Source organism: Papio anubis, chromosome 12 (genome assembly GCF_008728515.1).
Source record: "Papio anubis isolate 15944 chromosome 12, Panubis1.0, whole genome shotgun sequence".
Lineage (NCBI taxonomy): Eukaryota > Metazoa > Chordata > Mammalia > Primates > Cercopithecidae > Papio > Papio anubis.
The window spans coordinates 44,677,014-44,920,806 of record NC_044987.1 but is presented as its reverse complement, the minus strand read 5'-3'; the positions used below and the strand labels follow the sequence as shown (position 1 = coordinate 44,920,806).

The 243,793-nt window shown below is 36.0% G+C and overlaps 1 protein-coding gene across 6 annotated transcripts; it reads right to left on the bottom strand.

Moving 5' to 3' along the window:
- Window positions 1–1,730: 1,730 nt before the first annotated feature.
- On the bottom strand, window positions 1,731–174,843 carry NOX4 (NADPH oxidase 4). 6 transcript variants are annotated; one of them, XM_003910526.4, is made up of 18 exons: window positions 174,474–174,843; window positions 173,753–173,848; window positions 131,856–131,966; window positions 130,146–130,230; window positions 120,397–120,494; window positions 116,958–116,985; window positions 110,371–110,443; window positions 105,671–105,751; window positions 85,984–86,200; window positions 83,880–84,044; window positions 83,682–83,744; window positions 56,792–56,852; window positions 32,089–32,170; window positions 19,173–19,292; window positions 17,173–17,281; window positions 14,551–14,619; window positions 12,936–13,036; window positions 1,731–2,264 (listed from the first exon to the last, which is right to left on the bottom strand). In XM_003910526.4, the coding sequence occupies exons 1-18, from the start codon at window positions 174,528–174,530 to the stop codon at window positions 2,144–2,146; spliced, it is 1,737 nt and encodes a 578-aa protein (XP_003910575.1). In that variant the 5' UTR covers window positions 174,531–174,843; the 3' UTR covers window positions 1,731–2,143. The 6 variants fall into 6 exon arrangements, with proteins under 6 accessions (XP_003910575.1, XP_009185347.1, XP_009185349.1 ...); XM_009187083.3 differs by having other exon boundaries at window positions 12,936–13,033; XM_009187085.4 differs by having other exon boundaries at window positions 131,856–131,962; window positions 174,474–174,810.
- Window positions 174,844–243,793: the final 68,950 nt, after the last annotated feature.

Genomic DNA, 243,793 nt, shown 5'->3' with positions numbered 1-243,793 from the left:
AAGCAAGGAGGCTCCTCTGGAATGGCAGACCAACTTTGAAACATCATCTTTCTTTTGAAAAATCTTCTACCTGTTTTATGGAAATTAGGTGCCTTAATATAATCACATAAATAAATTATGATCAGTATAGAGTCAGTATTGCACATTAAGCCTGGACTAACCCAAAGTTTCTTTTTACTAGTTCTTTCTGTTAAATGTTTTCATGAAAATTCTTTTTAATCTAAAACTGTTGTCAAGACATACTAGTTATTAAATATGCCTTCAGAGCTAAATCTGCATGAGCATTCCACATTTCCCATCCGTTTCTTGGATTCATCTGCTTTCCACAGAAAGGAGAATTTCAAGGAGAGGAAGAAATATCTACAAGTAAATATCATTCCATATGGGTTAGCATGCTTGATTGTTATTGGTGAATTACAGCAAAAAAATGACAGTAGCATCTGTCATGTTGTTTTGTGTAACATTTTAACAATGGTAAGGTAAGTCACACTGCTGATTTCAGCAATGTGTTATATTTGAAAGCAATTGATAGCCGACCACTAAATAAAATCACTAAATTGTATGAATGCCTTAATTTTTTTTTTTTTTTTTTTTTTTTTTGAGACGAAATCTTGCTCTGTCACCCAGGCTGGAGTGCAGCAGTGCAATCTTGGCTCACTGCAACCTTTGCCCCCTGTGTTCAAGCAATTCTCTGCCTCAGTCTCCCGAGTAGCTGGGATTACAGGCACCCACCACCACACCCACCTAATTTTTGTATTTTTAGTAGAGACGGGGTTTCACCAACTTGGTCTGGCTGGTCTTGAACTCTGACCTCGTGATCCACCCGCCTTGGCCTCCCAAAGTGTTGGGATTACAGGCATGAGCCATGAATGCCTTAATTCTTAAGATAGTAATGGGGAATACTGTTCTGAGCCAAGAATGTGATAGCCAGGGAACATAAGTTTATAAGATCACATAGTGTAGTTCTAATAGTGACTTTAAACCCAATAGCTCCCTATGGAAACTCAGGATACCAAAAAGTGCAACAGTAATATTCTGGATTCTAAACTTAAGTTTGAATAAGGATATCATATTTCCTCTTACTTAGAAGGTAAAATACAGGTTTTACTAATCAAGAATGTGATTAGACTTTCAATATCTCCATCATAAACCAATGTGTGACAAAGGAGATAAATCTTATATTCAGTCCCTACTGACAGACATGATGTCCTTTGGTCTCAAAGTGCAAATTAACTAAGTATCCCAAGAGACTACAGCCTAAGACAAACTCTACCTGGGAAAAACAAAACAAAACAAAATAATAACAATAATAGAGACAAAAATACTGAAAAAAGGAAAAAGGTATTAGTATGTATATCCCTTTATAATTTATAGTAGGAATATTTTCATTACCATGCAATAGTATTCAATTAAATAAAGATGAAAGGGATCTATTAAATCATGATGTCTAATGCATGCTAAGGGAAGGCATATTTCCCTGGAGAGAGGAATAAAAAGAAAAAAAATATAAAAACAGATACTATAATAACATTTGAGGAAGGTTCAGTTAGCATATAGTCTTCAGATATCAAATAGAGGTATTAGCATAAGTAGTGGAGACGATTAGATATTGACACAAAGTACCCGTATCAATACAGAGTCTTGTGCTGTGTTTTCAAACATCTAATATATTTGCCTGGAGCGCTTGCAAATTAAAGCTACTCTGTTTATACACAACATAGAAAATGGAATTTGAGCTTCAATGAATTTTTAATTTTGTTCAATCTTGCATTTGTTCAACCAAAAACAATTTAAAGAGGAACACGACGATCAGCCTTAGATTGAGCAAGTTCAGCTCCTCACTAGGGAGTTCTTGAATCCACCATAAAAATCATCAGTGTGCATCTAATAGTTTTCTTTTAATTTGAGAACTGAAAAGTGAATCATCACATCAAATATTCTTCAGGGTCTCTTTTGTTTCCAGATTAAACATGTAATGTGACCTGTCATCTTGCCACATTCTCACATTTCCATTTTAAATAATCATAAATAAGGAAACCTTACTATTCTTTGGCATAACACAGCTGTTTGATTCCGCTGAGTTTCAAAGTCTTAGAAATTGCACTCATTCCTTCTTTAGAGTCCTGCTTTATGGCAAAAGTTTTCAACTGAAAGACTCTTTATTGTATTCAAATCTTGTCCCATACGAGTTGTTCTGGTTACTTAGTTTATGAAGAGTCTTGGATAGTGAATTGGGTCCACAACAGAAAACACCAACTGTTTTCCTAGAATAAGAGAAGAGGAAATAGAAAATCAGGTGTAAAATTAGGCAGAACTAATAAAACAAGAAATATGTTTTATTAGCATGGTTTAAAGTATTAACAAAGTCAATTTCTTGCTGTTTTACATATGGAAAACAATTTTCTAATTATTTACAAATGTAAATGTCAACCAGGAAAATATTTTATTTACCTCATACTTTTCATTCTAGAATTTAGGGTAATTCAAAGAATGTACCTATGAGCACAAATATGCTTATTATCAGGCAGAGATTGATTAGTTTGCCTTAGTCTTTTCATGACTTGTCATTGGTGAAACCAGCAACCTCATTAAGAGCAATGATTGATAGATGTCAATTGCTAAACAGCTGACCTCTGAATAGATGTTCAGTCCACACTGGGCAATGTAAATTCTTCTTTTATTGTACACTTTACACATAGTTATCTAAAATTCCTACATGGATTTGCAAAAGCAGTGATGAATAAGGAAGGAAAGAAAAAAGATATTACCAATTTGAAATAGTATTTTTAAGCAACCAATTTATATTCACAGTAAAACAAAAAACATATTCATCTAGTTCTTTTTTATTTATGCACTGCAATAATGGTAACAAATGCCAAGCAGTTTTTATTATTCTTGAATAAAAAATTTTAGTAGATAAATAATACATATCTCTAACAGATAGACTAAATAAATCCCAGGAAATAAATAATATTTCAAATTGACCTTCTTCCCAAGTTTGATTTGCATTTGATTCTTCCTAGGATGTCAAAATGATTAATATTTCATCTCATATCTTGGGAAAATCCAGTATGTCTTGATTATCTCAGAATAACTCATGCTGAACAAAAGACACTGAATCCATTAAAACTGGTACCAAAAATTAATAGTAAATACTGAAAATAAAAGTTATTAAAACTTTTTACCTTGAAAAATGAAACTAAAATCTGTGAAAATAGAATTTTACTTGGAGCCACGATGGGGTAATAGGGATCAGATCTACCCTCTTACATTAAAAATCTATAAAAAAGCAAACCAAATAGAGGAAATAAGTATTTTCAGACACTGAATAATAGGTATATTATTATATACCTATTATACAGCTATATCTATTATTATATATTATATTATATATTACATATATTATATAGTTATATACTTATTATATGCTAATATTATATAGCATGGAACTATGATCCCTGAAAAGGGCAGAAAACATACTAAGCACAGTCACTGTCTTTGCTTATTGCCTGGAGGCAATCTACTGGCTGCAGCACAGAGAGGGGAAACTCCAGCAAAGATTGGTGATTACACTGAGGGGACAAGGAACGGAGTTCATTGAGGCCAAACCGCTGGAATTTGTGGAACAGAATATGGAAGGGAAGGGAGATCTACAGAAAGACGCCTTGGAGATCAGGAGAGAAGAGTCCTCAAGTCTTTGTTTGATTAATAATCTGTTCGTATATGAGAAGAAACTTCATGAATGTGGGTAAAGAGCTATCAGAGATCAACAGGACAAATAATTGCCAGAGTTTACACAGGACTGCAAATAACTTACATTCACACACACCAGAATAGAAAGTCCTATAAATACAGGGCAATGGGTTGTATTCTCAGAAAGGTTATCACCTTATTTGCAAGGAGTAGAGTGGATATTGGTAAAATTAAGCTTGGACCGAAGGCTACTCTAGACCTCCACTAACAAATCTTAAAAGTGAGCCTTGTAAAGATACAACTGAACCTGAGTAACTTAACTGCATGTCAGAACAAGTCCAAAACTATTAAAATAAATAAATCAAAATTTGGCACCAAACATTTAAACTTTAAAATGTACAAAAATCAATAAAAAAAGTACCAGGAATTCAAAAAGCAAAAAAGTATGAACTATAAATAGGAGTGTTATGGGCTGAAGTGTGCCCCTCCAAAACCCGTAGGTTGAAGTCCTAGCCCTCAGTGCTTCAGGATGTGACTGCATTCAGAGACAAGGCTTTTAAGGAGGCAATTTAAGTTAAAATGAGGGTACTAGGGTAGGCCCTAATCCAATCTGAATGGTGTACTTATAAGAAGTAATTTGAACACAAAAAGAGACACCAGGGAAGTGCATGCGCAGAGAAAAAGCCATGTGAAGAGGCATCAAGAACGTAGCCATCTGCAAGTCAAGGAGAGAGATCTCAGGAAACTAGTCCTGTTTGCGTCTTGATCTTAAACTTCCAGCCCCCAGAACTATGAGAAAATAAATTGCTGCTGTTTAATCCACCCAGTCTGTGGTATATTGCTATGGTAGCCCTAGCAAACTAATTCAAGGAGAAAGAGCATTCAACAGAAACAGACTCAGAATGGTAGACGTGGTCATTGAAACAGTGATGATATACAGGCATCATATATTCAAAGAAAAGCACAATCACGATGAGACAATAAATGGAATATTTTTTAAAGGCCCAAACATAAATTCTCGAGATGGAGTGCAATATTTGAAATGATAAATACACTAGATGAGTTAAAAAAAGAATAGGCCACAGACATATGAAAAAATGCTCATCATCACTGGCCATCAGAGAAATGCAAATCAAAACCACAATGAGATACCATCTCACACCAGTTAGAATGGTGATCATTAAAAAGTCAGGAAACAACAGGTGCTGGAGAGGATGTGGAGAAATAGGAACACTTTTACACTGTTGGTGGGATTGTAAACTAGTTCAACCATTATGGAAAACAGTATGGCGATTCCTCAAGGATCTAGAACTAGATGTACCATATGACCCAGCCATCCCATTACTGGGGATATACCCAAAGGATTATAAATTATGCTGCTATAAAGACACATGCACACGTATGTTTATTGCAGCACTATTCACAATAGCAAAGACTTGGAATCAACCCAAATGTCCATCAGTGACAGATTGGATTAAGAAAATGTGGCACATATACACCATGGAATACTATGCAGCCATAAAAAAGGATGAGTTTGCGTCCTTTGTAGGGACATGGATGCAGCTGGAAACCATCATTCTTAGCAAACTATCACAAGAACAGAAAACCAAACACCGCATGTTCTCACTCATAGGTGGGAACTGAACAATGAGATCACTTGGACTCAGGAAGGGGAACATCACACACCGGGGCCTATCAGGGGGAGGGGGGTGGGGGGAGGGATTGCATTGGGAGTTATACCTGATGTAAATGACGAGTTGATGGGTGCAGCAGACCAACATGGCACAAGTATACATATGTAACAAACCTGCACGATATGCACATGTACCCTACAACTTAAAGTATAATAATAATAAATAAATTAAAAAAAAAAAAGAATAGGCATTGCTGAAGAAAAAGTAAACTTGAAGAAACAGCATTAGAATCTATCCAAATTGAAACCCACAGAGAACAAAAACTGAAAAAAAAAAAGAAAAAAGAAAAAGAAAGAAGCACAGAGCATCAGTGGTCCGTGGGATAATACCAACTAGTCAAAAATACATGTAACCATAGTCCAACATAAGAGAAGACCAAGGGAGAAGAAATAAATAAATAAATAAAAGATCTCATAAATCCCAAGGAGAATAAACACAAAGGAAACTATACCAAGGCAATTGATAATAAAATGCTAAAAACAAGTGACAAAAAGAAAACATAAAACCAAACAGACTGGGGGAAAAGACACATTACAAATCATCAACAGAAAATATAAGAATGAAATATAAGAATGAACGTGAACTTCTTATCATAAACTATGTAAGTCAGAAGTCAATGAAGTGATATCTTCAAAGTACTAAAATATAAAACATCAACTATTATGTATCAAGCAAATTTTATGCCAAACAAAAATGATTTTTCAGAAATTAAGATGGAATAAAACTTTATATACAGACAAAAGCTGAAAGAATTTATCGCCAGCAAACCAGTACTATAAAGTACACTAAAGAAAACTACTCAAGAAGTAGGAAAACAAAATTAGATGGAAATTTGAATCTAACCAAAAGAATGAAGAACAGCAAAATAGTAAAATCTGTAAGTAAATATAAAATATGTATTTTGTCTAATTTCTAATCTTTTTTTTTTTTTTTTTAGACGGAGTCTTGCTCTGTAGCCCGGGCTAGAGTGCAGTGGCCGGATCTCAGCTCACTGCAAGCTCCGCCTCCCGGGTTTGCGCCATTCTCCTGCCTCAGCCTCCTGAGTAGCTGGGACTACAGGCGCCCGCCACCTCGCCCGGCTAGTTTTTTGTATTTTTAGTAGAGAAGGGGTTTCACCGTGTTAGCCAGGATGGTCTCGATCTCCTGACCTCGTGATCCGCCCGTCTCGGCCTCCCAAAGTGCTGGGATTACAGGCTTGAGCCACCGCGCCCGGCCAATTTCTAATCTTTTTAACATGTCCTTGATGTTTAAAACAAAAATACTAATGATGAGAATTATAACATATGTATATGTAAGGTGAATGCAACAATAGCAAAAAGGATGGAAGAAAATGGAAGTACATGAAGTGTTATAATATTATTCAAAGTACCAGCCTGGCCAACAGAGTGAGATCCCATTTCTGCAAAACATTTTAAAAATTAGCTGAGCATGGTGGTATGCAACTGTAGTTCCAGTTACTCAGGAGACTGAGGTTGGAAGAGCTCTTGAGCCCAGGAATTCAAGATTGCAGTGAGCCGAGATCATGTCACTGCACTCTGACTTGGGCAACAGAGCAATACTCTGTCTCTAAAAAATAAATATAAACATAAACATAAAATAGGCTGTGATAAGCTAATGATGTATACTGTAAACTTAGAACAATGTTCCTCTAATTTTGGCTTCATCAGAATCATTTCAGAGACTTCATAGAACACAAATAGGTAGGTCTCCCCATCCCTACGGTTTCTGATTTGGCAGATCTTGGATAGGGCTCAAGAACTTGCTTGTCTAACAAGATTCCAATTGATGCTGGTCTGAGGAATCCAGTTTGGGAACCAACGACCTGAAGCAATTACTAAAAAGAAAAAAAATACAGAGGTATAGCTAACATTAGAGGAAAAATGTGGAATAATAAAAAATACTCAACCCAAATCAAGGTAAAAAAAGAAAATAAAACAAAGAAAGAACAAATAGATAAGTACAGAGCGATGGTGAACTGCTAGATTTAAACCCAACCGTATTTTCATGAAATTGAATGTAAATGATTTAAACACTGAAACTAAAAAGTTTCAACATAAAGCAAAAACTGATGGAACCGCAAAGACAGATAAATTCATAATTATAGTTAATTATTTCAATACTCTCCTCTCAGTAATTAATATAAGCAGACAGAAATTCAGCAAGCATATTGAAAACTTGAATACCACTATCAACCTATTGGAACTAATTGGCATTTATAGAATGCTTTATCTAACAATAATGGAATACCAATTATTTTTAAGTGCATATGGAACACTCACCAAGACTGAACATATTCTGGGCAATAAAACAGGTATCAATACATTTTAAAGGATTAGAATCACAAGGAGTTCATTTTTAGATCAAATCACAATTTAAGTAGAAATTAAAAACAAAAAGATACCTGGAAAATTTCCGCATATTTGGAAATAAAACATTTCTAAATAACCCATGGGTCAAAGAAAAAAACAACATAAAAATAAAACATATTTGAATAAGATGAAACTGAAAACAAACAAGTCAAAATGTATAAGAGTTAGCAAAAGTGATGTTTAGAGGAAAACGTGTAGCATTAAACACTTTTATTAAGAAAAACAGTCTGAAATCAACGACCTATGTTTCCATTTTAAGAAACTAGTAAAAATTTAAAAAAAAGTTAATTAAACCCAAAGTGAGCAAAAGAAATAAAAACATATGAAACTAAATGATTTTATACTTAATGAAATTTAAATTACTATTGAAACATAATGTAGCTTCTGTTTGGGTGAAGGAGAAAGGACAAGATGGAGGAAGGTGAACAAGAAGGCATAATCCATGTTGCTTCCGGGTTCTTCCTCACCAACTTTCCCGCGCGCGGGAAGATGCAGATCAACCGAGCATGCTCCAGGTGATGTCAATCCGAAGAGATCAAAACTTACCCGGCCACGCCTATGGAGACGCCCCTATCACGCCCTTATCCTGCCCACTGCCCTCCCCCTTCCAGTACCAATGCATAAAAGTCTGCCACTGGCAGGAACCAGCGTGACTTCTTCGGCCCCCGCATTTGTGGACCGGAGAACATCACCCGAGAGCGCCGGTGCGACTTCCCTGGCCCCCCACACCTGAGGACCAGAGAACCTCGTCCGAGAGTGTATGCATATTTGCAATAAAAGACTGCCACTTTCTTATGTACTTTGGCCTCATGTTTAATTACTTACTCTCCTAAATTAAGTTACATTAAATTAAATCAAAACAGTTAGTGCCAAATTAATTTAAATTAAAACAGCTTCCATTAAAATAAAAAGAGAATTGAGTCATTTTATTTCTTTGTGTAAACTTTCTGTCAACACGGTATGATGGCAATAAGATAACACTGTTTTTTTGCTTGGCTTTGACAGGGCAATTATAGAACTAGTTTGGCAAGTTTTTCAGATTTCCTAAAGGTACTTCTTAAATACGTGATAATAAAATCAAGTATTAATTATAAAATAAATAATAATAAAAATCATTATTTTTAAATCACCCAGGATATTATGATTTTTGTGGTTTTTTTTAACATTTTCTTTTGCAATTATTAACTAGCTTAACTCTGATAGCCTTTGTGTGTATGTGATCTGAGGAATTCCCTAATGTCACTCTCACTAACTTAATGAAATCTTACTTTTTTTTTTTTTTTTTCCAAATTCTACAAGCAATCTTTGCAATTCATTTGTACTAAATTTGCATTACAGTGCTGCAATCCAACAATTATCTAGAGACCTCTCTACATAACCTTTGATGGAATGGGTGGAGGTAGAATCGGGTACTAAGTAGAAAATGTGGTTTGGGGGTAGACATTAGAAACTAGTTCTATAAATGTTCATACTTGCTTTTTCATGTAGATTTGTAAACATAGAATCTTACATAATGAGAACTTAATCACTCCAGAGAGCTTATTCACTCATTGCATTACAGATCCAGGAGAACTGAGTCACTTGACTCAGGGTCACAGGAGTAAATGTGATAGACTAAACCTAGTCTGTTTATACTCTAGAATATTTTGAGGTACAATTACACAGAAACTGTCCATGACCAAAAGAAATACATCATTAAAAAGTTAGTTGGTTCTTCCTAGCAAAGCCAAGAAAAAATAAATAAATAAATAACAAAGTAAGCTGAAGAATTACTTGTCATAGATTCAATTTTTGTTAGAAAACTAAAGTTTCAATTTTAAATATATATAGCACACACACACACAAACATATGTTTACATATACTTTCATAAATACACACACATACTCTCACACAAACTTACAAAAGCTTCTGTAAGAATACATAGAAAAGAGTTACCAATCATTACCTCTGGGCCAGGAGTGTTTAATCCAATTTAAATTTATATTCTACATAGTATACTAAACTAATGCCTACTGGTTTAATAAATAATCACTTTTTGAAAGTTAAAAAGTATTGCCCAAGTATATGAACAGACACTTCTCAAAAGAAGACATTCATACAGCCAACAGACACAAGAAAAAATGCTCATCATCACTTGCCATCAGAGAAATGCACATCAAAACCACAATGAGATACCATCTCACACCAGTTAGAATGGCAATCATTAAAAAATCAGGAAACAACAGGTGCTGGAGAGGATGTGGAGAAATAGGAACACTTTTACACTGTTGGTGGGACTGTAAACTAGCTCAAACATTGTGGAAAACAGTGTGGTGATTCCTCAAGGACCTAGAACTAGAAATACCATTTTACCCAGCTATCCCATTACTCAGGATACACCCAAAGGATTATAAGTCATGTTGCTATAAAGAAACATGCACACATATGTTTGTTGCGGCACTATTCACAATAGCAAAGACTTGGAATCAACCCAAATGTCCATCAGTGACAGGCTGGATTAAGAAAATGTGGCACATATACACCATGGAATACTATGCAGCCATAAAAAAGGATGAGTTCATGTCCGTTGTAGGGACATGGATGCAGCTGGAAACCATCATTCTCAGTAAACTATTGCAAGAACAGGAAAACCAAATACCACATGTTCTCACTCATAGGTGGGAACTGAACAATGACATCACTTGGACACAGGAAGGGGAACATCACACACCAGGTCCTATTGTGGGGAGGGGGGAGAGGGGAGGGATAGCATTAGGAGATATACCTAATGTAAATGACGAGTTAATGGGTGCAGCACACCAACATGGCATATGTATACATATGTAACAAACATGCACGTTGTGCACATGTACACTAGAACTTAAAGTATGATAATAATATATATATATAATACAAAAAAAGTACTGCCCAACATATGATATATAAAAAGCTTAACGTATACATCTGTCTTTCCTACTATTATCTCTATATGTTTTCAGCAATTGATGTGCATGAGGTTAATCAAAATGCTACATCTTAAACGAAACCATTCATTTACGCAGTGCCTTTGTCCAGTTAAAGAGATCTTAGGAATGTTGAACCATTCTTTTCCTAAGCATGCTACATAAAAATCCTTCAAAAAAATGTTTAACACATTTCAGGCACCCGCCTGAGAACCAATACACAAAGTCAAAGTGTTGTACAAAATGTCAACAGCAGATGGTGCACATTTGCTCTTCTTAAACCAGTTTTCCATTTTTTCCAGAAAAAGAACAAACTACCAAATACACACACACACACACACACACACACACACACACACAAATCGCTCTAAAACACAAACAGCCTAACGAATGAGACTTCTTGAGAACTAACTGTAGGAATCAACAGCGTCGATCTATTTCAATCTGCAAATAATCTGCTCTTTAGAGATTTGGTTTCTGAATTCAGCCAAAGAAACCATCAGTTTTCAGCAATATACAGTGAAAATCGACAAAAAATTTCTTGTCAGAAGTCAGTAAATGGTATTAAAGAGGAACATGTTTGCAAAGCATAGCAAGAGACAGAGGAGTATGACAAGATTATCACATCTAAGATGGGTGATACTGGAGAAAGATGGGAGAGGAAGATAATCAAAAGTGGGTTGATCATTTTTTTCTAAATTTCAACTCTGAATATTACAAAGAACTTCTGCTTTGTAAATCATGCTTACATCTTCATGCCAAAACTACTTCATCAAGGGAAGGGTAATACTACAAAAGTTTAAACATGGCTGTAATCTGAGTCTCATGGGTAACTTTATTCCTTCTTATATTTTGCTTCCCAGGCTCCATTCTATAATTTCTAAAACCAAATCTCTGAAGGTAGAGATAGGGATCATCTTGAACCAGTGATTTCTTCAATAAATAATATTCATCCATGAATTCCTAAATTGGATTTTTAAAAAATATCCATTTAATAAGCTGGCCTGTACATTTATAATCATATATCCTTTTGATGTTTATAAAAATATATTTTAAAAATTATGGAGTGTTCAACTATATAAAGTAATTGTAATGATAAGCCAGAAGTAAAAATTAACACTGGAGTCTTATGATTACAGGAAATTTTAAAATGAAATATTTAATTTATGTACATTATTGTTGCAGAAGTATGATTAGGATTAGGTTAGCAATAAAAGTATGATTAGTTCAAATGTAAAAATATATTGAATTTTGATAAAATTATATGGGTTAATGGGACAGAAATACAACTTAAATGAAAGAAAAAGAATGATGTAAAACATCCAACTGCTAAAAGAAGAGTTTATGTATTTTTATAATAAATGACGGTATCATCCAGCTATATTTATATTCCAGTGGATATGTTTGAAGAAATTACGTTAATTACAAAATGTCAATACCTGCAATATGTTAGAAATCACATCTTTTACAACCATTTAAACTTATGATGAAACTGTTTAGATGTAAACCTAAAAATATGTGAGTGGTTATATACTTTTCAGTATCTTCTTAGAATTCTTATAGATCAGTGCTCTCACTATGGTAAATTTACAAAAGACAAATGGGCTGACTGGTCTGTGCCCTAAAATGAAAGCTTTCCTTCTATAATAATTTCTTCAGATCATAGACACATAGTCTATAAGAACAAGATTATTTATAAAATTATAGTTTCTAAATAATATGTTTGGAAATATTCCAGGTTTAAAGACTGCATATTACAAAGCAGAGCTTTTTTTTTTTTTTTTTTTTTTTAAACAAACAAACAAACAAAAAACATATTCATTCTGGTAAAAAAGGTACAAAAATGTGATTTTAAATGAATTCATTGTTAGAACTAATTGTAAATTTCTTTGTTTGCAAACATGATTTTGAAAACTTTTCCTAGGATCACCTGATATATGCTATGGGAGAGAATACCCATTTTTAATATAGGTATTTACAAATTTATAATCAGGTAGGAAAGTTTAGTTCATAAATACATTATAGACTATTTCTAAGCCAAACTTTAATTATTTGAAATTACAAAAATGTAGGATGACACCTGCCTTACTTCCTCTGTTGATAGTGAAAGAGTGTTTCAGTGAATTTGTCATTTGTAAACTCATTGCCAATTCATTTTTAAACCTCATGTAATTATTTGAAAATATTTTAATTAATTTATTAGCCACATGTCAAACTTTTGAGGTATAGTACTTACCCTCTGTTATACTTTGCTATTTCATCAAACAAAAGTTTCCACCGAGGACGTCCAATAAACAGTCTTGAATTCAGTGCATGATATTTTTCTCCAATTATCTTCTGCCAAAAAGAAAGCACCACATTATTCGAGATTTAGTTAAGTAACCTAGTTCTCTAACATCATTTCTGCTGGTGCTGTGACTTCCCACTAAATTGCTGTGATATAAAGAATGTAAGTATCAAATGGCAACCTATTACGTACAATTATTTCAAAATATCATTTCCTTTCGACTTTCTTTTAAAATCCATTATCTCCTTGAATTGCATTTGTTTGTTTTTAAACAAACAAACAAAATCCATTCTGGTAAAAAGGTACAAAAACTTGATTTTCAATTGAATTAATTGTTAGAACTAATCTCCTTGAATGCCATTCTGACAAATGGCTAATTTTCTTAGACTTCAGTTAGTTGTTTCATCTTTAAAGAACTGCAATGTAAGACAAAGAATAAATTCTAATTGGTCACCCTCAAAAAGGCTCAGCACATAGACTTCATTGAAGTATTTTTGCACCACAAATACAGTTGTCATATTTGGCTCATTATATAAGTAAAATACTACAAATTATCATCATACATTTGGGAAATGATCCTAGACAAGACAGCTCAAGACAGCAGAACTCTAAAATGGGGTTTATCAATAAATGGCTGTGAATGGGCTCCTGTTTGCAATTAACAGAGCATTAGATCTAAATCAATATGAAGAGTCAGAGTGAACTGCAAAGAAAAGAGGAAGTATGTGAATCCCAGGCAGGCAAACTGAGAACCAAATGCAAATTATGCTTCATACCTTCATTATAGCAATACCAGGAGGAAAAGTGATATTGACTTACTTCGTGAGAGTAGTAAAATGAAATACTTTTTACATACCGGATAGGGTAGAAATATGACTGGAAAAATTAGGGTTAGATTAGTTTTGAGGTAACTGACAAACATTCAAATTTTGTATTCGAAGTATTGTGAAAATGTACGACAAAAAGTACTAAAACACAATTTGTTAATGCATTCATGCCTAGATTTATATACCAGTCCAGCCCTTCAATGTTATCTTCAAATATCAGTTTCATCATTTGCAAAATGGGAATATCATTTACTGCTTGACTCTGTTTTAAACTAATAAACTAATATATGTGAAATTCTTAGCACAGTGCCTAGAAGAGTAAATAAATAATGCATGACGGTTGTCATTATTTTTAGTTTCCCTTGTCTAGAAATAAGCTTAATTGTATATGAACTCATCTTCTCTCTCCACATAAAATATCCCCTCAATAAAAAGAAATCACAAGGCTGTTCATGTGTAGTCTGAATTTTAGAAGAACTTGAGGTGATAGTGAAGAGGAGAGGGGCGGACTCAGACCTTTTGAGTCTGCCCCAGCTCCCTGTGAGAAGGACAAATGGAAGGCATAATATGGTTGACTTCAAGGACAAGCTATGACTTTTCTGGACATATTCCAAAGGAGGCCTTCCTCTAGGAAACTTCTGTTCAAACCACCTGCAGGAATTTTCTTCCACCACAGCTCCTACAGTAAATCTATTATCAAGAGGCTTGTTTAATTTACGATAACATCAACCACATACCTGTATCCCATCTGTTTGACTGAGGTACAGCTGGATGTTAACATAGTCAGGTCTGTTCTCTTGCCAAAACTGGGAGGACAGAAAAAGGAATAGACTTATTAAAATTCTGTGGGTATACTCAGATTTTCTCCTATTCTAACATATGTGATTTAGAATTTAACATAACCTAGCTTATCATAACCAATATCTATAAGAAAATGAATACACACACACACACATACATGCAAATATATATAACAGATTCTAACAATAATCTGGCCTCTTGGTATGAATGAGGTCTGATGGTGGTAGTGGTAGGGAATAATTTTCTGTTATCTTCATAGATACAAAATTTAGCATGCTAAATGCTATACAAATATTCTCAAATATTAGTCCTTCTGAAATACTCCTTATTTTATTCCTTAAGAGTCTCAAAATTGTACCAGTTTACTCATCAAGAACATGATTTTCTTGAGAAAAAAAAGACAATAGTGATTTAACTTATGCATGATAGCAAATACAAAACAAAACAAATAGACGCTTTTTCCTGTTTCTGCCTTCTGCTTATTCAGCAATGGGCTCTGGTTTCTCTTGTACAAAAATGCAAGAGGCAAAATATACCTGCAAAAATAAATAGTCTACAAAAAAATATGGAACAACAACTCCTCATTTCCCCCTTCCCAAAGGCTTTGGCAACCTGAGAGGATTTTACTGTACCTGAATTGTTTGAAATATTTTTAGCAAGGATGCATATGTAGAGACTATTCTACTTCCTGTCTTTACAAATTAACCTACTCTAGGGACCTCCTGTAAGTGACAGCATAATCTAGTTGTGCTTTTGCGTCTGGCTTATTTCATTTAGTGTTATGTCTTCAAAGTTCATCCACATAGTATATGTCATAATTTCCTTCCTTTTTAGAGCTGAATAGTATTACATTGTGTGCGTATATCATAATCTGTTTATCCAGTCATCTATTGATGAATATTTGGGTTGTTTCCATCCTTTGGCTATTGTGAATAATGCTTCTATGGGCATCTGTCCAATTCCCTGCTTTTAATTCTTCTAGGTACATATCCAGAACCAATCTTTTTATTTATTTAATTTTTATTTATTTATTTATTTTGCAAAAAGTTTGGAGGCCTTTATGTAATCCACTTCCTCCCAGAAAAGCACAGACACCACCTCTCTAATTTCATCTCCTACTATTCTTTCCCTTGCTTACTCTGCTTCATCCACACAGATCTCCTTTCTCTTCTTTCAGGACACCAAGTATACTACTGCCTCAGAGCTCTTGCCTATGAAGTTAGGTTTCTCTATCTTGATTTTTTTTCTCCATAATATGTGTTTAGTCTGCTCATTCACTTCAGCCAAGTCTGCTCAAATGGCATTATAACATTTTGTTTGATGGGTGTTTCTGAACACGCAATATAAATTAACACACCCTCTACTGTTCACGCTGCTTTACTCCTACTTTCCCTTCCTTTGTCCTAACCCGAATCTCAGAACCTGATGCTCGATGTATTTATTGGTTGTTGTCTCTCTTGCCTCATTAGAATATAAACCACGTGAGATCAGAAACTTGGTTTTATTTTGCCACTTGATGACTTTTCAGATCCTAGAATAGTTTCAGATTGATAGTAATCAGTTAATAAATAAATATACACTGAATGATAGAATGACTGAATGAGTGAATACATGCACAAAGAGGTATATATAATGATATCCATTTCAGCGTTCTTTGTAATAAAAAAGTATCTAACATTAGAGAATTGTTCAGCAAACTAGACATATCTATACAATGAAATCCTCTAAAAGAATCAGGTAGGTTCACCATCTCTAAGTGTTGGCACCAGGGAAAACAATAAGGTAGCTCTATATGCACTAATACCAAAAAACAGTCAAGACATAGTAATCAATTAATAAAGGAATTTGCATAAACAATATAAATAGTACGATAGTATTTATAGAACACTTAAGAGTTACCTCTGTTTACACAGATTAGGTAGGGAAGGTAGTAAAAGAGGATTTTACTTTATCAGAATTGTCTGAAATATTTGTAGCAAGGACGCATATGTGTATCACTCATATAATCTGAATAAAGATAAATAGGTCAAATGTTACAGGTTGGATAGGAAAAGATGCTTGCTTTATCTCTGCAAAAAATAAAACACAGAATTTGGGGATTGTTGAGATTTTGTATCATATACCAAAAAGTCTGGTGATTTGAAGTATTAAACATGGCAAATCAAGGATAAGAGCTATCAGAACAAAGGATGGAAGATGTTACAGCAGGTGCCTTCCGGTATTTCCCTCATTGTCTTCCCTCATCACCTTCAGCCATATGCATACATTTCCATGTGAAACACCCTATGTTAAAACATAGAAATGAATGTTCCTATGTTAAAATATATTAGATATATATGCATACTCACAAATATCCATATCTGAAAAGATGTGTGCCTAATTGCTAAGAGATATTATCTCTGAGTTTTTATGTTTAAGAGACTTATTTATTTCCTTGCTACTTATCTGCATAATTTCTATCGTTTAATCTATGGCAAGCATTTATTGCTTTTGTAATATAAAAGATATAACTATTTTAATTTGAAAAATTGCAAAACTAGAAACAACCCTAATGTTACCTTGTTATGCAGCATACAGAGTAAGTCTGCAAACCAACGGAAGGACTGGATATCTCTGCATACCCAAATAAAGTATAGTCTTCTAAGCTTGTATGGTTTCCAGTCATCCCTTTAAAATTAAAATAACATGATAGTGATTAGGATGGCAAACGCAAATATTAAGGAATTCTTATATTTTTGAAAATTTACTTTTCATTAGTAAGCAACCAATAAAAATCAGTCATTTACATTCTAGCAGCTGATACAGCACTTACCATGAGACCTAAATGAATTTAATATGTAATATATTGACTCAAGGATATGACACACTTCATGAATTTAGGTGTTTAAGTGTTAAATGAATTTAAGTGTGAATAATATTCACAAGTATGCATATCATTCATTTCCAGTTGAAGGTCATAACTAAATTGGACCAGAATAATATCGGGCCTTGCATCTCAGAAAAAAAAAGTTTTCAATTTTCAGTGAATTCTATCACAGACTGAGTAGGGCTCCAAAGGTCATCCAGTCTTGCCCTGGCTTTTTGGCAAAATGAGCCAAACCATTCCAGAAAGTTCGTTGTTTATCCCCTCTTAAAAATCATTAAAGAAAGAGATTTCACAATCATATACGACGTAATGCATTCCAGCAACTCATAATTCCAAGTTTGGATCCCCATTTATAAAAAGTAGGCTTGAGGTTAAGAAAATATTCTTCCTTTTTCATAACATTAGGTAACCAAATAACTTGTAATGTGTTGTCAGAAACAAATTATTTCTAGCTTAGAGCATGATCATTTTTGTAAGAACCACCGGAAAGTACCAAATTTACATCTAGTATTTAAAACTGAAATAAAATATAATTCAAATACATCACTTAAATTTATTATTTCTTTTTTGGTTCTGAAAAAAAAAAGTAAATGGAATAGATTTGAGAATAACTTTCCACTTTTATTTTGCTTTGTGTTTTCATAAGAATATCGATCAATTAACTTTTGCTTATAATCCTGAAAGTAAAATAAGTTTTAGTTTAGTATTTCCTGGTCAGACAATTTCACCTTTTTTTTTTTTTTTTTTTTTTTTTTTTTTTGGCAGAGTCTTGCTCTGTCACCCAGGCTGGAGTGCAGTGGTATCACCTCTACTCACTGCAACCTCCTCCTCCCAGGTTCAGGAGATTCTCATGCCTTGACCTCTGGAGTAGCTGGGATTACAGGCGTACACAACCATGCCTGGTTGATTTTTGTGTTGTTAGTAGAGACAGGGTTTCACCATGTTGGCCAGGCTGGTCTTGAACTCCTGGCCTCAAGTGATCCACCCACCTCAGCCTCTCAAAGTGCTGGGATTACAGCGTAAGCCAATGTGCCCAGCCACAATTTCACCTTTGAGGCTACTTTTCTTTAGTCTGTTGTAAATTTGCTAAGTGATAAATGAAGGAATGATGTGTTCAGTTGTCATCTCAGAAAAGCCTGACCATACTTCAACAATAAACCCAGCCCTTTATTTCCATATCCATTAATGTCTACCTTTTGTCATAATTGTAATATTTTCTGAAACAATTTTATTTATATTTCTCATTGCTTTCTTTTTTACCTGCCCCATTTGAATGGAAGTTTTTTAAGGGCAGGGACTCTGTTTTCATTAATTGCTGTCTTTCCAATACCTGTAAGATCTATTGGTAGATGGGTGCACAAAAATATTTGTTGACTGAATGAATGAGTAGAACCACTTATCACTGATGAGGATATAGAGAAATGAAGGATGGAGGTAAATGACTTCTAACAGAGGAAAAGGACAGAGGAGTGCATAACTGTGATATGACATCTTTCTACAAGAGAATATGCTGGGAGTCACAGACCACATGTTGAGAATCACTGAATTATTCCCCTCCTCAATCAGTAAATGGAGGTCCTCGATCAACAAGTAGAATAATTCAATAAGGAATTATTTTTATACTAAAAAGAGAGATGTCTGAAATATTGGCAGTTCTCTATTTGGATTAATAAATAGATCAAAATGACATACAGCAGGGTGTTGAGTATTGATGCAAATGGAGTTACTCCAATGCCTCCAGCCACACAGAGGCTGATCTCATAGTTCAGTGATTCCTCAAACGGACTTCCAAAAGGACCATCAATATACAGCCTGTAGAGCAGTCAGACAAAGGTGGGAAAAAATGAAAATAAGTTAAATTAATTTTCTGTACCATAAAATAAACACGCTGAATACAATCTCTACACTTTGTGATAGGACAGGCCTTATTTCACTGATTCTCATAATGGTCAGCCTAAAGGAATAACAAATGTTGTTTATGAATTGTCAAGATTAAAACAAGTACATCTGTTTCTCAGTATGCCTTTTTTTGAGGAACCATTAATTAAAAGTATAGAGTAATGTAAATATGATCATGCCAGATAGCTAAGGACAAGTTAAAGCTCTGATCATATTAGATTACTATATGGGACTAAAATAAAATAACGATTGCTTTACTGTGTCTAAATTCAAAAAATATTTTTTTCCAATGGCAGTAGTAGAAATACTTATTTAAACATTTACTATGTGAACAGAAAAATAATAGGAGTAAGGAAAAGAATTTGGCACTGTTCTTCCTCTTGGCCTGGTTGTTCATAAGTATAGAACTTTACTTATAAACTGATAGTTCTTTAGCTGTACAGAGCAGTCACAAAGGAAGCTCTGAAGTTCTAATTAGTCTGCTCATGTTTATATATTCAAGTGTGTGTGTGTGTGTGTGTGTGAGAGAGAGAGAGAGAGAGCATAGCGAAATCCTTCTTAATGCAATAGAAATGCTAATTGTTCATATAATAATTCATCCTCCCATTCTTTCTTAGTAACAGACAATTAATTTTATTCAGGGAAGCAAAATGTCCAGCCAAAACAGTACATTTCTCAAATTCCCCACATCTGTTTTGGCTGTGTGAATATATTTTGGCCACTGCCCCCTCCTTCCTACTTGTCTGCTTTCTGAGCTACACACCCACACACACACCCTCCCCACTCCCCACAAAGCTACTCTTCAGTGTTTGAAATAAATCTGGACAGGACAACTAGAACTCAGTGTTCTAGTCATTTACTAGGGCTGGGATACCACACAAGTTACTTGTCCTCTCTAAACTGGATTTCCTTCATCTGTAAAAGAGTCAATAAGATGTGATACTACAGAAATAAAAGTGTGCTAAGAATTGTAGAGGGCCACACAAATATCAGAAATATATTTTGTTAATGGCATCAATCAGTGCCTACAGTATACTGACAGGCCTTCTGGGAGGCCCAGCATTGATGCAACAAATGGGCTAAGTCCAGTATGAGCTGGGTAATGTAGGTGGGAATTTGGTTTTAAAGCCCTTAGAGAATCAGTTGTTTTTCATTTGAAATGCCTTTTTTTTTTTTTTTTTTGTACCAGGAGAGAGAAAACTTTGCTTTTCTTGGAGAAAATAAGAAGATAAAATTACTAGTAATTTATTATTTAATGACATCCAGTTTTTTGAGGGAGATGGAAACTGAAACTGCTTAAATCACTTTTTTTTTACATATTTAATCTGATTAATGTGTGAAATATACTGCCTTTCATTTATGAGCAGTGACTTTCTCCCTATCATAGTACACGGTCTTTAAAAGAATGCCATGTTGTTATTATCATAACATATGTAACCAGATTGTAGAAATTACAGGCAACTCTTTAAAGTCTTGCTATAACATAGTAGAGATGAAATCAATTTGACACATTTTTAAACTTCAGTTGATAACTAATGAAAAGAACATTTATGAAGGATGGTGGATCTAAGATAATTCTAAGAATAAGAGATATCTTCTTCTCTGACCCCCTCAGAAATATATAAACATTTTTACATTTAAATTTTTCCCTTGAAAGCAGTATTTACACTTTAAAAAACTGATTTAATTCTTTCATTAAGATTAATGAGTTTCAAGCTACATTTCTATTTTATGTGGCTGAATGTAAATATACTTGTTAAAGCTTTTAACATGGTACCTGAACATAGTGAGAACCTGATAAATATTAGATATTTAAGAATAACATAATAAATACTATATTATTATTAAAAGTAAAGGTTTGTAATTTATAACATTTAATGTTCATGTAAGTGTAAAGTTTTGAAAAATATTTGCCTTTTAAAATCTTTTCTGATCAGCTGTCACTTTAAACAGTTCTTTTAATTAATAAAAAAATTTCAAGGGTCTGGTGTAGTGGCTCACACCTGTAATCCCAGCACTTTTGGAGGCTGAGGCAGGACAATTGCTTAGGGCCAGAATTTTGAGACCAGCCTGAGCAACATAATGAGACCCTTGTCTTAAGTATTAGCTGGGCATGGTGGCAAGTGCTTGTAATCCCAGGTACTAGGGAGGCTGAGGCAGGAGGATGTCTTAAGTCTAGGAGGTTGAGACTGCAGTGAGCTGTGATCACACCACTGCACTCCTGCCTGGGTGACAGAGTAAAACTCAGTGTCCAAAAAAAATTTTCTTTTTCAAGAAATGCCTGAGACTCTTACCTCAGAAACCTAAAATAAGTTATAATAACAATGGATACTCTTCACCGAACATTTAATCCAGGGTTGGTACTGAATGTTCTATGTATACCTTCACTGTTAATCCACACAACAAATTTCATAGGAAAGTATAATGCCTATTTTATTGCATTGGGAACTAAAACTCAAAAAGGTTAAATAATTTTCTTAAGGTCACTCTTATATTAAGGGGGGAGGACTTTTACTAAATTCATTCTGAATCTAACTCCAAAGTTAGATTCAAAGTTACTATTTTTTTAATAATCAGATAATAATCATCACAATTATCAAATATTTTGGTGAGGTGTATTATATAAAGGTAAAAACAAAAAAAGGTTCCAGGACAATTATCATCTAACAATTCTCTCTTCATGTAGGAAAAAAGTGAGTGTGATTAACTATTCCTCCGGAGAGGATGGTATTGCAGTTTTAGACCATTCTAGTCTCAGGAGGTAATCATATCAATAGAAACAACAAACAAAAGGAATGAGTTTAAAGTGTGTGATGGTTCTCCCTTGATGGTTTTCAAATTTTACTGTGTATCAGAATTTCCTGTAGGGCTTGTTAAAACACAGAATGCTAGGCCCTACTCCGAGTCTTACTGACTCAGAAGTCTCAGCATTTGTCGTTTCCACCATTCCCCCAGGAGATACTGATGTTGCTGACAGAGCAGGTAAGGAGGGTAAGGAGTGAGCTAGTGCAGGTGGTGATTTTACAGAGGGTCCCTGACTTAGGATAGTTCGATTTAAAATTTTTTGACTTTATGATGGAGTGAAAACGATATGTACTCAGTAGAAACTGTACTCAAAATTTTGAATTTTGACCCTTTTCTGGACTAGTGGTATTTGGTACAATAGTCTCTCATGATGCCAGGCAGCTGCCACAGCTGCCAGTCAGACACATGATCATGAGCTTAATCAACCAATACTGTACTCTACAGTGTATAGCAGCATTCAATACAGGTAGGTAATTTTTCAATCCCTGCCCCTCTCCCTCCCCAGTGTCTATTGTTCCCATCTTCATGTCTCTGTGTACCCAATGTTTAATTTTCTGTTTTTGCACGTAAACAGAAATAAAAACAAATAACTTATTTTCATCTCAATAGATGCAGAAAAAGTTTTCGATAAAATCCAACATCCCTTTATGATAAAAACCCTCAATAAACTAGGCATATAAGGAACATGTCTCAAAATAATAACAGTCATCGACGACAAACCCACAACCAACACCATCCTGAAATGGCAAAAGATGGGTGCATTTCCCTTGAGAACCAGAACAAGACAAGGGTGCCCGCTCTCACCACTCTTATTCAACATAGCACTGGAAATTCTAGCCAGAGCAGTCAAGCAGGAGAAAGAAAGAAAAAGCATCCAAATAGGAAAAGAAGTCATACTGTCTCTCTTTGATGATGATTTGCTTCTATACCTATGAAACCCTAAAGACTCTGCCAAGAGAACTGATAAATGACTTCAGTAGTTTCAGCATACAAAGTCAATGTATAAAAATTAGCAGCATTTCCGTATACCAATAACATTCAAGCTGAGAGCCAAATCAAGAACTCAGTCTCACTTACAATAATTTGTAATTATTATCTAATGCAATCTCATGTTAAAATAAAAGCAACATTGTTTAAAAAAAAAAAAAAACTCTGACATTTTTCTCTTGGAATTCTGAATGATTCAGTTCAGTCAAGGCCTTACAAATTAATTAATTTAAAGTCTGCAAGGATAAAAATTCTTTGGCAAGGAGTCCCCATAAAATAATCATGCTACCAAAATTATTCTCTCATAACCATTACGAATTGTTACATTTAATATAAGATTTTTAACAAAGGAAGGATTTTAGGCTACTTTGTTGACTGACAATTTCTGCTTAAAAATAAAAAAACAAACCCCAAATAAACAACAAAAATTTCTCAAACCTAAAAACTAAAGAGTGAAAAGATGTATGGCAGCTGAATACAGGATGGGGTGACAAAGAAAGTAAATGGCTCTCAAAGGCACTAGATGGAGACTCACCTGTGCTTAATCTCTTAATCTATCTCCAGAAAGTGGCTACTTCCCCAACTTGTTCTGTGATTTTGGCCACCTAACCTCCAGTTATAGACTCAGCTTGGCCCTATCCTTCAACCAATTCTTATCTGAGTCAGGAAGGAGTTGTGCTCTCAGCCAGCACTAAGGCTTGTTCATTGCTTGCTCATTAGCCTTGCACTAACACAGCTTCTTGACTTACATCTCTGAGCCAAAATCTTTACAATTTAAACAGTGCCTCAGTTTTACAGTCCTGATGACAGGGTTTTGCCTTGTGAATCCCAGCCCAGGGGTTGGGATCCACTACTTGTTGACAGACCGGCATCCTTTGGACATCCTTCTTGCCTAGTTTTGCAAATATCAATAGCATTTGGCATTCTTATAACTACATTCCACACTCTAGTCAGAATACTACCTTTTAGATCTCTTGCCATCCAAGTATTGGCATTTCACATACTATATAAAAGAAAGTCTAAATGTAAGGATTAGAAGATGAAAGATAGTAATTCTTTTATGAAAGACAATATGTATACTGTGGAAAATCTTATGAACTTATTGTGCTTGTAGAAACTGTACCGGAATAACCACTACCACAAATAAGCAGACACACAAGGGAAAGGGCTCCTTCCTGACTAATCCAAGCAGAGCACATCACCCAGAGCCACCTCTACCAGACAGGACAATGCATCCCTTCTGACAGGATTTAGAATGGATTGAATATACAAAAGCAGCCCACATGACAGAGCCTTTCCCCCTGCCCTGAGGCAAGCAATCGCTTTGAGAAATGGCAGAACAGAGCTGACAATGAGAATAGTGATGAGAATTCACTTTTGCAAGAGGCCAGGTGCTTTCTGATTTTAAATATCACAAAGACTTACAAGAAACAATTGTGTCACGCATTGGGCATTCCTCAAAGCAACATTAGAAGGAAGGTATCTCCATCATCATCATTTGTAATATAGAACAAAAAGTCAACATAAAGATGCTCAGATTACCACTCTCCCTCAATCATGGAGGACTTAAACCAGAACGTGACTCAAGTGAAAAAGCCTGAAGTCACCCAAAGCTCTTTCCTTCTCCCTCTCTCTCCTCCTCTCCTTCTTGCATAATAGTCATCATATTCTGTTAATTATGCCTCCTAACACCCTTAGACCTATCTGATCTTCCATATTACTATTACCACAGTATGAATCCATTATCATTTCCTGCCTGAATATGAAATTGCCAACAAGCTAGTGTGCTGGCCCCATGTGGTACCTCATGTACCTCTCTAGTTTCATGAAAAATCTATAAAAATGTAAGCCTAATTATCTTTCTGCTTGGCTTAAAATCCTTTCATGGGTCTTCATTGTCTTTACAACAAAGTTCAAGGTCATTTAAGTGGCAGTCCAGGCTAGATGCAGTGGCTCATATCTGTAATCCAATACTTTGGGAGGCTTAGGTGGGATGATTGCTTGAGGCTAGGAGTTCAAGACCAGCCTGTGCAACAAAGACCAGGCCTGTGACAACAATGTGATAAGACCTATGTCTCCAGCCGGGTGTGGTGGCTCATGCCTGTAATCCCGGCACTTTGGGAGGTCAAGGCAGGTGGATCACCTGAAACAGGAGTTCGAGACTAGCCTGGCCAATATGGTGAAACTTTGTCTCTACTAAAAATACAAAAATTAGCCGGGCGTGGTAGCACACATCTGTAATCCCAGCTACTTGGGAGGCTGAGGCAGGAGAATCGCTTGAATCTGGGAGGCAGAAGTTGCAGTGAGTAGAGATCGTGCCATTGCACTCCAACCTGGGTAACAGAATAAGACTCCATCTCAAAAAAAAAAAAAAAAAAAAAGAAAGAAAGACATCTATGTCTCTACAAAAAAAAATTGTTATATCTATATATATATGCCAGGCCTGGTGGCACACACCTGTGGTCCCAGCTACACTGGAGGCCAAGGCAGGAGGTTCACTTAAGCCCAGGATGTTGAGGCTGCAGTGGGCTGTGCTTGCACCACTGCACTACAGCCTGGGTGACAGAATGAGACCTTGCCTCAGAAAACAGAAGGTATTCTAGGCCCTGTCCATATTTCTACTTATACCTTGACTCCAAGTGTGTGCATGTGTGTTGCACATGCATGCACACACATGCTCTACACATACACAGTTTTCAGCCACCTGGAAGTAATCCCTCAATGACCCAACCACTTCTAAGTTAAGTATTATTTGAGGGGCCAAACAAATCTGGATTGGAGACCCAGCTCTGCCATGTGACTTTGGGTAGGGCATTTACCTCTTTGAATCTCAGTTCTCTTATCTGTAAAATTAGGGAAATAGTACTACCTAACTTAGAGAGGAATAGTAAGAATTAAATTAATAATGCATATAAAGCACAATTCCTGGCATGTGTAGTGTTCATTATGTGTTACTATTATAAATGAAAATAACTTGGGCCAGGCACAGTGGCTCACACCTGTAATCCCAGCATTTTGGGAGACCAAGGTGAGCAGATCACCAGGTCAGGAGTTCGAGACCAGCCACTATGGTGAAACTTTGTCTCTACTAAAACTTTGTCTCTACTAAAAATACAAAAATTAGCCTGGTGTGGTGGCTCACGCCTGTAAACCCTTCTACTCAGGAGGCTGAGGCAGAAGAATCGCTCGAACATGGGAGGCAGAGCTTGCAGTGAGCTGAGATCTCACCACTGCACTACAGCCTAGGCGACAGAGCGAGATTCCATCTAAAAAAGAAAAGAAAAGAAAAGAAAAGAACTTGGCTCAGGCTCAGATGACAAGTACATTGCAGACATGCAGATTGAACAGAAATTATTAAAGATGGATGATGTATTGAAGAGGAACTCAAAACGTGGCTAGGAAAGAGAAAGGAGGATAAGCTGGAGAACAGACTGTGGAAAGGTCATCTGAGGCTTCGCAGTTTAAGGGTATTACCCAAAATCACCATTTGAAGTCATTTTTACGTAGCCCATTAGAAATGAGATTGAGTTAGGACATTGCTTTTATTGTCCAAACAATCAAGGTTGTTCTTTGGCAGCAAACCAAGTCAAAAAAGAACAGCTCTAAAATTTGTCATAAATGATATTCCTCTCTAAACAGTTCAGATATTAGGAAGCTCAGAGAACTTGATCTTTATGAGAACCAAGTAGAGATAGTTTATTCTTGTATTTTCACAATATTTTTACATACATTGTGGTTAAAACTTCCAGAGCCACTGGGTGATGTTTTGCTGGTTTAATTGCCAAAATGGTTGCAAGTAATTTGTGGATAAAATTAAACCAGATGCACTTAACCATTTTACATGTCCAAGCTGTATTTACAAGGATAAACATAGATTATAACTACTCTCTAGTCTACATATGTCATGAACTTAAGTCCTTCAGAGTTAATTAGCAATAAAACTTGTTTCTTTATCTCCATTTGTTTCCTCCAACCTATAAATCAACAATATGCATTTTGTATTAGATGCACATTCTTTTTTAAATTCCTTTCTACTCATCTATCTCTTTCTGACAACTGTCACACCCCCTCATGCTCTGAGAATTTTCATGGAGCAATGTCTACAATTACATCCTGATGAGAATGGATGCCCTAGCTTTGGCAATGGGTCAAATAAGAGCTCACAAATGTAGAAACTGATTAATGAACATTCTTATATTTTAGAAGAGTGTTTCTAAACACCATTGCAGGCGATATTTTTTAAATGCCTTTCCCTTAAACATATATATATATATCCATATACATTTCAGACCCAGTCAGTTCTCTTCATGAATATTTTTCACCTAAATAAAGGATACACATTTCCATATTTCATTATTTGTTAGATGTCTCTTGGTAACAGGAAGTTAAAGATTATAGGGACACTATATTGACTAAATAGCAACCCCAGACCAAATCCAAAATACCACAGCTTACACTAACCAGTGCACAATGACTCCATCCTAGTGATGTTATGATCTATGTGGGTTATGTCATGATCTGTAAATACCACTCTGTGACACAGCGTAATTTTATAGGGCAAGGAAGTTGCTTTGTAACCCATATTTTAGGTCTTAAATCACATTTCAACCAGAAAAATGAGGAAAAAATCTTAGTGTAGATATACATAACAGTGGTTGTGAATAAAATACATTCTAATTGTTTGACTTGTATTTCAACTTTACAGATTTTTTTTTAAGTTACAAAGCTACAAATTATTTGACGTTCAGTTATCTGCAATGATGAACAAATGCGTGTGTTCTGAGTGCACCTACCAAACATTTCTCCTTCTCATTCCCTTACCTGGGACCATCCTACTCCCTGTGACAAAACAATATTGAATTTAGGCCAATTAACAACTCTAAAATGACCTCTAAGTTTCATGTGAAAGGAAGAGTTGCATGTCTCTTACTTCAATAAAAAACTAGACATGATTAAACTTAGTGAGGAAGGCATGTTGAAAGCTGAGATAGGCATAAAGTTAGGCTTCTTGTGTCAAACATTGAGCCAAATTGCTAATGCAAGGGAACAAGTTTTTGAAGAAAATTAAAAGTGCTATTTCAGTGAACATATGAATAATAAGAAAGCAAAACAGCCTTATTGCTGATATGGAGAAAGTTTTAGTGGTCTGGATGATTAAACCAGCCACAACACAACATTCCCTTAAGCCAAAGACTAATCCAGAACAAGGCCCTAACTCTTTTCAATTCCATGAAGGCTGACAGAGATGTGGAAGCTGCAAAAGAAAAGTCTGAAGCTAGAATAGGTTGGTTCATGAGGCTTAAGAAAAGAAGCCATCTCTATAATATAAAAGTTCAAAGCAAAGCAGCAAGTGCTGATAGAAAAGCTGCAGCATGTTATCCAGAAGATCTAGCTGAGATGATAGATGAAGGTGACTACACTAAACAACAGATTTTCAATGTAGACAAGACAGCCATCAAGTGGTAGATGCCATCTACAGTGTTCACAGCTGGAAAGGAGCAGTCAATGCCTGGCTTCAAAGCTTCAAAGGATAGGCTGACTCTTGTCTATAGACTAATGTAGTTGGTCACTTTAAGTTGAAGCAGTGCTCATTTACCATTCTGAAAAACTTAAGGCCCATAAGAATTATGCTAAATCTACTCTGTTTGTACTCTACAAATAAAAGAACAAAGTCCAGATTAAAACACGTCTGTTTATAGATAGCATGGTTTACTGAATATTTTAAGCCCACTAGGGAAAAAAAAAAAAAAGATTCTATCCAAAATGTTACTACTCACATAGGCAGTGAGCAAAGCTCACACCAGAACAATAACAATGAAATGAATTCAACCTAAGCGTCCATCAATGGATGACTGGATAAAGAAAATACTGTATATATACATAATCAAATACTATTCAGCAACAAAAAAGAACAAAATAATGACTTTTGCAGCAATATGGATAAAACTGGAGACATCACCCTGAATGAAATCACTCAGACACAGAAAGTCAAATACTTAATGTTCTCACTTAAAAGAGAGAGCTAGATGATGTGTACACATGGACGTAGAGTATGGAATGATAGACAGTGGAGACTTGAAAGGTTGCAAGGGGGCTAGGAAGTAGGTGAATAATGAGAAATTACTTAATGGATACAATGTATGTTAGTCCAGTGATGGATACCCTAAAAGCCCTGACTTGGCTACTATACAATCTATCCATGGATCAAAATTACATATGTACCACATAAATTTATACAAATAAATTTTTAAAATTACTGCTCACTGACAATGCACCTAGTCAACCAAGAGCTATGATGTAGATGTACATGAAGATGAATGTTGTTTGCAGGCCTGCTAACATTACATCCATCTTGCAATCCATGGATCAAAGAGAAATTCTGACTTTCAATTGTTATTATTTAAGAAATACTTTTCATAAGGCTATAGCTACCATAGACAGTGATGCCTCTGGTAGATCTGGGCAATGTAAATTTAAAAACATCCTGAAAATTATTCACCTTCTAGGTGCTATTAAGAACATCATGACTCATGGGAGGAAGTCATATTACCAAAATTAATAAGAGTTTAGAAGAAGTTTATTTGAGCCCTCATGGTTAACTTTGAGGGGTCCATGACTTCAGTGGAGGAAGCAACTACAGACATAGTGTAAATAGAGAACTAGAATTACAAGTGGAGCCTGAATATATGATTGAATTGCTGCAATCTCATGATATAATTTGAATAAATGAAAAGTTGCTTATTATGGATGAGCAAAAAAAAAAAAAAAAAGCAATTTTTTCTTTTGTTTTTTGTTTGTCTGTTTTTGGAGTTTCACTCTGTTGCCCAGGCTGGAGTACAGTGGCACAATCTCAGCTCACTGCAACCTCCACCTCCTGGGTTCAAGCAATTCTCCCACCTCAGCCTCCCAAATAGCTGGAAATACAGGCGGGGGCCACCATACCTGGCTAATTTTTATACTTTTAGTAGAGATCGGGTTTCACCATGTTGGCCAGGCTGGTCTTGAACTCCTGCCCTCAAGTGATCCACCTGCCTCAGCTTCCCAAAGTACTAGGATTACAGGAAGAAAGTATTTTTTTTTAGATAAAATCTACTCCTGGTAAAGAAGCTATGAAAATGCTGAAATGACAACAAAAGATTTAGGATATCATATAAATTTTCTTGATAACACAACAGCAGGGTTTGAGAGGATTGAGTTCAATTTTTAGAGAAGTTATGCTGTGGGTAAAATGCCATCAAACAGCATCACAATCTACAGAGAAATCTTTTGTAAAAGGAAGAGCCAATTGATGCAATAAACTTCATGGTTTTATTCTAAGAAATTGTCACAGGTGCCCCAACCTTTAACAACCACCTTCCTAATCAGTCAGCAACCATCAACATCGAGGAAAGATCCCCTACCAGCAAAAAGTTTATGACTTGCTGAAGGCACAGATGATTGTAAGCATTTTTAACAATAAAGTATATTTTAATTAACGGATGTACATAGTATTTCTAGACATATCTAGGCTACTGCAAACTTAAAAGGCTATAGAATACTGTTAAATTTACTTTTATATGCACTGAGAAACTAAAAGAAAGTGTGACAGCTTTATTGCAGTATTGACTTTATTGCGGCGGCCTAGAATCAAACCCACAATATTTCTGAGGTATTCCTGTAGCTGCAAATAGATAACCACCTGGGAAACTACTATGACTACCCTATCAAGCAAAGGCATTAGGCAAACTGTAAGCCTAAGAGGCAGAAAAGCAGGCATCATCAGCCTCTGCCAACAGCCACTGTAAGTAAAAATACAAATAGGTGTGCATCAATTATTTTGGGCACATTCATGCTCCTGGTCAACATGTACATATAGACCAAAGTATGCATTCAAGGCTGATTAGGCACATGTATGTCTTTGTGTATGTTATCAGGAGATTGCAAGTTTATTGCTAAAAATTAAGCCTGGATTAAAAGTTGAAACAATGCACAAGCAATATGATTAGGATTTTATATTTATTTTTGTGATCATAATTAAGTGAGTATTACCAAAGCTAAGTATTAGAGGGAAAATAATTTCCCCAGAAAGCAAAGTTTATGAATTCTTGAAAAAACTCTTAAAGAAATCAAAGAATTTGGCATAGTGATTAGATGAAATATGTATAAACCAAATTCTATTCCTTTAAGTTGATGGCGTTTCTTTTCTATTTCAGATATTAGTTTATTTATTCTTTAGCCTTTTGCACACTAACTATTAAAGAGAGCTAAACACTCATAGAGGAGGCCCCAAGATGCCACAGGAATGATCAAGATTCAGCATGTATCAGTCTTTAGGGAAGGAAATGTGTTATAAGAGGCCTGGTATTTCCTTAACCTTCAGGAAGATGAAGGCATATTCCTTCAACAAGTACGTATGCTTGGGGCATCTATGAGAAGGAAAGGTCTGCTTCATATAACAAAGCATCAGAAGATTTCACTTCCCCAGTTTTCAATATGATAAATAAGAATATATAGAGATTGTTAAAAACCGTATCTAGCCCGTGGTTATTTTGAAAATGACTTGCTACAATATAAATGAATCCTTGCATTTAAAGGACAGTAAATAGTAAACCAGATGAAGTATCACCGACGAAATGCTGTCCCTGTTGATACAGCATCAAGCAAAAAGAATCAGACATAGATGCACACAGCCTGTTGATCGCACTGTGCAGCAGCTCCTCAGTCAAAGTTGGGTTGCAATTAAAAGTAAGTCTTTCTTCTATGACCCAGCTTCAAGGAGCCTGAGATATTATACTGCAGATGTCTTAGTTAGTTAGGGTAAGTTATTCAGGATTTTCAGAAATCTTAAGAAAGATTACATTTTGTTTTTGCCTGCCCAAATCTCTCCCAGCACTATACCCACTGCCTTATCAAAACCCAGTGAACCCCTTTTGCTTACTTGGGATAATTTCTAGATTGAATGAAGGGCAGAATTTCGGAGTCTTGACTAGATGGAGGCAGTAGTAAATCTCGAAATCGCTCTGTCAAAAGAAAAATAAACATCAAGCTGTGAAAAGATAAAAGTCATGAAAATAATTTCAAAATGGAAGTATTTCCTATTGGTTTATTTTGTTAGCCATTTTGATTGTATATCCATCCTTTATTAGAAATTTACCCACCATTTTATGTATTACTAATATATATATATAGTGTATGTGTGCATGTGTATATATCTATATATGGATAGATTATAATATTTTAATCACAAATACATATGTAGCCATTAAGGATAAATAGGTATAGGTATATAGATAACACATATTCATATATTTATTTTAAATATATAAAATTAAGCCTGGATTAATATTTGAAATAGTTACATTTATCCTATAAATATATATAATATATACATTTCACACATACATATTTCTCATATATAAATATAAAAATATATTTTTTTTTCCTTAATGGCAACATATATCTTAATGATCAAATCTTATCATTGAAAGGTTAGGGAAAACATACATGACCAATCAACATATTAAGAGATGCATAGTCTCATTAGTAACCTGTGCCATGTGAATCAAAACCAGACACCATTAACTAGCATTTATGTCATGTAGCATTCAATTGACAGAAATTAGTCTCCCAAAACCAAGTGTTGGAGAGGATGTTGATCAACTTAAGCTCTTATATGCTGCTGGTGGGAGTCCAAATTAGTACAATAGCTTTTGAAGACAATTTGGCATTATCATTTAAGTTTTACTTTTGTATAGTCTGTGGCCCAATATTTCCACTTTCAGGGATACACCTTGCAGAAACTTTCACATGTGTCTTAGCAAGTATGAGAATGTTCACAGTAGCACCACTCATAGAACAACATAAATGGAAGCAGCTCAGTTGCTCACTGACATGGCAGAATGGACGTTTGTGCTTATTCACAAAATGAAGTATTAACTGAAGTGAAACTGAATGATTTCAGTTACAAATAAAAACATAATGAATCATATTAATATAATGTTGAGTGAAATAAAATCCCAGCAGGTTACATATAACAGAATAGAATTTTTATTGAGTTAAAAAAAAACTAAGCAATGTATTATTTAAGTATGATATATATGAAATAAAACAAACCAATTAAAAAAGAAGGACATGCACAATTCAGAATAATGATTATCTTTTAGGAAAGGTAGGGGAATGAAATAGGAGAGAAGCAAAAGGGTAAACCTAAGTAACTGTTAGTGTTTCATATGTAGTAATTGTCATATCATAAATGAATAAATGAATGAAGGAATGACAGCCAGGAAAAGACCAATAATTACTGCATATCCTGAGCTAAGAATTGATTTAGTAAACTTCAGTGCATATGAATTCATAATGAAGAAAAGAGAGAAAATAGGAGGGAGGGGGGAAGAGGAAGGGAGAAAGAAAAGGAAAAAAACAAAGAAGGACAAAGGAAAAAATCCTAGATGTTACCTTGGAAATACTTACGCTGCATAGCTATCTGCATGGCATAGAGTATGCACATTTTCAGGAATAGATATGCATTACCTCTAGAGTTATGTCTATGGAAAGGCTTCCTTGATCCCTCCATTACTTTTTTGTTCTCTCCTCCTGTCCTATTTGGAGTAGGCTTGACCGACTGTGTACTCCCCGTACACCTTGTGATTCCACTTTCACAGAATTTATCACACTATGTTTTATTGTTATATGTATTTATCTCTCTATCCCTCTTTCTTCTAGTAGATAAGTATTGTGCCACCAAGGTACAGAACATTATCTGACACATAATTAAGGTGCTGGATAAATACTTGTTGAAGAAATATTTCCAACATCTATTTTTACTGGACAGAGAAAAGTGTTTTTTAAGGTTAATCATAATAACTCCCAGAGGAGACCAAATGGTCATACATCAACCATGAACAGCAAATGGATACATACTCCCATCTTGACACAGTCGCACAATCAGGCTGAGATAGTATGCAAAGCTAACACTCCCCTGCTGCAGTAAATCCATCACTAACTGAAGGTGAGCCTTTCCACAAAATAATGAAAATATACACCTGATGACCATTGCCATTTCCTAGTTTACAGATAGTTAGATGTTAAATTATTTGGAATACGGCTGACACAAAGTGGCCTTTGCTTACTGAGAAGCAGAATGTATATTTTATCTTCATATTTATTAAAACATACTGAATCAGAGATACATAACTGGCTTCTACTGTTTTTTCCCCCTCTCAAAATTCTGACATTTCTTACAATATAGGTGAGAAGGAACTAATGAGATCCAAATACAGATGGGCTTATACTCTGAAGTCTAGAAATCCCCCAAAAAACTATGTGTTTTTCTCCAATTATACTCTTTAATATTAGTTCATCTTTTTAAATATTAAATTATATTATTGGCTGGTATTTTGGGCTGATCTTACTATTTTTAATTTTTAAAATTAACATTTCTTTCAATCAAATGACTAGTAAACTTTCTGATGATAATAACTCTTGGTTTTCAGTCTACTTGCCAATTTATGGGGTACTCACTAAATGAGTAATGTGTAATGCTTTATCTTTTCAATTTTTTTCTCACTGAGCCTTTTCCTAAAATGGGTCTTGAAAAATCAAGCCCAAACCCAACAGCAAACAAGAACTTTACATATCAAGTAAAGAACTGTTAAATCAAACAGCTATATGTGTTATGATATTCCTTGAAAACCAATGGTATAAATTAAAGTTTAATGAATTTCTCCCAAACTTGTTAAAAGGAAACAAAAATCAGAATTCTTAGTGCACACAACTATAAGACATCCTTTTCACAACAATAAGTTTTTCTCTTTTTACATAACCGTAATGGACATATGACTATAATTCTGGAGAAAAGAATCTCTGCAGATGACATATTGACAGGACTAAAAACACATACACAGATGCACACGTGTGCATGCATACACACACAGAGCAAAAGCAGCATAAAAGACGTCACTTATAAAGTTATAAGGAAATCTATAACGAATGTTCCTATATTTGGAACATCCTTTAATCAGATTATCATAAATACAAAGAATATCAAGCAAACATATCTTGAATAGCTATCATGGTTGTCAAAAAGAGTTCATAGAAAGGGCATGGTGGCTCACGCCTATAATCCCAGCACTTTGGGAGGCTGAGGCAGGTGGATCACCTGAGGTCAAGAGTTTGAGACCAGCCTGACCAACATGATGAAACTCTGTCTCTACTAAAAATACAAAAAATTAGCTGGGCGTAGTGGTGGGTGCCTGCAATCCCAGCTACTCAGGAGGCTGAGGCAGGAGAATCACTTGAACCTGGGAGGCAGAGGTTGCAGTGAGTTGAGGTCATGCCATTGCACTCCAGCCTGGGCAAGGAGAATGTAACTTAATCTCAAAAAGAAAAAGAAAAGAAAAGAAAAGAAAAGAAAAGAAAAGAAAAGAAAGGGTTCATATATACATACACAGAAAATGTATGCAGTACTTTAAAAGCATGTCTTTAAAAAATTTAATTTTTATCATATTAATAAATTATTAAAAGGGAACAATTAATTTTATCTCATAAAGGCATATTGATTATTCACTTATTTCTTTATAAAAATAGATAAATGATAACAATCTATCCTTAGCAAAGTTCAAGTAAATGGAAAAATTATTTATAATTATTTAGTCCTTTAGTCTCACAGATTTTTGCCTATCGATTATTTAATTAGCATCCTATTATCTATTTGATTCTGAGGAAAAGGCCAAAATAATTTGATGCTTTATTTGTTAAGTAAAAAAAAAAAAAAAAAAAAAAAAAAGTCAAACCAGAAGATCTACTTTCTTAGCAGGCTCAAATTGTTTAAGAAAATGGCACAGTTATCCAAATACTACAGCTCAGGCGTTTCACAGGACTTCTTAGAAGAAATTCATTAAAGCCACTGGGAAAAAAAAAAAAAAACTTTTCTGCAAAGTGGTACTGTGATGAGCTGACTAACGATGTGATAATGTCTGAACATGATTTTCTACCAGTAGGAGATACATCTTAATTAACACAAGCTTTTGTAGACTTTCACCCACTCTTCCTTTCTCCCATTCAATCAACAAAAAGATTATGAGGCTGTTAGACCTGGATGACATACTGCACACAGTTACATTACTTTGCATTTTCTGGCTAATCAACTGTGACACAATATGCGTAATTATTTGAAAACAAAAATGAGAAAAATAAAATACTCTTTCCAATTCTAATTGAAACTTTTTTGTACAGCTTTTTGTGGCCAAGGTGTTTCATGTTCTCCTTTGCAGAAAATGACCAATCTCTAATCCACCCCAATATGCAGAATAGACCAAATGCAATAAGGATTTACATAACAATAAAAAGCAGTAGGTTTTTTTTTTTTTTCTTTTTTTTCTTTTTGAGATGGAGTCTTGCTCTGTCACCCTGGCTGGAATGCAGTGGCATGATTTCAGCTCACAGCAATTTAGCATTATGCAAATCTATTCCTGGGATGAGAAGAAAATAAAACCTCTTACCACTACAAAAAAAAAAAAAAGAAAAGAAAGAAAAAAATACATGAAAGACGAAAGTAACACTGATTAATGCTATTCTTGTATAACCTAAAGATCCTTTGCATCTAGAGATGTGATCACTGTCACCTATTTAGTTTTTTTTTGTTTTTTTTTTTGTTTGTTTGTTTTTAACAGCAACCTAAGAAAGAGCTATTGTTTGCTAGAGGGAACCAGACAGGTTTTACCAATTTCAAATCATTGTTTTCCTTTAGGTAACCCCTCTTCCCTAACTGCCTCTCTATAACCTCCTCTATAAAAATGAATATTTTAACTGTTTTGAATATTAGATTTTCAGGGCAATAAAATAAGTCATATAAAATACTTCTAAGGGAGACAGTATTGCCCTAAAGAAAAGGTACTTGAATAGAAGTTCTTCCCATTTTTATTAAGAGGTAATTTTTTTTATCTTTCTCTTAATGCTCACATTACACTAATTTGCCAATTTTAATTTTTTTAAAATAGCACCAAAATGAAATCCTTAAGAGGCATTAAAGATTAAGACTCTATTATGTGTTTACCTTAGTTTTAAAAACACTTAGTATATTGTAACCTATTAATAGTATTAGAAGTTATATTGCAAGGAACCAGACAGTACCCCGTACCCCAAAAAGGGTCAATAAGATGAATGCATCGTAATATTGATATTATTTCACATTTTTTGGCAATATAGGCTGAGGATTACTTCTTAATGCAGGACATATTATCAGAGAGTATACACGATAAAGGATATACCAAAGGACAAATCTTTCTTCACTCATACAGTTTTCATTATTTGGCAGCAGGTCATAAGAGAAAAGACACTGTTGCCCAGTAAATCTTAAGTATTCTTACCACACACAACAAAGGTAACTATTTGAGGTGATGAATACGTTAATTAGCTTCAGTGTGGTAATCACTTCACAATGCATATGTATACAAGAGATATGTACTCCCTGAAAATATACAATTTTACTTGTCAATTATACCTAAATAAAGCAGAAAAAAATTTCCCTTGGAAAATGAAAAAATAAAATAAACAACACTCAACTGGTTGTCAGAGAGCCTGAGTTCTTGACCTATGTCTGCCTCTATTCTTAATTCCTTTTCTGAACTGACAACTGAGTCAGGTGGGTTCAGTGATCTTTAAGCCACCTTTCAACTTTGAGTTACTTAAAAAATATTTGCCTATTTTCTCAAACTTTGCATCTGACAAAGGACTAGTTTCCAGAATCTACATGGAATTCAAACAAATCAGCAACAAAAAAACCCAAATAATCCCATCGAAAAGTGGATAAAGGACATGAACAGACATTTCTCAAAAGAAGACATACAACCGCTAACAAACATGAAAAAGTGGTCAACATCACTAATCATCAGGGAAAATTAAAATCACAATGAAATGGTACCTTACCGGGTGGAGCAAGATGGCCGAATAGGAACAGCTCCAGTCTCCAACTCCCAGTGCGAGCGACACAGAACACCAGTGATTTCTGCATTTTCAACTGAGGTACTGGGTTCATCTCACTAGGGAGTGCCGGACAATCGGTGCTGGTCAGCTGCTGCAGCCCAACCAGCGAGAGCTGAAGCAGGGCGAGGCATCGCCTCACCTGGGAAGTGCAAGGGGAAAGGGAATCCCTTTTCCTAGCCAGGGGAACTGAGACACACAACACCTGGAAAATCGGGCAACTCCCACCCCAATACTGCGCTTTAAGCAAACAGGCACACGAGGAGATTATATCCCACACCTGGCCGGGAGGGTCACACGCCCACGGAGCCTCCCTCATTGCTAGCACAGCAGTCTGCGATCCCGGCAAGGCAGCAGCGAGGCTGGGGGAGGGGCGCCCACCATTGCTGAGGCTTAAGTAGGTAAACAAAGCCACTGGGAAGCTCAAACTGGGTGGAGCTCACAGCAGCTCAAGGAAACCTGCCTGTCTCTGTAGACTCCACCTCTGGGGACAGTGCACAGTAAACAACAAAAGCAGCAGAAACCTCTGCAGATGCAAACCACTCTGTCTGACAGCTTTGAAGAGTGCAGTGGATCTCCCAACACGGAGGTTGAGATCTGAGAAGGGACAGACTGCCTGCTCAAGTGGGTCCCTGACCCCTGAGTAGCCTAACTGGGAGACATCCCCCACTAGGGGCAGTCTGACACCCCACACCTCACAGGGTGGAGTACACCCCTGAGAGGAAGCCTCCAAAGCAAGAATCAGACAGGTACACTCGCTGTTCAGCAATATTCTATCTTCTGCAGCCTCTGCTGCTGACACCCAGGCAAACAGGGTCTGGAGTGGACCTCAAGCAATCTCCAACAGACCTACAGCTGAGGGTCCTGACTGTTAGAAGGAAAACTATCAAACAGGAAGGACACCTACACCAAAACCCCATCAGTACATCACCATCATCATCAAAGACCAGCGGCAGATAAAACCACAAAGATGGGGAAAAAGCAGGGCAGAAAAGCTGGAAATTCAAAAAATAAGAGCACATCTCCCCCGGCAAAGGAGCGCAGCTCATCGCCAGCAACGGATCAAAGCTTGATGGAGAATGACTTTGACGAAATGAGAGAAGAAGGCTTCAGTCCATCAAACGTCTCAGAGCTAAAGGAGGAATTACGTACCCAGCGCAAAGAAACTAAAAATCTTGAAAAAAAAGTGGAAGAATTGATGGCTAGAGTAATTAATGCAGAGAAAGTCATAAACGAAATGAAAGAGATGAAAACCATGACACGAGAAATACGTGACAAATGCACAAGCTTCAGTAACCGACTCGATCAACTGGAAGAAAGAGTATCAGCGATTGAGGATCAAATGAACGAAATGAAGCGAGAAGAGAAACCAAAAGAAAAAAGAAGAAAAAGAAATGAACAAAGCCTGCAAGAAGTATGGGATTATGTAAAAAGACCAAATCTACATCTGATTGGGGTGCCTGAAAGTGAGGGGGAAAATGGAACCAAGTTGGAAAACACTCTTCAGGATATCATCCGGGAGAACTTCCCCAACCTAGTAGGGCAGGCCAACATTCAAATCCAGGAAATACAGAGAACGTCACAAAGATACTCCTCGAGAAGAGCAACTCCAAGACACATAATTGCCAGATTCACCAAAGTTGAAATGAAGGAAAAAATCTTAAGGGCAGCCAGAGAGAAAGGTCGGGTTACCCACAAAGGGAAGCCCATCAGACTAACAGCAGATCACTCGGCAGAAACTCTCCAAGCCAGAAGAGAGTGGGGGCCAATATTCAACATTCTTAAAGTAAAGAATTTTAAACCCAGAATTTCATATCCAGCCAAACTAAGTTTCATAAGTGAAGGAGAAATAAAATCCTTTACAGATAAGCAAATGCTTAGAGATTTTGTCACCACTAGGCCTGCCTTACAAGAGACCCTGAAGGAAGCACTCAACATGGAAAGGAACAACCGGTACCAGCCATTGCAAAAACATGCCAAAATGTAAAGACCATTTAGGCTAGGAAGAAACTGCATCAACTAACGAGCAAAATAACCAGTTAATATCATAATGGCAGGATCAAGTTCACACATAACAATCTTAACCTTAAATGTAAATGGACTAAATGCTCCAATTAAAAGACACAGACTGGCAAACTGGATAAAGAGTCAAGACCCATCAGTCTGCTGTATTCAGGAGACCCATCTCACACGCAGAGACATACATAGGCTCAAAATAAAGGGATGGAGGAAGATTTACCAAGCAAATGGAGAACAAAAAAAAGCAGGGGTTGCAATACTAGTCTCTGATAAAACAGACTTTAAACCAACAAAGATCAAAAGGGACAAAGAAGGCCATTACATAATGGTAAAAGGATCAATTCAACAGGAAGAGCTAACTATCCTAAATATATATGCACCCAATACAGGAGCACCCAGATTCATAAAGCAAGTCCTTAGAGACTTACAAAGAGGCTTAGACTCCCATACAATAATAATGGGAGACTTCAACACTCCACTGTCAACATTAGACAGATCAACGAGACAGAAAGTTAACAAGGATATCCAGGAATTGAACTCATCTCTGCAGCAAGCAGACCTAATAGACATCTATAGAACTCTCCACCCCAAATCAACAGAATATACATTCTTCTCAGCACCACATCGCACTTACTCCAAAATTGACCACATAATTGGAAGTAAAGCACTCCTCAGCAAATGTACAAGAACAGAAATTATAACAAACTGTCTCTCAGACCACAGTGCAATCAAACTAGAACTCAGGACTAAGAAACTCAATCAAAACCGCTCAACTACATGGAAACTGAACAACCTGCTCCTGAATGACCACTGGGTACATAACGAAATGAAGGCAGAAATAAAGATGTTCTTTGAAACCAATGAGAACAAAGATACAACATACCAGAATCTCTGGGACACATTTAAAGCAGTGTGTAGAGGGACATTTATAGCACTAAATGCCCACAAGAGAAAGCATGAAAGATCTAAATTTTACACTCTAACATCACAATTAAAAGAACTAGAGAAGCAAGAGCAAATGCATTCAAAAGCTAGCAGAAGGCAACTAAGATCAGAGCAGAACTAAAGGAGATAGAGACACAAAAAACCCTCCAAAAAATCAATGAATCCAGGAGTTGGTTTTTTGAAAAGATCAACAAAATTGACAGACCACTAGCAAGACTAATAAAGAAGAAAAGAGAGAAGAATCAAATAGACGCAATAAAAAATGATAAAGGGGATACCACCACCGACCCCACAGAAAAACAAACTACCATCAGAGAATACTATAAACACCTCTACGCAAATAAACTAGAAAATCTAGAAGAAATGGATAATTTCCTGGACACTTACACTCTTCCAAGACTAAACCAGGAAGAAGTTGAATCCCTGAATAGACCAATAGCAGGCTCTGAAATTGAGGCAATAATTAATAGCCTACCAACCAAAAAAAGTCCAGGACCAGATGGATTCACAGCTGAATTCTACCAGAGGTACAAGGAGGAGTTGGTACTATTCCTTCTGAAACTATTCCAATCAATAGAAAAAGAGGGAATCCTCCCTAACTCATTTTATGAGGCCAACATCATCCTGATACCAAAGCCTGGCAGAGACACAACAAAAAAAGAGAATTTTAGACCAATATCCCTGATGAACATCGATGCAAAAATCCTCAATAAAATACTGGCAAACCGGATTCAGCAGCACATCAAAAAGCTTATCCACCATGATCAAGTGGGCTTCATCCCTGGGATGCAAGGCTGGTTCAACATTCGCAAATCAATAAACATAATCCAGCATATAAACAGAACCAAAGACAAGAACCACATGGTTATCTCAATAGATGCAGAAAAGGCTTTTGACAAAATTCAACAGCCCTTCATGCTAAAAACGCTCAATAAATTCGGTATTGATGGAACGTACCTCAAAATAATAAGAGCTATTTATGACAAACCCTCAGCCAATATCATACTGAATGGGCAAAAACTGGAAAAATTCCCTTTGAAAACTGGCACAAGACAGGGATGCCCTCTCTCACCACTCCTATTCAACATAGTGTTGGAAGTTCTGGCTAGGGCAATTAGGCAAGAGAAAGAAATCAGGGGTATTCAGTTAGGAAAAGAAGAAGTCAAATTGTCCCTGTTTGCAGATGACATGATTGTATATTTAGAAAACCCCATTGTCTCAGCCCAAAATCTCCTTAAGCTGATAAGCAACTTCAGCAAAGTCTCAGGATACAAAATTAATGTGCAAAAATCACAAGCATTCTTATACACCAATAACAGACAAACACAGAGCCAAATCATGAATGAACTTCCATTCACAATTGCTTCAAAGAGAATAAAATACCTAGGAATCCAACTTACAAGGGATGTAAAGGACCTCTTCAAGGAGAACTACAAACCACTGCTCAGTGAAATAAAAGAGGACACAAACAAATGGAAGAACATACCATGCTCATGGATAGGAAGAATCAATATCGTGAAAATGGCCATACTGCCCAAGGTAATTTATAGATTCAATGCCATCCCCATCAAGCTACCAATGAGTTTCTTCACAGAATTGGAAAAAACTGCTTTAAAGTTCATATGGAACCAAAAAAGAGCCCGCATCTCCAAGACAATCCTAAGTCAAAAGAACAAAGCTGGAGGCATCACGCTACCTGACTTCAAACTATACTACAAGGCTACAGTAACCAAAACAGCATGGTACTGGTACCAAAACAGAGATATAGACCAATGGAACAGAACAGAGTCCTCAGAAATAATACCACACATCTACAGCCATCTGATCTTTGACAAACCTGAGAGAAACAAGAAATGGGGAAAGGATTCCCTATTTAATAAATGGTGCTGGGAAAATTGGCTAGCCATAAGTAGAAAGCTGAAACTGAATCCTTTCCTTACTCCTTATACGAAAATTAATTCAAGATGGATTAGAGACTTAAATGTTAGACCTAATACCATAAAAACCCTAGAGGAAAACCTAGGTAGTACCATTCAGGACATAGGCATGGGCAAAGACTTCATGTCTAAAACACCAAAAGCAACGGCAGCAAAAGCCAAAATTGACAAATGGGATCTCATTAAACTAAAGAGCTTCTGCACAGCAAAAGAAACTACCATTAGAGTGAACAGGCAACCTACAGAATGGGAGAAAATTTTTGCAATCTACTCATCTGACAAAGGGCTAATATCCAGAACCTACAAAGAACTCAAACAAATTTACAGGAAAAAAACAATCAGCCCCATCAAAAAGTGGGCAAAGGACATGAACAGACATTTCTCAAAAGAAGACATTTATACAGTCAACAGACACATGAAAAAATGCTCATCATCACTGGCCATCAGAGAAATGCAAATCAAAACCACAATGAGATACCATCTCACACCAGTTAGAATGGCGATCATTAAAAAGTCAGGAAACAACAGGTGCTGGAGAGGATGTGGAGAAATAGGAACACTTTTACACTGTTGGTGGGATTGTAAACTAGTTCAACCATTATGGAAAACAGTATGGCGATTCCTCAAGGACCTAGAACTAGATGTACTATATGACCCAGCCATCCCATTACTGGGTATATACCCAAAGGATTATAAATCATGCTGCTATAAAGACACATGCACATGTATGTTCATTGCGGCACTATTCACAATAGCAAAGACTTGCTATGTGTCCACTGATGCACAACCCAAATGTCCATCAGTGACAGAGTGGATTAAGAAAATGTGGCACATATACACCATGGAATACTATGCTGCCATAAAAAAGGATGAGTTTGTGTCCTTTGTAGGGACATGGATGCAGCTGGAAACCATCATTCTTAGCAAACTATCACAAGAACAGAAAACCAAACACCGCATGTTCTCACTCATAGGTGGGAACTGAACAATGAGATCACTTGGACTCGGGAAGGGGAACATCACACACCGGGGCCTATTATGGGGAGCGGGGAGGGGGGAGGGATTGCATTGGGAGTTATACCTGATGTAAATGATGAGTTGATGGGTGCTGACGAGTTGATGGGTGCAGCACACCAACATGGCATAAGTATACATATGTAACAAACCTGCACGTTATGCACATGTACCCTAGAACTTAAAGTATAATAATAATAAAAAATAAATTAAAAAAAAAAAAGAAATGGTACCTTACTACTGCAAGAATGGCCGTAATTAAAAAGTCTAAAAACAATAGATGTTGGTGTGGATGTGGTGAAAAGGGAACACTTTTACACTGCTGATGGGAATGTAAATTAGCATAATGACTATGGACAATACATGGAGATTCCTTAAAGAACTAAAAACAAAACTACCATTCAATCTAGCAATCCCACTACTAGGTATCTACCCAAAGGAAAATAAGTCATTACATGAAAAAGACACATGCACATGCATGTTTACAGCAGCACAATTCACAACAATAAAGATATGGAACCAACCTAAGGGCCCATCGACTAACAAATAGATAAAGAAAATGTGGTATATATACAACATGGAATACTACTCAGCCATAAAAAGGAACAAAATAATGTCTTTGGCAGCAACTTGGAGGGAGCTGGAGGCCACTATTATAAGTGAAGTAACTCAGGAATGGAAAACTAAGTATCCTGTGTTCTCACTTATAAGTGAGAGCTAAACTAACCTTTGCAGACTCAAAGACATAAGAAAGATATAATCAACTTCGAGAACTCCGGAGAGGGAGTGTTGGAAGTGGGGTGAGGGATTAAAAAACTACATATTGAATACAGTCTACACTGCTTGGGTGATGGGTGCGCTAAAATCTCAAAAATCACCACTAAAGAATTTATTATCCATGTAACCAAAAACTACCTCTACCTCAGAAACTATTGAAACAAAACAAAACAAAAAACAATATTTGTTCCAGGAATGAAAAGAAATCTTATTAAAGTCACTGAAAGGGAGCGGGGCCACATGTCTTTGTTTCACTGGGACTATTCTGGTTTATGCCTGTTGTCCTAGCATCCTGCTTTATTTCATATTCACATGAGATTTTATTTTTAATTAAATATTAATAAGAAAATAAGCTAGGGGTCATGTAGTTGATACAGAGAAGTATCCCCAAAGTGCCTCTTCAGTGAAGAACTCGTTGCCCAGCTGTGGAGAGTGCAGTTCAATCTCCAGCTGTCAGTTCCATCAGGGTCGGCCTCAGATGCAAAGCAAGTACTTCAAACAGAGCAGCTCACATCCAGTGAATGAACAAGGCAAGGATATTTCAGCCCTACGCAGGCAACTCTGATGGGCAATATTTGCTCTAGATCTTCCCACCAATTTGTCTGGGCTTTGTTGAACCTGCCTTGTTTCAAATTCTTCCTTCACCTAAACCCTCTTTGTTCTCTTTCTTTGTTCTCTTTCCTGTCATCGGTATTGATCCCTAATAAGTATTTTATGTTATACACACACACACACACACACACACACACACACAGCTTCTAGCTAATCCAATCTGCAACAGAAGTGCTTCATAGATCTCCACTTTGTACTGAGAACTTCTACCAAGTTCTCAACTACAATGGGATGTGATGCATGTGCATGTGTTTAAGTAGAATAAAGATTAGCAATAAGTCATTTCTCTTTTTCCAGAACTTTCCAGATGTTATATAAATAACACCTCTGTGGTATGTAAAGGTGGTCATTGTCAATCCATTTTGACTACTCTTTTAGCCATGCCGTCCAGCGTCTTGATCATGCCCATCTTGACTCTATCAGTTAAGTATTGCCTGATGGCTCCTAATCATATATAATAGCTTTTTATTTTATCTATATCTTGTTTGAATTTTTAATTTTTAGATTTGTTCGAGTTGTAATTTTTAGTACTTATCTAAAAGAAATCTACCAATCATCTATCTATACATGTGTGTGTATATATATATAAATATTTAAAGAGTAGATGTAGATGTATATATGTGTGTGTGTGTGTGTGTGTGTGTTTGTAAAGAGTAGATGTGGGGCATGGATATGCACATAACCACACGTGAACATATCTTTAAGAGTAGTTGTCATTCATACTCCCCATATTGTAGATCTTGGAGTATTATCCCCTTCTCCACCTCCCAAGGAAAAGACCACACCAATACAGACACACAATACACACAAACACACACACATGCTACTTGAAATAGACAGTACAAATGATTTTTCTCACAGCATTTAGGAATTACTATTTAAATATATAAACACAAAATGTGAACATCTAAAATAAGTAATTTCTCAGTAACATTTCTGAGCATGCACTGTAAGTCAGGCACCAAGTGAGGTTCTTAGTGGGCTAAAGGTCTAGCAGAGAAGAGGTCTAAATAATGTGCTTCTTTCCCTTTTAAAATAATTTTGTAATTACATCCTAAATTTTTTATCAAAAGATACAAACACCACAAGTAAATAAGTGCTAAAGGTATGATCTGAGAGTTTGGAACAGAACGGTCTACTTAGCCTGGATATGCTGGTAATAAAAAGCAAAAGAAGTGGAGAGGTTTTATAAAAAATAAACAAACCAACAAAGGAAGCCCTTCTGAGCCATCATACTAAATAAGCTGAATAATTTTGCTCTGTTACATATATATCAATAATCTATAATGACAGAAAATTTAGAATTGAAAGTAAAATCAATATTTTGTATAATCAGAACTTCATCAGTTAAATAACATTTTATTCACTTTTTCACTCATCTAACAAATTTTATTGAGTACCTATTATGTGTCACAGACTATGAAAAAAACAAATTATTATCACCGAGGCAGCTCTATTTATTAAACACACACACAAAAATGCCAAGACAACAAAAGAACTTCAATGCCATTATAGCTACTTGAAAAGAATTTAGAATGTAATTACAAAATTATTTAAAAAGGGAAAGAAGCACATGATTTCTAGGGATTTAAAGAAATTAATGGTTTGTCAAAATTTGGTGTTTTAGTTTCCTTAGAAATATGCATATTAATCTTAGAAAAACAAATTACTTCTAAAAAGAAGAATTAAAGAGGAGACTTCGAGTACATCCATACCAACTAGAAAGATATGGAGCATACATCTCCCTACTGAAAAGTTTGTTTAAATCAAGGAAATGTTCTTTATTACCATGGTAACTCAATAATAATACTTGGTAATACATAGTAATACATGGTAACTCAACAGTAACAATATTTATAATAGTAACAACAGTTGCTATTTAAACTATTGGTTTCAAATCAACATGAGAGGCACTCAGATTAGTACTACTTTACATAAACCAGGAAATCAAGTTGCAACTTATTAAAGATATAGGCAGGCCAGGTGTGGTGGCTCATGACTACATTCCCAATATATGAAAGCTTGAGGCCAGGGATTTGAGACCAGCCTGAGCAACACAGCAAGACCCTGGCTCTTCAAGAAAGTTTAAAAAATTAGCCAGGTGTGGTGGTGTACACCTGTAGTCCTCGCTACTTGGGAAGCTGAGGAAAGAGAATTGCTCAAGCCAAGGATTTTGAGGCTTCAGTGAGCTATGATTATGCTACTGCACACCACCCTAGGTGACACAGTGAGACCCTGTCTCTCTCTGTCTTTCTTTCTCTCTCTCTATGTATATATATATGCTTACATATATATATACACACACACATATATACACACACATATTTGCCTATATATATTACATATGTAGGCAAATCTTGTGTCATAAGGTTCTATGATTCAAATGAAAATGATTTATAATTCTAGAAGAAAAAACCCTATCAGTTGCATGCTCTGGTTATATAAAACTATCTTTTTTTTTGCAAATATTAAGGCCATGTCAAGGTAATACAAAAAACATACTTTTATACTGTCTTACATAAGGGGAAAAAATCCCTAAACCCATACATGTAAGTTTCAGAAGATGAGATGTATGTACAACCAGAGCTAATGAATGAATAAGAACACCAATAGGAAAACAAAAGAAGCAACATAAAAATCCTCTACTTGACATGTATTCTCCAAAGTATTCCTGTAATATTTTCTGAACTATACCAAAATTTATCTACTATCATTCACACGTTATGTGGAATTGAATTATCTGTATCTTATAATTTATTTATTTCAAAATAATTATACCATTTTACAGCAATAATGAACTGAGAAATTAGGAAACAACTCCCTCAGTTTGGTATGTTGTAGACAAGGAAACTAAAAACCAACCAGCTGACTGATAGTCTCAAGGTCACATGGCTAGAAAGAGGCAAAGATACTTAAACAAAAGACAAAAACAAAACAAAAACACTCACAGTCCAGGGTTCTTTCCACTGCCGTCATACTGCCTTATCTCTCCTGAGAATATACTGTACTACCTTTTCTCCCCTCCCTCCTTTTACTTTCTTCTTGCCTAAGGATTACAGGATAAGAGAAAGCTTAGCAGGGTCATATGCCATCTGCATGCCTCAACACCTGGTACTTTTAAATACTGTAAGGTCTGAAGGTAGACAATGCAGTATTAAACAAAGGAAAATTATTTAATGTATCCTTTTATTTTCAGGGGAGCAGAGTGATAAAAGTCTATTTCTGTGATACTCATTATTTTGCTTCTTATTTGTTAAACACACTGTTTAAAAAAAATCAAAAGCAGTTTTTGAAAGAACTACAGACAGACTTCTTGGCCTCTAAATACATCAATGAATCAATGCCTAGAACTGGATTTCTTATAAAATAGAAATTCTCTTTTATTGCCACAGAGGCTAAACTATAACAAAAAAATGAAAAAGGGTGGGAAAAAAAACGCTTTCAAAGAAAATGAAGGCAAATAACAGAGACATTTTTGGATAAACACATTATTGCTACTAAGCTTTCTACAATCCACCTTTTAAGAAAACTGTTATATTTTCATTTGTCGTATCAACTGTGTTTTTTTAAAATAGTGTTGGCTTTCATCAGAAGAAACACCTCAAACTGATCAAGACACAGCTCGATACTAATTCAGTTCCTAGTTTCTGCACAAACTGAATACCTCTTAGGTGTATATGCAAGAAAAAACAGGCCATTTTATCCAAGACCAAGAACCTCCCTGCCCCCCCCAAAAAAAAACAAACAGGAGATTTTCTTTTATGTTTTATGAAGTTCAAATCTAAAGACCCGAGCAAATAAAATCAATGCCATGCAATATACGGGCCTTTAAAGTCCACAGAATACAGCCATGTAGTTGAGTGTTCTCTGTTCTTAAATAGAGGATGTCTTGGCCAAAGACCAAGACTATGAATCAGGGAAAAACAACAAACAAATACATAAAATGATTAGCAAGTGTATCAAGAAAATGAATACTTAAAAATATTCCTGATAATAACTATAATGGCACAAAATCCTTGTCATTTTGCTTCCTTTGAAATTACTTAGTCCATTAACACTAGACTCATTTGGTAAACTGACATATGCCTTCTTGGCCATTCAGTACATTATGTCATGTTTTTTGACATTGATTAACAAATTATGTTATCAAGAAAATCCCTCATAATTCTTATTTTCTTGCACATTACATAGTAAAATAAAGTAGAAAATACTGGATAACAGAAACTCTAAACAACGTTTACGAACAGAACAATTCTAATAAAAATACAGCAATCCATAAAAACAAACCACTTCACTATAATAACTCTACTTCCAGGTCCAGCAATTGAATAATTTATTTTCAAAACTAAAAAGTAACATTTTGGCCAGGCACAGTAGATCACTCCTGTAGTCACAGCAGTTTCAGAGGCTGAGGTGGGCTGATCGCTTGAGCCAAGGAGTTCCAGATTAGCCTGGGCAACATGGCAAAACCCTTCCTCTGCAAAAAAATTAAAAAATTAGCCAGGCATGGCAGTCTGAGCCTGTGGTCCCAGTTATTCAGAAGGCTGACATGTGAGGATCCATAGATCCTTCCATAGATCCTGGAAGGTCAAGGCTGCAGTGAGCCATGAGTACATCAACTCCAGTCTGGGAGACAGAGCAAGACCTGTCTCCAAAAACCAGAAAAAAAAAAAGTAACATTGTGAAAATTGAATAGAAAACAAAAATTTGGTATTTACTTCTATGTTTGGGTTTGTAAAATGGCTAGAATGAATAAAATTTAATGACTAGTGAATTATTTATTTACTAAGCAATTTTTATATTTCTGTGGCATTTTAAGTGAGCTGTCCCCTACTAAAAACATGACAGCATATATTTAATGTTCATAAAATGAGAAACCAAGGGAAAAACAATTTATCCTCTTTCCTGAGAACAGATAGGCATTTAAATTGTAGTACACATGTAATGTTCTTCTCATTTTCCTGATAAAAAAATTTGTTGATTTCTGAGACTGTAGAATTTATGCCCAGTTCACATTCATTGAATGATTTATTATATTGTGATAGTAAATAAGCCATGTTAAGTTTCATCATTATCTTAAATGATTTCCACATAGACTCACATGAGGCCAGAACTACAGTATTTCATTATACAAAGTATATATACTTTAAGATATAATAGGTTTATCCTCATCCTGACACAGATCCGTCTAGATATATACATAGTAGTTGCATCTGTATTTGCCATTTATCTCCCACTGCTAATCACAAGTCAGATCATTATAAAATCAATCATTCTCATAGTTCTGGGGAAATGTAGAAATAGGAAGAATTTAGAAATAGGCTCATTTGCTATGTACCTCTTTTTGTACACTAACTCTCTCCACTTACTGGTCTCCAATGCACTCAGTAATTCACAGCAATATGTACCATCTCCAAACCTTTCCATTGCATCTTCCTAATGACATGATTTTTATGAAGCTAACAGTATATTGTTCAGTCCTATTTATTTATTTATTTATTGGCTTCTTGCAGCAACCCTAGATCACTCCTCTCCCAAAACTCAAAAGATAAAGTCTTCCATTTGCTTGACATTAAAAAATCTTTAATGTGATGTATTTGCCTCCAGCCTAGTCCTCTTCCTTTCTATTTGATATAACACAGGCAGGGTGACCCATATAAAGGGCAAATTTGATTTCAGTTACTGTTTAAAACTCCTCAATATTTCACCAGCATCTTTCGGGAAAAGACCAAGTTTCATAGCAAGATCTACAAGCTCTTCCTTGGCCTAATATTCGGATGCCACCCCAGCCAGGCCACCCAATAGCATGGCATTTTCCTGACATTCCAAGCTATTTCACCCTTCTGAGCCACTCAAACTATTTTTTGTTCCTGGAATAATCCCCCACTCTAGGCAAGTTCTATATATCTCTGACACTCAGTTTGGCCCAGAAAGCCTCCCAAGTTTTCCTCCCAGAAACTTGGACATCTTCTATTTGCCCCTGGAACTATATCCCACATCTCTCCAGCAATATAAAACTTCCTCTCTCCATTTTATTCTCATCATTTAAATATGTGTATAAATATATTATAATATAATTAGTATATTGTTATAAGTATTATAAAATAATCATATACCTTTAATTTATATCATCCTTGTCCTTATTTCCTCCTTTCAGCTGCTGACTTATTTCTTTATTTTGCTTTACATACAAACTTTTTAGAATTTGTCCACTGGTATTCTGGCAAATGTTTAATAGCCAGGACTAATAATAGATAAATATATAAGGCCTACTTTATGGTTGTCTTTGTTAGAGAGCTGCTATAACAAAATACCACAAATTAGGTAATTTATAAACAACAGAAATGTATTTATCACAGTTCTAAAGGCTGGGAAGTACAAGATCAAGCCACCAGCAGCTTTGAGGCCTGGTAAATGCTGCTCTCTGCTTCTAAGATGGTGCCTTATTGCTGTGTCCTTACATAACAGAATAGCAAAAGAACAAAAGTGAAGGAACACATATGGTAGAAGAACAGAGGAGAGTGAATCAAATCCCTCAAGCCGTTTCAGAAGGCACTAATCTCATCCATGAGGGCTTTATTCTCATGACTTAATCATCTCCTAAAAGTCCCACCTCTTAATATTATCACATTGGTGATTAAATTTCAACATATGAATTATAGGGGACATATTCACACCATGGGAATGATGTTGGTCAATTTCTGCGGAATAACTACGTCACTGTGAGTGATGGGAAGCTATCAGACATGACCTCACTGACCATAAAGGTGGGAAGACAAGCACCTCTCAAGCCCTAGGAGCTAACCCAAGCACACTGCCAGATTGATCTATATTTATCAGCTCCACATCCTCTCTTACTTTTATTATCTCTTAAACTTTTTAAAGATATATTTTTATAGATATAAAATACTCTCTTACTTTTATTATCTCTTAAACTTTTTAAAGACATATATTTTTAAAATATCTCATTTATGGAGCTATTTTAAACCTGTTCTTTAGTCCCTGCACACTGCAAATGCAACCCCCCTATATATTTCTCCTCTTGATTTGGGGTTCTGTTCAGAGAGCTTTTCTAAACTTGTGTAACAGTGCAGATCCAGGCAGAAACATGACTGTATAATTTAAGTGGAAGAAGTTCATTAGAGGGAACTAATGACTCAAGTGAGGGAAGAAGTGAGAAGCCAAAATGAGGATAGTGAAAAAATTCAGAGAGTAGAAGAAAACTACTATCATCCACAGGGGCTGGTAGGACATAGGGTACTACTCTAGTAGTACTATATCCTATACTATACTATAGTAGTACCCTATAGGTAGTAGTGAGGCTACTACAATCTATAAACCATGGCCAAATGGCAGGAGATAGAATCACACCAAAACATCTCCAAAAAAATGATGAACTCCCCATGGACCAAAACACAATCTCTATAAGAGCGGAGACTTAGTCACTTTTGTTCAATGCTGTATCTCCAGTGACTAATAAACAGTCTGGAACATAGTAGCTGTTTAATATACATTTGATTATTAGCCAAAGTTAATAGTTTAAATATTATCTTCCACAAATGACTAATCATTGTAATTCACTAGTCATGGCAACAGTAACAACAAAAAGAGTACTTCCAGGCACTCCTTTGGGTATGTAGCAGTTGATGATGAATATTATAACCTTAAAGTTTACATTGTATGAATATGAATTATGTAAAATCTGTGAGATTCCATGTGTCCAAATAAGATTTATTTATTTATTTATTTATTTATTGGCTTTTTGCAGCAACCAAAAGCCATTCACAGTGATATCTAGTGTAAGGCAATTGATGTAATTGGCCTAAAATATGTTGTCAAAATAAAGCAATAACAATATAGCTTAGTGTGGTCATAATTTGACTTACAAGGAGTTTCCAAAAATTAAAAAAAAAAATACTTTAAACACATAACACATGTTCTGTTTTAATCTTTTCATGAGAAATCTGAATAAAGCCTGAAACATGGCTGGCTTCTACAGTGATATAGAAACAAATAAGAGAGTTATCAACTCTTTTGTGGCCCAGTCCTTAACTAAACCTATATTTAAGATTACCTTCACTGTGAGTAGTCAATATATTATGTGACTGAGGCAAATCCATAATAATATATGACCTTGTCTTCTCATTTTTAATCCTCAAAGATAACCATATCTTCTCACTGTAGAAAGCTTTTCCAGAAGACAATACGGGAATTTATACTCAAGATTCATAGAAACGTCATGTGATACATGCTACAAGTCCTTTATTGAATATTTACTCACAATTATTGCTAATTCATTAACTGCTGAAGGGATCAATGGCAGAAAGTTTACATTAATTACATGTGGATGTTATGTATTTAATTCTGTTGTAGCACAACACAAACATCTGTGGAATAAGTGGCTATTTAGACCACCAAAATAAGCAAGGGTACAGCATTATCTCAGACATTAATCAATACTAATCATATGTAATGAAGAAAGTAACAAAACATTTCTGTACACTTAAAATGATAATCAAGTCAATAATTTCTGACCATATGTTTGAAACTGGAAAGAATGGCTGCTTCTAGAAGAGTAATGGGGTATTAATTTAATTAAAAGAGAAATCTACTTGGGTTATCCACCCCATCTACTCTACTACAATCATTTCAATAAAAAATGCTGAATCATGTCTAAAATGTTTTAAGGGTCTTCTAAACTTAACAGGTCTTCCACATATTTAGAAGATGCAACTAGAGGTCTGGTGAAAATGAAAATCTAGACAAGAAATATGAGACTTTGGTGCTTCTTGGTCTTGTTCTGCATAGTTGCTTCCCTTGCTCTTCCGGCACTCTATAGTTAGGTATAGTTTATTAGTCTTGGAGAGATCATTTATGGAGCTATTTTAAACCTGTTCTTTGGTCTCTGTATGCTGCCAATGCAGAACATATTTCAGCAACTAAAAAGTCATATTAAATATCTCTCAGTCAGTTTTAAAAAATAAACCTTTGATATTCAATCTCTTAGGTATCTCTTTGGTATTTCCTATACCTACTGCTCTTAATATCAAGTTTTAATCAATTCTTTTAGAATAAAAACCAATGATTCTTGATTTCAAAGGTAATGCTCCTACTTTTCCTTCAATAATTGTAATCTCATTGTAAGGCAGCTAAATCTCTTTGAATTAAAGTGTCAGACAGTGACATGATTATTTAGGTGTTCTCTGCATGACTGCTTATGTTTTTTTCCAAGTCAACAAATATTTCAAGTCAACAACAAAGAAGGTCTATTAATTGAAAAGCATCTGACTGGAACTGAACTCTCTGAATAGAATGATCTTGTTTCTCTTGGTGGCATAGTACATTAAAAAAAAAGAGGATAAAATTAACACTATTAAGTGTTCCTAATAGAGATGATTAAAATAGTGAGACATCATTTATTTTAATGAGCTACTGGTAATAGAAAATAACTTTGTGAAAAAAACTCGGTAACAATAGTTAATAATAAACCATCAGGAGTTTCTGCTTAATCTTATGAATTAAACTATGTTTTCATTGTATGTTTTCTTTCAGATATAGAATTCTATCAATTTACCATTCATGACTGAACTTAAGTCCTACTATATTGAGATTCTCATCAGAAAAGAACTTTCCTTATTCTTTATCTCCAGAACAGTGGGGAAAAAAAAACACTGTGATTATATCAACTGATATTGAGCATATTGCAATTATTCATATGTTCATACTCCACCAGTGTATATCTATCAGAGGATGACCATGATCTCTTTTCAATGCTACCATCTGAAAATTATCCATGTAAGCCTGGTTTTTCATTACTTTGAATGAGTCATTACTGCTCAAAGATCTTTTTAATTCGTTTAGATGTTTGCCCATTAAATCCTATGTTGCAGATTTCCTTCCTTTTTTTTTTTTTTAAGTCTCCAATTCTAAACTGGCTACCCTTTCTGAAGACATTACATTTTATACATACCTCTATTATTTTTTAACTATATGAAATAACCTCCTTATATCAACTACTGTTCTCCTCATTTCAAAACATGTCTTTCTTATTATCTTATCCTTCCCTGGTTTTTACAGAAATTAAGTTCTTCCTTCTAATGCTAACTTCTTAACTTGTGTTCACAAAGTCATTACTTCGAGTTTCCATCTCCACCTCTCCACGGCCTCCTTCCCCTCTGCCTTTAAGTACCTTCAAGTCTTCCCTTGATTTTAGTCTGTCCAACTAGCAACCTAATTAATACCATTTTCATCATAGTTCTTCAAATGCTTCAAAAATTCCCTAAAGTCCCTTGGTTGGTTACTCTAATAGTTTGCTGAGGCATTCATAATCTTCACCAAGCTGGCCCTAAATGGCTTTTCTATACTACTACCCAGAATAAAATCTTTGCTTTTGTTTGACTGACTTTGCTTTTGTTTAATTGATTAAAGGCTGATTGGATTCACCCTTTCCAAAGATAGTTTAATCAGTGCCTTTCCTGATTTTTGACAACACTGTGACTTTCACTTAAATTACCTATATCTTTCTTCATTCACCTGACTTCTAAGCTTCATTTCAAATTCTGTCTTTTCTGTGAAGCTTCTCTTACAGCCCTAGACCACATTTAATCTACATTTTTCTGGTTCCCTACAGATTTTACATACCAACTCCTTGTTTAGCACCTAAGTATAAGAATATTTAAATTTAGTTTTGCATTCATGTTTATATCTGCATTCTTCCCTGCAACAACAACATAACCAACCAACAAGCCAACAGTTACTGAGTACTCACTTGTCAATTATTCTGGTGGGTCAAGGAAATATTAATATAAGAGTGAATAATGTTTCTTTTATTTACTCAGAGCTCTTACTACAATGCATCTCTCAGGTAATAAAAAGTATTTACTGAAGACAAGTAAAGTATCACCAATAGGCCTGCTGTTAAAATTATCTATTCCAAAGATATTGCTATATATACAGGAACACCACAAAAAATGTCATGCAAGAACTGGAAGATTTGTGTGATCTCAATATCAGGTGTTGATTACTTTGACTTATGTTTTCTAAAAACACATTTCAGCATTCCCACTATTGCCAGCACGTCTGACAAGTAGGTAGAAGCCTATGATTTGCAAGCACACTGAACAATATATTATTAATAATTACTGATATCAAAGGTATTCTGATTGCAAAAATGCATCTTAAAAGAGAAAACATAGATGTCAAAACTGTGCAAGCCAAAAATAAATAAATAAATAAAACAGAACAGCTTGAAATACGTACATGTCTCTATACATGCTGGTAGTTATACTAAAACACATTCAAATTATTACATTCTATGATTTTCAAAGACCGTATCTTAAAACTATATGTCCTACATACCTGTCCAGTCTCCTACTATTTTAAGATGAACCCCAAATGTTGCTTTGGTTTCAGTTGGACACTAAAAAAGAAATACTAGAATCAATGGTGATTAATAATTACATAATATGAAACTATAATTCAATTACAACTTTTATCCTGATGGCAAATCCCCCAAATCAATAGATAATAGGAAGGAACAGACCAAAATCTATATAGATCCTTATTAGTGGAAGAAAAAGAATCAATGTCAACAGGTCGATAAGACAATCTACATTCCTCTAAAACCCCAAAATACTTACATAAAACAATAAATTATACATGTTAAAATTGCTATTTATTTAACTACAAATCTTGCTAAAACATCTTCTAAGTTAATATATATATAAGAAATGCCAGTTTTTAATCACAAAGGAAGAAACAAAAACTAATGCTTTTTTGTGTCCTTTTCTCCCTAGATATTATATACTTATCCTAACAAATTCCAAGGAGAAAAAATTCTTAACATGACATGGATTTTCCATGCCCAACAATTATGCTCTTACTGAAATAACTCTATTTCATTCCCTCCCTTAATTCTCAGAAGAAATCTGGAGTGGTGAGGGTACCTGGGGAAGGGGATGAGTTGTAGTAGTGTAAGTAAAAAAAGTGCTTGTAGTCCTATGTTTAGGAAACCTAGAAAATATCCAGGTAGTCAAAATGAAAGAATGAAATTTAGTTTACAATAAGAAAAATGAAAAATTTCTTCTTGTTTTCTGGATTCCTACTCATTTATCCTCAATTCCAAAATTTGAATAATGGTTTTTTCATAACTCATTTGGTAACAATATCTGACTTGAATTAATGGGAGGCTAATATTTCTGTGTAAAAACTAATACATAAATATTGTCCTACAGAATTATCAACTTATTTGAGCATGCTGACTAACATCCCGTTGGAGATATTAAGTATGATATGAAATATGCATACTTTTTAAAGTCCATAAAATCTGAATTCTAATGATGCACCTAAACTAAGGGCTATGGTTAAGGGACCATCTATCTGCCTGTGACTACCCAGCTTTTATCAAGTACCATGTGCCATGGGAACTGTTAAGTGATTTATTTTCAAAATCTACAATAACTTCACAGAATTGTCTTTTATAGATAAGAAAATTGAGTAATTGAGGTTTAAAATATTGACTTGCCCCATAAAAAGACAAGACAAAATTTGGATCCAGGTCTGTTAATTCTTAATTATTGCAGGTCACTGTCTCTATAAAGCAAAGATACACAAAATGGGTGAGAGTTGTGTAAGAAATCAAATGAAATAGGAGGAAAAAAGGCATGTGTTGATCATTAGTAGAATTGGTATGCCACAATATGAATTAAAAGGAAATACAGGCTGAAGTTATAGCACAGGTGAAAGAAAACAGCAGTGGAAGGGGCTTGTGATTAGTGATTGGGTTACATAGAGCAAGTCCAAGACTTCAGAGCTCACTGTGTTGACTAGTTAATGCAGGTCATTTAGGGATGGTATAAGGAGAGAAATAAATGAAGATAAAGGTACCATATCTTATGTTAACAACTCATTAGGCACAAAGGAAAGGTAGCCTGAAAAATCAGTGAAAACACTAAATATAAAGGTAGGTATTTGTCTTTGATTCATAATAAATTATGAACAAACTAAAAGCACATAATCTATGTCCAAGGATTGGAATTAACGTACCATGGAATGTCCAAACTACTACTTTACAATCAGTGTTTCTTATAGGATTGTTATTGCTAACAGTAGTATAAAATATTAAAGTAAATTGAAATATTTTTAAGTGACATTGTTTAAACATATTTATTATTAAAATTATATTGTTTTATTTATAAGTGTGACCCTGTACTTAATTGTTTTATTTACATTGTAACTTTTGTTGTTGTTGTTGTTGAGATGGAGCCTCACTCTGTCACCCAGGCTGGAGTACAGTGGCTCGATCTCGGCTCACTGTAACCTCTGCCTCCCTGGTTCAAACGGTTTTCCTGCTTCAGCCTCCCAAACAGCTGGGATTACAGGCATGTGCCACCATGCCCAGCTATTTTTCTTGTATTTTTAGTAGAGTTGGGGTTTCACTATATTGCCCAGGCTGGTCTCAAACTCTTGGCCTCATGTAATCCATCCACCTCACCCTCCCAAAGTGCTGAGACTACAGGCATGAGCTACCACACCCAGCCCACATTATGATTTTTAATAACTCTGAAAGCAAACAGTTTTGTCATCAGCAAACCTCCAAATAAAATATTATCTGCAAAAACCACCCACGATTTTACTATTTACTACTGAAGGCTGGCCAGAGTCTCTGTATAATAAAAGTTGTAGCTCTCAGAACGCAAGATACCCAACAGAGATCTGAGCTACCAATCTGATTGTCCACATGTCACCGGATGTCCTTCACTGTAAACTATATCTCAAATTATGAAAAGATGATCTATAGCCAAGAAGGTATCAGAATGGAAGGCAAAGAATGTTTGTCATTGTGTGCCTGAGGGTACATGTGGCTTCAGTTAATCTCATGATGCATTCTAAAATAAAATGCATATTTTATCAAATATTCATATCTCTATTCAATTTTTTCAAAGCAGATATTGTAAAAGGTAATTACACACAATGTTTAACATCTCATTGGGTATCATAGGAGACTGTAAACTTCTCTTTTCTAAGTACCAGTCCAAGGTATCAAAATATCTTTGAATGCCAGTCTGGTTTTGAATGGATAAAACAAAATATTGTTTCTCTCAACCTCTTGGAAATGAGGTCTTTATAAGTCACTGATACTTCTCCAAGCTACAACAGATTTTAACAATCTTTAAGCATGTGACCTCATATTTGCAAGGAGGCTTCAAAGAATAACATAAAGAATGAATTCAGTGTATGTGGTTTGAAAACGTGAATGAAGATCTTGGAATCACATTTTAGTATCTTTGCATAAAAAATATCCAGATTCACTAATATTGGCTAGATCACATTGTGGTGATTCATTGTTTTCTCACTGTCTTTTTGTTTTAGAAAACGTTGCAAAGGGAAGAAATAATACAGGTATTGATATCTATAGCTCTATTGTTTGTCCTAAAACATGAATAAAAAGATATGCTTATGGCAATTTTTCAGTTAAAAAAGTTACAGAATAATATGTGTAGTTAAGCACATATTAATATTAAAATAAAAAGATGGCCGGGCGTGGTGGCTCACGTCTGTAATCCCAGCACTTTGGGAGGCCAGGGCGGGTGAATCACGAGGTCAGGAGTTCAAGACCAGCCTGGCCAAGATGGTGAAACCCTGTCTCTACTAAAAATACAAAAAATTAGCTGGGTGTGGTGGCGGGCGCCTGTGGTCCCAGCTACTCAGGAGGCTGAGGCAGGAGAATGGTGTGAAACTGGGAAGTGGAGGTTGCAGTGAGCTGAGATCACGCTACTGTACTCCAGCCTGGGCGACAGAGCAAGACTCTGTCTCAAAAAAAGTAATAATAATATTAATAATAATAATAATTAGCTGGGCACGGTGGCAGGTGCCAGTAATCCCAGCTACTTGGGAGGCTAAGGCAGGAGAATTGCTTGAACTTGGGCGGCAGAGGTTGCAGTAAGCTGAGATCGCACCACTGCACTCCAGCCTGGGTGACAGAGTGAGATTCTGTCTCAAAATAAATAAATAAATACATACATACATACATACATAAAAAATAAAAAGACAGACATTTGTGCTTTTTTTCCTCATTGAAGAGATTATATAATCAAATTTTCGGAATACTAACTTGAGAAGTATAATTGAAGACAGAGAAAACAAGAACTCTCATAATCATTTCATACACAGCTATGCTTTAAAATTTATCAGAAGCCTTTGCTATGATAATAATTTTAGGTATTTTGAAGTTTTAATTTAACTGTAAACATTAAAATGTTGCTGAATCTCTTTAGTTTCTTTGACATAAAAATAAAGCTTGGATCAGGTCGTCCTTAATATAAATTCTAGAATACACACTCACCGAAGTCTACGGGTAAGAAAAATAAAAAGTGATAATTTGACTGTAACAACAGATCTGGAGAAATATGTATTTTAATATCATGGAGAAAGTATAACCTTTACCTTCCAATTATTTATTCAATATGGCATTGGGTTTTTAATGTGCACAAATGACTACTAATTTTATAACAGTCCCACAAAATATAAAAATATGTTTGTAACATCATATGTTTGGGAATTAAATGTAAAAATGATGTCACTGCACATTATTTTTAAATAAATATGAATTTATTCAATATAAAAAAATAAGCTGCATTTTTTGTTTAGAAATCAAGTCTTTTAATAAAAATTAAAAATTTAATAAAAAATAAAAATCCAAAATAGCAACTTTTCAATAACTAAATGTGTTAAACCTGAGAAAGTGATCACATAATATGATGTTTTTTAATCATTTTTGTCAAGTCTTTCTTTTAACCCTTTCTTCCCAAGTTCTTGGTTTCATATTTTCTACTGCCTGTTAGACATTTATACCTGAAATTCACTGTAAATTTACTGTACCTAAAATTACTATTATCTTATTCATACTTCCAAAACTATCTTCTCCTTCTGATTCCCATATATCTGGAAACAGAACCTATATCCTTCTTAGAGACTCAAATCTCTCTGAGTGATACCACTTATTTCTCTTGCCAGCATTCAATCACCTGTCGTTTCCTTTCAAACAGGCTTCCCAAAGAAAACGTCTGATCACAGCGATCTCCTATTGATTAACTTTTTGTATTCCCCTGTGAAAAAACACCCATATTCTTTCTGTCCTATTGCCTATGGCCAAACACATCTGTTTCAAATTCTTTCTGGCTTTATATTCCAGGTTTCTCCTTTATTTACTCTAATCGATCTCAACGAATACTTACTAACACATTTTCTCATCCCTTCATCTTCACACATACTAACCTACTCATTTAGAGTGACTTCTTTTCCATTTCTTATGTTGAATCCCAGCAACTTTTCAAGGCTTATCTTAAAGCCATCATTTCATAAAGATACCCTGATTTTTCCTGCCACAAAAATTCTCACTTCCCTGAACCCTTAGATTATTAGTATGACTCTTATGCTCCTTATTAAAGTCTAGCTCTTTATTTTTACATTATTTTTTTCTGTATTAATAAACTGTAAATGTCTTGAGATCAAGAACTCTTTCTAAATAGTTATTACATATTACCTTACACATAGAGGGTATCAGTTGAATAAATATTATAATATCAATTGAATAGTAAATAGTAGATTAAAAATATAGGAGAATTAACCTGAGAATGAATAAAAACATCAAAGGTGGGCAGCTCTTCGAGAATTAATTTATTCACTCAAGAAATATTTATTTAGTGTCCAAAATACTCCAGAGAGTATTATGCTAGGAGCTCATGCAATTTCACAACTGAAACTTGTTCTAAATGTCTGAGAGGAGATAACGTGGAGTATCGAATCTTCCACAATTAATGCAACATCATGACAGTAAATGTTTTGACAAATTAAAACTTTAATGTTTTTGCATTTATATGAAAGAAAAAAGTGTTCAATTGTATATTTGAATGAAAAATACATTCAGGCCGGGCGCGGTGGCTCAAGCCTGTAATCCTAGCAGTTTGGGAGGCCGAGACGGGCGGATCACAAGGTCAGGAGATCGAGACCATCCTGGCTAACACGGTGAAACCCCGTCTCTACTAAAAAGTACAAAAAACTAGCCGGGCGAGGTGGCGAGCGCCTGTAGTCCCAGCTACTCGGGAGGCTGAGCCAGGAGAATGGCGTAAACCCGGGAGGCGGAGCTTGCAGTGAGCAGAGATCCGGCCACTGCACTCCAGCCTGGGTGACAGAGCGAGACTCCGTCTCAAAAAAAAAAAAAAAAAAAAAAAGAAAAATACATTCAATATTAAAAAGAAAGTTTCTGGAAGAATATGTAAGTGGAATTGTTAGTAACTTGGATTGAACATGTGCATTTATCTCAGGTTCCTTAGACAAACAGAATACTAAAATAACAATTTAGAGATATAAAAACAGACGCCACAATGGCAAAAATAACATGGGGAGTGATAAGAACAATAAAGAGATGTCAACACATTTTTGAAAAGTGACAAGTGGATGAGGTGGCTGTTTAGGAACTGATCAAACAAAACATATGAAGCCAAAGTCCCACTGCCTTCAAACAGAGATTACCTTGAGAACTAAACCCATCTTTTGATCACAACACTGGAAAAACCCAGGTCTCAGTGTAATAGAAGGAAGTTAGAGTCGGGGTTCATCATTTAAAAGAAAAAATCTGTTTGTGTCTGTATATGGGGTAATTTTATACCCAGATTCACTTTGCTCTGATCACAAGCCACGCAATGACTACTCCACAAACCCAAAGACAAGGAGGGGTGAAATACAAAGGCTCTATGTATAGAAATAACTGGTCATGGAAGGCAGGGCTGAGATGCCAGTCATTCACTGAATAAATATTTAATGAAAGCACTCTAAGTGTCATCTCAAAATAACACTTCCTAAGTGGAGTTGCACAAATTTCCATCAGAACCTCCTCTCCAACCCCAACCTTCCCTATTTCAATTAATGAAATTCCAGTTGCTCAGAACAAAAACTCTAGAGTCAGCCTTGACTTCACTTCCTTTCACATTACACATACAATCCATGGAATACCTTTTGTGAACTCTAACTTTAAAATATATTCAGAATATGACCACTTCTCACCACTTCCACTATCACCACCCTGGTCAAAAAAATCATCATACCTCAACTGGATGACTGCAACAGCTCCTAACTGGACCCCCTGCTTCTGCACTTGCTTCCCATCACCTACGCTTAACACAGCAGCCATAGTGACCCTGTTGAAAAGCAAGCCATATCGTGTCATTTCTCCACTCACACTCTCCCACGACTCCTTTACCAATCAAAGTAAAAGCCAAAGGCCTAAATGTTCTGGATACATGAACCTGAATTACAGAGTTAAAATCTGGGCTAGGAATACAAACCTGGGACAGGAAAGCATATGGATGCATCAATAAGATGAGAGAGACTACCAGAGAAATGTGTATAGCTAGAGAGGAAAAGAGGTTGAAGAAATGGACACTGGTATGTTCTAATACTTAGAGCTTGTGGGGATGACAAGGAACAACAAAAATAGACTGAGTGAAAAGGGCCAGAAAATGTGGAGAAAAACAGATAAGTAGAAAAAGTGTTTCAGTAAAGTGAATGACCAGCTGTACTAAGAACTGCTTGTTGATCAAGCCCATTGAAGAGTGAGAACTGAACAATAACATGGTCACTGCTGAACCTGGAAATGTTTTAATGGTGTGCTGTGGGCAAATGTTGGTTGATGTGAGAGAATAAGAGGAAAGGAACTGGATTGCTGAGAAAGGGAGCAGTAGCTAGAAGGGATGTGAGTCAGGAAAGAAACTTTTATTCATCATTTCCTTTTGGTACTTAGGTAAAAAGAGGCACCCAAAAATAAGGATTGAATAAATTAAGCTCGATAGTCAATAGATTTACTCTAAATACATTAACCTTCTAAAGTTCATACTTAACCTGCAGACTCTCATTAGACACTAAGGGAATATTTTCATTTCTCCTGGAAAAAAACTCAAACTAGAGCAATTAGATGATGTTTAAGTCTCAAGAAACTCAGATGTCCTATTAATTTTTCATGAACCTTAATCATCTTCTCTGGAAATTTTCACCACTTTGCTTCATCTATGGTTAAGATACATTGTTGCCATGCTAACCTATCATGTATCCCAGCTGATTTTTGACAAGCAATAAAATTATGAAAGCATAGAGCAAAGCAATTTTAAAGATTTAAATAGATGAGAGCAAGACCAGAGATCAAAACTGCTGCAGACTTCCTGGTTTCATTTAAACCCATGAAATTAAATAAACAATAGCAATAAAATTTTGCCAGTCTTGGTGAGATCCATAGCAATTCTTGCCTGGTTTTCACTGAAAACTGAAAAAACTATTCCCATAGTGACCGGTTAAAAGATTAAAAACACAAAGTAGAAAAATGATGGCTAGTGCAGGCATGCTATGTAAAAATACAGACAATAACAAACTAACAGCTAGACATGCCTCTGACTCATGGAAAAATATGTGAAATCAGGTTATTCAAGCTTAAAAACAATGAATCACACAACTTAGAATACAGATGTCAGGAAAGCATGTTTGTGTCAGGTCTTTGAGTCCAAGCCTGCATGCTAGTGTCAGGCCTCTTAGTCTAAGCCTGCGTGTATACATCCAGATGGCCTGAAGTAACTGAAGAATCACAAAAGAAGTGAAAATGGCCGATTCCTGCTTTAACTGATGATATTACCTTGTGAAATTCCTTCTGGCTCAAAACCTCCCCCACTGAGTCAAGTGGGGGGCACGTTGTGACCCCCCACCCCTGCTTGCCAGAGAACAACCTCCTTTGACTGTAATTTTCCATTACCTACCCAAATCCTATAAAACGGCCCCACCCCTATCTCCTTTCCTTGACTCGCTTTTCAGACTCAGCCCACACCCAGGTGATTAAAAAGCTTTATTGCTCATTCAAAGCCTGTTTGGTGGTCTCTTCATACGGGCGCACATGACCTTTGGTGCCATGACTCAGATTGGGGGACCCCCACCTTGGGAGATCAATCCCCTGTCCTCCTGTTCTCTGCTCCGTGAGAAAGATCCACCTACAACCTTGGGTCCTCAGACCTACCAGTCCAAGGAACATCTCACCAATTTTAAATCGGGTAAGTGGCCTCTTTTTACTCTCTTCTCCAGCCTCTCTCACTATCCCTCAACCTCTTTCTCCTTTCAATCTTGGTGCCACCCTTGAATCTCTCCCTTCTCTTAATTTCAGTAGAGACAGAGGAGACACGTTTTATCCATGAACCCAAAGCTCCAGCGCCGGTCACTCAGGAAGACAATCTTCCCTTGGTGTTTAATCACTGTGAGGACGCCTGCCTGATTATTCACCCACATTTCAGAGGTGTCTGATCACCGCAGGGATGCTTGCCTTGATCCTTCACCTTAGTGGCAAGTACCACTTTCCTGGGGGGCAAGTACCCCCAACCCCTTCTCTCTATGTCTCTACCTTCTCTTTTCTCTAGGCTTGCCTTCTTCACTATAGGCAACCTTCCACCCTTCATTCCTCCTTATTCTCTCTTAGCCTGTGTTCCCAAGAACTTAAAACCTCTTCAACTCACACTTGACCTAAAACCTAAATGCATGATTTTCTTCTGCAATGCTGCCTGACCCCAACACAAACTCGACAATGATTCCAAATAGCCAGAAAATGGCACTTTAAATTTCTCCATCATATGAGATCTAGATAATTCTTGTTGTAAAATGGGCAAATGGTCTGAGGTGCCTGACATCCAGGCATTCTTTTACATATCAGTCCCTCCCTAGTCTCTGTTCCCAGTGTGACTCATCCCAAATTCTTTTTTCCTTCCCACCTGTCCCCTCAGTCCCAACCCCAAGCATCACTGAGTCTTTTCAATCTTCCTTTCCTACCGACCCATTTGACCTCTCCCCTGCTCCCCAGACTGCTCCTCCTCAGGTCGCCCCCACCAGGCTTAATCAGGCTCCAATTCTTCCTCAGTCTCCACTCCCCCACCCTATAATTCTTCTATCACCTCCCCTCCTCACACCCAGTGTGGCTTACAGTTTCATTCCATGACTAGCCCTCCCCCACCTGCCCAGTAATTTCCTCTTAAAGAGCTGGCTAGAGCTAAGAGCATAGTCAAGGTTAATGCTCCTTTTTCTTTATCCAGCCTCTCCCAAATCAGTTAGTGTTTAGGCTCTTTGTCATCAAATATAAAAACCCAGCTCAGTTCATGACCTGTTTGTCAACAACCCTTAGACACTTTACCGCCCTAGACCCAGAGGGGCCAGAAGGCCGTCTTATTCTCAATATGCATTTTGTCACCCAGTCAGCTCCTGACCTTAAAAAAAAGCTTCAAAATTAGTATCAGGCCCTCAAACCCTACAACAGGAATTAATCCACCTCACCTTCAAGGTATACAATAATAGAGAAGAGTTGCAATTATTTGCCTCTGCTATAAGAGAAACCCCAGCCACGTTTTCCAGCACACAAGAACTTCAAAATGCCTAAGCCACAGCAGTCAGGCATTCCTTCAGGACCTCCTCCCCCAGGATCTTGCTTCAAGTGCCAGAAATCTGGCCACTGGGCCAAAGAATGCCTGCAGTCCACGATTCCTCCTAAGCCATGTCCCATCTGTGTGGGACCCACTGGAAATCAGACTGTCCAACTCGCCCAGCAGCCACTTCCAGAGCCCCTGGAACTCTGGCCCAAGGCCCTCTACCTAACTCCTTCCCAGGACTTCTCAGCTTAGTGGCTGAAGACTGACACTGCCTGATTTTTCTCTGAAGCCTCCTGGACCATCACAGATGCTTTGGGTAAGTCTCACAGTGGAAAGTAAGTCCGTCCCCTTCTTGATCAATATGGAGGCTACCCACTGCACATTACCTTCTTTTCAAGGGCATGTTTCCCTTGCATCCATAAGTGTTGTGGCTACTGACGGCTAGGCTTCTAAACCTCTTAAAATTCCCCAACTCTGATGGCAACATGGACAACATTCTTTTATGCACTCCTTTTAGTTATCCCCCCCTGCCCGGCTCTCTTATTAGGTTGAGACATTTAAACTAAATGATCTGCTTCCCTGACTATTCCTAGGCTATAGCCACACCTCATTGCCACCCTTTTCCCTAGTTCAAAGCCTCTTTCACGTCCTCCCCTTTTATCTCCCCACCTTAATCCACAAGTATAGGATACCACTACTCCCTCCTTGGCAACCGATCATGCACCCCTTACCAACCCATAAAAACCTAATCACTCTTAACCCATTCAACACCAATATCCCATCCAATATCACACTTCAAAAGGATTAAAGCCTGTAATCACTCGCCTGTTACAGCATGGCCTTTTAAAGCCTATAAACTCTCCTTACGATTCTCTATTTTACCTATCCAAAAAACCGGACGAGTCTTACAAGTTAGTTCAGGATCTGCACCTTATCAACCAAATTGTTTTGCCTATCCACTCCATGGTGCCAAACCCACATACTCTCCTATCCTCAATACCTCTCTCCACAACCCTTCCACAACCCATTATCCTGTTTTGGATCTCAAACATGCTTTCTTTACTATTCCTTAGCACCCTTCATCCCAGCCTCTCTTAGCTTACACTTGGACTGACCCTGACACCCATCAGGCTCAGTGAATTACCTGGGTTGTACTGCCACAAGGCTTCACAGACAGCCCCCATTACTTCAATCAAGCCCAAATTTCTTCCTCATCCATTACCTATCTCGGCATAATTTTTCATGAAAACACACATACTCTCCCTGCTGATCATTCCTGGCTAATCTCCCAAACCCCAACCCCTTCTACTAAACAACAACTCCTTTCCTTCCTATGCATGGTTAGGTACTTCTGCCTTTGGATACTTAGTTTTACATCCTGACTAAACCATTGTATAAACTTACAAAAGCAAACCTAGGTGACTCCATAGATCCTAAATCCTTTCCCCACTTCCCGTTCCATGCCTTAAAAAACAGCCCTAAAGCTGCTCTCACACTAGCTCTCCCTAACTCATTCCAACCCTTTTTCATTACATACAGTCAAATTACAGGGCTGTGCAGTCAGAATTCTTACACAAGAGCCAGGACTACACCTTGTAGCCTTTCTGTCCAAACTACTTGACCTTAACTGATTTAGGCTGCCCCCCACATTATTCCAGATACCACACCTGATTCCCATGACTGTATCTCTCTGATCCACCTGACATTCACTCCATTTCCCCATATTTCTTCTTTCCTGTTCCTCACCCTGATCACACTTGGTTTACCGATGGCAGTTCCACCGGGCCTAATTGCCACTCATTAGCAATGGCAGGCTATGCCATAGTATCTTCCACATCTATCCTTGAGGCTACTGCTCTGCCCCCTCCACTATGTCTCAGCAAGCCAAACTCATTACCTTAACTCGAGCCCTCACTCTTGCAAAGTGACTATGTGTCAATATCTATACTGACTCTAAATATGCCTTCCATATCCTGCACCACCATGCTGTTATATGGGCAGAAAGAATTTTCCTCATTAAACAAGGGTCCTCCATCCTTAATGCCTCTTTAATAAAAATTCTTCTCAAGGCTGCTTTACTTCCAAAGGAAGCTGGAGTCATTCACTGCAAGGGCCATCAAAAGGCATCAGATCCCATCACTCAGGGTAACGCTTACACTGTTAAGGTAGCTTAAAAAGCAGCTAGCATTCCAATTTCTGTCTCTCATGGAAGTTTTTCTCCTTCTCATTGGTCACTCCCACCTACTCCCCAACTGAAACTTCCACCTATCGATCTCTTCCCACACAAGGCAAATGGTTCTTGGACCAAGGATCTCCTTCCAGCCTCATAGGTCTATTCTATTCTGTCATCATTTCATAACCTCTTCCATGTAAGTTATAAGCTGCTAGCCCACCTCTTAGAACCTCTCATTTCCTTTCCATCATGGAAATCTATCCTCAAGGAAATCACTTCTCAGTGTTCTGTCTGCTATTTGACTACTCCTCAGGGATTGTTCAGGCCCTCTCCCTTCCCTACACATCAAGCTCAGGGATTTGTCCCTTCCCAGGACTGGCAAATTGACTTTACTTACATGCCCTGAGTCAGGAAACTAAAATACTTCTTGGTCTGTGTAGACACTTTCACTGGATGGGTAGAGGCTTTTCCCACAGGGTCTGAGAAGGCCATCATGGTCATTTCTTCCCTTCTGTCAGATGTAATTCCTTGGTTTGGCCTTCCCACCTCTATACAGTCTGATAATGGACTGGCCTTTATTAGTCAAATCACCCAAGCAGTTTATCAGGCTCTTGGTATTCAGTGGAACCTTCATACTCCTTACTGTTCTCAGTCTTCAGGAAAGGTAAAATGGACTAATGGTCTTTTTAAAACACATCTCACTTAAAAAGGACTGGACAATACTTTTACCACTTGTCCTTCTCAGAATTCTGGTCTGTCCTTGGGATGCTACAGGATACAGCCCATTTGAGCTCCTGCAGGGATGCTCCTTTTTATTAGGCCCCAGTCTCATTCCAGACAACAGCCCATTTTGAACTGCACCCCAAAAACTTGTCATCCCTACTATCTTCTGACTAGTCATACTCCTATTCACCATTCTCAACTACTCAGAAATATTCTGCCCTTGTTTACACTGCCAGTTTACACTTTTCCTTCAAACCATCATAACTGATATCTCCTGGTTTTACCTCAAACCGCCACCCTTAAGTCTCTCTTAAAGTGGATAGATAAACTTTGCTGACAGGGTACACTCCAATAATAATAAAGTGGACAGATTATCTTTGCTGACAGGGTACACTTCACCTTGATGAAGTCCTATTCTTTACTTTTATATGCACTCTTATTCTCGTTCCCATTCTTATGCCACCCTCTACCTCTCCCCAGCTATTTCCACCACACTATCAATCTCACTCACTCTCTCCTAGCCATTTCTAATCCTTCTTTAACAAACCATTGCTGGCTTTGCATTTCTCTTTCATCTCAAATCGCCAAGGACTTGACTTACTCACTACTAAAAAAAAAAAAAAAAAAAAAGAAGACTCTGTATTTTTAAACGAAGACTGTTGTTTTTACCTAAATCAATCTGGCCTGCTGTATGATAACATTTAAAAAAAAAAAAAAAAAAAACCTCAAGGATAGAGCCCAAAAAACTCACCAGCCAAGCAAATAATTATGCTGAACCCCCTTGGGCACTCTAATTGGATGTACTGGGTCCTCCCAATTCTTAGTCCTTTAACACCTGTTTTTCTCCTTCTCTTATTTGCATCTTGTGTCTTCCATTTAGTTTCTCAATTAATACAAAACCATATCCAGGCCATCACCAATCATTCTATATGACAAATGTTTCTTCTAACAACCCCACAATATCACCCCTTACCACAAAATCTTCCTTTAGCTTAATCTCTCCCACTCTAGGTTCTCATGCCATCCCTAATTCCACACAAAGCAGCCCTGAGAAATATTGTCCATTATCTCTCCTTACCACCCAAAAACTGTCACTCCCCAAACACTTTACCACTATTTCGTTTTGTTTTTCTTATTAATACAAGAAAACAAGAATGTCAGGCCTCTGAGCCCAAGCCTGCATGTGTACATCCAGATGGCCTGAAGTAACTGAAGAGTCACAAAAGAAGTTAAAATGACTGGTTGCTGCCTTAACTGATGACATTACCTTGTGAAATCCCTTCTCCTGGCTCAAAAGCTCCCCCACTGGGCACCCTGTGACCCCAGCCCCTGCCCGCCAGAGAACAACCCCTTTTGACTGTAATTTTCCACTACCCACCCAAATTCTATAAAACAGCCCCATCCCTGTCTCCCTTTGCTGACTCTCTTTTCAGACTCAGTCCGCCTGCACCCAGGTGATTAAAAAGCTTTATTGTTCACACAAAGTCTGTTTGGTGGTCTCTTCACATGGATGCGCATGACAGTTTGTTCCTGAATAAAAATAATAACAGAAGAATAAAGAGGTATTCATGTAAACATCAATTAATTACTACTATTTAAAAGGCAGATTCTGCATTATTTCCATAATTGAGAATCCATGAAATTAGTATGAAATTAATGTCTACCTCAGCTAAATATGAAGATATGCTACATTTTGTAGTAAGCACTAGGTTTCATGCTTTCTTAAGTTAGTACTTTTTCCAATCATCTATAATTTATACAGGTAAATTAGGTGAGTGCAAACCTTAATAAAGGATTTGATTTGGTAGATAGTCTTAAATTTGGTAATCACAGAGCACAGCTGGAAAATACTTGCAGACATCCATTACATAGTTGAAGAACAAAATGTTACATTCTACACAGGTTTTAAATCAATAAAGGTGTAAAGTGGGAGAAGAGTCAACAAATGGGTTCCAGCTATTGATTGTATTATTTTGGTTACTTTGGTCACGTCAACACTCTATGCTTTAGACTTCTCAAATGTAAATAAATTTGTAGTTTGGACAACAGATTTTTAAAGTTTAATTAGTGTAGATAAACTAGAATTTAGATTTACATCACATTTAATTTCTAGTTTTAAAAATGGAGAATTATCTCATAAAACATCCATGTTTTTAAAAGCTACTTAATGGACACTGTGTTGCACTGCTCAGACACGGTCCTTTCACAACCTCTGCCCAACTTCCAGAATCAACACACTCATTCACCATTCTTCCAGGTTCTGAAAAGGTTGCCTGGGAGGGCTCACTACTGAGACCTGCCCCAGGAATAGCTATCCACAGAACAAAGTTTCCTTGCCTATGTCTAAGTGCCACACTCTGGAGGTATCTCAAATCCAATGACTGGTCAATTGGGGGTTACAAAGGTTTGGCCCCCTGGCTTCAAGACAGAACCACTGTAAGGTATCATTTCATCTGCAGAGCTCCCATCAGATCTTCTGGGACTTCTATGGACTTGTATCACATAGTTCAAGTTCTGCCTTGCGTTTTTAGTTAATCGTTATTGATTGTTGTCCTAAGCATACTTCCCAACAAATCTGCTGTATGCAATATGCCTGCCAGCCTGTTTCCAAGGAAACCTAACCTAAAACATCATTCATCCTTGAGGCTAGAAGACCATAAAAGGCAAATAAGTCATCAGTCCCCCCAAATGACTGTTTCTAAACCAATCTGTGGCCAAAGCTTAGTCAGTTACTACATACTGAAAAATGAGACAAAAAAATCTTAATTTAATCCATGTCTTTGGTCCCTCAGTCATTATCTGAAACAGCCATAACTAAATCCATTTATGGAGAGTTTACTATATTCCAAGCACCACATATACCACTTAATTATATGTTTTTGATTAATATTCAGAGTAACTCCATGGAAAAGTTGCTATCATTAACTACATTTTCATAAAGAAGTAAACCAAAGATTAAGTATGTTAATTTTCATCTCCACAGTCATAATATTAGAAAGTAGAGCATACAGGTCTCCATCCCAAGCTGTGGTATTCCAGAATCCACAATCTGATACTACACAAGGTCCTGTAATTTTCATCAATCCTGGCAGCAAACGTGTGTGAGGTTTTACCATGAGAAAATATGAGTGTACCACAGCAAGAAACAATCACAATTTCCTTGGAAAACCCATTAAATTAGGATATCGTTCTTGTGTAGGGAAGTCAATGTCATGTATGAAAAATAGCGAAGCATTTTAAATAATAAAAACTCCAACCTTTGCCTTCCTAATAAATCAGTGCTTCAAGCTTAGCTTTACCTTGACAGAAAGAGTATTTCTGTGTCCTGTCTTTGGTACTTTGAACTTGTACTTTCACTGTGAAAAACTTAATCTCCATCTTAAAAAGTGAGCTAAAACTCGAACTACTGAATTTGTAATAGCTGTATATATTATCAGTTTGATTCTTTCTAACTGGCACAGTATATGAAAATAAGTATTAGACTTTTTAAAATAGGGGGATTTATTCAAATGTCACCACTTCACAATATTAGAAGAGTTTAGTAGTATGGACAATCCAAAGCTTTCACATTACTATAGAAAACACATATATGTGTTTTCAATAAACCTCAGTTCTAAATGGTAATTTTAAACTTACTTTTGTTTTCTGACACCAGCAATATAGATGTCCAAAAATAAGAAAAGTGTTAGAAATATGAAAGTCCTCAGCATGGATGGATAGTGTGGCAGAAGAGACACAGTGCAGAACAGTTAATAACACGCCTTCAGCCAGACAGGTCTGCGTTTTTATCTCACCTCTACCTTAACTAAATGTTTGACTTTGGGCATGCTATTTAGTCTCTCTGAGCCACATTCTTTTCTGCATCACCGAGTTAACAATACATGTCTCATAGGCATATAGTAAGAATTAAATAATATAATATTTGCAAAAGCTGTGAAAGAACCTCTTAGGCACTTAATTAGTAGGTGCTATTATCTTTGACAAAGATGTGATACTCACTTTTAGTGGGAATCACCATATGGGAAATTGCTTTGTTTTACTTCAAGGGAACTCTTAAGACAACTGTGCAGTGAAAATGTTTGAAAGCATGCATTTTACATTTCTAAGTGCCAAATAGAAGTAATTGGACAAAGAAGGAAATGGCAGGAAAAGACTGTAAATTACCATAATAGCATAATGTAAAATTTAGCTTAGAAATATTTGCCTTACTCAAATTCATGTCTAGGCAGCAGCAAGGTTTGCCTGTTTTCCACTTATGAAAACAAAAACTCCCTTGGGGGATAGTACAAATGAGCGAGCTTGTAACCTCTCAAATCTGTGAAAGCTATAAACCATTTCCTAAGCATACATGATAAACAGATGGTCTGATAAAAATAATTTCTTTGCCTTAAAATTTTATTTAAAGTCAATTATTGTAACAATTTAAAATATCTATGAGAGAGAGTGGTTTTAAGAAAACAGTATTTAGAATTGAGATTTAATAAGGCATAAGTAAAACATACAGAAACTGATGTTTAAAATATGAATGAATGTGAATGCAAAACCTAACCTTGTAAAGTCAAGGTCTATTTCAATCTACAAGGTGCTGGGTGAATCTAAGAAATATTGACAGCATTTGTCAGATATGCACAGAATTAGGAGTAAGTAATTTTCCATTATTGTTTGTGCTGAGAATAAGGGAGGTGAGGTGAAAAATGATTTTGTCATAGACCAGATATAATACACAAATTGTGTCTATTTGTCTCTGGTGGTTCTTTCTAAAGACCTTTGCCATAGATACATTTTCCCCTCTGCTTTTGTTAGAGAGAAATAAGCACCATGACCTCAAAGATTAGACTTTAATTAAATACTCTATTCTGACTCAGTCTACTCCAAATGAGAGACACTTTGGAAATAAGTATTTCTCCTTTCTTCTTTATCCCTTCAAATTTCCTTTTCTGTAATTGCACCCTCTAAGGAAGAGTGTGCTATAAAGAGATGGGGGAAGGAGGATCTATCCACAAAGCATCTTTCAAGCTAGGTCCTGAACTCTGTATTAGGTGGTTTTTACTCTTTCAACAGATATGCATTGACTATGTGCCAGATATTGTGTTATGAATTCATCTTTCAAAGGGCTTTCAAAGGGCTCATGGAGCTTATGGTCTAATGGTCTAAACAGATAATAATTAAACAAATAATTTAATGATTAGTGTTGAAGAGTGTACATGGGTTGCTCACAAAAGGAAAGGTCAGGAAACTTAATCTAATAGGGAGGGTCAGTGAAGCCTGCTCAGCAGAAGTGATATGAAGATGAGATGTGAAGGACGAGTAAGAGTTCCCAGAGAACTCAAAGAGAATGGGTGGAGTTTAAGGTGTGAATACGTGGAATAAAATGAGGTTGGTTCCCAGGGTGAGACCAAAAAGTGGGAAGATGAGAAAGCATTAACGAGTGAACAAAATTTAATGGGATTGGTGGCATGGGGTGGCTCATGCCTATAATGCCAGCACTTTGGGAGGCTGAGGCAGGAGGACGGCTTGAGGCTAGGAGTTTGAGATTAGCCTGGGCAACATAGAGAGGCCCTATCTCTATAATTTTTTTTTTTTTTTAATTTAGCCAGACATGGTGACACACGCCTGTAGTCCCAACTACTCAGGAAGCTAAGCCCGGGGGTCCAAGCTGCAGTGAACCATGATCACACCACTGCTCTCCAGCTTGGGTGACAGAGGCAGACCTTGTCTCAAAAAAAAAAAAAAAAAAAGGAAGAAAAAAATTAATGAGATTATATATTAAAGAACTCCTCAAAACCACTAATACATTAGTAGGCACTATGCATATTAAACTATATATTAAGCAGCATTTCCCACTGAATAATCCCTTTCCTTCCCTTCCCCTTCCCTTTCCCTTCCCCTTCCTTTCCCTTCCCCTTCCCTTCCTCACAAGCCCCCTCCCCTCTATCTGTGATAATTTTCAGAGAACAATCTTTTTTTTGAAAGAATGGAAGAAGTGGTCTCCAATAACCTGCTTTACTACAATTATCCCTTTTTCTCCTCTCTGTCATTTTGGTAAAAGATACTTACAGAACCAGAAGAAATAAGGCAATTTTTTTCTTAAATGCAAAAGTAAGAAAAGAAAAACTATGATGGATATAGACTGTAGACATCCAACTTCTTTATCTTCATCTCTTGCACTTCTGAACCTGAATCTTCTGAAACAAGCCTGCAGTGGACTGAGAGCCTTCGTACTGAGGGCTCCCTGGGCCACCTCAAGAGTGAAGGCCCAGGGTGAGATGTCCTTTTCCTGTAGCAGGCAACCCACAGGGAGGCTCCAGAGTCACATATAACTAATGGAGCTTCCTTGAGGTAAGGAAAAGCTCTCTTGTCTTTTCCATCAACCCAAACATTATTATTTGCCAAAGTGGTCACTAAATTAATATTTGTTCTCCAAGAACAATGTACTGGGGAAGAAAACAAACTTTGAGATTCCACAGGGGAAGAAAACAAACCTTTCATTTATATGACAAAAATATCAAGTACATGAGGGTATCCTCATGTCATTTTAATTATTGATGAACTTGTTAGATCTTTATACTGCTACCCCATTTTTCCTTTTGATTCATATCCAACCATTATTTGTGCACTGATGACAGTGAATGTGAAAAAAAAAGAATTCTGAATTTTAAAAGTAATCAAATTCTCTTTCAAAGGTCTACATCACATGAAAGATTCAGGAGCTCGTGGTAACCAAAATAATTTTCATGAAATTCTAAAAAGGATTCTAGTTGAGTAAGCAAAATATGTTTTTAGATAATGATGTTTATATGAGTACTTTAGCAGAATCCTCATAACAGAGACCATTTGAAAATGAGCTGTTCTCACTGATACGATTGGTCAAAACAGAAGCTAAGCACTCCCATCCCTCAAATTCTCTATTGTGCTTAAATTCTTTCTCACAGTGGCTGCTAAAACAACATCCTGAAGCCCTTTAGAACTGGAAGCTATTTTGGACAACTATTAATCTAATGTGGTGGTTGACAACTGTAGGTAATTTTGCCCCTCAAAAGGCATCTGGCTACATTTGGAGACACTTTTGGTAGTCACAGTGGGGACTATTGGTTTCTAGTGGGTTAAGACTAAAGATGCTGCAAAACATCCTATAATACACAGGACAAAATCCCATCAAAGAATTATCTGATCCAAAATGTCAATACTGCCATGATTGAAAAATCCTGATCTAGCACAAAAATTCTTGCAAACACTTTTGTGAGATAGCTCTTCATAATTTCTAGACTGGTCTCATTGTTATAAATGTCTTTATTATGTTACATAAAAATGTATTCTCCTAAAACTTTCTGCCTATTGGGATCCCAAAGGAAAAGAAAACATCAAACCCTTCACCCACATGACAGATTTTCAGATAACTGAGACTACTTTCATATTCCCAGTTTCTCATTTTCAAGTTGAAAAGCCACATGCTCATGTCTTGTACTTGCTTCTCAAAAAAAAAAGTGTAATTTCAGAAATAAAAGCAATAACCAAGTTAAAACCAGGTCTTTTAAGATTATGAATGTAATAATAATATCTGTATTACCAAGTATTGACCACTAATGATGTGCCAAGGGTTTTATACACATTATTTTATAAACCAATATTGACAATATCAAAGATGCCCCTCCAGGTAAGAATCACTAGCACTGTTTTGCAGATGATGAAACTGAGCCTTAGCAAAGTTCAGAGATACACTCACAGACACAGAAGTAACAAGTGAGGGAGCTGGAACTGAATTCTAAAGTTCTTGCCCTTTGTGTGAATAGTTATGACTATTTTATTTCACATATAATTCAGTTTCCCTTTCTTAACCGTCTCCTACCACCAGTTCGTTTTCTCTTGTTTGTACCTACATTCCCTTCTCTCCTTTTCCTTTCTTCCCATCTTTGCCTCAAGCTGGCCACAGGGCTGTCACATCTGTTAACATAAACACCTCTTAAGAAGCAGGCCAGGCCACAGAAGGGACTTACTTAAAGCTCTTCCAGCTCTACACACTACTTCTTTTGTATTTTCCTTTTGCCTTGTGAAACGGGCCTGGGCCTGCTGAAATAAATTAGATCTAGAAGCCTCTCTTCAGTGTGAACATAGGTGAAAAATTCTTTGATATACTGTTTTCAGATAGCAAAAAGGTTTTCAGTGATAGAGTATATACTAAAAAGTAAACTAACCTCTATATTTTTTATGAATACATAAGGGTTCATTATACTATTCTTTCTACTTTTTTTATGTTGAAAAATAGTTTAAAAAACAACAAAATAACTCTCGCTGCTCTGTACTTGCATTCAGCAACTAATTTCTTTTCTTATTCCATATTTTCTATTTAATGTTATGGTGAAGAAATGACTTTCAAAATAAAGTTGCCAACACAAGGGAAGGTTAATTTCTAAAGTAAAATTTTTTTATTATTATACTTTAAGTTCTAGGGTACACGTGCACAACGTGCAGGTTTGTTACATATGTATACATGTGCCATGTTGGTTTGCTGAACTGATTAACTTGTCATTTACATTAGGTTTTCTCCTAATGCTATCCCTCCCCCATCCTCCCACCCCACGACAGGCCCTGGTGTATGATGTTCCCCACCTTGTGTCCAAGTGTTCTCATTGTTCAATTCCCGCCTATAAGTGAGAATATGTGGTGTTTGCTTTTCTGTCTTGTGATAGTTTGCTCAGAATGATGGTTTCCAGCTTCATCCATGTCCCTAAAAAGGACAGGAACTCATCCTTTTTTATGGCTACATAGTATTCCATGGTGTATATGTGCCACATTTTCTTAATCCAGTCTATCATTGATGGACATTTGGATTGGTTCCAAGTCTTTGCTATTGCGAATTGTGCCGCAATAAACATATGTGTTCATGTGTCTTTAGAGTAGCATGATTTGTAATCCTTTGGGTATATACCCAGTAATGGGATTGCTCGGTCAAATGGTATTTCTAGTTCTAGATCTTGGAGGAATCGCCATACTGTCTCCCACAATGGTTGAAGTAGTTTACACTTCCACCAACAGTGTAAAAGTGTTCCTATTTCTCCACATCCTCTCCAGCATCAGCTGTTTCCTGACTTTTTAATTATCATCATTCTAACTAGTGTGAGATGCTATCTCATTGTGGTTTTGATTTGCATTTCTCTGATGACCAGTGATGATGAGCATTTTTTCATGTGTCTGTTGGCTGCATAAATGTCTTCTTTTGAGAAGTGTCTGTTCATATGCTTTGCCCACTTGGGGTTGTTTGATTTTTTTCCTGTAAATTTGTTTAAGTTCTTTGTAGATTCTGGTTATTAGCCTTTTGTCAGATGGGTAGATTGTAAAAATTTTCTTCCATTCTGTAGGTTGCCTGTTCACTCTGATGGTGGTTTCTTTTGCCATGCAAAAGCTCTTTACTTTAATTAGATCCCATTTGTCAATTTTGGCTGTTGTTGCCATTACTTTTGGTGTTTTAGTCATGAAGTCCTTGCTCATGCCTATGGCCTGAATGGCATTGCCTAGGTTTTCTCCTAGGGTTTTTATGGTTTTAGGTCTAACATTTAAGCCTGTAATACATCCTGAATTAATTTTTGTATAAGGTGTAAGGAAGGGATCCAGTTTCAGCTTTCTACAAATGACTAGCCAGTTTTCCCAGCACCATTTATTAAATAGGGAATCCTTTCCCCATTTCTTGTTTTTGCCAAGTTTGTCAAAGATCAGATGGTTGTAGATGTGTGGTGTTATTTATGAGGCCTCTGTTCTGTTCCATAGGTCTATATCTCTGTTTTGGTACCAGTACCACGCTGTTTTGGTTATTGTAGCCTGGTAGTATAGTTTGAAGTCAGGTAGCGTGATGCCTCCAGCTTTGTTCTTTTTGCTTAGGATTGTCTTGGCAATACAGGCTCTTTTATGGCTCCATATGAACTTAAGTAGTTTTTTTTCAATTCTGTGAAGAAAGTCATAGTTAGCTTGATGGGGATGGCATTGAATCTATAAATTACCTTGGGAAGTATGGCCATTTTCATGATATTGATTCTTCCTATCCATGAGCATGGAATCTTCTTCCATTTGTTCGTGCCCTCTCTTATTTCGTTGAGCAGTGGTTTTGTAGTTCTCTTTGAAGAGGTCCTTCACATCTGTTGTAAGTTGGATTCCTAGGTATTTTATTTTCTTTGTACCAACTGTGAATGGGAGTTCACTCATGACTCGGCTTGCTGTTTGTCTGTAATTGGTGTATAGGAATGCTTGTGATTTTTGCACATGGATTCTGTATCCTGAGACTTTTCTGGAGTTGCTTATCAGCTTAAGGCGATTTTGAGCTCAGATTATGGGCTTTTCTCAATATACAATCATGTCATCTGCAAAAAGGGACAATTTGACTTTCTCTTTTCCTAATTGAATACCTTTAAATACCCCAATTAAAAGACACAGACTGGCAAACTGGATAAAGAGTCAAGACCGATCAGTGTGCTGTATTCAGGAGACCCATCTCACGTGCAGAGATGCAAATGAGCTCAAAATAAAGGGATGGAGGAAGATCTACCAAGCAAATGGAAAGAAAAAAAAACAAAAAGCAAGCGGTTGCAATCCTAGTCTCTGATAAAACAGACTTTAAACCAACAAAGATCTAGAGTGACAAAGAAGGTCATTACATAATGATAAAGAGATCAATGCAACAAGAAGAGCTAAGTATTCTAAATATATATGCACCCAATACAAGAGCACCCAGATTCATAAAGCAAGTCCTTAGAGACCTACATAGACAGACTCCCATACGATAATAGTGGGAGACTTTAACACCCCACTGTCAATATTAGAGAGATCAATGAGATAGAAGGTTAACAAGGATATTCTGGAATTGAACTCAGCTCTGCACCAACTGGACCTAATAGGTATCTACAGAACTCTCCACCCCAAATCAACAGAATATACATTCTTCTCACACCACATCACACTTATTCAAAAGTTGACCACAGAGTTGGAAGTAATGCACTCCTCAGCAAATGTGTAAGAACAGAAATCACAACAAATTGTCTCTCAGACCACAGCGCAATCAAACTAGAATTCAGGATTAAAAAACTCACTCAAAACTGCTCAACTACATGGAAACTGAATAACCTGCTCCTGGATGACTTCTGGGTAAATAATGAAATGAAGGCAGAAATAAAGATGTTATTTGAAACCAATGAGAACAAAGACACAACATATCAGAATCTCTGGGACACATTTAAAGTAGTGTGTAGAGGGAAATTTATAGCACTAAATGCCCACAAGAGAAAGCAGGAAAGATCTAAAATTGACATCCTAACATCACAATTAGAAGAACTAGAGAAGCAAGAGCAAACAAATTCAAAAACTAGCAGAAGGCAAGAAATAACTAAGATCAGAGCAGAACTGAAGGAGACGGAGACACAAAAAACCCTTCAAAAAATCAATGAATGCAGGAGCTGTTTTTTTTTTTTAAAGATCAACAAAATTGATAGACGACTAGCAAGACTAATAAAGAACAAAAGAAGAAGAATCAAATAGATGCAATGAAAAATGATAAAGGGGGTATCACCACCGATCCCACAGAAATACAAATTACCATCAGAGAATACTATAAACACTGCTATGCAAATAAACTAGAAAATCTAGAAGACATGGATAAATTCCTGGACACATATACCCTCCCAAGACTAAACCAGGAAGAAGTTGAATCTCTGAATAGACCAATAACAGGCTCTGAAATTGAGGCAATAATTAATAGCTTACCAACCAAAAAAAGTGCAGGACGAGACGGATTCACAGCCAAATTCTACCAGAGGTACAAAGAGGAGCTGGTACCATTCCTTCTGAAACTATTCCAATCAATAGAAAAAGAGGGAATCCCCCCTAACTCATTTTATGAGGCCAGCATCATCCTGATACCAAAGCCTGGCAGAGACACAACAAAAAAGGAGAATTTTAGACCAATATCCCTGATGAACATTGATGCGAAAATCCTCAATAAATTACTGGCAAACTGAATCCAGCAGCACATCAAAAAGCTTATCCACCAAGATCAAGTCGGCTTAATCCCTGGGATGCACGGCTGGTTCTACATATGCAAATCAGTAAACATAATCCATCACATAAACAGAACCAAAGACAAAAACCACTTGATTATCTCAATAGACACAGAAAAGGTCTTTGACAAAATTCAACAGCCCTACATGCTAAAAACTCTCAATAAACTAGGTATTGATGGAACCTATCTGAAAATAATAAAAGCTATTTATGACAAAACCACAGCCAATATCATACTGAATGGGCAAAAACTGGAAGCATTCCCTTTGAAAACTGGCACAAGACAGTCATGCCCTCTCTCACCACTCCTATTCAACATAGTGTTGGAAGTTCTGGCCAGCGCAATCTGAAGTAAATTTCTTATGAACCCAGGATTAGGCCAAATTTCTTAAATTATTTAAGTAAAGACAAACTTACTTGTATATTTTCTCCCTTTTCAATTATTCCCTTCTATTTTCATGTTACCAATTTCATATATATGGGATGTATAGATGCAGACAGATGGGAACATGTTTTACAACATATATATAATAGTTTTGCTATCTTTCTTAGGTATACATTTAAACATGTGGTCTCTGTTCTCAATTATATTTCTTAGAAATTGAATAAAGTCCAAATATCCATCATCAATGAGAATATTAAATAAATTACAGTATTTTCCTACTGTGGAATATTATACAGTCATTAACATGAATGAGACATGTACAGTAATATGGGAAGATGTCCATCATATGTAGTCAAGTGCAAGGAGCCAGTTACAAAACAATATGATCCAGCAAACAAATGTTAGAAACTCATGTATGCAGAAGCATATGGGAAAATATCTGGAAAGATATATGTCAAACTGTAGAGAAAAGGATTGGGAAGTGGAGAACAATTTTTTTAAGTCTCTATTTTATTTTATATCTGTGAATTGTCTAAATATTTATAATGAGTTCATGTTATTTTTATAATAATATTAAATGATATGCTGATTAGCTAATCACATTTGATGGTCTCCATTATTTAGCTAGATGCTCCCCACCCACATGCCATTATTTACTCTATTTGATTTTTCTAATTTTACTTCCCATTCTCTCTCCCATTACACTAGATTTACCTTTTCTAAACACTGACTGTTTCGTTTAATGCTTCCACCTCAACCCAGAGTATCTGTATTTCCCCTAAATTGCATCTCTAAAGAAAACTGTGCAAATATTAGATTTCCATATACATTAAAATACTCTATAAAAGGAGAAAAGTAAATATTCAAGAAATTATATATATCTATATATAGACAAATATAGATATATATAGACAGATATATATATTTCTTTTTTGAGACAAGGTCTCACTGTCTTGCCCAGGCTGGAGAGCAGTGGTGTGATCAAGGCTCAGTGAAACCTCAAACACGGGAGATCAAGCAATCCTCCTGCCTCAGCCTTCCTAGTAGCTGGGACTACAGGTGTGTACCACCACACCTGGCCTTTTTTTTTTTTTTTTTTTTTTTAATTTACTGTAGAGATGAGGTCTCCTTATGTTGCTCAGGCTGATCTTGAAATCCTGGGCTCAAGTGGTCTTCCTGCCTTGACCTCCCAAAGTGCTGAGATTACAGGCACGAGTCACTGTGCTTGGCCTACATTTTGAATCAACAAGCTTTAATATGCTTTAATTCATTACTTCCTGAAATGTAAGGTGCCAAAAAATAATAAAGAATAGTTACCAAGTTCTTGAGCAGATAACTATTTTCCTTGTAAAAAGATGGCTTACTTAAACATCAAGAATACTATGATAGCCTTGAATACCTTTTAGAATGAGATAGGACCCACAAGAAAAGAAAAAGATGCATAGCACCCTACAAATGTGAAAAAGCAAGAGATACATTTCTTACCATTGTGAGGGTAAATGGATGATTTTCTAATGCAGATACACTGGGACAATGTAGAATAATATACTAAAAAGCAACAAAGAGATAAGTTTTAAATGACCAATTAAGAATTTCAACTATCTCAATGATGCTATGTTTGCTAAATTCCAAAAATTACATAAGGATAAAGGCTATTTAAAAAGTTACTGACCACTGACTCACCTGACCAGGTCTTGCTTTAAAATTTTCTTTGACCATTCGGATTTCCATGACATCTGAGGGATGACTTATGACTGAAATGATGGTGACTGGCTTATTGCTCCGGATATACCTGTAAAGTCTTTCGGCACAGTACAGGCACAAAGGTCCAGAAATCCAAAGCCAAGTCTAAGATAAATTTTTGAAAATATACTTCAAGAAATACTCATATTGTAGAAATCTACACCCGGCCCAATTGCTTATTGCATACATTACGGTAGTAGTATTTTAATTTGTATTTTAAATAAGAAAACATAATAAATGAATAAAAAATAATAGATGCTCACTATCATTCAAACAAACAAAAGTATAAAACAAAACAGAAAGTAATATCAAGACCCTACCCTCAATGTCATGCTCTGGATGTAACTACCATGAACAAATAAGTGTATATTCTTTCCTATACCTATATACAGATATATTACATATCTGTAGGCATAGAAACAATATATTTAATAAAAGAATAAAGGGGAGTTAACAATCTCAGATGAACCTGGGGATAATTTTAGAAATAAAGTAACTGTCTAAAGTTTATTAAATAAGAAAACCCTAGATTTTTAATGTACATAAAATACATGCATAAGATACATACATATAATATGTATACATATGTTAAACATGTATAGCATATGTGTTTAAAAATGCACTATTCTAGGCATGTTGTTTACCACTTACTTCTATATAATAAGAACATAAAATAATATTTATAATTTGGAAACCATGACAATTTTGAATATGTGCTGCATGGTTAACCCTGTTCCCAGGATACGTGCAAACTTTGGGAAGTGCAGAAGCCTGTGGGGCTTACCATTCTCCTAATACACACTTTATCTCTCACATCCCTTTGAGGCCTCCAACTAAAACTTGTCTTAATGGTCACTTTTTCAAGTCTCACTTTAGTTGTTTCAAATCTTCCTTCTTTCATGCAGACAGATCATGCCTCTTCGGCATATAATAACATTTAGCTCCACACTGTGTTATGAGTAGCATTGCAAGACAAGGTCTGCAATGTAGCAGCCTCGTACCTTTGAGACAATCACTTACCCCTTGAGTATCAAGTCCTATGTGAGCAAAACGGGAGTCACCATACCTGCCCTGTCTAATATTTGTGAATATTATGTGAAACTCAGAAAAGTTCTGAAAATTATAGAGGCTAATAGAGATCTAGAGGATTATTATTAATAATAACAAACACAAGACTAATACACTATTCCAAAGTCATCTACAAATTCATTCTACCTTTTGACTTCTCTTTCTTCTCTTCCTAATAGAGACATTTGACATCACTGTTTCCTACTTCCACTTTTTATGAAGAATAAATGGTGTAATTTGCATGGGGGCAGTTCCCACAGGCACAGAGGAAGATAAGGGCCCTTATTGAACTAATTGCTGAATACTTATGGACATTTACCAGGAGCAAGCATATTAGTCAAAGACCTGGGTTTACGTGCTTGCTCTGCCACTTACTAGTTTGGAGACTTTGATCAAGGTAAACACAATTTCTTCATCAGAAAATCGAGGATGATATTAATTACTTCAAATAGTCATTATGAATATTGTAAGAAACATTCTCTATGTCTAATAAATGTTCTGTATTAGGCATACAGGACATTTTAGCACAATGCCTAGCAGATAATATTAAGCATTCAATAAATTGATTTTGCTATTTACTATTTACAATATTATACACAATATTATAATACAATAAAATAATAATTTGTGGTAGTAGTAGTAGATTTTTTTTACTACTATTTTTATCATTCAATCGGCTTCTCTCAACTGATGGGAAAAATATTTGTCATCTCTTGACTGCAAGCACCAATGCTGTTGTATGCAAAGGTCATATGGTCAGTTAAGTAGAAATGTTATATATCCTCTAATATCATAGATCTTTTGCATTGAACTGTCAGGTACCTGTAATGGAATAATAGGTACTAACTTACTATTGAAACATCCTGAAATATCCTATTATGCATGAATATATAGCTTGAAAAACACGTTTATATGTGATGTTGATCAGTCAAATGGAAACAAACTTTGTGGAGATCAAACACAAAATTAATCTGACCTGTGGAAAATTAGCTTGGAATCTGGGCTCTTCCATACAAATCTTCACAAATGTGTTCTGGGTAAACTCTTCTGGTTTTGAAAATTCTTCAGGGAAAGGTTCATGAAAATGTTCTGAGAAATATTCTGGTAAGGAAATATTCTGAGAGCTGGTTCGGTTAAGATTGATGCAGCCGGGAGGGTGGGTATCTAAATTAGTTTGATACTTCAGCAGCCCTCTAAAATTAAATTTAAAACAAACAAACAGAGAAATAAAAAGATTTGAGATCAGGGGACATGGTAAAAGAAAATAACGTTTTTCTTTTTTTTTTTTTTTCGAACTTTACACAGCTTTTATCTAAAAAGTGTTGCTTATGTATTATGTTAAGGAGAAATTGAAAAATCTTAAAACATTTTAAGAAATTCTTTTCTACAGGACCAAAACAAAAATGTTGGCCCTGCAAACAAATGTTATAAATATATGGTAGAGAAGAATACATGCAGTCTCTCCAAGCATTACTGAATTTGACAGCCTTTACTTCAAGACTATTAGGCATTCATACAATCGCATACAAGCTTTCACTTCAATAAACAGTATAATGATGAATATTTTGCTAGATCTCCAAACATAAGGGAAAAATACAGGGATCATATTTAACTTGGCCAAGCCTGGATAAAACAAGACTTGCTTATTTGCAGAGAAATGTTAAACAGAAATAACTGGAACTGGAAGTTTGTCCCTCTTATGGTCTGAAAATAATGTATATATAGCAATCAGTCCCTAAATCTGCTCACTTTTCAATTTCTCCATAGACAGAACCACATAAAAAGTTCAAAATGATAAATCATGCAGGAGAACCCACACCATAAAAATCTTATTCTGATTGTTTATTATTTTGTTAGAAACCAAGACAAACCACTCAACTTTCTGTATTCTGCCTCTCTTATCAAGAAGTGGTTAGCATCTACCTCACAGGGATAATCCATAAAATGACAGATTGTACAGAGCATCAACAAGATCACTGCTGCATAAGCAAATATTGCATGACAAAGTAAGATTTGGAAATGCTTGAAATTTTTGCAGTGTATTTTATTATTTTAAAGAATACTGAGGAAAAATTTATTTCCAAGATTATCTGTTCTTGGTTGGCTTACAGTGCATGATTTTTAAATTATCCTTCAGGCTCCCAAATACTTAATTTTGGTGGCTTAATCACCGGAGGTCAGGAGTTCGAGACCAGCCTGACCAACATGGAGAAACCCTGTTTCTACGAAAAAACATACACAATTAGCCGAGTGTGGTGGTGCATGTCTGTATTCCCAGCTACTTGGGAGACTGAGGCAGGAGAATTGCTTGAACCCAGGAGGCGGAGGTTGCAGTGAGCCTAAGATTGTGCCATTGCATTCCAGTTTGGGCAACAAGAGCGAAACTCTGCCAAAAAAAAAAAAAAAAAAAAAAAAGAAAAAGAAAAAAAAAGAAAAGAAAGAAAAGAAAAGGAAAAAAAAAGTGTATTTTTAAGTATGTCATAGCTATGATGCTTTTACAAAAATAGTATTTTTAAACAAAAACTGCATAATTATGCTAACAGATCCATATATGAAGGTTAGGAAAGCAATGACCAAGTCAGTCTCTGGTGGTATTCACTATCTCCTCGTCTTGATTACTTTCCTTTCTTCCCTCTTTGCTTATGCTCAATTCCTTTTTTAAATTTTATTTTCTTCCTTAAAACTAGTCATCATGAAGTCATTAGGGAGCATTCAGTACATGTCAGGGGCATGCATTACATGACACAATAGTAGACCCCCCCCACACACACACACACATACTTTTTTAAAAAAGCAATACAGTAGATATTGCCTATGTATGAGATAAATTGATAAATATTATACAAATATGAGATGAATTTTTGTCACTAATCATTTACAAGTTTACATAATCCACACAATACAACTGCATGGGACTAGGGTTATTACTTAGACAGCCTATGAATTTGATTCAGCTGTCTTTACATTAATAATTTAGCCAAACCTTTTGTTCCTATTGACCATCTGAAGGATAGTAACTGACAGTTAAGTAGGTAAAAAACCCCAAGCATTTATTCTACTGGCCAAAAGTTGAACAGACATGAGCATAATGCACATTAGTTCACTGAATCCTCACAACATGGTTCTTCAGAAAGGTCAAGCAAGAGTCAAGATTAATGGTTCCTAACACTCCAGGAACTCATTATCTAGTTTGGAAGATATCTTCGAAGAAGCGGAACATAAGTGAAACTACAGATAGTAACTGGAGTAGTGTTTCTATTATACAGATGAGTTACCTAAGGCTTTCATAAAGTTGAACAGACATGAGCATAATGCACTTAGCACTACACCAATGGTTCTTCAGAAGTCAACAAAGTCAAATCTGGTTCCTAACACTCCAGGAACTCATTATCTAGTTTGGAAGATATCTTCGAAGAAGCGGAACATAAGTGAAACTACAGATAGTCAGACTGTGAGTAGTGTGTGTGTGTGTGTGTGTGTGTGTGTGTGTGTGTTGGAATGGGGCTGCTTATAATTTAGGGTCCTAACACCAGGCAAATTAATGTCGTTAATTCCTTCTTCTGTCATAATAACATTCCAGTGGACATAACTCTACCATGTTCTAGGTCCTTAAAGTAGTGAATGTTATTACTATACAGTAAAGTTCTTCAGGTCAGCCCAATCAAACAGTGGTGCTGTTCTTGGCACATAAAGTGGCACATATTATTCTAAAATTCTTTTTAATTTTGAGAGCTTTGTGTTATTTTAAGCTACACTCAAGCTAAATAGCATAGGCTATCTCTGTCTTTAAAATCCATTAAAACTGTCCTTACTTTGTCTTCTTTTTTTACTTTCAGATTTCAAACTTTATTTCAAGACTATAGTAATAAAAACAATATGGTATATACATAAAAACACAAAAAACAAACAGAATAGAGAGCTCAGATTACTTTGGCTTAGTTGTAACTGTTGCTACCAAAGAAATATGGATAAGATCCAAAGACAGACAATGATTAAAAAAAAAAAATCATTCATCAAAAAAACTCAAGTATGACATCCCAGGTCATTTGGCTATAATTAGGTGGTGAGAGTACTGAAAGCTCACTGGAAGGCAGGTTTTTAACTCAGTATTGAAAGGCCATATACCAGTAAAAAAAAAAATTGTATGGTAAAGTTCAGTGGCCTCAGATTGGGAGTACTTAAATATCTCCCAATACAATAATGTCAGTCAGTGGCAGAGCTGGGATTGAAAGCCCAGTTAGTCTGAATCTAAAGTCCATGCTCCTTCCTCTGTACCAGGCCTATTCCCCTTGCAGAATATTCATATTACTTTATGGATAACCTTTAAATTGAAAACCAATGTATATATTGAGCAAAATTGGATGGCTTTATATTGCTATAGACTTAGAAAAGGAGGGAGTATATTTTATCAAACCAATAATTTTATGTGTTATTTTCAAGCTCAATTGAATGCAGTAACTTAATTTTTCATTGTATGAGTAAAGAATAAATGTGCTCATTTCTTTGATATTAGTGCAGAATTTCTTAGAATTCTTACATTTGAAGGCCATTACAACAATCTTTTTCTAAAGAATATTGAATAGGAATGTAGACTAGATATTATGGATATTTGGATTGATAGAAAGAATCTGATATTGTCTCTCTAATGCATTTACTTCACTGTGGCCACATTTATTAAAATTTGAGGCATGTGTTCTATATGATTTTTATGGTGTTTTAAATTCCTGATATCTTTATTTACTTTAGATGCATGCCTTTCTTTAAAATAGAATGCAATCTTCTCAAATGTAACAGAACCCACCTAAGATAACACAAAGCTCTGTGTCTATTTGCCAAACAATCTTGATCCTGCTTCTTGTCCGACACCACCACTGTAATATACCTCTCTAGACATATTATTTTATTAATTTTGGAACCTTATTAGTTTCAATATTATGGTCACTGTCTTCAAAGGCATGCACAATCTAGAGTAGCACTGTCCAATAGAGCTTTCTGTGATAGTGGAAATGGTCTAAGTCTCTGATCACCAATATAGTAACTATTAGAGAAAAGTGGGCTATTTAGCAATTGAGATGTGGCTAGTACAGGTGAAGAACTGAACTCTTAATACTATTTCACTTTAATTTAAATTGAATAGCCACAGCACAGATATAATGGGTCAAATCAGACATAAAACCAAAAACAATAATTAAAAAGGGCAAAATGATTAATGCCATATAAACATATGATAACCTCTTGAGAGTACACCTGGGTACTTAACTTTGATTATAAAATTCCAGAAAGACTTCAGAGAGAAGGAGGCAACTGAAGGATGTGGAGATTCCAGGGGTTAGAGAATAGGAGAATGGCATTCCAATATGAGGAAGCCAGATGCACAAAGGTACTTGGTTTATTCCTGAATTAGTAGAAGGGATCATATTTTATGCATTTATCCCTTATACATTCACACTCACTGCCAAACCTCAGCATCCCTCTAATACCTTTCTTGCACATAATAGATCTCTAATGCATTTCTAGTGAATTGATTTTAAAAGCAAACAATAAACACATAATTTGTTTTAATACAGCAAGTGCATGTAGGAATCAAAAAGAGAGCATTCTTGTATGTATTGTTGTAGCTTTCATAAATAAATGCTAAACAATTTTAAAGCAAAAAACAAGAAGGGAAAAAGACATTCGTGAATGGTAAACTGAGAGTCTTGCCAAGTTATAATGACAGGGCGAGGGATGAGGAAAGGAGGTGCACAGACTATGTGGAAATATAAGTGTTTATTGTTAATTTTTTAAGTTTCATTGTATGATGTTCCAAGGATAAATTTTGAAGTATCTGTGAAATGTCTAGTGTTCTCCTATCATGAGAAATAAAGGATTTTATGGGGTTCCAAAATTGTTTCTGCACTCGTAAGGATCTTAACATGTGCTATCAACATTCAACCATGTTTCAAAGTTATAGGTTTCTTTTTTTCCCCTTGTTTCCCTCAAGAGGCATTATAGTTATCCCATCTGGGTTTTTTGTTTGTTTGTTTTGCTTTCTGTTTGTTTCTTTGTTTTTAATATCCAGCTGTGACAAAGTTACATAAAATAATACAATACATTAAATGAATCCTACTAAGTAACAACATGATTTTATGACAATCAAAACATGATTTTATGGCAAAAGATAAATATTAAAAAATACCACACCTGACAAAAGGACAATCACAGAATCATCCCTACTTTAATTTCATGTTAAAAATATTCCACAAATGCAGTATCACTTATGTGACCTTTATATTTGTGGTATTTTAATCTGTTTTTAAGGAGGAGAAAAAAATTCTTGTCCCCTAGGGACCTACTTTTTTCCTAATATTCTATCACGTGATTTTTTTTCTTTATGGTAAAAATATATATTGATTCTGGCAGCTATTTTTTACTTTGCTTCAAGTACAAAGAAAGAGTTTAATTAAAAAAAAAACAAATTGTATATTTTAAAATTTATTGCAGTTCTCTAACTTCTGTGGACTCCACTAGAATGTACACTTCTTAAAGTCAAGGGTTTATCCTGCTCCATTGTTATTTTTCTAGTGCCTAAAACAGTGCTTATAACTTACAATAAGTGCTCAATAAATATTCGTTGATTAACTTAGTGACCAGAAGTGTATAAACAACTTTTGTTGTGATTGTTGTTGAAACACGTGATTGGGAAGTCATCTGGTTTTAACAGATATTTGAGCTCATTTTCAACCTTCAAAAAGGAGGTCTATATTTTAGCAAATGGCATGTAGTAACATGACAGTTATTAAGTAACAGACAGTAACATTAAGCAACAGACAATGATCAAGAGAGTCAAGTCTACTTGTTAGATGCATTTAGAAGTAGAGTGCTTTCCTAAACTAAAAATCCAGTGTGCTTCAGGAAATCCTAAGCATCTGGGTACCCACCCTACCAAAGCTTTTACTCCCACCCCCACGTTGTTTATCTGGCCTAACAGAGTTCTTGCCTCTGTCTTCTTTCCTGGCTCTTGCCTCTGATAGCTAAGAGTACTGTTATCTGCAGCTTAACCACAGCAGGAATTGTGTCTGGCTCTTACCGGTAGAGCTTGTCCAAGCTTACAAGATAGGGATAGCATCATGTGTTTGTAATCTGTGCAGGTGCACTGGACCTTGCTCTTTAGAAAGACCCTGCTATTGGTTTGCTGCTCTGTTGTCATCATCTCCAAATGCTTAATAATTTTTTGATCAAAGAATCCCACATTTCATTTTGCAGTGGGCCCCGCAAATTAAGAGACTGATTCTGCCACAATATCTCTGCAGCTGACTAATGTATAGCCTAGGGTCTTAAGGGCTTAGAATCAACATTTATAACTTCCTTGAGTACCTGAAGTAAAATAGGTCATTCCCCTAAGTTTTCTTAACTGAAAGAGAAATTGTACCTGTTCCTCTCTACTTCACAGGTATATAAAGGGAAGAGCTTTGACCCCTTGCAAAGAAAAAAAAAAATAAGCAGACATTACTTCTTAGTATTTCCTCAGCTTTCACGCTTTACTAAAATGACAGTGGAGGATAAAATTATTATTTCATGTTTCAGAAAAACAGTACTGTACTGAAAATGTTTCTTAAAATAAATACAGTGCTTTTCCTTCTCCTTTCCCCCAACTTTCTCACCTTATAATTCCAGCTGTAAACACTTGCTAATATAAAAAAATTCTCTGGAGAGAAACTGAGATAAAAATTATTTGAAAAAGTATTTGATCTAAGGTTCAATATGTCTGTCTCCAAAATTGGGGAAAAAATAAACTCGCAGTTTGGAAGTTTAAAAAAATCCATTAATATATACAACTTATAGCATAAATGACTTCATGTACATAAAAATGCTCTCTATATGCTGTATCTAAGTATATAAGTAGACATATATACATATAAACTATAGAACTATAAGGCATCTTTAATGGGAGAAAATATCACATGACCTTGATCCCTACTACCAACTGGCTTACAGCATAAAATATCAGCAAATGTGAATAAACCATAAGATCTTAGCCCATAATTACTATAGAGAAATACTACTTTTTACATAAAATTAAGAAATCCAATGAACAAAAAATTGGAAGTTGGCAAACAAAACTGGAAGTTGGCAAACAAAACTGGAAGTTGGCAAACAAAGGATATAAAAGTAAGAAAGAAAACTTTATATAGGACATTGTATTTATTAACATATTGAAAATATGTAAATACTATGGAGGAGAAGAATTTGGATTCCATCTAAGAGAGATCTAATTATTCAATAATATTTTTCACCTCATATATTTAAGTGAAAAATTGAAGAACTAAAAAGTGAAATAAAACAAATCAGGAGAGCTAAGGCTGAGCATGCTGGCTCATGCCTGTAAACCCAGCACTTAGAGGTTGAGGTGGGAAGATCACTTGAGGCCAGACTTTTGAGACCAGCCTGAGCAACACAGAAAGACCATGTCTCAAAAAAAAAAATAAATAAATAATAATAATAATAATAATAATAGGCATGGATCATTTTTTTCTTTCAGAATTTTTAGCCACAGAGATACACAAAGACCCCCAACAAAACTGTGCCAGTCTACAATATAATCAAAATAGTCAAGATTTAAAAGCTAATTCCTCTGACATGGGAATCAATATACTAGTTACCATAATAACTAATTACCTAGATAAGACTAAATATAAACAGTAGTTACAAAATGACAGTCCAGGTTATAGTTAAACAAGTTTAGAGATTATCCTTTATTGTCATCTGTAATGCTTTGATACTTAAGGAAAATTGGAAGAGCCTAGAAGGACAACACATTCCTAGCTTAAACTAATTAATGCAATGCAGCTTCATCCAGTAAATATTGAGTGGGTGATATGTGAAAGGGATTCCCTGCATAAAGATGGGTAATAAACACTCCTATCTCCAAAACCACTATAGTTTACCTAGGATATGGCACAATGTTCTATTTTCTTTTTCTTTTTTGGGTTGGAACTCACAGATACATAAGGAGGTTAGGGAGAAGAGAACTCAGTGTTGCCCTGCCACAATGAAAAGCAACACCAGGAAGAACTCAGCCAGAGCCCACAGAGGGAGCATTTAGACCCAGTCCTAGCCTAAAAGGAATTGCCCATTCCAGTAGTCAAAACCTAAGTCCCAGCAAGCCTTGTCATTTTGGGTTAAAGTGCTCTGGGATTGTAAATAAACTTGAAAGGCAGTCTAGGTCTAAAGGACAAAAATTCCTTGCCAGTCCTGGTGCTGTGCAGGGCTCACAGCCAGTGATGTGGGGGGCACACATCCCAGTGAGACTCTAGCCAGAGCAGCCAAGAGAGTGCTTGTACCACCTCTCTACCAAGCCCAAACAACACAGCTCACAGCTCTGGGAGAGATCTCTTCCTTCTGCTTGAAGAGAGGAGAGGGACGAATAAAGAGGACTTTGTCCTGCCTCTTAGATACCAGCTCAGCCACAGTAGGATAGGGCACTCAGCAGAGGCCTGAGGCCCTGATTCCAGGTCCTAACTGTTGAATGACATTTCTAGACACACCCCGGGCAAGAAAGAAACTTGCTACCTTGAAGAGAGGGACCCAGATCATCTTCTGACTAAAGAGCCATTGGCCCTTGAATAACCAGCAGTGGTATCCAGGCAGTACTCGCCATGGGCCTTGGGTGAGATTCAGAGATGTTCTGGCTTTAGGTGTGACCCAGCAAATTCTCAGCTGTGATTGCTGTGGAGAGGGACTCCTTCTGTTTGAGAATAGGAGAGGGAAGAGTGAAAGGGACTTGTCTTGCAGGTTACATACCAATTCAGCCACAGTGGGGTAGGGCACCAAGCAGGGTTCCCTGATTCCAGGCCTTGGCTCTCAGATGACATTTCTTGACCCTCCCTGGGCAAGAGGGGAATGCATTACCCTGAAGTAAAAGTCCCAGGCTGGGAAGCATTCACTACAAGCTGACTGAGGAGCCCTTGGGCTTTGAATGAACGTAAGTGGTAGCTACGCAGTACCTCACTGTAGGCCTGAGGTGGGTTATATTAGTTACAAGTCTCATTGTAACCACAAATCAGAAAACATACAACAGATACACAAAAAATAGAAAAAGAAGAAATTAAGACATACCCCCCAGAGAAAATCACCTTCACCAAAAGGAAGACAGGATGGAAGAAAAGAAGAAAGAGAAGACCACAAAACAATCAGAAAGCAAACAAGAAAATGGCATGAGAAAGGCCATACTTATCAGCAATGACATAGAATGTCAATAAACTAAACTGCCGAATCAAAAGACATACAATGGTTGAACGGAAAAACAAAAAGACCCAATGATCTGCTGGTTACAGGAAACACACTTCACCTATGAAGATACACACAGACTGAAAATAAACAGATGGAAAAACATATTCCATGCCACTGGAAACCAAAAAGGAAGAGGAGAAGCTATACTTAATATCAGACAAAATAGATTTCAAGACAAAAACTGTAAGAAGAGACAAAAAAAATCATATTGTGATAAAGGGGTCAATTCAGCAAGATGATATAACAACTGTAAATATTTTACACCCAAAAGTGAAGCACACAAAAATGTAAAGCAAATATTATTAGAGCTAAAGAGAGAAATAGACTTCAATATAATAACAGTTGGAGATTTCAACATCCCACTTTTAGCATTGGGCCGATCTTTCAGACGGAAAATCAATAAATAAACATCAGACTTAATCTGTACTATAGACCAAATGGACCTAATAAATATTTACAGAACATTTTATCCAGTGGCTGCAGAACACACATTCTTCTCCTCAGCACATGGGTCATTCTCAAGAATCATATGTTAGGTCACAAAAAAGTCTCAAAATGTTCAAAAAATTGAAATAATATCAAGCATCTTTCCTGACCACCATGGAATAGAACTAGAAATCAATAAGAGGAATTTTGGAAACTATACAAATACACAGAAATTTTACAATATGTTCCCGATAACCAGTGAGTCAATGATGAAATTACCGAGGAAATGTTAAAACTTTTGGAAATGCATAATGGAAATACAATATAGCAGAAGAATTAAACTAGATCTCTTTCTCTTCCTAAATTAAAAAAAATAAAATTGATTGAAGGCTTACTCTAAGATTTGAAACTATGAAACCTCTAAAAGAAAACACTGGGGAAACTCTCCAAGAGACTGGACTGGGCAAAGATTTATTGAGTAATATCCCAGAAGCACAGACAATCAAAGCAAAAATGGACAAATGGAATTACATCAAGTTAAAGAGCTTCTGCACAGCAAAGGATACAATCAACAAAGTAAAGATCTAATCCAAAGAATGGAGGAAAATATTTCCAAACTATCCATCTGACAAGGGATTAATAACCAAAATATATAAATAACTCAAACAGCTCTATAAGAAAAAAATCTAATAATTGGATTTAAAATAGGCACAATACCTAAATTTACATTTTTCAAAAGACATACAAATGGCAAACAGGTATATGAAAAGCTGCTCAACAACACACCATCAGATAAATGCAAAGTAAAACTACAATGTGATATTATCTCACCACGGTTAAAATGACTTATATTAAAAACACAGGCAACAACAAACACTGACGAGAATGTGGAGAAAAGGGAACCCTCATACACTGTTGGTGGGAATGTAAGTTAGTATAACCCTTATGGAGAAAAGTTTGGAGGTTCCTCAAAAAACTAAAAACAGAACTAACATATGACCCAGCAATCCCATTGCTAGGTATATACCCAAAAGAAAAGAAATCAGTATTTAAAGAGATATCTGCAATTGCATATTTATTGTAGGACTATTCACAATAGCCAAGATTTTGAAGCAATCTAAGTGTCCATCAACAGATGAATGGATAAAGAAAATGTGCTACATATAACGATGGTGTACTATTTAGCCACAAAAAGAAGATCCTCTCATTTTCAATGATGTGGGTGGAACTGGAGGTCATTGTGTTAAGTGAAATAATCAAGGCACAGAAAGACAAACTTCACATGTTCTCACTTATTGGTGGGAGCTAAAAATGAAAACTGAACACATGAAGATAGAGAGTAGAATGATGATTAGCAGAGGCTGAGAATGAGATGGGGAGAAGTGGGGATGGTTATTGGTTATAAAAATATAATTAGATGACTACAGTCAATGATAATGTATTGTACATTAAAAAATAATGAAAACAGTACAATTCGATTGTATGTAACACAAAGAGAAGATAAATATTTGAGATTATGAATATTTCATTTATGCAAATATTATCATTACACATTGTATGGCTGTATCAAAATATCTCATGTAGCCCATAAACATACACACCTACTATGTATTCACAAAAATTAAAAATAGAATAGTTTTTTAAATGGAGAACATTATATAGACAACAATAAAAATATATGTGTGTATATATGTGTACATAGTGTCCATTTTATGTACAATAGCTAATATTTTTCTTCTAATAGGTCTGGGAAATACAATTATTTTTCTTTATTTCTAGAAAACTGATTTGTCCAAGATTACATTAGTGATTTTCTAGGAATCAATCCTGTTTCTTCACTATTATAACACAGGGCATTTGTTTCACTATATTTAAAGTCAAAATACCAAAATGTGTGGGATAGCAAAACTATAGTAATTCACAAATTGCATGCTTACTCGAGTTTGTTTATGTATTTACTTTGGAATTCCATTATGAAATTCATCCCTCATATTTGAATAATAACTTGATGGGTAATCTAATATTTAGAGAAAATTCATGGCAAAATTCTAAAAGGTATGGGTTTTTGAAATCTGTGGACTTGATTGATTTTTCTATATGATGAATAATGTCTTTTCCCCATTGCCTTCTTTGCTATGTTTTGACTTAATCCTTTTATAAAGACACTCTGGCAATAAAATACTGATAAGAATATCTCTTCCACAGCATTTTTATCTGCTCCAGTCTAAATCCTAGTCTTCTTCATTGTTATTTTCAGGTTACATGGAAGAATTCTGGCAAGTAAAGTATCACGTAAATATAACTTTATTATTAGATTTATTATAAAGTGATTACATTATATTATAAAGTTATTATATTATTATGTATCTTAACAAGGTCAAACATTTTAGGAAACATTTATAAGGCAGCACCATAAAGAAGGCATGTTCTTCTTACTCCATTTTCTGGGAGCTAGTTAAATTTCACCTTCAAAACTTTGAACTCTATGTAACCTGAATCAAAACTGAACTTTGTATTCAAAACAGGCAAACATATATGTATATATACTCACCAACTTACATAGATAAATAGAAAAATATATCCTAGATTTTTACATGACATAAATATTTTCCATTCACAAGCAGGGGTACTTTCTAAATGATGAATAAATAATTCAATAATTCAAGAAAAGGGTAGAAGTTAAATTCAGGGGTCAAACTTCATGGGCTCAATCTTAGTTTTTTCAGGTATTAGCTGTGTGTCTTTGGACAGTTACTTTAATTTAATATTTTATGTTTTAACTCCCCATCTGTAAAATAGAAATGATAGAAGAACTTATAGTACTGTGTGTATTAAAAACAAAAAACGAATGTTTGTGTGTGCACGCGCGTGTGCACGTATGTGTGTCTATAATGTGCTAAGAATAGTCCCTGTCACATATTCAACATGTCTCAAATTAGGGAATTGTTATGAATAGTATAATTATTATCCTCTAAAATGATAAGGCAATTATTAAGTTGTTCATTATATTTGTCAAGTTCTCTTCCCAGTAGCCTTCATGGGAGAAAAAAAATGACCCGGTGGCTTTTATTTTTCCCATAATCCAGTGTTTTTAACTCTAAATAAAACTTAAGCAGGCTATATAAAATGTGTCAATGTGATATTAGCTATTATAGCTCTTTGGTTAAAATCTAGCTTTAAAAACTTCAGATCCACATTTTTTAAAACTTTTTTTTAGCACACAAATTTTAGGATGTCTAATGAAAGTTCAGAAACCTTCTTTTACACAAAAATGTACATATGTGTCTCAAAATTAAACATATACTTAAATATGTAGATATATGTGTGTATGTATTTCAGGAATTAATGAATCCCTGAATCCATTCAATGATTCCTAGGGATTATGTAGCCACGTTAAAAACTTCTATCTTATGGAAGGAGAAGTAGAATTTTATGGTAGAAATAATAGGCACCAAACTGATAACGAGTATGCTAGAATCATTAGAAACTAGGCATCTGGGAAGTATTAGAACAGGTCATCTGTATCAGTGACAGAGAGTTTATAAAAGATTTTTAACCACTGTCCTGAACACCCAAATCCTCAGCCTTCTAATGACTATGGCAATGAACATCTAATTACAATTTCTAAAGTGAGACAAAGCTAGGCAAACCTACAGTGTGTATTATTTGAGGGTTCTGTTTCTCAAATACAAATGCAGAGCCCCTATTCAAGGTAAGGACTCCTTTTGTGGCTCTAGCTCAAAGTCTACATTAAAACAGTGCATTAGCCTCTCTTAAAACTTCTCCCACTGCCTCAGAATAGGTAGGATGCCTGTATGATCTGGTCTTTATATAGCCAATGCTGAATTATCAATAGCATCCCCATTCATTCTCAAAAGTATCTGGTTTGCACAACAAATTACATAGTCACTGCAAATGTACAGGCAAGAAATGAGAAACTGAAAAGAATGTAGAGGAAAGTAAAAATGTTCTCCCTCAGTGCTAGAATAGGATTGTTTAAAATACAACTAGTGGGCCTTCCATTCGAAATGTAATGTGAGTTTCTAAGAGGAGCAAGTGCCTCCCACCAGTAGTAAGATGACCAAACCTTTCCCTGTACCACATCAGTGTGAGTGAAGGGAGACTTCTGTGAAAGTGGCTTCTAAAAGAGAAGATACTTGGGAATCAGCAATTCTTAATGCTTCATTATATTGCATAAATATCTCTATCCCCTAACAGTATTTCCTTAATATCCTCCTCCTGAGGCCCGAGGCCATAATAGAGGGAGGTTATTTCCCAGTCAGCACAATAAGCTGACCCCCACAATATCTTTCTAACTCTGGTTAACGTCTTGAGTTTAAACTCCTGTGATGCTCCCTGTTAAACTACCTGCCTGTGACACTGCCTGGGGTTCATTAATGCCACTGTCGACAAATTCTGCCCACTGTGTTCCCCTGGCATAAAGAATAAATGTTTTTAAAAACATGCACATAAAAATACTCCTTTTATATTTCCAAGAAAAAAAGTGATTCCAGTAGAATATAAATCATGCTCTATGATTAACTCTTGCTAACAAGTAGTACCAAATGGCAAGAGCTCTGCTTAAAAGAATACTTCAGGTATCATTCACATAATAAAAATGATCTGAGAAGAGCAGCAGAGCTAGCACAACGAATATTTACACTATTAATGTGCTGTCATTGCCATTCAAACATTTGAGGAGGACCTTCCCCTCTATCATTTCCAGAATTATTACATTATAGTCTCTCTCGCTCACTTAAATAAAGACATAAAATACAATCACTACCCACACAGCACTCTCCAAGCTAAAGCCAGTGGGAGTGTTGACTATGGTAAGATTGCAGATATGAAGGTGCCAAATCTCATTTACAATGCATTCCCTCCACATTTCTTTGAAAGGAGCTGGGTTAGGCTCTTAAGCAGAGGCTCTGTGACATTCATAATTTATTTTCCCTCCAATATCCTTTTTATCAGTAAGCGAGAATAGCAGTGTGCATCTCCTTCTAATGAGTTTTTCAAAAGAAAATGAGGAAAGAAATATCCAGTTCTATACATATTTGGAAAGAGGAAATGGTTTTGTTTTGTTTTGTTTTCACCAGGTATCTTAGGAATTGAATATCTTTAACGCAGCACACCAACAGCAACCTTCTAAAAAGGTATATTAAAAATTAAAACAAAAAATTCCTCAGGAGGAAGGCTTGTTTTACAAAGATAAACCTTTATTGCTAAAAATCAATAGAATTTTAGAGACCTTAGAATATTATAATTGTTGCCATGTCAAGGAATATTCCTTTGAGCTGCTAAGCAGTTTTCACTATATGTTCATCAAATTACTTTGCTGATAAGAAAATCTGGACTTTTCAAAAGTGTTGTGTCTTTATCAAAAAATCTGTTTTTTTCAAAGTTAAAGGTGGAGTGTCATTCTTACAAAGCTATTAGTATTGGTACTGGTATAATTTGTTCTTGCTAACATTTATTGCATATGTCTATATTCTACCTACTTTGCTGCATTACCTTATTTAAACCCAAGACAACACTATTATATAAGTGATTTTATTAATCCCGTTTAATTGCTAACAAAAAGCAAGGACAAATTATCTGCCAAGTTCATACAGGTATTAAGTGATGTATCCCCTTTTAATCTCTATGTTATACTAACATCTTGGAGAAGAAAATTAATGTATTTTAAAGATGCATTTTAACACTAAAAAGAAACATCTGAGTTTAGTGTACATGAAATGTCATCTTTTCAGGGTGGCATGCAACAGATTTATTTATAAAAAATGAAGAGAATTGCTAAAATATACAACAAAAATTAAAACCAGGTTAAGACAAGGACACAGATAATCATGGAACAAAAAATTTGGGTCCTAAATAATACTGATTACAATATTTGTAGCCAAGAAAGTGAGACTTTCACTTTGCCAAAATCAGATCACATACTCCAAGAACATTTAGTTTGGTTTACAGTTTTAAAAGGGACACAGAGAAGTGTTGCCAAATAGGGGCCACATAACTTAGTGGTTAAAAATGTCAGTTTTGATATCTGATACCTGGATTCAAACTAGAAATCTACTTACTAGCCACGACCCTCATCAACTCATCTCTCACTGCCCCTATTCTCTTAGCTGAACATTGAGAATAATAGTAATAATAATAATAATAATAATAATAAATTTACAGGGTTGTTAGGAGGATTTAATGAGAGCAAATGTTAGTAAAAGAGAAGCATTCAATTAATATTAATTGTTAATATATTCAAAGAGACAGTTCAGAAAATTAAGATCTAAAATATCACAATGTAAGAAACAGACAAATAGAATTTAGGAAAGTGGGCAACTTAACTTCCATGTCCTCCAGAATCACAGACTTTTAAATAGCTAGACAGAAATTACAGTAAAATAATTCCAACCAAAAAAGAAAGAACACTGTGAGAATTAGAACTTTCCCTAAGACAGAATGGACATCTTCAAAATTAGGCATTGACTTAGTAGACATTATTGTAGAGGAGCTTAAAAGAGGTTTGATCAAGATATCTTTTAAACTTCCCTAAAATTTAAGATTCTATGAAAAAAATGACCTTAGAGAAAATCATATGAAGCAATTTCTCTTACTGTAAAAGTCTACTTAGGTAGAAAACCAGTCAACAACGCTAATCACCTCATCTTTTAAGCCTATTATTTTCTAAAATTTCTAGCCCACACTGATAATTCTCTGAATTGCTAGCATTCATGTAAATAACACATGAATGTTTACATTTTAAAAATATGCAGTTTTATAATATTTCTAGCTTTTCCGATTGATTTTTCAAAATTCCAAGTCAATGATCAATGCTGGATGAATAGAGATCATGCAATATATTGCTCTTCTTTACCTTATGGTACTTACCACATTGATGGACACAGAAGTTAATGCTAAGCAAATAGTGATTTTCTGTTCAGACCTAAAGCATACTGTTGAACAGAAATTTCAATACAAATCCGAGAAACTTACTTTGAACAACTGTACTTTATTTGGATAACAAAAAGTTGAAGAACAAAGTTATCTAGGTATTTCAGAAGTAAAGATATGTCTGTTTTCAACATTTGCATAAATAACTTAAATAGACTTGATTATAAGCCAATCTTTCATCAATATAGAGTATTTTTTTGAGAAAATTGTAAAATGTTATCAGTAGTGACATTTCTCATACCAGAAGCATATCTATGTTGCTTTTTTAAAAATTCAATTTCCTGGAAAAAAATGTGCTCTGTAGAATGCTTATTGTATTATGTATGGGTTATATGACATGATTCAAAATTAGAATAATTGCTTTCTTCATTACTACCTATAATAAATAAATATTAATTTAGTTTAATGATTTATTATATATAATTAGTCCTATAGATACCTACTATTTTTCTGTATAAATTAAAGTCACTTTCTCTCTATGACCCTTGTTCTACAAAAGTAAAATCAAAATTTAAATATGCATTCCTTTTACTTCCAAACAAGTAAAGAACTCTCAATGTAATCCTCCTCTTTAAAAAGAAGTCTGTTTGAACTGCTGATCCTTTAAAAAAATTGACACTATTTTGATTTACAAAGAAATAGATTTTTTTCAGAGTTTTAATTTAGTAAAACATAAAGACAAAAGCATATATAATTATACTAATAAATGACTGCATTTTTCTTTTCTATATCTATCTGATATAGATACATAGATGAACAGACTGACCACAATCTCAAAGAAGTCAAGATAAAGGTATTTAAACAAATACTAAGATCAAATTCTCAGAAGTACCGACCTCACCAAAAAAATAGAGCCTTGTCGTAAAAACTTAGGAGTTTATGAATCAGAATGCCTAGGTTTGAATCTAGGATCCATCGATTAAGGAAACTTCAACAAGCTACTTAATCTTTCTAAACATTAGGGTTCCCACCTCTGAAAGAGGTTTAACAATATTATTCTCATAAAATTCTGAGCAATTTTTTTTTTTTTTTGAGACGGAGTCTCGCGCTGTCGCCCAGGCTGGAGTGCAGTGGCGGATCTCAGCTCACTGCAAGCTCCGCCTCCCGGGTTCACGCCATTCTCCTGTCTCAGCCTCCTGAGTAGCTGGGACTACAGGCGCCCGCCACCTCGCCCGGCTAGTTTTTTGTATATTTCAGTAGAGACGGGGTTTCATCGTGTTAGCCAGGATGGTCTCGATCTCCTGACCTCGTGATCCGCCTGTCTCGGCCTCCCAAAGTGCTGGGATTACAGGCTTGAGCCACTGCTCCCGGCCAATTCTGAGCATTTAATAACATAAAGTATCTGAAGCATTTTGAATTTATACTTAGCATATAGTAAGCATTATGTAACTATTTTAGATTACTGTTATTATCATTAGTAGTATCTGGTTATTCATACTCCTCTTAAGGAGCATAGCCCTGGACAGGTAACCAATCCCATTTAAAGAGCAGAATGTAAAGCAGACTTTTCTCTACCAAGGGCTTTCTTGGTGCCCTGAGGCTCCAGAGAATTAATTATAAAGTGTGGCCATGTTTCCAGTGCTCTACAACTGTGTGTTCTAGAACCTTGGTACTGAACAAAGCTAACCAGGACATATGGGGTAAATCCATTTGATACTGCTGTCTTAACCAGCAGTCTCCAAAATCAGGGGAAAAAAACCAAAGCAACATTTTGAATATGTACACTGAAATAAATATCTGATGAATGTAAATGACCCACTGTACTGATAAATTACATTATAAAACATTCTGAAGAAAGAACTAAACAAAGGTCTGAACCTTTCTTCAAACTGTTTCCCTGGAAATATTTCAGGCTAAGAAAAACAGGGAATGGCAGCTGTGTTACCAGCAACATTGTTTATTATCAGTGAAATGCTTCTGGACGGAAAGACTGTGATTGAACCATGAAACCATTTTGGGCCTCACGGACCTCAGCCTCCTTGTGTACAGTGTGTTCTTGATCCCAAGGGCATCCCTTGAGGGGACCTACGCTGTTCCCAAGATACAGGTTCCTGTGGAGTAGGAATGAGCCTTACCCAATGCAAGGTAGACCATGCCTACCCACACGGGTTCCTCATCTTAAAACAGAGTTGCTACATGAAGGAGTGGGGGTAAATGCTTCCTGAGCAACTATAGGGACTCCTACTGAATAAGCACCTGACCTTATCCTGTTGACATTCTGTGTGTCCTGCCCTGTATCCTGCTAAACCAAGTAAACCTGCTGCCAGACCTATTATGTCATGCAAGTGTGAATGTCACGCCAAAGCCACCAAGTTCACTGCTGGTGGCCATACAGACATACGCATGTGCAAAAATACATTATTTTCTTCATCTATCTTCATGTATTATTTTAAGCACCATGTTTTTGAGTATACTGCTTGGATACACATACTTTCAGAATATGTTATGTATACTCTCTGCAATAAGCTTAGGATACATTATTTTTTCACTTTATGAATTTTTTTTCCTTTGGTGATTTTGACAGATCCTTTTCTTCGGTTACTTTAAATCTTTGACTCTCTCTGCAAGTATTACTTCCTGTAGAACTTTTAAAATGAAAAACTGGAAATTCCATTGTTATAAATCTTGCTTTAGCAGGACAGTTTCAGGAAATACAAACATTAAAATATATTCCTGATGTTCTCCATTCTTAAATTTTTTCCTTTAGAAGATATTAAGATATATCCATAGGAAGATTTAGAAACTAAAAGGTTGTGGGAGAGGTAACTCTAGCTTTTAAATGTAATATACTTTATACTGGTTTCATTACAATATGCTATGCTAAAAATAGAATTATGTCTTCCATTCTTGACAGTATTCTCAGTTCCACTCTTGACACTGTCCCCAATAGTGGAGAAACTATTTCTTCCACTCTTGATAATTTTACACTTCCTATGAAATTTCCTATAGAGTTGTCTTTCATTACCCCATTTTGGGGTACAAATGGTTTTAAATACATATATTTGTAAACTTACCCTGAAACATGCAACATCAGCAGCATGTAGAAGACAAAGAAGAGGTTATGAGTATACCAGAAGATATCATAGTTAGAAACTCTGCAAAACAAATATATTCATTTTAATGCTACTTTACATTCCATCTTACTAAAAATATCAAAATATCATATCTCTCACAATTTAAGAAAGCTAAAATATGAGTATGTCTGATTTTCATCTACTAATACCAAAGTATTAACACACCATATAGAGAGAACTGACAAAAAATATGAGTAAGAATTTATCATTTTGTAAGTTATTTGTATTTCAAATAAAGACACATGGAAATAATAAAAAATAAGTTGTTTATTTTCAAGATATTACGATATAAGACTAAGAAGCAGATAGTAGTCTGCTAATATGTACCTTGGCTATTATTTTATCAATATTGTCAATTTTCAAATAATTTCCAAAACAACCAATACTCCTCTTTCAATACATATTTTGAGAATAGTTCAAGGGAAACTCAAAAAGAGAGAAATTAAAATAAATCATGACCAAAGTGTTATATTCTTTTCCTGGACAGTGTAATCAGAATGATACCTCGATGTTATTGCTCTGAGGGAGGACAAAGACACTGAAGAGACAGCGAATGTCAAGCATAATCTACAGAACATTTGAGAGAAGTAAAAGAGTAACAGTTATTTTATTTCATATGTCCAGGGTGGATTTTATATATTAGAATCTTGGAAGTAGAGGGCAGATATTTACAAAAGCTTCCTAGATGAACATGATGTTTCCCATAGACTCTTAGAGAAACCCTTATTTAAGCAGCAGGCAATTGCTTTACATTTACTCTACTCATAGTATTTGCTATCATAAACAATATCATTACCATGCCTTGTAACATATACAAAGTTCTGATTTTTTTTTTTTTTTTCGAGATGCAGTCTTGCTCTGTTGCCCAAAGTGGAGTGCAGTGGTACAATCTCAGCTCACTGCAACCTCCACTTTCCACTTTCAAGCAATTTTCCTGCCTCAGCCTTCTGAGTAGCTGGGATTACAGGCACTCGCCACCAGGCCCAGCTAATATTTGTATTTTTAGTAGAAATAAGGTTTCACCATGTCGGCCAGACTGGTCTCGAACTCCTGACCTCGTGATCCACCTGCCTCAGCCTCCCAAAGTGCTGGGATTACAGGTGTGAGCCATCGTGCTTGACCCTCTGATCCTTTTTTAAATCAAAACCATTATAATGTGAATTGCAAGATTTAGGGATACACTTTTCTAATGCTTTTAATACACACTGCCCATTGCCCTCTAAAAACACATTTATTAATTACAAACCCAACCGTAGGCTAGGAGTGCCTGTTTCCCAAAACTCAGACCAAATTTTGTAAATTTTCATTATTTATTATAAGTAGGATGGGGTATTATTTCATATGTGTGTTACTCACTTTTAATTCTTCTGTGACCTTTCTGTTCATAATCATTACCCATTTATATAGAGTATTTTAAATTAATATGTGTAATTTGTTACACATATTAGACCTACATTAAACTTGACTTTCCTCATAAGCTTGTAATGCCACCTTTATTATCTAGCAGGTTCTTATATATAGCAAGGTCATTTTCAGGGCTTTTTATTGACTTTGTCCCTTGGTTCAATGTGTTGGTCATTTTTGCAAGTAAATCCCACTCTCTTTTAAGTTACTGAAGTTTAATCATTTTAATGTTCAGTAAGGCACATCCCTCCTTTTACTCTTCTTTTGAAATATGTACTTGGATATGCCCCAGACAAACTTTGGAATCACTTTGCTAAATTAAAAAAACAAACAAAATACCCCGTCTGAGAATGTCATTGAAATTGAAACACCCCTAAAAAAAAAAAAAAAAAAATCGAGGGGTCAGGCATGGTGGCTAATGCCTGTAATCCAATACTTTAAGAGGCAGAGGTGGAAGGAGTACTTGAGCCCAAGTGTTCGAAACCAGCCTGGACAACATATTGAGACCTTGTCTTTACAAAAAAAGTAAAATAAAATAAAAATAAAATTAGGCATGGTGGTGTGTGCCCGTGATCCTGACTACTAAGGAGGCTGAAGTGGGAGGATCACTTGAGCCTAGGAAGTCAAGGTTGGGGCTTCAGTGAGCTGTAATCTTACCACAGTATTCTAGCCTGGATGAGAGAGAAAGATCCTGTCTCAAAAAAATAATCATAATATAATAAGAACTATATCTTTACAGTATACAGCCTTTATTTAAATCTCTACATATTTCTCTCAGTGAACATACTTCTTTTGTCTCCAGATATTATGTGTTTTGCTGCAATTGTGAGTAGTTTATTTTTATTTTATTCATTTTTTCAAACTAATTATAGTTAACAGACAGAAGGATTATTTTTACATTTGTTTTATATTCAATTACCTTTTTCAACTGTTTCACTTGGTGTTAACACCAAATTTTTCCATAATTCTCTTCAATTCTCTTAGAAACCTAATAATTACCAAAATAATTACCAAACATAGATATTATACCTACTTTTCTGGAAATAAAATAATTTATTGTTGCATTTTTTTCTAATAATTCCAAATGTTTCATTTTTTACTGTATGTAAATATTGGTAGAATTAAAAATACTTTTTGTTTTTTCTTGATTTTCTTAGGAATACATCTAGTATTTCACTGTTGAGTATAACCACAATTCTAGCTTTTATATTTTTTAATTCTACAATGGAAATAATTGTAATTTTTAGTTTATTTACTGTGAGTATTTTAAGTCAAAATTTGAGTTCATATTAGTAACTGCCATTTTAAAATCAATTGAGATGAGAAAATGTATTCCTGTCATCTGATAATAAGATACATTAATTATTTTAATAGATTGACCCATATTGAACTCTCCTTGAATTAGGAGGCTACATTTCACTATCAGAAATCAAACACTGCAGGCTTATTTTCTCACTTGATTTGTCTAATGCTTTAGTTTCTTACTGAGAAAAAGAAAAGGTAAAATAAAAGAGATATCTGTCTCCATGATTCATTTAAGAATTTCATGATTCTAACAATAATACTTACAGAAAAGCAAACTAGGTGTTATAATCTTGCTTAAACAAGTTTTAAACAAAGCATAAAACCTCTGAAGATTAAGAAGTGCTTAAATTGCTTATGAGAGCAAATGCAAAATCTCAGTTCACAATAGAAGCTGATCTTTTCATTCCATTTGATAAAACTGTATCTCAAGGATTTTAAAGTAAATATGTCAGATGCTCTAATTTTCCTTCAAGAACTCCTAAAATTGAAAAAAAAATAGTTTTTTAAATGATTCCTCTATCTAAATAAAATAAAACTGCTCCCCACAAAATTGGCATCCTCACATACTAATGTTAGTGAGTTGCCTTTCTGTAAACCAAGTTTTCATTCTTATGAAAAGCTTTAAAAAGTGTTCTTACAATTTGACTCAGCTATTCTACATCTAAGAATTTTTCCTTAGGAAATCATTGAAAAAGCATGTAAAGACATATGGATGGGGGTGTTTGTTTCAAAATTGGAATACAAAAAAAAAAAAAAAAACCCAAATCTACCCAAAACATTTAGTAATATGGATCTGGGAAAATAATGTATAAAGACCTATTTGGCGATGTGCTGTGCCATCAGTAAAGAGAATAATAACAAAATATTTATTAATGTAAAATACGTTCATAATATAAATTTAGGTAAAAAGTAAATTAAAAGCAATATTCTAATATGGTCCTGTTTTGGTAAAATACATAGGTATATAAGAGAGAAAAAATGATTTGGGGGTAGGAGGAGGGGAATTAGTGAACAAGAGTAAGAAGGATTTAATCTATAAAAATACACTACATATGCACGGTATTAATCTTTGGGTAGTGACTAGACTTGTGAAATTTTGGGGTGTGTGTATGTGTGTGCACAAATGTTAAAAAGTATAAGGATAGATTCATTTAAGTATATTATTTGGCAATTATTTTCAAAGCTTACATACATATATATAGATATATTTCTGTGTTTCTATTGAATTTCACATCTCAACAAGTAGAACAATTGAAGATTTTTGAAGATTAGAGGAAATACATGTTACATTCCTTTTTTGCTTTCTTTAACTAAAAAGTTTATTCAGAAACATCGACACTATAAATATTCTGAAAAATTAAATGTGTCCATCAGAAATGACATGTGAAAGTGCTCCTGATAATGTACATCTGATTTTGCTCAAAATCTCTTAACGATAAGAATCAATATGAATGCAGATAATTTGTTATTTTAGCAGATGGAAACCAACAATTTCTCCAAAGTTTTGTATAGAACATCATGTTAATTTACAGCAAGACAAACTCATATCAGGAAAATAGCTTTAAAATAATTTTAAGTCACATATTCCTAGGAATTCCTAAGGTCCCTGTATGTACACATTGCTTTCAATCCCATGCCCCATAGAGATACACTACTCTTCAGAAAGATACTCAAATTCTGAAGAACTGTAATTGTTTTGGTCATCAAATGCAATCTCCATACACAATTTCTTACCAATCCAGAAAATCTGCTAATACGAAGAGAATTTTCAGAAACAAGAAGTCATGTATAGAAACAGCTATACTTCACTCTTACTTACCCAGAGCAGTCCATTAACCAGGACACTACAGTGGTTAAACACTTTGATTACTCAAGACTTTTTCTAAATAACCTGACAGATAAACATCAAAATAATTGACTCTGACACTTACCTTATTGCATATGTAGAGGCTGTGATCATGAGGAATAGCACCACTACCATGCAGACCCCTGTCAGGCCAGGAACTATAAAAATGTACACAAGTACGTTTTTACTTAAATAATAGTGAGAAAAAAAGTATAAAAAATGATTACATTAGAATCCAAAATACTATGCTGTTCTGTGGGAAGCCTAATTCAAATCCCGTATCTACATGTATGTTCTCCCTCAAACAAGCCTTTTACTTTTTTATTTTTTAAATTAATTTTTAATTGACAGATAATAAATATACATATTCATGCAGTACATGGTGATGTTTCCACACATATAAAGTAAAAGTGATCAGATCAGAGTAACTAGAATATACATCCATAATCTCAAACATTTATTATTACTTTGTGTTGGGAACATTCAATACCCTTCTTCTAGCTATTTGAAAGTATATAATACATTATTGTTTACATTAGTCATTCTACAGTGGTATAGAACAGAACACCAGAACTTATTAAAATCAGCACAGTTTCAAAGTCTTTCAGGCAAATCAGGGTCTTTTATCTAAAAAAAAAGATTCTTTTTTTTATTTCCCAAATATTCTACTCAGAATGGCAAATATGTACTTACTTCTGGAAGTATATACTAAATATCAGTAATTAATGCAATAGGACAAGGTTAACATTCAGACTACAAAGAAAAGCTATTGGGACAATTCCATCTGGAAAAGTGACATTCCTCTGCTTATTTTCTTGTCAAGAAACCTACTATGAAATAGAAGGGCTGTCATGGACTATTAGCCACCAGCAGAAGCAGACACCTTGGGTACAATGCAAGAGCAACACAGGTGTGTGTAATTAGGATTCCAGAGTTAGAATCACTGGAAAATAACAACATTCGAAATCTCAGTACAATAGAAACAAATTTCACTTATAAAGCACTACATGAAAAATAAGAAAATTAGTCTACAGGTTCTTAGTACTTGAGTACTCGCACCTCCTCACTTTCCCAGTAGACAGTTTTAGAAGCCTAATAAAAGGTGCCCTTCCCTAATGTACCTAATCCAAATCATTTCTTCTCTGCACTTCCTTCCCGGAGTACTCCTTTCCCATTGATTTTTCCATTTCCTACTGTGAGTGCTTACTTCCCAGTTGTAAGAGATGAGCAAGATAACTAGTCTAGTTCACTTTAAAGAGCTAGTGGCATGAAAAATACACTATTTTGGTAAAATAGCATGCCTGCAAATTAACCTAGCCATTGTACTTCCAAATGTTTACCCAAAAGAAACAAACATATATCCATGCAAAGACTTGTTTAAGAATGTTCATAGCTATTTATTTTTAACAGTCGAAGTCTAAAAACAACTCTGATCTTCATCAACAGATTAATGGATAAACAATTGTGGTACTTATCTGTACCTGGAAAATTAATCAGCAATAAAAAAACATAAACTGTTGATAGATAAGCAACAATATACGTGAACCACAAAATTGTTAGACTGAATAAAAGAAGTTAAATCACCCAAGCCCTGAAAAAGTACAAACTCTATGATTCTCTGAATATAACATTTCAGAAAATTTATACTATTCTTCAGTGACAGAAAGCAGATCAGTTATTAGGAGGGGTAGAGGGCAAGATGCATTATAAAAGAGAACAAAAATTTTCTGTGATGATAAAAATATTTATCATCTAACTTTTGACGATGGTTCCACTATTGTGTATGTGTGTGTATATGTATATATAAAAACCAATCAAATTGTATACATGTGTATAATTAGTGTACTTCAATTATAATTTCATAAATTTGAGAGAAAAAAGAAGAGGTTGAGCTCACTGTTTTCAAGTATTAAAAAAGAAAATCTTTATTTGACCAAATGAATAACTAAATGTTAGAATCCCAGATGGCTACAGAGTGTGAAATTATAGTTAGAGGGGCTTTTCCAATATTTTATTGGGCCTTTATTAGTGTTCTTCTATGTCTGCATACAGTTTCCTATATAGTTCTGAACATGCCAAGATTAGTCATGGAATGTCTGCAAATTACTTCATTGAAAGAACACCTGGAAAAATGGAGTATGTTTAGAATAGAGCCACAATTTCCAAAGTGTGTTATTTGAAAATTAATTGCTTGAAATATTAATTTCTATTACCAAAAAATACTATAACCATCCCTTAAAAAGTCACAGGGTACATTAATGTATAAAAGTCCCTGAGAAGTATTACATTTAAAAAACCTGATTAAACTTAAATATTTTCTTAAACTTATTAGACGAGAATATTCCTTTTAGGTCAGAACATGAAAACATATTGGAAAGACTTAGAGGAGGTCAAATAGTTTACTTCAGTCATTTGAGGATAAAGTAGAAGGCCCAGAAGACCCAGCCAATGATGTATATGGTCTGAGATTACACTCTTGTTACTGTCCCTCAGACAAAACTCCAATCTTACTGAATCTCATCTGCAAACTAAGGAGAATAAATCTGATGATTTTCTATGTTCCTTCAGATTTATAAAGTTATCTCTTTTATCTAAAGAATTTGTTTTTCCTTCTTATTTCCCAAAAGTAAAAAAGACCAAAGTGCATAATTTATAAAGTAATAGATTTCAGATCAGTGAAGAAGAACTTACAATTAGCAAGGGCAAAAAAAGTATACTATAACCAGAGTTGTCAAAAAGTCAGGGGTAACTACCTTAAGAAGCCCACTGAAAGCAAACAAGCAGAGGCTGGCTAACCTATTACCTGGGATGTTGCAAGAAGATCTATGCATCAAATAAAAGAGTTAAACAAATGACTTATATTCATTCAGTGAATGGTTTGTAGGCATATACAATGTACTGTTAAATGCTAGAGATAAAATAAATTCTGCTCTACAAAAAATCCCAGTCCACTGGTGGAGACAGACAAGTTAAGCAGGCAATTACAACACAGGGCATTGAGTGCTGTAAAGAGAGCTAAGCACTGAGTGCTCTCAGGGCACAATAAGGGGCACCCGAAGCTAGGGTTGATTGACAGCTCAGCTAAGTCCCAATACATTAGCCTTATTACAACACATTCCAAGAGTCTGAAAACACCGGCTGGAAATCATTGGGCTCGTCTAATCTCACTGGGCAAAGTTAGGAAGTCAAACCTATACATGTTTCCTTAGCAAAATACATGTGTATTCTTATTGCTTTATATTTATGCATATTAAATTTACTAGTCATTTTTAAAATGAATAATTGCATGACATTGTAATTTCTAGATGAACCTGAGTGATTATTTTCATCCATACCCAGGTGTGGTCAGAAATATACCATTATCTATTCATTATCCTATTTTCCTAATATAGTTGGAAACATAATTATATTTGTTTATGAGGGTTTTTAAAATTAAAATTAGACATTATCCGTTTTATTCTCACCATGAAAGGTACTACCAAATTTGGAGATATGTACCAAGCATTTTTAAATGAATGTTTAAATAATTCAATCTATTAATCTTACCTTAGAAATCCTTAATTGGAATGTTTTTAACATTTCTTATGTAGTAAGTTTAGCCACTATATTTTACATCGCTTGTATAGCCAAAGACTTTATTTTCTACAAGACAATCTTAATTTGTCAGTACTAGATTCCAATGAAAAAAATTTCAACACACAGAGATAGAAGACTCTACATAACATTAAAAAAACTGAACTCCATGAAATCTATTAAGTAATAAAAATATACTTTATCAGCTGGGCGCAGTGGCTTACGCCTGTAATCTGAGCACTTTGGGAGGCTGAGGCAAGCAGATCACAAGGTCAGGAGTTCAAGACCAGCCTGGCCAACATAGTGAAACCCCGCCTATACTGAAAAAAATAAATAAATAAAAAAGACAAAAATATAGCCGGGTGTGGTGATGGGCACTTGTAATCCCGGTTACTTTGGGGTCTGAGGCTGGAGAATCGCTTGAACCCAGGAGACAGAGGTTGCAGTGAGCTGAGATCATGCCATTGCACTCCAGCCCAGGCGACAGTGTGAGACTCTGTCTCTTTCTATATAGATATATTCTTTATCACTAGAACACCTAAAAACATATATGCTTTCTTTCATCAGGAACTTAATGTTTCCTAGGTGCTGTGCCTGAGAACATTCAGAGATGGCTGTGGAATAGTTTCAGTCAGTATTAGTGATACAAAGCTGGATTAAGTTCTTGATAGAAAAGGATGTCTTTCATCCCATTACCATCCTTAGACTCTACTTTGCACTCTCACCTGCTATTCTTCAGTGGGGACAAACGAATGCCTTAGGAGCTCCAGACTTACGCTTACGGATCCCTGTGTCTGAGCCCAGTTCTACGCTGATGACCTGGGAAGTGGATGCCTCCTGCTGGCTAGCGTGGTATTTCTTTCTTGAAATTATGTGAGAGTGGGCCACCAAAATGGTATTAATTTGCTGAATTGGGTGAGTCAAATTGTTTATATTGCCAGAGGCCATAAAAAAAATGTTTACCTAGGACCCTGCATACTCTAGAAGCAGCCCTTCCCAACCCAAGAGAAGCTCACTTAAAAGTGGAAAAGACAGTATATGTAAGGAAATAAACTATTCTACAACACAGTATTTTTACAGTCATCCTTCAGTATCCATGCGATTGGTTCCAGGACCCCTCACAGATACCAAAGTTTGAGAATGCTCAAGTATTTATACATAACCTGTGCACACCCTGTCACATACTTTAAATTATCTCTCAGTTACTTAAACAATAAATACTTAATACGAAAGGCAGGCAGTAGCGAGATAGTATGCTCAAGAGTATGATGAGATGTTCAGCAGTGACAGGACAGCAGCTCCCAAGGTACCTGAGAAGATTAGTAACACACTTTGCCAAGTCTCTCCCAGAGACACACTAAGGTAGACCTGGGAAATTTGTATTAAGTGTCTTCTCTACTAAGTCCAACACCAGTCATGGGGACCTCTGGGAAAGGACATAGGATGATGGGGTTGCATGCTAGGTATTGAGATTACCTGCTTATAAGAAGTATTAATTATACTAAGTGCCTTAATGTGATATCTTAGTCACATAACAAATTTTTTTGTATCTTTGTAAACTAAACTTTTCAAAGCATTTTAAAAGTTCCAAAGCTTCAATTAAACTTTATGTTTCAGAAAATAATATTAAACAAAGTTTTTCTTTCTCTCTCTTAAACAAATTAACAGTAAACCAAAAAATACATTGATTCATACATAAGGTTTTGTTTTTCCGTACTTGTGTTCTCATCCAATTCTTCAGGCCTAAATGAAAACATGTTTTCAATGAGCAAAGTTGTAAGCAAAACTAAATTGTGTTTCTAAAGAGGAAACTGTGAAATACGTTGTGAGTGGCAAGTATTATAAATTTATAGACAAAAGCAAACTGTATCTTATAAATCCAAACATATAGCTGTGACATGGATGGGGAAAGCACTAGAATTATTGCGATTTTTCATCATAAAATTGATTCAAAAGAAAAACAATGCATTTGCCAGGGTAATGTGCCTCAGTCCCATGTGCAATTCCAATACTTAATTGGGTATTACAGCCAACAATTTATGATAGATCATCTCAACTCTGCAATCATCCTTGTCCCTGAAATATGTGCTAAAAATTCCCCAAATGCATCTTTCTTCTTTCATCTTTATAAATGTAAGGTTGGGAAAAAGAAGAATTTTAGTAAAAATTGTTTAACATCGGGGAAATTTTGAGATGTTCAAACGTGCATTAACAAATTAGTCTAGACTGAGATTTCATGGACAATAAGCTTGAAAGGGAAAAATAAATTACAAATGAAATAGGAGACATATTTCAAAGAAATAACTTTATTTTAATGACTGTTTCTCCTCTTTGTTGTAGATTTTAAGATTATAAAAAGTTGCACTAAATGACTGAATTATAAGAACTCCATGGATACCCACAGTGCTTGTTTTTCCTTTCCAATACATTGAGGGCAGGAGCCTGTTAAACGTGCACTATCTCCTACAGCACTTGCCACAGCAGCAGGCACAAAGCAGGCCCTCAATAAGCATGCGATTATTTTGTTTTGATAGGAAGACTATATGACAGTGAAATGTATTTGCTTATTTTTAATCTCCATTTATTCACACCCCAATATTTGCATTGTCTCTCTGTTCTCATTGCAGCCTTATCCTTTAGCTCCAAATACTTATTCTTATATGCAAATTGTCCATGTGTTATATTTGCAACATATATCTAATTGTCGTGTAATTTGATAATGCTTACTTTTTTTTTTTTTTTTTTTTGAGATGGAGTCTCGTTCTGTCATGCCCAGGCTGGAGTGCAGTGGCGCGATCTCAGCTAACTGCAATTTCTGCCTCCTGGGTTCAAGTGATTCTCCTGCCTCAGCCTCCTAAGTAGCTGGGATTACAGGCACCTGCCACCCACCACACCCGGCTAATTTTTTGTATTTTTAGTAGAGATGGGGTTTCATCATGTTGATCAGGCTGATTTAGAGCTCCTGACCTCAGGTGATCTGCCCGCCTTGGCCTCCCAAAGTGCCGGGATTACAGGCATGAGCCAACGTGCCCAGCCCGATAATGTCTACTTTTAAAGATGTTCCTGAATCTAAAGAAAAGGCTAAGAATAACAACTTACCAGTCGTGAAGAGAAGTTTTCTAGGATCCTGAGAAAAAGAAAAAAAAAATAAGTGATTAAAAACTAAAGCACTGATGACATATAATTCTATAAAGAGTATGCAGTATCTACAAGCCATATATTTGTCATGTAAAATACTGTTTATCCAATGGAAGTGAGAAAGACTCGATTAAGTTTCATAACATTTTCACAATGCTAGAGGAGGTTACAACAAGCAAAAACCCAATTCACAGAAATCTATCCATCTGAGGCAAAATACTGGATGACTCAAAAGGCCTAAAAATTATTATTAATGGTTACCTACAAGCTAGTGGCACTGGTTTTAAGCCTACCTTTAACCATTTTGAGCTCAATGTCTTAGCCATGATGTTAAGGTATTATTATATACTCTGTTCACCAAAACTGTGAAATTGCATCACAAGATGTGAAGATAGAATTAAAACCAATAAAATATGTAGGGGATTTGCAGATTGTAAGCTCAATACAAAGAAGACTAATTGGGAGCTTTCTATGTTTCAAAAACAGTGAAAAGTGGTGAGGATAAACAAAGATCAGTATCTGCTACTTGGAAATATGAAAGATTAATATTGTTATAATATTGTATGATTTCCTTTAAACTACATCTCTTATGCTCTAATGGGTTATAGTCAACACCCTTCTACCTTCTGGAAAACCAATCCCTACTAGATTTGTGAATTTATTTTTTATCCCCATGGTGCTTAATATTTCACAAGCTTTTGAATTCCTTTCTTTGTGCCTCCATTGAATCAGGGGTCAGGCCAGACTATGTACTAAGAAGGAAACAATTTATATAGTGTCATTTGGGGGTCTTTGAATAAGGACCACTTGCCTAGGAATAGCTCCTCACCTGGCTTAATTCAATTGACTTCTATTCCAACTATTAGAAACATGGCTATAGGGTGATCTAAGAAAATTGAATGTATAAACAACCCATAAAAATATAATATGGGCTGAACAAAGTCATAAGAATAGAAATGTGAATAAATACCTATGGAAACCCAGAAGATGGAACAATTAATATTGCTAAAGAAAGAAAAGGAAACATGAGAGTGAGAGATGTTTTCACAGTGGCAAGGTGAGGCAGACTTAGCTGGGCTATCAAGAAAGGGCAGCAGTCACAAGCTGGAGGGTGAGTCCTTCCATGCAGAGTAAAAGCATAAAACAAGAACAATAGGGCATATGACACAAAACCATCTCTTTCAAAAGCAGTTCACAAAATAACATATGTGTTGATTATATATATATATATAAAATATAATCAATTATCAATACAGCAATATATAATATATATAATAGATATGCCATATATATTTATGTATATATTTAAATATATGTGTGTGTATATATATACACTTATTTTCATCTACACCTAATGCATTGCCTTGTACCTATTAGATGCTAAACACATATTTATTAAAAAGAGGGGAAAAAACAAAAAGAGAGACATGAAAGAAGGAATACAAGAAGAAATAAAGGCAGGGGAAATACTAACTTAAAACAATGAGTTGCAATTTTCATCCATCAGATTGGAAAAAAACAACAGAGATGAGTTGTAGAAATAGGCATTCTAATATTAGTTAGAAGTGTGAAAAAAGGAGAAGACTTTTTAAAACGGAATTTGGCACTGTCCATCAAAACTAAAAATGTGCAACCTTTTAAACCAAAATTCTACAACTACAGATCTGTGTAGAAGTGTACAAAGAAATACATTTATTGGAGTGTGGTTCATAACAAAAACTGAGAATCAACCTAAATGTCTGAATAAGAAAAAGACTAAAAATAAATTATGGCATAGTCATATGGAGAGAATGAGATAGATCAAGATATTTTGATACAATAAGCTATAAAAGTATATTTATGGAGACAAGTAAATTGCCAAGGAATATATACCATAAAATGCCACTGAAAATATCAGAAAAAAATGTAATACACTGTGGCTTGTTTTGGAGGAGAAGCTTTCACTTTTAACTTCGTTTACTTGAGAGTTTTAAAATATTTTATATTGAGCATATATAACTTTTCAAAGAAAACAAATTTAATAACCGAAAACCTTGAAATCACTAAAAATATTGGAACTTAAGCAAAAGTTTATTCCATTAAAATGAGAAAACCATTAAAGTTATTAAAGACATGAATTCTGAAAAGAGAAGAAAAGAAGAAAAAGAAACAAAGAAAATGTTGTAACAGGGGCAGAAAACAAGTAGCTAGTGATTTGAGCAGAGGGCAGCAGGAGAAAGGGAAGCAGGTGGGAGTGAGATCGGGAGAAGTGGAGGCTGGGTCTGAAATAATTACATGTGAAGAGCCGTCACTGGCCTGCTAAGGAGCTGGAATTTTTCAGTGGTTCTCAGTGCTGGATGCACTCTACAAGCCTGGGAAACTTTTACAAATTATCAGTGCCTGCCTCCCAACCAAGACCAATTAGATCATGTTGGTATTTTTTTTTAAATACAAGTAGAGAAAAGGGCTATATCAAAGGTTGCTGGCTATTTTGGTTTTGTGATTTGTTTCTGTATTTGTTGTTACTTTTTCATTAGTTTTGTTTTGAGGGGGAAGTCAAGCACATGATCACAACAGTATTAAACCTAGAAAACTCTGGTGATATGTGGAGGAGAAAAAGGAGTGGGGAAGATGAGAAAAAATTTTATTAAGTCACTACCAAACTTAGTCTGCAGAACAGGAAAATTAGGGTGGGGGGATGCTAATTAAATGGCACAGAACAGTTTGGTTTTGATGTAGTCTTGGCATTGTGAAGCAAAGGCAGCCTGAGGACTGTATGAGAGCATCAACCAACAGAGACCTAACTGGCTGAGCATGTGCTGTTCATCAAGCTCTGGCCTGCACCTTGCACATATAATTTCATTTTATGGACGGCTTCCCATGGAGAATAGCACTATGTCAGATATTGCCTGCTACAGAATTGAATTTAACATCACCTAATTCGAGGAATGTTTTTAAATGAATGAATCATGAAAACTCACTAACATTTTTTTAAGTAAAATAAATTGATTTATCCAGGATTCACAAATAATCAATCTACTTTTATTTCCTTTTCCCCAAAACCTAGTATGTGAGTTATAAAGTATTTTTACCCTGTAACGGCACTGTCGACACTCTCAACTAAATGATAGGAATTAGACAAAAGCTGCTGGGAGTCAGAGGCAGACCTGAGTGGCAACCATTTGAACATTGCAGAATAAAAAAGTAGACATTCTACCACCTCCCACTTTCAGCAGGAGAGACTATGAAATAGTAATTACTTATATTTTCTATTGAAAAGGAATAAAGCTCAATTTGACAACTGCATTTTAAAAGCACTCAAAAGGAGCAGTAAGGTACAAATATTCAGGGAAAAATCACAGACCCTCATTAGTCATCTCATGACAAGTGAAAGGAAAATGGGAAGACAGAGACCACCCACCTCATTTCGGTATCTTGCTGCGTTCAGTTCAACAAAATCTTCACTGTAATTCACTGAGAAGTTGAAGGCATTCACCAGATGGGCAGCCACGTGCACGCCTACAGAATCACACCAGGGTCAAGTTAGTGGGATTTTCATATATGCTCCATGTCAAGGACTCAGTTCTTCCTCCCCCTCAGTAAATACAGGGTCAAACTTTGACAGCTATATGGGCAGTGAAATATTACATGGAAAGGTGAAGTTTTAAAGACACAAAAAACTTAACTATAGATAGTTTACCAAATGTTCAAAGGCTGTAATGAAACAACCCTAGTAAGTCAGGGATAAGAGAAACACACACAAACACATCCCTCCCCCTAACACACACACACACACCCTCCTCCCCACCACACACACACACACACACGTCCCCCCAACACACACACACACACATCCTCCCCCTAACACACACACACACACATCCTCCCCTAACACACACATTATCCTTCCCCGCATTATGACCTTTCCTCTTAACATTATTATTATTGACCTTTTTTTTGTCTTTTTGTCTTTATCTTTTTCCTTTTGATTTTTGATTTTTCTTTTTTGTTTCTTTCGCCTTTGTCTTCCTTGATCTTTGATGTTATCCCCCCCCCTCCCAACACACACACACACACACATCCTCCCCCAACACACGCACACACCCATCCCCCTCAGAACACACCACACACACACCCTCCCCAACACACACACACACACACACACACACACTCTTACATAAATATGCATCTAATGATATGGGTATTTATTTCTTTACTTGGGCACCTCCCTGATATTTTAGGTATTCCACATCTTTCACCTCTTCCATAGTTCCAAATCTGCTATTAATATGTATCTTGCATACTTCCCTACCCCATAAGGTAAATTATAGGCCACTGAAAGATTTTCAACTACTGGAAATTTTTCACAATCCACAGATTTAAATCATAGTATTCTTAACCCAACAGAAAAAGTGTTGGGAATCACTTCATGGGACAAAATTCAGGAAAACAATAATCACAGTAAACAAAGTGCTCAACTGACTCAGAGCTCACAGAAATAATAGCAGTGTTAGGAAATTAATAGAGATGTGAAAATGAACTCATTTTGGCAAAGCTAGGGTAACAAAAATTATCTTGAGGAGGCTGGGTAAGGAAGGAAAAGTGAGATGTGCACGGGCCCATCACGCCTTCCCCCTTGCTCAAGCTTTGCTTGTAGGCAAAATTAGGTGTGAATTAACACCATATTTTAATGTATTGAAAACCACAACAGGTAACTCGCTGGAAAATTTGTGATCTTGGCCATATTATTTGCCTTTCAGGGGCTTTAATTTACTTCTCTGTAAAATTATGGTGACAGAAGTGAAAGGCTTAATGAGATAAGTGATCTGATATTGCTTAGTAAACCATTACAGTTCACGATATGTGTAGTACAATGGTTCAAAAGAAGACATAGCCTGGAATCTAGGAAACGCCATAATTTCCTACAACCCATAATATGAGATAGAGAGGGCTTAGAGTTCTAAGTTACTCACAAAAAAATGAAAGTGAGAGAGGACTAGAATGCTAAAACGCCTAAAAGTTTATTTAGAGGATTTATAAGGTCCTTCAAGTAATCAAGTTAGAGGTAGGTGAAGAGTCCGGACTTATTACAAAGTTACAGTAATTAAGAATGTATAGTATTAGCAAAAGAAAAGAAAAATAGATTAATGGAACAGAATAGAGAGCCCAGAAATCCACCCACATTAATACAGTCCATTTATCTTTGGCAAAAGAGCAAAAGCAATACAAAGAAGAAAATGCCTTTGTCACAAATGGAGCCGAAACAAGGAAGAGTTCACATTCAAATAAATAAATCTAGACATAGACTTTACACTCTTCACAAAAATTTACTCAAAATGAATCACAGACCCAAATGTAAAATGCAAAACTATAAAACTCCTCAAAGGAAACACAGGAAAAATGTCTATATGACTTTGGGTTTGGTGATGGCTTTTTAGACACAATGTCAGAGACATGATAAATGAAAGAATTAATAAGCTGGACTTCCTTAAAATTAGAATTTCAACTCTGCAAAAGACGTTGTGAACACCATGAGAAGATAAGCCACAGACTGGGAAAAAGCATTTGCAAAAGACATATCGATAAAGGATTATTATAAAAATATATAAAGAACACTTAAAATTCAATAACAAGAAAACAAACAACCCAATTTAAAAAATGGGCCAAAGATCTTAATAGATACCTCACCAAAGAAAATATACAGATGGCAAACAAGCATATGAAAAGATGATCCACATTATATATCATCAGAGAAATGCAAATTAAAATGATGAGTTACCACTACGTACCTATTAGAATGACCAAAATCCAGAATACTGACAACACCAAATATTGGTGAGATTGCACAGCAACAGAAATTCTCATTCACTGTAGGTGTGGGATGCAAAAAATGGCACAACAACATTGGAAGTGAGTTTGGTGGTTTCTTAAAAACTACACATATTCTTATCCCATGATCTCGCAATCACACTCTTGGATATTTACCCAAAGGAACTAAAAATGTATGTCCACACAGAAACATGCACATTAAAGTTTACAGCAGCTTTATTCATTATTGTCAAAATCTGGAAGCAACCAAGATGTCCTTCAATATGTGAATAGATTAAAAAACTGTGGTACATCCAGACAAGGGAATATTATTTACCACTATAAAAAGATGAACTCTCAAGCCATGAAAAGACACAAAGGAAACTTAAATTCATATTACTAAGTGAAAGAAGCCCATCTGAAAATGCTACATATTGCATGAGTTCAACTCTATTACATTCTAGAAAAGGCAGAATTACAGAGACAGTAAAAAAGAAAATCAGTGGTTGTCTGGGGTTAGTGGGAAAGGAAGGTCACAAATAGGCAGAGCACAGAAGATTTTTAGGGCAATGAACTATTCTGCATGATACAATAATGGTGGGTACAGGTCATTACACATTTTTACAAACCCATAGAATGTATAGCATCAAATGTGAACCCTGATGTAAAGTATGAACTTTAGGATATAATGATATGTCAATTAATGTAAGTTTATCAATTGTAAAAATTTGTACCACTCTGGCACGGGATGTTGATAATGGGGGAGGCTATACATGCACGAAGACAAATGATATATGAAAACTCTCTATATATTCCTCTCAATTTTTCTGTGAACCTAAATCTGCCCTACAGAAAAATAGTCTTTAAAAAAATTTTAAGAGAAAAACAAATGGACAGGAAGCTAAAATGACTTAAGTAACAAGCAAGGACAAGTTTCCAAAGAAGTAAAACAAAGGATATCTAGGTGTGACACAACAATGGCACAGGTATAAAATATTATTTAAACAAAACTCTCCCTGTCATATAGCTTCATCAATACCCAAATGTATAGTAAAATAATCCTTTGATATTAAATTAAAAATTTATATATTAACTACATACTCTATGGCTACAAAATGCAAAGTCATCTATAGAAGAATTACTATCCTTTCTGAATTTCTCTGAAAAAAAAAAGTCATAGGTAACAGCTATAGAAAATACATCATTAAGGGATATATTCACTTTTTTAAAGGACCTCTTAGGTGAAAAGAATTTGGGGCTTCTAATTTTAGGCACAAGGAAGCAGCTAGCCCAAGCACTTTGCATAGATTTTCTCATTTGATTCTCAAAACGAAACAATGTGGTAGGTAGAGTCATCCCTATTTTACAGATAAGAAATCTGAAGTAAAGAAGGGTAATATAGCGAAAGTCAGACCACTAGTGACTGACAGAATGCAAATCCTCTGTAATATAAGCTCATGCTATCTCAGTCGCTTGGTTGCTCTCCAGTAGAACCAGAATACTTGGACATGATTACAGTTTAGAACAAATTGAGTCATGAATACGCTGGTTTCCTGATTCTCCTCCATTTCTGACCTTTCACTCTCCCTCTCCCTAATCTATCTCTGACCCTTACTACACCCTTGGTCCTTATCTCACCCTCACTAAAGTACTAATCCCATCCCTCAACCTCTCTCCATCTATCACCTGCAGAAGTGGAACTATCAATTGGAAGAAATTCAGAGATAAAACAATGAAATTACCTGTTTCAACAATGCTTGGCAATTTTTTACAAAGCTAAAAGTATAATAATTGCTTGGCAATAACTGTATCAAAACATTCCTGAGTCAAAATGGCCCTACTATCAAAACAGCTATGTCATCAAATAATGGTCTGGTGAAAATACCAGGTGCTATGCCTCTGAAATAATTAACCGTTGCAATTATATATTACAATTACTAATTCTATCCTAAGAATTTCTATTCATTTTCTCATTTTAGTCTTAAATCTGAGAGGTAAGTCCTGCCGTCCATCAAAACAGCAGGGGTTGCAATCCTAGTCTCTGATAAAACAGACTTTAAACCAACAAAGATCAAAAGAGACAAAGAAGGCCATTACATAGTGGTAAAGGGATCAATTCAACAAGAAGAGCTAACTATACTAAATATATATGCACCCAATACAGGAGCACCAAGATTCATAAAGCAAGTCCTTAGAGACTTACAAAGAGACTTAGACTCCCACACAATAATAGTGGGAGACTTTAATATCCCACTGTCAACATGAGACAGATCAACGAGACAGAAAGTTAACAGGAATTGAACTCAACTCTGCACCAAGCGGACCTAATAGACATCTACAGAACTCTCTACCCCAAATCAACAGAATATACATTCTTCTCAGCACCACATCACACTTACTCCAAAATTGACCACATAGTTGGAAGTAAAGCACTCCTTAGCAAATGTAAAAGAACAGAAATTATAACAAACTCTCTCAGACCACAGTGCAATCAAACTAGAACTCAGGACTAAGAAATTCAGTCAAAACCGCTCAACTACATGGAAACTGAATAACCTGCTCCTGAGTGACTACTGGGTACATAACGAAATGAAGGCAGAAATAAAGATGTTCTTTGAAACCAATGAGAACAAAGACACAACATATCAGAATCTCTGGGACACATTTAAAGTAGTTTGTGGAGAGAAATTTATAGCACTAAATGGATACAAGAGAAAGTAGGAAAGATCTAAAATTGACACCCTAACATCACAATTAAAAGAACTAGAGAAGCAAGAGCAAACACATTCCAAAGCTAGCAGAAGGCAAGAAATAACTAAGATCATAGCAGAACTGAAGGAGATGGAGACACAAAAAACCCTTCAAAAAAATCAGTGAATGCAGGAGCTGGTTTTTTTTAAAGATCAACAAAATTGATAGACCGCTAGAAAGACTAATAAAGAAGAAAAGAAGATTCAAATAGATGCAATAAAAATGATAAAGGGGATATCACCACCGATCCCACAGAAATAAAAACTACCATCAGAGAATAATATAAACACCTCTATGCAAACAAACTAGAAAATCTAGAAGAAATAGATGAATTCCTGGACAAATACACTCTCCCAAGACTAAACCAGGAAGAAGTTGAATTCCTAAATAGATCAATAAGAGGCTCTGAAATTCAGTCAATAATTAATAGCCTACCAATCAAAAAAAGTCCAGGACTGGACGGATTCACAGCTGAACTCTACCAGAGGTACAAGGAGGAGCATGTACCATTCCTTCCGAAACTATTCCAATCAACAGAAAAAGAGGGAATCCTCCCTAACTCATTTTATGAGGCCAACATCATCTTGATACCAAAGCCTGGCAGAGACACAACAAAAAAGAGAATTTAGGTCAATATCCCTGATGAACATCAATGCAAAAATCCTCAATAAAATACTGTCTAACCAATTCCAGCAGTACATCAAAAAGTTTATCCACCATGATCAAGTGGATTTCATCCCTGGGATGCAAGGCTGGTTCAACATACTCAAATCAATAACTGTAATCCAGCATATAAACAGAACCAAAAACAAAAACCACATGATTATCTCAACAGATGCAAAAAAGGCCTTTGACAAAATTCAACAGCCCTTCATGCTAAAAACTCTCAATAAATTTGGTATTGATGGAACGTATCTCAAAATAATAAGAGCTGTTTATGACAAACCCACAGCCAATATCATACTGAATGGGCAAAAACTGGAAGCAGTCCCCTTAAAAACTGGCGCAAGACGGATGCCCTCTCTCACCATTCCACTCAACGTAGTGTTGGAAGTTCTGGCCAGGGCAAGCAGGCAAGAGAAAGAAATAAAGGGTATTCAGTTAGGAAAGGAAGAAGTCAAATTGTCCCTGTTTGCAGATGACATGATTGTATATTTAGAAAACCCCATTGTCTCAGCCCAAAATCTCCTCAAGCTGATAAGCAACTTCAGCAAAGTCTCAGGATACAAAATCAATGTGCAAAAATCACACACATTCTTATACACCAATAACAGACAAACAGAGAGCCAAATCATGAACGAACTCCCATTCACAATCGCTTCAAAGAGAATAAAATACCTAGGAATCCAACTTACAAGGGATGTGAAGGACCTCTTCAAGGAGAACTACAAACCACTGCTCAATGAAATAAAAGAATTCAAAAACAAGTGGAATAAGATTCCATGCTTATGGGTAGGAGGAATTGATGTTGGGAAAATGGCCATACTGCCCAAGGTAATTTATAGATTCAATGCCATCCCCATTAAGCTACCAATGACTTTCTTCACAGAATTGGAAAAAAAACTACTTTAAAGTCCATGTGAAACCAAAAAAGAGCCCGCATTGTCAAGACAATCCTAAGTCAAAAGAACAAAGCTGGAGGCATCACCTGACTTCAAACTATACTACAAGGCTACAGTAACCAAAACAGCATGGTACTGGTACCAAAACAGAGATATAGACCAATGGAACAGAACAGAGACCTCAGAAATAATACCACATATCTACAACCATCTGATCTTTGACAAACCTGACAAAAACAAGAAATGGGGAAAGGATTCCCTATTTAATAAATGGTGCTGGGAAAACTGCCTAGCCATATGTAGAAAGTTGAAACTGGATCCCTTCCTTACTCCTTATACAAAAATTAATTCAAGATGGATTAGAGACTTAAATGTTAGACCTAAAACCATAAAAACCCTAGAAGAAAACCTAGGCAATACCGTTCAGGACATAGACATGGGCAAGGACTTCATGTCTAAAACACCAAAAACAATGGCAACAAAAGCCAAAATTGACAAATGGGATCTATTTAAACTAAAGAACTTCTGCACAGCAAAAGAAACTACCATCACAGTGAACAGGCAACCTACAGAATGGGAGAAAAATTTTGCAATCTACTCATCTGACAAAAGGCTAATATCCAGAACCTACAAAGAACTCAATCAAACTTACAAGAAAAAAACAAACAACCCCATCAAAAAGTGGGCAAAGGATATGAACAGACACTTCTCAAAACAAGACATTTATGCAGCCAACAGACACATGAAAAAATGTTCATCATCACTCGCCATCAGAGAAATGCAAATCAAAACCACAATGAGATACCATCTCACAACAGTTAGAATGGCAATCATTAAAAAGTCAGGAAACAACAGGTGCTGGAGAGGATGTGGAGAAACAGGAACACTTTTACACTGTTAGTGGGACTGTAAACTAGTTCAACCATTGTGGAAGACAGTGTGGCAATTCCTCAAGGATCTAGAACCAGAAATACCATTTGACCCAGCCATCCCATTACTGGGTATATACCCAAAGGATTATAAATCATGCTGCTATAAAGACACATGCACATGTATGATTATTGTAGCACTAGTCACAATAGCAAAGACTTGGAACCAACCCAAATGTCCATCAATGACAGACTGGATTAAGAAAATGTGGCACATGGCCGGGCGCGGTGGCTCAAGCCTGTAATCCCAGCACTTTGGGAGGCCGAGACGGGCGGATCATGAGGTCAGGAGATCGAGACCATCCTGGCTAACCCAGTGAAACCCCATCTCTACTAAAAAAACATACAAAAAATTAGCCGGGCGAGGTGGCGGGCGCCTGTAGTCCCAGCTACTCGGGAGGCTGAGGCAGGAGAATGGCGTGAACCCGGGAAGCGGAGCTTGCAGTGAGCTGAGATCCGGCCACTGCACTCGAGCCTGGGTGACAGAGAGAGACTCCATCTCAAAAAAAAAAAAAAAAAAAAGAAAATGTGGCACATATATACCATGGAATACTATACAGCCATAAAAAAGGATGAGTTTGTGTCTTTTGCAGGGACATGGATGTAGCTGGAAACCATCATTCTCAGCAAACTATCGCAAGAACAGAAAACCAAACACTGCATGTTCTCACTCATAGGTGGGAATTGAACAATGAGATCGCTTGGACACAGGAAGGGGAACATCACACACTGGGACCTGTTGTGGAGTGGGGGGAGAGGAGAGGGATAGCATTAGGAGATATACCTAATGTAAATGACAAGTTAATGGGTGCAGCACACCAACATGGCACACGTATACATATGTAACAAACCTGCACATTGTGCACATGTACCCTAGAACATAAAGTATAATAATAATAATAATAATAATAATAATAATAATAAGTTGAGGATCAGAGAGGTAACGTCACACATTAAAATAGAAGGGCAGCTGGGGATAGAACCTATGCATGGATTCCTCAGAGTCCATGTACTTCATCACTATGTTTCTTACTTTCTGTTCCAAAAATTTGAAAAGTATCATCTAAAAGCTCAGGATCAAAATGTATTTTAAAAGGATTTATAATAATACAAAGATCATTGCTTTATTTTTTAATTTAGAAAAGAGCAGGATAAAGCTTCGCAAATTTTGACATTTGTTTTTCTACCAAATATTAATACCAAAAAACATCAATCACATATAATTTGGGATGGAATCCTAATCTACTAATGAGTATTTCAAATTCTAATTTTCATTCATTTGGCCAGGCACGGTGGCTCCTGCCTATAATCACAGTGCTTTGGGAGGCTGAGGCAGGCAAATTGCTTGAGCTCAGAAGTTCGAGACCAGCCTGGGCAACATGGTGAAAGCCCGCCTCTACAAAAAATACAAAAATTAGCCAGACGTGGTGGCACACGCCTGTAGTCCCAGCTACTCGGGAGGCTGAGTTGGGAGGATGGCTTGAGCCTGGGAAGTGGAGGTTGCAGTGAGCCAAGATTGTACCACTGCACTCCAGCCTGGGCAACAGTGTCAGACCCTGTTTCAAAAAAAATAAATAAATAAAATAGAGGGTTCATGCATTTAAACTCATATCATATCATCACTTTCAGACCTGAAAACGTTTAGTCTGTTTCTTCCAGTATTTCTAAGTGAAATTACTTACTTTCAGGAAATAGTCATTATCAGTTTGGGGGACAGCTTTTGGATATCGTAATGTAAAAATCATAACACACATCCATTTTCTGTAGTTCCCCATAGACAGCCCTTTTTAAAAACATGGAAAGAACTGCTAAGCTATTTAATAAGAAAATATTAAGTTGCTGACAGTAGATAATGTACAGAACAATAAAATCACACATTTTCCATGTATAATTTTACTTGTGGTTTAAAACACAAACCACGCTACGATCTTACATTGTTCAACATTAATGGCATTATATGTTAATATATCTGCAGGCAGTTACCCCAAATTGTCATCACTGGTTGTTCCGGAAGAATAAGATTAGGGAAAACTTTCTCTGATAATTCTGCATATGTCTGGAATGTTTACATTTTAAATGTGTAATTCTAACAAATTATTTAATAACTTTAGCTTTCTCACCTGAGAAAATACAGATAGTAACACCACAGGTAATATGGAATGTTCTGCTTTTATCCAACAATCTCCTGGTTCTCCTGCTTGGAACCTAAACAAAAATCATTTATTATGGTAAAAATAATGCAACAAATGTGATAAAAATTCTTCAGGATAGCATTGTTCATTGTGTCAAAATTTTTAAAATATGTCAGAAGCCTATTAATCAAAAATTGGTGAGATAAATTAGGATCTATCCAGTTAATGGAAAACCTAAACCATTAAAAATAAATGTGAGAAGGCTATATAATTCATATGGAAAGATGTTTAAGACACATTGTTAGGTAAAAAAATGTTACAAAACATAAACTACACAGTGATCTTATATTGATCAACATTAATGGTATTATATGTTAGTGTATCTGCAGGCACTTTCCACAAATTGTCATTAGTGGTTGTTCTGGCAGAATAAAATGAGGGTAAACTTTCTCTGATCATTTTGCATATTTCTGGAATGTTTAAGTTTGGAAATCTATATGATTTACTTTTGTAGTCAAAAAATAAGATTATTTTAAAATGAAGCAATCTCATCTATAGTTTGAAATGCCTGCTTGATCTTATAACAAATCAAAATGTCAAGCACCTTTGAATCACTGTTTCACACTCGGGGCAAATCTTTAAGAATTATTTAATACTGAGGGACTTAGGTGGGAACTTGTCATTCCCTGCCACTTATCTTCTCTTTCTCCAAGCCAAGCCAATAGCCAACCACAGGGATCAAAACTTAGCAGTTTAAATGGTAGGCAACCTAGAGAGGGTTATTTTCACAGATTACTGCATTAAAAGGAAAGAGTTTCTAAATATAATTACGTAGAAAGGGTTGAGAAGTTTTCCTAGAGTAAATCTGCATATATTAAATTCATAGAACATCAAAGTGGTCTCAAGTTAACAACTCCTTTTAAAATATCATTATCTATCCAGTGGTGCCTTGCTTAGTGAATCTTACAGAAGAAGAATCAAGATGCATACACACACAGTCACACATATACACAAAAACAAACAAAGACAAAAAAGAATTTTTGTTGAGTTTTAGCAGAATGACTGTTTTCCTGTTTTCTTACATACTTCATTTTACAACACTACATATAACAAATGGCATCACTGTTTAATCAAGACATGTTTCTCAAGCCTATTACACACTTCAGAATGACTATGTGTGTTAAGCAGAGATAAGTTGTTGCCAACACCAGCAATCATTTTGTGTATTGCTCAGAATCCAAAGGACTCTAGTTTGCTCACCTAGATTTCGCTAAGTGAAAATACAGAATCTCAGCAAGACATGACATAATGGAAAGAACTCAAATTAGGATTGACCTTAGCTCTGCCATTCACTAGTCTCGAAGTTACTCAAAGCCTCTATGCCTGAGGTTTCTTGTGTGTGAAATGAAACTAACAATACCTGATTCCCGAATCCCTGTAAGTATTTGCCAGCGTGTATGTGAAATACTAAGCATAGTGCCGGAAATATCTGTTAATAATATTACTATTATCATCTGCCCTTATCTGGTGTTGCAGAATAATTCACAGATCAACCTGACAGGTGACATGGCTTTTACCATCATCTTAGAAGAAATCACTTCAGCCAAAAGTCAGACTATGAAAACTAAACAAACTAATATGCGACTGTTACACTTGATTTTTATGCTGGAATTTGTAACTAGGACTGTTTTTTCTTACCTTCTGTGATCCTCGGAGGAAAGCCAAGAGTATTCGGCACATGGGTAAAAGGATAAGGCTGCAGTTGAGGTTAAGAACAGATGCGGAGGCTCTGCTTAGACACAATCCTAGCTGAACAAATAAGGCAAGGTCAGCACACAGTTAAGTACAATAGTAAAGCCTTGACCTGGCTCTACAAGCTACAGGTCTTACCCTATTGCTCTTTTAAGAATCATGCCAAATACCAACTCCTTCAAGAGCCTTGAATAGTCTTCCCTTTTCCTCTCACTAAAACCCCCTATGAACAACTGTTTTCTTTCTGTTCTGCACTGCCTTAAGACTTAGTACTCCTCGCATTAACGATAATGTTACAATCACCTGTAAACACTGTTCCCACAGAAACTCCATTTCTTGTTCTGCCCCTAACCCACTGTTCTGGCTGTTAAGAGTCTTAAGAGTTTCTGTATATACTGCACCTCCACATTCATGTGGTGTTGGACCCTTTGTTCACTGATAATGTCAGTTTTCAAGCAAGTTTTTCATGTGTGTTCTCTCTCTCTGGAACACTCTCAGTCTCCACATAACCCACCCATTTACACACCACAGCTTTTCTCCAAGCTCTGCTTATCACTAACTCTATTCATCTTTCTGGTCACATAGTAAGCACGACTCTTCTAGAGTTCTTTCCTGGCCGGAAACTAGGCAAGAACCCACTGGTATACATGCACTCATTGCTTTCTGTACTTCCCTGATTATGTCTCTAATCTTCTTTCTAATCTTTTTAAAAATTTTTATTTTGTTTTTAATTGACAAATAATAATTATATATGTATGGGTACAATATGATGTTTTAATACATGTATATATCATGAAATGATCAAATCAAGCTATTTTACATATACATCCCCCAAAACACTTATCATTTCTTTGTCATAAATTTATTTATTTATTTATTTATTTTATTTTTTTGAGGCAGGGTCTCACTTTTTCTTCCAGGCTGAGCGCAGTGGTGCCATATGGGCTCACTGTAGCCCTTTCCTCCTAGGTTCAAGTTATCCTCCTGCCTCAGTCTTATGAGTAGTTAGGACGACAGATGCATGCCATGTGGTGAGCATGTTTAAAATCCATTCTTAGTCGGGCATGGTGTAATGCACCCATAGTCCCAGTTACTCTGGAGACTGGGGCAGGAGGATTGCTTGAGCCCAGGAGCTTGAGGTTGCAGTGAGTCATGTTAATGCCACTGGAGTCCAGCCTGGGTGACGGGGTGAAACCTTGTCTCAAAAAATAAAAAAAAATTAAAATTAAAATGCACTCTTAGCTATTTTGAAAAATACAATACATTATTATTAACTATAGTCACCATGTTGTGCAATCGACGACCAGGCCTATTTCTTCTAACCGAAACTTTGTACACTCTGTCCACTCCCATCCCCACCCTCTGGTAACCACCATTCTACTCTCTACTTCTATGATTTCAACTCTTTTAGATTCAAAATGTAAGTGAGATCATACAGTATTTGTCTTTCTCTGCGCGGCTTATTTCACTTAGCATAACATCCTCTAGATAATCCATGTTGCTAAAAATGACCAATCTTAAATAAGATGGTGCCTTGAAAAAACTGAGATTCATATATTTGACTATGTCTTGGGAGGAGGATATATCCATTATTTTAAGCACCATTTTCATTTGGTGATAGCTAACTTAAAGCATTATCTTCATATGTTCACACTGAAAGCATTATGTTCATACTACAACAAATGAAGAATATAATGGAATAAAAATGCAGAAATGTTAGCAAAAGCACACCTATTTCTTATTATTAGCCACACATAGTTTGGATCAATTTATGCTTATTAATACATTAAACCTCTTTCTGCAACCCTAGGAAGTAATTAACAATATTATCTTTCTTCTTAAAAGAAAAGGAATATTGAGTCATAATGAAGTTAAGAATTTACCCAACATAAGACAATCAGAAAGTTGTGGAGCCAGAATTCAAACCCAGATACTCTGACTCCAGCATTTATACTATTAACCCCTACTTTATCGTGTTGCTAAATTGCCTTTAAAAAGAAAATGTCCAGAAGGCACATATTAGGTAATAAACATTTTGTTGAATGACTTGATGAATGAACAAACATTTGAGGTAAGTGGTTTTAGACAACCATCCTAGATAAGACTTCCCTCCTAGTAACCCTCTCCAGCCCCAATAAGGTTATTGTTCTTGTTCTTTGATCATTAAAGGAAACTGAGGTATAAATATTTGAGAAGTACTAGACAAGGTCACAGCCTCATATACATTAAGGATTGCCTACACAGTATTATTAGGATGGGATTCCCAGCATAATTATTCTGTTACTTCCATTTAGTGTGTGACATGTTACCTTGAATTTTTTATGTTTTAACCTTTTTCTGTAAGTAAATGTTAAACCCCTCAAGACTAGGGTAAGTATTTCTAAAATGTTTTAATATTACCCTACATCTTTATTTCAATTATCTGTTTATCAACTGCTTTTGAATATATTTTAATGTAATCATCAGATCTACCATGACAAGCTAAGTAGATGTTATTATTGCCACGTCAGAGATGAAGAGCTGTTACAAAATAATAATAATTAGGTCCACAACAAGAAATCCTGATTCAATGACTTTGGGTAGTGCCTGAACATGGACATTTTTGAAAACTTTCCAGATGATTCTAATATGCCACCTGGGTTGAACACCACTACCTAAGGCTATTTAGCCAACTGTACTCTTTACAAGTTATGCAACAATGGTAACCGTTAAATTATAGCAAGTAAATGTAATTGCATATTTCCAAACTTACTGGCCAAATGTAGCTTTAAAAATACCATTTTTATATTAAAAATACAGTCTAGGCATAAATAAAAAACAAAGCAAGAACAATAAAGATCTCATCTATAGAAAGCTGACATAGTAAGGTACAACAAACAGGTCTACCATCTCTTTATCATCCAGTACAGAACAGTCGCTAGGCTAAGTGTTTTTAATGAATCATTGAAAATATTTCCAAAAACCTTCTGAAGTAAGAACTATTATACTCATTTTTTTTTACAGATGACTTGTATAAGTATCTTAGAAGCTGTATACCTTGTCCAAAGTCAAACTAGTTGAAAAGGAATTCTGTATGCTGGACTCTATGACTCTTTTCATCTCAGGGTTAAAACTAAGGCAAAAAATGTACTGAAGGATATGGAAGGATAAATACTAAATTGAGAGACATGAGAAAAGCCTAGTCCAATGGCTCCTATAGGCCATATACATTTTCCTTAGTTGCCAGTAAAGTATGTTAGTTAAACAGAGGTCTTGGGTTTCATCTTCTATCAAGCATGACTACATTATTTATTACTTAGTCACGAGTTACCCCTATAGTCCTAGCCAGCACCATTTCCTCTTTAGTTGATAATATGAATTTATGTGTTTGTGTCTTATAAGACCTCAAACTTCTCTGACTTTCTACACATTACCTTAATTCTTATATATTATCACAAGGACATTCCATGGAGAAGCAGAAACCCCAAAGGTACCTCATTTCTCCTTATTACTGCCTCTCAACTCTAGGATCTGGCTTACTCCTCCTTTCTACTCTTTTCCTGCACCCAGGTAGTAAGTTTTTCAAAGGCAGCATCATTATTTTTTTTTACAGCTATATATCCTCAGCCCTAACAAAATGGTAGTATTCAGTAAATGTTTGTTGAATTGAGCTGAATCTTTAAACACAGATACCATGCTCTGATAAGCATTTTATTTGGTTACAACTCTCAAGTTAGTTCAAATATTTACAATCTTTGTGGCTATTTTATTCACAAAGCTTGTATGTCCACCAATAACTTTAAATTGCTCAGCTTGCAGTATCATGGAAAATATTATGAAGTGGTCACTGAAAATTCCCCACTGTTATCAAGAAGATGAAGTCATATATATACACACACACACACACACACATACACACACACACATACACATACACACACACACACACATATACATATACACACACACACATATATATATATACACACACACACACACATATATATATCAAAAAGCAGGCACCTCAAGAAAATTCCTAGTTACATTATTCTTACTCCCAGAATCTGTAGGCAACTCTATCCATCAAATTGGGCAATCAATAAATCCTGAGTGAATACACGTATGGGAGCTGAAAAAAAAAAGAAATTGAACTCATGGAGACAGAGAATAGGCTGAGAAGAGTAGTGGGAAGTGGGGAGATGAAGAGGCAATGGTCAAAGGGTACATGAACTCCGTACCCATTAAAAGGAATAATATCTATTGTTTGATAGTACAATAGGGCAACTACAGTTAACAATAATTTACTGTATATTTCAAAATAACTAAAAGAGTGGAATTACAATTTTCCCAAAATAAAGAAATGATAAATGGTTGAGGTGATAGATATCCCAACTACTCTTACTGCACATTGCATGTTTGTATCAAAATATCATGTGTACTTTATACATATATGCAATTACTATAATAATTAAAAATTAAAATTGTGTAAGAAGGTAAATCTAAGCAAGCTTCAAAAAGAAGTCTTGTGTGAATAAATGAATGGATGAATAGAAATAAATAATAATTTAGAATACATATATTTTGACGAATATAAATGCACAAATATTTTTATTAACAGATTTTGAAAAGACTAAAGGCTTAGTCTGAAAGAAAGTAGGACGAGACCCAAGATGGCTGACTAGATACAGCCAGCAGGAACATCTCACACTGAGAGACAGGGATATGGGGAAGACTAGCAAACTCTGAGCAGATCTTCAGCAGGAAAGCATTGAGAGTGGGTGAAGTGAGGACACAGACAGTGGGCTGAACTTGGGGAGGAAGCTGGGAGCCCTGTAGGGGGCTGTTGAGCACTGGGGCTCGTTCCTGGACCCCAGCAACTCCTGGGGAAGGAGTGAGTTAAATAGGTGAGGAGTGGTCTGTCCTCACCAGAAACCTCCAAAAGTCCCAGCAGCAAGAGAGCCTATGACTCCTACAGACACTTGAGCTGACAGAGAGAGTTGGTAGAGAGGTGGAAGAAACAGGATTCCAGCCTATGCAGAGCGTAGAGGGTTTGGCACAGGAACAGTTGCAGTGGAGCATGGCCAGGGTGCCCATCCCCCAAGACTTTCCATGTCCTTCTAAGTGATGTCAGCCTTTGAGAGACTGTCGGACCTAAGGAGAGCATGGTGGTGTTGCAAATGGGATGGGACCAGTTCAAACTGCACATCCCCTGTCTGCTGGCCTCTCCTGGGTACAGCCTGGCTATATGTTCCTGCTTGAAGCACAGCCTCCGATGCCCAACCAAGTTGCTTCCCAGGGATTATCATCATAGCTCCTTCACTGGAAGACTGTGCCTGTTTGTTGAAGAACTCCAGTAGACCAGCCCCTGACAATGCACACTAGCCAACCTGCAGCCTTGCCCCACTACAGTCTCCCTCTCCCCATGTGGGCAGACCTCACCTCCCTTACCCAGCCAGTACATGTGTGTGAATGCATCCCACTGTGCCACTACAGATGATCCAGAGCTCACTATCTAACCCCTTGCTGACGCAGGAGTGCCCTGTTACACTACCACCAACAGCACAAATGCATACATGGACGCTGGCAACTCTGCCTCTGCCACCGCCCTGCACCAGCCACACTGCCACTGCCATAGGCATGAGCATACACAGGACCACTTCAGGCTCACTCCCACCAGTGCACCACCCAAGCCTACAGGGGTGAACCCTGCCAGCACCAGCTTTGTAGAGTTGTGGCCAGTAGACTGGGACACCTGAGCCCCCCAGTGAATCAGATTCCTAACCTCAAAGGGCCAGAGACTGAATCTGGGGGCCTAGTACAGCTGCCCAGAGTTAACCATGCAGTCCAGGAGTGCTGAGCTGCTCCTTGGCCCCCTAAAACCTTCCAGAAATAAAGTCAGTCTACTGAACCTACCTTAAACCACAACCAAACTTCCAAAGGCATCAAAGAAAATAAAATTGTAAAAAACTCCATCCAAAGAACAGTAACTTCAAAGACTAAAGGAACATCAGTCCACATAGATGAGAAGGAATCTGGCAACTCAAAAATCTAGAGTGTCTTCTTACTTCCAAATGACCACATTAGGTCCCAAGCGATTGTTCTTAACTAGGCTGAAATGGCTAACATGACAGAAATACAATTCGGAATATAGATAGAAACAAACATCATAGAGATTCAGGAGAAAATTGAAACCAAATCAAAGGAAACTAAGAAATACAGTAAAATGATGCGGGAACTGAAAGATGAAATGACCATTTTAAGTAAGAACCAAACTGATCTGATAGAACTAAAAAACTCACTACTAGAATTTCATAATCCAATCACAAGTATTAACAGCAGAATACACCAAGCTGTGGAAAGAATGTTAGAGTTTGAAGGTCAGTTCACCAAATTAACTCAGACAAAAATAAAGAAAAAAGAATGAATGAAACCTCCAGGAAATATAGGATTAAGTAAAAGGGCCAAATCTACTAACTGGCATCCCTGAGAGAGAGTAAGCAAATTGGAAAACATGTCTGAGGATATAATTCATGAAAATTTCCCCAACTCTGCTAGACAGGCTATCACTAAATTCAGAAAATGCAGAGAACCCCTGTGAGATCCTATACAAGATGACCATCCCCAAAACACAGTCATCAGATTCTCCAAGATCAAAATGAAAGAAAAACTGTTAAAGGCAGCTAGAGAGAAGGGGCAAATCAAAAAACAAAGGGAATACTTTCAGGCTAAAGTGGACCTTTGAACAGAAACCCTACAAGACAGTCAAAATTGGGGGCCTATGTTCAGTATTCTTAAGGAAAAAAAAACCCCAACCAAGAATTTAATATCCAGCCAAACTAAACTTCATAAACAAAGGAGAAATAAGATACTTTTCAGGCAAGCAATAGCTAAGGAAATTCCTAACGACAAGACCTGCCTTATAAGAGATCCTGAAGGGACTGCTAAATATAAAGACAAAAGACCATTACCAGCCACAACAAAACAAACTTAAGTACGTAAACCATTGACACTATAAAGCAACTACACAATAAAGTCTGCATAATAACCAGCTAACAACATGATGATAGGAACAAATTCACATATATCAGTAATAACCTTGAATGTAAATAGGCTAAATGCCTTAATTAAAAGACAGAGTGGCAAGCTGGAAAAAGACACAAGAGCCAACTGAATGCTGTCTTCAACAGACCCATCTGACATGCAATGACATTCATAGGTTCAAAGTAAAAGGATGGAAAAAAATCTACCAAGTAAACAGAAAACAGAAAAAAGCAAGGGTTGTTACTCCAGTTTCTGAAAAAACATACTTTAAACCAACAATGAACAAAAAAGACAAAAAAAGGGCATTACATAATGATAAAGGGTTCAATTTAATAAGAAGACCTAATTATTCTAAGTAGATATGAACTCAACACAGGAGCACCCAGATTCATAAAAAAAGTTCTTAGAGCCCTATGAAGAGACTTAGATAACCGCACAAAAATAACAGAAGACTTCAAAACCCCACTAATATTATTAGGCATATCCTTGAGTCAGAAAACTAACAAAGATATTCAAGACATGATCTTGACACTTGACCAAATGGACCTAACAGATATCTACAGGACAATCTACCCCCAAACAAGTGAATATACAATCTTCTTATCTGCACATTGCATATACTCTAAAATTGACCACATGTTCAGCCATAAAACAATTTTCAGCAAAATTTAAAAACCTAAAATCATACCAACCACACTCTTGGACCACAATGCAATAGAAATATAACTCAACACTAAGAAGATTGCTTGAAACCATACAATTACATGGAAATTAAATAACCGGCTCCTGGATGACTTTTGGGTAAACAATGAAATTAAGGTAAAAATCAATAAATTATTTGAAACTAAGAAGAACAAAGATACAACATACCCGAATCTCTGGGACACAGCTAAAGGAGTGTTGAAAAGGAAGTTTACAGCACTAAGCACCCACATCAAAAAGTTAGAAAGACTTCAAATTAACAACCTAACACCACAGCTTTGGTTATTTTGGAACAAAAAATAACCAAAATCAGAGCTGAACTGAATGAAACTGAAGGAGGAAAAATCATACAAAAGTTCAGCAAATGGCAAAATTGATTTTTTGAAAGAATAAATAAGACTGATAGACTGCTAGCTAGACTAATATAGAAAAAGAGAGAAGATCCAAATAAACACAATCAGAAATGACAAAGGAAACATTATCACAGGCTTCAGAGAAGTACAAAAAACACTCAGAGACTATTATGAGCATCTTTATGCAAACAAACTATGAAACCTAAAAGAAATGAAGAAATTTCTGGAAACATAAACCCTCCAAATTGAACCAGGAAGAAATCAATACCCTGAACAGACCAAATAATAAGTTCCAAAATTGAATCAATAATAAAAATCTTACCAGTCAGAGAAAACCCAGGACCAGACAGATTCATAGCCAAATTCTACCAGATGTATAAAGAAGAGATAGTACCATTCCTACTGAAATTATTCCAAAAACATGAGGAGACTTTCCTCTAACTCATTCTGGTACCAAAACCAGGATCATTCTGGTACCAAAACCTGGCAGAGATACTATGAAAAAAGAAAACTTCAGGCCAATATCCTTGATGAAAATAGAAGCAAAAATCCCCCCAAAATATTAATAAATCAAGTCCAGCAGCAATCAAAAAGTTAATTCACCACAATCAAGTAGGCTTTATACCTGAGACAAAGGTTGCTTCAACATACACAAATCAATAAATGGTATATATCACATAAACTTAAATATTAAAAAACCATGATCATCTCAATAGATGCAGAGAAGACTTTGAGTAAAATTCAACATTGCTTCATGTTAAAAACCCTCAACAAACTAGGCATTGAAGTAACATAACTCAAAATAATAAGAGCCATCTATGACAAACCCACAGCCAACATCACTTTGAAAAGGGAAAAGCTGTAAGCATTCCCCTTGAGAATGGAAACAGGACAACGATGCCCTCTCTCCTCTCACCACTCCTATTGAACATAATACAGGAAGCCCTAGACAGTGCAGACAACTAAGAGAAAAATATAAAGACATCCAAATAAGAAGAGAGGAATTCAAATGATCTTGGTTTGCAGATGATATGATTCTATGGCTAGAAAATCCAATAATCTCTGCCCAAAGCTCCTAGATCTTATAAACAACTTCAGCAAAGTTTAAAGATAAAAATATCAAGGTACAAAAATTAGTAGCATTTCTATACACCAACAATGTTCAAGCTGAAGGCCAAATCAAGATCATAATCCCATTCACAATATCCACAAAAATAATAAAATACCTAGAAATACAAATAACCAGGTAAGTAAAAGACATCTGCAAGAGAATTATAAAACACTGCTGAATGAAATCAGAAATAACACAAACAAATGAAAAAAAATTCCATGTTCATAAATGGGAAGAATCATTATAGTTAAAATGGCCATACTGGCCGAAGCAATTTACAGATTCAATACCATTCCTATCAAACTACCAATGCCAGTCATCACAGAATTAGAAAAAAACTATTTTAAATTCATATGGAACCAAAAAAAGACCCCAAATAGCCAAAGCAATACCAAGCAAAAGAACAAAGCTGGAGGCCTCACATTACCTGCCTTCAAATTATACTACAAGACTACAGTAACCAAAGCAGCATAGTGCTGGTACACATACACACAGTATAATGGAACAGAATAGAGTGCCCAGAAATAAAGCTGCATACCTACAACCATCTGATCTTTGACAAAATCAACAAAAGCAATCAATAGGAAATAATGTTGCTAGGATAACTGCAACTATATCCTCCTAGCAATAATATAAATGGTGCTAGGATAACTGGCTACCCATTTGCAAAAGATTTCATCTGGACCCCTTTCTTAAAGCAATATAAAAATCAACTCAAGATGAATGAAAGACTTAAATGTAAAGCAATATAAAAATTAACTCGAGATGAATGAAAGACTTAAATGTAAAACCTAAAACTATAAAAAGCCTGGAGGATAACCTAGGAAAAAATACCATTCAGGACATACACCTTGGCAAAGATTTCTGATGAAGACAACAAAAGCAATTACAACAAAACCAAAGATGGACAAATAAGATCTAATTAACTAAGCAGCTTCTGCACAACAAAAGAAACTATAAAGAGACAACCTACAGAATGGATGAAAATATTTGAAATCCATGCGTATGACAAAGACCTAGTACACAGATTCTGTAAGAAACTTAAACAAATTAACAAGCAAAAAAACCAAACAATCTCATTAAAAAGTGTGCTAAGAACATAAAAAGACACTTTTCCAAAGAAGACATACATGTGGCCAACAAGCATATGAAAACAATATTCAACATCACTAATTACTAGAGAAATGTAAATCAAAACCACAATGAAATACCATCTCACACCAGTCAGAATGGCTATAATTAAAAAGTCAAAAAATAACAGATTCTGGGAAGGCTGCAGAGAAAAGGGAACACTTACATGCTGTTGATGGGAATGTGAATTAGATTAGCCCCTGTGGAAAATAGTTTTGCAATTTTTCAACAAACTTAAAACCAAACTTTCATTTGATCCAGCAATCCCATGATTGAATATATACCCAAAGGGATATAAATCATTCTACCATAAAGACACATGCACACATACATTCATCAGAGCACTATTCACAAGAGCAGACATGGAATCAACCTAAATGCTCATTAATGACAGACTGGATAAAGAAAATATGGTATATGTATACCATGGAATACTACACAGCCATAAAAAGAAACAAGATCATGTCCTTTGCAAGAAATATGAATGGGGCTGGAGGTGATTATCCTAAAACAGAAAACCAAATACCGAGCGCATGTTCTCACTTACAAATTGAGAGCTAAACATTGAGTAGATAGGAACGTAAAGAATGGAACAACCAACATGGGTCTACTTGAGGGTGGAGGGTAGGAGAAGCGAGACATTCAACAAACTATCTATGTGGTACTATGCTTATTACTTGGGTGAAAAAAATAATCTGTACACTAAATCCCCATGAAACACAATTTATCCCTATAGTAAACCTGCACATGTACCACTAATCCTAAAATAAAAGTTTAAAAAAATATGAGAAGAAAATATTTAAATCCAATATTAACATTATGGAGCAGAAGAAAGTGAAATGAGGGGAACAAAACCTCATTACAGAGCATCTTATAAGTCACAGATCTTAAAGTAAAATTGACCAGTAAAATCCCACTATTACCTCTTTCAAGTTATGAAAAAATTATTTGAATTTTCTAATGTTTGCATTACTCATCTGCCAAGAAGAACATAATACTACTATGTGAGGAAATTCAGTCACAAACTACTTGTAACATGCCTCTAAAACATTTTCTATTCAATAAATGCAATCCTTAGTAAACTTTTGTTTTATTCTGCTCCTTTTGGGAAGAAATAATTTTAAAAAAAAAGAAGAAAGGGAGCAAGGGAGGGTAAGGATGAAAGAAAACTAGTTCACTGCATTAATATATAACAGCAACAAATATTTTTTAGAACATTTTAAAGATTTTATTTTATAAAAGTAATAAAAAATGTAAACTGTCTAGTAAAAAACTTAACCAAAAAAAACAAAACCACAAGACACATGTAAAAACAAGGAACTAAAGGAACGTAAGAGAAGGGCTAAGTAGATAACTAATACACCATGTTTCAAGTAGGGAGATTTAATATTGTAAAGATGCCAATCTCTCAAAATTGATTTACAAACTCAATGTAACTCCAATCGAACTCCAATAGGTTTTCTTCATAAAACTTGGCAAGCTGACTTTAAAATGTATGCAGAAATGCAAAACAGCAGAAACAAAGTGAAACACTAAAAGAAAAGGAGACATAATTTGGCCTTCACATAATAGAACTTACTATAAAGTTACAGTAATTCAGAATGTGTTTCTTGCGTATAGATAAACTGACCAATGGAACAAAGACCCGTAAACAACTATGATATGTGACAGAGAGGGCATGTCAGATTAATGGGAAAAGAGTCTATTCAATGAAGGAAAAAATTGGTTATCATATAGAAACAAAATCACATAACATCCTTGTTTCAAACCACCCCAAAACATTAATTCCTGAATAGTTAAGAACTTAAATATCAAAATCAAAATTCAAAACTTTTAATAGAACATAATATATTAATCTTTTGGATATTAGCATAGGCATTGGATTTCTCAAGACATAAAAAGTTGGAACTCAATCAAACCAAGTAATACATGAAATATACAGGCAAAATAAAACTATTATTTCAATGTCAAAGAAATGAGAAACTCAAAATTCACAATAGTGGTAATCTCTTGCTGGAAGAGAGAAGAAAAATATAGACATACGATGAGATAACCAAATATATAGATGTAAATTGTGCATAAGGTTCTAATTCTAGTTGTATGTACAGATATTCATTATATCATAAGTAATTTGTATAAAATAAATAAAGCAGGATCACGCCTAAATTAACAAATTGGGATAGGAACTGAGGAATATTAGTAATCAGATTCTATCCATCTAATATAAACAAATAAAAATAATTATGTATGTAAATTGTTTAATTTAATGCCTATCATATAGCAATAATTCCTATTAATAATAATAGGAACACTATTCTCTGGATTACCACTGAATTCTACATCCCAGATCAGCTGTGCTTCATACAAGCTAATTACAATCACATGACACAATGTAATTTTCAAAGAATCAGTCCCCTTTGGTATTGATGCAATATTTTTTGGCAACAAGTTTGAATCATATTCTTGCTAGCTTGTCATCTGTTGTTGTCTGGTACTATCCACACTTTTTAGATGAACAGTGTACAAAAATATAACAAGAGATGGGGTCATATCTGCATATATTTCCTGAAGTAGGCCACAAAACAACTCTATTTTAATGACACTGACTAAGAATATGTGTAAGACAGGTGCTTTTTTTATCTTGAATTTGTTCATGCACTTGATATTTCCAAATTAACTGTTGGCAAAATGTCAACTCTGTGTTTATTGTCAGCATATGAAATACAGTTCCTGAAAGGGAGACAGGATAATAAATAGTGTTTTCAGGAAAGCAGTAATTTTCATTGACTGATATAAAAAGTAATTAATATGTCCAGTTAGGCTATTTCTACATCTTAAGTTGGAACACCTTAGGGATACAGTTTAATGGATATACCAGTAAGTGGACAAATAGACATAATACTCTCTGGACTATCTAAAAAAGGTTAAATATAATTTTCTATCTCAATCAGTAAAATAATTATCATTTGAGAGTGACAGGTTTTTCTTGTTTATATAGGGTTCCAGAGAAATAGAATAATTATCTCTTTTGATCTGGCATTTGCATATGATAAGAACACTTTAATTCAAAGAATTGTATATGACAATTGTATTTGTAGTTTTAATGTAGCTAAACAATAGTTAATTTAAAATATATCAGAAAAAAATCTGTCACAAAAGTTCAGGAATTAAGAGATACAAATAAATCATCCATATGTCCTTTGAGATTCAATGCTTTAAAGAAAATCTGTATATATCTTCATTGTCTAACTATGTATTGCATGTCTGGAAGTGTTTGATTATTGTGTTTATATTAAATTTCACAGTAATTTAATTCAAAGTGGCTTTAAGTATCCCCTTGGGATAAATAGAGTTTATTTTAGCATCAACTTCTTTACGATTCTGCAAAATCCAACTGGAAATTTTACCAACAACCCACTTTCTCATACATGTTTGTTCCTGAATATAGTTAGTTTTTTAAACTAAGAAGAAAACTTCTTTTTAATAGGTTTTCAGAGTACAAAACATTCTCATTCAGAAGCAGTGGAGTGAGGGAAATGGAGATGGACCCATTTTAAAGTGGCAAGATTATAAGAAAACATTTTATCTAGTTACTACATGGGCAATATTCTATTAGCTAAACAGATTGTTTTGTTTGATCATTATTAATCCATAAACGTCATAAGCATCAGTTATCTCATGTGTTTATTTTTTTAAAAAAAATGACTGCTCTAAGTTATGTGTCCAGTCCATTCTATGTGAATGATTTGTTTTACCCTTCCCAGCTACTCCAGAGTTTTTAAATTTAATCAGGGTAGTTGTCACTAGATGGAAGTGTTACTTTCAAATTTCAAGTCCCACCTGTCAAGGTGTCTAAGATACATAATTAACTCAGGATTCCATATGTAATTTTTAAAGCTATAAATAGATTTTAAATGAGGACATATAAATAAAACATAGTTTAGTTTTTGTTATGAACTAAATGCTGTTTCTCTCCAAAATTCATTTGTTGAAGCCTTAGTCGCCAATGTGATGGTATTTGGAGTTATGGCCTTTGATACAAAATTAGATGTAGATGAAGTCATGAGAATGGAGTCCCCATGATAGGATTAATGTCTTTACTTTTTAAAAAATTTTTATTATACTTTAAGTTCTGAGCTACAAGTGCAGACCGTGTAGGTTTGTTACATAGGTATACACGTGCCATGGTGGTTTGCTGCACCCATCAATCCATCAACTACATTAGGTATTTCTCCTAATGCTATCCTTCCCCTAGCCTCCCACTCCTCGACAATCCCCAGTTTGTGATTGTTCCCCTCCCTGTGTCCATGTGTTCTCATTGTTCAACTCCCACCTATGAGTGAGAACGTACAGTGTTTGGTTTTCTGTTCATGTGCCACATTTTCTTAATCCAGTCTCTCACTGATGGGCATTTGGGTTTGTTCCAAGTCTTTGCTATTGTGAACAGTGGCGCAATAAACATACATGTGCATGTGTCTTCACAGTAGAATGATTTATAATCCTTTGGGTATACGCCCAGTAATGTGATTGCTGGGTCAAATGGTGTTCCTATTCTAGATCCTTGAGGAATCGCCACACTGTCTTCTACAATGGTTGAACTAAATTACACTCTCACTAACAGTCTAAAAGCATTCTGTGTCTCCACATCCTCTCCAGCATCTGTTGTTTCTTGACATTTTAATGATCGCCATTCTAACTGGTGTGAGATTGTATCTCATTGTGGTTTTGATTTGCATTTCTCTGATGACCAGTGATGATGAACATTTTTTCCTGTATCTGTTGGCTGCATAAAAGTCTTCTTTTGAGAAGTGTCTCTTCATATCCTTTGCTCACTTTTGATGGGTTTGTTTTCTTCTTGTAAATTTGTTTGAGTTCTTTGTAGATTCTGGATATTAGCCCTTTGTCAGATGGATACACTGCAAAAATTTTCTCCCATTCTGTAGGTCGCCTGTTCACTCTGATGGGATTCAATTAAACTAAGGAGCTTCTGCACAGCAAAAGGATTAATGCCCTTGTAAGAAGAAGAGGACACCAGAGTACCCTCTCTCCTTCTCTCACCAGGTTAGGATACAGCAAAAAGGCAGCCATCTGTAAACCAGGAAGAGCGCCCTCATCAAACCCTGAATCTATTGACACTGTAGATTCAGTGTCGCACTTCCCAAGCAACAGAAAAATGTTTGTTGTTTAAGCTGCCTAGTCTATGATATTTATTTATACCAGGGTGAACCAAGACAATCCTATAGAAAAATATTTTTAAATGCCATTTAAAGTAAGTTATCGAAGAGCATAATATCTAGGTATACCAAGTACATTTTTTTTAAATCTCAGTTTCTTATCTTAAATATTCTACTTAATAAATTTTAATCTTGAAATAGTTAATTGAGAGGGATACAATTTCCTTACCTATAAAACAAATATAACATAATAATCCTACCTGTTACGGCTTTTGTGAAAAGTAAAAACAGTCTAAAAAATGCAGACAGTATATAGAGTTAACTCATTGCCATATGGTCTTTGGATCACATCCTTTCACTAAACACTTTTTTCTGTATTTTAAAGTAAGTGCTATCTGTTCCACTCACATTATTAATTGAATACATATTTATTGTGATCGGTACATAATTTGGTATACTATGAGTTCAATAGTGAACTAAAAACATAAAATTCCCTTTCCCTTAGGCTGCTTATGATTTAGTAGAGGAAATACATTAATCAAATAACTTGATAAGCAAATACAATTTGTAACAGTGATAAATGAGAAACAGAGTATGAATACATGTAACAGGAAATCAGATCTAAATGGGAAGATCAGCAAGCCTTCCTTGATTAATGGAAAGTAAAAAGGAAACTGAGATCTGAAGAAGAAAAACAGAAGTCAGCTAGAAATAAGGACATCCATGCAGGGAAAAAGCAGCATGAGAAGTGATGTGTAGCAAATGAAAACATGGTGTATATATAATAAATAAATAGTAGGCCAATATGTTTGGTTTGGAAATGAAGGATAATGGAACATAAAACTGAAGAAGCTGGTCAGGGCAGAACATGCTAGACTTTACAGGTTACATTAAGAATGTGTCTTTATCGACCGGGCGCAGTGGCTCACGCCTGTAATCCCAGCACTTTGGGAGGCCAAGATGGGAGGATCACGAGGTCAGGAGATCGAGACCATCCTGGCTAACACGGTGAAACCCCATCTCTACTAAAAAAATACAAAAAAATTAGCAAGGCCTAGTGGAGGGCACCTGTAGTCCCAGTTACTCGGGAGGCTGTGGCAGGAGAATGGCTTGAAACCAGTAGGTGGAGCTTTCAGTGAGGCAAGATCGCGCCACTGCACTCCAGCCAGCCTGGGCGACAGAGCAAGACTTGTCTCAAAAAAGAAAAAAAAAAAAGAATGTGCTTTATCTTGTGTGTGTGTGTTTTTTGTTTTTTGTTTGTTTGTTTGTTTTGTTTTGTTTTTTTTTGCAGAGCGTCTCTCTCAGTCTGCTCTGGATGCTTTAAGAAAATACCATAAACAGGGTGGGTTATAAACAACAAACATTTATTTCTTTCTAAAAATTCAAGATCAAGGCAGATTCAGTGCCTGGTTAGGGCCCACTTCCTCATAGACAGTGCCTTCTGCTGGCATCCTCACATAGTGGCTAACTAGCCCTCTGAAGCCTCTTTTTTTTTTTTAATTTAATTTATTTATTATTATTATACTTTAAGTTGTAGGGTACATGTGCATAACGTGCAGGTTTGTTACATATGAATACTATGCAGCCATAAAAAAGGATGAGTTTGCGTCCTTTGTAGGGACATGGATGCAGCTGGAAACCATCATTCTTAGCAAACTATCACAAGAACAGAAAACCAAACACCGCATGTTCTCACTCATAGGTGGGAACTGAACAATGAGATCACTTGGACTCAGGAAGGGGAACATCACACACCGGGGCCTATCATGGGGAGGGGGGAGGGGGGAGGGATTGCATTGGGAGTTATACCTGATGTAAATGACGAGTTGATGGGTGCAGCAGACCAACATGGCACAAGTATACGTATGTAACAAACCTGGGTCATGAAGGCAAAGCCCTCATGACCTAATCACCAAGTCACCCAAAGGCTCCACCTCCTCATACTATTGCCTTAAGGGTGAGGATTTCAACGTATGAATTTTGGGGGGACACAAATATTCAGTCCATAGCACAGAATGATTGTGCTTTAAGCCAGGAAGTGGCATGAAGAGATTAGTATTTGGCGATGATTATTCTCAGTGAAGTGTGGACAACAGATTGTAAGGAAGTAATTTTGGCAATTACTTTACTTTGTGTAGTTAATCATCACACCAGTAAAATTTTGTTTGAAACAAGGACCACATTTCAAGTTAATTGTGTGTGAGTTACATATAGAAGGGATTCTGTTGTGACTAAATATTTTACTTATCAGTAAATTTATTTTGCTAAATACTAAAACATATAATTCTAAAACTGGAAAACTGAAAGGGCCTAGCTCATATCGTACCTCCCACCCACTGTCTAAACGACTTCTCTGACAGTCCCCAACCAAAGGTAATTTACACTCTGTTTGAATTCTTCTGGAAAACAGGCTGTTCCACTGTTCTATTTTGTTTTCTTACACTAGGATGAAATGTGAGTCTCTCTAACTTCCACCCACAGAGCTACTCCACATAATAATTTTCCTAAGACAGACATTCAAAAACTGAAGATAAAAGTGGTATAATTTCCTATTATAGTCTTGCTTTCTCCATGCTAAATACAATTAGTTGCCTCTACAATTCTTTTTTTTTTTTAATTTATTTATTATTATACTTTAAGTTGTAGGGTACATGTGCATAACGTGCAGGTTTGTTACATATGTATACTTGTGCCATGTTGGTCTGCTGCACCCATCAACTCGTCATTTACATCAGGTATAACTCCCAATGCAATCCCTCCCCCCTCCCCCCTCCCCATGATATGCCCTGGTGTGTGATGTTCCCCTTCCTGAGTCCAAGTGATCTCATTGTTCAGTTCCCACCTATGAGTGAGAACATGCAGTGTTTGGTTTTCTGTTCTTGTGATAGTTTGCTAAGAATGATGGTTTCCAGCTGCATCCATGTCCCTACAAAGGACGCAAACTCATTGTTTTTTATGGCTGCATAGTATTCCATGGTGTATATGTGCCACATTTTCTTAATCCAATCTGTCACTGATGGACATCTGGGTTGATTCCAAGTCCCCGCTATTGTGAATAGTGCTGCAATAAACATACGTGTGCATGTGTCTTTATAGCAGCATAATTTATAATCCTTTGGGTATATCCCCAGTAATGGGATGGCTGGGTCATATGGTACATCTAGTATTGATGGAACGTACCTCAAAATAATAAGAGCTATTTATGACAAACCCACAGCCAATATCATACTGAATGGGCAAAAACTGGAAAAATTCCCTTTGAAAACTGGCACAAGACAGGGATGCCCTCTCTCACCACTCCTATTCAACATAGTGTTGGAAGTTGTGGCTAGGGCAATTAGGCAAGAGAAAGAAATCAGGGGTATTCAGTTAGGAAAAGAAGAAGTCAAATTGTCCCTGTTTGCAGATGACATGATTGTATATTTAGAAAACCCCATTGTCTCAGCCCAAAATCTCCTTAAGCTGATAAGCAACTTCAGCAAAGTCTCAGGATACAAAATTAATGTGCAAAAATCACAAGCATTCTTATACACCAATAACAGACAAACACAGAGCCAAATCATGAATGAACTTCCATTCACAATTGCTTCAAAGAGAATAAAATACCTAGGAAGCCTCTACAATTCTTGATACAATTTTAAGACTCCATCATCTTTGTGCACCAATATTCAGCACATTCTTGACAAAAGCTCATTGCACAGAGCAGTACTGAAGACTAGCATCTCTGTTACTAGGGATATTATCTGCTAATTTTAAGATTGTGTTATCTTTCAGGGAAATTATGTCACATAAAGGCTCATCTCGAGTTTCCAACATACAGATATTCTTCACATGAATTTCCCATTAAACAATGATCCCTTTATCCTATACTCAAAAGAAAAAATGGGAGTGGGTGAGAGAAGGTGAATAAATGCAAGAATTAACCTTTTCTATTATGTTGGTTGTGAATCCTATATTCTTATATTTTTTCCCTCTCATCTTTGCCTCAGCTGGAAATTTTATTTGATTGCCATTTATTTATTTATTTTTAGAGACAGAGTCTCATTCTGCCACTCAGGCTGGAGTCCAATGGTGTAATCATAGTTCACTGCAGCCTGAAACTCCTGGGCTCAGCTGATTCTCCCACATCAGCCTCTAGAGTAGCTGGGACTACAGGTGCATGCTACCACACCTGGCTACTTACTTTTATTTTTGTATGGCTATTTTGCCTAGGCTGGTTTTAAACTCCTGACTTCAAGTGATCCTCCAACCTCAGCCTCTCAAAGTGCTAGTATTACAGGAATGAGCCACCACACAAGGCCTGAAAGCTTTACATTTATGTTCTCCACATTTTCATCCAAATTCTTGGCAAAGCTATTAAAATGTACTAAATCCTGTGAAATAGCTGACTCTAGAGAGGACTCACAAACTACCTGTTTTGATAAATTAACTTTCAAACGAACACATTGCTCTCAACTGGTAATTTTCTCAACAAATTACGGGAACATAAGATGATATTCTACATGTAAATATGTACACTAAAGTATTGTTCAAAGGGATTACAAAAGGCCAGAGAGGCTAGTTTGAATAATTGGTCATTTTTCTGGGTGCTTCAACAATTAGGAAAATAAAATTTAAAATAATGAAACCTTAAAGGTGATAAAATATTTTAAAATTCTGATTTGGCATTGATGCTTGTCTAAAAATATGTAAATATGTGCTCACTGAGATCAATTTTATTAACTCTTCTATCCCAAGGAAAATGTTAATCAAACCAAACAATGCCTATATAAAGCCTAATTCTCTTATGCTTTAGAATAAAAAATCTGTAGTTCTTTCATGGCACCTTACAAGTCATCCAGTTCAACCTTCTTTTTGCCTCTGTTCACACTGCCAGTTTGTAAAGCTGCAAGAATGGGAACCCAAGTCTCCTCTCCATAATGTGTGCCACTTCCCTAGCAATGCATCGCTCCCCAAAACAGAGTTGCAAATTCAGACACCTTGTCTAGTGGTCTTTCCATATCTTTACACTTTCTTACTCTTTCAGTTGCTTATACTGTTACCCAATCAACAAATTTTCCTCTCATTTTATGTAAATCTTGACAAAGGCTTCTCAAATTGGACTGTACATAGTTATTACCTGATGGGCTATTTTAAAATAAACCACTTTCTACTACTGCACTTCTGAAGTTCTTATACCTGAGGTCTCAAGTCGGGTGAGGGCTCTAAATCAGCACTCACTGATTTATAGGACAATTTGAAATCAGACAAACCTGAATATGAAGCCCCTTTACTAGCTGTGTGAGTTTAGGTAATTATGTGACTTTATCTCAGTCTCGTTTTCCTCATTTGCAAAATGAAAAAAAAAAATACACCTACCCCAAAGGGTTATTGTATGTATTAAGTGAGCATATATACTATTTAATGCAGTGCCTGACATATAGTAAGAAGTCAACAGAAGTTGTTATTATCATCATCCTGATGTCCCTAGTCATCCACACATTTAAACTTGCTTCAGAATTTACATGAACTTATGGCATGGCTTCCTGCAAATCTCCAGGCTACCTTTCCAGCTACAACTTTGAAAAGTGACATTCTCATTGCAGTTATATAAACTGAGCTTTATTTCACTCACCTTATCTAAAGAAGTCAAAGAAAGTTCTAGGCAACTACTATGTGTTCTGTAAATATATGGTAGATGAATGAATGAGGCTAAGAGATGATCCTTCAATGCCCTTATTTTAGAAAAAGAGAATGCCAAAAGTGATTACCCAGGAAATCTAGTTAAGATCTGGAATCAGAACTCAGGACATACTCTTTCCATCCTGTCGCTCAGGCTCAGCAGCTCTGCCTCCACCCTCCACTCTCTATCCCACCACTTCAGAGGCTGGGATTTCCTCTGGAACAGCACCCAATTAAAGAAAATTTTCAAGGCCACTATAGCTTTTGCATGAGACTGTGTAGATGATCTAGTCCAATCTCCTTTTTTTTTTTTTTGTCCCAACTTATATTACAAGTCTGTAAACAGGCCTAACTGATGATACCATTAGGCTACTTGACTACATATACTTTTACATTTTATGCCTCAGTTTAGCTCCCAGATGCATTATGAAAATTAGCCAACCCAAGTTGTTACTACCTATCTCAGTTGACACCACAGATCCACAGCTCAGACTGCTGCTATCCCTTCTATTTGTATTGGCATTGTACCTCTTCCAACACCCATGATAACTACCAGATGGACTCTTTATTAATCTTTCAGTTACAGAAGAAAGTGCCCCCAGTGTCACTTTCTCTGTAATGGCTTGCTAGGGACTATATCCCTATCTCCACCCTCATTTACAACTCTCCAAATTTCCCTTTCACATACATTTAGACAAATCTGGAGCATCTGTCTCAGTGTTTCCTTTTTGCGTTTCACCATATCTCTCCTAGAGCACTTAATTCTTTCTATTGTAACAGTTTACGTATTTATCTCCTTGTCTCCCACATAAAGCTAGCAAGTGGCTGCACAGGAAACTGGCAAAGCCCAAACTGCCTCTTACCTTTGAGGATCTCAAAAATGCACGATTGTTAATAAATAAAATTGTTTCTAATAAGTAGTCTTTGGGGAAAATATGTTCTGAGCAATGAAAGTCAACAAAAATAGTCATGAGACAGATACATGAACAAAAAGAGAAACCACATAAAGTAGGCCATACAATTTTCCAAGGCTACGGCAAGCATATTTTTATTGTCTATATAGTAATCAAAAGATCTGTGGCAGAAGATCAGAAAAAAATATTTTTCCTATGCATATAAGTCAAAACTGTAGTCCTAATTTAAATATTTGGTTAATATCATTAATAAATTATAATGGAGATATAAATTTTGAATATAGTAGGCATTCCATGGGAACAAGACTGCACTTAAGAATAAAAAATGACATTTCAGTGAAGGACTGGTTAAAAAGCTGATTACCTACCTTTTTCGATTGTTTTGTTTGTTTGTTTGGCTTTTTGAGACAGACTCTGTCACCCAGAGTGGAGTGCAATGGTGCAATCTTGGCTCACTGCAACCTCTGCCTCCTAGGTTCAAGCTATTCTTCTGCCTCAGCCCCCTGAGCAATTTGGATTACAGGTGCATAGCACCACACCCTGCTAATTTCTTGTATTTTTAGCAGAAACAGGGTTTCACCAGTTGGTGAGGCTGGTCTTGAACTCCTGGCCTCAAGTGATCTGCCCACCTTGGCCTCCCTAAGTGCTGGGTTTACAGGCATGAGCCACTGCATCTGGCCTTTATTACCTATTTTGATAAGGTTATTTTGATAAGGTTTCATATGAAAAGAATGATAAAAAAACATGTCGTGAGTAACCAGAAAATGATTAACAATAACTGAAGCAATCATTTCTTTTAAAAAATTTTTGAAAATAAACTACCAATTCAGTGCTCCTGGGGTTTAACTAAAAGCTCATGTATGTACCTTAATGCTGTAATAAACTATAACTCATTCCAAATGATCCCAGCTCATTTCTGTCAACTAGCTTCCCTGGAGACTTTTAACTATGATGTAATTTTTGACTCAAGTTGACCTATCTTCTCATCTATAATCTGCTTTTCTTTTTTCCCTTAATACTGTGCCCAAAAGAAGCTATCAATTCTAAAGAAAAAAAAAATTGTGTAATTTTTTTTCATAAAACTAAAATGGCTACCAAAAATATATCGTTCATCCTGACTTTATATCCAGATTTCCTTATGCTTAACTCAAATCTTTTCTGTTATATGTCATCATTTTTATCTACCCTTTCTAAAAATGACATTCTTCCATTTTCAATGGGAATGTGGTTTTTCCCTAGAAAAGCTATTACAAGTCAGAAGGACTCATAGCTATTACAGAAAGAGAAGAAAGCAATATTATAACATGATATTTTTGTCCCAGTTTTGTCTACCTTGTCTTTCCTGTGCCAAAAGTACAGAGGGCAGAAAATATTTACTTCTAGACTCTGTGTCTGTCTGGCAAAGTTAAAGTTCAACATAAATGGGATTCAGAATTGCATATGAACACAGCCAGGGGTTTCTAAAGACAATATTGTCTAGTGAACAGTTCACCAGGTGAAAAAGATTATGAAATTTTAATCACAATTAATACCTGTGACCTCTACCAAGGACACTTGTCTTCAGAACCTAGAGTTGAAGAATTTATACAATAGTAAACACTGCCTTCACTTTTCCTTATAGAAATGGACCAAGTGAAAATGGTTTGACTTTGTTGGCTGAAAAACATTATTGAAGTGGAATTTTTTTTACTTTATCTATTAAATTCCTATCAATATTTATGCCCATCCCTTATTCTATACACCTTTCTAAGGCTCAACAACAAGGTTTCAAAAGTTACAGAGCATTTGATTTTATATCACTCTTACATTTTCCTCCCTCTACAGAAATTATCTGTGCACAGGAGAAGGCATGGAGAAGTCGAAAGTGTTTTGCAGAGCGTGGTTGACTAGAGAGCTGAAACAGGCTTTGTGTCTCCTACATCATGGGTCCAGCACATCTGATCACAATTACTGAGTGTTTAGTTACCTCTCAGCTACATCTCATCAAAAACAATCATTCCAAAATGTTGTCTCATTGCTCTTTATCTTTAAACCATGTTTAATTTTTCAACATTCCTCCGAAAATTAGAAGCCAAAACAGATATACTGGTGGCCTGAACAAACAAAAACAAATTGAGAGAGGCCGGGCGCGGTGGCTCAAGCCTGTAATCCCAGCACTTTGGGAGGCCGAGACGGGCGGATCATGAGGTCAGGAGATCAAGACCATTCTGGCTAACACGGTGAAACCCCGTCTCTACTAAAAAATACAAAAAACTAGCCGGGCGAGGTGGCAGGCGCCTGTAGTCCCAGCTACTCGGGAGGCTGAGGCAGGAGAATGGCGTAAACTTGGGCGGCGGAGCTTGCAGTGAGCTGAGATCCGGCCACTGCACTCCAGCTTGGGCGACAGAGCGAGACTCCGTCTCAAAAAAAAAAAAAAAAAAAAATTGAGAGAAAACACACAAAGCAATGATACCTCCTCATTGATTAGAATTTTAATCAGACTATCCATAATGATATACATTAAAACTCATATCGTGAATACAGGATATTCAATATAAAGATTTTTTTCTCATGTCTGCTAAGCATAGCCTACTTAAACATATTGTCTATTTTGATCCTCCTGAACTCAATCCTGTTTCTTATTAACTCTTATTAATTGAATCTGTACAATTGTTTTTAAATTCTATCTCTGTCCTCAAAATACTAGCAATCGTAGCTAACTCGGCATGTCTTTTAACTATTACTTTCAACTTTTGAATGAAGTCGACTCATCCAGTCTTTCCTTGGGGAAAAAAATAAAACACTGCCTCCAAAATAAGCTATCAATTCAAAGAGAAAGAACTCTGGATGCAAAGAAAGAGCCAAAATGCCTAACACAGTAGGTACTCAGTTAAGATGGACTAAATGAATGGATAATTTTGTGCAGACTATTTTCCTACATTTCCTGATATATGCATGTTAAAGCATTAGATTCTTCTGACAAACCCTTCACAGAGTTTAACTGGTCAACATGCAGGGAACCACATTAGTTCAGTTGTTGGGAAAATAATGTTTAGTTTGGTGTGAAATCAATTGCAGTTTTTACTTTCCATGGCAAAAACCACAATTACTTTTGCACCAACCTAATAAATTAAATGAAATGTAAGATGATATATTTGTAGTCCCCTTTTCTCCAATCGACAATCATTGCATAGTTTCCAAATGTTACAAATAAAAGTTTTACAACATCAGTGCCACGTTTTCACAAAGACAAAGGAAATGCAATTCAAATTTAATCTTTTTTTTCTCTAAAAAACTAATATTGAGTGAGACCACTATATCACATCTTGAAATTTCTTTAAAAAGTAAAATGACATACAGAAACACTTTTCTAATTGTACAAGTAAATTTCCACAAGGATTTCACTGCCCTATGATTTGCAATATCCAAAAAAAAAAAAAAGAAATTAAAGTTGTCCAACAATTGAGAAATGCAAAATAAATTATGGTGTACATTATGGCATTATGGTGCACTATGAAGTGGATAAAGATAAAATAAGTTAGCCTCACATAATAGAAATGAGATAGTAATATCCATCCAGATTACTGAATTAATAATATGCACATGTATATATGTGTATCTACAGATACAGGCATTGATATATAGGCATAAACATAAATGAAAGAGATTCAGGTGGTTACTTCTAAGATGTAGAGGGAAGTTTCTATTTTTTTTTCTATTGTATCATCAGTGTTTAATATACAGAATCAGGTATTTCTTTGGAAACTTAATATATTTTAATAATTAAGTACCAAGAATTAAATGGATAAATAACCAGTAAAAATTCACAATAAAAAAATTAAATGGGTTAATATACTTTGAAAATCTAATAACATATCCAAAGGACATATGAAAACAGAGGGGGTATTCTGCACAATCATGTTTTTCATTGCAGTTTCTAGGTCAGTAAAATAACAGAAGTCAGTTACATTTCCAGAAATATGGGCATGTTTAAGTTTTGTGTTCCATTTATTCAGTGAAATATTAAAAATAAATAAAATATTATTAACAAGATTGTGATAACAGAGATAAATCTAATGTGATATTTATGCTACATTTTACAGTAGGAAACAAAACTGTTGATTCTGAATGGTCACACTGCTACATAAAAAAATTAAAAAATTGTACTGAGGAAATGCACCAAAATGTTAATGGTGTTTATGTGTGAGTGATGATATACATAACATTTTTTTCTTTTCCTCTATTTTCTATAATAAATAGGAAAACAACTAGTAAATATAAAACAGTTATAAGAAAAATTATTTTTCTTAAGAAAATAAAGTGGGCAAGTCTTAAAAATACAATTTGAAGAATAATATTGTCCTCAAATATTGATAATATTTAAAAATTTTCCATTTCTACTTTTGTGCATTTTTCATTTTTCCCTAATGGTTTGCATTATTTTCATATTGGAAAATGGATGATAAACTTTTAAAAATTACCTTGAAAATATTTAATGGCTTAGGATGGAATCCTTCAGAAGAAGAGTATTAAATTGCTGATCCATTTTCTTTAGACTTTTGATAAATGAGGATATATTAATGTAAAGTGCAGGATTCAACAGAATAGGTTAGGATGAGATGGAACAGGATGGGACGGGACAGGACAGAATAGAATAGGAAACGGGAAGAGACAAAATTATAATAATTGATATTATAGTATAGCAATCTAAGAAATAAGAGGGGTTCCAGGTAATGTAGGGAAGAAATATTGAGGCACTGGGAGGGCATAAGGGACAAAAATTTCTAACCCTTTAACACTACTAATTAACCCCACACATTAAATATTTTCTAACCTCTGGTTCCCTGGTGATACCATATTTCTATACTATATTTCTTATGGCTTGCTTTTCTTGTGTGCTGTTAAGACATTTAGCAAACAATTTTGGAAAAATTATTTTAACACATATTAAAATTTTAATTTAAAAAACCCTAATATCCCGCTATGTACAAAACAAAACATCTCCACTCATATTCCATCTCACAACCTTCCTAACCTATGATTGCTCATTAGGGTTGGTACAAGCTATCTACTATACTGTACTTTGCCGTTCAGGCAGTTAGGGTGAGTTGTTTTCTACTTTTTTATTTACCTATTTTTTAAGAAAATCCATTCCACTATTTGCACCTATGCTTTTAATGTTCTCTCTTATATTTTTTATTCTTATATATTTTTATTATATTTTTTATTTATATATTATATATATAGATATAGCATTTTGTTGTTTAAATGGTTACTATTATATGCAGTTCATAAGAAAGATATATAGAAGTTAAATCATACTTAAAATACTACATTCATTCCTTAGGTCACACAATATACTTTAGTTTTCTTGCTGAAAACTAGTTATTACAATCAAATATCTTAATATTTGTAAACTCATTCCATATGTTGATATTATTTTCATATTTATCCTAATCTGACTAAATTCAACTGCTATAACAAGTAACTAAAAAAAATATATTTTTTAGCAAAATGAACAACATATTTGTGCTCCTTTTTTAAAGAAAATCTAGCAGGCAAAACCAACAAACTACCATATAATATTTATATTACAACAGTATCCTTTATATTAATGATGATGCTATTTGAAACAGCAGGAAATTAGAGGTAATCTGAGTTTATGTGCCTGGAAGAATGGATATATAAAAAGTGGTAGATGTAAACTATGGAATACCATGTAGCAGTTGGAAGCAAGAAACAAAAGAAGCACACAGCCACATAAATAGACTTCAAAAATATAATACCAGATGAGAAAAATTAGGAAATTAAATAAGTCCCATGATCCAATGCCATTTTTGTGAATTATAAGATATATATACATAAAACACCCACAAAAGGATAAACATCAAGCACATTGGAAAGATTGCTATTGCAAGGAGGAGAATGCAGTGGTCCCCAAATGTTTTGACACCAGGGATTGGTTTTAGGGAAGACAATTTTTCCACAGATTGGTGGAGGGGGCAGTGGTGATTTCAAGATGATTCAAGTGCATTACATTTATTGTGTGCTTCATTTCTATTATTATTACATTGTAATATATAATGAAATAATTATACAACTCACCACAATGTAAAATCAGTGAGACCCCTGACCTTGTTTGCCTGAAACTAATTGGTCCTATCTGGGGGGTGATGGGAGATAATGACAAATCATCAGGCATTAGATTTTCATAAGGAGCTTGCAACCTAGATCCCTCCTGTGCAGTTCACAATAAGGTTCACGCTCGTAAGAGAATCTAATGCCGCAGCTGATCTGACAGCAGGTGGAGCTCAGGTGGTAATACAAGCAATGGGGAGCCGCTGTAAATACAGATGAAGCTTTGCTTGCCTGCCAGCTGCTCACCTCCTGCTGTGTGGCCCGGTTCCTAACAGGCCAGGAACCAGTCCCTGTCTGTGGCTTGGGGACTGGGGAACCCTGGGAGAGTGGGATTGGATAATGGAGAATGATTAAATGGGTACATTAATAAATGAATGAATGATGAAGAAAGTAAAAGGGAGCCTTGCACAGAACCATGAGGATAGTGTGTTATGAATTGAGGTATATGTTTAATTTGAAACATCCTGTACTTGGTATCAAAAAAGTCTTTCATTTTTTTTTTGTTTTTATGGAAATAATTCACTGTTACTGTCCTATAAAATGGGTCCTTTTCATGTGTGTCTCAATTTATGAGCTGCTTGAAAGAAGGTTTTAAAAAGGCCAAGAATTGGGGAGCTAAAATGTGGAAACCACAGCCAACTGGAAAGCAATTAACCATGAGCTTAAATATTTTTGAAATTCTAACTAAGAAAATAATATATACTGTCATTGGCAAAATATTTTTTCATATCACTTCAAAATGCATGCTTTGCTCTAAACTAGAAGGTATTTTCTTTCAGCTGTTGGAAATTTGTATAATCATTTTATAATCATTAACAAATGTTTATAAACAAATTTCAACTTCAAAACATTCTTAACTCCAAAGATGTTTTCTGAAATAAATAAGTCTTAGCATTGTCATAAATTTGTCTACCATAACCTGCCAATCGGATGAAGGGAATTAACACTTACTGAGGGCTTTACACTCATTTCTTCCTCACCTTGGTTAATCTTTTCTTTTCTTTCCCTGCCACTTTCCACCCCCCGCCCCCCAAAAAATCTTGTAAGTGATATATTAGCTCAAACTATGTTAAACTAAACGCAGGTTAACCTAAATTGTCATTTTTGTAAGTCAAAATGTTTCTATATTGAAATTTTCATGTGGCTCAATTAATAATATAAATCTCCATTGAAAACTGGGAAAACTGAGGCTTTCAAAGTTTTAATAAATCACTTACAGTTATATTTGTTAAGAGTTGAAGTTGAGATTTCAAATTAAATCAATTTACCACAAAATCTATGTTCTTTTCATGATATCATGCCACTCCCATTGATATTCTCGACTTTTCACAGATACTACCATAGTTGATATTTGAGCTGATAGACACTACGTGCTCAGGAAAAGGTGATAGCAGACACTTGATTTTAACAAGAATCAGAATGACGGTCATAAAGGACTTTAACAAATTAACTTTCATATACCTAAAATTTGTGTATTGCACAAAATATATTTTCTTCAAACATGACACACTCAAGATTTAAACCCAGTACAAGTCTAAGGCCAATTTTCTTCAAGTAGATCAAAGTTAAAGAAACCTTATAGATCCATTCTCAGCCCATAAACTAAACTCTTCCAAGATTTACATTTGACTCATTCTTTCACTCTAATATTTTCTAAAAATGTACAAAATCAAAATAGTAAAACAGTTAGTTCAGTGATGGGTTTCACACAGTTCAAGTCAATCTCCAACCCCAGGGAATAATCACTTGTGCCAAGGAGTTTAAGGCTGTAGTACACTATGATCATGCCTGTAAATAGCCACTGCACTCCAGCCTGGGCAACATAATGAGATCCTGTTTTGTTTCGTCTTAAAAAAAAATGAAATGTGGCCAAGGAAATTCAGTGAGAAATAAAAGTACTCTCATCACCCTATCTCCTAAGTATTCTCAATAGGTGGTTATTTTCTTGTTCTACAACTTTCTCACCTTATAAGATCTTCATCCTCCTGGAAATCTATGCTTTCATATAAGGTGGAGTAGCAGGGATTTTATTCGGGATAAGATGCTAAAGGAAAAGCACATAAAGGAAGGCATATTGGAAGAAAAGGAAGCTTACAAAGAGAATCAAAAGTATAGGATAGCATGGGGATAAAAGAAACTTGTTTGGATCACTACCACTCCAGATCCTCCCACCGGACCTGAGCTTTCTATGATCATGTTAATGAGATTATTTGCAATTTGAAAATTCAATCATAAAGAAAAGAGATATAGTCAGAAAGGCATTCCGTATAATCGTTTCTTAATTATACCCTATTGTTAAAATGTCTCCATTAGGAAAAAAACTCTCAGCTATATAAAATTATACTTTGGTTATGTCACTCATGTCTTCTTCCCTTAAAATATATCAGACCTCTGAAAGTCTTGATATGGGTCGAGAGACCTTGAACAATCCTTTCATGGATTCCCATATCCATGAAAACCTTTGATAGTTTCCATTTAGAGATGAGAGCCATTGCCAAATTCAACTTTCCAATTTCTAAAGATGAACACAATTTCTACTGATTGAACAAAGTCCTTCTTTTCCTTTATTTACTTTTCCTTTAGTCTCATTGTCAGAACTGAAAGTAAACTACTTTTCACTAGACATTTTTTTATCACATTGCTTGAGTTTTATTATATCAAAAAGTTGCAATAGGATGTAATTCTAGGAATCGCACAGACTCACTCTCTACTTATGTAATTTGCTCTTTCAGTCGTCCATTGGTATATGCGGGGGATTGGTTCCAGGATCCCCGCATATACCAAATTCTGTGCCTATTCAAGTGCCCCAGTGGGCCCCGTGGAATTGGCCTCCAGGAAAAATCGGTCCTTAGTATGTTTGAGTTTCACATCCTACAAATCCACATTTGGTTGAAAACAATCTGCATGTAACTGGACCTGAGCAGTTCAAATCTTTGCTGTTAAAGAGTCAACTGTATATACTTGTTTTACTATTAATTACAATATGTCACAGACTGTCATGATCCTACTTCAACAGTCACACTGCAAAGGTAAAGCATATTGCATGCTAAGGGTTGACTGCCTTTTTTTTTTTGTTTTGTTTTGTTTTTTTTTTGTCATGAAGACAAACATTTCATTCCTTTCTTCAAACTTTCCTTAATGATGTCCAGGGGAGCAATGTTATGGCACCATGACTGCAGCCTTAAAAGCTTTGTGAAATGATAGGAGACAGAAACACTACATAACAACAATCTTTCACATCTGTGAAACTTAATTCTTCAAACTACTTTCTTATCTGTTAAGTCATAATGCTCAGCACAATATTCTGAAGTGAATAGAATATTTCCACCATGTTTTCCTGGGGTATAAAACAGCAAGGTGAATTATGCTACGAGGCTGTGAAGGATGAGAGCAGAGGGAGGAAAGAAGACGACTGACACTTTTAGAGCTCCTAGTATATAATAGATTCATGTTAGGTACCTATAATCAATAAGCAAATTGCTTACAAATTCTGTTCTTCAGCTTCCTCTTATGAATAGAACCTACCTTGTAGGATAGTGGAGACTATAGCAAAGAACATAACAGGAACTTGGCACAATGTTAGGCCCATGAAAAGATTGCAATGGAAGCTAGCTTTAGCTATTATTATTATGTATTTTAATTTTCTTTAACATTTACAGTAATCTGAGATAGTTAATTTATCTTATTTATCTGTTGAAAATTCCAAGATCCAGTGAAGCTTAATAAAAACTATTAAATAATATTTTGTTGAATGAAATGTGTTCCACCTCAAACTAAAATTCCACCCAACAATCATAGCCAAATTGCCACAAACTTTGTGCCAATAACAAATTGCAGCAAATAGCCTTCCTCTCTCCAGAGGATCAGGGAGGCAGCCAAAAGTCAACCAAAGGACTGAAGGTAACATGTTCCTACTGAGCAGCAAACATACAACCTCATCATCAAATATCCATTTATTAAGCACCCTTGTGAGCAGTGAAATAATAGATCAAAGGGTAAATCTCTGTCCTAGATGTTATCTCATATGCTCAGCATCTGTATGCTCAGCAAATCCCTTCCATCTTTATGTTTCTGAATTCTTTTTAACATACACACACACACACACACACACACACACACACACACCCCACACACACACAATATACAATATTACCATTTGGTCCTATTCATTGTATTGATGCTATTAATACTAGTTACCATTATTTAATATTTATAGTAATAGTTACCAATTTGCTGAATGCCTATGTACCAAGTGCTAAGCACTTCACCTGTATTTTCTCATGCTATCCTGACATCTAAACTAATAGTAGGGCTTAAGCCCTATTTTATGAGTAGGGTTTACACCTAGGCTGAGAGAATAGTATGTCAAAATCACAAATGGAGAGAAATGCTTAACCACAATTCAAACTCATATCCATATAGCTCCAAAGCCCATGACCTTTTCTGTAAGAAATTATTGGGAGTTATACCTGATGTAAATGACGAGTTGATGGGTGCTGACGAGTTGATGGGTGCAGCACAGCAACATGGCACAAGTATACTTATGTAACAAACCTGCACGTTATGCACATATACACTAGAACTTAAAGTATAATAATAAAACATAATTATTATTATTATTTTTTTTCTCTCCAGAATTACCTAGGCAATTTTAAAATCAGTTTTATGATAAACACAATGCTTAACAAGATGGACATGAAGAAACATCGACCAGGTGTTAGAGGACCTACAATCCACATTTAGCTTTGCACTGAGTCCATAAAGAAAGCATTTAACTCTATGAAATTCATCCATCAAAGCGGGTAAATGGACTAGAACAGTCCACAGTTCTACAGGCTCCTCTCCCTCCAGGCTGAGTGTTGCCCAGAAGGAAGTATACACAACTATGACTAGGACTAGGGCTATGACAACTGCTGCTATTATTGGCCTCAGTGGTGTGCAAGGTAAAGTAGTTCCTCAATATTCACTGCATCCTTTTCTGGGAGTCAGTTCCCTGAATTCATACTCTGGATGTCAAAATCTAACAAATCAATATAAAATATTGATGCTACTCCTCAGAGGTGCTAATTCACCTGATTTTCTTCTTCGAGGTCATGGAGGGAATAAAGGGTTGTGTAAGAGCATGTTTAAAATAGTTGTAGGGTGGGGCTAAGAATAAAGCTCGACAAACCTCTAAGGAGGAGCATTGCAACACCTTCCTAAAAGGTCCTGGGAAGGACCCTTGTGCTATGTCATTCTGGAATGCTAGTGCCCAGCTGGGCTTCTACAATTAAGGAGAAAAAAAAAAAAAAAAAAACTACATTAACTTCAAATTAACTTCTCAAAATGCATGCTTAGCTTCCAGAGGAAGACTGACAAAGTTGGTAGATGTACCAAGTTGAATTTACCTCACAATGTGACTATATTTGGACACAATCTTTAAAGGGGTAATTAAGGTTAAATGAGTTCATTGGGATGGGCCCTAATCCAGTATGACTGGTACCCTCATAAGAAGAGATTAAGACAGATACCTAGAAGGAAGGCCATGCAAAAACATTGGAACAAGAGAGCCCTCCATAAGCCAAGGAGAGAGGCCCTCAGAAGAAACCAACCCTGCTGACACCTTCATCTTGGACTTCTAGCTTATAGAACTATGAAGAAATTTCTTTCCTTTAAACCATCCAGTCTGTGGTAGTTTGTTATGGCAGCCCTAGCAAACTAACAGAGTAGGTATTAGTTATACAAGTCCACCTCAAATGTAAGTTATACAAGTCCACTGCATATATAAGAATAATGCATATATGCTTACATTTACTTCTGATCAAATACTTCTTAGCAGATACAAAAACACACTAACATGCAAACAGAGGGAAACACAAACAGTATATTCAGTGCCACCATGGCAAAATGTATAAGGACCTTAGATAAGAGTAGAGAATTCCAGGTTCTAATACTACCTGTTTCAGAACCTCACCTGGAAAGCAGAGTGATTGAGAGCATGGTCTTCAGTTTCAGACAGGTGTGGGTTCAACCTGGGCTTATCTACTAGTCAGCTATGTAACCTAACTACTCAGAAAGTTACCGAACCACTCAGAATCTCAGTTTCTCAATTCTGTAAAAAGCAAATAGTTCCTAATCTAAGCTTCTCAATTCTGTAAAAAGCAATAATTCCTATCTTCTACAGTTGTTACAAGGATTCAATTAAATATAAGGATTAAATGAGATTATAAAAGTAAGGGGCCAAGAACTGTGTCTGACACATGATATATAGTCAATAAATGGTAACAGTTGCTACTAGGCTGAGCCATATACAATGGCTGATATTTGTTTTTGATCTACCAAAATGGCAATTCCATATGATTCAACCTAATATTAATGTTGCAAAGAGACAACAGAGCACAAGTGGCTCAGAATACAAATTTCATCAACAGATAAATGGAAAAGGAAAACATGGTATATATACATAATGGGATATGACTCAGCTTTACAAAAAAAGAAGGAAATCCTGTCATTTGTGACAACATGAATGAACCTGAAGGACATCAAGTAAAATAAGTCAGGCACAGAAAGACAAATACCACATAATGTTACTTATATGTGGAATCTAAGAAAGAATGTAACTGAATTTACAGAAGTAGAGAGTAGAATGGTAGTTACCAGGAGCTGGTGGGGATGGGAGGGGGTTGGGTAGCTGTTATTCAAAGGATACAAAATTTCAGATAGACAGGAAGAATAAGTTCAAGAGATCTATTGTACAACAGGGTAACTATAGTTTATAACAATATATTCTTGAAAATTGCTAAGACAGTAGATTTTGTGCTTTTATCACAAAAAAAGGTAAGCATGTAAGGTAATATACATGGTAATTAGCTCGACTTAGCCATTTCACAGTATACACATATTTCAAAATATCATGTGGTACACAAAAAATACAATTTGCATTTGTCAGTTAAAATTTTATGAAACAAGAATACAAGTTCCAGAACCAGGATCTTTGGGCTAGAGTCCTGCCTCTGTCCCTCACTAGCAAGTTATAGAACCCCTCTAACTCGGCCAGGCACGGTGACTGATGCCTGTAATCCAGGCCGAGATGGGCGGATCAAAAGGTCAGGAGATCGAGACCATCCTGGCCAACAGTGTGAAACCCCGTCTCTACTAAACATACAAAAAAATTAGCCAGGAATGGTGGCGGGAGCCTGTAGTCCCAGCTACTCGGGAGGCTGAGGCAGGAGAATGGCGTGAATCCGGGAGGCGGAGCTTGCAGTGAGCCGAGACAGGGCCACTGTGCAGCCTGGGCGACAAAGCGAGACTCCGTCTCAAAAAAAAAAAAAAAAAATTCCCTCTAACTCAATTTCTCATCTACAAAACAAAAACTTGAAAACATGCCCTCCATACTATGACTGAGAGAATTAAGTAAATTAATCAGTGCAAAGCTCTTAGACTAATATCTAGTATTAGCCAGTTATCACTGATCTCAATCTGTTATTGATATTATTCATATCATTTATTAAAAAATAAAGATTTGACTATCTTTTAGATTCATTCTAACTTCCAATTCTATGCTGTTTGGGATGATATTGATAAAGGAGAATTATTCAGTTGGCGTTTAGCTATATATCACAACGAGGTTAAATATTGAGCCTTAGAATTCTGATAAATATTGTGAAATCAGAAAAAAGTTAAATAAAAATGTCTCATAATTCCTTCACAATTTATTGACAAGTCTCAAACAACTATAATACTAAAAATATATTTTATTTTGAGGGTAAATCAATCATTTTCCCTAGCTTCTTAAATTGCTAGACAGTTTGAAGGATCATTTCACCTAAAACGTAAAGCGAGTAGTCTATACAGTGTGGGGTTTAAAATGTTCTTGTGTGTGTTCATACAGCTGTTCATTATAGCAGGCTAATACTGGACTAAGGAGAATAATTAAGTAGTGAACAAGTCACTAATTCAGTAGGTGATAGTGAACAAATCACTTCAATCTCATTTTTCCATTTTGGAAAATGAAAAGTAATCTAAGTAAAGATATCAAGGTTCCCTTCCAAGCCTAAAATTCTATGAATCAGTGTCTATTGTAAATAGATAAAGAATATAATTTCATCAAAGAAATATAACCCATTTCCTCTGCCAATAAACAAGAAGAAAATTGTTTTTAAATAGCAGAATGTGAAGAATAAAAACAAGCAAAATAACACTCGTCTAAACATGTCCCCTGAATTGTTACCATAACGTGTGCCTGAGCAACTCTAACTAGTTACTTTTATGGTCTGTATAATTAGGAATTAATGACCAAATCTTTTCTGAAAGTAACAGGGACCATATATTAATTATCAGCAGAATTAAAGCTGCCCAGGCCAGCTGTGAAACCAACATTGACTTAAAGTCCTAGGTCCATTTGTCCAGAGACTCCAGCCTCTGACCTTAAGAAATACACATGACATCAGATTTCTGTCTCTGTAAAATGTTATGATATAACTTCTAGGACTCTTGAGAGGGTAAATTAGTTAATGTTTCTAATGGATAATGATTGACTAAAGAAAGATAATCCCAGTATTTCACTAGAAAGAATCTGAATGCACATGTATACATATGTAACAAACCTGCACCTTGTGCACATGTACCCTAGAACTTAAAGTATAAGAAAAAAATAATAATAAAAAAAAGAAAGAACCTGAATGCTCATAACTTTCTTCCAGAGAGCATAGGTATTCCAATAAAAATTGTTTTCTTTTTTTTAAAAAAAAAAAAGCTTCATGATCATGCAGCAGAACTAAAACAATATTTGTGAATAAAAGCAAAATTAAAATTAAAATCTCATCATGACACCATGCAAATAACTAGTTTGAAATTGACTAGTTTGGAGGGAAAAAATATATGTATACATAACTAAGACATGTTGAATATATATATATATATATAAAACTAGGACACATTGAATCTGATATCATAAAATCATTCTTCTTTCAAGTTAAAATGTTTATGGGAATTACATGATATGCTTTAATTATTAAAATGTAAAAAATGCAACTCAAAACAGGTAAACATGAATTCAGGAGCTCCTATAAATGATGTTTTGAGTTAAACTGCCACAGCATTTCCAAAAAAAAAAAGAAAACTACATTTCTGAGAGTTGAACACAACCTGTTACTACTTTCTATGAAGTGCAAGCAACTACATTTTAAAAATAGATTTAATCTTAAGCAATCAATGACATCTCTTATTTACCCTTATTTAAAAGGTTGCTATGGGGCAGTGGAGCAGGCTATTGTTTGGTTTGTTTGTTTGCTTGTTTGGGTGCTCATTTTGGCTTCTCCCAATAGATTTTTTTTTTCTCTTAACTAATTTTAAGATTCCGAAACTCATGACATGTCACAATTAAACATCTCCTAGGAAGTGCACAGTCTGACTAGCTCATTAATTCAGGCATAAACCAGCCGTGACCATGTTGCCTCCAGTCTGGATCAGACCAGTCTGGGAAAAGATAATCATGATGAGAAGCCACAATAAAACATATTAATCTCAGTGTTATTTTATCTTCCAGCAATTAAGATCTTATTTTTTCTGTCAATTCATATGTATTTTTTTATTCTTTAATTTTATTCTGAGAATAGTAACCCTGAAATAAAAGTGGATATTCTAGTTCTGAGAAGTAAATACTTTCATCTTCATTCTCAAAGGTTTTCACCTCCAGAAAAGTCAGAAGATGAGACAGAAGCCAGGGAGATTTTTATACTTCTATACCAATAATATTTACTTATTTATTTATTTTAGAGGAAGGGTCTAGCTGTGTCACCCCCGCTGGAGTACCGTGACCCAATCATAGCTCACTGCAGCCTCAAAACTCCTGGGCTCAAGCAATCCTCCTGCCTCAGCCTTCCAAGTAGCTGCAATTACATGCATGTGCCACGACGCCCAGCTAATGTGTGTGTGTGTGTGTGTGTGTGTGTGTGTGTGTATTTTTTTGTAAAGATGGGGTCTCATTTTGTTGCTCTGACTAGTCTCAAACCCCTGGCTTCAAGCAATGCTCCCACCATGGCCTCCCAAACCAATGATTTTTGTAGTTCCACAACTTCACATCTGTTGACAATTCTTGCTTAGTAGAGGAGGAGCAAGAGGACTACCCATGTCCCGATGTCTCTTTTACTGCCTGGTTAGTTGGCTACATATTATTAAAATCAATGTCACTGGTTTCTTTTTTCTTTTTTAATGTGCTACTGGAAAACTTTAAATTACATATATATGACTTGCTGAATATTTCTGTTGGCCAGCACTGGTAAAAATTAATACTAACCAGTGGTATAAGTATCTGAGATGGGCCAGTGAAGTTGTTCAGAAAAGCTATGTAGTATGACGAAAAAGCAGATGCCAGACAGGGATGTATTCAAATCCTAGCTCCTACACTGACCATTCAAAGGGATTTGAGTGAGTCATACAGCTTCCTCAGCCCATGTTTCCTCATAAGTAAAACAGAGAGAACAGTTTCCTAGCTTAAACAAAACATTTGTAAAATTCTTGGCATATCACAGGTATAAATAAACATTTGAATAAAAAGTCATTCTTAAAAGAAAATAGAGATTTTCAAGCAGTTACCAAGAATTAACTGCTTCTCATTGTCTGTGTCTTCCAATAAATGGACCACATTCTGTGGGTCCTTCCTGCCTATAATACTAGTACGACTTTGTTATTACCTTACCTTGCACAGATGAATCATAGCAGCTTTATAGTCAATGCTATTACCAAAATGTTCAGCAATGAAAGTATTATTTCTATTTGCGTTTTAAATGGTACAATGAAATACATTTCCAGAGATAACATCATGATTTTTACAAACCTAAAATCCACCTAAAAGAGACTTATACCTAGACTCGCTTCAGGAATCCCACACGTCTATAGCAGCGGGACCAAGTGTTTGAAAAGTTCTAAGATGCACCACCCTAAGATGCTAAGTTCATAATATATAGTTATTAAAAATGTAAGACATGAGAGTCAGCAATATTTCTTTAAAAACTAATTCTATCTCTTTGTTATACTACATTTCTTTGCAATTTGAAAAGTGCCTGCAAATTGTTACTCTATGAAATAATACAAGAGTCATTATAAGATTAGAAAAGATAAGCCTAGGACACAAAATTAAACGCTATTTCATAAATTATAAAACTGTAGGAGTTTCTTTTCCAATTAAAAGTAATATACAGACTGAAAATACCTATTCCAAAACAGCTTAGATAAATTAATGACTAGAAAGTTCATAACAGGTAATTACTGAAAAGTTTATAGGTCATATTTCATCTCTCAGCATGTAGAAAGACCATTCCTTTCCACAGTGATTCTTGGTAAAATGAAGAATACTTACTAGATAGCTCAAATGTCAGTTCACTATAATTATTCTTGTGTGTTCATGAAAACTAACTTATAACAACCTCTCCTTTATTGAATCTGTTTCTTATCCTTTTTGCTCCTAGTCTTCTATTTGGTCCTTTTATCATTTTTTTCTTCATTCCCTTGATCAATATTTATCAAGCCCTATGTGCCAGCAGTCCTTGAAGCTCATTAGCCTGTCTATTATTCAAGCAGAAGCAGTAAAGTGGGATAGAGAGGTGAAACACAGTTTTAAATGTTCTCCAAATTTGTTGGTTTATGTTTCTGTGCATATGTGATCTTAATCATATCTGACTTATCACCAAAATAAATTTGAAATTCTGTTATACAGTAAGTTCATAAAAATTAAAGTGTTGGTTTCCAAAACAATTATTTTTTTAAAAAAATAAGATGTTATTTTAGTTTATACTATGTCACAGAGCTAAAATCTAAAGATCAGTTATGGCTTTCTAGGTTATTGCAATAAATTTCCAATTCTTAGATTTTATATTAATACAAATACCTCATGACCCAGAGCAAATTTTACTATTGTATATCTAAAGACTTTTCTCCAAGTTGTTCATCAAATTATGTAATAGATGTGATAAAACTTCCACTGAAAAACGTCCTATTCATTAACTTACACCTAAGGGGGAAATACTAGAAAACAAAACTAAAAAGTTATCAAACGTCATGTGTTTATTAGAAGAAACCTTCACTTGTTTATTGAATTACAATTATTTACTTGTTGGTTTTTCCATTATATTGTAAAGCAACTTGAGGAGCAAAGTTAGGTTTTACTCTCTGGGTGCCAATCTGAAAAGTATAGGTTTCAAGACAGTTCCTGGATTGGGTGGATGAAAGAAATAAACATTCAAATTGAAGAGTTACCAATAAAATAGGTTTAGCTTTACAGACTATTTTTTTCCAACCCATTGGCTTAAAACCTAGAAGTTAAACTTTATAAAGTATGTGATCAACAGATTATGATATTACTTTGTTGTATAAATATTAATTAATTAATTCAACTGCAACTTGTTGCAGGCTTAATATGTGCCAATCACTAGTCTGGGTACTAAGAATTACAGATAAATAAGATCCGTCCATGTAAAGCACAGAACGGAGAGCTGGTTCCACTGAATTTGTCTGAACTCATCTTAATTTTAAGTAGTCATGAAACCATGGAAAAAAAAAAAGCAGAGTGTGTTTTTTATTCTCCCCCGACCCCAAAATGCAAAATCTATTTTTTCAGGTTCCTTAAGTTTTTGCAGTGTTTTACACTTTTTGCTTGTTGCTTAGAAAATGCAATCTCAACCGAGCTTGGTGACTCACGCCTGTAATTCCAGAACTTTGGGAGGCTGAGGCAGGCGGATCACTTGAGGTCAGGAGTTCTAGAGCAGCCTGACCAACAAGGTGAAACCTCATCTCTACTAAAAATACAAAAATTAGCCAGGCATGCTGGTACGTGCCCGTAGTCCCAGCTACTCAGAAGGCTGAGGCAGGAGAATTGCTTGAACCAGGCAAATGGAGGTTGCAGTAAGCTGAGATCACTCCATTGCACTCCAGCCTGGGCACTGCAGCAAGACTCTGTCTCAAAACAAACAAACAAAAAAAACAAAATGCAATCTCCTTGTACAAAGCAATATGCCTTCAGTGACACTATCTTCTGTTAAGCAGTCAAATAAGAAGGAGATGGAATGGAAGAATAAAATCAGAAACATCATAGAAAAAAGAGAAAGAAAAATATTAACATAAAATAAATCAGAAAAAATGTTTTGCCCAGTATCTTTCTCATATTATACTAGAATTCTGGAATATCATCAGCCACTAACCCAAAACAAGTACTGAGAACTGCCCAGAAATGAATAACCCCATTAGACCCACACTTTGTGAGAGCTGTCAGTAAAAGCAAACAGTGCAGAAATCCTCTGGATAAGCTCATGAGCAGGCTAAAAGCACTGATAAGAGTGAATTAAAAGCTTGTCATTGGTTGGTCCTTCTAGTGAATCAGATCCTTCAGGATACTTAGCAGCTGGCAAGAAGTAGCAATTTTTTTGAAGGCACCAATAACCTGGTCTGGCAGGTTCATTCGTTTCACTTCAGCAGAAGTGAACCTTTGGTTCTTGAGAGAGTCAGTCTTTCTAACTTGTACAAGCGTAAATGATAAATCAAGAAAATGTGACCACTTTAGAGAACAACAAATGTTTCTAAAGTGAAGAGTACACATTTCTTTAACGAATGGAACTGACCAAACCTGTAGCAAAGTCTGCCAATGTTAAACCCATTCCACCAGATCATCCAAGTTCAACTTACTTACCCCCAGCATCTGGTGGAGGTAGTGATACTCTGGCCCTTGGTTATACAGCAAGAAGGTTTTCCAGAAAAGTAGGACATTCATGGACAGCCAGATAAGCTAAACCAATCAGACATGAGAGACAGAAAACAAAAATTGAAAATAATTATTACCTGATGAATAGAAACCACAGGTAAATTCTTGGCCACGGTGCTTTCAATGGAACCTAAACCAGTAACTGCAGTAAGCATTTTCAATTAACCAGCAAGCTGAAAACCACTCAGAGGAAAACAAATCTGATTTTACCCGGCCCTTTCACCTGAGACTAAGCATTTGGGTTGCAAATAGGTCTCCTAAATGATTTACAGCTATCCCCTGCCATACAAAATGAGATTAAGAAATTAATGACATCACCATACCCCAAGCGAACAGAAGTAATCTGGGAAAAGAACAAAGGGAGCAAAAATGTTTAAAGGGTAAAGGAAAAGCTGTGTTCACTGAAAATGACCTCTCTTCCTCCACATCTCTCTCATCAATGTGCAGAAAAATTCTCATGCATTTTGGGGACAGGCGCGAAGTGGGGGAGTGTTCATTGTTATCTCCAGCATAAAGTTTTGTTAGTGGAGAATGTTCGAATTAAGGCAAAACTTCCACTTCCAGCTTCCCACCCGTGCACGCTCAGAGAATGAATCAAAATCGCTGCAGGACAGAGAAAACGCACGGAGAGCCTAGCCCGCCATCCTACCAGGCAGAGGTGTTTAACCCCTTCGTTGGCTAGCCAGCTCCTCCAGGACACAGCCATGCCGCCGGCCCCGCCGCGCTGCGCTCTGTGCCCGCCGGCCCCGAGAAGGAGCGGGCGGCTGCCTGGGCAGCGGTTACAGTTGCACGGCCTGCGGGGCCGCTGAGCGAGGACCGAGGGTCAAAGACTGAGGGGAAGCCCGAAGACCCGGCGCCGAGCCAGCCCGGGCGGGGTCTGCTACCCAGAGCCGGGTTTTCCGGGTGCCCTGACTCCGACCCGCACCGGGTCAGCTCTGCCCACTCCGCTGCCCCGACGCCCAGCGCTCCGAGCGCGAGGGCCAGGCTGCACCAGTCTGCTACGCCGCGCCGGCCCCTTTGTCTACGGGCGAGCCTGTTGTTGTGGCTGCTGCTGTTCAGGATGTCCCGGGTGGGAACTTGGAGGCGTCCCCCGCAGCCTCTAGCCCGGCCTGCCAGGCTCCAAAATACTGGCAAACATGTGAACAATGCTACTCATACTAAAAGTGGGGACCCTCGCCGCCCCGTCGTATACACACGCACACACACACACATACACATCCAGCTCTTTTGGACTGGTTGTTTTCCCCCAAAAGAGTTCATCTCAAAGAGCCTTGGTAACGAAATTTGATCCGGAAACAGTCTTTTATGCACTCGCTCACATTTCTCCCACCCTTCCTCAGCAAATTATCCCACTCCCAAACTAAAGCCCCCCCGATAGCACTTACCTAAGGCTTCCCACTAGCCACCAGTTTCTTTATCCCCTTGCCCGCCCATCCCATACTGATAAAAAGGTTTTAAGACATTACTGAATAAGAAGAACCCAGGGAATTAATGGTTAAAGCTGATGTAATTCTTAGGGGCTCTAGGGGAACTTAGATTCACTGTATTCGGGAATCTTTTTGTTTTACTACTCAGTCTGTTCAGTAAGTAATAGGAATCCTCTCTATCTTGTACCAGAGGCCCAGTGAAGAGTGAGAAGGGTGGGGAGGTGACCCAGGTACCTATCCGACACTGCAACAAATCAGTATTAGAAAAGAGAGAAAAAAAAATGTCATTCATGTAGAAAAATATCCAATGCAAAATAGATATCCAGTAAAGGTTTGTTAAACCAAAAACTTTTCCAAATTTAACAACTAATGAGAGAGAGAAAAAGTTTACTACTAGTTGCCTAATCAAATGGCTTTTAAACTCTTAAAAAAAAAAATCTTACAACATAGGCCATAGGATGTAATTAAAACTAAAATTTCAAAAAATAATACTACTCTCACTATATGCAATATACTTATTCCAATTAATTTAATGAACCGATTGATTGCAGTGCATAGTTTGAAAAATCAAAATGAATTCATATCAAGTCCCTGTTAGACTTCACACAACTTTCTAATAGGCTGTTTTTCTTGTTTCATGCATGACCAAATCCAGAAAGCTGTCCTGAATCTTTTTAAAGTTAGAGAGCATATTATTTATAAATAATACTATGTTCTTTTTAACCATGTGACACCTAAAGGATCAGGGAAAGAGCACACAAAGAACCCAAGGGGTCTCACCACTGGAGGGAAGTCAAATTCTGGGATGCACTGGTGCTCCTGAGGTTTAATTTCAATACATGGGGGCAGGAGGTTCATTGGCAGAATAGGTTCTTGTCATGAGTTGAGAAGCATGAAGCAATTCAACAATAGTAAAATAAGAGACCATTTTTAAAAGCTAAGCGACTTTCAGACAAAAAGACACAAGATTTTAAAAATGGCTCCAATTCTTAATAATGTACCTACTAAGTCCCAGGCTCTGCCTTTGCTACTTCATATACAAAATCTCACTCCATTCTCATAGTAGCCCTCCATGTGCATGTTAGCACTCTCACTTTAAAGATGAGAAACGGACTGCCAGGTGCGGTGGCTCACGGTTGTAATCCCAGCTCTTTGGGAGGCCGAGGCAGGTGGATCACGAGGTCAGGAGATGGAGGTTATCCTGGCCAGTATGGGAAACCCCGTTTCTACTAAAAATACACAAAGTAGGGTGCCTGTAGTCCCACCTACTCAGGAGGCTGAGGCAGAAGAATCACTTGAACCTGGGTGGTGGAGGTTGCAGTGAGCTGAGATCACACCACTGCACTCCAGTCTGGGCGACAGAGTGAGACTCTGTCTAAAAAGAAAAAAAAAAAAGAGAAATGGAAGCTAAAAGAAATGAAGAAACTTGCTTGAGGTAATGAAACTGGGTTTGCTTACAGTTAAAACAACCCATAATCAGGTACTTTTGTAAAATTCTTTAGTAAAATGATAGAATGCCTATATAAATGTTGGTTATTAACTATGGCTATTATTTCATAACTCTGTAAAAGGGGCCTGAGATTTGTTTATGTTGCTTTACCAGGAAACAGTACTCCAAGCCATCCCCAAGGGACAGAGCTAGTGTCCTGTTATGCAGGAACTCTCATTAATGAGATTCTTTGCAATACAATTTTCTCTAAGCCAGATTGTTTTATTATTATTATTATTACTATTATTATTATTATTATTATTATTATTTTAGATGGAGTTTCACTCTTGTTGCCCAGGCTGGAGTGCAATGTCGCAATCTCGGCTCACTGCAACTTCTGCCTCCTGGGTTCAAGCAATTCTCCCACCTCAACCTCCCAAGTAGAGTAGCTGGGATTATAGGCATGTGCCAACCCGCCCAGCTAATTTGTTTATTTTTAGTAGAGATGGGGTTTCACCACATTGGCCAGACTACTCTTGAACTCCTGACCTCAGGTGATCCACCGGCCTCAGCCTCCCTAAGTGCTGGGATTACAGGCGTGAGCCACCACGCCTGGCCAACCAGATTGTTTAATGACATAGTGGCTGTATTTTCAAAACTAGGAAAGGCCACTCTTGAAAGTAATGAGGACAGCGTTCTGCAGCTACATCAGTATTTAAAATATTATAAGGAAAATCACACTTTTGCCAGGAACAGACTTCACGATAAAAACTCAAATGACAGATACCTTTGATTTTTGGCTGAAATAATGGTAAGCTAGTGATATAACACTGATCTTCCTATGTTAATTGTAAAACCTATTGGCGGTTAGAACTGTTCTTGATCTATTATATATTACTTAAACACAGAAACTTTTTTGTAGACAGTGTTTTTCAAAATATGAAATGCACAGCTGTTAAAAAAGAGAAAAAATACAATACTCTTTGCACATAATCATTACTGCATTTTCCACTAATTAACTTAATTATATGTATATGTATGTCTAATTCTCCTACTCAACTGAACTTCTTAAAGACAAAATCTGGTCTTATTCCATTTTTATTCTAGGACTTAGCACAAAGCTTGACACATAGTAGGAATTTACACAATGTTTATTAGATGAAAGAATAGTGGTTAAGTATATCATCTTTCTTTTTGTGCCTTTCTCAAATCCCAATTTCTCAAGTGTAACTCTCTGATAATGTAAAAATAGTTTCTTCTCAGCTTGACAATTACCAGAAAAAGTAAAGAAATGGGGCAATAACCCCTTAAAATGGATGTTACCAATCCCACAGGTTAAATGATAGGAATTTAAGACAAGTGGGCCTTTCTATTAGTTTCCTATGGCTGTGCTAACAAATCACTACAGACGTCATGGGCTGAAACAACAGAAATTTATCATCTCACAGTTCTGAATTTCAGAAGTCTGAAATCAGTATTATTGGTTCAAAATCAGGGTGCTCACCGGATCACAATCTTTTCTTTTCTTCTTTTGAGACAGGATCTCTCTGTGTCACCCAAGCTGGAATACAGTGGTACAATCACACAGCTCACTGCAGCCTTGACCACCCAGGCTCAGGCGATCCTCTCTCCTTAGCCTCCAGTGTAGCTGGGACTACAGGTGCATATCACCATGCCTGGTTCATTTTTGGTTTGTTTGTTTTTTGTTTGTTTGGTTTTGTTTTTTTGTTTTTGTAACAACAAGATTTTGCCATGTTGTCCAGGCTGGTCTCGAACTCCTGGTCTCCAGTGATCCACCAGACTCAGTCTCTCAAAGTCCTGAGATTACATGCATGAGCCACCATGACCAATGCAGCATCTTTTCTGACGTGTTAAAGAGAATGTGTTCCTTGTCTCTTCCAGATTCTAGTGGATGCTGACATTCTTTGATTTGTGGCTGTATCACTCTACTCTCTGCCTTGGTGGTCACATTGCCTCCTTCTCTTCAATCTGTGTGGGCGTCAAATCACCCTCTGCCTCTCTCTTGCCAGGACACTTGTGATTGTATTCAGGGTTCACCCAGATAATCCAGGATAATCTCCCTATGCAGGATACTTAAATGTAATCACTTCTGCGAAGTTCCATTTACCTTATAAGGTAACTTTACAAGTTCCTGGGATTAGGATAAGTTATCTTTAGGTGGCTATTATTTAGCCTAGGATAGCACCTAAATTAACCTAGATCATCTTAATTTTCTTTCTCTGATTGGATATGCTAGCCTTAGAATAAGACTTCTGAAGAAATTCACCTTAAAGAATAAATGTTTGGGATTCCTAGTTAGCATTTCCATCAAGAAGTCAAAAATTATAGACCAGGAAACATGCCTGATAGAATTCGGTAAGATTTCTTAACCATTATAACTTGATATAGTTCACCATTTTTGTTATTTCATGTCTGATTACCAGGAGGGATTAGTATTAAAATTCAGCGTAAAAAGAGCCTGTGTGTTTTTTCAGGAAGAGAAAAGAGGAACCTAGGAAAGCTCCATCCCAGTATACAGCATAAACTTGTAGAGTGAGTAAAAGAATTCTAGAGGTCTGAGTAACAGAAAAGGACATTAAAGAGAAAAGGAAACTCCATCATGTCCCTGAGGCCCTTGCAAGGAAGAAGGGCCCACCAGGGAGCCAGGGAAAAGTGGTCCAAAGGCTTAACATTCCCAAGTCAGGGGACAAGTTCCAGACAGTGACTCATTCTCATTTCTATACAAAAACAAGTGTAGACCGTCATCTGATTCAGTCATTTAGGAATGTCTACCGTGCACCCACATGGTTAGGTTAGCTCCTTGAGAAATTCTGAAAAAGTTGGAGAGGTCCTTATGCCCTTAAGGACCAGATACTTGGTTGGAAAACAAGGCTTACAAATGTGAAGGCTATTTAAGAATTTCAAAATGAAGATGATCAGTGAAAGCTTGTCAAATAAAACTGAATAGTAATGATTTTTTGTTTAGAATTGCCCTGCATCAAACACTTTTCCAAATTTCTGGATTTCATAGACCAATAAAATTTCAGAAAGAAAAAAACATGGTAATCATTTCACAGTATATATGTGTAGGAGAACATCAAATTGTACACCTTAAATATATAAAAAATCATATACCAATGATAGCTCAATAGAGCTGTTTAAAAAAAAGAAAAAATAAATAGAAACTAACACAGACTAGTCAAATTTTGCTGCAATTAGGACAATTTTTAAAATGCAAACTAAAAACAACAGTCACAAAAATACCATTCACTTCTGTGTTTATTAAACAAAATTCATTTTTTACAAAATAAATGTAAGAAATACTGACTGCCTTCAGCTTCCAAAGAAACTCTCTCTCTCTCCTCTCTTTCTGTTTCTCTCTGTCATTTCACAGCAACCATCTTATTGTTTTTCTTTATTTGTTCCTCAAATCTACAAGGTAGGAAGGTAGGTAAGGCCACTATTTTCTTCATTCTAATATTTTAGGTGACAGAACTGAGGCATATGGACAGTAACTAACTTGAACTACCTTGCCCATGGTAACCATGATATTAAGTAGTAGATTTCCAGGAGCGAATACCCCTGCTCCTTCCTCCACTTCATGTAGTCATTGTTGAACCAGGACTTCTACCTGTTCTTAGTTCTAATGTTTAAGGCCACAAATGCAGTTGTGGTTGGCAACTTTCCCCAGTCATCCCAGGTGTGTAGCGATTTACCAGAAGGCCTTTGTGTTGCCAAGACAGTGCACACTCTCAAAAGACTGTTGTGTCTATTGTTTATGATATCATTTGTGCTTTATCTTGCATGGCATTTCCTGAACACAGCTATTAACACAGTAATTCCTGTACGTGTGTGAAATGTTACTGTTCTTAATGTTTTAAACAGAAGTGTCTGAAAAAATATTCTTAATACCTGAATTCATGTTTTCTGGTTGCATCTTCAAACAACTTTAAAGTATTGAGGAAATATGATTGGACTTTTATAGTCTCACTTTACTTTCTGAATATACTATGAAAATCTTAAACCCAAACTATTAGAACCCCTGTTAAGTAATATGAGTTTTACAGCCATAAAAACAGTGGAATTGAAAGAGGCTTTGGAAAGCATCATAACTTTTAGATATAGAAAGGAAATTAAAGCCTTTTTCTCAGCTCTTTGAGCTCACCGAGCACCTTCATGCTACTGCGCCTTTGCACACTTGGAGAGTGTTTATTTATACATTTATTGATGAGATTATTTGATTAATGTCTATATCTGTCTATATCTGACTAAATTGCTAAATTCCCAAAGGCAAATCCCATATCTGTTTTGTTCATTCTTATTTTCCCAGAGTCACACACAGGGCTTGGAACATCAGTAGGGGCTCAGTAATGGTTTTAATGAAAGAAATGAAAGACAGTAGGAGAATCTAAATTTTCTGACTTCTCTTCCAATAATTATTTCACACTGACATTTTCTATTTTACACTAATATGATATTCTGTACTTCTTTAATTCTTTCTATTTCCCAAACATGTCCTGTTTTCTCACATTTTCATGTATGTGCATGCTTTTCTTGTTTCGTGGCACACTTTACCTGGAGATGCTTGCTTAGTCTCCAAACTCAAGATCAGTATCTTCTCCTGCTAGAGGCCCACATAGACTCTTCCCAGCTGCATCAGGAACCTCTTGTGTCCACTGCGTGCCACTCTCTCTCAGAGCATTTATTGTGCCACATTTGTTGGTGCATTTTCTAGGCTGTTTCTCCAACTAGACTACAAGTACTTTGAGGAAAAGAAGTTTCTGTTGTTGTTTAATATATTTTAATAACAAACCTGTGGGAACAGCACAGAAGACAGATACCATTAAAAACATGTATTTGCACGTGGGACAACTTAGAAAAGTATAGTAAAAAGAATCTAGTATATGATAAAAATTATACAAACATCATTTAGTTGCTGTCAGTAAATAATTTACTCGCCAACCCAATGCAAATCCAAATGTCCAGAATAATTTAACAGGTTTATTTATAATTGCTGTAAGGTTGAATTGTTGAAACTTGTTCACCGAAGTATGGTGACTTGCATTAATGCTTCACATCCCCGTTTATATTAAAAATTCACATACAAATGAAAATAGAAAAACTGCAAATAACTGATTTCTATACCCTGTTTCTCCACTTGCAAGCATATATTTGGGTGCCTTTTGACCCCATGGGAAAAAAAATAATGTTCAGAATGACTAATTATAGGAAGAAATTTGGCAGGAGGGTCGAGGGATATGAAATGTTTCCCATCACAGGGGATTCTTAAGCATGCTTTCTATGTTTGTGGCATGCTAGTTGAATGTCCTCTGGCATAGTTGTTACATATTTGGCATGGATACCACACAAGATTGTGCCTTCAATAAAGGCCAACTAGATAGGTCTTCACTTGCCTCTTGCAAAGCACCAATAGCTACATTCTGGAAGCACAGACCTATTTTGAAGTCTTGAGAAATTTTTCACACCAGATGCTAGAAAGTTTTTGAATCAGAAGTTCAATGGGCTTTTGATAATGTCTAACTTCATGAAGCACTACAGTATAAGGCTTGTCTCAGTGAGGTTTCTTCACCTCTCCAATAGAGGGTGTACTTGCAAGTGGCATTTGTAGCTAGTTATTTGTAGCTAGTTGCTTCCTGAGCAGTTTACTATGGGTCATTTGCAAGCAGTCCACTTTGTAGGAGCCATGGAATAGAGATTTCCTTACTTACACCCCTTGTCCTTTGGCTGCAGCTCAGTGTACTAGAGGCTGTATTGGCATTAGAGCAAGAAATTTTTCTTCATTACATAAATCCTGGCACATAGTAAGTGTTCAAAATATATTTAATGAACAAATGAATAAATAAATTAATGTCTAACATGTGAAAACAGTTTAGGTTATTTTCAAAATGAAAACTTAGCATTCATCAAATATTCTAATTGCCAAAAGTGTGGCAAATGTTTTAGGTTAGAACTTGTTAAAGAAGAAGTTCAGGAATAAGAGAAATAAATAAATAAACAAATAAACTTGACATTTGTCTTGTCTTCTTCCTCAACAATCTAGCATGGAATTTAGCCTTCAGCCAAATTTTCCTTCTCTCCAAAAATTTAAGACTGGGAATTTCACAGTATTTTTTGTCTTCGTTTCCATTCTCACAGTTGGATCATTCTTATATCGATATAATAGCTTAAATGTCTCTAATGTTAGTGCATATCACACTGTATAATACATTGGCTTATCTGTCTTCCTCATGGGAATCAGACAACTGGGGGTCAAAAAAACTGTGGAATTAATCTTTGTATCCCCAGGGCCAAGAACAATGCCTGGTTCATTATTTAATCAATGAATATTTAATTTTTAAAAAATAATACTTGAGCACCTCTCTTAATTATTTATCATTCTAACCTTGGACTTCAATACTGTGTTACATTGAGAGAAAAACTTTTATAGGAATAAGATTCTATTAGAAAGGTAAATTACCTACATGGTATAGAATGTAATATCTGTACTTCAGATGTTATGCCTGTCATATTTCATTACTGTTCCTCCTAAGAATTCACTCCCCTAAGTAACATATTCTATTATATGTAGCCTAGCTTATCAGGACTATTCAACATCTTTGAAAGATTACTGTGTAAGATCAAACATTTAAAAGAAGAATAATCTTGCATCTTAGGGTTCTACATTCTTTTCTACTATTGAAATTTTTGGTGAAGAAGAAAGTTTTGTACCTTATTCCTTTTTACCTTTTCTCTCGGTTCTGTCAATTTTTTACCTGGAGACTCTTTTGATTCAGTCTCCTACAGAAAGCAGCACTATGCCTCCTGTGGTCTTTCATAGTCCGTTGTTAAAATGTACATATGCTCAATTATTACATGGTGATGCAATTATTTGTTAACCAAATGTCTTCACATCAGTGGAATTTCACTGGAGTAGCACATAGCCTGCAAGTTCTCCATCATTCTGCTCTTCTTTCATTTAGCAACAAAACACCCTGAGTTTCAGCTGGATTATACCTGTGAACTAGCCATTACTTGTTTTAGCCTCTCTTTCACTCACGATTAGACACTGACCATGTTTCTACAAATGAGATGTGAGCAGAAGAGATCTGTATGTCCTTTTACAAAGGAAATTTCTTCCACACTTTCCTTTATCTTTTTTTTCACAGGCGGGAAATATGCTTTAAGCATGATTTAAAGACAACAAAGGATAATGAAAGATATTACCTGAAGAATAATGAAGAAATAAGATATTAAAAATTTAGATGATCTTGTAAATGAGTTGTAGCTACCCACTTATATGGTTCACTTCTTTACTGTTATGAGAGAGAAATAAACTGCTTTATTCAAGGCACTGTATTTTAAGTTATAGCTGCTTAACTTATTATAGTCTATTATTAGAGAAATTGGTTCCTGGAAGTGGGGCATTGCCATAATAAAAACCAAAATACATGACATTAGTTTAGCACATTAGGTGGCAGGTAGAAAGGACCTGCAGGCTAGACAGTGATGTCCTTTGATATGCCATTACAAAACATACGGCAACTTGGAAACATACTGCATTATTACCAAGCTGTAGCCCTAGGGGAACAGGATTTTTTTTAATGTCGTATTTCTGGTACATTTTGGCTGCCACTTGGAACTTTCAGCAAAATGTTACAAGAGATATGAAATAAAGTTAGGCAAGAAATGGCCCATTTGCAAATGGCAATGAAAAGAAATCTCTGCTAATGGAAAATCTCTCTGCCTGTGATCTGCAATTTAATGGAATAAAATTCCCCTAATTTGAGATTTCAGAGGGTAGAAAAGCTAACTGTTTCCATATCCCAGACAGCATGATATTAGATTGTCCCTCAGAATCAGCTCAGAGGTAAAGAGCGGTAGTTTTGGATGACATTAAGGTAGCTTACATTAAGTTAAGGGAAGATGAGCAGAAAGAAGATAATAAAAAGGGAAGCATCTATAGACTCTATAGACGTTGCTCAAAAGATGATTTTTGCTGTGGTTACTCCACATGGAAGTGATTGGAAGCAAATAGGCAAGAATCCTACTAAGGGTTTGAAAGAATTTTATTATCATAAGAACCACAAGGCGAGTATACAAGGACCTTTGTTGTTAGATATCTAACACAATCCTCTGTCCTTCAGAGCTGAACCAAGGAGAGAACACTCACTCTTGCCACCTTCTGATGTGGACAGTGGATGAAGAAAAGCCTCCCAAATACATAAAGTCAAAGCTGCAGGGGGCAATGGACGAAGAAAATACTCATTGAGAGCAGAACAAGAGGTTGGTTAACCAAACAACTAACATACCAGCAGGTTGGAAAGTATTCACGATTTCTACCCAGGAGAATTTAAGATTTACTGTGAGCCAGAAACAGCTGGGTGATTTTCAGTTTTTACATTTCTGAATGGGAGTTTTTGTTGCAATTATCCTGTCCCTACTCCAACATTGTATATCAGGACCGAGGAAGACATGTAACTTGTGTTTGTAAGTTTGTAAGTTGATGCCAGAGCACAAGGAGCCACTTCCAGACCTGAAAGAGAAGACTACATTCCACTCCAGTCCTGGATTTTCAGCTGCAGCAGTAACTGAATGAGATTTTATATGGGACCCCTTGAAGAGGATTTGAGTGTATTTATGAAGAAAGATGAGGGTGCATGAATACCTGAGTTGTTAGAAGGGCAAACTGACAGACTGATACCTATCCATTGTTATTAATTCTCTCCTAGTCCACTTACTAACAGAACCCCACAAGTCTTACCTGAACACAGAACTGCTCAGCTAGATGCAACACTTTGCAGCCTACTTAGGCAGGTGTGGGCATGAGACTACATTAGTAGAAGTAATGTGTTAAACTTTCTAGTCATATCTGTTAAAGAGAAAATTGCTTATATTTCATTTTCTCTCTTTCCCCATTCATGAAATTGGAACACAAATGTGCTGATGAACTCTCTTTGACCAAGAGAAAGAAGACCATGCTCTAGGAGATAGTTGAGCAACTCAATAAGAAACTGGATTGCTCAATGACCTCCAGGAGCAAAGGTCCCTGCTAGCCAAGATTGGATTGACTCTTAGAGAGAATAAAACTATCATCTTGATGAATCCACCATCGTTTTTGGAATTTTTGTGTTACAGTAACTTAGTCAGTACTCTAAATTCTATACTTGAATTATAACAATATGAATTGATGACAGAAGAATATTTTTGATGTTGAGAAACACAGCCATATTAACATGCTAAATGTTTGCATCACATTTTAAGTTATTGGCAATTCAGGGAATATATCTTAATATTCATATTCCTAGACTTAACTGACTTGGTAATGAATCCATATTTCTTTCATTAATTAGTCAAATAATTCAAAAAATGACAATAGCAAAATAAGAATGGTTGTATGATTCAAATGTTTCAAAAATGAACGTAATTCTGTTCCCTATACTATTAACTGTAGTTGTCACCTTAGGGTCTAGCTTTGTACTTTCTCCTCAAGAATTGAATTGAATGATTACTCATCATATCTGACCTATCTAAATGAAAAATAACCTTGATCTTTATTTCTTTGTCCTAGACTATTTGAATCATTTATTTTAACAGTAAATTTGGAAGAACAACAGTAGACTAAGTGTTTGATCAATGTGAAGACACACTTGTTAGCAAAATATGTTAAAATTTCTCTTTATATATTTGGAATCCCATAGCCAAATTTTCAGTTGCAAATTCCATACTACTGAGCATTACTCCCAAATATCATGAGGTCACAGAGAGATAAGTCCTTAACTAGACTCTCCCACACAGACTAATTTAAACAACAAAAGAGTCCAATTCTATTTATGATAATTATCTCAGTCATGATACTCATTAATAAGGTCTCTAGCAGAATGTAAACAATAAATATGCATGGGGAACATTGTAATAACATAACTGTAGCATAATATTCAACACAATGGTAAACAAAACTGCCATTCATTTTGCTGCTGATGATCAAATTATGTTTCTTCTTTTCAGCTCATTAATACTGGACATGGTGTTGTTTTTCTCAATAAGTAAAAAAATCAGGTAGTGAGATTGAAAATGCCACATTAGGGAGGTATTCTGATATATTGGACAGGGCAGTGAATTCGTAGTTGGAATACCTGACTTCCACTGAACCTGGCTCTGCAATTAATCTTTTTATTAACTTTAGACAAGTAATTTAATACTTTCAAGCTTCAAATTCTAAATGTATAAGATTAATGGGATGGGCTAGACAACATCTGAGGTATTTTCTGGTTCTAAAGTTTTGTGATTCTACAAACTTCCCAATCCATCCTATAACATTGAAATCTCATGAAACATATATTAATTGCACAACACACTTTGGGTTAGACATCACGCTAGATCAAAGCTCAGATGAATGGCCACCATAGACATGATCCCTATCCTTCTGGAACTTACCATCAGGTGGAAAGACAGAGGCTATGATGATAATTATAACACAAAACACTTAATTATATTTGTGGAAAGTTCTATACAAAGGGTACACAATGCTGTGGGGTACAAAATAACAACAATTCATAGTCTAGAGTGCTATGGAATCATATCTGATTAATAAACTTTTAAGATGAGATCTGAAGGACAATAGCCAGACAAGGAGGAGTGGTAGCAGAAGGGATGTCCGGACAGAGGAAATAGCATGAGCAAATTTGTTGTGGGGAAGAGAACTCTTGGCCCAATTAAGTTGCTGAAAGTAAGCTAGTGTTGCTGGAACACACAGGGTGAGAGAGAAAGTGGTATAAAATGACACTGGGGAGACAGTGTCACTTCACTTGGAGCTTTATAGCCCAATATACATTTTGGACTCCATACAAAAATGTAATATATGGGACAAGATAGACATGTTTTAGGTAGGCATGCAATGTTATCAGTTTTCTTTTTAAAACATCACTCTGTCATGGATGAATACATAGGATGTGGCAATAGTGGGTATGGGGAAACCAGAACAGAGGCTACTGAAGTAGATAGGTAATAAGGGACAGTGACTTTATCAGAGTTGTTATAATTACAATTGAAAGAAATGGATAGATTTTTTACATATTGGGAAACTAGGGTCTAGCAAAATTGTGAGGAATCAAAGATGATTCCATATTCAACTGCTAGTCTAAGTCCCATTGTGAATTATATATCAGGATATTTGTAAATAGAATATTATTTTATGAATTAATACAGACATCTATTTTACTGCATCTTTAGGCAATGATCACACAAACTTTGAGCACCTCCAGTTTCAGAGAATTTATTGCATTTTAAAGAAGACAATTGGTTTTTGGACAATTCTGAATGTTAGAAAGATCTTCTTGATACTGTGTCAAAATTCCTTGTTGTTCTAATTCCCTTGTCTCACCTTGGATCCCCAAAGCAATAGAGAATAGGATTAGTTCTTCTTTGGTATGGCAACAGTTCAAACATGTCAAGCTAGCTACTAGTTGCCACCTTGCCTTCTAGCCCCATCTTTCTCTCTTACCAAGCCTCTTTTCTGTAAGCTAAGTGTAGGAATTTCTGCTTTCTTGCCTTAATCACTCTTTGTTAGCTATTACTTACCTTTTAGGTCTCAGACTGCTTTCCCAGAGAACCCCAACACAGGAATATTAGGTTCCCTCATTATAAACTCTTACATATCATTAGTTTTCTCCTTTATAGCACTTTTTAAGTTAGAAATCATTAATGTCGGCCGGGCGCGGTGGCTCAAGCCTGTAATCCCAGCACTTTGGGAGGCCAAGATGGGCGGATCACGAGGTCAGGAGATCGAGACCATCCTGGCTAAACCGGTGAAACCCCGTCTCTACTAAAAAATACAAAAAACTAGCTGGGTGAGGTGGCGGGCACCTGTAGTCCCAGCTACTAGGGAGGCTGAGGCAGGAGAATGGCGTAAACCCGGGAGGCAGAGCTTGCAGTGAGCTGAGATCTGGCCACTGCACTCCAGCCTGGGCGACAGAGCGAGACTCCGTCTCAAAAAAAAAAAAAAAAAAAAGAAATCATTAATGTCTGTCTTCCCTGCTAGACACAAAACACGTTAAGAGAATTTGGTCTGCAGTAGGGAAAGACAAGCTAAGTCACTGTCTATGAGGAGATCATGTTCTAATGAGCTCGATAAGTTGTTAAATGAGTAAATTAACATATAATTAGAAACAGTATAAATAATATTAGTCGGCACAAAAGTTATTGCGGTTTTTGCCATTAAAAGTAAATGTAACTTTAATGAGAGTGTGAGGACCAGGAAAGACCTTTCTAAGGACCTGATACGTAAGCTGAGACTCAGAGGAGTAGAATTTAGTTAGTATGGGAGAGGTCTCTGAAATTTAACATGCTGATATGGCTAGACGGCAGTTACCAAGGGAACAGCTGGAGGAAATGTGCAGCAAAGAGAGTAAACATCTTGTGGTATTTGATGGGAGTGTAATGTGAGGAGAAAACAAGAATCTTAGAGCTGGATAGTTTGCTAGTGTAAAAGAAACTTGACTGATATCCGTTCTATGAAATAAGTACATTATTTGTAATTACTATAAAATATTATGGTACCATTAATTGGACTTTTGCTTCCAGATAAAATAGTAAAGCCAGAAATATATTTAGTCTTCCTCGTGAATTACCTATAAAAACAGACAAAATATGTAAAACAATGGCTTTCAAGACATTGGACATGAAGTCATGAAGAATAGTGATCCCTGAAAAATGGAAAAAAAGTAGAATGAGCTTTATGATTGTCCCTGCTACTGTCTTGAGAGAGTTTCTACGTTGAGGCAGTATGTATTTTTATGGTATTGATAAGCATAGACATAAAAATAAGTATAGACAAACAAACCAATAGAACTGATTAAAGACTGCATAAATAGATCCACACACATATGGAAACTGATTTGTGACAATGTTTAATGTCAATTCAGTAGAGAAACTGTAGTCTTCCTAAAAACACTTTTAAAACATTTGGATGTCCATATGAAGAAAGAAAGAAAGAGAAAAAGGGAAAGAAGGGAAGGAAGGGAAAGGAAGGAAGGAAGGAAGGAAGGAAGGAAGGAACGAAAGAAAAAGATAAAGGAAGAAAAATATTTTCATCCATATCTTATACTACGCACAAATATTAACTCAAAATGGATCATAGACCTAAATGTAAAGCCTACAACTATAAAATATCTAGAAATAAATATAGGAGAACATTTTTATAACCTTGAATTAGTCAAAAAATTCTAAAATATGACACCAAAATCATGATCTATAAAAGGAAAAAATGATAAGTTGGAGCTCATTAAAATATATAATTTTTGTTCTTCAAAAGTTACTGTTAAGATAATAAAAACAGAAGCCACGTACATGAATAAAATATCTGTAACTCATATGTCTGATAAGAACTTGTATCTAAAATACATAAAAGACCTTTACAACTTAATGATAAGAAAACAAATAGTCCAATGAAAAATACAGATACTTTACCAAAGAAGACATATGGATTGCAAATAAACATAGGAAAACATAACTAAACACCATTAGTTATTAAGAACAAGTAAATTAAAACTACAATGTGATAGCACTACATACCTATCAGAATGGCTGAGATTAAAAAGGCTTTAAATGGTGTCAGGCAATACCATTTAAATGGTGTCAGGGAAACCGTGGTATACTCATGCAATGCAATACTATTCGCCAATAAAAGGAATGAACTCTCGATACATACTACAACATGTATGAATCTCAAAGTAATTATTCTGGGTGAAAGAAATCTGACATAAAAATATGTACTACATGATTCCATTTTTCACAAATGCCTAGGGAATAAAAACTATATTCTATATTCATAGAAAGTAGATGAAGATTTTCTGTGAATGGGATGGGCTGGGATAACAACAGATGTTAGAGAGGGATTACAAAAAATTTGAGGAATCCTTTAGTAGGGATGGATACGTGTATTATCTTGATTGTGGTGATGGTTTCATGGGTGTATCCATATGTCAAAATGTATCCAATTGTACCTTTTACATAAGTGCAGTTTGTGAGATGTTTTAATGTTAACTATGACTCAGTGAAGTTACATGTGTATGTATATGTACATGTATAGATATGCTATACATAACATATAATACATATAATAGATAATACATACCATATATAATACACAATACACATAATATATAATGCATATGTCATATAATATATAATATACATATACACACAGACTTAGATAATATACATTGCAATATATACATATATATTGAATGAAGATTAAAACTATGTGTGTGTGTATGTAGGTATATAAATGACTTTTTGCTAAAAGATATTCTCAAATCTACCCCATGGGGCAATTCAGTATCCAAAATGAATGTGGTTATTCCACTTTAGAATATCTCTTGCATAGAATTCTGCTTCATTATGGTTATTTTCATCTACTCTTTTACTCTTATGTTTCTGCAGTACCCAGCTTAGTAGTTCGCATATGGTAAATATTAGCGAATTCAAAGTTGAGTTCAGGATAGGTAAGTTTCTAAAGGGAATCACTGTTTACCACCAAGAATAGCAGTGATGGGTCTTTAAAAATATAAGAATTTCTTAGAAAAGTCACAGTTTCATTTAAAGGTCAAAGCATCTAAACAAATAGGAATTAAAATCCAAATAGCCAAACACTCTCTCAGCTAAACACATTCAAAAATTATATTTACCTTCACAGTTTATATAGAGGGAGATTTATTTTTATACAAAGTTCCCATTCATTGATAATATATACAACCAGGAAGATCAAATAAATAAACATGCTTTTAAAAATAATATAATGCAAAAACTATTGGTATGTAAACTGACTTTCCTGTAACCCTCCAAGATACTGTTAGCTATGAGAATCTTAATATCATTCTGGTTTATAGGCTACCTAATTCATACTTGCATTAGGTAGAAAAACAAACATCTTCAAAAGTGACGTTCCCAAAGCACCACACTCAGGATGTCTGTACTAAGGTGTGACGTCCTGTAAATGAGCACCAGCTCTCTGACAAGTGTCACTCTTTGGCTGACGTGTGGCCAGACAGCCCAGGTCAGAAGTGTACTTTTGTTCAGAGTTTACCAATACACTCGATGGTAATTTTAATCACCAGTAACTCTGAACCATTTCTTTTCTTGAGCCTTTCTAAGACTACTCATATTGAGAAAATAAAGGCAGTTATATCTTTAAAAACTATTTATGGTGTTTTGAATGTGCCAGATTCTAAGCAATTAGATAGAACATAATCATGTGACAAATGACATGTCATAACTTTTCATATTCTTGGATATAGTGAGAGACTGCCCAAACAGGGACATTTTTTGGAGGAGACAGATATGAGGAGGAAGTCAGGGAGAGAGGATGGGAGTAAAAAAGAAACTAATATTAACTCTATGCCTACAATCTCCCTGGCACTGTGCCAGGCCTGTCCTCGATGCTGTGTTATGTAGTGTTCACAACACTTTCTCAGGTAGCTATAACTAACCCCATTTTGCAGACTGAAAAACTGAGGATCTGAAAGGTGAAGCCACTTGTCAAGTTCACGAAGCAACAAAGTAACAGAGTTGTTATTTAAATCCAGGTCTGTAGAGCTGCAAAATTTCCATTGCACACAGCTGTCCAGTCAGAAAGACTCAGCACAGAGATTTTTTTTAAAATGATGTTTTCCTATTATTCAGGAAACGTAATTTGGTTCCCAATTCAAATCATGATGTCACTGAAAACTTTATAAAGATATAACTCTTAAAATGTTTTTATTTTTTAAATAATGAATACCATAATTCTGTTCCTCAAAAAAATAGAATCAGAAACAATAAGCACAATATACTTGTAAATAATAAATCATTCTGAGCAAACCTAATTACCGCTTCCAACAGAATTTCATGGCCAAAAGATAATGGAAGTTCAAAAGAAACAATATATCTTGATTGCTAATATAATAGATAGTGTGTCTTAGACATTAACTAGCACAATTAATTGAAAATAGTCTCAATCTGTAATATGAATTGACTTCATTGGAACAAAAGGGCAATGTCATATACTGTCAGGGGTCTCTCTGGGTTCCCTGTCCTGCCCAGCTCCAATTGCCATTTATAATGGTACTTGTAGGGGCAGCAATTGTCCAAAATTACAAAGAAGACAAATTCTTATGTCCAGTGCTGCCTCTGCCTATCTGTAAGACTCAACTTACTTTAGATAGAGATAAAAGTTGGGAACCATCAACAAGTTACACACTAGGAAAATGAGTAGTGATTGTAAGATAAACACATAAAGATTTAGGAAAGACATGTGCAAAGCCACCTTAAGGAGCCATCATGACTTTTAGAATGGTATTTGTTAATGAATTTAAACTAAGTTTTGCCAAACATCTGACAAAAGAGTATATCAGAGGGGAAATTAATCAGCCTTGAAAGCACAGAAAAAAAGAACCACTGGGGCAGAAACTAAACCATTTAGATTTAGCAAGCTGCAATAACCTGCCCTATAACATACATCTATCGGGGGTTGGAAGGAAAACTAAAACACGATGTATCCACGTCCACTGATTGTAATAAACTCAAGGGCTCTAATGGCACTCTACATAAAGATGAAAAATGTCCACTCAAACTTCTCTACCTCCTCTATGCCAGGTACTGCTATGCGTTTCAAGATAAAGAGATGACTGGGTGATGATGGGTAATAGGAATATACACAGCCTCCATTAATGGAGGTAATTTGAACCTACAGAGAGGTAAATAGATGATTTCCTGTTTTATTCTTTGGAATCTATGGATTCTTTTGAAAAAGTTAGATATTGGTTGTATTATAAGGCATAAAAGGCAACTGTGCAATGCACTTGTTGGACATCTAGGCAGAAAGGAGATGGTCAGGCTTTCCAAAGTGATAGCACTTTCCAAGCTTAACCCAGAAGGCACCCTGCTCATTCAGATCTTACAGAGTGACAGCTTGAGTTACCTATTAAGAAGGTAAAAAAAATTCCTCATAAATCATGCAGAGCAAAGAAGCTTATATTTTCTATTTAGAGATTAAAACATGCCCCAAGACATAGCTTCTATTTGTCTTAGCTGAGATAGGTGAACACACCCTAGGCAAAAATATGAAACTTACAAAATACTATTCCATATTTCTGAGATCTTCTCTGGCTTAACTATGAATATGATAGAGTGAGACTACTACCGTTCCAGATCAATGGTTCTCAATATTGCTCAGATAGGACAGTAACACAAAGTAACAGAAACTCTTGCAAAAGAATGCGGAATACTATGTTTTTAATTACTAACAAATTAAGTAATTTTTACAGAATCAGAAGACACTATATACTTGAGTGTAGAATAGATAAATAATAGCAGACATCAATAGTTTCAGAAAAATTCAGAGAAAACCAAAAAACAATAACTTTTTATAAATTTAAAATGTTTGATAGTTTTTTTTTTTTTGAAATAGGATTATTTTTCCAATTTAGCAGCAACATGCTTCTGGCTTACATGGTACCTATGCATATTACTTGAGAAATATAGGTTTAGATCCAGGAATAGCTTAATTTATAAAATTCTATTCTAGCATTTAAACTGTGTCCATTCCTAAAACAAATCTACACAAAACCACCTACCTCTGGTCTTGTAGTCCATCCTCCTCAGTATCTAAGGACAGATGATGTCTTTTCTCCTAATTTTAACACACTGTCTTTTCCTCCTGCTTCAAAAGTCCCAGATAAACATTTTCTGAAATATTAGGCACTGTATTATTTTTTCTAAACATAATTCTTTGTGTCATGCTATATGTAGGTATGCTACCATTGTTTCTTTGGAGTTCTTATAAATTGACAAATAATCATTATTAATATTACATTTATGGAGTACAATGTGATGTTTTGATCTATGCACACATCATTAAAAGATTCAATCAACTAATTCACATTTTTCATCACCTCATCAACTCATCTTTTTTTTTGGTGAGAACATTAAAAATCTATTCTTTTAGTAGTTTTGGGATATACATTATTATTAACTGTGGGCATTACAGTGCAATAGATCACTAAAACTGATTCTTCCAGTCTAATTAAAATTTTATACCCTTTTGTCAACGTTTCTCTTTTTTTCATCCCTTACTCTTCCCCCTATCCTCTGGTAACCACCTTTCCACTCCTGTTTCTATGAAATTTAAGAGATTAACATCTTCAGATTACACATATTAATGTATAGTACTGGGGAAGGTTTTACTGGTGGGGTATTTCATAACTAGGGGTTATTGTTGAAGGTTAGTCTTTTCTGGATAGTCTAATTGCTAACAGAAATTCCAATGATGAAAATAGGATCCTGATTACAAATATCTATGTATCAGAGACAGTCTATGTCCTCCTTTAAATAATATCAGATTTGGTCAACTCTTGAAGCCAGAGTGGAAGCTTCCTAAAATTGCTTCTTTGGAGTGTATTTAAGGGTTTAGAACCACTTAAACTATTTTTCAGGCTTCTTGTTTTCAGAAGCTTTCCTTTACCTGAACAAAGTAAAGTTTTCCAAAGAGAAGAGCCACTCTCCAGATTTCTCATGGAGTCCACACATACCTCACACAATATTTGCTTACAAAAAGGCCTACGTCTTTTAAGACCAGAACAATTTACTGAAATAATAAACATATTGAACACACTTCTCACCAGGACCATCAATCTTCTCTGTTTGCAGATTACAGATGTAATTAGTAGGTGTTTGTATTGCTGAATTTGGCTCTGAGCTCAAAAGAAAATTTTTATTTGAATTTTTTACCTCATATGTTGTCAGCTTGCTTATATATTGCATTGTTTCCTCTTAATGAAGCCAATACATTAATGTTTTTTAACACATTTATTAAAGTGTTACTGATACACAAAAAAGTGTATATATTTAATGTGTACTTTTTAAAGAGTTTGGACATATGCAAAGGCCCATGGAACCACGAATCATAATCAAGGTAACAGACATATCTATCATCGCCAAAATTTGCTGTGTCCTTTTTCTTTTCCTTTTTCATAATAAAACACTTAATACAAGGCCTATTCTCTTAAAAATTGTTAAATGTACAATACAATATTATTAACTGCAAGTGCTATGTTTTATAGTAGATCTCTGAAATATGCTTATATTGTACAACTGAAACTTTATACCATTTGACCAACTCCCCATTTCCCCCTCACTGTAGACCCTGATAATTACCATTCTATTCTCTGATTCTATGAGTTTGACCTTCTTAGGTGACTCATGTAAGTAGAATCATGCTGTATTCATCCTTCTGTGACTGATTTATTTCACTTAGCGTAACATACTCTAGGCTTATCCAGGTTGTCGCAAATGGCAGAATTTCCTTCTTTTAGGCTGAGTAATATTACATTGCACGTATTTACCATATTTTAATTCCATTCTTCTGTCAATGGTCATTTAGGTTGTTTCCATATCTTGGCTGTTGTAAATAATGCTGCAATGAATCTTAATCTTAGGTTAAACATCACTTGACCATTAAATTCTTCTCTCACCTTTGCCACACACTTCTAAAACATCCTGTGGTTCTTGCCCACTGATTATACTTGCAGTTACTGGTCTGTGTGTAGCAACACAGGTAAGTAAGGACTTTCAGAGTAGGATTCTATCTTGACTTGTGCACCACTGCATGAGTAGCATCTAGCAGAGTGCTGAGAACATACTCAGTTCTGAAAATAAGTTGAGGAAGTAAGTTATTTAATTGAAATATTTGGAGGAATATTTGTGAAACTCTTTGAAACTACAATATTTTCACATTCAGCCAGGTGCAGTGGCTCACTCCTGTAATCCCAGCAATTTGGGAGGCTGAGGCAGGCAGATGACCGGAGGTCAGGAGTCCGAGACCAACCTGACCAATATAGTGAAACCTCATCCCTACTAAAAATACAAAATTAGCTGGATGTGGTGGTGCATGCCTGTAATCCCAGCTACTCGGGAAGCTGAGGCAGGAGAACTGCTTGAACCTGGGAGGTGGAGGTTGCAGTGAGCCAAGATCCTGCCATTATAGTCCAGCCTGGGCAACAAGAGTGAAACACCATCTGAAAAAAAAAAAAAAAATCACATTCATAGAAGGAATTCCCACAGAGCTTTTTCTTAACTCACTGGATCCTACGGAATACTTGACTTTAAATCTCACTGAAAGCCAAATAACAAAAATCCAAAGCAATGAAAAAATCCCTAGCTATAGAGAATGTGTAATTATATGCCACAGAAATTAAAGTATTTGTTTACAATATAATTTTTCAAACATAAGCAAAATAATCTCTGCAATGCAGTTGGTTCAAATAAAAAAAATAGCCTCCAGAAGAAATGCAGATTAAAAACTCTTGTTTTTAATCTATCCTATTAGTTCTGTGCCTCTAGAGAACCCTGACTAATACACTTCTATTTGACATAAAATAAATGTGGAATTTTAAAAATTATATTTTATTTAGTCCTCAGAATAAACCTGTAATGTATATATTATTATCTTTATTTTTATAGAGAAGAATACAAGTTTGGGATGGGTAAGTAATCTGCTGAAGATCACTGAATGAATGTGCAAGGAAACCATAACATAAATCCATATCTTTTTCTACTAGTCAATTTTTTCCTGTTACTCATATCATTTTTTAAAATAACATTTATGGGGTTATAATTTATGTTTAATAAGCTTTACCCATTTTACCATGTTATGCCCCAACAAGAAAGCCTTCACCAGATGTGGCCACTTGATGTTGAACTTTCCAGCCTCTAGAACAACAAGCTAAACACATTTCTGTTCATTATAAATTACCCAGTCTATGGTATTCTATTAAAGCAGCACAGAACAAAATAAGACAGAGAATACTGTCATTTTAACATATTAATTCTTTTGCTTCCTGATCATGGGGTGACTTTTCAATTATGTAAATTTTATTTAATTTTCAACACTCTTATGTAGTTTTAGCTCATGAATATCACACTTTTTAAATAAAATTTATTTCTAAAGTAGTTTTTTCTTTTGAATGCTGTTGTAAATGGAATTGTGTTCTTAATTTTCATATTGACATTACTAGTGTATAGAATGACACTTAATTTTTGTAAAGTGATATTTTATTCTAAAAATTCTGAATTTATTTAACTCTAACAGTTTTTACACAGATGCCTTAGGATTTTCAATATACATAATCAACTAATGTACAAAAAAAAGATAGTTTCCTTCTTTCTTTATAATTTGTATTTCTTTATAATTTTTATTTTATCTTCATAACTAGTTTTTCTGACTACAAATTCTAGTAAAATGTTTGTTAAAATTAGCAAGAACAGATAACCTTGTCCTGATCATAGTGGAGGAGCATTGAGTACTTCTTATGATGTTAGCTCTGGGTTTTTCATAGGTGCCCTTAAGTTGAGGGTTTGCTTGTTTGTTTTATCATGAAGGGGTATTAAATTTTATAAAATGCTTTTTCTGTGTCTCCTATGATGATCATGATTTTTGTTCTATTTTGATGATGTATTACATTGATTTTTGTGTGTTAAACTAACCTTGCATTCCTTGGATTAATTTATACATTAATTTTGCCTATTCTTGAGTGTCATATACATTTAATCGTTCTATATGTTCTCTTTTGTTTCTGTTCTTTAGGTCAGCATAATATTTTCCAAACTCATGCATGCTCCTCCATATATCAATAGCTCATTTGTTTTCACTGCTGAGTATTATTCCATGGTATGAATATGACATGACATCTGTTCATCCATTCACTTATTAATAGACATTTAATTTGCTTCTAAGTTTTGGCTAGAATAAATAAAATTTTTATGAATATGTATGTGCAAGCCTTTGTGTGAACGGTTATCTTCATTTATCTTGGGTAAATATCCAGGAGTGCAATTGCTAAGCCATCTGGTTCATAAAAATTTACCTCAATAAGACACTGATAAATTATATTTCAAAGTAGTTGTACCCTTTTAAATCTTCACCAGCAGTATACGATAGTTCCATTTGCTCTACAACTTTGCCAATTTTTTTATTGTGAGTTTTTTTTTAGCAGTTCTAATAAGTATTTATAATGCTGAACATCTTTTTCATATGTTTATGGCTATGTCACTCATATAGCTTCTTTTGTAAAATATCTGTTCAAATTTTTCTCCTTTTTATTGTTTTGTTTAAAAAAATCTTATTGCAGTGTGTCTGTTATACATTAATATATTTTGGATTCAAGTATTTTTTTTCAAATACACACATAACAAATTTTTTTTCACATTCTGTGTCTTGTTTTTTCATTTTCCTAATGTTTTTTTAAAAGAGTGTAATATTTGTAAATCCCAATTAATTAATATATTTAATAGTTATGTTTCTCTGTTGTATTTAAGAAATATTTGCCTATACCAGGATTGTAAAAATCTTTTTTATTCTAGAAATTCTATAATTTTAGCATATATACTTATGCCTATGATTCACGTCAAATCTATTTTTATGTATGGCATGGAACGATTATAGATATTCACTTTCTTCCACGTAGAATCCTGTTGTTCTAGCGATATTTGCTTAAAAGTAATTTGTTGAAAATCAGTTGACCATATAAATGTGGGGCTGTTCCTAGACTTTTTATTCTGTTACAAAAAAGTTACCTGAAAATATCCCAAATTTCTTGAAAAACATTTATTACATTGACTACATCTTCTTCCATCTCCATTCCCCTGCTGAGTTCATCCAATAAATTTGTTGTTACACCTAACAATTTGCATTGGCTTTTTGTTTGTTTTCCTTTAATTTCCACAGTGATATTTCTTATGTATTATATATTTACTTTTTATTTGGCATCTCTAATATTCTTTATTAATTTCTTTAGATCTGAGTTGCCATATGATGTCATTCCTCTTCATCCTTAAAAAAAAATCGAAATCTTTCAGCAGCACAATTCCATTCACTTCCCTATTAGTACTGTGTTATCACATATATTGAATCTATATACATTATAAACCTCAAAATATAATGTTACAGTTTTGGCATTAAACCATCATATATCTTTTAAGAGAAATTTAAAGAGGTAAGATATTTAGTAAAATTGAATATAGATCAATAGAAATTAGAGATTTGATATGCTTCACAAGCCCTAATCAGATGAACACAAAGAAAAATGCTGTCAAGGTATACTATCATCAAACTAACTATGGTTTCCTGATTCTAGATTCCTCTCTAAATTTTAGCTACTTTGACAACCTCAGGATTTTCTTTTTTGATATCTCAAGACAAGATGCCTTCAACTTTCTGAACTCCATATTGTTGAGGAATCCACTCAGTTAAAAGGTAGCAAACTCATACCTCACCTTGTTCAGCACTATTTTTCAAGTGGAGGTTCCTCTCTGATCTCTGACTGCATTTCTTACTAGGATCCTTAAGGGTCTTATCTGCATGTAAAGTCTGGTTATCAAAGTGGTAGTTGTGCAGGGTTTATAGTCATATTTTGGATCTTACTCCTGAAATTCTCTCAATGCCAGAGTTTTCTCCTTTGAACTTCCAGCTGTTATTTCAGTCATAAACACTATTCTCTGGTACTTTGAGCCAATAACTCTAGAGGTGTCTGCTGTTCTTGCCTGATAGCGTCGTGTGTATTTGGGGAGTGCTTTCTGTCAGAAAGCCTTAAACATGCAATCCTTGCCCTTTCAGCTACAGTTTTCTGAAAACAAACTCAATGGCTGTGAGTACTGCGGTTTCCTCCTCTCTTCCTCCTCCTCCTCCTCCTCCTGCTCTTCTCCTCCTCATTCTTCTTCTTAAGATGTTGAATAATTATTTTTAAAATTTGGTCCAATGCATAATTGAAATATGCAAAGGACTTAAATGACCACTCTCCACCATTACCAGAAATACTCTCACTTATATTACTTTGATGTTATTCAAGCTATAACTGTATTATATGTAAGAGTATATGTCAGACATATTTAAAAATGCGCTTCTAACAAGGACCTTTTTCTAAAATCTTTTATTTCATTGGCCAGGATTACTAAAGGTAATGTAAAATGTCCTGCTACATTTCTTAAGGTCTGGATTTTCAAGTTTTTAAGTTCGTCAAGCTTTTAAGTTATTTGGTTGAGCAGTCATCAATATATTGATATCTGGTTAAACACTACTTGACCAAGCAATCCTTCCTTTACTTTTTTATGTGCTTCAAAAGCACCCTGTACCCTTTGTTAATGCTTATCTCCTTTATTATTTATTTATTCATTCATTCATTCATTTTTAGAGACAGGGTCTTGCTGCATCATCCAGGCTGGAGTACAGAGGCACAGAAGCATGATCATAGCTCACTTCAGCCTTGCATTCTTGGGCTCAAGTGATTTTCCCATTTGTTTTTAGAGTAGCTAGTTGTATGCCACCACAGCCAGTTTTTTTTTTTTTAATTTTAAAAACATTTTTGTATAAACAAAGTTTCACTATGTTACCCAGGCTGGTCTCAAACTCATGGCCTCAAGCAATGGCAGACCTCAGCCTGCCAAAATGCTGGGTGATTTCTTTAATAAATACTTTTCTCATGAGGAAATAAACACCATTAAATAAGGATTATGTTGATCTTGTGTGCCACTGTAAGGCCAGCACCCAGTGTGTATCCTGGAAAATAACAAGTACTTAATAAATGTTTACTGAATAAATAAAGTGAAAACTATGGAGGAATATTTGTAAAATTCTATATTAACTAGACTTAATTTATTTTAAAAATAACTCTATATCTAGCCTTAACAAAGCAATTTCAAAAAAGCACCATTAATATAGAAATTTTTACTTTAAATCTCTTTGGAAAACAAACACAAAAATTAAATCCCAAAATAATGAAGATTAAATAAATTGGCTAAACAGAGCAAAGGTTTTTAAACTTTGAAAAACATTGACATAAAAGTTGAGACACACTTAAGAATTTGCAGTTAGTAATAAGTAAAGAGTAGAAATAAAAGGAAAAATTAAAACAAACCTATTTTTGGAAGAGACAAGCATTCAATCAAAACAAACTGCTTGTACTTTAACAGGAGCACACCCTAATTCATACCAAGCAAAGTTTGAAAAAGTTTTATGGATAGCTATAGAAAATGACCACAGGAATTCAATTATCAAAGTTCTTACAATGACTACAGAAAGTCTTGAGGAGGGGGGCAAAGATGCTACTTGCTTGTAAAGAAAACAATAAAATCAAGAAACATAATCAGAATTAATATCTATTCAGACTAAAATAATGTGATTATTTAGGGATTCTATCTTAGTAATTCCTATTTTTAAAAATGATCTGCAATAGTGATCTGAGTGTTCTTTGCAAGAGTATGTCAGAGGCATTTAGTCTGGGTGAACTCCATTCTTTTGACATTCTGGTAACTAAAACCTGAATCTACAGCAGCTCCTCCTCCCTTAAGGAAAAATATGTGAAAAATCACTGCTGTACACTTTTGCCAAGTTGTATAATCCAATACGAATAGAAAAGTTGTATGGTATAATAAAAGAATAATGGAAAGGAAATAAGGTTGGTCCTTAACGAACCATGTGACATGGAGTAATCCAGACCTCTGATCCTCAGTGCTCTAAGGACAACACCTAACATATATTCTATTTTTTATAATTTCTTAATTTCTAATTTAGTAATTTTCCATTTAAAGATCTATCTGTGATTATGATTTAAAAATTCACTGAAAAGATGAGTAATAAAGTTAATGTAAAAAATTAGATGGTGAAGAATATTTTGTAGTCCTTACATAGGGCTGCATTACATTGCATTTATTCATAAATTCAAAAAGTACTTACTCAGTGTTCATTATGTTCCTAGATACTGTGTTAGGTTGTTGTTATCAAATAATAAACATCACATGTAAAGTCTTCAATTACATTATAAAGAAATAAGGAAGATGGGTCAACAGAAAAATTCTAAACCATGTGAGAAGTGCTATGATTTAAGTAAATGAAAAGTAGTCTGAGAGCATAAAAGAAAGTCACTTCACATGATTTTCAGGGAGTTAGGGAAAGTTGTTCAGGTAGAAAATATCTTGTATTTTTAATTTTTATTTAATTTATTTTTGACTCCATTTACTGAGTGCTTCCTATGAATATGAACTTGTTCTGTATACTGTAGAGAAATTTACAGATGTAACCAAACAACCCTAGGTTTTAAGGTGATTATAGTTTTGAACAGAAGATCAAATGCAGCTAAATGAGGTATTGAATAAAAAGTTTAAAAATATATAAGAAGTAATATATTGATATATATAAAATTATTTTGTAAGATCTATGAGAATGTTTATCATTTTAAAAGAGGTGAAAATTTTTTCCAACTAAGGAAATTAAGGGTATCTGTAAGGAGACTATCAGTATATAAGTTGGTATTCATAGGATAAGAAGAAGCAGTTCTGAAAGAAGAGATCAACAAAGGCAAAGTTTCAAGAGCTAGGGAGTGGCCAATAATGTCATTAAAATCCTGCAGCAAAGAACAGAACTATCTTAGCTTACATATATAACGAGTACAAGAGTGTGTCTTTCAAATATATAACATTTACATTCAGAGGCTCACCCATATCAGGGTTCTCTGATTCTCTTTTCATTCCTTGACTTTTATTATGTCTGCCCTCTGTGAGTGTTGACCTAATTCTTTTCTGCTACAGCCAGAACCAAGGCAACATTTTTAAACCTTAACAACACGGATAAGAAAGCATCATTCTCTCTCTCTCTTTCTCTCATAATATTTATATATAGGATATAATAAAGTACCATAACATTTCTATGTTCATTACTTGGACCAATTACTATGAAGTGTAAAATGAAGTAGGCTGCTTGACCAGGCATGAGTTAGTACCATTATGGTCAGGGAGCAAACAGTGCTTGACAGTCCCTTTAGAACTGAAAGGGTTGGTGAAGGCATAGCTCCCCAATATGGAAGAGGGATATTGGGTAAACAATAAGACATGCACTACAATTATTGCCCTGAAGGGGCTAAAAAAAACTGGTAAAATGTCTTATCCAACACCTGCCCCCCCGCCCCCGCCGTGCTATATGCAAAGATGTATAATGTCATGTCATTTTTACTGAATTTATAAGAAATATACTAACGATTCCCACTAATTTCCAGATTCCGTAATGTTTCTTTGCATAACCTTGCCAAAACAAAATATTTAGGAATTATACTTTAAAGCATGTATCCCTCACTCTATCAGCAAACACAAACACACATTCAAAGAGCAAAAGAACAGTTTGAATTCTCTAAATAAAATGTAATATGAAGATGCTTAAAAATGCTAAAAATAAAAAGTTAGTAGAGCTTTTGAATGTGGATCTTTAAAAATGCTTGAAATTCAAAGTAATAAGAGCCATTTATGAGAAACCCACAACCAACACCACACTGAATGGGCAAAAACTGGAAGCATTCCCCTGGAGAACTGAAACAATACAAGGATTCCCACTCTTACCACTGCTGTTGAACATAGGACAGAAGTGCTAGCTAGAGCAATCAGGCAAGAGAAAGAAATAAAAATCATCCAAATAGGAAAAGGAACAAACTGTATCTCTTCACTGATGATATGATTCTATCCCTAGAAAACTCTAAAGTCTAGGCCATAAGGCTCCTGGAACTGATAAATGGCTTCAGTAAAGTTTCAGGATACAAAATCAATGTACAAAAGCTAGTGGCATTTCTATTCACAAATAACATTCAAGCTGACAGCCAAATCAAAAACACAATTCCATTTGCAATAGCTACACACATAAAATACCTAGGAATACGTCTAAGTAAGGAGGTGAAAGATCACTACAAAAAGAACTACAGAACATTTCTAAAAGAAATAATAGATGACACAAACAAATGGAAAAACATTTCATGCCCATAGATTGCAAAAGTCAATATTATTGGAATGGCCATATTGTCCAACAGTTTCAATGCTTTCATATCAAACTCTTATTTTTCACAGAATTAGAAAAATCTACTCTTAAATTCATATGAAACAAAAAATGAACCTGAATAGCCAAAGCAATACTAAGCAAAAAGAACAAAGCCAAAGGCATCACAATATCCAACTTCAAACTATACTGTAAGGCTACAATAACCAAAATGGCATAGTACCAGTAGAAAAACAGACACATAGACCACTGGACCAAAATAGAGAACAATAAAATAAAGCCACCCATCTATAGGCATTTCATCTTTGACAAACTCAACAAAAATAAGCAACAGGGAAAGGGCTCCATATTCAATAAATGGTGCTGGAATAATCAGTTAGCCATATGCAGAAGAATGAAACCAGGCCCCCACATTTTACCACGTACAAAAATTAATTCAAGATGGATTAAAGATTTAAATAAATGGTTTCAAACTATAAGAATCCTATAAGACAACCTAGGAAACAATATTCTGGACATCAGCCTTAGAAAAAAATTATGATTAAGTCCTCAAAAACAATTGCAATGAAAACAAAAATTGTCCAGTGTCATCTAATTAAACAAAGGAGTATCTGCAAAGCAAAAGAAACAACTGATAGAGTAAACAGACAACCTACAGAATGGGAGAAAATAATCACAAACTATGCTTCCAACAAACGTCTAATACCCAGAATCTATAAGGTACTTAAACAACTGAACAAGCAAAAAACAAATAACCCCATTTAAAAAAACAGGCAAAAAATACGAACAGGCACTTCTCAAAAGAAGACATATAAGCAGTCAACAGACATGAAAAATGCTCAACATCACTAATCATTAGAGAAATGCAAATCAAAACCACAGTGAGATACCACCTCACACCAGTCAAAATGGTTACTATTAGAAAATAAAAACAGCAAATGTTGGCAAGGCTGTTAAGAAAAGGGAAAGCTTATACATTGTTGGAGGGAATGTCAATTGGTTCAGCCACTGTGGAAAGCAGTTTGGAGATTTCACAAAGAACTTAGAACAGAACTACCATTTGACCCAGCGATCTCTTTACTAGGTATATATCCAAAAGAAAACAAATTGTTCTACCAAAAAGACACATGCACTTGTAGGTTCATTGCAGCACTGTTTATAACAGCAAAGACATGGAATCAACCTAGGTAGATTTAGTAAAGAAAATGTGACACATATATACCATTAAATACTATGCAGCCATAAAAAGAAATTATATCCTTTTAAGCAACAAGAATGCAGCTGGAGGCCATTATGTTAAGTAAATTAACGGGAACAGAAAACCAAATACCACATGTTCTTACTTACAGACAGGAGCTAAATATTAGGTACCCATGGGCATAAATGGTAGCAGTAGAAACTGGGGATTACTGGGAGTGGCAAGGTTTGAAAAACCTACTGGATACTACACACAGTAACTAGGTTTATGGGATCATTTGTACCCCAAAACTCAACATCATACAATACACTGTGATAACATACCTGCACATATACCCCCTGAATCCAAAATAAAAGTTTAAAATAAAATAAAATGAAATAATTTAAGAAATGTTTGAGGTTGATTCACATGATTTTATAAGGTTATTCATAAAATAGAAGTAAACTTAATTTTTCTCAATATAAAAATTGTATCTACCAAGGAAAGTAGAATTAGTCTTTAGGAGTTTATCTACAGTTTATTGCAGGGTGCTTCCCAGGCAACCACAGTTATTCAGAAGGCAAAAGGAAAACAAAGCTCTTTAATAAATCAAACTTAAGTATTCCTAGGACTCATGGTAGAGAGGTCTCACAACAAACTTAATTCACTTAGCTATATGAACTCCCAGAATAACAGATTAGATCCAATAGGTGGAAAAGTACAGAATGCTTTTTTGTTTGTTTGTTTGTTTGTTTGTTTGTTTTCTTTTTGAGACAGAGTCTTGCTCCATCACAAGGCTGAAATGCAGTGGCATGATTTTGACTCACTGTAATCTCCGCCTCCGTGTTCAAGTGATTCTCCTGCCTCAGCCTTCCAATTAGCTGGGACTATGGGCGTGTGCCACCACATCCAGCTAATTTTTGTATTTTTAGTAGACACGGGATTTGACCATGTTGGCCAGGATGATCTCGATATCTTGACCTTATGATCCTGCCGCCTCAGCCTCCCAAAATGCTGGGATTACAGGCTTGAGATACAGCGCCCGGCTGGAAAGTATAGAACTCTTAATAGCAGGTATATTGATAACTTCACGGAAGGGCAAAATAAAGCTCAGCAATGAGAGAATAAAAATAAATGAGAATATATAAACGTAAAGTAGTCTGAGGGTGAAAGGATGGTACACAAACAGATGGATTAAAAGATGCCATCTAAATGACCATATTTTACTGTGTAGAAGATACATAACCAGGCTTTGTTATTTAACTTTCATTATTTGGACCTACTCTGTTTTTCTTCTCTGTAGAAATTGAATTAAAAGAGACTGTTATCGCACATTCCAATTCTAGGTATGTAATGGAGAGAAAATGAAAACACACATCCACAATAAAAAATTACACATAACTATTCATGGTGGCTTTCTTCTCAATAGCCTCAAACTTGAAGCAATTCAATAATCCATCAGTGAGTGAACAGATAAACAAGACATGCTATACTCATACAAGGAAACCTATTCATCAGTAAAAAGGAACTAACTACCAGTACATCCAGCAGCATGGATGAATAATCTCAAAATCATTACATGGACAAAAGACAGTAGACACACCAACATATATATAGTGTGATTTTATTTACATAAACATTTAAAAATACAAGCTAATCCATAGTGATTTAAAAATAAAACAAAACAAAACAGATCAGCAGTTCCTTGGGGCCAGAGGCAGAAGGAGGATGAACAGCACTGAGGTTACGGAAACTTTTGGGAATGGGAAAGAGGGTGGAATGCAAATGTTCTGTTTTTGTTTGCTGTGGTGGTTTATGGATACACAAATCTGTCAAAATCTTTCTAATGCACACTTTAAGTAGATGCTGTTTATTCTCCATAAGTTCTACCCTCAAAAAAGTCAATTAAAAAACAAGCTGTTTCTGCAAATTTATTAACCTTAAATACAAAGTAGAGCACTGTTTAACCTTAAATACAAAGTAGAGCACCGTTTATAGTTAGTAACTATAAATGTCAAGTAGGTTTAAGTTAGCATCCTTTCCGGAATAGTTTTGGAAATGATTCTTTTAATTTAAGGCCTATCAAAGTCAAACTATGTAATTATTTAAAATAATGTAAGGGGAAAGGAACTAATAAGTACTGAGTACCTACTAGGTATTATACTTTAGTTACATCATTTATTTCAATATGACAGTTGTAAATTAATCCACATTATAAGTGAGAAACATCAAGGGTCAGAAAACTTACCTATTTTTTTTCTGGCTTTTAGACCATATTGGACCATTGATTCATACTCCTACGTAAGATTTGAATTATCAACACATTGAGGTTCACATAACATTAAGTAAAATGCACACACTTTAAGTGCACATTCCAAGAAGAGTTTAAATTTATTCACTCATGAAACCACCATTACAGAATATTTTCTTTCCTTTTTTTTAAAAAAAAAGGCAATTTTTTTTAATTGACAGATAAAATTACGTGTATTCATTGCATGTACAACATGTTTTGATATATAATTGTGGAATGGTTTAATCTGAGTAATTACCAAATGCATTACCTCACATTAACATTTTTGCAGTAAGAACACCACACAAACATTTCCCTGTGCTATTTCCAGTTAATTGTTCCCACCCCGGCTCTAGTCAGTAACTAATTTGTTTTCTTTCATTATAAAATAGTTTCCATTTTCTGCATTTTTATGAGTAGAATCATATTTTATGTGTATGGCTTCTTTCATTCAGCTTAATGATTTCAAGATTAATACAAACTGTTATGTATATTAAAAATTCCTGCTTTTGAATTGAGCAGTTGTCTATTATATGAATATAATGCATGATTAAAAATTCAATCACCTAGTGAGTGATATTTAGATTCATCCCAGTTTCCAGTTTGGGATTATTACAAATAAAGCTGTTATGAACATTTGTATATAAATCTCTAGGTGAACATCTCTTTTTATTCTTTTCTTTAAATGCCTAGATGTGGAATAGCTTGGTCATATTACAAATGTATGCTTAACTTTATAAGAAACTGCAAAAGAGTTTTCTAAAGTGTTCATATCATTTTAAATTTCAAGAGTAGTGAATAAGAGTTCTAGTTGCTCTATCTTCTAGTCAATATTTGATATTATTATTTTTTTAAATTGGCCATTCTAATGGATATGTAATGTATCTCATTTGTAATGTGTAATGTAATGTATCTCATTTGCACTTCCTTGAAGTCGAGCACTTTTTATATGCTCAGTAGCCATTTGTTTATTTTCTTTTATATTGTTTCTTAAAATATTTTGCTCATTTTTGTTTTGGGTTGTTTCTCTTCTTATTGGGTTATAACAGTTCTTTATGTATTGCAGATAAAGATTATTTGAGAGATACATATTTTATAAAACTTTTCTCCCATTTTGTACCTTGTCTTTTTATTTTCTTAATGATGTCCTTTGTAGAGCCAAAGTTTTAATTTTTTTTTAAAGTTAAATTTATCCATTATGGAGGATTATAATCTTTGTGTGCTAGATAAGAAATATTTACCTACCTGAAGGTTTCAAGACTTTGTCTTACATTTTCTTCTATAAATTTTATATTTAGATTTTATATTAATGTCTATAATCCATTCCAATTTAATATTTTCTGTATTGTATGAAGTCTAGATTGATGTTCATCTTTTTCTCATATGGATATTCAGTTTTCTAGAAATATTCGTTGAAAAGATTCTCTTTATTCAGTTACATTTACACCTTTTTCCAAAATTAACCATACATATGTGAGCCTATTTCAGATGCTATCTATTCTTCCAATTAATCTTTATATCAATAACATATTGTCATAACTAATACAGCTTTATAGTAGGTCTTGAAAGCAGCTTGTATAAGTTCTTCAGCTTTGCTTTTCTTTTTAAAATTATTTTGACTAACACGGGTCTTTTGAACATTCATATACATTTTAGAATCTGTCAATTAATTTAAAAATTTACTGCATTTAAACTTTTTAATTTTATATGTACATAATAGTTGTACACATTTATGAGGTACATCCAGTATATTTTGATGCAAGCATTCAATGAGTAATGATCAAACCAGGATAACTGGGATAAATATCACCATAAGCATTGCTACTTCCTAGTATTGAACATGTTTCCCTGAATTTTGATCTGCTTCTTTATAAAATAGAGACAAAAATATCAATTTTCAAGTCTTATGTAAGGAATATCTATGATATGATTAGGCTTTGTGTTCCCACCCAAATCTCATCTAGAATTGCAATCATCATAATCCCCATGTGTTGAGGGAGAGAGCAGCTGGAGGTAATTGAATCATAGAAGAAGTGTCCCTCATGCTGTTCTTGTGATAGTGAGTGAGTTCTCATGAGATCTGATGGTTTTATGAGGGGCTCTTCCCTGGCACTTCTGTTTCCTGCTGCCTTGTGAAGAAGTGCCTTGCTTCCCATTTGTCTTCCACCATGATTATAAGTTTCCTGAGGTCTCCCCAGACATGCTGAACTATGAGTCAATTAAACCTTTTTCCTCTATAAATTACCCAGTCTCAGGCAGTTCTTTATACCAGTAAATTGGGACTGGAGAGAGTGGGGTGTTGCTATAAAGATGCCCAAAAATGTGGAAGTGATTTTGGAACTGGGTAACAAGCAGAGAGGCTGGAACAGTTTGGAGGGCTCAGATGATAAAAAGATGTGGGAAAGTTTGCCACTTCCTAGAGACTTGTTGAATGGCTTTGACCACAGTGCTGCTAGTGCTATGGACAATGATGTCCAGGTTGAGGTGATCTCAGATGGAGATGAGGGACTTCTTTGGAAATGGAATAAAGGTGACTCTTGCTATGCTTTAGCAAAGAGACTGGTGAAATTTTGCCCCTGCTCTAGAAATCTGTGGAACTTAGAACTTGCGAGAGAGATGATTTAGGGTATCTGGTGGAAGAAACTTCTAAGTAATAAAGCATTCAAGAGATGACTTGGGTGCTCTTAAAAGCATTCAGTTTTATGCATTCACATAAAGATGGTTTGGAATTGAAACTTATTTTTAAAAGGGAAGCAGAGCTTAAAAGTTTAGCAAATCCACAGCCTAACAATGCAACAGAAAATAAAATCCCATTTTCTGAGGAGAAATTCAAGCCTACTTCAGAAATGTGCATAAGTAATGAAGAGTCAAATGCTAACCAAGACAATGGAAATAATGTCTCCAGGGCATGTCAGAGGTCTTTATGGCAGCCCCCACATGGCAGACCCAGAGGCCTAGGAGGAAAAAATGGTTTTGTGTGCTGGGCACAGGGCCTTGCTTCTTTGTGCAGTCTTGGGACTTGATGTCCTGTGTCTCAGACATGGCTAAAAGGAGCCAACATATAGCTCAGCTGTTGCTTCAGAGGCTGCAAGCCCCAAGCCTTGGCAGCTTACATTTGGTGTTGGGCCTGCTGGTGTACAGAAGTCAAGAATTGATGTTTGGCAACCTGTGCCTAGATTTCAAAGGATCTATGGAAATGCCTAGATGTCTAGGCAGAAGCTTGCTGCAGGGGTGGAGCCTTCATGAAGAACCTCTGCTAGGGCAGTGTGGAAGGGAAAGGAAGGGTCAGGGTCAGGGAACCCACAGAGTCCACACTGAGGCACTGCCTAGTGGAGCTGCGAGAAGAGGACCATCATACTCCATACCCCAGAATGGTAGATCCACCAACAGCTTGCACTGTCAACCTGGAAAAGCTGTAGGCACTCAATGGCAGCCTGTGAAAGCAGCCAGGAGAGGGGCTGTACCCTGCAAAGTCACAGGGATGAAGCTGCCCAAGACCATGGGAACTCACTTCTTACATCAGTATGATCTGGATGTGAGACATGGAGTCAAGGGAGATCAGAGTTTTAAGATTTTAATGCCCTGCTGGATTTCAGACTTGCACGGGGCCTGTAGCCATTTAGTTTTGGCCAATTCCTCCAATTTCGAATGCGTGTATTTACCCAATGCCTTTACCCTCATTGTATCTAGGAAGTAATTGCCTTACTTTTGATTTTACAGGCTCCTAGGTGAGAGGAACTCACCATGCCTCAGATGAGACTTTGGACTTGAACTTTTAATTTGGGAATGAATTAAGACTTTGGGGGACTGTTGGGAAGGCATGATTGGTTCGAAATGTGAAACAGACACGAGATTTGGGAGGGGCCAGGAGCAGAATAATATGGTTCGGATTTGTGTCTCCACCCAAATCTCATCTTGAATTGTAATCCTCATAATCCCCATGTGTCAAAGGAGAGACTAGATGGAGGTAATTGAATCATGGGCTGATTTCTCCCATGCTGTTCTCAGAATAGTAAGCGAGTTCTTGTGAGATCTGATGGTTTTATAAGGGACACTTCCCCCCTTCACTTGGCACTTCTTCTTGCTGCCTTGTGAAGAAGGTACCTCGCTTCTTCTTTGCCTTCTGCCATGATTGTAAATTTCCTGAGCCTCCCCAGCCATGCTGAACTGTGAGTCAATTAAATCTTTTTCCTTTATAAATTACTGTCTTGAGTAGTCCTTTATAGCAGTATGAAATTAGACTAATATAATCTATGTATCCATGTATCCATCAGCCAATATATCTACCTATTGACTGATTGATAAATCAATCAATTTATCTATCTATCTTTATCACTATAACTTGAATTATGCTGGCTACTATTATTATGTGATAGGACAAAATATTAAGCAACAATTCTCACAATTCCCTGCTCCCTCCTTTTCTATGACCAGTGGTATCCAATAAAAACAACTTCTCTTTTGTGAACAGGTAGAAGATAAGAATACAAACAGAGGAAATCAAATCCCCAGAAAATGTAGAAAGAGAAAGAATAACGAACAAGGAAGAAATATGTGTGGCTGTCATAAATTTGACTTTTGAGGGGTAGGAATGAATAGACAACTGGGATTGATAGAAAATTCTGTGTCTGAGGTTCCATGTAATCCCTCTCTCAGTGTCCTCAAGACAAACTCAGTAAACATTTACATTCCTTTTCAAGGGTTTTTGCAGGTATATTTGTATTTATTTTTAATATGACTTTGTAATAAGACTAGCTTGAAGGAAGGAAAAGAGAAATATAAATGTGTTCAATTTATAATCATAATCAAGTTGACTAAAACCAAACTGTGGATGTTGGAGCAAGCAAAGAAAGGGATGCATTGAGAAACCCAGTGAAGTAGCCTGATTACACAAGACCTTCACTGTACCATATAAGCAATAATACTGGAAGATATTTAAGCAGATAAAATACCTGGGAGCAGATCCTAGACAGCCCTGAAGCCAAGGTTACTTGTTAAAAAACCACACATAGGATGTTTGTATACTTTATTTCATTTTAATGCCAGGGTATATCCTGAGATGTTTATAAACTCAAGATTCTTGAAGAAGCTATCAAAAGAACAGAAGACAAATCATCAACCAACAATAACTTTTTAAAAAGGATAAACTGTGGCCAAAGGAGATATACAAATTCTTAAGTTCTGTCTCCAGACAGTTTATTGCTTTCCTTCTTCAATGACACACTGGAAAGCTTTCACTAGTAAATATATCCGAGACAGGAAAATAAATCAGAGCTGTTTATCAAACTGGACACAATGTACAAAGATTGGACATGATGAAGAAATTATGTGGATAATAATCATAGGATAATGGCTCCCATTTCACTCAATTTTGAAGTTATCATGTCTAAATAGTTTTAGGGGACAATGAAACTTGCTTTACACATAGATAAAAGAATTAGAAGAAACAAAAGCACAAGAGAAGAATTGTAATGGCAAATATCAGTTTTTAGCATCCACTGTGTCCTAGCTATTTTACATATTTTATTGTTAGACATCACAGTAGTTATGAAAAGTAAAAATTATACAATATCACAAATAAAAAAAATAGATCTGAGTTTATGTTAAATTGAGCTTAAATGATCTGTGCAAGGTTAGACAATATCCAAATCCAGATTTTGCTGGCTCCAAATCCCATGTGCTTTCCAGCTGTAGGCTGTAGGTATTGTCAATGTACTAGATGTCTTCAGAGTGTCTTTCTAACTCACAAGGCTCCCGTAATTGCCTTTTCCTCACTCTCTCCGTAATACCCCATTCTTAGTTGATCTTCACTGGTTCTAGATGTCTATTTTTTTTTTTTTTTTTTTTTTGAGATGGAGTCTCACTCTATTGCCCAAGCTGGAGTGCAATCGCATGATCTTGACTCATTGCAACCTCCACCTCCTGGGTTCAAGTGATTCTCCTGCCTCAGCCTCCCAAGTAGCTGGAATTACAGGCATATGCCAACACATCTATTTTTTTTTTCTTTTTGTATTTTTAGTAGAGATGGGGTTTCGCTATGTTGGTCAGGCTGGTCTTGAACTCCTGACCTCAGGTTGCCAGCCTAAACCTCCACTCACCTCAGCCTTCCAAAGTGTTGGGATTACAGGTGTGAGCCACCTCACCTGGCTTAGATGTCTATTTTTTAGGATATGATTCACCTCATTACCTGAAGTACACCATTTCTCTTCTTCCTGGCCAGAGTTAATTGATCTAGGGGTAAGTTCCTGATACAAGCTGAACTAATTGGAGTCTTTTCTCTTGGTATTTAAAATTGATGACAAATAAATAAAATTAATAGCAATACATGTGCTTCTGTAGATAGGGGTGCAGAGGAAGCTAAACTGTAGAGAAAATAAGAAACATAGGTACAGAGAAGGGTGAAGGTTAAGAGAGATTCCTCCTGAGTTCTTGATTATTTCTGTTCCCAGAATATAATTCCAATCCTTCCAGTGACCTAGCTGCAATTTTCTCACTGGGCTCCATGACACTCCCTTGTTACTTTATAATTTGCTGTCCTGTTTTGCTTGAGTTAGCTCCAGCTGGCTTTCTTTACTTGCAATCTAAGAGTTCTAACACCAAATATGCCAGGATTTATTTTCATCAAGAGGATAAATGCGCAAAATTTCTCCAATCTCAAAGATCAAGTTGACCCCAGAGGCTTATGTTTTTTCTTACAAAGATCTACATAGCTCTGGGTAGGTCTTTAACTCTGCATTTCTTTCTATGAGGCCTCCTAAGGCCATCAGACTCTCACCAACACATTCAACCTCACCCACAACCTGAAGACTGAACCTCTTTCTAAGCAACAGTGATTTTAAGACACCTAGATCACCAGCTCAAATGAGTCAACATTAAGACACACAACTTTAGGTCAACAGTCCTGAATTTGAATATCAAATGCTAGCTGCCTGAGTGAACTTGGTAGTCACTTAGTTTTACTAAGTGACATTGATATGGTTTGGCTTTGTGTCCCCAGTCAAATCTCATCTCAAATTGTAATTCCTACATGTCAAGGGAGGGGCCTGGTAAGAGGTGACTGGATCATGGGGGCAGTTTTCCCCCTGCTGTTCTCACGATAGTGAGTGAGTTCTCATGAGATCTGATGGTTTAAAAGTTTATGGCAGTTCCCCACTCACTCTACTGTCACCATGTAAGACATGCCTTGCTTCCTCTTCACCTTCTGCGAAAATGTTTCCAAGGCATTTCAGAGATACTCATGGCAGGCCCTCCCATCACAGGCCCAGAGACCTAAGAGGGAAAAATAGTTTTCTGGGCCAGGCCAAGGGCCCTGCTGCTTTGTGCAGCCTGGGGACATGATGCCCTGCGTCCCAGGCACTCCAGCTCCAGTCATGGCTAAAAAGTGCAAAGGTACAGCTCAGGCCATTGCTTCAGAGAGTGCAAGCTCCAAGCCTTTGCAGCTTCCATGTGGTGTGGGACCTGTGCGTGTGCTAAGACAAGAGTTGAGCTTTAGGAGCTTCCACCTAGATTTCAGAGGATGTATGGAAATGCCCATATGTCCGGGTCTCATGGAGAACCTCCACCAGGACAATGCAGAGGGGAAATGTGGGGTTTGAGCTCCCACACAAAAGTCCTCACTGGGGCACTGCCTAGTGGAGCTGTGAAAAAGAGGGCCACTGTCCTCCATACCCCAGAATGATAGATTTACTGACAGTTTACCTGTGCACCTGGAAAAACTGCAGGCACTCAACACCAGCCTGTGAAAGTAGCCATGGAAGCTCTTTCCTACAGAGCCACAGAGGCAGAGCTACCCAAAGCCCTGGGAGCCTACCCCTTGCAGCAGCATGACCTGGATGTGAGACATGGAGTCAAAGGAGATTATTTTAGAGCTTTAACATTTAACGGCTACCCTGTTGGGTTTTAGAATTTCATTGGACCTGTAGCCCCTTTGTTTTGGCCAATTCTCCCATTTGGAATGGGAGCACTTATCCAATGCCTATACCCCCATTTTATCTAGGAAGTGACTAACTTGCTTTTGATTTTACAGGCTCATAGGTTGAAGGTACTTCTCTTGTCTCAGATGAGACTTTGGACATGGACTTTTGGGTTAATGCTGGAATGAGTTAAGACTTTGGGGCACTGTTGGGAAGACACAATTGTGTTTTAAATTTTCAGAAGGACATGAGATTTGGGAGGGGCCAGGGAGGAATGACATGGTTTTGTTCTATGTCCCCACCAAAATTCCATCTCGAATAGTAATCCCCACATGTGACGGAGCGACCTGGTGGACCATAATAGGATCATGGAAGTGGTCTCCCCCACGCTGCTCTCGTGATAGTGAGTTCTCATGAGATCTGATAGTTTAAATGTATATGTCATTTCTCTGCTCACTCGTGCTCTCTCCTGTCATCATGTAAGATGCATCTTGCTTCCCCTTCACCCTCTGCCATGATTGTAAGTTTCCTGAGGCCTCCCCAGACATGTGGAACAGTGAGTCAATTAAACCTCCTTCCTTTATGAATTACCCAGTCTCAGATAGTTCTTTATAGCAATGTGAAAACAAACTAATACAGGCAATTTTGAAAAATGGAGATAATATTATGTGTCTCAAATTTGGTTGTATGTATTGGAATCAAACTATATAAAGTGTCTAGCACAGCATGTGACATATAGTGGACACTTAATATGAGGCATATTTTGATTATCTGCCACAATTTTGACCTTGTTTTCTTATTGTTAATAAGTGACATGCTCATGTACTTGAATTTCCTAAATTGGTGTTTTATATATTCTTCCTTTATATCAGTCTTTCATCCTTTTTTGCTCCTGCCCTAAACATTTTTGACTACCTCTAACACAAACTAAAGATATAGTTGCTGCCTTTAGGAGTTCACAGTATAGTGGGAGAAATCTCACAGCAATACAACAGCACAAGCCAGGTGTAATAATAGAGGACAGTTTGGGGTTCCACAACATAAGGTCATCTAACTTGGACAGCAGGTTCAGAAGAAATTTACTGGTGCCATAGTTCCCGGAGTTGCTGCTTGAAAAAAAGCTGCTCTAGTGGGCTGTTAAATCTGCTTCACATTCATTTTGAGGGAGAACAAAAATTCTTTTCTGTTAAGCCTTTAAGATTTGTGAGTTCTTTGTTATAGATAACAGCTAAAGGTAATTATCTCAAATAACTTAACTCCCAAGAAGTAGAGCCACATCTCTGAACAAAAGACCCCAGGTTATGGCTATCTGCAGTAGACTCAGGAACATTTTCCTGCACAGATCTTTGCCTATTGTTTTCTGTAAAGTCTGTTGATTCTACAGAGCTTGTTCTGAATTTTTTCTTTTGCATCTATCCCAGGTTGTCTCTGCTCACCACTACCCACATCCCTTCCCTGACACAGACGCCTATGGTGATGACGCCTTGAAGTGGAGCATTGTCTTAAGCTTGTCTCAGGCTTGTCTCAAGCCCCTGTCTTGTCTCATACACAAATATGTTGAAAGGTCGAATAGAACAAAGTTCCTATTACAAAAATGATAGCTTTAATTCCTTTCCCACTTACTCCAAGTCTCAAATTTCTGTTTTAATCCTTTTTCTTATTCTCCATTGGGGCATCAGTCATGTTCACTCTCAGTGGCACTGCTCTGTAATTAGACAAGGCAGGAAGACTCCTAGACATTCTGAAGAATGGCTTTTGTTGCACAGATAGGCACAGACTTTGTTTTCCTGCCTTTGTGCTTCCTGATACTTTGAGATTGGCCTTGACAGGTCACACCTGAAGTTTATGACCTGGCTTCAGGTAATGTCAGAAACAAGAGATTTATCCAGATGTTGTAATGCAAAGGATAAACCCTGAATATCCTTGTAGATGTTTCTGAGTCACAATATTTTTTCTCTCTGCCTGGCTGGCACAATCTATAGGCTTGACCCTTGTCTTTACACTCCACATCTCCTCTCTCCACCTCTCCTCCTCTTCAGCATACATTACCTGCTCACTACATACCATAACTAACATGATTCATTCTCATAATAGTTGAATTTCCCACAGAATCTTGTTTTGTCCTGTATCACATCCCATCGGGCCAGGTTCAGGTTCTTCTGTACAGCTCTTGCCAGGTCCTTATCCCTGGGACTGAGTCCACTTCTCTGAGTGAGAGTGCTGTTAGAAAAGCAAATCAGCTTAGAATGGACTCAGAGTTCTGCCAGATTCTCCTCTATTAAATATCCTTACCCGGTAGATTGGACTGCCCGGTAATCTTGCCTGAAACCATACCTCAGCTTGATGAACTTCTGGGATGTGATGCTTTGGCAAGCTTGGCTGTCCTACTGAATTCTCATTTCAGTCTTTTGGTTTTACTGTTCATATCCAGTATAGTTTGCACATAGGACTGTTTACATTGTGACTGCTTGTGTCTAGTAGTGGATAACTATCAATTCTGAGAAATAATTCTCTAAAAGTCGGAACTTTTTTCCCCAATTTGAATGCCTTGAATTTGAAGTTTAATTTCACAAAACTGAAAAGTGACTTAAAGTAGAGCTTTATTACAAGAAGTTAATCTGTCTCTGCAATCTGAGAATTTTTTAATTTTTTGTTCTTGTTACATTTTTCTTATCAAAGTAATACAAACACATTACAAGGAAATAAAAGGAAGAATATAAAAGAACCATTAAATCTCAGTACTCTAAGATAAAAAAAGTTAGCATTTTTCTACTGTCCTCCAGTCACTTTTTATGAATATGTATTACAGACATATTTGTGATTACACTTAATATTCTTCCTAAATATAATTGTATCTAATCATCCAACCCCATTTGGGGTTCAGTTATTTGACTACGTGTTCTTTAAATGTTTCAGTCAAGAGACACATAAATGTGTTCCCTATGGGACTCTCACTGATTTTTCAATGGCATCCAAGGCCAAATAATTGTTCAAGAAACAGCATTAATTTACACACTAAAGGAATTTTCTATCTCCCTCAGAAAAATAATCTGAAGAACGTCAGATGTTGTAGCAAAACTCTGCATCAGATCATTCACGTAATTTATTTTAATCAACTTCTCCTCCTTTCTGCTTTTTGCTTTCCCTCTTCTGTCTCTCTCTCTCCTTTCCTTTCTCTACTTCTTTTTCTCTCTCTTCCTTTCTGTCTCTCATCTTCTAGACATAGGCACTATGCTCTGGGATGCAGAGTTTAAAAAATTGAATTTATACAAACTTTTAACTAAAGAGTACAGTATGTATACAGATTCCAAATTAATAATTATAAACTTTTTTGAAATTAGATAATGAATATAAAAAAATTATAGCCACACTGTCATAATATATTACAGATTAATTATTCTCCTAAAACTTAATTTAAAAAGCAATTGAAAATAAAGCAGTGTATTTATTTCAGCCATGGAGAAAGGTAAATTTCGAAAGATAGAATCAGAGTAAAAAGGAAATCCCACGGTCTCTGCATTAGTTCAGGCCTGCACTTTTTCTTAGCTGGAAAATTTTACTAACCACTGCTTTCAATCTGCTCCTGGGGTTATCTTTCTGATCATGTTGGCTTTTTATTTAATTATCTTTGGTAGATACCTGTCACCCATTCAGTAAAGTTCAGGGTTCTCAGCAATCTTTCTTGATCTGCAGTTCCATATGATCTTTCTGCCTCCTTTTCCCAGTTCTACTTCAGTTACCTAAAGTGTTGCATAGTTGCTGCAATAATTAAATTGATTTAGATGTTCTAATACTCCAAATAGTGCTAGTGCATCAGGAGTGACTCAATAAATGTTACTGTAAATATTATTAACACTACTTCCGTTGCTACTAGCACTATTACTGCTACTTCTCCTTCTACTCTGGCTACTCCTTTTTCTCCTCCTCCTCATTCTTATGATTATGGCTGTGGTTATGGTTATGATTATGAATAGCAAGATACTATGCCTGGTATGAGGTGAATATTACCATTCTCATCTTTTACTCAAGAAAATAAGATTTGAAGAGGTTAAGTCTATTGCCCAATGTATGAAGCCAAAATTCAACTCCAGCCTGATTCAAAACTTCTACTCTTTCTTCCAAACCAGAATCATTTCCAATGAGAAGTGTGTATTGTGTGAATATTCATTTTGAAAACAACTACATAGTTACTGGAGAACTTCAGGTAGTACATCGGAACTACACAAATGGGATTATGCCCACTTCTGAAAGGAACAATCTAAAAGTAGGCTGCACTGGTGTCAAATTTTTGACTGAAATCCAAAAAGCAAGGCATATCCAGAGCCAACAAGAGCAGCTTGGCTCTTCATATTTTGAATTTTTGCCATTGTTTAAAAATATAAAGACAGAATGTAACATGTTGGAAGTAAAATGTCAGCCAACGTCCTTAGTCAAAACTAGGAATTGCTTTATTTTTATAATGTTCTAAAATGATGTTAAGCAAACATTATGACCTATTCAGTATATTATTTGATCTTTTCACATTGGTCATTAAAATATATAAGGTGTTTTAATTTATAAAGCATATTTATATCTTTTTATAATCTCTCTCATATAGTTATACATCTCTATAATTATATATACATATATAATATGTATAGTTACACATACATATATAATATGTATATACACATATTATACATATATACAATATATATACATACATATATGTATATTATATAATATGTATACATATACATATAAATCTCTCTCATATAGTTATTATACAATGCTTGTAAATACCCTTTTATATATGCTGTATAAAAATTGTATTAAAAACAGACATATTTCATTTGTTCTGCTCAAGTTTATCATAAGATAGTTAAATTTCAAAATGCAAGTATTAAGAAAAAACAAAGCATAGACACTCATGCCCCTCAGGCCAAACTGCTCATTTTTAGATATAGTAATGTTACTTATCTAATGTTAGTAGTATCTTATACTATGACATTGAAAAAATAAATTGATCACACATATTAACTCTTCCATTTGAAGGCCAGTTCTCAATCCTGGATTTGACTTTGTACAACACTATGATGTTCTCTGCTAGACTCACACTTTGTCCAGATTTTTAACACTAATTCCAGGCAAGTAAGCACATACAACATAGAAGATGGCAGTAGCATGTCAGTTTTTCATCTCTAGCTCTAACTCAAATCTCTATTCCATCTTCCTTTTGAGTTTCCCTACACCAACCACATACTTTGATAACCCCTCTTTTACTTTCCTCATCCAATCTTAAACTAGAATATGGTTGGAACAACTAGTGCTTTTCTGCCCTATTTCTCTGGTCCCTGACTCTCTGCTGTTTTTTATTTTCTTTTATTTTTCTGCTGTCTTGTTTTGTTTTGATTTAACAAGTTAACATGTCTTTTAGCATGGACCGGAATCTGCCCTCATGCTGAAAACCATAAACATGGGGACATGCACGCAATTGCAGTTCCATTCATCTATGTGCCAAACAACTTCCAAAACCTGGCTGCATTTGTTTGTTCTTCATAGCCTACATGTAGTTGTTTATTTCAATATTTTGTAGAGAATTTATAATTTTCATCTATAAGCAGTTAATCTGCTAAGAGCTATTGTTCACGTCCTGAATAGAAATCTCTACAATACGGTTTTAATTTTCACTTTTTTAAAATCAAATTTCTGACAATCTTCTTTAAAATTTAAAATTGAATTACTTCAATAATTATTTGAAGCGTCTGATAACACTGATATAAAATTGTTTTTGAAATTCTGCTTCTGATAATGGAGGCAACATGTTAACAGCTAGACCTTCACTTTTCATACCTTCACTTTTCCAGCAAAACTTGGAACTGAAATACAATTAAATTAATTCAGAACACTCATTTGATCCAAATAGAAAAGGATGCTTCACAGAATGATATGTAAATGACCTCTCTATATCTTCTGTTTGGGGTTTGATGATGTACTACTAAATAATTTCTCCAAAACTCAATGCTTAGTGGCTTAAAACACCTCACTATTTTTTGTTATTTTTTTTTTAATTTTGCAATTTCCTAGATCATAAGTTGAGAATAAAGTATAGCAGGGAGAGCTTATCTCTGCCGCATGATATATGGGGGCCAGAAGTTATGGACTCAATGTTTGTGTCCCCCTCAATTTCATATACTGACACCCTGATCCCCAATGTGATGATGTTATGAAGTAGGACCTCTGGGAGAAATTAGAGTTAGATGATGTAATGCTGGTGGTGAGGTCAACCTGATGAGATAAGTGCTCTATAAGACACCAGAGAGCTTGTACTCTCTCCTTCCCCAACTCCCAACCCCAACACTTGAAAATACAGCAAGAAAACTGCCTTCTGCAGGCCAAGAAGAGAGCTCTCACCAGAAACCAAAGTGCCTGACACATTGATCTTGGACTTTCCAGCCATCATAAATAGAAGAAATAAATTTGTGTGCCAGACGATGAAAACCTGTCCTTACTCAAAAATACCAAAATATATATATATATTTTGGTGGTGGCTCGTGTCTGTAGTCTCAGCCACTCAGGAGGCTGAGGCAGGAGAATTGCCTGAACCTGGGAGGCTGAAGTTGCAGTGAGCTGAGATCACGCCACTGCACTCCAGCTTGGGCAACAGAGCGAGATTCTGCCTCAAAAAAAAAAAAATTAATACAATAAATAAATAAATTTTTGTTGTTTAAGCCACCAAGTTTATGGGATTTTGTTATGGCAGACCAAAATGACTGAGATAGAAGGTATTTCTCTTTTCCCGTTGGCTCTGTGTCCCTTTCTCTCTCCATTTTTGCCTTCCCCTCTCTTTCTTTCCCTTCTTCCTCACCCACCCTCTTTCTCTTTCTTTCTTTAACTTCCTTAGAGAATGAGTGCCTTAAGTTTCATGTATTACAAGGTGACTCAGGACTTCAAGAGTCTTTTAAGAGACAAGAAATAGAGACTGATAGACTCCTAAGTCCTGATACCAGAACTAGCACAGTAGTACTTCTGGAGTATTCTTTCATTCAAAACAGCCATAGATCCCACCCAGGACAAGGGAAGTAGTCATGTACCCAATCTCCCCATTGGAAGAGCGTCAAAGAATTTTCAGCCATTTTAATTCACCTTAATCTACCCTCTGGTCATTAATAACTTGCATCTTCCCCTGCAGAATATACCCTCTCCCTCCCAAGTCTCCCCAGATTCTCAACTAATTATAGAAGCAGACTCAGGCTTGAGGTTCAAGATCTTGTCATTTAAATCTAGTCTAAGAACAGATTGGGCACTTCAAGTGTCAGCCTTCTCACTGTGAAAACTTGTGAACTAAAGGAACCTCATACCCGTGTCCTCATACATGTAACATAAAATACCAAGATAACCATGGGATATACACAGTAGATGCTCCTATTCAAAAAAGAGAAAAAGAAGCCATGTAGAAATACTTAGTCCATAATAATTCTGAAACCTAGCTAGTACATGTTATCCGTTCTTTTATTAGGGTATGGTTTTGTTCCCTGAGAATGATTCTTCATGTCTCTTAGTTTTGCCAGCTGAGTATTTCTTTCATCCTCCGAGTCATTCTTCCATTCCTATAAGAAATTACCTGTACTTACAGCTAAGTAGTTCTCTCATGCTGAGAACTACTTAGGTCTCATGCTCATATATTAGGTGTCCGAAAGCCATTTTTTTCATTTTGAATTGTTGCTGCCCCTTTTTCTGCTATGCTCCTAATTTCTTTAAAAGAGCCTGCATTGCCAAGACAATCCTAAGTCAAAAGAACAAAACTGGAGGCATCATGCTACCTGACTTCAAACTATACTACAAGGCTATAGTAACCAAAACAGCATGGTACTGGTACCAAAACAGATATAGACCAATGGAACAGAACAGAGTCCTCAGAAATAATACCACACATCTACAGCCATCTGATCTTTGACAAACCTCAGAAAAACAAGAAATAGGGAAAGGATTCCCTATTTAATAAATGGTGCTGGGAAAATTGGCTAGCCATAAGTAGAAAGCTGAAACTGGATCCTTTCCTTACTCCTTATATGAAAATTAATTCAAGATGGATTAGAGACTTAAATGTTAGACCTAATACCATAAAAACCCTAGAAGAAAATCTAGGTAATACCATTCAGGACATAGGCATGGGCAAGGACTTCATGTCTAAAACACCAAAAACAATGGCAACAAAAGCCAAAATTGACAAATGGGATCTAATTAAACTAAAGAGCTTCTGCACAGCAAAAGAAACTACCATCAGAGTGAACAGGCAACCTACAGAATGGGAGAAAATTTTTGCAATCTACTCATCTGACAAAGGACTAATATCCAGAACCATCCAAACAAATTTACAAGAAAAAAACAAACAACCCCATCAAAAAGTGGGCAAAGGATATGAACAGACAGTTCTCAAAAGAAGACATTCATACAGCCAACAGACACATGAAAAAATGCTCATCATCACTGGCCATCAGAGAAATGCAAATCAAAACCACAATGAGATACCATCTCACAACAGTTAGAATGGCAATCATTAAAATGTCAGGAAACAACAGGTGCTGGAGAGGATGTGGAGAAATAGGAACACTTTTACACTGTTGGTGGGATTGTAAACTAGTTCAACCATTATGGAAAACAGTATGGAGATTTCTCAAGGATCTAGAACTAGAAGTACCATATGACCCAGCCATCCCATTACTGGGTATATACCCAAAGGATTATAAATCATGCTGCTATAAAGACACACGCACACGTATGTTTATTGCGGCACTATTCACAATAGTAAAGACTTGGAATCAACCCAAATGTCCATCAGTGACAGACTGGATTAAGAAAATGTGGCACAGATACACCATGGAATACTATGCAACCATAAAAAAGGATGAGTTTGTGTCCTTTGTAGGGACATGGATGCAGCTGGAAACCATCATTCTCAGCAAACTATCACAAGAACAGAAAACCAAACACCGCCTGTTCTCACTCATAGGTGGGAACTGAACAATGAGATCACTTGGACTCGGGAAGGAGAACATCATACACCGGGGCCTATCATGGGGAGGGGGGAGGGGGGAGGGATTGCTTGGGAGTTATACCTGATGTAAATGACGAGTTGATGGGTGCTGACGAGTTGATGGGTGCAGCACGCCAACATGGCACAGGTATACATATGTAACAAACCTGCACGTTATGCACATGTACCCTAGAACTTAAAGTATAATAATAAAATTTTTAAAAAATTTTTTAAAAATTTTAAAAAAATTAAAAAAAAAAATTCTGAAAGCTTCTTGGCCCATCAAGACCCTGTTTCTTTCTAAGATGGGTTCCTCTCTACCTGAGGTCCCTTTTGAGGAGTTCTATTATTTAACAAACAGAATCCAAAAGGTAAACTCTTAAGACACTAATAATGGGCTTTTACTTGAAGAGTCAACAAAGTATATTTTTCTGAGGACTTACAAAGCTGTTTTATAGTTGTTTACTCCATCTTTAGCCCGAGGCAATGTTTTACTTAGAGAAACTTTTGTTGACTGGAAACTCTGCCGTAGACCCTCAAAATCCTCTTAAACTCTCTTTGAAAACTAATAGTTTATTTTTCTGTAGTTCATTTCTCCACATTATATTTTATCATAGAAAGTTAGAAGAAGCAGTTAAAACTTCTAAAATTCTGCCTGGAACTGTCTATAGCTAGATCCTTCACTTAGTGGATACACTTCCTATTTCCTACCTTATCTCAGACAACAATGTTGTCAAAATTTCCACCACTCCCTAAGAAGAGTTTTTTTTCCCCAGCCTCCAATAATATTTTTCTCGCTTCCCTTCAAGTTTTACCAACTACTTGCTCAAAGTCCTTGCAGTCTCTTCCAACCACCAGGTCTCAATGCCAACATGTTTTAGATTTTATTATAGCAGCAATATACTACCAGGTATTAGATTCTTTTTAAGTTAACAAATAACTTTTAAAGCATATACTAATTTTTTTTCAGGAGATGTGTATCTTCTGGTTTTCAGCATAGTCGATGTTGAATGCAGACAAATATTTTATTAGTTATAAGTGATATATTCATCATTAGCTTTCTTCAGAAATGAATATTTAATATTAACTTTTATTAAATATACAGAAAATGCACTTCAAAATTTCTTGAAAAGTTTTTACTGTAAAATAAAAGCATGTTACTAAACCAAAAAAAGAGTAAATATAAGTCAACATCATTTGATAAATGACAAAAATCTCTATAGCAAGAGTCTTCAAATTATACTATTTATTTATTTATTTATTATTAAGATAGGTTCTCACTATGTCACCCAGGCTAGAGTGCAGTAGTGCAATCAAGACTCACTACAACCTCAAACAATCCTCCCACCTCAGTCAGCCTCCCAAGTAGCAGGGAGTAGACGTGTACACCACCACACCCAGCTATTTTTGTTGTTGTTGTAGATATAGAATCTCACCATGTTGCTCAGGCTGGTCTCTAACTCCTGGATGCATGCAATCCTCCTGCCTCAGCCTCCCAAAGTGCTGGGATTACAGGCATGAGCCACCACACTTGGCCCAAACTACTCTTTAAACACCTCATGGTTTTTCTTCATCTACTAAAAGAAGGGTGAATATTTCTCTTTGTACTGAAAACATAATGTCTTTGTAATGCATTGAGTTTGTGCACAACAGAAGATTGATTCTGCTTCCTAATTATTGTCTAAGAATGAGTCAAAATAAATAATTATAAAATGAAAATATTGTATGTAATATTTATCTGGCTTTTAGCCAATAGTTCTATATAACTGGTCAATCATTCAGATACCTCAGGGCAGTCTGCTCAACTAATTTATGATAACCTACTTAGAATTTACCCTGTTTAAAGTTCGAAGTTATATGATTTTTTTTTTTAGGCTTTATTAATTAAGGCTATGGCAAACCTTGTTGATCTTTACTTGCAAAGCAATAAAATATTAAGCCAGGCAGATTCTGTCCAGAATACGAATCTTGTTCCCCAGCATGCCCTAAAGCTGGATGTGGCCATAAGAATAAGAACTAGTCTGTGTTTCATAGGGTGGTTTTTATTGGTGTTCTTTGTTCTCTCCCTTTTTATCCCTTTCTTTACTGCCTGGAACAAGGATACCATCACCTTGCTCCATGCAATAAGCATTGCATCCTGGGGGCAGGAACCCAAGTCTCTAATTACTAAAATTAAAGTGTTAAGGCAAAATAAAAGCATTTTCAATTTAAAGACTGAATTTTTTTTTATTTTCTCGTACTCCTTAGAAAAATAGCAAAAGATGCACTCTGACAAAATAGGAAAAATAATTCAAGGAAGATATGAGATTTAAGAATGCTAATAACTAACTTCGTGGTAGGGAAGTATATTGAAATTCTGATGCAGGAGCAGAACTTTGCTGAAGGAGGAGCTCTAAAGAAATGCCATGGCCGGGCGCGGTGGCTCGAGCCTGTAATCCCAGCACTTTGGGAGGCCGAGACGGGCGGATCACGAGGTCAGGAGATCGAGACCATCCTGGCTAACACGGTGAAGCTCTGTCTCTACTAAAAAATACAAAAAACACTAGCCGGGCGAGGTGGCGGAGGCCTGTAGTCCCAGCTACTCGGGAGGCTGAGGCAGGAGAATGGCATAAACTCGGGAGGCGGAGCTTACAGTGAGCTGAGATCCGGCCACTGCACTCCAGCCTGGGTGACAGAGCGAGACTCGGTCTCAAAAAAAAAAAAAAAAAAAAAAAAAAGAAGGAAAGAAAGAAAAAAGAAATGACATTATGTAGAAAATTAAAGCTCTTTAGAAACGCCGTCATGTAGAAAATAGACTCCATAGTTTCAACACTATAAGATAGGAAAGCTATGTGATAGGATGAAAGCAATGTACATTATTTGGGTGACGGCTATACTAAAAACCTAGACTTCACCACTATACAATATACCCACGTAACAAAACTTTACTTGCACTGTCTAAATCTATATAAAAAATGTTTAAAGAAAAAAATAAATAAGCAAATTAGTGAATCTGGTTTTCAAGGATTGACAAGATGGAAGAAAGAGATTTTATGTCATCTCGACAGTTAGAAGTTGTTCAAATGGAAAGGATTTGGTGATATAGAATCACATATACATTACAATTTTCCCTGTTGTTCTACATAATAATTGGTTCCTCAATAAACAACATTTTGATTATACTTATCAGTTTTTTCATTCACAGATTTAACGTGGAAACAAATTAGAGAAGACTGGATTTTAGCTACAGAAAAATATAAGTATTCTCTACCCTCAAAATAAAAAAGCAATATATATTCCTGACAGAAGTTTAAAGAAGGGTGTGAGGAGGAAAAATGATAGAATGATCTTCATTTTACATAATAGGGAGTTGAGGATGCTATCTAAAATTGATGCAACAAAGATTTAGCATATTACAAACTGATGCAAGAAGTTAGTGTAGTTCTAATAGAATCATCAAAAACCAGCAAAATTATGAGGACGACAGATAGTGTAAGTCCGCTAACGTTAACGCCTCAATTATCATTGTGGAAAGTCAATAGATATTCTCTGAATTCGATAGATCAAGAAATAGAATTATACACATTTTATTAATAGTCGAGGTGACCACTGAAAGAAATAAAAATTAGATATGCTTATAAGTAATTGCTGAGGAGTAAAAGTGGGGAAGAAAAGAAAAGGGGAACCTGTTCCTTTTCATTTATGTAATCCTGTGCTCTTTTTTGTAACTATGTAAATATATTACTTTGAAAATATAGAAGTAATAGAAGTCATTTTCCTAATACTGTAGACTCTTTCATAATATTAAACCCTGTGATGCTAAAATTTCAGGCTCAGGCATGGGCAATGATTTGGTCTGATTTATCTCAATGCATTTCAACCAATATTTGTTAAGTTTCTACTCTGCTAAGCCTATTCCATTCTTCTTGAGGTCTCTGCTTAAATGTTTGTTTGTTTGTTTTTTCTCCAAGAGGCTATTTCTAGCTTTTTAGTTTAAGTTATATCTTCCTAATCTCTGTTCCCATTTCATGCATTTAATTATTGCCTGCCTTCCCTCCTAGACTTTAAGCTCTGCAAAGGTAGGGACCACCACTTTGAGTTTTGTCCTGCTCCACAATAGATTTAAATCATTTTCTGAAGTGCAGTATCAAATAAATGCAGAACTGAACACTGGCGAGTGTCTCAGAGATTCAGAGTGTTTTAGCAAAATAAAGTGAAAGTCATGAAGTAAAAGAGGCATTTAAAAATGGTATAGGCAGCACTGTATATTAGTATACTGACAATAATAATAGTTAGATGGACATCTTTTAAGGATTCCTGCACTGAAGAAATGTATGCTGAATACCTAAGAAGTTTTAGAAAAGATGAATCTTTACTTAGAGTCTTTCTTCATCTTTACAACACTGTTAGTTATGTATAACTTTTCAAATTTTGCAGTAAGGCCGTGCTGCACTGAGAGTGGCTCAGTAATTTGCTGTGTGTCATGTAGCAAAAAAAATTTACAGTCTGATTTTCAATTCACATGTATCTTATTTCAAAGTCACATTGCCCTTAAACTTTTAAAACTCATACCATTTTATAATACTCTAAAATTTGCCCTTAAAGAAAATATATATCCTATGACCCCACTCAATTACTGAATGTACCAAACAACAAACAAACAAACATACAAAAAACTCAGTAGCAGCATCACCAAGTCCAGATACTCAGTCTCTTTTGAGTAACAGGATACTTATTTAGCAAAGTGTCATGAACTTTTATATTTAGATTAGCTGGTAATTTGTGCTCTTGCTATTGTGGTCTGTAAGTTGAATAGAAGGAAATCAAAATAGTTTTCATTTTTGTCCCATTTCTGTCTGTACTTAACATGACAGTTACTGCAGAACAAGTGCTGTTCCAAATGGTTTTTCAGCAAAAGGTCATCTTATCAGGTGCTAGGCATTTAGTTCTGTGTATGTTTTGCTGCTTTGACTACGATTGTGAAAATGAGGATGTTTCTGTCCAGTAGAAGCCTTTGAAAGATTGTGTTCTGAGTCTAAACTTGACAATCTACCTGTTAAAACAGTAAAAATGACTTTTCTAGTTTTTAATTTACAAACCTTTTCTCTGCTATGACTCTTAAATAAAAATCCTTGGCAAATACAATTTCAGAACCTTCAAAATAACAATTCTAACCTCTGCAGATTATAAAATTAATACTTGATCTTTGTAAAAAACTTACAATACACAAAATATATAAATAAATTTTCAGTGGTTTTACAAATACACCTTTAGTATGTTTTTAATAAACTTCAGTGTAAGTATTTATATTGTCACAATAGAGAAATTTACAGATGATAATACATCACCAGAATTACATTTAGATACCTCAAATTTAAATATGGTTGAGGCATTGTAGCCCCTGGACTGGAAATAGTTTGATAAATACTCAAATTTGGATAGCAGAAGTACTGTTTAAGTTTCTGATCCTTTATCCACACCCTGCAGTCTTTAGATCTTTTTTGCTATCAAATGTCCACATGTCTCAGTCAGTCCAGATTACTACAACGAAGTATTATTGACTCAGTGAGTTGTAACTGATAGAAATTTATTTCTCACAGTTCTGGAAGTGGCAGTCCCATCAGGCTGTCAGCATTGCTGGCTTCTGGTGAGGGCTCTCATTCAGTTCGCAGATGACCAACTTCTCATGTATCCTCACATGGTCAAAGCAGAGCTCGCTAGCATTCTGGTCTTTTCCTATAAAGACACTAATTCCATTAATGAGGGTTCAACCCTTATTGCCTAATTACTTTCCAAAGGCACCTCCTCCTAAATGCCATCGCATTGGGAGTACGGCTTCCACATACGAATTTTAAGATACAAACATTCAACCCATTGCACTGGGACCTTCATAATGAGGCCTAGAGAGTGGGGCCTTTCCTCTACTGGGGTAAAAAGGAGTGAGATATTTGACTTCCTGTGTATCTACCTGTCTCAATTCTCCTTGCTTTCACCTGTCATGCCACCTCAGCAGATACTTGGAGATAATTATTGGAGTATCTTAAGAACCTTCACCAAAATCTGGTCTTTTATAAAAAGATGGGTGAAATGGTATCTGCACTAGAGAATAGTATTTCTTTCTTTGCACCACAGACTGGAAGCCACTTCTGTGTTTGCTACCTGGAGACACCAGCAGCAGAGACCATAAAGCTTATCTCCAGACTCACCCCACCCCACTGGAAATTCAATCAAAGTGTCATTCCCTACAACCAGGGAAAAAAGTCTCATAAAGATTTCATGTGTTCCATGTAAGTACCACATATAATAAATCTCAAGCCTTTTCTTAAATTGGAGAATATTTCAAAAGCAATAAAACTTTAATGTAACTATTTTATCTCCTTCCAGAGAGCAAACTGAAAAGCCCAGAACTGCTTTTCATTGTTCATTTTAATTCTTGTGTGGAAATCATCTTGCATATTTCTTTCTTTCACTAGATTTTTTAATATTATTTACTATTATTTAGCATTATAAAACAATGTTACTGTGTGTTATTACTAATAGTTGCAGACTAAGTTCACATTTAATTTTCTATAAGTTAATTATTCTTAAAACAAACCTTTCCTCAGATTTTATCCTCCTTGTTCTTACTACGTTCAACACCATTAATTAACCCATCCTTGAACCTCTCCTCCCTTGATTTTTGTGACACGCCTTGTTTTCTTCCAATGTGTTAGTATCACATAAAATACTTTATATGTATTGTAGAGTGCTGCTTTTTCAAACTTGTTTAAAGACAATCCATAACAATAAGTACATTTTAATTTTATTATACTTTAAGTTCTGGGATACATGTGCAGCACGTGCAGGTTTGTTACATAGGTATACACGTGCCATGGTGGTTTGCTGCACCCATCAACCCATCATCTGTGGTAGGTATTTCTCCTAATACTATTTCTCCCCTTGCCTTCTATCCCCCAACAGGCCCCGGTGTGTGTTGTTCCCCTCTCTGTGTCCATGTGTTCTCATTTTTCAACTCCTACTTATGAGTCAGAACATGCAGTGTTTGGTTTTCTACTCCTGTGTTAGTTTGCAGGGAATGATGGCTCCCAGCTTCATCCATGCCCCTGCAAAAGACATGAACTCATGAACTCATTCTTTTTTATGGCTGCATAGTATTCCATGGTGTATATGTGCCACATTTTCTTTATCCAGTCTATCATTGATGGGCATTTGGGTTGGTTCTAAGTCTTTGCTATTGTGAATAGTGCTGCAATAAACATATGTGTGTATGTGTCTTTATAGCAGAATGATTTATAATGTTTGGGTATATGCCTGGTAATGGGATTGCTGGGTCAAATGGTATTTCTTGTTCTAGATCCTTGAGGAATTGCCACACTGTCTTCCACAATGCTTGAACTAATTTACACTCCCACCAACAGTGTAAAAGTGTTCCTATTTCTCCAGAGCCTCCCCAGCATAGGTTGTTTCCTGACTTTTTAAAGATAGTTATTCTTTTTTTTTTTTTGAGACAGTGTCTTGCTCTGTTGCCTAGGCTGTAGTGCAGTGCATGATCTCGGCTCACTGCAGCCTCCGCCTCCTGGGTTCAAGCAATTCTCCTGCCTCAGCCTCTCGAGTAACTGGGATTACAGGCACCAGCCACCACGTCCAGCTAATTTATGTATTTTTAGTAGAGATGGAGTTTCACTGTGTTGGCCAGGTTGGTCTCAAACTCCTGACCTCAGGTGATCTGCCAACCTTGGCTTCCCAAAGTACTGGGATTACAGGCATAAGCCATAATGATACGTATTCTAACTGGCATGACATCCTATCTCATTGTGACTTTGATGTGCATTTCTCTAATGACCAATGATGATGAGCTTTTTTCATATGTTTATTGCCCACATAATTGCCTTCCTTTGAGAAGTCTGTGTTCATATCCTTCACCCACTTTTTGATGGTTTTTATTTTTTTTCTTGTAAATTTGTTTAAATTCTTTGTAGATTCTGGATATTAGCCCTTTGTCAGATGGATAGATTGCAAAATTTTTCTGCCAATCTGTAGATTGCCTATTCACTCCGATGATAGTTTCTTTTGCTGTGCAGAAGCTCTTTAGTTTAATTAAATGTCAATTTGTCAGTTTTGGCTTTCGTTGCCATTGCTTTTGGTGTTTTAGTCATGAAGTATTTGCCCATGTGTATGTACTGAATGGTATTGCCTAGGTTTTCTTCTACAGGTTTTATGGTTTTAGGTCTTATGTTTATGTCTTTAATTCATCTTGAGTTAATTTTTGTATAAGGTATAAGGTATAAGGAAGGGATCCAGTTTCAGTTTTTTGCATATGGCTAGCCAGTTTTCTCAACACCATTTATTAAATAGGGAATCCTTTTCCCATTGCTTGTTGGTGTCAGGTTTGACAAAGATCAGATGGTTATAGACGTGTGGTGTTATTTCTGAGGCCTCCATTCTGTTCCATTGGTCTATATATCTGTTTTGGTACCTATACCATTCTCTTTTGGTGACTTGTAGTATAGCTTAGTTATAGCCTTGTAGTATAGTTTGAAGACAGGTAGCGTGCCAGCTTCATTCTTTTTGCTTAGGATTGTCTTGGCTATATGGGCTCTTTTTTGGTTCCATATGAAATTTAAAGTAGTTTTTTCTAATTCTGTGAAGAAAGTCAGTGGTAGCTTGAGGGGAATAGCATTGAATCTACAAATTACTTTGGGAACTATGTTCCCAAATTACTTTGGGAACTATGGCCATTTTCATGATATTGATTCTTTGTATCCATGAGCATGGAATGTTTTTCCATTTGTTTGTGTCCTCTCTTATTTCCTTGAGCAGTGGTTTGTAGTTCTCCTTGAAGAGGTCCTTCACGTCTCTTGTAAGTTGGATTCCTAAGTATTTTATTCTCTTTGTAACAGTTGTGAATGGGAGTTCACTCATGATTTGGCTCTCCATCTATCATTGGTGCATAGAAATTCTTGTATTTTTGCACATTGATTTGCGTCCTGAGACTTTGCTGAAGCTGTTTATCAGTTTAAGGAGTTTTGGGGATGAGATGAAGGGGTTTCTAAATATACAATCATGTCATCTGCAAACACAGACAATTTGATTTCTTCTCTTCCTGTTTGAATACCCTTTATTTTTTTCTCTTGCCTCATTGCCCTGGCCAGAACTTCCAATACTATGTTGAATCGAAGTGGTGAGAGGGCATCCTTGTCTTGTGCTGATTTTCAAAAGGAATGCTTCCAGCTTTTGCCCATTCAGTATGATATTGGCTGTGGGTTTGTCATAAATAGCTCTTATTATTTTTAATTTTTAACCCAATGATTCCCCTACACACACACACACACACGCAATCACTAAAGTGTTACAAAAATACTTATTTTTACCATGAGTGATGCATTCTACTCTTCTCTTCCAAATCTTTCTTATTAAAATGCTGTCTGTTCCTCATTAAATTGTAAAGTTAGTTTCTCATGAAAAAGGCACAACCTGTAGTTTTAAAAACACTAACTTTATAATACATTTCTGAAGGAAGCACTGTTTGTTCTATTTTACACAAAAGGAAACTGAAACTGAGAAGAATCGTGTAACTGCTGAATTCCAGACAATGTCAGATCTGGGACTTGAATTCAGTTCTCACAGACACCGAAATCCTTATTTTTGTCTGCTGTACTATCTTGTGTCAATCATTGATCATTTGTGTCTCATTTTAATTTAGCCTTTGCAGAGGAACTTATTAAGCTCCTTTAATTCTTTTTGCAGTTTATCTTTCTGCCTCTTTTCATCTCTATTATGGAAACCTGCTTATAATTCATTGCCTCACATTTAGACTATTACAACAGATTCGTTAACTTTTCTTCCTTTCTTCAGATTTGCCCACTCCCATTCATCCCCTAGGTAAATTACCATCTAGATCAAAGAGAAAGAAAATGCATCAGTTACATTTATTTATGTTCTTTCAGTCCCAGGCACAGGTCTGAACACAGAATATAGGCTTAATAACTACTTAAAGGTTGTTCTCTTGAGTTCTTTGGATTTAGTTCAGTCTTTGGATCAAAGTCTGCAGAATCCAGACATTCCATCAGATTTACTGGGAATAAACTGAAAGAAATCTAGTATCTGATCACACAGTAAGAATTCTGCTGAGAAGAAGTGAGCCTGTAGGACAAACTTTATCAAGTAACTTACTGTTGAGTCAAAATCATACTAGAATTCTCAAGACTCACATGTGTTTATTACACATCTTACTATTATTCCAATACCAGTTAGGCATGACATCATGCCCCAAAATTATCACTAGTAATAACATTTTCATCCAGGTCAAGTGGTAAGAAGTTCTGGAAGCAACGTGCTTGGTTTTAATCCCAGCTGATAGATATCTCCTGCCACTCACCCCGGAGAAAACCAGGTTAGTTAACCTGCCCCATCTCCATCCCATAGTGTGTTTTACCCGACACAGGGTCCCAGTCAGAATTCCAACCCAGGCAAGAGAACCAATATAAAAACAGGGCTGATATGGTTTGGCTGTGTCCCCACCCAAATCTCAACTCCAACTGTAATCCAAATTGTAATCCCTACGTGTCAAGGGTGGACGGGGCAGGGGGTGGTCCTAGTAGGAGGTGATTGGATCATGGTGACAGTTTCCCCATGCCCATGCCATTCTCATGATGGTGAGTGAGCTCTCACAGGATCTGGCTGTTTTGTAAGTTTCTGGCAGTTTCCCCTGCCTTACTCCCTCTCCTGCTGCCACGCAAGAAGTGCCTTGCTTCCCCTTCTGCTATTATTGTAAGTTTCCTGAGGCCTTCCCAGCCATGTGGAACTGTGAGTCAATTAAACCTCTTTTCTTTATAAATTACCCAGTTTCAGATTACATTTTTAAAAACCAATATGATGTATTTTTAGAGGGCTGTAATTTGAAAGCATAAATACACAAATAATCAAATTTATCAAGTTATCAGTTTACTGAAATGAAACTTTATGCTTTATTATTCATCTGGATCTGCTGTCCATTTAAATTTCATGAAAAAAACTATCCAAATTAAAATAATTTGATGAGAAACACCACAGAATACCTAGTATACTTTTGATGTAAGCATATAGAGCTTTTAAAAATTATCTTTTTAAAAATCAAAATGGCATGTACATGATTTTAGAAGCTTAATAATGGTACAAGAGCTATAATAGTTTCCTGTCCCAGTTCTTCTTACCCTGAGGCACTATCCCCAGAAGAAATTAATTCCATTCTGTTTGCTGTTTCTGATGGAATTCACTTCCAGAGTTGTTAAAAAAACAAAAGCTTTTAGTCTGGGAGCAGTGGCTCTAGATTGTAAATCCCAACAGTTTGGAAGTCCAAGGCAGGAGGATTGCTTAAGCCTAGGAATCTGAGAACCAGCCTAGGCAACATAGCAAGACCCCATCTCCACACACACACAAAAATTAGACAGGTGTGGTAGTGAACACCTATAGTCTCAGTTATTGGGAGGCCAAGGCAGGAAGATCACTTGAACCAAGGATGTTGAGGCTGCAATGAACCATGATTGCACCACTACACTCTAGCCTGGACAACAGAGCAAAAGCCTGTTTTTTGTTTTGTTTTGTTTTGTTTTTCTTTTTTTAAAGAGTTTTTAGTGTGATTTCTTATTCTTTATTCATCATGTTATTGATTTATCTTCTTATTGTTATATAACACTTCATAAACAAAATGATACTTGAATTGAATTTTTAAAGATGAGGCCCTCCCCAGGTCTTCAGTAGGAATTTGGGATGGGAAAGGCAGGCTAAGTGTAAAGAGCAATATGAACAGAGGCACATACAGAAGTACCATGGACACCATTTGAAACTCCTATAGGAATCTATCTCTAAATGCAATGCTTAAATTATTGATCAATCAGGAACCTTGTTTCTTACTGTGTGTATGTAAGCAGAGAAAGAGAGAGAGTTGATATGTATTATATGATATTTAATAGCCAGTAAAATCTCCAAATAGATATATGCAGAACAGGAACTGTTCCGGCACTTTCTGGTTGTTGGTTTATTCATTCCAACCTTTAGCTCAACAAAATAATGTTTAAACAATGACATGGAAACAAAAAGTAAACTAGCATTGTTTGCTAATTTATAGGACTCAACAAACAGTTTGTGTGCTAAAAAAAAACCTTTGTGAAGGTATCTGCTGCATTGAAATACAGTTTGGCCAAGAACACGGTAGACAGTAAGAGCTTACATCTCTAATCAACTAATTGTTGCCCTTGCTTACTTGGGATCTAGCATCAACCCTACAACACAGTAAGCCATAATAAATATTTATTAATTGAATAAATAAATGATCATATGGGCAAATAAGTGTAATCAAGCCCTAAACCAAAGGAAACATAGTGGAGGTTCTGGGAAGAAGGCATAAGAATAAAAATTCTAGCGCAAGGCGAGTGGATTACCTGAAGTCAGGAGTTTGAGACCAGTCTGGCCAACGTGGCGAAATCTCATCTCTACTAAAAATACAAAAATTAGCTGGGCATGGTGGCACATGCCTATAATCCCAGCTACTCGGGAGGCTTAGGCAGGAGAATGGCTTGAACCTGGGAGGTGGAGGTTGCAGCGAACTGAGATCACATCACTTCACTCCAGCCTGGGTGAAAGGGCGAAACTCTGTCAAGGGAAGGGGAGGGGAGGGGAGAGGAGGGTGAAACCTACATCTTCAGGAGTAATAGCAACAAATCCATGAGGAGTTATTTGAAGAAACATACCCTAATTTGGGAAGAGGCAAGACAAAGAAAGTAATTAAAACCATTCACTAAAAGAAGTGGGAGGGTTACCTCAATTCAGGGGAATGGTAATCAGCAGGATTAACCATAGAGATATACAGTCATCCCTGTATTCATATATGTTAAGCCTTGAATACAGGTCAACTTCTATCTCAGAGGGATCAATAATGAATGCTGTAAACTCTAACAAGTTTGAGTCTGAAATATGAAATCTCTTGGCATCACTATGAGATGGGGTGGAGGAGTCAATCCAGCAACAATGGTCTGGGCAGAAGTTCATGCAAATATGCATGATGTTTTAATGAAAATGTGATGTTGCCAATGCTAACTTCACACGTGCAGTCATATTACCATGACAACCAGTAGCTCTCTAGAGTTCAGATATGGAGTGATGACTTACTTACGCCTGAACATTTAACTTAACAGTTTTTCATGCTGCTAACAATGATTAAATTGAAAAAGAACTCTGAGCCAAATCTGACAGATATGGGAAAAATTCATTTCTGAAAGCAATATCTAAAATAATTGCTGGCTACATTTGCTTCCTAATTTCGAGGGAAAAAAAAAAAATATCCAAACTGTGTGGCAATACAAAAGCCTTGCTTATGAGTTTTTGGGTGGTGAATGCTAGAATTGTTAAGTGAAGATGATTTTGCAGCATGAACTTGAATAATAATTACAACCAGGGCACTATTTGAAACACTTCACTGACAACTACTTCTCTGGGAAAGGAGGGACCCAAGCCAGGTCAATTAATTACATCTCTAAAGAAATGTTTTCTCCTGGAAGACTTCTTGTTTTTAATTCATGTCACATCACTGGCACATTGCTGAGTAGTAAATCATATCCTTTAAACACCTACCATGTTCCCTTGTCCCTTGACTGCCTTCTGTTGACTTTTTAAACATAAACAACTGCCAGGTACTGACATAATTTAAGGGACAAGAGAAAAACAGGTTTTACTTGTTTGTTTTTTACAGCTGAGACTGAGTAAGTTTATTGGCACATGGAGAAAGGTAGCAGTATTTCATGCTCCTTAAACTTAGTCTCCATCAGCACTTACTCAGGATACCTCATAAAACAAAATACACTGTATGATTAATTACATGGGGTGGGGGATACATGGGGTAGAGCAATGAGAACAGGGTAAATGACTCTCTGTTATATATTCAGGGTCTGAAGCAAAGATACTCGTAGAAAATTAAAGTTGAATTAACTTGTCTCTGAGGGCAAGGAAATCCAACTTGATAGTGGTATGGGGGAGACAGGAAAGAAAAGAAAAGGAGGAGAGAATTTTGGGAAGGAAACTGACATTTGTGACAATGGTTAAGGTTTCAAACACAGCTCAATGTTTTAATATAAGATCTTGTTTAATCTTTACCTCAACCCCAGGACCCAGAATGATTGTACAGATTGCTTGCTTCCTGTATTTGGAAGCCAGTAGTCTTGTACCCTGAGTATGACCACCAGAAACAAGAAACCATCTTTTTACTTATGCAAAAGAGTCACTTTCTTGCCAAGCCATTAGCTAGAGCGACAGCATTAGCTCAGAGTGGATGCCCTTTAGTAATTTATGCAAAATTTCCTTAAATGTTAGTGGTGGTCTCCTTTCTCCAACAGGTTTGTACTGTTACCCCATTTAACACATAGAGAAAGCAACTGCAGAAAGATTAAGTACATTACTGAAAGTCATTTAATAAACTAAGAGTTAATTTTAATATCTCAATATGTCTACTTCCAAGAATCTTACTCTTACCATTTGGCCTTGCTTCCTAAGTCTGGGCCTTCGGTAACCAAGTATAGGGATGGAATGAATTGCTTCCTAACTACAGCTGATACTGCCCATATATAGGTGTTTAATTAAAGCCTAGAAGTCAAGACTAGTGCCTACCATTTCTGTCCCTAGATTATTTCCCAGGCTCAATAGTACCCCAGAATACTTCAAGTATGTTGACCTATCCTCCCATTGAAGGCATTTATTATTTTTATTTCTACATTGAGCCCATCTTTATCTCATGTAACTCCTTATAGTGAAGTCATCCAAGGATTTGTTGGCACAAATGGTAAGTCGGTAACTATGCCATAGGCTAGTTTGCATTCCTTTCTTCAATTCAGATTCTTTTATTAGAATAAATTTACTACATTCTATGAACATCTCATGGGATATATGCCATACACATCTCTCTTTACTTCAATTCCATGCATCTGATTAGATTATTAATGTTTACCATCACAAATCTTAAGTGCAAAGAGGCAGGAAAAATAGATACCAAGGAATTAACACTCTCAGTTTTCACCTAAATTTAATTACACATCTTAGCAGGTAACTTGAGACTCAGTGCCTTTTGACCATGCTTTAACTTTGCCTGATCACCAAACCTAACACACTATCTCATAATTTTGATTTTCCATTTATTTCTCAAATGCGTCATAAATATTTAACAAATATTTATTAAGTGCCTGTCATATGCTGAATGCTGTATTTCTGTGCTAGAAATAAGCAGCAATAAAAAAATCATGGGTCCTGCTCTCAAGAAATTTAATTTAGTGAGAGAAACAGATATTAAATAAATGCATATATAACTGCACAATTACAAAAAACATTTTCAAGAAGAATAAAGGAATTCAGAAAGAGAATAGAGAGGAAGGAGTCTATTTTAAATGGGTGTTATGGAAAGTTGGTCTGACGAGATGAAGATGAGGCCTAAAGGAAGTACAAGAATTAACCAGTATATCTGGTAAATATTTAACAACTACTTTTCCAAGGATAAAAAAAAAAAAAAAAAAAAAGACTTGATTTGTACTGGTAGTTTATTTCTGTATTATAAATATATCCACTCTGTGGCCAATTTCAAACTACCAAGGTGAGGTCACTGAATATGGATTTAGAGTGAAATATTGAGAGGTAACAGTGTGCTGGCAGCCCTCGCAGCCCTCGCTCACTCTCAGTGCCTCCTCGGCCTCAGCATCCGCTCTGGCCATACTTAAGGAGTCCTTCAGCCTGCCACTGCACTGTGGGAGCCCCTCTCTAGGCTGGCCAAGGCGGGAGCTGGCTCCCCCTGCTTGTGGGGAGGTGGAGGGAGAGGTGCAGGCAAGAACCAGGGCCACCGCGAGTTCCAGGTGGGCATGGGCTTGGTGGGCTTCACACTCAGAGCAGCCAGTCAGCGTCACTGGCCCGGGCAGTGAGGGGCTTAGCACCCGGGCCAGCAGCTGCAGAGGGTGTGCCGGGTCTCCCAGCAGTGCCGGCCCGCCAGCGCTGCACTCGAATTCTTGCCAGGCCTCAGCTGCCTCCCTGAGAGGGAGTACAAGCTCCAGCTTTAAGCCTTCCCACAGGACAAAACTCGTCTTTATATGTCACAGAGAAAGCAGGGATAGCTCTTGGAATCCTTACTCAGACTCATGGGAGAACCCGACAACCAGTGGCATACCTAAGTAAGGAAATTGATGTAGTAGCAAAAGACTGGCCTCATTGTTTATGGGCAGTTGCAGCAGTGGCCGTCTTAGTGTCAGAGGCTATCAAGATAATACAAGGAAAGGATCTCACTGTATGGACTACTCATGATGTAAATGGCATACTAGGTAGCAAAGAAAGTTGATGGCTATCAAACAACCGCCTACTTAGATACCTGGTGCTACTCCTTGAGGGACCATTGCTTCAAATACATACGTGCATAACCCTCAACCCTGCCACTTTTCTTCCAGAGGTTGGGGAACCAATCGAGCATGACTGCCAACAAATTATAGTCCAGACTTATGCCGCCCGAGATGATCTCTTAGAGGTCCCCTTAGCTAATCCTGACCTTAACCTATACACTGATGGAAGTTCATTTGTGGAGAATGGGATACAAAGGGCAGGTTATGCCATAGTGAGCGATGTAACCCTATGTGAAAGTAAGCCTCTTCCCCCAGGGACCAGTGCCCAGTTAGCGGAACTGGTGGCACTTTCCCAAGCCTTAGAACTGGGAAAGGGAAAAAGAATAAATATGTATACAGATAGCTAGTATGCTTATCTAATCCTACATGCCCATGCTGCAATATGAAAAGAAAGGGAATTCCTAAACTCTGGGGAATCCCCATTAAATATCACAAGGAAATCATGGAGTTATTGCACTCAGTGCAAAAACCCAAGGAGGTGGCGGGCTTACACTGCTGAAGCCATCAAAAGCGGAAGGAGTGGGGAGAACAGCAGCATAAGCGGCTGGCAGAGACAGGGAAAGACCAGCAGGAAGGAAAGAGAGAAAGGGACAGGAAGTCAGAGAAAGAGAGAGGAAGAGACAGAGAGACAAAGTCAAAGAAGGAAAGAGAGGAAGAGACAAATAGAGAGTCAGAGAGAGACAGACAGGGAGAGACAAAGAAGTCAAAGAGAAAGAGAGATGGAAGCACTGAAGAAAAACAATGTACCCTATTCCTTTAAAAGCCAGGGTACATTTCTGTCTATCCAGTCAAGGTATATTCTTATGTGGAATGTTGACCTATATCTGCCTCCCTACTAACTGGACAGGCACCTGCACCTTAGTCGTTCTAAGTCCCAACATTAACATTGCCCCAGGAAAGCAGACCTTATCAGTACCCCTCAAAGCTCAAATCCATCAGCGTAGAGCCATACAACTAATACCCCTACTTATAGGGTTAGGAATGGCTACTGCTACAGGAACCAGAATAGCCAGTTTATCTACTTCATTATCCTACTCTCAAAGGATTTCTCAGACAGTTTGCAAGAAATAACGAAATCTATCCTTACTCTACAATCCCAAATAGACTCTTGACCAGCAGTGACTCTCCAAAACCGCCAGGTCTAGATCTTCTCACTCCTGAGAGAGGACTCTGCACCTTCTTAGGGGAAGAGTGTTGTTTTTACACTAACCAGTCAGGGATAGTACGAGATGCCACCCAGCATTTATAGGAAAAGGCTTCTGAAATCAGACAACGCCTTTCAAATTCTTATACCAACCTCTGCAGTTGGGCAACATGACTTCTCCCCTTTCTAGGTCCTGTGGCAGCCATGTTGCTGTTACTAACCTTTGGGCTCAGTATTTTTAACCTTCTTGTCAAATTTGTTTCCTCTAGAATCAAGGCCATCAAGCTACAGATGGTCTTACAAATGGAACCCCAAATGAGTTCAACTAACAACTTCTACTGAGGACCCCTGTACTGACCCGCTGGTACTTTCACTGGCGTAGAGAGCTCCCCTCTGGAGGACATTACAACTGCAGGGCCCCTTCATCACCTCTATCCAGCAGGAAGTAGCTACAGCGGTCATCAGCCAAATTCCCAACAGCAGTTGGGGAGTCCTATTTAGAGGGTAGATTGAGAGGTGAAAGTGTGCTGGCAGCCCTCACAGCCCTCACTCACTCTCAGTGCCTCCTCAGACTTGGCGTCCACTCTGGCCATGCTTAAGGAGCCCTTCAGCCCACTGCTGCACTGTAGGAGCCCCTCTCTGGGCTGGCCGAGGCTGGAGCTGGCTCCCTCTGCTTGCAGGGAGGTGTGGAGGGAGAAGCGCAGGTAAGAACTGGGGCTGTGCACGGCACTTGCGGACCAGCATGAGTTCCGGATGGGCATGGGCTCAGCAGGCCCCACATTCGGAGTGGCCGGCCAGCGTCGCCAGCCCCAGACAGTGAGTGGCTTAGTACCCAGGCCAGCAGCTGCTGAGGGTGTGCTGGGTCTCCCAGAAGCGCTGGCCCACCTGCACTGTGCTCAATATTCTTGCTGGGCCTCAGCTGCCTCCCCTCAGGGCTGGGCTGCAGCTTGCCATGACTGAGACTCCCCAACCCCGACCATGGGCTCCTGCATGGCTGGTGCCTCCTCGATGAGCACTACCCCCTGCACCGCAGCACCCGGTCTCATCAGTTGTCCAAGGGCTGAGGAGTGTGGTCACGCAGCACAGGACTGGTGGGCAGCTCTGCCTGCAGCCCTGGTGTGGGATCCACTAGGTGAAGCCAGCTGGGCTCCTGAGTCTAGTGGGGACTTGGAGAACCTTTATGTCTAGCTAAGGGATTGTAAATACACCAATCAGCACCCTGTGTCTAGCTCAAGGTTTGTAAATACACCAATCAGTACTCTGTATCTAGCTAACCTAGTGGGGACTTGGAGAACTTTTCTGTCTAGCACTCTGTGTCTAGCTAAAAGATCGTAAACACACCAATCAGCACTCTGT

What these genes read in the sequence shown, in the direction of transcription:
- NOX4 (XM_003910526.4), bottom strand. Translation starts at nt 174,530, where the DNA reads ATGGCTGTGTCCTGGAGGAGCTGGCTAGCCAACGAAGGGGTTAAACAC. An exon ending in AAAACTTCTCTTCACGACTG is followed by an intron (nt 110,444 to 116,957) that starts GTAAGTTGTTAT and finishes ACATTTTTATAG; the next exon opens with TTCCTGGCCTGACAGGGGTC. An exon ending in TCAATACTCAACACCCTGCT is followed by an intron (nt 17,282 to 19,172) that starts GTATGTCATTTT and finishes TTAATTTTAAAG; the next exon opens with GGATGACTGGAAACCATACA.